General features: G+C 43.8%; 15 protein-coding genes across 22 annotated transcripts; 7 read left to right on the forward strand and 8 right to left on the reverse strand.

The window, feature by feature from the left end:
• The first annotated feature begins 429 nt into the window (after window positions 1–429).
• Window positions 430–19,501, forward strand: rexo1 (REX1, RNA exonuclease 1 homolog). Its single transcript, XM_007898945.2, has 16 exons — window positions 430–655; window positions 5,317–7,256; window positions 8,302–8,397; window positions 8,701–8,905; window positions 10,036–10,193; window positions 10,523–10,660; window positions 12,383–12,506; window positions 13,591–13,731; window positions 14,312–14,452; window positions 15,243–15,356; window positions 16,162–16,235; window positions 16,728–16,838; window positions 17,520–17,635; window positions 18,203–18,341; window positions 18,989–19,109; window positions 19,230–19,501. Exons 1-16 carry the CDS (start codon window positions 430–432, stop codon window positions 19,316–19,318), a joined length of 3,933 nt encoding a protein of 1,310 aa, XP_007897136.2. The 3' UTR covers window positions 19,319–19,501.
• A 9,210-nt stretch (window positions 19,502–28,711) lies between these two features.
• On the forward strand, window positions 28,712–30,772 carry LOC103182086 (diencephalon/mesencephalon homeobox protein 1-like). Its single transcript, XM_007898946.2, has 4 exons — window positions 28,712–28,880; window positions 29,186–29,364; window positions 29,698–29,971; window positions 30,450–30,772. Exons 1-4 carry the CDS (start codon window positions 28,712–28,714, stop codon window positions 30,770–30,772), a joined length of 945 nt encoding a protein of 314 aa, XP_007897137.2.
• A 1,378-nt stretch (window positions 30,773–32,150) lies between these two features.
• On the reverse strand, window positions 32,151–36,060 carry LOC103181916. The gene is made up of 5 exons (XM_007898704.2): window positions 35,780–36,060; window positions 34,571–34,927; window positions 33,905–34,225; window positions 32,894–32,990; window positions 32,151–32,302 (listed from the first exon to the last, which is right to left on the reverse strand). Exons 1-5 carry the CDS (start codon window positions 35,862–35,864, stop codon window positions 32,296–32,298), a joined length of 867 nt encoding a protein of 288 aa, XP_007896895.2. The 5' UTR covers window positions 35,865–36,060; the 3' UTR covers window positions 32,151–32,295.
• Window positions 36,061–39,369: 3,309 nt separating this feature from the next.
• ap3d1 (adaptor related protein complex 3 subunit delta 1) lies at window positions 39,370–76,143 on the reverse strand. Of its 3 annotated transcripts, none has more exons than XM_042342639.1 (34): window positions 75,789–76,143; window positions 65,986–66,081; window positions 65,322–65,402; window positions 63,754–63,834; window positions 63,517–63,624; window positions 63,264–63,393; window positions 62,851–62,990; window positions 61,064–61,137; window positions 60,174–60,223; window positions 58,665–58,714; window positions 57,811–57,859; window positions 56,866–57,011; window positions 56,260–56,408; window positions 55,845–56,075; window positions 54,644–54,875; window positions 54,304–54,449; window positions 53,556–53,700; window positions 52,942–53,013; window positions 52,120–52,195; window positions 50,955–51,130; window positions 50,172–50,245; window positions 47,504–47,527; window positions 46,446–46,605; window positions 45,861–45,983; window positions 45,463–45,516; window positions 45,256–45,336; window positions 43,799–43,939; window positions 43,194–43,241; window positions 42,876–43,065; window positions 42,467–42,555; window positions 42,154–42,239; window positions 41,698–41,819; window positions 40,795–40,874; window positions 39,370–40,169 (listed from the first exon to the last, which is right to left on the reverse strand). In XM_042342639.1, exons 1-34 carry the CDS (start codon window positions 75,882–75,884, stop codon window positions 40,071–40,073), a joined length of 3,699 nt encoding a protein of 1,232 aa, XP_042198573.1. In that variant the 5' UTR covers window positions 75,885–76,143; the 3' UTR covers window positions 39,370–40,070. The 3 variants fall into 3 exon arrangements, with proteins under 3 accessions (XP_042198573.1, XP_042198572.1, XP_042198574.1); XM_042342638.1 differs by having other exon boundaries at window positions 50,955–51,145; XM_042342640.1 differs by lacking the exon at window positions 47,504–47,527 and having other exon boundaries at window positions 50,955–51,145.
• Window positions 76,144–97,468: 21,325 nt separating this feature from the next.
• On the forward strand, window positions 97,469–134,942 carry dot1l (DOT1-like histone H3K79 methyltransferase). Of its 3 annotated transcripts, none has more exons than XM_042342803.1 (29): window positions 97,469–97,650; window positions 103,285–103,328; window positions 103,748–103,822; window positions 104,106–104,169; window positions 104,459–104,687; window positions 104,860–104,954; window positions 105,046–105,108; window positions 105,641–105,696; window positions 106,184–106,263; window positions 106,541–106,609; window positions 107,545–107,651; window positions 108,527–108,568; window positions 108,656–108,733; window positions 110,628–110,862; window positions 111,842–111,955; window positions 112,873–112,964; window positions 113,382–113,483; window positions 113,965–114,102; window positions 114,434–114,559; window positions 115,440–115,927; window positions 116,915–117,053; window positions 118,104–118,256; window positions 118,891–119,008; window positions 119,480–120,120; window positions 124,902–125,104; window positions 125,381–125,469; window positions 126,899–127,126; window positions 131,704–132,319; window positions 133,278–134,942. In XM_042342803.1, exons 1-28 carry the CDS (start codon window positions 97,570–97,572, stop codon window positions 132,288–132,290), a joined length of 4,536 nt encoding a protein of 1,511 aa, XP_042198737.1. In that variant the 5' UTR covers window positions 97,469–97,569; the 3' UTR covers window positions 132,291–132,319; window positions 133,278–134,942. The 3 variants fall into 3 exon arrangements, with proteins under 3 accessions (XP_042198737.1, XP_042198738.1, XP_042198739.1); XM_042342804.1 differs by having other exon boundaries at window positions 110,631–110,862; XM_042342805.1 differs by lacking the exon at window positions 131,704–132,319.
• Window positions 134,943–138,928: 3,986 nt separating this feature from the next.
• plekhj1 (pleckstrin homology domain containing, family J member 1) lies at window positions 138,929–146,356 on the reverse strand. Its single transcript, XM_007898707.2, has 6 exons — window positions 146,186–146,356; window positions 145,285–145,352; window positions 144,798–144,864; window positions 141,624–141,714; window positions 140,756–140,819; window positions 138,929–140,276 (listed from the first exon to the last, which is right to left on the reverse strand). Exons 1-6 carry the CDS (start codon window positions 146,277–146,279, stop codon window positions 140,226–140,228), a joined length of 435 nt encoding a protein of 144 aa, XP_007896898.1. The 5' UTR covers window positions 146,280–146,356; the 3' UTR covers window positions 138,929–140,225.
• A 726-nt stretch (window positions 146,357–147,082) lies between these two features.
• sf3a2 (splicing factor 3a, subunit 2) lies at window positions 147,083–153,588 on the forward strand. The gene is made up of 10 exons (XM_042342862.1): window positions 147,083–147,210; window positions 148,140–148,294; window positions 148,459–148,530; window positions 148,882–148,928; window positions 149,846–149,955; window positions 150,419–150,468; window positions 151,035–151,175; window positions 151,318–151,386; window positions 152,063–152,929; window positions 153,472–153,588. The coding sequence occupies exons 2-10, from the start codon at window positions 148,169–148,171 to the stop codon at window positions 153,586–153,588; spliced, it is 1,599 nt and encodes a 532-aa protein (XP_042198796.1). The 5' UTR covers window positions 147,083–147,210; window positions 148,140–148,168.
• On the forward strand, window positions 153,336–160,534 carry amh (anti-Mullerian hormone). Its single transcript, XM_007898709.2, has 5 exons — window positions 153,336–154,266; window positions 155,106–155,287; window positions 156,398–156,518; window positions 158,535–158,703; window positions 159,471–160,534. Exons 1-5 carry the CDS (start codon window positions 153,678–153,680, stop codon window positions 160,429–160,431), a joined length of 2,022 nt encoding a protein of 673 aa, XP_007896900.2. The 5' UTR covers window positions 153,336–153,677; the 3' UTR covers window positions 160,432–160,534.
• Window positions 160,535–163,059: 2,525 nt separating this feature from the next.
• Window positions 163,060–175,073, reverse strand: LOC103181922 (junctional sarcoplasmic reticulum protein 1-like). 2 transcript variants are annotated; one of them, XM_007898711.2, is made up of 7 exons: window positions 174,924–175,073; window positions 167,720–167,821; window positions 167,037–167,083; window positions 166,570–166,717; window positions 166,011–166,154; window positions 165,232–165,314; window positions 163,060–163,876 (listed from the first exon to the last, which is right to left on the reverse strand). In XM_007898711.2, exons 2-7 carry the CDS (start codon window positions 167,808–167,810, stop codon window positions 163,163–163,165), a joined length of 1,227 nt encoding a protein of 408 aa, XP_007896902.2. In that variant the 5' UTR covers window positions 167,811–167,821; window positions 174,924–175,073; the 3' UTR covers window positions 163,060–163,162. The 2 variants fall into 2 exon arrangements, with proteins under 2 accessions (XP_007896902.2, XP_042198628.1); XM_042342694.1 differs by lacking the exon at window positions 174,924–175,073 and adding an exon at window positions 174,716–174,734.
• A 7,384-nt stretch (window positions 175,074–182,457) lies between these two features.
• On the forward strand, window positions 182,458–189,094 carry oaz1a (ornithine decarboxylase antizyme 1a). The gene is given in 8 exon segments (XM_042342695.1): window positions 182,458–182,565; window positions 182,567–182,622; window positions 185,344–185,401; window positions 185,403–185,489; window positions 186,015–186,187; window positions 186,654–186,739; window positions 188,713–188,818; window positions 188,820–189,094. Coding segments are annotated over 8 exon segments (645 nt in total). The 5' UTR covers window positions 182,458–182,508; the 3' UTR covers window positions 188,842–189,094.
• An 80-nt stretch (window positions 189,095–189,174) lies between these two features.
• Window positions 189,175–241,071, forward strand: LOC103181924 (PDZ domain-containing protein GIPC1). Of its 3 annotated transcripts, none has more exons than XM_007898714.2 (7): window positions 213,852–214,235; window positions 215,153–215,338; window positions 215,756–215,936; window positions 219,971–220,083; window positions 221,199–221,280; window positions 222,690–222,846; window positions 240,653–241,071. In XM_007898714.2, the coding sequence occupies exons 1-6, from the start codon at window positions 213,912–213,914 to the stop codon at window positions 222,839–222,841; spliced, it is 1,038 nt and encodes a 345-aa protein (XP_007896905.2). In that variant the 5' UTR covers window positions 213,852–213,911; the 3' UTR covers window positions 222,842–222,846; window positions 240,653–241,071. The 3 variants fall into 3 exon arrangements, with proteins under 3 accessions (XP_007896907.1, XP_007896905.2, XP_007896904.2); XM_007898713.2 differs by lacking the exon at window positions 240,653–241,071 and adding an exon at window positions 223,825–224,201; XM_007898716.2 differs by lacking the exons at window positions 213,852–214,235; window positions 240,653–241,071 and adding an exon at window positions 189,175–190,590 and having other exon boundaries at window positions 222,690–223,093.
• peak3 (PEAK family member 3) lies at window positions 193,009–211,622 on the reverse strand. The gene is made up of 4 exons (XM_007898720.2): window positions 211,072–211,622; window positions 201,460–201,605; window positions 196,147–196,865; window positions 193,009–194,201 (listed from the first exon to the last, which is right to left on the reverse strand). The coding sequence occupies exons 1-4, from the start codon at window positions 211,620–211,622 to the stop codon at window positions 193,083–193,085; spliced, it is 2,535 nt and encodes an 844-aa protein (XP_007896911.2). The 3' UTR covers window positions 193,009–193,082.
• On the reverse strand, window positions 228,215–236,441 carry LOC103181923 (thromboxane A2 receptor). The gene is given in 4 exon segments (XM_007898712.2): window positions 228,215–228,549; window positions 228,969–229,177; window positions 229,180–229,825; window positions 236,362–236,441. Coding segments are annotated over 3 exon segments (1,047 nt in total). The 5' UTR covers window positions 229,760–229,825; window positions 236,362–236,441; the 3' UTR covers window positions 228,215–228,291.
• A 16,257-nt stretch (window positions 241,072–257,328) lies between the features above and the next one.
• On the reverse strand, window positions 257,329–267,760 carry cactin. The gene is made up of 10 exons (XM_007898721.2): window positions 267,298–267,760; window positions 266,731–266,826; window positions 266,261–266,406; window positions 265,673–265,835; window positions 264,699–264,813; window positions 263,801–263,993; window positions 261,614–261,733; window positions 260,778–260,825; window positions 258,973–259,244; window positions 257,329–258,371 (listed from the first exon to the last, which is right to left on the reverse strand). The coding sequence occupies exons 1-10, from the start codon at window positions 267,685–267,687 to the stop codon at window positions 257,881–257,883; spliced, it is 2,034 nt and encodes a 677-aa protein (XP_007896912.1). The 5' UTR covers window positions 267,688–267,760; the 3' UTR covers window positions 257,329–257,880.
• A 2,323-nt stretch (window positions 267,761–270,083) lies between these two features.
• Window positions 270,084–277,864, reverse strand: LOC121850550. The gene is made up of 4 exons (XM_042342863.1): window positions 277,641–277,864; window positions 272,230–272,431; window positions 271,694–271,760; window positions 270,084–270,806 (listed from the first exon to the last, which is right to left on the reverse strand). The coding sequence occupies exons 1-4, from the start codon at window positions 277,862–277,864 to the stop codon at window positions 270,436–270,438; spliced, it is 864 nt and encodes a 287-aa protein (XP_042198797.1). The 3' UTR covers window positions 270,084–270,435.
• Between the last annotated feature and the right edge of the window lie 8,096 nt (window positions 277,865–285,960).

A 285,960-nucleotide genomic window follows, 5' to 3' on the forward strand; every position in this document is an offset into this window, starting at 1 on the left:
AAGGAATGGGGGGGGAGAGGGGGAGTGGGAGGAGTGGGGGGAGGGGAGTGGGAGGGGGGGGGAGGAGGGGGAGTGAGAAAGGAGAGGGGGGGGAGAGGGGGAGAGTTGGAGTGGGGGGAGAGGATTGGGGAGTGGGGGGGAGGGGGGGAACAAAGCATTGCGTGCGCAGGCGCAGTGTCAGTTCGCCCCCCCCCCCCCAGACAGGCGCGCTGACGGGCAGCCCGGGTGACGTCACGAAGGACCCCGCCCGCCCTCCTGGTTGGAAGGAAGACACAAAGATGGCGGCGGCGGCGAGAGGTGAAGAGAAGCGACGGTGAGACAGACAGACAGAGACAGACAGACAGACAGAGAAACTCACAGCGACGCCGCGGGTTATTTTTTTTATTGGAATCGTCCATTCCCGGGGATTATGTATTTTCGGAGCGCGCCATGCTGCGTTCCACCGAGTTTTTCCGCAGCCTCGAGTGCCCGTTTTACGGCAGCGGCGGGACGTGCAACCGGCCTTACTGTCACTTCAGGCACCGGGGCGCCGGCGGCGGCGGCACTGGCGGCAGCGGCGGCTCTGGCGGCGGCACTACTACTGGCAGCACCGGCACCGGCGGTGACGCCAGAGAGAAACCACCGAGCGGTGGGCAACCACTAGCCACCGGCCAAGGTGAGAGTGAGAGACACGGTGGGGGTGGGGGTGGGGGAGGGGGAGGGGCGGGAGGTGGGGGGAGTGGTGGTGGTGGGGTACTGGGCGGGGGGAGAGAGAGAAGGGGGAGAGGGGGTGTAGGGAGTGCGGGGGCGGTGACAGTTGGCAGGGCCCAGGGTCAACAACAACTTGCATTTATATAGCCCCCCCACCCATCCACCCCCGACCCCCGCACAGGGTTATGATGTCCTGGGGCTCTTGGCGGCGATGGGACGTGGAGGGGTTAGTTGGAGGTCCCTGTGGTCGGGGAGTGGTTGCCAGTTGTTGCCCGGGGTCAACAACAACAATAATAATAATAATAATAATAATCCTTGCATGTCATATAGTGCCTTATCACGTCTCCGAGACACCTCAGAGCGCTTCACAGGACACACTGTCAAATGAATTGACTGTGTGTGTTTCTTGTGAGCGGATTGCGTTAGCCGATCGCCCGTTAGCAGCGTCCCACAAAATAGTGGTAGATTGAAGCGACCAATTTCTTCTTCACATTATAATATGGATGATGGAGCATGAAGGGGAGGGATGATTGGAGGTTCCTGGAGGGGGGGGCGGGATCAGGGAGTGGTTGGGCTGTGCCCAGGGTCAACAATAACAACAACTTGTATTTATATAGCGCTGCTCGCGCAGTGTAATGTTCCAGAGCGCTTGACAGGTTCCCAGGGTCGGTTAGTGGTTGGCAGTGACTGGGGTTTGTTGTCGGTTCCTGCTGTTGGTGATGGTTGGCGGGGACAGGGATGGTTGGGGTTCTCAAGGTCAGGGATGGTTGGTGGTGCCTGGGGTCGACGGTGGATGGCGGTGCCCAGGGTTGGAGCTGTTTGGTGGGTTAGCACATAGGCCACAGGTGGCCGTGTATCGAATGAGTGGCTTCGTGTCACCCTGGGTCACCACAGGTTTCTTTCATCAGCGGTCAGTCTGTTAAGGAAGCAGGTTTTATATTGCAAGTCAAAGATTGCAAGGATCATTAATAATAAATATCAATATTAATAATCCTTGCACAATGCAATATACTGCAGATGCTGGAAACCTGAAACAAAAGCAGAAGTTGCTGGGAACAATCAGCAGGTCAGGTCATCTAAGGAGAAAGGGAAGCGAAAGACCCGAAACGTTGTTCTGACAAAGGTGTTTTAGTGTTAACAGCCGTAGTATCCTTTTGCAGTCAAAATAGGCTTTAATTCTTACTTTTGGTGGAGGACAACTAAGCTTCACATGTTTGCACAGGTGAAGATGCTTTTGTTCCCTTTGCTTTGTGTTTTTGTATCCAGTCTTTTTTTGGTGGTGGAAGGAAAGCAGTGCAGGGGTGACTTTTGGATTTTAAGCATTGATTGAAAAGCAAACTCAGAATTTTAAGCCCTTCTTTCTAACTTTAACAAAATCCTTTCCGAAATGGACATATTCAGTATTCTTCCTGCACCCTGAACTTGGGTTTACTTGGCTCAGGGTCCTCTCTTCCCCCACTTTGCAGCATCCACCTCTCCCCTTCACATCCCCCAGAAATGTAGCTTGTGATGGCATGACACATTTTTCTCCCATGCGTTTTAGGGGAACTCGAAAGCACATGATTAGTTTCAATATGTTTATTGAGTTGTTAGAAATCAAGCCTACTTCGTAAACATCTCGAGATTAATTGAATTGATGTCACTTGGATCAATGGGTCAAAACTAATCCAAATTGAAGTTCTTAGTAAAGCATTGGAGAGTTGTGTACAGTTAAATGCCTAACATACATTTGTGTTCCTCCAATCAACTTTCTAAACATATATAGTGTTAATCTTAAATGTCTTAAGGCATGCCATAAAGCGTATGAATTGTCTAAATGCAGCTTTTCTTTAAAAAGTTGCTTGCAGAAACACACACGTACAAAATGATAGTTTCATTTGCACTGTCATTTGCACATTGAGAGTAGTTATTTTAGAAAGCACCTTTTATGTAGGAAAAAAGGTGCTTTCCTGAAATGAAACTAGACACCAAAGAGTGGGTCTTATTCAGAATGTGGAAAGGTTTAAACAAAGATCTTAACCTTGATGCTTTGAGGTACTGGGACACAATCTAACTGGGTAAGAAGGAATGTAATATAAGCACAGACATTTTGGATTAATTGGCTTCCTGTGCTGTAAACATTTATGTTTCTTTATATTTTTATATGTTTAACATTCTGAATGCTGTCAAGATGTTTGCTTTGAGGCAGATTTGTGGATTGGAATGCTATCTGTAGGAGACTTTTAAACTTCTGTTGATTTGTTTCATAAGTTTGAGGCTATTGTGCACCCATACTGGGAAGCTTCATAAGAGGAGGAGCTCTGATAAAAACCATACCAACCTGCATGGAAACAAGTGCACTTTCTGTTGACTAAACAGAGAAGGGCATTAATATTGAATGGTAGCCCAGTCTGTCTTTCATCTACTAATGTCTTTCTATCATAGACAAATGACCAAAGGAAATGTGCTGTTTGGCTATGAGAGAAAGATATTAGCAGATGAGAGTTCAGTTTATTGAAAACCGTTAAGTGATTGATCAATCTCCATAGTACATCTCAAAATGTTGTGAATGTACTCCACAGTACGTTTCAAATACAAAGAGACTATTTCCTCTGGTTGAAGGATAATCTTAAAAAATTAGAGCAAGCGGTATAGTCTTAAAATTAGAGTTAGAGCATTTAGGAGTGAAATTCGGAGGCAGAGGGTAGTGGAAATCTCGAACTCTTCTCCAAAAGGCTGTGGATGCTGGATCCATTTATATTTTCAAGACTGAGGTGGATAGATATTTGTTAGGCGATTGCAGTATTATGGCCATGTTTTATCATTGATTTACAAGTGTCAAATCTACGTACGGTTGACGGATTTTAAAGCTTTGCAGTTCTGTCAATATTGTAAGTACGCAGTAAGTGGGTTCTAAGAGCTCAGACGTCAATGCAAGTTGTTGTTCCGAGGTGATATGTCTGAGAGCTAAATTCAGCTCGGATTGAGGAATTCAAACACAGAAGCAATTGGGTTTGAGTTAAGAATATATTAACGCCCTGGCTTACTTGAATTTGAAATTGCGTGTTTCACCCACAGGCAACAGCGTAGCTATTAATAGGTGATCGTGGCTTGGTAACAATTGTAAAAATAAAGCTTATTTTGAAATTGAAGTGGTCACTGAGTCGCATGTGCTTTTCTCGGGCTGACATTTTTAAGGGATCGGTCGACTGAGATTATATCAGCTGTGTGACCCTGGGGTTTTCAATGCCACAGGCATATCTTCAGAGACCAAGTGGTACCTTGTTCAGAAAGCGGTGTGTGCTGCTACAGCAATGTGGTGTACTGTGGAGTGAAATTCTAGAAAGAAATGGAAAAAAAAAACATTTTATCCCCGCAGAATTGTGGTAATTAAAATAGTCAATTCTTGCAGGTGTTACCAGGCTCCACTGGCTCCCTATCGCAGAATGGATTGACTTCAAGATCCTCACACTCATCTACAAAGCCCTTCATGCCCCGCCTGTTTACTCATCACTCCACCATCACCCGCTACCTCCGCCCGCTGGTCTGGCCTCCTGCTTGTCCCTTTTTGTATTAAACTGAATACAGTTTTTTTCCTTCACTCGTCTTCCCCTGGTGCGCCCCAATGTCCCTTTGAAGATGCTGTCTGGCTTCTGCTGTCAGTTCTGTGTATCTCACTCAAATGGCTATTTTTCAGGTGTGCTTGAAAATTGAGTGTGGTCTGACTTTGACTGTGGAGGGAATTGAGTGTTTTCCCTGCTGTCGAGTCAGCTTTGCTCCAGTCGAGTTTCTAATGAATGTTTAACTAATCATTGATGGCCAGATATGTTGTAGACCAAGTGTCTGCAGTGTATGTGCGGAGCCAGTTTCTCTTTTGGTGCCTGTCTTTTCATTTTTGAAGACTGGAACTGAAGACAGTCTGGCTGATAAGCAGATGACGTTATCATTCATGTTTCTCCCTTCCCTGATGGGCCTCCACGTACGGTTGGTTACTGGTTGATTTTGATATTGCAGCAGGAGTTTGAGGGAACCTTATCACTGTGAAGAATAGACAGGCTTCAGACCACGAATCCTGCGACTGTCCTACTGCTCATTTAGCTATTGTGTTGCAGTGGGAACACATCCGTTTGCTTTCTAAGCAGCTGTTGGTTATGCAAAGCGCATTGGGCATTGAATGGAAACCAAAGAGATGGCGTGGGGACACAGACATAGAGGAAAATAATCAGGCTTCCATTAGCGAGGGATCTATCCTGCAGTCTCCAGATGGGGCTGTCAAGTGCTCCAGGACGCTTCCCCACCCCCGTGAAGGGCACTATATAAATGCAAGTTGTTGTTGTTATAGGAGGCAGACCAGTTTGAACCTAGTATTTAATCGATTGAAGTCAAATACAGTTCCAAGAGGTGAAAAAGACTGTAAACTCTGTTGTTTCTTGCTGTTTCACGTTTAACTATTCTGCTGTAGCAATGTTTAGAATCCTATTTAAAGGTCTTATACTATGTTGATTTCGGAAAGAATTGCCTTCTTGAAATTGGTAATTGAGTCTGAAACATTCTGAACAGTGTGCGGGGAGATGAAATCAATAATATTGTACATCCTTTGAGTTCCATTTGCCTTATTTATAGTGTCTTTGTGTTGTATTTTTTTAGAACGTGGTTATGATCCACATAACCTCGACCTTACTAAGGGTTCACCCAGAAATGGAGATGAGATTTCAGATGACCTTACCGAGTCGAGCTCCAATACATTGGAACTGGAGTTGGTCAACCAAGCCATTGAGGCTGTCAGGAGTGAGGTTGAACAAGAACAGCAAAAACTGTCAAGATATGGGGTCCTGACAGAGGATGCAGAGGAGCAATATGTTCCTTCAGCACCACGTAAACAGAAGACCATTAGCAAAGCCAAGGGTTGCACAGAGGTTTTACCTCACCTGGATAAATTGACGTTAAACCCCTTGGAATATAATCCTGATAGTTATCATCTAACAAACAAAGTGGAGTACACCCCTACTCCACTTTCCAGTACCGCTTGCTCGAGCAAGTATACTCTGGATACAGACGATGAAATCGATTCCAAGAATAATTCGTTGAAGTATGTCCCCACTCTTGTGACTAAGCCGGCGAAATATACTACCTCTGCACCCAGTCATAAGTATGTGATCGACAACACCAAGCCATGCACTGATCTCGAGTATGATCCTTTGTTGAACTATTCAGCGCGGCTGATGAGCAAAAATAAATCGAAAGAGGAACGTGGGATCAAGAGGGCGAGAGAGAACAGTACAGAGGAGAGCTATATCCCGACAGCAAAAAAACGCAGACATCGGTTGAATTCAACTAGCTGCCACGTGGATGTGGACTCCTCAGCCTCTGGAGACGACCTTAGTGATAATGACTCTCTGCAAAGATCTCGTTGCTCTTCAAAGCGTCGAAATGCATCTACCGAGGAGTATGAATCGGATGAAGGATCACCTCGAAAGGCAAAAGACTTGAAGAAAAGGCCTTCGAAAGGGACTGTCGGGCGGTGTGATAAGGAAGATGTCCGCGGCCATGAGAACAAGGGACAGGACAATCGAGACAAACACAAATGTACAGAGAAGTCAAAGTCCGCCAGTCATTCGGCCAAGGTTGCAAAATGTAGCAAGGAAGAACTTGGAGCGAAAGATCATAGAACTAAAAAGAACAAAGGCAGGAATTCAGAAACTGTGAAGGACAGAGTGCAACCGAGCAAAGCAGACAGCAGCAAGGGCAAGGCTTCTGACCACCGAGAGAAAGTCGGTATAAAGGAGAAAAAGAAATGTGAAAAGGAAAGAGTGGACATCAAGCAAGAACAAGACGGGAAGAAATTGAAAGATAAAGCAAAGATTGACGCTAACTCACAAGTTGAAAAGAAGCGGAAAAGGGAAGGAACAAACGAGGTAAAAGAGGAAAAGAAAAAGGTCCGAGTGGACGGAGATTCTGGAAACGTCAAAACCGGCAAATTGAACGGGACAAAAAGCGAAAGCAGTAAATCCAGGTCCAGATCGGGCGCTTTATCAGAGAGTTCAGGCAAGGCTAAAGCTCCCGAACGCAAGAAATCTGACAAAAATATAAATGACAGTTTCAAATCCAAAGGACCGGACCGTAAAAACGGAGCTCAGATAGGAAGCAAAGGTAAGGAGAAGTTGAAGAGGAAAGCGGGTGAGTCTATGTCTGCGAAAGATAAAGGGCAACAGAAGAGTTCCTTGTCCAAACATCAGGGGACAGAGAAAAAAAGATCCAGTTTAGCAAAACGAGCGTTAAGCCACACGGATTTGTTTGGCGATGACAGCAGTGGCAGTGAGGATGATGGACAGGCCGGACCTTCAGACGCTTACGACACAGACTCCGACCCTGACGTGGACCAGTGTAGCGACAGCAGTTCGAACGCTGACGAAACTGAAAATAACGCGGCACAAAAAGCCTCTTCTTCCTCTTCGGAGGACGAGGTCGATTTCGCCAGCCTGGAAAAAGATTTCGACTTCGAGTCCGATCCTATGGAGGAATGCTTGAGGATTTTCAACGAGTCGAAGGAAGTGAAGAATGAAGATAAGGGCAGGGTTGCCAAGCAGGTACGATTTGGGAATATTTTGTTGAAACTGAATTTGGAATATTTATTTTAGCGCGTGCGGTCGCTATGAATTTCCTTCAGCCTCTCTGCCCTCAAGCTTTGGAACTCCATCCCACTTGCTCCCTCCCTTGCCTTCTGCAAGGCACGTCTCGATCGCACCTTCGGTCACCCTCCTACCCTTACCCTCACTGCCCTCCATCCCTTCTGATCCCAACCCCCAGCTCGGGTCCAAGTCCCTGACTGTCCAGCGCCTTGGGGCGTCTTCCCGACGTGAAAGGCGCTGTACAAATGTCATTTATTGTTGTTGTTAGTCTTCATTCATGTTGTCAGAGCTGGTATTCAGACTTTTATTGGATCTCAGTCGATCTTGCTCTGAGCTCGTTCATCCATTCTGCTAAAACGTCTTCTCGTTTTCAGAGAGCGCCAGACTGGTTACAGACTACGTGAATGATCAAGAGCTGGGTACACTTTTTCAAAGTGTCTCTGCTGTTGATAAATCATTAGTTAAAGTAGATTGCATTAAAACACTTTAAAAAAACTAGTATCTCAACCCTGACGATTCTTGTTTTCATTAAATTCTGGTTTCAGTGCATAGCCTAGCAAGTGCACTGAACAGTCTTAAGTTACTTCCTGTGGGTGAAACCACCCTTTTTGTACTGTTTTATGAAGCAGAGGAACAATAGCTGTTGGGACCAACCAAAACCTTGGTTTCAGTAACAGCAAAGGAACTAAAAAGATATCGACTGTAATGCAGCAAAATCATAGCTGTTTCTTATAGCTCAAAGTGATAACCTTCCTCTTTAAAATGAAATGTGTTCAGTTATTGCAGTTAGTGTTCAGTTTGTGCAATTCTTGATCATGTCCCTCAAAACCTTGAAGACATTGGCTTGGTGTCTTGTGGTGTCCAGTGTTAATTACATTGGCTCTTGTTCTACATTCTGAAATTCCACTTGTCTCTAGTTCCGTTGCATTGCGTGGCTGTGATGTCTGATTCTAACGGTTCACTTCACTTGGTGCTAAATCAGCCTTTGTGCTTCATGATCTAGGTGTCTGTGGAAAGTAATGAAGAAAAAGATTCCAGTTTAACAACCCTGTTCCCGGGACAAAGGAGGAGGATTTCACACGTGGTAAAGCAAGACCGTGTAAGGCTAACAAGCTGGCAGAAGGCATTCCATCATATTCATGCATTTTCACATGGCTTCATCTGATTGTAACTGTGATTCAATAGCAGATCCTCTTTCACCTGGCATCAGAAATTAAGAGTACATGAAAAGAATTTGAGAACGATTGGCAAACTATCACATATAAGCTAAAGATTCTTAGCGAGCGCCAAAGTTAACTTTGAGTGGTTTAAGCCAAATTTCTTTTCATACTTATATCAAAGGTAGTTTGTCTGCAGCGGTGACCAATGAGTGTGCCTGACAACCAAAGGTCTTTTTGTCCAGGTGGAACCAACCAGGCCAGTCATCCGTCCTTTGCGTAGACTTACTCCTCAAGAGGTTTGTTATCAACGGAGCCGGATGGCACAACAACAAATGGTACAATTGGCAGCAGCAGAAAAACCAGTAAGCACATCTTTCACCAATCCGGGGGAAAAGAGGAGAATGGCACACATGCCAAATGCAGGGATAATCACATCACCAAAACAGTGTAAGCTGCCCTTTGTTTTAGCATTGCATCAACGTGTCAATGGTAGCTCACGTAAACTCACACAAAAGTAAATGTAAATGAATGTACCAGGCTGCACCTTTCAGACTATGATAGAAGCCCGAGTTGCCACACGTCCAATGTTTTGGGCAAATATTGTCACCAGATATGTCTGTCAGACATGCACCCAGCCACACACGCATACTTGTACAATATACTGAGGTGTTGAGACTGATTGTACAGCTGCTGCTCAACCCAAGATCAGCAAACTCCAACTGGGACTTTTGTGGTCTGTGTGGACTTGATACATGGAATTATTAACAGGTGGTAGCACTGAAATAGGCCGTTCGGCCCAACTAACCTGTGCTGGTATTTATACTCTATGTGAGTCTCCAGTTCTCCCCCCACCTAATTCTTCCCCCCACTCCTTGCCTATTCCAATCCATACTTCTTGATTCCCTTCTCCCTCTTGACCAACTACTCATTTCCTACTGAACTTTGAGCTTAGACGAGAGCAGTGTGATACTTGGTAGGTCTTGGTAGGTTCCTGAAATGGAAAATTGCTTCTAGCATGAGAGTTATATACAGTGGAAACTCATTAATAAGACCAAATGGACAGAGGAATTTTGACCAAACTAGCAGGTTGGTACTTGGAGACATCGTTCATCAATATATTCCTACGATGTTGAAATGGAAAAGATGAGCATAAGAGAAACTGACCACATCACTGCGGTGACCCCAAGGTGATTTTCCACTGTAGTCTTATAATCGATCATCTCTCTGTTCATCAATAATGCACTGACCCACATTTGTGATGACGTAATTATGATTATTTGAAGTAATTTTTAGATTTACTATCTCATAAACCTCGGTATCTAATTGGAACGTTGCAGAGCTTTCAATGCTTAGGTTCTGATTTAGAAACAGCTGTTGAATTTTGTCCATTTTACATGCACTTATTCCACTGATTCCAACACAAGGTAGAATTGATCATATCAAAATGCATAGTTCATGCACCTGTATTGTGTTCGTCAGTTGTACAGTGCAACAATGAACAGATGCAAGTTGTTGCTTGTCTTTGATTTCTGTGGAAATATCAGACTAAAAAAAGTAGTGCGTTTTGTGTGCTTTAGCCTCAGTTCATCAGAAGATGGGAACTTCTGCAAAAACTGGAGCGCCGTCTGATAAGTCAAGACATCAGGTCTTCAAAACTGAAACGGTTGTTGGAATGGCATCTAAAACTGTATCAACTATTGTACAGAAGAGGATCGCACATGCTCCTATTTCAAAGGTAAACTGGAAGTGAAGTCAGCCATTGTTTCACACCTTGTTCTAACATAGCCTCTTGAGGTACTGGACCCAGATTTTACAGCAGTTGGGCTTCACCCAACTTAACAGTTACTTAAAAATTCCGTAAGTATTTCTCCATACTGCCAAAAATTAATTAAATTGTCGCTTCAAACTGTAAAACTCCTCAATGTGCTGGATTCCTTGGCATGATATTTCCAATGTCCTACAGCCCTTAAGTTATTATGTTTCACGTGACATTGTATCATCTCTGTTTATCCTTCTAACCTGAGACCCTAACCTGTGTACATTATTTTTTTTCTCTCTGTAAAGAGCACAGGCTTGAAGCGGCCGACAATTCCCACTGAATACGGTGCCAAAGTGCCAACAAACGTGAGACAGCGCTACCTGAATGTCTTCATTGATGAGTGCCTGAAGTTCTGTAGATCAGAACAAGAGGCCTTTGACAAGGTAAGGCTCTTGTGCATTTACAACCGCAGCAACAACTTGCATTTATACAGCGCCCTTATATTAGATCAAATACAGCAAACTCCTGATAACTCGTCACTCAAGAGAGAAGGGCTCAGTGATGAGTTACCCAGAGTAGTGAGTTAGGTATATGTATGTATAAGTAAATAAGTAAATGCGGCCAGGATATTGACAGCATGATGACTTAAGTGGTCGTGACTAGTTAAGCCGGGGCCATGTTAACAGGAGTTTACTCTCACTGGCAGGTGCAAGATCCCTTAAAAAAATAATAAATAATAGTAATAATTTGGTCACTTCAATCCACGGCTGTTTGTGGGACGCTGCTGTGCGCAATTAGCTGCCACGTTTCACCCACAAAATACAGTCAATTCACTTTACAGTATATTCTGTGAAGCGCTTTGAGACATCTCCAAGACGTGCTGAGGCACTATATAGTTTCAAGGACATTGAAGCACAGAGACTGATGGTTGCAGATTAAAACCATTTGCTTTAATCCATCAACCACTTGAAATGATGCAGCTGTCGATATTTAGCCGAGCCGCTAGGTGGTGCCCTAGATTGAGTAGAAGCCTTGGTTTGGTTTCCATTAAACCCATTTGATTTTGGCAGTGGAAACTTTTCCCATTTTTATATCCCAGCTGAAATGTAAATGTCATCCTAGAGCTTGAAACTGAACTAACTAGATTGGAATATAGTGCTTGGGGAAAATGTAAATTAAGAGATGAGGTAAACATTTGATTTTCTAAATTCAATTTGCGCACATCTGCTTTCATTAATCCTAGAATCTGCAACTTTGATTAATAATAATTAAAATGTAAAAGTGACAGCTCTAATTTGCTTCGAATAGTTCAATGAAAAGTAATAGGTAAAATGCGTACAGCGACCATAATGGTTTGTAAAGGGTCAGGAGTTTTAAGTAGGCCTGAAGTGTTGAATAAGTCATTTAAAACATTTTTAAAATAATAATAATCATTACCTTTGGTATCGCACCTTTCATGTCAGGAGGACATCGTAAAGTGCTTCCAGGCTATAACTGTAAAGTGCAATGACTGAGTGTGTATTGTGGGTGATTTAATAACAATAATAGTACTAATAGTAATCCTTGCATTTGATAAATGTCCACTACTGATGTGTTTTTCACAGGTAGACACTGTAAGATGGCTATATTTGTTTATCCATATGTAGAAATATAAGTGTCATACTAGAACTTGAAACTATACTAACTAGATTGGAATATAGATTGAGATGTCCTCCCAATGTGAAAGGCACTATACAAATGTAATTTTGTTGTTGTAGAATATTTAAACTGAACACAAACGTGACTAATGGGAGCTACCAGACTTAGAGCAACTAAAGCAGGAATATTGCATTGAAGCTGAATTATTAAACCATTTTTAAAATCTCGATTATTCGTATTACAATGGGAAATTGGTACAGCTCTCGAACAGTTCCATTTTATCACCATGCATATTGCTTCGCACATATGTACCCCTAATTTTTTTTAAAAATGTGGTCTCTCAATCCACGACTGTTTGTGGGGCACTGATGTGCGCAATTCACTTCACAGTATATTCTGTGAAGCGCTTTGAGACGTCGAAGACTTGATAAGGCACTATATCAAATGCAAGGATTATTATCACGGTTGCACCAAAGTGTATAAAGGGTAAGATCAGCTCTGAGGTAACTGCATCCTGCTTGTTTCAGGGTTTGAGTGAAGAGAAGATTGTCTATGATCGCTGTACCAGTAGAACCGTGTATCTGAATGTGGCTGTGAACACCTTAAAGAAGTTAAGAAGTCAAAAGAATACTCCTACGTCTCCTACAGAGAGTACGTGCCTCCTTCTATATAATAATAATAATGGCTTTTATATTCTTGTTACTATTGCTAAGTTTGCTCTCCCATCAGATTAGCTGTGCTACTTTTTTCCTCCTTTGTATAAAAATATTTAACCTCAGAGTATTGTGTTGGCATTATTACCATAAAGTCTGAATCACCCATTTTTGTTTATTTGGGGGTAGTTGTTGGCCAGGACACCAGGAGAAACTCCACTCTCTTTTCGAATAGTTCAGTGCAGTCTTCAATGTCCACCAAACAGGCGCTCGGTTTGATAACTGAAGGATGGCGCCTGGAACATGAGCTCAAAGTATTGGCCTGAGGCTTGAATCCACAACTGTCTGACACTGATGCGAGAGTGACTAAAAATAAATGACACCTCCTCTGTGTGTGTGGAGGGGGGAGGTGTGTGTGTGTGTGTGTTAAGACATCTGATCCTCATTGTCTTAGAAACCTCGCAACTCTGTCATAAACATTATACTGTGTTAATCTCAAAACTGCATTCTCTGAAACTTGAGATAACTTGTATTGTTCTGACCTATTCATCAATTGTCATCGGTCAAAGTTCATATTACAGGTGATTTCTCCTCTTAAATGAGACCTTAGGCAGAGTTGTTTGCAAGTTTAGTTTGCAAATGAGTTTAATCATATTTAGTTCTGAGCTGTAATAATCTGCTTCTATTTAAAACAAAAGGCTTTTATATAAGGAAAATTAGATCACATTTGAGGGGGAAAAAGTGGAATTCCAATTTGTTTGCTTGATGATCAGGGCTGAACAATTCATATGCAAAGCTGCTGTTTGCCTATTATTGACAGTCTTGCGATATTAGAACACATTTGAGGTTTGTTTCTTATGTTTTTTTATTAGCTTCAGTCAGGATCTACTGTCATTGTTGTATGAGTTCCAGCGCCTCAGCCAGTGGGAATTTTGGCCCACAAAATGCAGTCAATCCACTTTACTTTACATCTTGTGAAGCGCTTTGAGACATCTCAACAACATGATAAGGCACTATGTCAAATGCAAGGATTATTATTATTATTAATATCATAACATTGAAACCATTTATTCTGTTTTCAGAGACCCCTAAAGTATGTAAACCTAATATAAACGCCAACAAAAAAACGCTGTCACATGAAGCAATGCTGGGAGGAAGGATGGCTATGAAGACCAGTTTTACTCTGAATCGATCTGGCAAACATCAGGACGTTGAGCTGAAGGGTAAGCAGTTGTCTGACCATTAATCTTAACTTTGCTTGTGTGTTTTCCGGGTCAAACCTGTGAAGGAATCCTTTGCAGAGCCGGGTGCTTAAATCGGTTCTGATTTTAATTTTGCCAAACCTTTTGAGGATTTTCTCTTTTTTCAAAAAAAAAGTCAAATTTTCTTCTATTAACCCACACTAAAAAGAGCAAATTAGACATGGAACAAATTTAATAGAATTTTTAAAGTGTTTTACTTTTAAATAACATTTTTTTTAAAAATATTTCTTTATTTGACCACGACTGTTTGTGGGACACTGCTGTATCTTCTATGAAGCGTTTTGAGACGTCTCGAAGACTTGATAAAGCGCTCTATATCAACTGCAAAATTATTATATTATTACTTGTAACGGTGGTTCTGCTGAATTGTAGGGAATCAATGCTGTGCATTCACTTCCACTAGACAGTGAGTTCAACCTGTCCCTTCATCTAACTGCTTAAAGTCAACGGGTAGAATCTTAACAGCAACCCAAAGCTAGATTCAACTGCTGATCATTGTCGAACAGTGTCTCGATTTAACCCGGGCTTGTTTTGTTAATAGGTGCGTCGTTCTACAACAAGCTGAAGGAGTACATTCTAACTGAAGAGCAATTGCGAGAAAACAGCTACCCGAGGCCACACCCGGAGAAGCCTGGCGTTGCCATGCTGTTCAATCAAGATCCGAAAAAGAACAACACTGACTGTAAGCATAGGAACACAAGGAGGCCATTCAGCCCCTCAAACCTGTTCTGCCATTTTGTTAGATCGGAGCTGATCTGTACCTCAACTCCAATTACCCACCTTTGCTCCGTATCCCTTGAGACTCTGACCTAACAAACATCTATCCACCTCAATCTGGGCAATTTGAATGGATCCAGCCATAATTCACAGCCTTTTTTAGTTGATGCGAGTGAGGCGAGAGGTGTAGGTCAGGTGTGGAAACCCCGTCATCTTCAAATGGATGTAAAGCTCAGTGACGCTTCAGTCACCGTTCATTTTCCAAACGTGAAGTCCTGTAGCGTTGTCCGACCACCATCCCGGTGCAACAACCATTTTATGCGCAGTAATAATCTGCTTCTGTTAAAAAAAAAAGGAAACGTGTATAAAGAAAATTAGATCACATCTGTGGGGGAAAAAACTGGAATGCTCATTTGTTTGTTTTGCCGATCACCCTGAATATTTGATACGTAAAGTTGTTACCTTTTCTTGACGGTCTTTTCCTCTTGGGGAGGGGTGGGGGGAAGATTTAGAGCTGAAGTGGCAACGGAAATGTTTGGCAACAGAATGTCGGATGCGAGCCAGCCCTCTTGTAGTGGTCTCGGTAGTCCAGTTCCTGAGCCAGGAGGGTCTGCAATATTCCAGGGCACTGCTGATGACAGCATTGGCTCCACAGGCAGGACCCGGCTGACCAGAGAAAACATTGACAGTCTAAAAGCATTAAACTACTTTTAAGGTTTGTTTCTTATAGGGTTTTTCTTTATTCTTATTACTAGCTTCATTCAAGATCTGCTGCCGTTGTGGTACCGGTTACGGTGTCTCCCTCAGTGGGAATTGTATCCGCAAAGAGGAATGTACCTACCACTGGGGAAAACTGCGCCGACAGAAAGGTAAGTCAGATCGGAACAATTCATCCGAGAGCACTTTGGAGTACAATGCAGTGCAAAATTACATTCGTACAGAGCCTTTAACGTCGGGAGAATATCCCAAGGCGCTGGACAGTCAGGGATTTAGACCTGAGCTGGGGGCTGGGATCATGGAGGGTGGGAGGATGGCTGAAGGCTCGGTCGAAGAGAGTTTTGAGACGCGCCTTGAAGAAGGTAAGGGAGGGGGCCAGGCAAAAGGAATGTAGGATGTAGTTCCATAGGGTGGGGGCAGAAAGGCTGAAGGCCCGATCGCTGATGGTGGGTGGGATCGGATGGGGGACCTTGAACGGGCTCAGTTTCTTAGTTACTGGAGCGCAGCACAGTTGTACAATAGTTTATTATTTGAGCAGCAAAGATTTATTGCAGTTTCCTAATGTCTTGATATAAGACCATTTGAGTTATATTCCAACCTTGTGCTCCCCTCCCACACATCTCTTCTCTGCTACTAACGCAATCGGGGTATTCATTTCTCCAATGGAAATTGTAACTTTTAATTTCTATATTGTACTACCACAATCTCTGTTACTAAAAGAAAACGTGTGATTAAAGCCATTCCATCCAGCGCTATGGTATACGTCCTCCCTACGTGAAAGATGCTATACAAATGTAATTTGTTGCTGTACAAAATGTGTTGAGTATTAGGTAGAAGATGGCATTATTAACACAAGCTCAGAAGGTCAAACCTTCCACTTTTGCGTACGACACCAAAACCATTTCTCTTCTGTAATTTGGGTGAGATTATTGGCCAGTCTTGTTCACTCTTCTGCAGTGCCTGGTGGATGGGAAACCCTGTACAATTGCTGTTCGGGAGCAGTGGGATCCTTAGGATGTCAGACAACAAAGGTAAGGAACATCGCAAAGCTCACCCGACTGGCTTAGCGGATAAATCCACTGCCCAGTCTAGTACTGAGCTGCACATTTTAATCGCTCCCGTCTTTGCTGAGGTTAGTAACCCAGGGGAGAGAGTGCGGCTGATACCTGCAACTGGCCCGTTTAAGAGGAAGGTCGGGTGGAGTTTTGACTGCTGGTTGCTCTGCGCTGCTGGAAAGTGTTTGCAGGTGCTTGCAGAGATTAGACTGCGTTGCTTCTCTCAAGGCTTACAGATGAATTGTCTTTGGGCTACTTGTACCAATGACTTGGGAGAGCAGATATATTTTTGGAGGGGAGGGGCGGTTGGAGAAACAAATTTTGCAGTTGCGAACTGTAGTCACTGTGGCCATTTTTTTCGTCTCTTGTAAAAACATTTGCTGCTTATGGTGGCAGCTCAGTGGGTTATTTTTTTCGTTAAAAGCTTCCTGTATTCTGTATATTGATTGAAGCGCACTCCCCCTGCAGCAACACGTTCAAGATGGTCGCAAAGAAAACCTGGAGGGATTTATGAAGACCTTCGAAAAGCCAGACCCGGCAGATGAAAACCCAGGGGCCTTTGCTCTGGATTGTGAAATGGTAAGTAATTCACAGGGGAGACATTAAAACCATCTGCTGAAGACCTTTCTTTTCACCCGCGCCTTTGGTCACCTTCCTCCCCGTCCCCCTGGCTCGGTCCCGGGATCCGTTACTGTGAAGCGCTCTGAGACGCCGTCCGTCATGGAGGGCGCTATATAAATCCAAGTTGTCGTCGTCGTATCAATATACGGATAAACTTCTAATGCATGACGAAACAGAGTCTCGAAATACTTATCCGGTTAAATCAGTAAATGGTGTTTTAGATATCATATTTTCCCCTGAGATTTTTATTTAGGTGGTGGTGGGGGGCTCGTAAAGATGGATTATTCAATGTTTGTTGATTTTTAAATAAGCGCTCTGAGGCGCTACACTGCATGGAGGGCACTATATCGGGGCAAGTTGTTGTAAATGTGTTTCGCGCGCAAATTACAAAAAAATCAGGATGATTTTTCTGCATTGTTGCAGATTGCAACAATCTCATCAGCACTTTTCACGCCAGGAGGACGTCCCAAGGCGCTGACATGAAAAAACGCTCCCATAATCATCGTGTGACGTTGAGCAAGAATTGTAATTTTATCATTTTAATTGCTTTCGAAACTGTAGAGCTTGGGGTTGCATGTAACTTCGCATGATTTTTTTTTCATCCTAATTGTTCTTCTCCTTCTGTCTCTCTCCCTTCAGTGCTACACAAAGCAAGGCTTGGAGCTGACCAGGTTAACGGTGGTAAACACCGATTTGAAGGTGGTGTACGATACGTTTGTCAAACCAGACAGCAAAGTGGTCGATTATAACACCAGGTATGCTTGCTTTCCGACTAGCAGCAAACGGGAGGACGAGGCAACTTGTGGTAGCAAAAACTCATTGAAGCTTTAGTTCCGACACTACAGACTATAAGAACCACTCATCCTTGAGATGAACGGATGAAATTAATCTGTTAATTGGCTCTAATTGTGCAAAACCGATCAAAAGAGAGCTTAGGATCGATTTGATCTCATCTTACTGGAACCCCAGTTCTGACATCTTCCCGTTACACAGTGGGCAAGCAATGAGCTGAAATGGGAAACTCGGAAGAAGTGTGCTCGAAACCGAGTCACTAGGGCTCGCAAATCGTTTCCTAAATGAGCCTAGTGACTTGGCTTCAACCACGTTTCTGCTGTTGCTTATTCTCTGTGTAAAGAACTGCCTCCAGATCTTTGCCCCAAAGCTGTACTTTACAGCCTTGGGGTGCCGCCCTATGTGAAGGGTGCTATCTATATAAATGCAAGTGGCTGTTAGTGAGGGCGAGGACTTTGTAATCAATCCGCAGGGAGACAACTGGCGAGGACTGGCTGGAGAGTGGAGTTTAATTTTTCTCCTCTTTGCAGGTTTTCAGGTGTGACCAAAGAGGATTTGGAGAGTACAACTAACACTATCCGTGATGTGCAGGCAGTATTACTCAGCATGTTCAGTGCTGACACCATCTTAATTGGACACAGCTTGGAAAGTGATTTATTTGCACTAAAGGTACATATTTTTCCATTCTCTAAAATAGAATTGATTTGAAAAAAATTGAGCAGGAGTGTTAAACTTTTAACTGTTTGAAGTTAAAAGTTCAATTAATAATAATTCTTGCATTCGATGTAGTGCTTTTCACGTCTTCTCGACGTCTCAAAGCGCTTCACAGAATAGACTGTAAAGCGAATTGACTGTATATTTGTGGGCGAAATGTGGCAGCCAATTGCGCACAGCAGCGTCCCACAAACAGCCGTGGATTGAAGTGACCAATTTTTTTTTTGAAGGATTATTATGTGTGGAGTAAGGAAACTTGCCCAAGGTTTCACCCTGCCGGGAATCGAACCTGGGTGTCTCGCTTGCTTATTCTCTGCTTGGAAAGCGAGCGCTCTAACCACTGAGCTACAGGATTCCACAGTTCAATTAACTGTGACGGTTGCAGCAATCGATAATCGCAACCAAAAAAATCTGGAAAACTTAGAATAGACTTCTAAAACAACTTGTACTCTTAGAGGCCTTTTGTGGATTATGAGTGGAAGTGCAATCAGGTAAATAATATTGGGCAAAACTCTATTGAGAAGTTGTGGAATCAATTCAGCAACAGCCGTCTGTGCGGGAGGAATGTGGTAGCAATGATATTTTTGCCTCTTCCGCCGCAGCTTATACACAGCACAGTGATTGATACAGCCATCGTGTTTCCACACCGACTGGGGTTACCCTATAAACGCGCACTGAAAACTTTAATGGCAGACTACCTCAAACGCATCATCCAAGATAATGGTAAGCGATCGATAGAAAGTGCGTTCATTACACATCGTGTCAATACGGTAGAATTACAATTCATCCCTGGGGTTGAATTTATGGTCTCGTCTGATTTGAACTCTTTTGCGTCAATTGCAGTCGAAGGCCATGATTCCAGCGAAGATGCAGCGTCCTGCATGGAGCTAATGATATGGAGGATAAAGGAAGACGCAAAACTGAGAAGATGACCCTTCTTCCTCCCCTCCCCGTTGTCTTGCGCTGTGCGTAAAGGGACTCGCCATTTCCCGGCAGGATCCGCCAAGCTGTGCCCCAATCCAGACACTGGGATGTGTAACAGTTCCGCGGGACCGATTGCAACTTTTCTGCTTTTGGAGGAGAGAAGAGAGAGAGAGAAAAAAAAAGCAGATGACACAAAACTACCTTTTCCTTTTTGTTTACAGTATTTATTTGTGTTTTTATACCCTTTAGAGACCCTTTTTGTAAAAAAAATAATAATAAATTCCTAGGTCCACAACCCAATGTAATATTCAAAGAACACCCATTGATATTAGTCCTGTATTGCCATATTAATAATCTGGGAGTAGCAATCGCCCAAGACCAAGAACAGGTTTAAAAGCTTCATTCCAACAAATGTGGTTTCACGTGCTGAGCAGTTGATCTGACTGATGTAAGTACGGCAGCCTTTAATGTGGATTTTATTGATGGGATTCCTTTTTTTGGGGGGGGGGGGACAAAAAGTTTTTCTTACTTGTTCTTCCATTTTCACTCGTTGAACTTTGTGCCGGCTCCGTGAACGAAACAGAGTGGATCCGATGCAGTTCTTTTTAAGGTCTCGGAAAGATGCTGCCGGAGAGAAGGGATTAAAACGTCCGATCGTTTTGTTCAGTGTTCATCCAGTGCGCGTTAGAATAACCTGCTCAACTTCACTCGCCCAGCTGTTCGAAAGCGATTGGCTTTGTTAACATGAGCTTCGAAATTTGTTAGAATGCTCCAATATATCCAGTGCTGTCGGATCTCAACAATAGCTTTTTTTTTGTTGGGTAGCAAATTTAACGAGTTGTTGTTACTTAGATGTCACTCACACCCCCATCATTGCTGCCCGCGCACCCCCCATTAAAGGGGATGCACTACACCTGTATTGCCTTTGCTTCGCAAAAACGACAGGAATCTGCTGAACGTCTTTCTCTGTTGTTGCTTCTGTCTAACTTCCGCTTGCCTTTCTGTTGTGCTGTTTCCTACGGGCCAAAAGTCTCAGTTGCAAGTCCACGCAGGGATCGTCGTTTCCACCTCCCCAGCAAAACCAGCCCCTCAGCTTCATGGCGTGTCTGTCGCTCACACGGTTCACACCATCACTGAGTTCAGTGCTTTGTTCCATCTCAGTGCCGCACTGATCTCAAGAGTTCTGGAAGAGCTGGCCATGGGCTCAGCCGCTACATTAATTCTGATGGCCTCGCGTTGCACTTAATGAGCACAAGAGAAACGTCACTGAACAGAGTCAAGCGGTGTGAGTAAAATGCACGTTTTTAGCTGCAGCCTGCACAACAGACGTCCTCTATCCTCCCTTGCATTTTTTGTTTGAGACCCAGGGATTTTTGGACTGTTTGTAAAATGCCAATATATTTTTAGGAAGGTGGTTGGATTGGACTGTTTAAAAAAAAAAAGAGAAGAAAATGAGTATAAATGTAAAAAGACAATTTAACAATGAATGTTTGGCAATTTTAGGTAGTAGGTTTTTTTTATATAAAAAAAAAGTTTCTCAATACGTCTTTGAAACTGAGCACTACTTTTATACACGGAATAATAGATGCGTCCGAGCTGGTTTCAAAAAGCTTCCATGTTGCCACTCTACTCGCTGTTTGTCCTCCGTAATCGCATGCACCAAGCATCTGGCCTGCAGAATAATTATATTACCAGTTTGCGGTAGATTTGTTTTCAATACACTGTGCGAATATTACCTTTTCTATGTTTATATTGTGTACATATGTAAATTGACAGACTTGAAATGTGCCGAGGTTACAAAGTCAGAGATTTGGATGTGGAGCCCGAAAGGTTTAGAACCCCATTTCCTCTGGAACCCTAAAGATGTCCGTGGCTGCGGCTGATTCCACATCTTTACCTGTTGCGTTCGTTTTCTGGTTTAGAATACTCGCTTGCCCTGACTGACTCCGCCTTAAAAGACGTGTGGCACCTGATTGATGTAGGATCTTTGCGTCTTTGACTCTGTGGTTCTGCGAAGACACACTGCCCTGTAATAATAAATGCCCACCATCTGAAGTTGAGGAAATCTTAATGGTAATCCTTGCGTATTGTCCAGCACCTTTTATCTCAGACCTGCACAACCCATCTCCCTCTGCCTCTCTCCCTCTCTCTCACTCTGTCTCCCCAGTCTTGTTTAACCAATGTTGGATCAATCCTCATTCAGAAAATGCAACACTTAAAAATTGTTTGACGAGCTGTATTCACGCTGTAAAGTATTAGACATTTTTGTGAATGCTTTTTTGATTTTGTTTTTAAAATGTGATTTGACTAATCGACCTGCATCAAACTTGTATTCGGATCACTTACAATGTGTTGAATTCCCCCCCCCCCCACCCCCCAACAGATGGGCCTTTTTCTGTGTGCTGTAAACGTTTAACAGAATGTGTGGTCATTGTATTGATCAGCAGCTCAAAGGTTTTCCCCCCTCCACCCCCCTTTTTTTTTTAACTGTGACAGACCACCTTTTAATTGCGTGTTCAAATCGAGCCAAAGGAAAAGATCTGGAGAACGCAGTCTTCACGAGTGAATGCTGAGGATTGAAAGCGAACGAGGCGTCTCTCAGACTGGTCTGCTCTAAACCAGGTATCCACGTCACTGAACAGCGTGGCTTGTCGGTGACACGGATGATGGACAGTGCTTTTAAGTCTTGTGAGAACTGAGCTTGAGGCAGCACCTTTGTAAAGGAGAGAGAGAAAGAGAGCAGCAAAAGGGTGGGAGAACGAGACCTGTCCTCGTCAACTAGCCTTCAGCAGTCGAGTAGCCCCTCGTAGAACCCTCCCCCCCCCCCCTCCACCTCTCCCCCAAACTGAAGGTGTATTTTCCTAATACAGGATGGATGTTAGAACCAGATGAGGAAAGAGTATGTGTTTGTAGATCTACATTAACTGATGTAAGCTTGTGTGACAGTGTTCAGAGATTCCCATGGCGAGGAGGAGGGGGTGGGGGGGGGGTGGGGGGGAGAAAGTTTTATTTAAGATTGTTGAATTTGATCGTCCACTGGGCTAAGAGCGATTTGTAAAGTAAATACTTAAATTCTGCATGGTGTGTTTGCAATGCACCGCAGGAAAAGTTAAGATGCTGCAGTTGCAAAGCGTTATTCCGAGTTTAAAAACATCCTCTAAAACGCTGCAGAAAATACTGCCCCCCTTCAGTCTCCTTTTAATGTGGTTATTTGAGGTAAATATTAAAGTTTATTTTGACACGTTGCCATTTTTAATTTAACTTTGGAGGTAAAGTACTGAGGTTCTACTCAAGACTGACTAATCCCGCAAGATTTTGTTCGGTTTTTGCTTCTGTCCGCCAGTTTAATGCTTAGCGCTCATGATCGGCAAAGGGAGATGCAGTGAGTTTGGAAGGACTTTCAGTAATTGGAATGATTTGTTGCTAAGCCTCGCTAAGACTGGTCTCTGAAAACAATTTTGCTAAGTTTGGACAGACAATTGGCAAGTTAAATCCGTAGCTTGTACAGTACATTGACAAAAAAAAACGTAAACTTCTGTAGGGTATAATAAACATTAAGAGCAGAAATTATAACTATATATTTCTGTTGTCATTTACATTCCCAGTTTTGTAATAAACTTTTTTTAAAAGAAAACACAAAATGCTGTTTTTTTTACCCTGAGATGTTATTACTTTCATGGCCTGTCTCAGTCAATATAACTCCTTACGTTTGATACAGCGCCTTATTCGCATTGTGTTGAAGCACTTCATGGTAATTACTGTTAAGTGTAGTTACTGTATGTTTTGTAAGCGAATCCAGCAGCCAATTTCCACACAAGTATCTCAACGAACACACATGAGAATGATCAACTCGACTGTTGGCCGGGACACCAGGAGAAACTCACTTCTCTTTTCGAATAGTGTATTGGGTTCCTAAACATCCACTTGAAAAGACAGATGTGACCTCGGTTTAACGTCTCAACCAAAAGTGGTCCCCTCAAGATTACACTGGAGTATCAGCCTTAAACAGGGAACTTGAACCTTCTGACTGAGACGAGAGTGCTACCAACTGAGCCAGGCTGAAAATATTCTGATTTATTAATCCATGGGTAACGCAGCAAGCAGCTCCTGCCCGTGATAACACCGTACCAAAATAAAAATATTGGCATTCATTCAATCGGGATTCTAAACCAGTAAAAGCTGTCGAATTCTTTTATTTAGGTATTGATTTGTCAGGCGGTAAATTGTGGTGAATGGTGAATGTTTTGGATTTATCTTGAAGTCAGCGTCCGACTGCAAGGATTTCAAAATAGTTTCAAGTGTTCATCTTCGCCAGATCCAACTGGAAACCTTACTCCAAAGTCAAGAAAACCGAATAAAGCTGCACTTTTTTTGAGGGAGTGGGGGGGGGGGGGGGGGATAAAAAGTTAACGCTATCATCGAAATTGAAAATGAATGCATTTATAGATTTGCCCACAAATAGTCAATCCACTTCAGTGTATTCCGTGAAGCGCTTTTGAGACGTCTCAACGACATGATAAGGCGCTATATCAAAAGCAAGGATTATTACTTAGTGAAGCAGCCGGCTGCTGTCCCGAGACTTTTATTGACCGTTTCACTATGACCGCAACCTGAGTTCATCAATCGACCTTTTACGGTAAATTTGTATTTCAAATCCTGTTAGGTAGTTAAAGCCCAGTTTATTTAGCGAGCCTCTGATCCGTGCAGATTGTCACGGTTTCTGGAGGACAGCCTCATCTGCTGACCTCCAATACAATGTCCTGTGACCTTTAGGGTTATAAGGTGCCGAAGAGATTGATTTGACGATCCAAGAAGTCCCTTAACTTTTTTGTTGTATTCTTTTTCGGCGAAACACATGGTGTATGGTCATCTCGTCCTGAGAGTTGAAAAGCCACATTGTCTCGTTATTGATCACCGATGGAGTTCTGCAAAGCCAGCGCTTAAAATGCTTAACTGATTGGCAATGCCGTGGCAGTGTTAATTTCTGTATTGATTGGCGGTTGTCAAATTGACCCTGGACAGATTGCTCGATCGAGCATCTGTTGGGAGAAGGACAAGGCTCACACAAGCCTCAGAGCTTTCAGATTTTCACCTACGTACTGTACGTAGACTCCCACTTTAACTTACAAAGTTAATTGTTCTCATAAACTATTGCTGAGAGCAATCGCTTTAACAAAGCGCGCTGCTTAAGCGCCTTTGAGCCTGCCGCCTGGCGCGAGAGGTGCTGTATCGATGCAAAGTGCATCGCATCAGCTCTGGGATTCACTGATGTGGAATGCCTGTCTTCGCCAAGAGTCTAATTTGGAGGAGGAAAAAAAAATAACTTTTTCAATTTTTGGAACGAAGGCAATTTCACTCAGCTATTTTCTTCCCAAACTGTGGGCCGATGTTTTATTTACACACAAAGAAACCCACACCGAGTCCCACATACGCACATATGCCAACGACACATGGAAATTTACCTGTCGGGCCGGGCTGGCTGGTCAGTCATCAAGAGCGGCTTGGAGTCGGGTGGACTTGCCTGACTCAGGAACCGGACCACAGAGGATCAACTTGTTTCAGCCATTTTTGTTTCCACCCAATCTTGCATTGAAATCTCCAACCGACGCATACACAAAGAGTTAAGCACGTTGACCAAGTTAGCCGAAGCAAGTTGCTTTTCAGAATGGGTTACATTTTCTGTAATCGTCGCCTCTTTACACCCAAAAAAATATACAATCAATTCACTTTACAGTACGTTCTGTGAAGCACTTTACGACGTATCAGAGGCGTGATATGGCGCTACATCAAATGCAAAGGATTTTTATTATTATATCCCAGAGCCTTTGCCTTGTAGAGTAATAACAAAGCTTATACTCAACCCCACTTCCCCTTATTTCACCCTCTTTTTGCTCACAGATAGCTTTCCGTCGCCAACAAACACGACTTGATACTTGAAAACCAGAAACCATGATTTCAAGTGGTTCGCTGAAAAACTTAAATATCTTTTGCATCTTAAATGTGCACCATAGAATAAACTGGGCTCTTTTTTTTCCAAAAAAAAACCTTTCCCCGTAGACGTGGTCAATAACTGTGTTTAGTTACACTGACTGCCAGACCTGTCACAGTGCATTAGCCTCCAACAAAGTAAGTCGTTTAGATCATCCCTTTACCCAAATCTCCCAGCCATTTACATTTAGCAGATTAGAGCATCGGGCTTTGTTTGGTCACACAGAGGGATTAGGAAAGATTTGCTCTTGGAAAATTTGAGGTTTAATCACACTTTTATCCCTCAATGCTGCTCTAAAACTGTGTTGGCCGAGGCTTAGATCTATACAAAGCCGAGAGCGGGAGAAATTGATGAGACAAAACCTTGCAGTTTGCTTTTCCAGTCAGCCACAAATCCAGTCCATGAGTGTTATAATTTGCTCCCAATCACTCTTAAACAGAGTATGTAACAGTAAATTCTACAATTTCCTTCTGTATCCTGAACATCATCAGACCAAGGAAGCTTGACACACCGTTAAACCTACTTCGCTTTCTTTCTTTCTTTCTCTCTCTAAGAGACACTCTGCGTTTGAAGTCTCTCCGGGGCAGTTTCCAGCGATGGTGGATATGAGAATAAGTAGCATCCAGAAAAAGGCAGTGTACTTTTGACAGTCCAGGAGTTCCCACGAACATTAAAGAGGCATTTAGCGAGAGAGAGAGAGAGAGAGACAGAGAGACAGAGAAATAGTCTGCAGCTAAATTCATTTGCCACCCATAGTTCCATTTGTTAGATAATTGAGCTGAATAAAATGTTTTGTGATTCGATGCCAAACTCGGTGTTGGTGTGTAAAAAAAATACAGTATATGTCAAATCAAATAAATATCAAATAAAATATATTCTGTGAAACGCTTTGAGAGATGTCTCGACGATGTGATAAGGCGATATATCAAATGCAAGGATTATTATTATTACTGTATTATTTTTATTATAAACAACAACTCTGTATTCTACATAGTGCACTGATTAGGCAGAAAATGTGTGGATTAATTAATATTGAATTGTTCAACGTTATACATTAAAACATTAGTTTCTTACAACATGAACTTAAAAAATACTTAGAATTTCCGACAAACAAATGTATACAGTAGTGATTTCCTGCGATTTCTCCACCTGTTCACACACTTTCCATTTTCTCACTTGTTAAACTTTAGGGCTGGATACATTTGTTTGAGAAACCTTGCTGCTCAGAAAATATATAATATATAATATTATATTCGATATTGCATTCGATATAGCACCTTATCACGTCTTGGAGACGTCTCAAAGCGCTTCACAGCATACACTGTCAAGTGAACTGATTTTATTTTGTGCCAGCAGCCAATTATGCACAGCAGTGTCCCACAAACCGTCACGGATTGTGAAAAAGGAATTTAAATACTGCATTATTGAAGCATTTCAAACTTTGGTAGACCACACCTGTTTTTAACGAGTTGAGTTTAAGCGATCAAAACACTCGCTTCTAAAAAAAAAAGTTATACGTTTTTCTGGTTTAATACACTTTCGGACTAACTTTTGAACCAATGAGATAAAACCGTTAAAAAAAAGTGTGGGAGAGACAGACATCGCACCACAAACCCTGGGTTTCTTTCCCTTTTGTGGGTTTTATTTGGTTCCTGATGCCCAGAAGCGGCAAACACTCTGGCGGGGTGGGGTGGGGGGGGTGGGGGGGTGGGGTGGGCGTGGGGTGGAGCAAGGAACCTCGACATTAATCCCAGATTAGATGTTGAGTAGAAATCAATGGGTTGGATTTAGCTGGCAAAGCTTCAGTCAGTTCCACAAAGTGATAGGTTCACAAAATGGTCAACGCTTTGTGTTAACTTCTTAGATCCGGACTCAAATCCTTCTTTCTATTGGATGGCGATGGTCAGAAAGGAAGCTTTGTCGTGAGCGTGAATGTGACCGAGAGGGTAAAGGTATAAAAGTGCTTCCAGAGAACGAATTTGTTGTCCGAGGTCTCGCCGGAGGAGAGGCGTTCGTTCTCTGCTCTTGGTTTCTGCTGAAAACGAAATAAAACGACTTGGTGTAAGGCAGGTAGGTGAGCAAATCTCGTTGTATTGCATTGCAAATCTGTTGAGAATCCGTCTTGCACAGTCCTATAATCGTCGATGCAACTGCAGCTGTTCATAAGACTATTCAAAAGTGGCTTGAGCTGGAGAATGAGATATCAGCCTCCTGCAAAAAGTACCTATTTAGGAAGTTCACATATACATTAAGAGGAATAACATCCATTCATATGTAAAGTTTTAGGTCTAGCTGACCCGTCACCGAAAACCAAGAAGAAATTACTTACACAAAATGATTTAAACTGCAATAACAATATAATAATAATATTAATCCTCGCATTTGAATCTCAAAGAGCTTCACAGGATTTCACTGCGAAGTGTACGACTGTATTTCGAAGGCCAACACACCGGCCAATTTTGTGCATCGACCAACCTCCCAACAAAAAGCCAGAGTCGGAGGAAAAGTAGCCCAGCGCTTCTCAGGACAGGAGGGAAATCCGTTCAGCGATGAAACGTAGCCCGGTTCGCAACCGTTGTGGCGAGTCTCATCTTGACCCTGAACGTTAAGAGGATTTGCAGTAAAGATGAAGTGTCTCAAGTCGTGCCTTTTGTTAGGCGCGAGATTTTTTTTTCTTTTTTTACGCAATCCCCTTCGTAACCTCGGAGATACAAAGAGCTCTGTGCTGTGGCAGAGCTGGAGTTTTTGTCTGGAGGAAACTGATGCGAGAATGAGGATCAGGCTCAGCTCCTTTGTTCACCAGGATTCTTGTGCGGAAACATTAACTCGGAGGACGCTGCTTTAATCGCCAAAGGGTTTCTTTTTCAGTCGGTCCCATCCATTCAATCTACTGTCACTGTGTGGAATTGACTGAAGCTTCGCCAGCTAAATCTAACTGTCGAGCAACACAGTTCGACCATCTCCTGAACTAACAATATCCTCCGAAGCGCTTCGAGACGTCTCGAAGACGTGGATAAGGTGCTATATCCAATGCAAGGATTACTATTCTTATCCCGCAGAATAATAACTTCATCGGAATAATTAATAATCAATAAGGACCCTTCCATGCGCTACTTCGCTGTTCACGCTGGACGGATGTCTCAAAGCGCCTCCCGGGATTCGCTGTGTAGTGTAGTGACTGTCGTATTTGTAGGGGAACGAAGCGAGCAATGTGTGTGCCCACAGCGACATCCCACAAAAAACAGGAGCGACGAATTATCAGGAGTTTACTGCGCTCAGTTTTGATGGGATTTACGAGGGTTTTTAACCCAAATGCTTAACAAGCGGTTTTAGTTGTTTTTTTTTACCTTTCCTTCCAGGTTTGTTGACCGGGGCAGGACACGGGACTAACCTCTCGTTCCAGCGAAGGAAGATGGACACCGTAGGTTATTACACAGGCAACAGCTACTGTCTGCACAACACGGGTTCAATGGCTGCAGGGTTGAACTTCCACCAGCCGGCGTCCGACCAGATGCAGCAAACGCGGACAGCGAAACAGCCGCTGTCACCACACACGCTCACCGTCGCAGAACGATTAGCCGGTAAGCCTCGCCCTCGCCGTAGACACCGAATATCACTCAAAGGATTGTTATCCGATACATCAGATAATAATCCCTCATGAAAAAAAACACCCAATAACAATTTGGTCACTTCAATCCACGGCTGTTTGTGGGAACGCTGCTGTGCGCAATCGGCTGCCGCGTTTCACCCACAAAATGCGCACTTTACAGTATATCCTGTGAAGCGCTTTGAGACGTCTCAACGACGAGATAAGGCGCTATATCAAATGCAAGGGTTATTGTTGTTGTTACTGTGAACTAACCCAGAGCGTTTGCCTCTTTGGAAGAGATCCTGCTGGAGGTGAGGTACGGGAGCCAGCACCAACGACAGAGACGGACCCGGACAGCGTTCACGTCCCCACAGCTTCGGGCTCTGGAGAAAGCGTTCCAGAAAACACACTACCCCGACGGGGAGACCAGAGAGCGACTGGCAGCCACCATCAGCCTGCCCGAGGCAAGAATTCAGGTACCTTTTGGAGAGACAACAGCTCGAGGTTAACACAGTGAAGAATAGAGGGTTTTTTTTTGGGGGGGGGAGGGGGGAGGTGGTGGGGGGTGTTGGTTCAGTTGGGTGTCTGACACACGTGGAAACCCATCACCATCGCATGAGTGTCTCCAAACCCAACGGAGAATTCCTTGCTTCCCACCCGCCCACCTACACGCGGAAATTCCAGGGATAGATTGTCGGAATGAAGGCACAGGGGGAGGTGGAGGAGGGTCTTGAGATGAGCCTGGAAGCTCCGGGATGGATGGAGTAATTATTTTAGGCAAACTGGTTTGATTCATTCGTTTGCTCCAGGTGTGGTTCAAGAACAGACGGGCCAAGCATCGCAAGGGGCAGCAAAGCGCGGGGAAAGACAGAGTCGGGGCTGAAGAGGACGAAAGCCGCGAGAGAGAGGGGGAGCGCGGAGAGGGAAACAGGGGGAAGCCCTGGGAAGGCGAACTCTCCGTCCGCGGGAGGGAGCCCCGCTCGACGGGATCCGTTGGCTCCGCAGAAATCCCCCCGCGACCTGCGTTAAGAGCTGCGCGTAACAGAGCGAAGCCAGCAGCGTGTGCGCTATCTGCTAGTCCAGGTGAGGTGCTGCTGAGCTTAAAAAACAAGAACAACAGATTGTATTTGTTCAGCGTCTTTCACGTTGGGAGGATGTCCCAAGGCCCTGGACGGTCGAGGGTTTCGACCCAAGATCCCACGGTTGACTACTTGAAAACAGAAGGGAGTTTCTCACGTTGCATTGGCCCAAAAATCCCTCGGATAAAAGTGGTCGCTCTCTTCCTGCTGCTGCGCATTTCATTTCCTTAATGAAACAGGAGCTCATCCCACGACCGTCTGCGGGGGACGCTGCTGTGGGCGATTGGCTGCCACGTTTCGCCTGTAAAACACAGTCAATTCACTTTACCGAATATTCTGCGCAGCGCTTTGAGAAGTGTCAACGATGTGATAAGGCGCTGGGTCAAATACAAGGATTATTATTATTATTATTATTGTTATTAAAGCCAGTTTCGGCTGTGAAACCAATTCCCTTTCAACAAAGCGAGTTCTTTGTGTTGCAGATTTGGTCCCAGAGAGCAGGTTAATCAGCCCTGGGCTGGGGGAGCGTGACACTGTGCAACAGGATGTGGGTGTGAAGAAGCACGTTCGATATCCCATCGCTTCAGCAAGTACTTTTCTCCGGGATCCCCGCTATCGGATCCAGCCCGGGATGCCCACTTCCTTTCTGGACGTTAGCGCAGATCTCCTCCTCGCAGCTTTGTACCCCTCGTATTGCCAGGGTGTCTTACACGCTCGCCAGGCTTGTCCTAATCTCTGCGCCCATCATACCCAAACCCTGCCACCTCTCATCCAACCTCAATCCGCCAGCTTTGAGAGCCTGTGACTTGATTCCCAAGGAACATGCCAATCGCTTGAGCCTCGACCGCCAATAACTGCAGAGGTTTCTGTTTGAGGCGGATCGATGAGAGATGCCATTTATAGTGGACGACGTTGAGGTCCGACACCAAAATAAAAAATAAATAACAATCTACAGCGGCTCTTATTTCTTCAGCTTCGCTTTGGTGTCAGCCTGGCTCACTCGGTGTCACTCTTGTCTCTCAGTGAGTCAGAAGGTGGTGGGTTCAAGCTCCCATGTGGTTGTCCAGGTTGACATTCCAGTGCAGTGCTGGGGATGGGGTGGGATGGGTTGGGGGGGGGTGGGGTGCGGAGTGTGGGGGCGATAGGCATTGGGGGAGCATGGTCGGAGGTCCTGTCTGCTGTTCAGTTAGAGATCCAGTGAAGTGTTTTGAGGTGCCTCAGTGATGTGATAACCCACTGTATCTCATGGAAGGATTTATTAATATGTTGTGTGATACATTAGTGACCACAATGCTCTTTGTGTGGGCGGTGTTGTTTACTGGTCATTGCTTTGTGACCGGATATTGAGGTTTGGTGAGATATAAAACGCCCACCTGGTATCACACGCTCAACGCTCTTATATTTCTTTCGCATCGTTGGAATAGTTCCTAAGTGGGTGACCTATTTACCAGTTTCCATTGTTTGCCCGTCCTTAATCAGCCATGAAAGGTATTATCTCTCCACGCCATCGCGCTTCTTTTCCTGTAAGCTTCAAAAGCCGATGTAAGGGCCAGTAAAGAGCTTCCTAAATGTAACCCACCGATTATGGCATCTTGTCTTATTCAACAACTTGCACTTAGGTAGCGCCCCCCACCCCCACCACCTCCCAGGCAGGGTAGCGACTCAGTGCGCTTAGATTCAACCCATCGTCCTGTTTCACCTCACCTGCCCTTACCCGCCCCACCGCCAACGGGGCAAAGCTTTCAGCTTTTCTGCCCCTGCACGCCTTAACTCCGACTCGGAGTCTCTTCGACTCCCTCCCTTCCCCTCGTTCAAGTTCCGACTCAAGACCTACCTCTTTTAACCACGTTTAAGATCAGTTCACTTTACAGTATATTCCGTGGAGCGCTTTGAGACGTCTCACATGACGTGTTAAGGAGCTATACCAAATGTGAGGGTGATTATTACTATCATCTTTAACTTTCTCCCTCTCGCTTCCAGAGATCATTGACTTTCATGGCTGTTTGTGGGACGTTGCTGTGCGCCAATGAGCTGCCACATTCGCCCACAAAAATGCACAGTTATTGCTCCTTACAGTACAGCTGCGAAAGCGCTTTGAGACGTTCTCCCTACAGGAAATGCGCTGTACTGAATGTTAGGATTCTTGTTGTTCAGATTTTTCTGAGAGTCGTTGCAAATCCAGGTCCTATTTCAAATGTATTTATTTTCAAGTAGCACAACACAGCCCCGTAAACATGTGGAACGTCATTATAATTATTGTAAAAGAGGTGCAACAGATGCGTTGATGTATTTGCTTCCTCCTTCCTTCGCTGCATCTTGGGATTTTTGTCATTGTCTAAACCCAACAAATAAAAAAAGAAAAAGAAATTAATCAACAAACAAACAAAAACCCATCAATCAATCGATCAAACAATCAATCAAATCAATATTTCACTGGACGCTTTTTGAAGCACGTTGCGTATACAAATGGCAAATTTACATAACGTTCCAATGGTGAAGAAAATGTGGGTTAAAAAAAAATCAAACTGCAACCATTTTGAACTTTATTTTAGAATATTCTCCATTAAATGTGTACGAAATCCAACTACAGCCTGACATTGGACTTGTTTGTAATGATGACAACCATAATAATCCTTGCATTTGTAATTTTCAGCCTCCTCCACCCCCCCACCATTTTATTTCACCCTCAATATAATAATAATAATAATCCTTGCATTACAATAATGCCAATTTGTTAGCCGTACGCTAACAACACAACTTGTATTTATGTAGCGCAGGGTAGAGTCTTAGTGCAGTTAAAAATGAACAGCTTTAAACAGCTGTAATAGATAGAAATAATAATAATTGGGTCACTCAATCCACGACTGCTTGTGGGACACTGCTGTGCGCAATTGGCTGCCGCGTTTCGCCCATTTGAAGACCTTACCTTTTCTGTTTGCAAACCCAAATGTAAGAGGCAGTCGTCAAAATGAGGAAGAGAGCCGCTTTGACAATGAGGAGTAAATAAAGGATGAGCGGGTTCCCTGCGGGGGGGTGGGGGGGGCCAAGGAGAGAAAGGAAATAATAGTAATAATCACAAAATAAGGCAAGGGTGGAAAGATTGCCGTGAATCTTTCAAAATCTATCGTTACACTATTCGCAGTCAGAACATTTAAGACATCGATTAACAAAGACTTTTGTGTGTATTATACCCGCACACAAATACATATTAATATATATATATATATCAATTATAGTAGAATACTATATCACCTTAATATTCTGTGAGGCGTTTGAGACTTCTTGAAGATGTGATAAGGAGCTACAACAAATGCAAGGATTACTATTATTATTAATATATATCTGGACATTCTGAAACGCAAAGTAAATAGAGCAAATCTAGACCCAGACGGGATTTCTCCCCAGCTGCTGTGACCGCATAGTTTGTAAGTAAAAGCAGAAGCCGATTTGCACACAGCAGTTCCCTTCCAACACTGAGCCATTATTTGTGGGGGGGGGGGGTTCAGTTGGGGGGGGAGATTGCTGGCCAGGACACTGGGGAGAAACCCCCTTTAATTTTTTTTAATAGTGAACTTTTTAACATCCAAACTAAACAGACAGACGGGGGGGGGGGGGGTCTTGGTTTAATGTCTCCTGCAAAGGATTGCAGGTCTAATCCAAAGTGCATTGACACAAGGTGGATTGAGTCAATAGAGCCAACAGACACTGTATAATAATAATAATATTCCTTGTGTTTGATTTGATGTAGCGCCTTATCACGTCTTCGAGACGTCCCAGAGCGCTTCACAGAATACACTGTGAAGTGAATCTACTGTATATTTTGTGGGCGAAATAAATTCAAGAAAACTATATTGTGTATGTAAAATAAGAGGGAAATACCTGTCTACATAATTAATTAATTAAGTATACCCGGAAAAATGAACGCAGTGGCACTCACCGTCAACCCTCACGTTGATAAATCCTGTCGCTGTTATTTGTGGCGATAGATGTGAAAACACACAGCAATAGTAAACTCCCGAATCTTCGTCTCGGAGGTTGAAAAGAGTCAGAACGAATTTTGATCCGGTGGCTGACAGCGTCTGGTTGCTGATCTCCCCTCTGCTTCTCGTTGCCGAGGGGTTGCAGGTCTCATTCCCCTTGGTCCAAAACACCCTGAGCGTGTTGTTCAAACGCACGTCAATCCTCACTGTGCAGTGGAGCTCCAGGGAACTGCCCTTTAAGCCGCTCACAGTGGAGCCAGGAACCGTCACCTCGAGCTCTTAGGGTTGAAAGGTAGAGGCTTATGTTTTTTTGATTGATCTCCGCACGGACGATAAGTTATTCATGGGGTAAAGCAGGAGGAGACCCTCCAGGGGGAGAGGGAGAGAGAGGGAGCGGATTCTATTCCAGCAATCTATCTCTGGGATTTCCAGGTGTGGGTGGGAGGCCTGGAATTCTTGGTTTGGTTCGGAGACTCTTTAAGCCACGGCGATGGGTTTCCGCGCGTGTCAGACGCCCGGCCGACCACACGATGGCCAGCGATTGCCACCGTGTGGCGATAGCGTGGTCCGAAACGTATCGCGAGGTGGGGTCCCGTTAACCTAGAACGGCTTCGGCACCTTACCGGTCACTAACGCGCTGATCCTGTGGCCCATCGATGTGGCTCGGCTGTAGCTGGGCAGCCGCGCCTGGCACTGGTAAATCCCGCTGTGCTCGGGGCCAGCCGGAGAAATGCGGAGGAGAGAAGTCACGGCGCTGGGCTCCGAGTGAGAGGAGTCCGTGGTATGATTGACAAATTCGTCCAACTGGCTCAGTGCGGTGCAAGCCTTCGAGGTCCACTTACACCAGGTTATCTCCAGGTCAGTGAAATTCGCGGTGCAGAACTTAGCCTTGCACAGGAGAGAGAGTTCCTTCCCCGCCATGGCATAGACCCTGGGTGTTAGATGCAAGACCTTTATTGCACATCGTTTCGCATTCGCACCTGCAACACAATTAAAAAGAAAGCCATACTGTACTTTACTGCGGGTTAGAGGTATTGTGAAATCTTAATCGATGGCGTGAAAGCAAGTTGCGATGTATTTTCATTACTAGCAGGCTGTTGCAGGCTCTCCTCTTTAATGTCTACATGCTCCCGCTTGGTGGCATCATCCGCAGACATGTGGTCAACTTCCACATGTATGCGGATGACACCCAACTCTATCTTTCTGCCCCCACCCTGAACTCCAGGACCACTGCTGTCCTGACAGACTGTCTGTCGGACATCAAGTCCTGGACGAGGGCAAATTTCCTACAGTTGAATGTGAACAAGACTGAGGACCTCCACACTTCAACTCACCAGCCAGTCAGGAACCTGGGTGTCTTGTTCGACCCTCAACTGTCTTTTCTCCCCCACATTCAAGCCATGACTCTCCTCTTCGACCATGCCATCGGCCACCCCCCTTCCCCTCCCTTCTCCCCCCTGACCCCAGCTCGGGTCTGAAATGCTGTACTCTGTCCAGGCCCATGGGACGTCCTCCCGACGTGAAAGGCGCTGTACAAATGTTGTTGTATAAATGATATGGGTGCGTAGCTAAATACAGTAAATGCTGTTTATCGTGTGATCGCTCAGAGGAAAACTTGATCGCGATAAATAATCCGTAAAAAAAAAAAAATTGGGCTCACTCAATCCACCACGGCTTGTGGGGACACTGCTGTGTGCAATTGGCTGCCGCGTTTCGCCCCCAAAATACACGGTCAATCCGCTTTACGATATACTCTGCCGAGTATCTAGGAAACAAAGGCCGCTAAGTTCATCAAACGCGAAATAAAAAGAGAAAAAAAATTCAGTTTTCACCTTGTATTGTGCACATCCACCAAGCGGTTAATAAAAATACCATCACAAAAGGCATCTTCATCGATCCACCACATTGTCCCCTCATCCTAAATTATGGTCAGGGTGTTGGGCTGCCTCCTAAAGCAGAGCTTCCAACGCGCTTTCAAAACAATCCAGAAGCTTCAAAGGAAATGTTCGCACCGTCTCCTTTAGATCGAAGACTCAGTCAGGGTCCCGTAGTTTGCTTTAGATTGTGCGTATGTACGTGTGGCTGTGTCTGTGAAACCACATCTCACGCTGGTGGCACCAGTAGTTGAGGATGAAAAAAACAATATGCAAATATCAATGACGATGATTCTGAGCCAATAACCGAAAGGGTTTTGTCCTCTTTAACTCACCGATTCCTTTTGTTTTATACTTAAAAAAAACAGGAAATTGCAATCGTCAAATCCAGTTACCGTCCAGTTTCGATATGAGGGCTTCAAGCCCCCTGGCTTCAGTCCAACGTCTTGTGGAAACTGATGAACTCAAAACCGGTGGTTTTTTTCCCCTGAAGCTTAGGATGTCACATAAACTCATACATATGTGGCACGTCTTAGTCTGGTTTGGATACACTGATGATGGGCTTAGATCATCCGACCGACTCCAACAAATAGAGATCTTGGGTGAGTATTTGAATATTTAATTCAATACAAAATTATCATTTTTTTGTTCGGGAGCCACCTTTATTTGTGGTGTTATAATAATAATAATAATCTTTGCATTGTGGTGTAGCACCTTTCACATTGGGAGGACAGACACCTGTTAAAATATTTTCCTGGTTTGACACCTTCCCAATAAAGGCAGCCTACATCTGCAGTACACCACAAGATCAATCCCGCCTGTATTTATAATAATAATAATATTTCACCCAAGTTGACTTTAACCAGGAAAGAACTTAGTCCAAGGGGTGTAAGCCCTCACTGAACCACTCAAACCTAGTGCTGGGAGTTATTTGTGTATCTCCGCAATGAAAGCTCTGATGCTTACCGTTTTCTGTTGGCAACGATCAAATACAGAGTTAACTCAATAGCTGTGGCTTTCCGTCTGCTGATGAATTCAAGTCCTATAAATGTATCTGCCCGCTTTCACTTCTCCTGTGGCAGAATTTAAGACTGTTCCCTTTTCATTCCTGTTTTTATTCTGTAAAATGACAGTTTTAATATTTTGGCTGCCGAGGGCCAGATGTCCTATTTGAGTCATGTCTGCGGGCCGCGTAATCAATAGTTTTGTTTCTCTTTCGGAAACATAACCGGTAAGAATCATATAGAAATCCTACGTTAGATATTGTGTCACTGCGTTACTTAATTTCACCATTTTTTAGTTAAAATGCAAACTTTGAACAGGCAACGTAAAAGTTCATACAAATTCTAAAACGAAAGTACACTTTTATCAGTAAAGTAATATTAATAATATTTGCATTTGATATTCAGCCCCTCTACAAGATCATGGCTGATCTGTACCTCAACTCCAATTACTCGCCTTTGCCCCATATCTCTTAATACCCTGACCTAACAAATATTTATCCACCTCAGTCTTGAAGATGTGAATGGATCCAGCATCCACAGCCTTTTGTGGCAGAGAGTCCCAGATTTCAACGACTCTTTGGGTGAAAAATACTGAAAAACCTGGATTTTACAATATTTAAACATTGTGGGTGACAGTTCAGGGCAACAACCGAACACACGTAAATCCCAGGACACAGAACACACAGAAGCACTTGTGAGGTAAACACGGTTAGAATGAAGATTATTTTAGGAATCTGTGGGATTCAAAAGGATAGCGTAATACAGTGTAACTGGACTTCATATTCTTATAGTATTACTTGGCAGCTTTTAACCAGATGGGTTTTGCTGTTTATTAGGAACACTGTACCATCTGTCTGAAAGGAAAATTCAAAAGCATTTTAAGAATATCCAGTAATTGATCCACTTTTCATATCAAAGCTTTCACATGCGAGGCTTGTCGGGTGCAAGATATGAGCAATGTAACATTTGAGTGACTGATGACCAGCCAAGACATCGATGCAATTGGAAATGCAGCTCTCAGTGAAGGTCAGATGTCATGAAGGTCTCTGGCAGGAAATCAAGATGCATTGGTAAACTGCCTCTGGTGATGTTATCTGCTGCCTGTTCCATTAAGTCGGGTGGTAGCGGTTAATTTTGTTTGAGAAACTGAAGGTTATCGTGGGGTTTGAGGCAAGATTAGAAGATTCGCCTACAAAATACGTCACTACACTTTACAGTAATTCCTGTGAAATGCTTTGAGACGTCTTCTCGATGTGAAGGGATTGGTCACTAAAAATTAAAGTGCTGTGGTCCTTAAGGAGTATTGTGCATTTGCATTTAAAATAAAAAGATCACAGGAGGTTGCAGCTTCTAGTTGAGTTTGCCTGTTCTTAATTTACAGCATAGATTTGCTATACACACTCTCACGCTGGACCCAGAGGTTTCAATATATTTCACCTACAAAATAGTTGATTCACTTTGCAATATATTCCGTGAAGCGCTTTGAGACGTTTTGAAGTCGTGATAGGGCGCTATATAAAATGCAAGGATTATTATTATAATAATGTGATCTAAAGTCACAGTAGGACAAGTGCAACTCAGTTCTCATTTATTCACAGCACTTGAATGCTAGAAATCTCCCCATCAATTATTTCTTACCTGTGTATCCAAAACATTACTGAGTGTTACAGTGGTTTAGAAACTCGCTGGTAGATGTGGTGTGACACTGTTCAACCTGCGCAACTGACGAGACTAGAGGACCTCGTAGTTTAATTGCAGCTTCTAGGTTAGTTTGCCTGCTCTTAATTTACAGGCAGGCGTTCAAGATTTTAACAAAGGCTGGAGAAAAGTACAGGCTGCCCTGAATGAGGAAAATGATAATCTCCTACTTGTGTCCATAATCCTCCTGCAGCTGCACTGTAAGCCTTTGTGGGTGGGTTTAGGTTGAGGGAAGGGGGAGAGAAAAAGAGAGTGAGTGAGGGGTGCAACAGAACAGTCATCGCAGACAACTCTTGTTCACCTCTCAGTGGCCAGTTAAATGAATAACACAGGCTGAGCGAGATCTGCACAACATCGGTCCTTTCCAGCATAATAAACCTCGACTTGGGGGCAGAGGGATTTGCCCACCGCACGCACAGTCACTGCACTTTACAATATATTCTGTGAAGCGCTTTGGGATGTCTTACCGACGTGAAAGGCACTCAACTAAATGCAAGGATCATTACAGAAGAACGAATGCATAAAATGAGAATGTGTGCGCGGGCGGCTGTGTTTAAACACATTCACATTCCATAAAAATCAATATCAGAAGCTTTCCCTCTTCACCCCAACAGCAACTAATTACACTTGTATAGCGCCTTTCACATCAGGACGTCCCAAGGTGCTGAACTCCAATAAGCAGGCAAGTGTGGCAACACTTTTAAGTTATAACCAACGCAGCCAGCGGGGTAAACACATGAGCTGTGTGTGTATATATTGTGTGTGTTGTTTGAGAAGGGGGTGGGTGGGGGGGAAGAGAAGAGAAGAGAACGCTGGTGAGAAAGCCAACAAGGCAGCACACTCGAATTGGGAGTCATTTCAAGTTTTACAATTTTATTGATTTATCTCGACACAAAAGATACAGCAGCTTGTCATGTTTTTTTTTGTGAGAGAGAGAGAGAGAGAGGGAATGTTGATAGTAAATTATTTTATAACACATTGTCCAAAAATCTAGAATCAACACACAGGATTCCACAAGAGAATTCTACATGCTAATCTGACCCTTCGGCCCGTTGAAAAAACAAAACAAAACAAAAACCCAAACACCACGATTCGGAGGGAATAAACATTAATTAAGACGTGTTCAAAGTAAATGATCAGTCTCGGACACGAACGGGTGGACTACTTTTGGATTCACGGCTGCTTGCACAGCATCACTACAGTTCAACTCTTCAGGAATGCAGGACCATTTGAAACACACAAAACCAGTTCAGCACACCCTAGGAGTCTGGATAGTTAAATGCTCTCGCTCACAGGGCTCTTTGTTACCAGCGTAATACAGACAGCTGCATTAATGACAGAATCGGTGAAAAGTAATGCAGAGTAGAGGCCAAGATCAGAGGAGAGAGAGAGAAAAAAAAACCTAACACGCAATCAGGGTTTCTAACTGCAAACGACTGTGAAGATAAATAATGCACATGCCTTTGTGTGTACGCAGTTCATGCTTTCAGGGGAAAACATAACACAGAGCTCTAGTGCCATTTACAACTGCGGGTTCTGAGACGGCCTCAGCACTTTTCAGTCAACGTCTGCTTCAGTTCATCAAGTAGATTTCCCAGAAGGGTAGCATCACTGCATTTGCCATCCACAGACACTGAGCAGTCACCCTGGCGAAAGCAAAACAAAAGTCATTACTTCAGAGAACAAATGGGGACATAGGAGCAGGACATTCAGCCTCCTCGAGCCTGTTCCACCATTCTATTAGATCCGCCTTTGTCCCATTATCCCTTGATACTCTGACCTAATAAAAAAAAATCTCTCCACCTTAGTCTTGAAAATTTTAATATCCAGAAAGTGCAAGGAAAGTTTTCTTTCATATTCACTATTTCGTCTCAAAATGGATTTAAATATAATTCACTGCATTTTTTAAAAAAGTAAATAAAAAAGGCAACTATTTTTGGGCTGGTCCTCAAACAGCTTTTACTCTGAAATGTTGAAAATCAACATCCTTGAATCCCTGGGACCCACTCTTTGGTAGAGCAGGTGCTTAAGTCAGTTTGGTTCAATTGGTAAACAACAACAACTTACATTTATATAGCGCTCTTCATGCCAGACGGCGTCTCGGAGCGCTTAAGTCTCGACTCTGGATCAGCCAGGACGCTCAGCTGGGTAGTTACACACACACTCCACACCAAAGCTTGGTGCAAACTCAAGACCTTTAGCTACTTTCTACTGTAAAGTTTTCTGAGTTTTCAGGATTTCTGAAATGGACATTGAGGTAGAAGAACTCACCATTTTCACCAGAAGACACATATGATGACCTTGGATAGAACGGCTATACATTGATGCACAGGAGTCGATTCGCTCCACAACTGGGGAGGGGGGAGAGAGAGAGAGAAGTCACAAGATGGAGATAATTAAATCTCCTTTAGGTTTCGAGTTCAAAGCTTCTTATAACAACAACAACAACATGCATTTATATCATGTCCGAGAGTGCTTCTTACAATCTTATTTCACTTTTCTGTGGCACCTCAAATTCCCAGTTCTCAAAAGAATATTCCCATCTCCAGAAGTTGAAACTGAAAACATGTGTAACACAAACCACTCCAGATGGAAGTGAACATCCCACATGAATTGTAATATCACATCTAACCTTTAAGAGTCATACGTCACTGTAAAATAATCTGAAGTCTAGCTGGCTCTCATGGAGGAAATCAGTACCCAAAGTACCCAAAGCCTTGAATGATAGGCCATTGTTTCACTAACAAAACAATAAGAGCCTTAAGGGTAAATCTTTTTAACATCAAGCTCCAATGAAATATACTGCCACTTAATCACATGTGCTTTACCCACTAAGCTAACAGTTATATTCCTGGATAATTGCTGTTCAATTTCCTGCTCCATTTGCACTGCAGTCAATATACTATTTGAGATGATGAGTTCAATAAAAGTGGACTGGTGTCTCAGGGCTGGTTTTCAGTGAGTTAGCATGAGTGGGACAGATTTCCACCAGTGTGTTGGCTGCAATCTTACAAGAGGAACCTCTGTTAACTCTACATCTGCACTGTTGCACTGTTACATGTGCTGAGCAGCAGGAAGTACAAAGTTAGCCACACACACACTCACTCACACACACTCACCACAGCCCCCACACCAAGCACGAACTAAGCAGCAGAGTGGAAGAGCGCAGATTACCTGAGAAATGGTGATGAAAGCAAATCTTTGCCAGAAGGAGCTGGAAGGAAACGGTTAAGCCGTCCACTTTTATTGAACTCATCTTCAGCTCACCGGATTCTAGCAGTTTAGCAAACGCGTCACTTTAAGAGAGAGAAAAAAAACAATTGGAATGATTTACAACAAGTCGTGTCTAATCCAGCGCACAAAATAAAGACATTACAAGAAATAGCCCATTCAAAACACCAAAACTACTTCAGTTCCAAAACCACAGGAGAAGCTTAATGACAATAAAGCGATTATCAAAAATGAAGTGGGAAAAAACGGCCGCTTTAGGTTTGCGCGACTAGGAAAAATACATGAAGCCACTGTCCTGTGTGAAACTGAAGCACTCACTTTGCTGAATTAGCTGAGTTCAGCCAGACTGCACTTCAAAACAGCTACACACGTTTACAGGTAGAAGAGTTTGACACAAACCTGTAACAAGGTGTGGTGATCATGTATGAAGTGCAAGTGAAGTGCAGCTTGAAGTCAAGCTTTTCGTGAGAAGATCCATCTTCTGTCTGGAAAGAATCGGAATAAATGAACTCATTGGAATTGAACAGAAAAATGTCATACAAGAGGGAAACTGAGTGGAGAGTACAAGAGGGAATTAGGAGAGGTCGAGGCTCGTATGGAGTATAAACACTGGCATGGATTAATTGGTCCAAATGCCCCATTTCATGATGTAATTTCCATGTTATTCTAGGCAAGTTTCAAACAAACTTTCCCCCACCCCCTCTGAACTTACTTTTACTATAAACGTCAGTGTTCCTTTCAGTTTCTGAGGCATGATGATGCTCTCGACAGCAAAGACAAACCGAGCTTCATTTGAAACCTCTGCAAAAAGAAAGGGAAATTCAACAGGTTAGGTCTACAAAAATTGTTAGCGAGAATTCAACAGCTAATGTAAAACTATAAAAATGTTGCATAAATATTGCTCAACAAGTGGATGATTATGTGTAACTCAATCACTCATAAAATATCTGATTACATTGATGCATGAGGTGAAGCTTCAATTTTATTTCAAAGGAAACTTTTGTGTGTGTGTGTGTATATATATATATATAAAGAAAACTGTTCTACTTAAGTTTTACCGCAAATCCTTGAAGGAACGATTCTACACATCCAATATTTTCTCAAGAAGTCAAGACTCTTACCTGGTGGGAGCTGAAAGGGAACCAGTACACCATCGTGTGCAGAGGAACCTTCTGGTCGGACCAGTTTAGTGTTGAGCGAGTCCAAAACATTAAACTCCATTGATTTGAGATAGCCACTGCTTTGGTTTTCAAAAATAATTGATACGATCACTTGACTTCCATCCTGAAGGTTTCCTTGGACATCATACGTCTAATAAATAGGGAATGTTTTATTTTAAAAAATTGAAGTACATTACGGTTAAGTACCTATCAATCTCAAAATATTCACATAACTCAGAAATGTTGCATGATTGACAATTAATTATTATTGCTGCTCACCATTTTAATGAAAGAATTTTCTGCAAGAAGATAGTAGTTGGACATTGGCTGCAAAATGAACAAAAAAGAAGCGGTCAAATATGGAACACAGAATTGGTGTAGGAATTTTTAATTGATGATTTGTCTCACTTTAAACATCGGTAGAAATGAAGTGCAAATAAATCAACGAGCGAGTGTCAAATGCTTCATTGGTGCTTACTGTATTTGTAAATTGTATTGCATTTGCCTACAAATACATAGTCACAGTGAAAGAGTGACCATGTATTTGTAGGCATTTCACTTCAGTGAAAGAGCTATCCAACTAGTCCCACTCCCCCGCTCTTACCCTATAGCCATACAATTTTTTCCTTTTTAAGTACCTATGCAATTCCCTTTTTGAAACCTACTATCGAATCTGCTTCCACCACCCTTTCAGGCTGTGGGTTGCAGACCGTAACAACTCTCTGGGTTAAAAAAAAAATGCTTCTCCCCTCTGGTTCTTTTGCCAATTGCCTTAAATTGGTGTCCCCTGATTACCGACCCATCCGCCAGAGGAAACAGTTTCACCCAATCTACTTCTGCTGCTACACCTGCGAGAGCTGCTAAAGTATAAATTAGCACTGTACCGGCAGGGGCTCATCATCCAGGTTACCGTTCGGTACAGATTCCTCGGTCTCTCCGCCACTGTGGTGTTTCTTTTTCTTCGATTTCTTTTCTTCTTTTGACTTATCCTTCTTGTGCTTTTTCTTCTTATGCTTTGAGGATTTCTAAAGCAGCAGTGGGTACAGGAAAGGAGGCTTATTATTTGGCGCCTGCTTTTCTCCCACAAAACGCAGTCAATTCACTTTACAGTATATTCTGTGAAGCGCTTTGAGACGTCTCGAAGATGTGTTAAGGCGCTGTATCAAACCAAAGATCATTATTACTGCAAATAGGAAAATCTGACGTAACTACTGAAGGGGGCATTCAATGTCAATGTGCATCGTATATTTGGGGGGAATCATGTTCGTATGATTCGATTCTAAGAGACGGATTGCTGAATTAAACGCAATCTAAAATGAGTTGCATTATTAAAATGGGTTCATACCTCAAGAGATAGAGGCTTTTAAGTTTCAGATATAAAAATGTAGTGCCCTAAAGCTTCTTAACATTAATTAAAGAGATCGTCAAGAATATGAACTGGCCTTTAGCAGAGATTAGCTCCGCACACGCAAAGGCCTTTCCAACACCTAAGAGTGATTTCACAGGTGGAAAAATAAACCCTGTTTTGCTCCTTGAAAATACACCATTGGTGTAAGTGACGCACAAAGGGCTCAACAATTTGAATTAATAGCAATAACAAATTCTCATTGCCAAGTTACTCTCAGCTCTATTACATTCGGAGGTAGAGTGACCTAGTTAGAATGCACCCCAGCTGAGTGCAGGTTTGCTTATAATATAGGTCCAGAGTAGACCTGTACTATACTGGAAGCTCGGTACTCCCAGATCCTGACATTAAAAAACATCCAATGCCAGTTGATCACTACCATTGCTTCCTGCCTGCTCGTGTGCACAGGACGTGCCGCTGAGGTAGAGTCGCAAAGAAACTGATATCAGCGCACTTCTAGCACGTAGCGCAGGAAATGATTTCAGTATATCCTGCACAGCATTGATACATGTGACAGTTTGGGTAATAATAATCCCTCCAAAATAAAACAATAATAAATTGGTCATTTTCAATCTACGACTGTTTGTGGGACATTGCTGTGCGCAATTGGCTGCCGCGTTCGCCCACAAATATACAGTCAATTCACTTTACAGTCTATTCTGTGAAGCGCTTTGGGACGTCCTCTCGACGTGAAAAGCGCTATATCAAATGCAAGGATTATTATTATTATTATTATTATTATATACACAGGACGTGACATCAACGGCAATCCTGAATAAAGGACCCGGAGCCTTTTAATTTAAGACTTGCTATAATGTATTTTGGGATCAGAGATATCACATTCTAACAACACAGCCCTACTTTTAATTTTTCACATGGAACTGCTTCAGACACCAAGTGGTGAAGCCGCCAAAGCCTCTGCAAATTGGTACTTACCGCATCTTCTTCCTTATCTTCTTGTTCTTTTGCTTTTCTCTCTTCTGGTTCAGAAACCGTTTCATTTACAACTGGCTCTGTCTGCACAAAAATGTGAAACATTTTAGTCACGAATTCGCGCAAAAGCATCCCTTTAATCGTCTACTAGCCGGCAAACGTGATGTGGGGCAGGTGGAAATCGTGTGATCAGGCTGCCAGTGTACTCACCTGCGATTGGCTTTGTGTAGGAGCTTTAGAAAGCCAGAAGTCCAGATCAGACGCCTTGATGGGAAAGAAACGATTATAGCTTTGAAGAGGATATAGTTCACAAAGCAGAAATAAAAATGCAAACCTTTAAATCGCACAATCGTGTACCCCCTTTACAAATTACCCAACATTTGCCCCTGAATAGACTGTTTGGAGGACTATTTGTTTCCAATATCATTAAAAAAGGTCACTCAATCCACGACCGTTTGTGCGCATTTGGCTGCCGGTTTCGCCCACAAAATATACAGTCAATTTGCTTTACAATATATTCTGTGAAGCGCTTTGAGACATCTCGAAGACGTGATCAGGCGCGATATCAAATGCAAGGATTATTATCATCATCATGACACTTTACTGACCTCTGTTGAAGCCTTTTCATTCTCTTCCTCTTTGGATACAGGCATAACATGGTCTTCTTTGGGGGCATCACCTGCATTCTCGTAAGACGTCTTATGTTTTTTACTAACTTTCTCTTTACTTTTCTGTGCCAGGGGAAAAAAAACACACACATGTGCAGCACTGATTGCGATCGTAAACCAAATTATTTCATTCTCCTCAGTCACCATTAAAATCCTTCAAGATTTATGAAGACTGGTAGCTCAGTGGTTACAGCACTCGCCTCGCGAGCGAGAGACCCGGGTTCGATTCCCAGCAGGGCAAAATGTTGGGCACATTTCCTTACTTCACACGCCTCTGTTTACCTAGCAGTAAGTAGGAACCCGGTTGTTTTAAATGTTAAAAAAAACGTTTTAAATAATAATTTGGTCACTCAATCCATGACTGTTTGTAAGATACCGCTGTGTGCAATTGGCTGCTGCGTTTCGTCCACAAAATATACACTCAATTCCCTATACAGTTCTATTCTGTGAAACGCTTTGAGATGTCTCGAAGACGTGATAAGGGGCAATATCAAATGGAAGTATTATTATGAAGATACCACGTACCTTTTTTCCTTTATCCTTTTTGTCTCTTTCTTTCTCTTTCTTTGACTTCTTGGAAGGCTTTTTGCTTTTCTCTTCTGCCGGGGGAGTTTCTAATTCGGGGCTCGTCTTCTCGGCTACTCTGTGTGTCCTGACGGGCAGTTTTTCATTATCTGCCAACGGCCTTTAAAAACCGCACAAGCACATTTAACTCCACTCGAGTTCAACTGGATTCGCACAAAGAACATAAAACGTAGAATGGAAACAGAGAACAACTGCTTCTAGTCAAATGCCCTCAAGATGCCACCTAGCACTTTGGTCAGTTTGGTTGATAACAAGGTCACGTTGACTAGAAACATTCAGTGAACAATCAACAATCACATTCAATTAGTTTTTCTTTTTCCTCTCCACCCGTACTAATGAACACGTCATTTGTATACGTTTACTAACAGAAGCGTTACTTTGACATTTGCCCACGTTAAAAATGCATTACGGTGTACAAAAGGTTTCGGATTTCGGTCATTCACTTCATCTATAATTTCATTTTCGGACAAAAGAACTCCAGCCGCGCTGAAAAGTAACAGCACACCACCATGCAAGCATTGAAGTGGGCAAATCTTAAGTTTGCGTCAACAGAAAATGGTTGAACGCATTTTCGCAACACACACCTTCTTGTAAGGAAACCTAAATCTTCCAAATGCAAGTCACTCGTCAAGTTTTAGTGTTTTTGGTGCAAGAAAAACATTGTCAAAATCCAGATAGCTCAGATATTGTTGCTACCCGACATCAACATCTGATTATGGCCACATCCGGGGTTAACCCTGTGAGATCTGAAGAGATTTCAAAGCCACAAAAATGCACATTTCTTGAATTCAATGTTAGAAAGATCAGCTTTGTCATTTCAAGTTTTCCTGAACAGAATCAAATAAGCGTTACCAGAACTCTGCAGATTTCAACGGGTTAAAAATGCACAACAACCCATCTTCACAAAGTCATGTGATTAGAAGATGATGGGGGGTCAAGCATTTAAGATTATTTCAAGCTTCTTACGGATAAACACAAGACATCACGTGTTTACATACCTTCCTTGTTTCATGGGATTTAGACTTTTGTTGGGGCAAAAAGATGGAAGTTTGTGCGAGCGGCAGGGGGGAGAATGATAGAGGAAAAGAATATGAAAGGAAGGAGTGACATATCAAGTGTGAAGAAAGAGAAGAAAGAAAGACAGAACTCATTCAGCAGCCATAAACCAGAAATACACATTATAAGCAAGAATTAGAGAACTTAAAAACTAAGCATTGATGTCGAACTGTTGTGTATTACGTGGATCCAGTCACATCTTCAAGACTGAGGTGGAGGATATTTGTTCGGTCAGGGTCTTAAGGGATACAGGGCAAGGACAAAGAATTGGACTTGAGATACAGATCAGCCATGGTCTTATAGAATGCAGAACAGGCTCGAGGGGCTGAATGGCCTACTCCTGTTTCTGTGTTCCTATGTAATCTTAGCAAATGTACCTGAAGTTATATTTGGAATGGCACTTGTCTTCACTAAAAAATAGATGTTTCTGCTGCGTTAGGCACATCACTGCAATTGCGTAAATTATTTATTGTGCTGAGATAGAAAACATTTTAGAGAGTAGACTTACAATGTCAACTACTCATACTCCTTTTAGAAAACTATTATTGCAAGTTACTTTAAAAAAAAACAAGTATGCTGTTTACTATTTCAAATTCAGTTGCCCATTTGGTTACGCTTAAGTATAGTCTAATTTTTACATGCTTAAAACATATTTTGCACATTTTTATTCCACTAGTACTGACTTTATTTACTATTATAACAACAACAAATTATATTTCTAGTGCTATTCATATTGGAAGGACGTCCCAAGGCGCTGAAATATTTCATTAAGACTACAGAACTATATATACAATACTATATACATAAGCTCTGCTAATGTATTGGCATCAAAGATGTACCCTTTGCGCCTGCTACATAGCCAGCTTTTAATAAGAAGTGGGCTGACTAGGGAGATGTAGAGTGAAGCTCAGAACAATTTCAGAGAAGGTGGGATTGAAAAAAAAGGGAAGAGAAAGATAAAGAAGAGTAAAGTTGAGGCAGACCATTCTTACACATCAAGGGGCTAATCACAAGTACAGGGCTCGGAATCGTTTGCCTGACACTCTCTCATGCAGAACACAAGGCACATTGAGAGGCGTGGGGAAGATAGGGGAGAAGGAGAACAAAAGGAACAGACAGCACTGAACACACAAAAGAGGCAGAATTTAAAATTCAATTCATAGATTTCTCTTCTCGATCGTGCCGAGGGCAAGGAATTGAATTTTCACAAGACAGTGAGATTTACTGAAAATAAATCAAACTTGAAAACATAAAATAAAAGAGAATCACACTCCGGGGCTGTTCACAGGTTTTAGCGATGATCATTCGACCAAGCGACACACAGCACAAAGGTCCTAAGTGCACTGAGCTTGCTGATCTCGGCCGGAGTAGAAATTAGGATCATTACAATTGACCAGAAAGAAGCAGCTGGGGGTTTAAATACAGAAAACGCCTGCTTCTGATCACAGTCCGATCACCCCAGTTTGAAGGCGTGTAGGTGTCAGGTGAAGACAGTTGAGACTGCCAACACTCGAGTGTTTAAGGAGAAAGTTCGGTGCCCAGAGGCCAACAGCAGTCCGGGTGCTATAATGTGGCTCCGCACACATTGGTGAGGGAGGGGAAACAAGGTCATCTTACACCGTCCTGATCATTGATCAGCATTTCCCAAACCACCATCTCCCATTGGAAGATATGCATGGGTGGATATCGTGCGAGGACTGACTAGATGGGGGCCTGGAAGCATTTCCCCCAAGGTCGAGCCTGCAAAGTCGAGGCTCGTACACAAGTAAAGCCCCAACTGAGCTAGGTATCAGGTGTCCCATGCCTAGAGAGTCACACTCCAGAAGGAGGAGAAAGTGGAGTCGAATCTGGAGAAAACGTATGAATGAGGGTGCTGTAAAACTACCTACAAAAAGGAGTCAATTTATAATTTAATGCACCTAAAACCATGCATCGCATTTACGATTCGATATTCTTACCGCTCACATCAAACTAAAACTGTATTTTCGTTAGATTATAATTGCATCCACAACAACAACGATTACATTTGTATAGCACATGACATAACAGGGGGGAAAGGCAATTCTAAATATAATGAGCCGTGCGGACTAGCAGATTTCAGGCTCTGTTCTGTGTTAATTCATCTCAGTTACCGATCACAGTCTAACAAATCCTTGCTGCAAAGTGCACACCTAGACAGGGTCAGGCTCGACGATATCTACCCTGGTCAGACAGCCTGTGAAAAACTCACTGGCCAGGCTAACACACGAAGAACAGTGACCAGAGCAAGGTACCCAGCGGGCTGTAGCCTTCTGTTTTGCGTCGCTCTCTTCACAAGAGGAGAGGAAACCGACAAAGAAATGATTTATGCAGGCAAATTCTGCCACAGGGAACCTTAAGTGCTCAAGAATAATCAGACTGCTGATCACACTGCTGCAATTCTGGTAGGTTAATTGTTATATAAAAATTACCTCGATATTTACTGCAATCAATAATTACCCAAAGGAAGTTTTATACTATCATTTGCAAACAAAGCATGTACTGATGCGGCAAAGGATATTGCATTCCCTCCCTCCAGCTTCACAAAAATAATTGCATATTCCCCAACATACTGAGCAAAGATATACTTACTTATCCAAATCAATGTCGAGGGCCTTGTAGGGATCATTTGGATCTTTATCATCATCATCGCTGGGCAAGGCATTCTGATTAAAATAAAATAGCACCCCAATATCATGTACTATAGCCAAAGCCTAATATTGAAGATTTAAATGTTAGAATTGCTCATCGGTCTCCAAACACAAAGAGAAGCCTTGAAGGAGGTGAGGGAGGCGAAGGGATTGTGGGATGGAGTTCCAAAGGGTGGGGGAAGAGAAGCTGAAGGCCTGACCACCGATGGTGGAGCAGGACGAAGCCCTCTGAGCGGAGGGAGTGAACAGGTTGATATGGCAACAACTTGTATTTATATAGCCCCCTTCACGCGGAGCAGTGTCTCGGAGCACCTCAAGTACGCTTTCCCACACAAATCCGTAGCCTTTAGGGATCGTCAATTTAAAGCCCGTTAATGACAAATAAAGAGTGTGGCGAGCTCTTGCAGAGTTGAAGTTGCCCAAATGTCAACCCACAAAACTCCACATCATGCTAACAGTTCACTCTGCACATTGTGAACTGAAGGTAAATCTAAATGAATTTAAGGGGGTGGGGGGGGGGTTGTTTGAATGGTGGAAATGAATTCTCATTCAAGTGATCATTTTACAATGGATTATTTGAGTAACTTAAATCTCCAATACACTTGGACAGATTTCATTATCCTTCCCAGGACAGAAACATTCTTCAAACCATCTGTCAGACTGGACAAAATCCATTATTACCCATGGTTAGAAGGTGACTAACAAAAGCCTTTTCACTACCAACCTCGGGCATTTCTTCTGTGATAATGTCCACGTGATGGACAGGAGCAATGTCCTCATCGCTTTCTGTGTGATGCGAATCATGGCGGCGTTTGCCCTTCTTGTCCTTCTTCTGTTTCTTCTTCCTCTTCTCTCGGTCGATCTTCTGCTGGCGTTCTTCTTCCAGTTTAAGATACTGATCTGACAAAGGCATTCCTGTGCGCATCAATATAACAATTACTGCATCTAGACAGCCTACAAATAAACTAAATGCCCAAGGAAAACGAAGTCAGTCAAGGTGCGGGAAGCTAGGGAAAATCTTGGGTGTTAGTCACATCTCTAATCTGTACTCCAGTTAATAGAACTGAGACAAGCCCATTCCCAGGTTCTCAAGTCATCAAGGCATGCATTAAGGTGCCATCCGCACGCCATGTTTTAAGCAAAAAAGAATTGCACTAACTAGGATTTAAGTTAATGGGAGTTTGACAACAAGCAGCCTGTAATATTCTACGTTGTGACATTTCTGCTGGCTTCAATTTCACCGATGTCCGCAGTGAATTCTAATTTTCTCTGAAACCCAGCGCTCAAACACCACAACAGATGGTCGGGTGAAGAACGTTGGCTTGAAGCAGATGAGAGCTGACTTGAAGCCAGCATATAAACAAGCACAAATTCCAACAAGGGATCTGGACATGTATGTAAATCTTAACTTTCATGTATTGCACATGGTTCATTCAGGTTTTCTTTTGGCCAATTATTTATTTAATTTGGGATTCACCAGCTGAAGCCATGAAAAACCAGGGGGGTATACCAGAGGCATACAGCCCAAACTGGGGGTTTGCAAAAGAACAGGAAAATTAGTGCATTTTTCTACACGTTAAACGTAGACCACACTATTAACTGCGCTGCTACTCTTTAATGCATTTCAGAAAACGTGTGCCCCAAGAATCAACAACTTTCAAAACTCGTCATATGATGGGTTGAATGATCATCTGTTGCTGAGTGTGAAAACTTGCAAACAGAGTTGGAATGAAAGCAAGCAGCTTCACTCACGTTCTTCAGGCAATGTGACATTCTGCGTGGCTGGCACACTATGCTAGCTATAAAACATCACTAAATAACCCCAAAGCAAATGACTCTCTCCATACAATAAATGGTATCTAGTGAACCAGAATAGTTGAGTCAATTACCTGGTACACGCAATGGTACAGAGAGGTCGATTTGTACCACAGGTATGTGCTCCACACCACTAGCATCTTGATAACTCTGAAAAGACAAACAAAATATTGGCTCAGCTTATCAGATCACTTATTAATACTCTACATCATTAACAAATTCAGAGAATCTCTTCTTTTGGAACAATGGAGCCTATTGAGATACTTCAGATAAGGCCCCTTCTCTCTGCTCTTCGAACACTGACCTATTAATGTCCCACTACCCAATCAGCCAATTATCAGAGGGTGAGCTTTCAGCCATTCTGCGCCACCCCACCCCCAGCTCTTTAGAAGTCCATCCTGCGATTTGCCCCCTCACTCACCACTTTTAAAACCTGTTTTAAGACCCTCTTTGACTGTGGTTTCGGTCATCGCCTCCTCGCCCCCTCACTAAAATCTAACCTCCATTCTGGTACAAATTTAACCCGAGACAATATTCACCTACAGATAGTGGTTTTTTTTAAAAATATGACAAGCAGTTACTATATTGTGCCTTCTTTCCGGTGGGGGCAGGGAAGTCAAATGGTTGAGCAAATCGCCAAACAACAAATGGGAAGTTTCAATTCTTAAAAACGTGCTAGTTTCATTTAGGTTCATGGTGGCTTAAGAGGAAGGAAACTCAAGAGAATGCAGGATCAGATAGATAGGAGCTCTCTGCAGACTGAAGCCCCGCTGTTTTTTTATTAAGCTGGATTGACAGATGTTATGCAGCCCAAAACCCCGCCCTTGCCAAGGGAGGAGAGCTTGGGATGTCTGGAAACCATGACACCAATGAGGGAGAAAAAGAGAAATGCGTACCTTTTGAGGTGATGGAGAACTCTTTATATAGAACGGGTTATTTGCCTGCTCCTGTTTCCTTACTTCCCGACGCTAAGAAGAGGGTGGGAGAGGAGAGAGGAAAAAAAAAGAACAAATTACATTTCGTTGGAAACTGCAAACCATCTTAAGGCAACTAAATGTGGGTAAGCAATTGGAGAGAAGTGAAACCATGAAGCTGAAAAATCTCACCACCAGAAACTGTGGCTTAAGTTAACATGTTGGTTACAGTTTCAACACCAGCCATTGTTCAAATTAAACAAATGAAAGGATCAAAATATATCAATTTAACGTTTCTAATGGCCAGGAGTGAGATATCAGAAGACTTCCGAAGGCCATACAATTGTAATTCAGCATAATCAGTACAAAAGGGCGGGGGAATTAATTGGTGAGGGGCAAACAGAAGGGAAGAAGCATGGAGGGGTCAACAACAATAAACACACACATGACACCAACCCACAAAAATTCCCTTGAAGCACATCACTTCATTGGATTTGAAAATACTAATTTGAGAGAAAACAAAATACACAGAATATATATTCGAAGCACAGCTGCTTTTCACTTGGTTATCAATTTCCCCTGAACATAGCAGTTACCCGAGCAAGCTCATCTTCATCCATCTCTGGCTGTCTGGGTTTCACGTGTCTGTGTTCCTCATCGTGAAATATTGTTTTCTTAGGCTTTTCATCATCAGAAGAGATTTCTGCAGGTGGTCTGTTGATCCAGACGTCGAGATCCAACCTGATGAGGAGAGAAGCGCTGAAAGTCACATTTCTATTTCAAGTCTGAAAATACATAGTGTCCAGGTTTACCATCATCTTTTGTTATATACCTGTGCTGCTGATGTGAGATAGTCAATGAGGTTGCCTTAGGTTATTAGCTGAGCATTCTGATGTTGAACAAACCTGTTGCATGCCTTATTCATAGAGTAGTTAAGGAAGTTCTCCACGACTTTTAAGAAGACTAGCACTGTGTACTTCTAAATATACAGTCTGTTCACGGGCATCTAGTTTCCTCTCAAATCCCTTTCCGCTGCAGTTGATGGCTCATCTTCTGACTCTTTCTTCATCACTCAAGTCACTCCTCCAGACTTGGTTCTATATTCCCCCTTTCTGCCTTCTCCACATCAATGGCCTCCCCTACTCTTCACCCCGACCCAATCAACTCTTTTGCTGATAACTCCATATTCATCAACCTTCTTCACATCAAGTGATCTTTTGTACACAGACCTCCACTCCTCTCGCGACCCAAGGGCAATCCACTAAATTGTGATCTCCCCCGCAGCCTTAGATTAACTCATGCACGTTATTTGGTAGACTCGCGTCAAAAATCAGAGGTCATTACCCATCTGGCAGTGGGACTTTCTTCTGTGCTTTGGGTGCTACTGGGTTAAGTTCTCCAGAAAACAGAGCAGTAACTTCCTCTGCCACAGGGATACCTTTCGCTTGAAGTTTCTGAACATATTTTATCAGCTGCAGAATACAGGATGCCTGGAAAAAAGGGAAAATAGCATTCGGATTCATTGAAAGATATTCGAAAGAGATAAAATTCAACTGCGTGCTAGTAGATTAGCAGTTTATTCAGGTTCAGTAGTCTGTTGACGTCCAGGGTCAAACAGAAAAAATAGCAACCCGAGCTACGGGTTTATTATTATTTATTATATGATATTGTTTATTTTACATACCCGTTCCTGAACTTCAAGGTCTGCATTCTGAACAAATTGTGGGAGCTTGTCGATCATCATCTGGGTTATTTCCTGAGCACCTTCCTGGTCCTCTGCTTGCTCCTTCTGTTGCAATACTGATGCATATAGCTTGGCAGCATTCTGTACATAGACCGCCTGGATGTGCCCTGGTAACGTGGTGACTTTAGGCATCATCATAGCTTCCAACGTTTGATTGGGCTCTTGAAGATGTCTGGAAAAGGTACACAAGTTAAAACTACACGTACGTACATCAACCTTTCGCACTCTTGCTGTTTGAAGCCTATTTTTGACAAAGAAGGATTGAGAGAGAAAAATTCCGAATTACATTTTTTTTGTGGTAAGTGTCCTGCTTTTCCACAGCCTAATTTGCATGAACAACAGCAACAACATGCATTTATATAGCGCCCATCCCGCAGAGTAGCATCCCGGAGTGCATGGAATAAAGTTGCAAACCAAAACATTTGCATTCCTGCTTTTGGCTGATATTACCAGAAAGTCCATGAACTATTAATGCTTTTTGATTTCTTTGCGATTGGCAGAATCTGAGTTGCTGACACACACATGGCAGTTTGTCAAACCCTTTTCTGTGTGTTTTCGCTGACGTGGCTTCTGCGCTCCACAAAAAACAATCTTAACATATTCGGGTTTTAAATCGAACACACAAATGCGATTGCCTGAAAGGGAGTCATAAAATAATGGACTTGAAAATGCTCCAACTCCTGCCGCACCTTCATAGGAATTGGCAATGTCAGAAATTTGATGAGATTTAAAACAAAGTTAACTTTAAAAGCCAAGATTTGACAGAACCTAAGAGGAAGCCCAGTTTTCCACCTTCCTGGGTGGAAATTTCCCTCTAACAAAATCGTACAGAACTAGAGCAGCATTCATTGTTGTTGGAGAAAACAAGAAAGTGAGGATTTCACCTCCAGCTAATATTGAAGTGTAGCTGCCAACTACTTTCCTCCATTTTGCCTTCTCCGACTCAAATTTTGAAAGCGACGACTATTTTTGTTGCTCACTCCCTTCGGTTTTTAAACATCGCAACAAGGGTTTCCCTGCTTCTTGGTTGCACGTGTTAATTGCTGTGCCAAAGCTAAGATTGTGAGGCGAGGTTTTAACTGAGGCAGCTTGTGGGTACTTTGCGAATATACAAAATGGTACGTGTGCGAGGGATACATACTCTGAGAATTCACCGCAGATCCAAGCTGCACCGTAGAGAACTTCACAGATCCCGTTCCTCTGCATGTTGCCAGCAAGCAGGTGAGCGTTGTCCAACAGCATAGCCATCTGGGAGACGGCGAACATTCGGATAGCTTTGACTCTGATGGCTACGTCTAACATTTGTGCTGCGATGAGGTGACCGTGTCGTGTTCCTTCCAGACGAGTCAGTTCCACCAGGATGCTTATATACCTGTGTTTTTTCAAAGGGTATAAATCAAATCACCAACAACAAATTACATTCGCAATAGCACCCTTTTCACGTCAGGATGCCTTAATGAAATCAAATCAGCAAAAAGAAGAAACGTTTCCACGTTATTCAGGGTTCATGTTGAAAGCGAAGTTATGTTACGCGCTGATTTATAGCCAGAACTCACCATTCAAAATTGGTGATGTACTGATAGTTGGACTGGCTGCAAATATCAATGATTTTTGTCAGCAGCTCGTCTCTGTATGTTGTACCTTCGGCTTTATCTACGTGAATCATCAGTTTCTTTACGATTTCCATCAGGTTCTTCTTTGAAACCTGTTAACATGACACACAAGTGTTATTTGAGCATCAGTGTGTGTGTGTGTATATATATAAAAAAATGCTGCAAAGTACTTGGAAATGGCTTCCTAATGTGAAACGGGTTCTATATCAAATGTAAGGATTATTATTATTACTGAGCCTTATCCATGATACTTTGCATTCTAACAGACAAGTTGGGTTTCAATCCACAGTACGTCTGCCTGTAAACATGCATGCAAGTGTGTGAATGTCACCGCAATCAATCAACCTGAGAAAGGACTTGCCATTTGGCAAGTTGCTAATGCGAAAACTATACCCCACCAGAAAATAAGGAGAGGTCATGTGGTGGTGGTGGGGCCGGAAATTAACCTACTTCTTGAGGAAGAAGTATTTCCTTTCCCTTGTTAAGGTTAGAAAACGTTTGTGGAAAGGAAAGCAGGTTTTGTGTCACAAAAAAGCAACGCAGATTTACCATCCCGTAGAGAAGGTCTAATGCTCGTAGTCGGATTGATTCATCCTTGTCGTCCAAGCACTGTAAAATAAGATCCTTGTGGGACTGCACAGACTTGGGGTGTGTTTTCAAAATCTTCGACATTGCCAGCAGACCCAGGTACTTCACTGAAAGACAGTTCAGAATCATTGAATCCTGGTCACGGTATAAATAAATGCTTTGAGGAACATCATTTTAACAATGTTTGCAACGGCCGCAATAAGGTTTATTTAGCAGTTTGACTTGCCTTATGTTGTGTCCTCAGCCATCGTGTGCTGAGCTTCCATTAAGAAGGCTCTTACTGTTCAAAATCCAATACTGAGCAAAATTCAAACAACTTGCATTTATATAACGCCCTTCACACCGGGTAGGGTCCCGGTCCGCTTAACATTGGCAGATTCTGACCTGAACTATCCCGAGAAATGAACTGATCGATCAACGTTATAAGCAACACAACTCTTTAACATGTAGCCACAGAGTGGCATCAGTGAGGCCAATTGGACTCCACAATCCAGACACCTCAACTGGGCAAAGAAAAGTGACACAGAGATTTAACCAAAGAAAACATCACAATGGCGCAAATGGTAAAAGCGGTGCCAAGTGCACATTCAATCATGTTCATGACCCTAAATTGTGATCCCAGCTGGCATAGTAGTAGGGATGATACAGTTATTAGTGCCCCAGCCTGGGAGACAGAAGAAAAAGTCAGCAGGGCTCAGTATCTGATTTCTACTCAGTAACTCCTTGCTGAAAAATGTCAGGCGAGGACATGATTGCTTTTCTGTGACTTCCCCTCACAGTCCAACGCTCCTTGCCCTCGGCTTGTACATGAAAAGTGGCTTAGATGAGTTACTCCGGATTGCAGAAAAATCTAGCCAATATAAAATAAAATATTCATTTCCCCAGCACGTGAAGGCAATTACTTACAGTTTTGGTCAGAATCTTCAATCAGAATTCGCAATTTCTGCACACAAAGCTAGAAGTAAGAAAGGAAGGTCAAGCTAGAGGTATGAGATCCACAACATGATACATCTGCAAATGTAGGGTAGATTTAGTAAAATTACATGATTTCGACAATAATTACCTTTATAAGGCACACCTTCCGATATTTAAGTAACTACAGCCTCTGAATATAAATCACCGATTCGCAGTAACCTTGCAGTAAGTAGCTTTCACCACAATTAAAACTTCAACGATTTTTATGGAATTAGGCAAATGGCCCAAGATAATAATGTGATGAAACGATATGGCAAAGTAATCATAAGATGAACGCTTTAAAGAATTCGAGAAGTTCTCAATTCAGGCCATATCCAAGACGCAGACGGTGGAACCCACAGAGCAGGCTTCATTATAATGCGAGTTTACTGATAGGGTGGACCCCGAAACTTCAGCAAGAAATCCAAAGTAACAGCAGAAAGCCCGCTGGCTCATTTCAAAATGCTCGACAACTTTTTGCACTCGAAAAAAAGATCGATTTCCAGGTTTTCGGGTTCTTCCCCACACCCCCCACACACAAACCAACCACACACCCATACCGCCATTGGCAGCGGCCCGATGATCCAGAAGTCAGCCAATTCGCTGTGTGCAAAAGTCAGCTAATATTTTGAAGCAAGCCAACTTTCTGAAGCGTGCAAAGGGAATGCTAACCAGTGATCATGTCCCATTGTAGCACTAATTGATGTTTTATGGAAAAAAAACACCAACTACTGTGTTATAAAGGAGGGCTCTACTGTATTTTGATCTAGGATGGTGTTGCAGTATGGCTGTTAAACACTTGGTACCTGAATGCTGGCACTGTGGTTCGGCATTCCCGAGGATAAGGAGATGAGAACTAGAGGAAAAGAAGATTAGTTTCATTATGTACATGTATAGTTTTTAAGCAGCTGCTGAAACAGTTGCTTTGAGCTTGTTACAAAACGCTCAAGCATTTTGCCAGTAAAGGTTACGTTAACATGATCTTTATATCCCCAATTCACTCCCATCACTAACTGAATGGCAGAAATAACTCCCACACCAATGCCCAACACTATATTCTCCAAGTGGTAATGACTTCAAGGTTGACATCGGCATATCCAAATGGGACTCCGACAGATGTTTTACACTTAATGGTGACCCCCTCACCCCCATCTCCCCCAACATAGTTTGTCTTCAATGAATAAGCCAGACAAGAAAAAGGAAAATGGTCTTGTCAGGGTTGAAAGAATTCCCCTCAATTTAAGAACTTGAAACACTTATGCTCGCTTAATACACTGACATTCTCCATTAAACTTGCTTAATCTTAGAAAACAAATTTCCTAGACCAACGCAATGCGGCATTCGATTTAAGTGCTTCAAAATTTCATGCACATAGCTCTTACTCTGGATTAAATGGGCTCACGCTAGTTGTACTTCTAAGATATTGGGAAATCTACGCTAACATACCTGGCTTCCAGACACATCAAATATATTGATTTTAATACCATTAAAACCCTTGCTTTCTCTTTTAAGCAAGCAACCACTTTCATTACCAACTGCATTGTCCCGACTTATGTTAAAGAGCCTCACTGCTTGGCCTTCTACTTTGCATAAATGAAACTCGAGTAAATATATAAACGTCTCCAGGGTACATTAGCAAATGATGCATCATCTTCCAGCAAAAGATATCATTAGATAGTTTCTCAAAGTAAACCAAATCCACAGCCTTCAACTACGGGCAGATATTTTCCAGCTCAATACTATATTTTAAGTTGTTACCAAAGAAGTCAATGTTTTTCATTTCACCGTAACACATTATCTTGTATTTGCAAAAAATCCCATGAACACAGAGGTATTATAACTGCGCCCCCCAACACCCCCCACGCAGGCTACACGCTCTACTGACTTTCACAAACGAATCTGCAAATGGAATACAGTGGAGATTTTGAAAATGATTGAATACTGTTTGTAATGCAAACTAATTTCTTAAATGCTATTCATCTTTACAATTAAATCCACACGTGTCTCTATTTTTCCAAACTTTTATTCCGAGTTCTTTTCTAATCCACATTCACTCACTGATTCTGCCGAGTTTGCCTCTTCTTGCTCTAGTATTCCCTCAGTGTTCAACTGTTCCTCTAAGTTACCCAATGCTCCTCACTACAAGACATATTACTGACCTTTCTCAAGTTGGACATTTTAAAAGAACCACACTAGGCTTAGAGTTGAATACACAATTGTGTGTTAAATGTTTAGCACGCAAACTCTGAGACTGGTTACAGACTGAATAGCACACTTTTTTTTAAGACCCCATAGGGATCACCTTAGGACATTACCTGCTATAACTGTGTTCACACATTCATACAAAAGGGACATCGCCGAGGTGCTGTTAAAAAAAGGAAAACATTTTCATTTATTAACAAACATATTTTGACATCACATGAACTTTCAAAGAGTTGATAGCAGATATTTATAAAACAATAAGATCACAAGAACAGTCTGCATGAAGAAGGCCCCTTGGCCCATAGCTGGTGTGAGGACTAGACTTATACATACGATATAGCAGAATAATTTAGGGATGAGATGTTTCCAAAATAAAACAACTCCTTATTAATTTAGATTTACAAATGACCACATTTTACATTGCATTTTCATCCTTCTTTTGTAAGCCACCATGCTCAAAACAAGGGGAAGCTAGTGTTACAATAAAACTATAGCCAAATTGCAGTTCCACTGTGTTTAAGAACAGTAACTGACTTCATTTGAGAAGGCTCAGTCTCACACCATAGCCTACAACGTGGTACATACATTGTGGGCTGAAGAGTTAAAAAAAAATCAGGCGATAACATCATTAACAAATCTAATCTTGAAAAGGCAGGAATGGTATTTGAAAAATTCAAATCCAGATTTTGTGCCACATTTTCCTTTGTTACATGCAGTTATTTTAGGACTGAGTAACACACAATTGAATACTTTTGATGCTCAGAAAATGAAGATAGATTTCCCGCTTTGTCAATTTGCAATGAGACTTAAGATAATTAAACTTTCAGCCTTCCAATAATCACTGCTGAAGATACTTGGACAGAAGAATGACGCAGTGACATATTTTAGTCTCCTGCACCTCAAGAGACTAGAGAAGCATTCAAATCGTCTCCACACACATACACACTTGCACTGAAGAAATACACTGTACCATAAATGGCAAGAATCACATGCAATTACTAACCTATGTATTAAATTTGTCAGTGGTTCAATGAGTTTCTTTCCCAATCGTGGTTCAAGTGGAGTAAGGGCTCCAAACTAAAATGGAATATCGCATTAGTAAATTGCAAGCTTGTGGTTAATGTTTATTAAAATTGTATAATAAATTCTAACAGTCATTAAAACCCCATTTAGCTGTAATAAAAGCAAGTCGAGCACTTGCTATTAGAGCTCTTTCTACAAGAGCTTTCCACAACTTTTTTTTTTAATTGTTGTCCTTTAGGAAATGGGATAGTTGGACAGAGAATTTTATCAAAGTAGGAAGTGCCTACAGGTTGAATTGTTACCAAATAATCTTACAAAAATCAATTGTATCAAAAAAAATTTAGAAACCAAAATTATATTGGGGGATGTAGAAGACTTAAGCAAATTGACAGATTACAGCATCTCCACGACAACCAGTGATTGTTCAGAGGTTTCTGGGCAGATTTTACAGTGGAAACAAGATTACCATCCCCCAAATTATTCATTTTACAATTAATAATACTCCATTAATCTATGCAATATAATAGGAAAGACAGACAGACAATCCTCCCCACCTCTCCAATTCCTAGTAGGAAGATAGTCAGAGAGACTAGCAAGAGCCACTTCGACGTGCTTAAAAGAAATCTGTACAATGTTATGCAATTGAGGGCACAGAGTACATTTTAAAGATGCGCAGGAAATTCAGTTTCGAGGGTGACAGAGATCAGATACCAAGAAAAGGAGTTGCATAACAAGCTGTTCTCTGATCCCCTGCAGATGCTCAGTGGGATTCAAAGAGTGCAATACAGAGAAATCTGATCCCAATCTCATCAGTCTTCAACCTCAATTGTTGGGCAAGTAAATCTCCTCTAATTGTTAGGTGGAAAAGCATCAAGGAAATGCACCTTATAGAACTTGTTCAGTTTTGTGGAAGAATCAAGCATATAATCAGCGTTAAATGGTTACACCAAACGCTTTTAGCCACCCTCACCACGTGAAAGGCACTGTATAAACGTGAATTGTATTGTATCATTTAGGAATTAGGGGAATGAAATTTTCCAGTAAGAAGCTTCCTATTAGCAGAACAGAGTTTGGGCAATTCAGTTCAGATTAAACTATCGTTGGAACGCAATGCAAAAAAGTATTTCCATTTATTATTACTATCCATTACCTACTATCTATTATTGTATTAACTAGCGTAAGCATATTTTTAGCAGGCGGCCTTGTTGGCAGCACTGAAGAAAGAACAGAGTGTGCAGTGGTGCTCTTTAAAACAAGGACACTCCCGCCATGCAAATAATAATAATCCTTGCATTTGATATAGCGTTTATCACATCTTCAAGGTGTCTCAAACTGCTTCACAGTATGTACTGTAAAGTGAATTGACTGTATGTTTTGTGGGTGAAACGCGGCAGCCAATTACGCACAGCAGCGTCCCAGTCGTGGATCAAGTGACCAAATAATTATATGTTTTTTTTTATTTTTGAATGAAAGCAATGGAACCTTGGTTATTCAGTGGGAGATGGATGGGCCCTTTCATAATCTATTCCACTGTACAATTAAGTTCCTCATTCATTTACAATTGAAAGCATTTGTTGAGGGACCTGTGGCAAAATACTGTTTCTGCAATAGGAAACCTGGTGCAAGTAACTTGTAGTTTCCTTCACTAATAGGAACCACACATTTCAGTACTCTTAACTGATCACTTCTCTTTCTTCCCCTCCACCAACACACCCCCAACCAAATATTTTCAAAAAGATATGTTTATATGGTTCAAGGAAAACTTACTAGTTTGATTATCTTAATGAGGACCCAGTTATTGGTCGATGAAGTCATCAGCTTGAAAAACAAGGGAGCGAGGGAAAGGTAATTCTTCGGATTGCGTCGAGCGAGCTCACAGATAACGTTCACAGCAGCAGACTGAACACCTGGAAGAAAACAAAGGTTTCCACAAATTAGCTTAGAAAGCATCTTTATGTTGGTCAGGAACTTGTAAAAACTTGTATTCTTTTGCGCCCTTTACGCAGGGTAGAGGCCCGGAGCGCTTGACAGTGCCAGAGTCTGACCCCGAGCCAGGGGGAGAGGGAGTGGGGAGGTGACCGTAAGCACAATCAAAAAGGAAGATCTTTAGGCAGGATTTTAAAGTGGGGAAGGAGTGGGTGAGGCGGAAGTCATCTAACACAAGATAATAAAACTCTAACCAGCATCTGGGTCCTCCAGCTTTTCTTTAAGGCGTGGGAATGCAGGCCGTAGGGATTCTGGATATTTGAGGAACACCTTGTACATAATAAGCACAGCTTTCTTCCTGATATAAGGCTTGGTGTGCGACATCTGTGGACCAAAACGATCACCAACTTTATTAACGTGTGAATGGAAGTGGAATAAATACAAAGGCGACATTCAAAAAAAGGTCACGCTCGGGTAGAGCACACTATGACAATAGATTCAACTCACCAGGGTCATGATGTCATTTGCCAAATCCCTGGCAAGATCTGGGGTAACAAAACAGGACAAGCCGGTCAAAGCGACTCCAGTATCGTACTGATTGGGGCTGCTGAGGTCCTGCGTGTATAGTAAAAACTTTCAATTAAATTTAAAACACCGCACGTTCAATGCTATGTTGCATTTCAATCACTCGCTGCTCAATAACATTTTATTAAACAAAAATGTATATTCGTCGTCTCAGCTTACCTTTCTAATCTGGTTGGTTGTCAACATGATAACATCGGTTCCTTCATAAAAACATTGAGACGCAGCCAGGTATCCAATTCTCTGCGACGAAGAGAGGGCAGAATTTAATCCAAACTCACGGTGGTTCCCAGCAGCATGACGAGACAATTCCAACAACAAAACACCTGCTTAGGTTACTCCATAATAACATACATAAGAATTGCTAGATGAAAGAAGTCCAAGGGCCATCCAGTTTGCCTTCCACCATCCTGGCAGTCGCATGTACATGTCACGCCCCAAACTATATACTATATAGTCCCCTGGGCCTTGGGACATCCTCCTGACGTTAAAAGCACTATACAAATATAATTTTGTATTGCATATCCCAAGATATTATTTCTAAAATAAATCTTTCTCATTTGCTTTTGAAGGAATTGAAACTTTCTGCTTCCACCATCTGTCTCCCTAAGGAGCTGTTCCATAAATTTACTACCTGCTCACTGAAATAGTGATCATGCCATAATCAAACAATCGATTCCCAATTTTTTTTTCTCCTCTTCAAGAGGAACAGCAGAATCCAGACGCAGAATAATTACTTTGAAGGGGTTGAGTTAGAAATAACTGGAAGTTGAAAGGTGGAAAACAATTTTTTTAAAAAATTAAGGCCAAGGGTATGATTCCTTAAACATAAAGGGATGCATAAGTGACTCAAGTTCTTGTAGAATATATAATGCAAAATAAAACTTTTGAAAAGAAACTTCACAGTTGGATGCTGAAGCAGTGATTAACATAACAATAATTCTGACTGTGGCCCCAAAAGTTAATAATACTGGTTATATAAACTTACATAAATCCTAATAGATACTGACATGTGTTAGGTTAAAAAGGGATCCACATTAGGACAGAGTTCTTTTTATAAATGATGAAAACAAGGTGAAGGATTAGCGCCTGAAAGTTTAGTGAAAGTTTGTTTAAAAAAAAGCAAGCTAGATCAAGGCAAAGTGGTGCTTGAGTTTTTAAACAGCTTTGAAAGTGCAGGGAATTTCACTCCAACCCAAAGAGGGAGGTGTAATACACTACATTTGTTGAATAGAAATTTGTTTAATAGAAATATCTATCATTTAAGTGGTGTGTTGAAAATTAGCCTTGAGGGTTCAGACCCTTAAAACCGAGCCCATGGTGCAAGAGGGCAGGCAACTCTAGTAAGTCCGGGATTGATAACGATTTGATACTTCAGAGGCAGCAATTCAGCATGCAGTCAAAACAGATGAAATATGGGTATAACACTCAATGTGACATCAGTCACGTGTTCTCAGATACCAGAAGGTAGTGTGTCCCATCATTCTGGATGTGAAACTAGGAAGTGATCAACTTGCTCTATCTAGACTTCACGTGGAAGAACAAAGCAGCATGAACTGCAATGGGTGCTGCAGAGATTGCCAGCAAACAACATGCACAGACTCTGGTAAAGGTACCAATGACCAATCTGAATATTGCCAAGGCCGCAACCACTTACAGCTCACATAAACCTAGCAGGTTACATTTGCTGCACCTGTGGCAACCAAACCACTAGATGAAAGGAACTTTACCTTGAATGTAAACTTTGAAGAACTCATCACTTCAATGATGTTGAAAGCAGCCCAGCTGATATCGTATCCCAGCATTTGCAGCTATTCAGAAAGAAAAAAATCTCATCATCAGCACATTAATGCAATAGGATTTCAAGTCGTTTACGCATCTGAGATCTTAAAATAGGTAAATGCTTTCAAGTGAATAGGAACTCAATCATTTTGATGTTAAAACAAGAATTTCAATTAGAAAATCATTTAATCAACTAAAACGAGCCTTCAAACAAAACTTCTGTACAATGAAGCAGAATAAAACAAGATGCTCTGTTGAGCATGGATAACATCCAGTCCCACATCAGTTTTACTATTAGTATTTATCTTTTTTTGGGGGGTGCGGGGGGAAAGCGAGAGATAGGGAATGCAAGGATAATTTTAAGCAATCAATATACGGTAATTAACCCCTCACAAAGCTAAAATAATATGGGAAGGAATCAACGAGGGAAGCTTCCAAATAAGCGAGCTTCTAATACCTTCTTGAAAATGTCTTGACATTTTATAGTTGGCATACTCTGATAATTACTTAATGCTCAGAAAAACCAGCATGGCCTAAATCTCTGCACAATTGATTTAAATGGCAGTGTGTAAAGTCTAAGAAGTTTGATGTATAAATTCATGCTGTACTTACGTATGCAAGTTTAATGACAGCATTTGCCTTGACTGCAATATTATCCTGTTTGAGTTCTTGTTTGATTTCATCAATGCCCTGGGAAATGTATTTGGCCTGAAATCAAGAAAACACAAAAGCAATGTTAACGATCATACTCAGAGGTGGAAGAAAGTTCTTTTGAAAAGGCAGTTGAAAAGCTACCAATCGTCATTGTGTGCAAAATATTAGGTTTTAAAAAAATTTGATATGTAGCAACAATGTGTTCTCATAGCACAAAGATTCAGGAAGAAAAACTTAATTGGTGAAAGAGTATGGACAATAATTTATGGGGGGGGGAAAGGGTGTTGCAGTAACAAACTATGATATGTTTGTTGTTAACATTTCAAATTGAGGGTCGCAGGTTAATGTATTAAATGATAACTGCACTTCGAAATGTTTTCTTTTCCAAAATAAAATCAAGGAAAAAAGTTATTCAGCAACACAAGGGATAATATTTTCTGTGATTGCATTGAATTAATCGGACATAAATTCTGGTGAGGTAGTAAAGAAAAGGTTTATCCCACACTTGTATATGTGCCTTTACTACTTGTCTCTCTTACCCCAGCGTAACCCATGGCAACCCCATAATCATGACTAAATTCTGCTGTGATTTATGAGATTATGATTCCATTGCTGCTGGACATAACTTCTAAATCATTTCTTTCTTTCTCGCTCGAGCAGATGACTCATGGAGCTTAAAAAAAAATCCCATCTTTTCTTAACAGGCCAAAGGGGCTAATTTTGATGAATCATTGCTATAACAGGTCCTTCCACGAGTTGTATTAAATTCAGTAGGCTGAAACACCAGGCTGTTCTGATCATCTGGGGACTCAATACTTTTGAGTCTGGTATCTGGAATCCTAACTGGGTATATTTTCGAGACTAATAAATCTTGGGCTTTTCCCTTTGACATATGCTGCAACAAGTCAGCCATCTGCTAATGGCAAGAATGTATTTGATGTTTTGTTCGCATGAAAATGCATAAACACAGATAACTTCAAGGTCTTTTAAGATCACCATTACCCAGTACTGTATACACTGAGCTCGAGACGTCAGATTTCACATGCTGGCCGCCAGAGTGAATGCTTAGCAGGAGTGCTCTGTGCCAAATACTGTACCTCTTACGTAACACCAACAACAAAACATTATGTGCCCAAGTCTGTGTGTGCTCAGAGCGAGTTGGACTTGTTCAAACATCACTATTTCAGGCCATTCTGAACTACTCATTTCCTGAATGAAGGAGAAGTCTTATTAATGTTGACTCACTCTGTATGAAAATTGAGATTCCATGCCAAAGATACATCAGGTAAGCTTGCTCACTTGGAACGCGTTACACTGTTCAACTTGTCTCTTTGCTTGATATTACTCTTCGTATAGAGTTTTCAGTTAATTCCAAAGGTAACAGTGTCATTTAAGAAATTGAAAAGTATGCTAACTTTTGGATTTAAAGGAGACGGAGAAGGGTTTTTTTTTAAAAAAAAGAAAAGAACACATTAGGATCCTTCCATTTTTCACTAGTTTTGACATGGGTCTTGATGATGGTTACAGATTGAAAACACTGATCAACATAGAAGGTACGTAAGTGATTACATCAAACCCCGCTGTGCCATTTAGTTAATACATAATGAACACCCTTGCTACGTCCCTTCAAAGCTCCAAGCGTTTAACCAACAAGGAATTTAATGCCAGACAACTTGAATGTTAAGGAAGGGATATTGAATGATGATTTGAACCAGTGGCAGCTTTATCTTTAAGCTTCTTAAGTTGTTTTTCTGCTGCGAGAACTGGAAGGGAGAGTTCAAGGCTTCTGCATCTTTCGTAGCTTTGATCAGGAAGCCATTTGGGATTTTGAAATCAACTTCATTATAAATATTGGAAGGAATTCACTGTGCTAGATTAGGGTCGATTGCAAGGCACCAAAATAACCATTTATAATATTGCGTAAAAGTACGTCCTGTGGTAGATATGTTTTTCGAAGCGATACAAAAGGTAGAGAGTAAATTAATTGAACAAAAACCTGAATCTCACAGGATGGCGATATGACGTTTAAAAAAATGGGCATCACTGACTAACAGAAACAACATACACGTGATAAACACAGAGATGCAGGAACACTTACGATAGACCATTATGAATCATGCGATAAAGGACAAACGATTCTTGCGATTTTTCCCATGTGATTGCTGACACAGGCTATTCAGAACAATGAAGAAACATGGATTTCACTTACACTTCTTCTTTCAACTGATTAAGTTCAAGCTAAAGCTGAAGTGGCTAACGAGTTAATTTGAATACACGGATATTCAATACGTTTTTTCCAATCTTTAGGAGCTCCAAAGAATTTTTTTTTTAAAAAAAAGTCCCCAAGTAAACTCAAAACTTAAGGCACAGGGTAGCACTCCGGGACGCTACCCAGTGTGAAGGGCGCTATATAAATGCAAGTTGCTGTATTTCAGTTATGTTAATACACCATTTTCTAAATCTATTCTAAAACTAAAAATTCTGTTTGCATTACTTGGGCAAAATGAGTTTTTAAAAACAGAGACGCTGAAATCGGGGCTTTGCATACATTGCAGCCATTTCAATTGGAGAATCCAGTACAATCCAGTACAGGAGTCCTGTAGCTCAGTGGTTAGAGCACTCGCTTTGCAAGTGAGAGTTCAATTCCAGGCAGAGGGCGAAACCTTGGGCAAGTTTCCTTACTCCACACAGAGCCTAATAATAATCCCTCCAAAACAAAACAATAATAAATTGGTCATTTTCAAACTACGACTGTTTGTGGGACATTGCTGTGCGCAATTGGCTGCCGCGTTCGCCCACAAATATACAGTCAATTCACTTTACAGTGTGTTCTGTGAAGCGCTTTGGGACGTCCTCCCGACGTGAAAAGCGCTATATCAAATGCAAGGATTATTATTATTATTAACACGTGGTACATTGTCAAAACCTCACATTTGACAGTTTAGATAGCATTTTTGTCATTACATTCTAAAGCAGCATTAGTATTTTTGGCGCATTTATACTAACCAAACAACTGAATTCTTGTTTGTATTCAAACATGCAACCAGGTCAGTGCCTGCTTGAAAAACTCAAAACAGCACTTCAAATAGACGTCACACCAAAACTAATGAGATACAATGCATAAATCAGCTGAACGGATAATGCATGAGCAAATAGTGCCAGAAGTAGAATATAAAATCACACCTATGGGTATTCATTAATATCACATTTATTAAGAACCAATTTGGAAAACGTGTTAAAATAATGCAGGATTGGTAGCGTTATTTGGTTCCATTACAAATAAAGAAGACAAGTTCTTAGTGCAACAGCATTGTAAGACGTTTCTTCCATTTTTAAGGTAGTTCTCCTTCCATTCTACAGTCAATGGTGGGCACAAGAGATCCTACAGATGCAACTTCAAGCAAATTCCAAGATGGATAAATCCAAGATGGATTCAATCTTGCAATCCATTGGTAGGCTTGCAAGATTGAATCCATTCCTCCGTCCAAGATATACCACTATCGGCGGTGTTAAAAGCTATGCGGTTATTGAGAGATTACATTTTTAAGGTGCATGCTATATACTTCTCCAAACCTGAATGCCTTTGGATGTCCATTATATCTAACAAAATAATGAAACATTATCAAAAGGATTCTTGGTTTTAAAGATCAATTGCCAATTGCTGCTGGAATCATCACAAGCCAGTTAAATATCACTGAGCTTCAGTGTTACTTTTTTTCCCCAACTTTCCACTGCACTAGCTCATCGATTGATAAAGAAAAAGCCGCTGGGAGTACTTTCTGCTCAAAGTATTTCCTAGACAAAATATTGTCATATCAGTAATATACCTTCTTTCTAAGGTAATGTACATGTACCAGCTCCTTCTATCCAACCATGCTCTACAAACATGCATTAAAAGGAAGTTTCAGACCATTCCCATGAGGAGCTGCCTAACTTCATGAAGTACAGAACTACCAGCAATCAGCCATCCAGAGTCCCCTTGAATAAAGAATAATAATAATCCTTGCATTTGATATAGCGCTTTTTCAAATCTTCTAGACGTCTCAAGAGTGCTTCACAGAATAGACCATAAAGTGAATTGCCTGTATATTTGTGGGCGAAACGTGGCAGCCAATGCTTCCAGTGTTTCCATTTTCAGGAAGTCATTGGTCAATCAATGAAACTCATTATGACAAAATTAATCTTCAGAATAGTCAATGTTATTAAGGTACATCTAAATAGAATGTGCACGTGAGTCTGGGGTGAAACAAGTGGATCATTAAAATCATAGTGTGAATATCTAACCTGCCAGTACCTATGAAATGCTATGAACACAACAGAAGCCAAAGTCACAGGTCTGTAAAAACAATTCATTTTTATTGTTGCGACTACAATACTGTTGCTTAATACTGTAACAGGCTTCGATTTAAAAATACCGAAGCTTTGCAATACCCAAGCTACGCTATGCAACATATCCTCCACATAAAGAACAGTTATAAAGGTCGTTGCGTTCTCATGATATCAGCGCCAATTCCTGATTTCGAAAATAAAAACCATCATCTGGGTTGAAAGCCAAAACCTGCTCACATAAGCTGCTTTCTTCCATCCCATTTTCTGTTCAAACTAAGTTATTCAAATTTGCATCTTTTGTTAAAAATTGTAAATGTTTTTTTTTAAACCAAGATGACGTACACATACACATATGCAGGAGAGAGAGAGAGGTGTATGAAATCTTGTTGTTGTATTGAGCTGTACAAAGTAGTCAGTGGTGAGAAGCTTAGAAGTTACTATAGTACATCTTGAGGATTTCTACAGTCTTGCATAAAATGCATTTTACTCTTACATTAAAGCTGTGACTACCTGGTTAAAAAGCTGTCACATGTAACAAAGTTATCCGTATCATCTTCCACTATGTTATCTCAGTGGCCAACACAACAGAACCCATAGACTCCATTTGCTCACAAGCACAGGCCTTCACAAAGAACAACAACAAATTGCATTTACGTAGCTGCCTTTCACGTCAGGAGGACATCCCGAGGAGCTGGATAGTGAAGGGTTTGCAGTGAATAAACCACTGAAGTAAAATCTGAGCTAGCAGTAAAATGAAAAGTAATGCACAGTTATTTTAAAAGGCACAGCTGAGCTATTTGTTGTTGGCATTAGTAAGTATTTTTAACCTAATTTTTCAAAAAAAATCCAAACTAAATCAATAAGGCAACAAATGTATTGAGCTGCTTGGATTGTACTTATAACATTCTTAGTCGCCACTGGCGCCCGTGCAGCAATGCAAATATAGCTCAAATGCTATCAATTGCTGCATTTCGTCCACAAAACATAATCAATTCACTTTACAGTATATTCTGTGAAACGCTTTGAGACATCTGAATGTCGTGATAAGGCACTATATATATATATATATATATCAAGTGCAAGGATTATTGTGTTATTATTATCAGGCTTCGTACAGCATTATTTTCAAGTTTCTGACCAAACCATCATCATTCTAACCATCATTCTAACCCACGTTTGTACCAGAACCAGGAATAACTTTGAAGCAGTTGCAATTAGGTTCAAAGCTAACCTTCTTAAGAGGTATGTCAAGAAATTACCTGCAGGAAATTGTTCACCCAGTAAATAAATACAGATTATGTATTGCACTTGCATTTTTAATCAAGAAGCTAATTAACATCAAAGAGCAAAATAAAATTGAAAAATCCCTTTAATACAAATTTCAACTCCTAGCTTGAACCTCAGTCCAGCAGATTGGTTCGTTCCATTGAATAGTGCTATCAGCATGAGAAAATTCCACCCTTTTATAACATATGCCAATGGCCAAAAGTTATTTTACACAATGAGGACTGAATAGTGTAAAACTGAGAGCCTATTTTTTGCCTCTCACTCTGACCCCACTTCATTGCATTTATTTGTTTTTCTATACAGGGATCCTTGTAAATATAGCCATGCGTCAATATTTTTTAAAGTGAATCATTTCCCCTTAAACTGCAGCAGTTAAATAGTAAACAAGCAAACCTGGCAAATCTGATTGTATACACATTATTTAAAAAACAAACAATTTTTTTGGCGGTTTATAAGCTCAATGTAGTTAAGACCAAGTTTGGTGGAAAAGAACATTGCTTAGTTTAAAAGCTAACTCATAATAATGGATAATATCTACTATTCCACAAATGAAAAACATAGGGCCAAATGACACTGTGTTAATCCTCCCAATGGAAACTGACCTCCAACCTTCCACTGAAGCTGGAATGTGTTTTCTGTGATAAAACTTGCTCATTCAGTCCACCAGTAGTTTAATAAGAGACTTACTTCACGAGGTATTCAATCTGTGTACTGCACTAGAGCAATATAAAATACACAGTAGACAGAATTTTTTAAATACTGATTCAGGAACAATATGAAGGGCTGACACCCTTAGCACAGTACACAACTGTGCCTGAAAAGTATTGTGGAGAAACAAGATAAGTCGACAACTTGTTAGGTGATACCAGGCACAGGCTGCAACTGACTTTGACAGAAGGAAAAACAGAGCAGAGCGCCACAATTTGGAGGTCTTGCAAAAAAATGAATTATGGATGAGACGATGTGGTAAGTCTGAATGTCAATGTGCTTATTTCCATCAAATAGATACTAGACTGGGTACAGCAGTTAAGCTAAGTTTATATGATGGTTCTTATAGAACCAGAAGTGATGATATTGGAAAATAATAGCAAATATAAAATTAAACAGAATATTTTGTTAGGATTTCTGCAAATGGAATGATAAGAGACAGAAATAAGTGTTTAGTAAGCCAATCAGGCAATCCTGCTAGCTAATGTTTAAATTTGGAGAAAGATAGATCTGAAAGTAGGGCAAATTACCATCTGATTTTGTTATTGTACAATATATTGGCAAACAAATTCAAATTTTTGACACGAAAGGATTCAATCATATTGTTTATTTTTTATGCAAAAACATCATGAATCTGAAAGCTAATTGTGGCCAAAGAAATATGCAGCATTTCTAAGGCTTCACCTTTTTCAAATCATGATGTTTTGCACCTACCAAAACAGAGAAGATAATATGCTGACTCTATGCACCTGACTGGGTTATTCAGTTACTTGTTCCCACAGCACTGGCTAAGGAAAATTGAGTAAATGGAGAATCATGTTGTGCTTTTAACTTGGAGCCTAGAACAGGAACTCAGGTTTGCATAAACACTGGACCCAACCTACAAAAATCTTAATAAGGATGTTGGCCACAGAAGGAATACAATTTATACAATTGAACAGTATGTCCATTCCTACTTGTGATTATACTTTTTTTAAAAAAAGTCTGAAAAATCTGAAGCTTTAGTTCACTTAGCAACAATAACCGTGTCTTTGATAATCTTCCCACCTCCTGCCCTGTTCCCCTCCACCCAACCCGCAGCTTGGATGCAAACCCCTCATTATGCAACTCCTTGGGACATCCTCCCGACGTGAAATGCAATTTGTTGTTGTAAATGCAACAACAATTTGCATTTACATAATGCCCTTCATGCAAGTAACTTCTCATATTGCCTGAACTTGCTGAATTAAGATGCTAACATGCAGCCTCTTTTAAACATGCGTAATGCTAAGTAGATTCTCTCGATCTGGTTCTCAGCAATGCGCACGTCCGTTTTCAAATTATTATCTGAAAAGATTCTTTCTTCCCCCACCCACCCAAACCCCAGAGCAAAATAAAACCAGCACAAACACAGTACTGTTGTTATCCATGAAAATTGTGCTGTGACTTCAGTAAAAGAAAATCCAATAAAATTTGGCCTATTCCTACGACACTAATAGAATTTGCAGACTCCCAAAGAGTAGATACAATTCAGCCTTCAGCCATACGGCATCCACATTTTTCCATCCACCCTGTTCGACTTGATATTTGATATGTGTTCGCGGTTCAATCCTGTTGCAATATAATATTCGCAATTTTAATGTGTATGCTTCTGTCAAGACAACACACAATGTTTTAAAATTATACATTCAATATTTTAAATGAACAGAATATTTGATGCTAAAACTGAACAAATGTACATAGCGTGCCATGGTGTACTAAATAAACTCATCACCCAGATCGAGCATAGATGTGCTGGGCTCACAGAGGCTGGTTTTATTAAAATTCGTATATAGGCTGCAATTACTTCTTGGTAATAATTTTCATGAGGCTTTGGTAAAGTGGCAAATTAATTCTGTCATGGTTTCAATCTGTTGGTACAGTATTCAATAAGCAGGACAGTAATGTTATTGGTGAAAAACAAGTTTATCCAAGTTCCTGAAAACTCACTCATCGGGTGCTAATCTGTCAGAGGATATAATCAGGACATAAACAAAGGTTTGACAACCCTATGTCACATCAAGTATACCACGTCAGAACAGCAGTTCAACACTAGTTTCAATCACATACACTAGTTATTCTTAACACACAAGAAATTACTCAACCTGACATAGTGCACTTAAGTTTCACACCTGAAAATCAACATTTCCAGCTTCACCTGAGCTTAATGCTCTGTTTTACATACATTTCAAGATATGCAACGAGAAATTGGTACACTGTATAAATATGTTTGAAGCAAAATGCCCAAACCCAAACCAGGAGAAATGAAGAAAAGGTGGTGGGCTTTTGTTTTTGTTGCATTTACCAGCTGGTGGGTCAATGTAAACCAGTCCTTGAGGTAATAACAAGAACAAAAAAATTACATTTGTATAGCGCCTTTCAAGTAGGGAGGATTTCCGAAGGCGCTGGACAATCGGTGTTTCGGACCCGAGCTGGGAGACCGGGGAGGGTGAAAGCTGGAGGGTGGAGGGAGGGGGAAGGAGGGTGATCAAAGGCACAGTCGAAGAGGAGGATCTTGAGATGGTTAAACCCACTGAGTAGCTGATGGTACCCAAAAAAACGGGGAGGAGGAGGAGGGAGGGTGGGAGAGGGGAAGAAAGAGGAGGGGGAGGGGAAGGAGAGGGGGGGAGAGAGGGGGAGGGGAAGGAGAGGGGGGGAGAGAGAGGGAGGGGAAGGAGAGGGGGGGAGAGAGAGGGAGGGGAAGGAGAGGGGGGGAGAGAGAGGGAGGGGAAGGAGAGGGGGGGAGAGAGAGGGAGGGGAAGGAGAGGGGGGAGAGAGAGGGAGGGGAAGGAGAGGGGGGGAGAGAGGGGAGGAGGGGAAGGAGAGGGGGGGAGAGAGAGGAGGGGAAGGAGAGGGAGGGAGAGAGAGGGAGGGGAAGGAGAGGGAGGGAGAGAGAGGGAGGGAAGGAGAGGGAGGGAGAGAGAGGGAGGGGAAGGAGAGGGGGGGAGAGAGAGGGGGGGGAGAGAGAGGGAGGGGAAGGAGAGGGGGGTGCGGAAGGAGAGGGGGGGGGAAGGAGAGGTGCGGAAGGCGAGCGAGGGTGTGTGTGTGTGGGGGGGGGGCGGATGGAAAAGGAAGAAAAAAGTGGGTCATCGTCGCACCTGAAGTTTCATGTGTGTGTGTGTGTGTGTGTATATAGATATCTCTCTCCAGGCCGCGGACCCGAAAAGGTTTGACTCGCTTCCCTGTCCGCAGAGATGCTGCCTGACCTGCTGCTGAGTGTTTCCCAGCCGTTTCTCTTCTTGTTTCGGATTCCCAGCAGCTGCAGGGTTTGGTGGGGTGGGGGGGGGGGGTTATGGATACATACATACATACATACATACAGGCCTCGGGCCGGGCTGTCAATTTACATTCTTCCCCCCCCCCCCCTCTCCTCTCCCTCCCTCCCTCTCTCCCTCCACACCTTCTCCTCAGGTCCTTACCTCATCCTCCTTGTGGTTCCTGATGCCGCGGACCAGGTCCTGCAGGTTCTTGTCGAACATTCGGTCGATGCTGCCTTTGACGATCTTCAGCGCCATGTTTGTGAGGGAAAGATGAGGAGGGAGAGAGTGTGTGTGTGTGTTGGGGGGGAGAGAAGGGGAGGGTTTGTCCCAATATTTAACGAGTCTAAACCGTTACCGCCGCCTCCCGGTACCGTCAGACATCACTCGATACCGTGTGTGTGGGGGAGGGGGGCTATAGTGAGAGAGAGAGAGAGAGAGAGACGCCACCGGGGAGGTGTTGCCTGGGCCGTTACCCTCCTCTGTCCTGTCCCCCTCCTCCTCCCCCCCCCACCGCCGCGCCGCCGCCGCCGCCACAGACGCGGAAAATGGCGACGCCGAAGCTGAAGCCGGGGCTGGAGTCACGTGACGTTCGTTCTGCGCGCGCCCCCCCCCACACACACACACACACCCGCGTCACGTGATCTCTTCCCTCGCGCGTGCGCGCGCGCTCTCTCGCTTCTTCCCCCGTCACGTGATCGCTACTCGGGTTCTCTCTTTTCCCCCCCCCGTCACGTGATCGCTACACTCCCTCCCCCCCCCCCCTCCCCCCCCCCCGGGCTCCTTCGCCACGTGATCACATTGCTGCTCCCATTCACATGGCATAGTCCAGACCCCTTGTAATAAGTGCCATTTGCCTTATTATAATGACCATTCATTATTATTATTCATAATACTAACAGCAATCCTTGCATTTGATACAGCGCCTTATCGCGTCTTCGAGAGACGCCTCAAAGCGCTTCGCAGAATACTCTGCAAGGTGCAGTGACTGCGTATTTTGTGGGAGAAACGCGCCGGGCAATATGTTTTTTATGTCTATTTCGGGACATGCCGTGCATCTGCCAGGATGGTGGATGGACCGTGGTCTTCTCTCGCCGAGCAGATTCTTGTGTAGTGACTGTGTATTTTGTGGGCGGAAATGGGCCATTTTAATATTATTAAGAGAGCTGGTTGCCTGGCTGGTATTTAATAGGATTATAAAGTAATCCTTTGGGTGGTCCATTATAAGGGATCAATTCTGATCAGAATTTACACCCACTGTAGTTAGTATAACTCAATGTGCCATTAAACTCCCTACAAAGTGTAGGCAGGAGGGAGCAGAGTCAACTTCCAGTTCACACAACTCAACCCCAATTTATACTCTGCATTTTGCCATGAATCAGAGTGGAGATCACAGTATAAAGAAGCCCATTAAAGACCAAAATATAAGTGGCTCTACAGACCTGTGTCGGAAACTAAGAAACCCTGAGTTGTTGAATTACAGTCATTAGGCTCTTCATGAAGGAATAAGAGTTTTTTTTATTGTCCTAATAAATACAGAGGACGTGTTCAAAATGGAGAAGAGAAGATGGAGGAGTCAATTTTCTTCACATGTACAGTCCCACAGTGTAAAACAGATCCACACACACTCTGGCATCCTCAACAACTTAAATAGTAGGGTGCTGGGATGCTAGCTGGATCCCTTCCCGAGATCGAAAGTGCTGGGACTAAGTAAAGCTGCCCTTAGTTAAAGTAATTTGACACGGGTCTGATTAAACTAGTTACAATAGCCACACGGTCAAAGAGGTTTTCAGGTGGGGCTTGGAAGAGGAGTGAGGGGACAAGGCGGAGAGATTGAGGAGAGTGTTCCAGAGTTCCGGGCATAGTGGCTGAAAGCACGAGCTCCAATGGTGGGCGGAGGGTGCGAGGGACGACCAGGAGGCCGGTGCCAGTCGAGCGGAGGCACCAGGTGATGGATTGGGGAGTGAGGAGGTCGGAGAGATAGGAAGGTGCCAGAGAGTGAAGGGATTTGAACATGAGTGTGAGACAAGTGTAAACAGTGCTTGGGAGCTGAGCCATTGCTCTGATAATAGCCATGGCACTTGGAACAGTCTTTGGGCCTGACTCTAGCCATTGTATACTAAATTGTGTGGAATTGACGATGGCTCTGCCAATCTGGAAATTGGCTGAGGGAAACGCTTCTCTCTTGCACTTCCCTATCCCAGAGAAAATACACGCGTGGACTTGACTGCGAACGTTTGAAAATAACCCCGATTTGTGACTCGAATGCATCCCGTGGATAACGGTTTGCAGACGTGATAATTAAGCACTAAAAATATATTGCAGCTGCTACATTTCACTCTTGCGGCATTTGGGAAGCGTTTTCCAACACTGCAATAATTGTTCGTTCCGCGCAGCGGAGGCTACAGGGGATGGTGTTCAGATTGTTGTGTGTTTTCTTTTGCCATTTTACAAAAAGGAAAAATTTGCTGAGCTACTGGCTGAGAGCAGGGGAGTGGGACTCGTCGGACAGCTCTTTCAAAGAACCGGCACAGGCACGATGGGCCGAACGGCCTCCTTCTGCGCTGTGAGATTCTATATTTCTCAAATTTATCCATATGTTCATCATATGGATAAATAACGTCCATCAACGTTATTTCCAGCGCAGTTTTTTTCTGTAACTCGCCAAATCGATTAAGGAACACGACAATTCCTCCCTCCCAACCACCAACCCACCACAGTGTTTCTTTTTGTCGGGTATCTGACACGGGCGGAAAAACATCACTGTGATTGAGAGATCCCGACCACAAACTGAGTTCCACTTGTGCCACCTGCGCATTGGAAATTCCCACTGCAACACAAGTGTTAAGAATGCCATCTGGCGGACAAAGCCTAATGGTACAGCACTACAGTCCTGTACTTGGTTTATGGTACAGTTCGGGTGCTATTTATCTCTGTTATCCCTGTGTGTGACTATCCAGCACTCAGTGAAAACTCTGCAAAGGATGGTACTGCTACAATAACTTGTATTCATATAGCATAGCATCCTTCGCGCAGGATATTGTCACAGAGCACTTCGTGAAGAAGGGATTGGACGCCGAGTAAGGGAGAATAATGAATAATCCTTGCATTTGATACAGCGCTTTTCACGTCTTCTAGACGTCCCAGAGAAGGGGGATTGCGGAGGTGATCTTAGGTGTTTTGGAACTGAAACAGATAGTGATGTGCCTTACTTGCTTTCATGGCTCCTGTCATCGCCCTGGTTCATGTTGGTGGCTGGGATGGTCTTCCTGGTAAAGACATGACCTTGTGGTGTCTTTGTCATCCTGATGACAACCCAATGTTCCATGTGTCTTCTTCCCATAAGGTTTTTCTTATGCAAGGTGTCCCCCAGTTACTGTTACCAGTTACTAAATAACATCATTTGGACAGGTCAACTGGTTCATTTTCCTCGGTAATAAAATGTGTAACAGACATACAGGAGTTGAGAAATTCCATCTGGGTCTAGATTTTACTCACTCTCAAAACACACAGTCAATCCACTTTACAGTATATTCCGTGAAGTGCTTTGAGACGTCCCAACAATGTGATGAGGCGCTATATCGATTGCGAGGATTATTATTATATTACTCTATTTATGTACCATTGCAGAGCATCCAGAACTTTGAAAATTGTCCAGTTCAGTCTTAACTGCAAAGCCCATTTCCTCTAGTAAGAAACGTATAGAAAATCAGCTTCAAAGTTAAGACTGCATGTAAGGATTTACCAAATTCTGGACACTGTGAAGTGCTCAGAAAGTAGAGTAAATCGAGTCCCAGAGGAAATGTCTTGCCCGGTAAATAATGAGTTTCTGCCACCAGAATGACAAAATCCTTGCAAGCCAAAACCATAAGGTGTTATAAATCCAGTGTGAGCTGAATGTAATTAATGCAGCAAAACTGTCCAAAGTGGCCTTAGGTCTAACAAGCTGAAAATACAGATTAAATTATGAAAGTGGAGCTGAAATGTTACATGAAGATAAAACATGTGAAAATTGCTAATCAGCTCATTGCTTGGGGCAGGGATTTTCCAACAATTGGGGATGTTGGAGGGGGTTGGTGGGGGGGGCTATGTGTTGTCTGGGCTGGGGATGTTGGAGGGGGTTGGTGGGGGGGGCTATGTGTTGTCTGGGCTGGGGATGTTGGAGGGGGTTGGTGGGGGGGCTCTGTGTTGTTTGGGCTGGGGATGATGGAGGGGGTTGGTGGGGGGGGCTATGTGTTGTCTGGGCTGGGGATGTTGGAGGGGTTGGTGGGGGTGGACGGTGGGGGCTATGTGTTTGGGCTGGGGATGTTGGAGGGGGTTGGTGGGGCGGGCGGTGGGGGCTGTGTGTTGTCTGGGCTGGGGATGTTGGAGGGGGTTGGTGGGGGGGGCTATGTGTTGTCTGGGCTGGGGATGTTGGAGGGGTTGGTGGGGGGGGTATGTGTTGTCTGGGCTAAGGATGTTGGAGGGGGTTGGTGGAGGGGGGAGCGGTGGGGGCTATGTGTTGTCTGGGCTGGGGATGTTGGAGGGGGTTGGTGGAGGGGGCTATGTGTTGTCTGGGCTGGGGATGTTGGAGGGGGTTGGTGGGGGGGGGCTATGTGTTGTCTGGGCTGGGGATGTTGGAGGGGGTTGCTGGGGGGGGGCTATGTGTTGTCTGGGCTGGGGATGTTGGAGGGGGTTGGTGGGGGGGCTATGTGTTGTCTGGGCTGGGGATGTTGGAGGGGGTTGGTGGGGTGGGGGCTATGTGTTGTCTGGGCTGGGGATGTTGGAGGGGGTTGCTGGGGGGGGCTATGTGTTGTCTGGGCTAGGGATGTTGGAGGGGGTTGGTGGGGGGGGGCTATGTGTTGTCTGGGCTGGGGATGTTGGAGGGGGCTGGTGGTGGGGGGGGGCTATGTGTTGTCTGGGCTGGGGATGTTGGAGGGGGTTGGTGGGGGGGGCTATGTGTTGTCACTATCCTATACTCGTGTTTCTACGTGAAGTCTCGGTCACAGATAGGAACCACCTATTTGAGCTGTGACACTGTGTTGTATTGGTGTCACTTGTGGTATTGCAATCAGTGCTGTAGCTCAGTGTTAGAGCACTCGCTTTGCAAGTGAGAGACCTGAGTTCAATCCCCGGGGGTCAGTCAGGGCCAAACCTCGGGCAAGTTTCCTTACTCCACACAGAGCCTAATAATAATCCTCCAAAACCAAAACAATAATAAATTGGTCATTTTCAATCTACGACTGTTTGTGGGACATTGCTGTGCGCAATTGGCTGCCGCGTTCGCCCACAAATATACAGTCAATTCACTTTACAGTGTGTTCTGTGAAGCGCTTTGGGACGTCCTCCCGACGTGAAAAGCGCTATATCAAATGCAAGGATTATTATTATTATTATTATTATTATTATTTGATTGCTCACCAGACTCAGGACATGTAATCGCAGATCAGAAACTTAAGGTTGGAGCAAGGAATTATAATAATAATAATAATTCTTGCATTTGATATAGCGCCTTATCACATCTACGAGATGTCTCAAAAGCACTTTACAGAATATACCGGGAAATGAATTTGACTGTATATTTTGTGGGTGAAACGTGGCAGCCAATTGCACACAGCAGTGTCCCACAAACAGCCGTGGCTTGAGTGACCAACTTATTTATTTATTATTATTTATTTATCTTTTGAAGGAGTTATTATTCCCAGAAAAGCGATCCGCCAATCGACTAACAACCCAGTTCCGACTTACTGCTGGGTAAGCAGAGGTGCGTGGAGCAAGGAAACTTGCCTCATGTTTCACCCTGAATTAGAGTGAGTCAGTTTGCTGGAGGCCAGGAAACATTACCGTGTCTCTGTTAAACTGGTTGGAACACATTGTTTTACTCTTTCGTTCAGTTTCATTCGCCTTCAATGCCGAGCTTACCTTTGGAACCAGCAATCAAATGTTGGCCAGGAAAGTCTTATCCCATCTGCCATTTAAACTGCGATCACATTGCCTGTTCAGGAGGACATTAAAAGTCCCGTGACACCAACCAAAAAGAGAAGGGAGTTTCTCCCTGTGTCCTGGCCAACAATCCTCCAGATAAAAATAGGTCATTGCAAGTGCACAAATTGGCTGCCGTATTTGCCTACGAGTACACACAGTCAATGCACTTAGCAATAAATACAGTACAACCCCAGAAATTTACAGGAAAGCAGAAGGCCATTTAGAGTGTTGTATCTATGCTGGCTCTTTGAAAGAGCAATCCATTCAGTGTTATTTACCACCATGAAGTGATTCAAGATGTTTCGATGTGATGAAGGTGCTGGATCAAAAGGCAAAGATGATTAATATCACGACTGGTATCTTGAATTTGTACCGTACGGCATTCTAACCGAGTTCAAAGGTTTGACACTTCACACGGCTTTGAGGATTGCTCTGAATGTAACATTTCAGTGACACAGCAGGAAAAAAAAGCTCAGAATATTTGCTTTGGCAGCGTTGGGACTTTACCATCGCTCTGAGTAATAACCACAGGAATGTTCAAAGAGTCAAACCAATTGAAGAGCCGGAATGTGGACCAAGATACAGGATAAAGCCTCAAATTGTTCTATTATACCACATAATGACCCAGAACAAACTGAGCAATGTCACTGGGAAGTTTTTGTCCACCCACAGAGCATTTGCGGTGTCCTGAAGCTCAGTGGTTAGAGCAAGCGAGAGGAGCCCTGGGCGAAACATTGGGCAGACCCCTGTTTACCTAGCAGTAAGTAGGAACCCGGTTGTTATTCGATTGTCAGATTGTTTTTCCGGGGGTAGTAATCCCTGCAATAATAATAATCATTTGGTCACTCAATCCATCCACGACTATTTGTGGGACGCTGCTGTCTGTGTGCAATTGGCTGCCGTGTTTCGCCCACAAAATATACAGTCGATCCGCTTTACGATATATTCTGTGAAGCGCTTTGAGATGTCTCGAAGATGTGATAAGGCGCTGTATCAAATGCAAGGATTATTATTATTATTATTTTGGTGCCATCATTTTTCTAGAAGAGCGAACACTTTTTGCCCTGGAATCCCTCTACGGTTCCGTGCATTTGTTTTTCTCAATTCTAAACGTGCCCGGACAAAATAGCCTCCACAACTGTTTCACGCTAATAGTGTGCAAAGTAAGAGGCTCGTATTAAAAGTGGAACCGTTCAAAAGAAGCATTGCCGTAAAGTTGAAGCAGACTTTGGTGACTGACTCGGTCACTGTTTCCAAATAAAATCAACTTGTTGTTGTTGTTATTGTTGTTGTTGATCAATAAAGTCACTTAAACAGTATTCAATCCTTGTGGCTTTATCACTTGATTTAACGACAAAGTTTCTACGCTCGCCAAGCATCGTTTGGAGCTCAATAACTAACAAAGGGTGGACAGAACACATATTTCAGAAATCTAGTTGGTAAATATTTAAACTTCTTAAATCGTAAGGTGCTGCATTGTCGGAGCTGCGGTCCTTGCGATGAGACATTAAACCGCACTCTAATAACAACAGTAAGAATCCTGGCAACTGATGTAGCATCTTGTCACATCATCAAGACATCTTAAAGCACTTCAGACGCTTTTCGGTAGACTGTAGTGACTGTATAATTTGACGGTGATCGTGCCAGCCAATTTGTGCACAGCAACGTCCTACAAACAGCCACGAAGCGAGGGGCCGAGTTTTGTATGGGGGGGGGGGTCGAACGGGGGGGGATAGTTGACCAGGATACTGCGAGACAGAAACTTCCTTCTCTTCTTAAACAGTGGCACGAGATCCCTTAACATCCACCTGGATGGGCAGACACAGGAATATCCTGTGAAGCATTTCAAGATGTCGTGACAAGGCGCTATAACAACTGCAAGGATTTTTATTACTAGCATCATCGCTAGCTTCCACCTCCCACTGCTCTGAACAGGTGGACGTGGGAGTAGACCAGGATTGCTCTCGCTAGTTTACTCCCCCTCCCACCGCCCCCCTCCACTCCCATGGAGGAGAAGCCGACTATCACTGAGACCTTCTGCACAGTGACAGCTGCTCTGCGACAGAATTCTGAGACCCTGCGGATTGTCCTGGCCGACGCGATTCACCGATCGGCTCTTTAATAATTTTTTTTCTTAAAAAAAAACATCCATTCCTAGTTTCTCGCTTGATTGATTTGAGCGCTTTGAGGGGACGGTCAGGGGGAGAGGCAAATACACTCTCCGCTCGGCCCAGCAAATTACTTGCGGGCAACTGTGCATTGCCAGGTCTCGTTGCAACAATGTCCAATATCGAAATACACGTCCAATTCACCTTACAGTGTATCCTGTGACGGGCCTTTAGGACGTGAAAACGTGATAAGGCGCTTTATCAAATGTCAGGATTATTACTGTCATCACCTTGCCAACAGAGATTAGCGAGCTGAGCGCAGACCAGGACTTTCCCAGTCTGTGTGGTTCAGGGTGTTTGCTCATTTAAGCATCAGCACAGAGCCTAACTCATGGGATTTACTCGCTTTCTATGACCCGTCCCTCCAGACAAGTTGGAGAGAAACTCCTAAAGTCCTTGCCAAAGGCAAGAAACAGATGACTAACTTAAATCAGATTAATACAGTATAATAAATGTGGCGGCGCTCAAAGGGTCATAGGCCTAGTGACCGCACGTCAAAGCGAAACCTTCTGCTGGTTCGGCTCCTGATCTTATCACAAAAGACTCACCCACAAAACACACAGTCGGTGCACTCTGCAGTAAATCCTGTGAAGAGCTTTGAGATGTTTCGATGACGGGATAAGGATAATAATAAGTAATAATCCCTTGCAGTATGTAGGAACCCACTTGTCACTTGATTGGCAGATCGCTTTCTGGGGGTAATAATACCTCCTCCTCTCCCACCCAAAAAATATAGATTTGGTTACTCAATCCACAACTGTTTGTGGCGACACTGCTGTGCATAATTGGCTGCCACATTTCATCCACAAAATATACAGTCAATCCACTTTACAGCGTATTCGTGAAGCACTTTCAGAATTCTCAATGGCGTGATAAGGCTCTTTACCAAATGCAACGATTACTAATATCATTATACAGTGTTTGTTGGCTCTATTGACTTAACCCACTTAGTTTATCTGTTGAAGTAAATCTCTGAGGCTCGTAAAGTTGGCAAAGCACAAAGAAAAAAAACCAGGAGGGACCAAATATTGAGAGTGCTGCAGGTCAGGAGACAGGACGTGGGTTAGTTTTATGTCTTCAACCTTTTGACGCCGTGAAGTTGTTTCCATTTCTGGAGCGGGGCATTGAGTAAACTCGCAAACTGACTCAAAGTTACCGCATCAACCACACCGCCCACTGACTGCTGGAAAGCACTCTGTTGTTTGCTAAATTAAAGGTTTACGTTTCCTGTTCACTCATGCTACTTCCTGTTCGTGAAATATATTTCGAGCTGAATTACTCACGGCATCATGTATGACGTGCTGAAGAACATTGTTGGCGGAGGAACCCTGGCAGCGTAAAAGCCACGACTGTCCGTGGGACTCCGCTGTGCGCAATTGGCTGCCATGTTTCGCCCAGAAAACACGGCGAGAAAGAGACACCGTCAGCGAACTGTTAGGTGGACTTTACACTTGGTCGGGAGAGGGGAACAGAGAACAAATGCACTGTTGTCCCCCCCCACCACCGGGAACATCACTCGTTTTGGGTTCCATTGCAGGCTTTGAAAGCAACCAAGCAAACTGACAACAAGAGGTTTCACTTTCTGTCTCCAATGTCAAAATGGGGCTTCCAGGGACATTAGCTGCAGCTAAAGAAAGCGGGTTGAAAATATTATTTCTCGCTGTCAGAGGTTATTTTTAAACCATGGCCCTTTGTGACTGTAACGGGCTATGTGTCCCTGGAACGTTACATTGCATTTCTAATGCTCCGAAATATCCTCCCATTTATTTGCTCGCCGTACCTGCTTTCTTCTTCTGCAGTTACAATAAGTCATCCTCGCAATTTGATACGCAGCGCCTTATCACCCGATCGAAACGTCTCAAAATGCTTCACTGTGAAGTGGTGTAAGCGGTGCATTTTGTGGGCGAATGTGATAGCCAATTTGCGGGCAGCCGTGTTCCCACACACCCGTGTATTGGAAAATATGCAACAAGAGCCCTCTCTGTGATCATTGCTGGCCCCCCGGTTCACGCTGCAAGGAAAAGACCTAGCTGCAGAAAAAATAAATGACAGGTGAACAAACTGAGAGCTATAAACACACTCACACACACACAAACACACACGTGGTATAATGTACACGCTCAGACCTTTGCATAATTTCCAATACATCATGTATTCATTTTACACAGTCAATGTGCTATCATCACAGATGCATGGGGTGAAATTCCACCTATGGTCTAGATTTATTCTATTAACGTTGGATTGCGCAGAATTTTGGACATTGTGAAATTGTTGACTTCCACAATTAAATTTGAAGCCCGTTTTCAGCAGTTTGTAAAATTAAAGACTGTATCTAAGAATTTGACAAATTCTAGTTCCTCTGAAATGCTATGTTGATGCAGTAAATATGTCAAGACAGGTGACAGGACCTTAGCTTAGTGTTCAAACCAAAAGATGGCACGTCTAACATGAATAATATAGTAATTTGGTTACTCACTCCATGACTGTTTGTGGGACATTTCAGTGTGCAAATCGCTGTCATGTTTCACCCACGAAATATACAGTGAATCCACTTTACAATATATTCTGTGAAGCTCTTTGAGCCGTCTCAGAGAAATGATAAGGCGCTGTATCAAATGCACGGATTATTATTTTGTATAACAATCCTTACTTTAGATATCGAACCTTTCACCTGGGAGGACGTTTCAAGATGCTTCATATGATTTGCTGTGAAGTGGAGTGACTGTATTTTGTAGGCGAATGCGGCAGCCAATTTGCGCACAGCAAGAGACTGTTGTTTATGGGAGAGATCGGCAGAGGTTGGTGGAATTTAGCACCGCAAACATAGAACATTGAAGGGCCACAAAAACCCGAGGCTTTACCGTTTTAAGAGGAGGATTTGATCTCATCCCATTGGGAGTTTAACCATCTGCTCTGTTCCTGCTGCGAGCTGACAGATCACGTAACGGAGAGACAGTGGAGAGGGTTTTGCATTGAAAACAAATGAGCTGCTCAGCGAAAATGCTCAGTATCCTGGCCAACAATCCCCCAAATAAAACTGGTTACTCGCTTCACGGCTGTTTCTGGGGGCATTGCTGTGCGAAAATTGGCTGCCACGTTCGCTCACAAAACACACCCAGCCGTACGGTTTGCAGTAAATCCTCTGCAGTGCTTTGAGTCGTCTCAACGATCTGATAAGGCGCTGTAAGGAGTTTTACGATATATATTAAAATATCAAGTTTCCTTTTAAAATACATTGCCGGATGTTTCCTTTTACGATCAATGGATAAATAGATGCGTTCATCGCTAACAACACTGAAAGAGGGAAACACTATTTTCCAACAGCAGTTTTGCAGACAGAAAAATAGTCGAGGCAGGGAGTCATTAGTCATGATACGAGAGAGACCAAAGCACATCCAGTCCTCCTTAAATCTCTCCCCTCTCCTCTTTGAAAAGGATTATTATTGCCACAGCACTAACATTAAATTAAAACGAGAGGCGGAGATTCTTGAGTCACCTCAGCAGAAACGATGATGCCATTCTGCATTTATTATCCTTATCCCCACCCGCTCTTCTCTTCATTTTGGCTCAGTCCGCACAAGACCATGTCAATTTCACTTGAATCAGAGACTAATCTCTTAACATGAATTCAGAGAATGTGTAATTCATCAGATATGATCCTATTAGATTTGTATAGTAAAAGCAACAAAACTACTTAAGGATTTATGTGTCTACGAAAATCTCTTTTAAGTCAATAGCCCCCCCATCCCCTTCGCTCCCCTGCTCCACCTCCTCCTGAACCGTGCAGCTATAAATATCCCTATTTATATTTGCTTGCCTTGATCAGAATGTCCCCTGTGATCTCTTCTCAAAGTGGAGGCGGTGAGGGGGAGGGACATGGAGAGAAACAAAGCAGTTTGCAGTCGAAGAGTGAATCATGCTTTCAAGTGTCTACGAGTCACTTTGACGCCCTTAAATAACCTTTAACAAGCTGGGCAGCATCCCAAAAAAACTGTGGTCACGCCCTGAGTGACAGCGGCTGCATCCATCTGTCACTTGCATTGCTGCCGGCTCCCCCACTGGCGATCAATATTTGGGGAATATAAAGCTAAAAACAACAACAACAACTTGGCTTTATATAGCACCCCTCGCACAGGGTAGAAGCGTGTGGAACAAGGAGTTAGAGAAGAAGACTTTTTCTTCCTCCTACGCCTCCCCCAACCGTTTTGTGGGACACCGGTGTGTGCAATTGACACACAATTTCGCCCACAAAATACACAGTTGATCCACGTATCCCGAGGATGCACTTTACAGAGTATTCCGTGAAGCTCTTTCACGCTTCTCGACGACATATCAAATGTGAGGGTTATCATTTTTATTATTATTACTTGCAAATAATTTCCCAAACAAGCAGCAGCATTTGCATTTCTGCGTGCCTACAAAACCAAATAAACCGACACGCCAACAATTCCATGAAGGACGAACAGAAGTAAGGCAGATATATCAGCCTGTGGTGATGATACTATCTCAGCGATCTGAAAGCCAAGATCAAAGTGAAAGATCAAAATCTCCCAGCTACGTGCAGGAGTCCACTCTATTCTCTATCTCAGATTAAAGCGTCTTTCAGTAATAAATCTCGTTCCAAATTGGCCCAGTTTCGCTCTGCGCTGAGTGTGTGTTTTCTGGCCTCATTATAACAGAGCATCCAATGATAAGATACCTGGAAGAATGAATGTTTTACACTAAAGTATTTCTACAAAATCACCCAAAGCTTTAGCAAGGGCACCTTACTAGTGATCCAGCGATTAACGAGTCCTATTGAGATTTCTATCAAGTATATTGGCTTTTTTTTGTAGATAAATGGATTAGTCATTAGCACACGGAAAGGTCCCACAAACAATCCTGAGATGAATGATCAGTTGCTCTCTCTGGAGGCTTGTTAGTCAGGACATCTGGAGAAACTCCCTTCTCTTTTCAAATTGCGCCGTGCGATGTGTAACAACAATAACAATAAAACACATTTGTATAGCGCCTTTCACGTCGGGAGGACACGAGGCTGAAGAGCAGGCATTGAGGAACTCAGTTTAATCACAAATCTGAAGGATAGAAGATCACACCCGAAGACCTCCCTGGCTCATTGTCAGGCTCCTCCACTGTTAAGATCTCCCAGATGCTACCCTCCGCAAAGGGCGCTACGTGAATGCAATAGTTGTTGCAAGAGGAGTCCTGTAGCTCAGTGGTTAGAGCACTCGCTTTGCAAGCGAGAGACCCGGGTTCAATTCCAGGCAGAGGGCGAAACCTTGGGCAAGTTTCCTTACTCCACACAGAGCCTAATAATAATCCCTCCAAAACCAAAATCAATAATAAATCGGTTATTTTCAATCTACGACAATTTGTGGGACATTGCTGTGCGCAATTGGCTGCCGCGTTCGCCCACAAATATACAGTCAATTCACTTTACAGTGTGTTCTGTGAAGCGCTTTGGGACGTCCTCCCGACGTGAAAAGCGCTATATCAAACGCAAGGATTATTATTATTATTGTAAGACGTATATGAATGAATATTTCTACATGCTTCCCGATGTGCAAAAAGTTGTCCTAGAAAATAAAAGGTGAAACAAAAGATTACATATCCTATTACAGTGGTTAGGTCCACCACCACAGATAATCCTTTGTTAAATCACACGTGCGCACTTGAGGGAAACTGGTTTAGTTCAGGGAGACTTATCAGATTGAGGTTAATCTGGCAGCCTTAACTGAGCGCTCTGTTGTGTCGGTTCATGTAATCAGCATAGATTTCTCTATAAGGTTATTTTAAGGAGAGCAAACAAGTGTTATTTCATTAAAGTGAATTGTGCAAGAAATACAATGGGGTCAGAAATTCCACTGGAGTCTAGGTTTACTTCATTAACATTCGGCGTGTGCAGAATTTGGCAACCTGTTGAATTGTAGTAAGTTTGAAGCCCTTTTTAGAAAAAAAAAGAAACTTTTTAAGAAGCATTTAAAGACTCGGACTTGGGAGACTCTATGTTTTACGTAAAATACTATGAGACTGCACAAATGAGCCATTAAATAGGACTATTCCTTCTTGACCTTCACAGAAGAGTGCATTTTACCAGAGCTTTGAAGGGTTTGGGTTTGTTGGTTCTGTTGCTATTCTTTGCTAATAACATTTGTTTTTTTACTGATACACCTGTTTGTCTTTGGCCTCTTCTATCAGTGTTGGCTACCTTCTGATAGAGGAAAAGCAAAGGAGATTGGTAAATGCAAGGAGGAAGAAGAGATAGATACTCTTTTTAAGAACTGTAGATAAATATTTTCCAAATTGAGATTGAATTTAAGAACTTTCCACAAATCTGCACAGTTGTTTTCAAGACAAAATTTCGAGGCAAAATGTAGGTTAAGACTGGGTGAAAGTTTGGGCTTCCGATTCTTAATGCAGATACAACTGGTCATTCCATTCCCTTTGTGCTTGTTTGTGGGACGTCGCATTGAGGCATTATCGGCCACCGAGTTTACCTCCAAATACACAGTGACTACACTTTACGGCAAAATTCTGTGAAGTGCTTTGAGATGCATTGACGAAGAGATAAGGCGCTCTATCAAATGCAAAGATTATTACTATACCATTGATGCAAAACTTTACCAGTTTATGGATTGGGTCATTAATTCAGCAAGACTAGCTCGCACTGTAGGAAACTTTTATTACCATGGTTACAAGCAGTGTGTGAGAGTCAATCAAATGTTCCCTCGATACAGATAAACCAGAAGTGCTCAAAGTACTTCAAGAGAGCATTGGTATTTGTAAGTGAATGGAAAAAGGTAGATAATCCTAAACGTATAATAATAATAATAATAATAATAATAATAATCCTTGCATTTGATATAGCGCTTTTCACATCGGGAGGACGTCCCAAAGCGCTTCACAGAACACACTGTAAAGTGAATTGACTGTATATATGTGGGCGAGCGCGGCAGCCAATTGTGCACAGCATAATGTATAACATAAAGTTATAAATATCTGAGAGCTGTATTCATGGGGGGGCAATTGGATGGTTCAACCACATGAGCCGTTGACCATTTCCTGCTTGAAATTTACTGCTTCCAAGCAGTGACCTAGTTCAAAATCCTCCGTCACCATAGTCAAAAAACTATAAAAGAAATAATAACCGTGTCTAGCGCCTTATCATGTCGAAACATCTCAAAGCGCCTCACAGTATTGTTAAATCCCGTGCTCCAGAGTGTGGTGACTGTGCAGGCAAACCCAGCAGCCAATATGTACTCAGCAATGTCCTACAAACAGTCATGAAGTGAATGATGTTTTTAAATGAGGATGGGGGGGGTGGAAAGGGGGAGGGAGGAAATTGTTGGTCAGATCACCACAGAAATTCCCTTTCCTTTTCCGATAGGGTCAGGGGATCTTTACTGTTCAGGGGGACAACAGCAAACCACAACAACAGCTTGCATTTATACCGTGTCCTTCAAGTAGGATAGCGTGTTACAGAGTTTTCATGCCGAGCTAGTGAAAGGCTAAAAGTGCCTAAGACAATCGGACAAGACCTCCAGACGCAACTTCAATGATGCACACCGTCAGGGCTTAAACAACTCAAGATGACCCAAGCCTTTATTTCTCAATTCCAATGATCTATTTTTAAACGAGTGATTCATTGGAGCCCATTGGAACGCTACCCTGTAGCTCAGTGGTTAGAGCACTCGCTTTGCAAGCGAGAGACCTGAGTTCAATTCCAGGCAGAGGGCGAAACCTTGGGCAAGTTTCCTTACTCCACACAGAGCCTAATAATAATCCCTCCAAAACCAAAAAACCCAATAATAAATTGGTCATTTTCAATCTACGACTGTTTGTGGGACATTGCTGTGCGCAATTGGCTGCCGCGTTCGCCCACAAATATACAGTCAATTCGCTTTACAGTGTGTTCTGTGAAGCGCTTTGGGACGTCCTCCCGACGTGAAAAGCGCTATATCAAATGCAAGGATTATTATTATTGTTATTATTATTACGCCACAGGAAAACAGAAGGAATCAGTCATCAATATATTTAAGTGGAAATCTGGTACATACATGAGGGAGAAGGGAACAGAGGGGTAGAAGAGAGGGGAAATAGGATAGCTGGGGGCCAGTGTGGAGTCTAAACATCGACACGGAGTAGTTGAGTCGTATGTCCTGTTTCCGTGCCATAACACTCTGTGTAACTTTCCAGAATTAGGTCAGCTGGATATGTCCCTCCGGGGAGAGAGTGCACATTTTATTCCAATACACAGGACTTTCCATGGGCAGATGGAATGCTTGGAATCCTCAGTTTGGTTTGGATTCTCTCGAGCACAGCGATGGGTTTCCGCATGTGTCAGACGTCTGGCTGACCCAAAAAAATAAAGTGCGAGGTGGGGAGGGAGAGAAGTGTCCATGAAACCGTTGACTGAATGGAAGGGCATTTTTGTGCAGTGTGTAAAGCAGTGCTGACGCGATTGCCTGTCCTTGAGTGTGGGAGGTTGGCAAAAACTGTGAGTCAAGTTGAGGCAAAGTGCTCATGCTTTTGGCATTAAACTTAATACCAAAACTCCCACAGTGGTGAATCATGGTAACTACTAAGAAAGATAACCTCTGACTAAGGGAGATTAGTCATGAGTAATCGTGCTGGCTTCAATTTATTTAAAAACAAACTTTTCTGCTGTGTATTCTGGACGTTGCCCACAAAATACACAGTCAATCCACTTCACAGTATATTCTGTGAAGGGATTTGAGACAACTCATTAACGTGATAAGGCACTATATCAAATGCAAGGTTTATTATTATTAAGTCAAACTGCCATATACAAAGAAAGAACTTGCAATTTTAAAGCACTTACAATGTTCAAATGTCCCAAAGCCCTAATATTGCCGAGTTTAGTGACTTTTTCTGGAGGCAGGTACAACAAGAAGTTATCTCACAAAAGAAAAAAAGCGGATATAACTTTGAAAATAATTTTGATTTACCCTAAATAACTGCTAATAAATAACATCACAGCAACTTGTGGTAAAGCTTTCAGAGTTATGGAGTGCTAAGCAGCACTGCAAGCACGTATGTGAGTTATGAAGTTTTTTTCTGTTGAATAGAATACAATGCAATTTAATAATAAATAATAATCATTGCATCTGATATAGCGCCTTATCACGTTATTGAGACGTCTTAAAACACTTCATAGAATATACTGTAAAGTATAGCGACTGTATATTTTGTGGGCAAAAGTACAGTCAAAGTGATACGTTTTGAGACGTACCTTGAAAGAGAGGAGGTAAGGGACAATCATTGATGAAACTGGTTTGAATACTAGGATCCCATTCCTCTCAGTGTTAGCTCACGCGTACGTTTGAAGACTTGCTCCTGCCAAGCACTGTGCTTAGCGTCATTCCACATCCTCTACCTCGCCTTTGGACTTCTACGCAAGCAAAAGGTTTTGTTCTAGCAACGGTTAAATTACAACATCATAGCCAGATAATAAGTGGTTTCTCTTCTTCTTGTCTTCTGGGAAGAACGCTTGAAGCAGCTGATAAGGATGTGGTGTTCTGCACGTGACGTTTTTAGGTTAGACCACACGTAATACTACAATAGGTACGGCATGCTACAAGTTCCGTTGGAATTCTTTCTGCTAACGTTGTTTGTGACGTTAACGCAAAATAATTATTCTGTTTCAGGTCAGCATCATGTGTGGTAGTTCCACGTAATTGTTGGTGTGCCCCAGCAACAACAAATTACATTTGTATAGCGCCTTTCACATCGAGAGGACATCCCAAGGCGCTTGAACAGTGACAGGAACTAATCCCTCCAGTCCAATAGGGAAATCAACAACAGCTTGACTTTATATAGCACTCTTCACACGGGGTAGCATCTCAGAGCGCTTAACAGTGGCGGAGCCTGACACCGAGTCAAGGGGAGGGGGAGGTGATCGTAGGCACTAAAGAGGAAGTCTTTGCATATGATCTCAAGCCGGGTAAAGAGGAGGCAAAGCTGAGGATTGAGGAAGAGAGTTCTATAGTTTCAGGGCGGAGAGGCTGAATCGGAATAATCCGAAACTGGGATTATTGCCAGGACATGGAAATTTCCACCTTGACACAGTACTCAGCTCATTTGATTTGAATTCCAAACCCCGCCGTCTTCCCATTATAGTTGTTTTTTTTAATGCGTCCAGTGTCTTTACCTCTCAACCTTTCTGGTAACCATTTTAACCTCCTGATTGCCCTCCGCGTAAAGAAATACTTTCTGATATATCTTATCCTTCACAACACTGAATCTGAGGCTTCTTGTCCTGCTTGTCTTTCATAGAATCATAGAATTATACAGCACAGAAGGAGGCCATTCGGCCCATTATGTCCTGTGTCTTTGCAGGACGTCATTCTTTGTGCGTTATGGGGACAATCCACTACCATTCTAAAGGCTAGACAATTATGAGAATGGTTCTTTTTTTAATCCGAGAAATTATTTTTAGCTGGTAATTGGGTGGTTGGCAGCAAATTCTCCATGGGCTGCTGCTTTCTGGATGCTCCAGCACAAAATCTGCAGTGCAGGTTTCTGATGAACTTAATTCTATGCCTCAATGCTTTAATTTTCAGCATCCTCTTGTGATTTATTCTCTGTAATGAAAGATTTCACTATTGCTGATTTGCCAGCATTCGTTAATAATAATAATAATCCTTGCATTTGATATAGCGTCTTATCACGTTATTGAGACGTCTCGAAACCCTTCACAGGCTATACTCTAAAGTGTAGTGACTGTGTGTTTTGTTTTTCGTTATGAAGTAATGGCAACTAATCATTTTATTATCTGGTTTATCACTGTCATAACCCGTAAATATTAACTTTTGTTTCTAGAAGGGAAACACAAAAATATTGCTTGTATTGCGATCTGAGCGCAAGATACTGCAAGAACATTTGCAGATGGCAACAAGTTGGGGAGAAAGGGAGAGGAGAACTGTGGAATCAGAGCTGCTTTAATGATGCTCTAATCATCCGCCACACATTTAACTACTGAGATATAATTTGCTTTTTCTCTGCATCCACTGTGTGCAGAACTCAATTCAAACTCAGAGAATGCATTTGATGGATCAAACATGTTCTTATCTCTGCAATTTTGAATGTTTGGGGTCTTTTTATGGGTCTTGTTAAAAAAAATGCTACTTTTTCCAAAATCCCCTTTACAACATTCCCGCAACTCAGCAGGTCCTGCCATTTCTTATACAAAAGACTGGTTGGGTGATATAGTGCTATGAACTGCAGTAGAGATAAACACAAGTTATTTGTGCTAAAACCCAAATGCACAGTGCAACAATAAACCAGAGCTCAAATGCAGTGCATCAGAGAGATAGAATGTTTTTTTGCTTCCTTCCACAGTCCCCTTAATGGAAAGCTGCTGATCACAGCTGCATAATAGTTGGGTGCGCTCTGCAGAGCACAAATGTCTCACCACAGGGTATTGTATAGATCCCTGTTATTCTCGTGCTCTTTCAAGTAGTGGCATCACGATGCCTAGTCACTCTGGTCACCCACAGTTTGTTTCAAAACAGTGTTGTTTAGGTGTCAAGCCTGACTTTTATTGGTGTTCTGAGTCAGAATATAACAATAAATAATAATCCTTGCATTTGATATAGCGCTTTTGGGAGGACGTCCCAAAGCGCTTTACAGAACACACTGTAAAGTGAATTGACTGTATATTTGTGGGTGAACGCGGCAGCCAATTGCGCACAGCAATGTCCCACAAACAGTCGTGGATTGAAAATGACCGATTTATTATCGTTTTTTGTTTTGGAGGGATTATTATTAAGCTCTGTGTGGAGTAAGGAAACTTGCCCGAGGTTTCGCCCTCTGCCTGGAATTGAACTCAGGTCTCTCACTTGCAAAGCGAGTGCTCTAATAATAATAATAATAATAATAATAGCACTGAGCTGCAGGACTCCACTCCAATATAGTGCCTCACCACGACTTTGAGACGTCTCGAAAGCGCTTCACAGGACATTGCGGTAAAGTGTAGTGACTGTGCATTCTCTCGGGGGGGGGGGGGGGGGGCGGACGATGGGTGGGTGGGGAGAGGAGCGGTCGGTCTGGACATCTCGGGGGCGACGGGATCAGGCGCCGTACCAAATGGAAGGATTATTATTATTATTATTATTATTCAGAGGGGGAGCAATGGGACACACACACTCACACACACATATATATCCTAATGCTGTGCTCAGCTGTGCTCGAGTCACGTGCCCACACCGCTCTGGCCCCGCCCCCTCTCCCTCCCGCCCCGCCCCCTCTCCCTCTCCCGGATGACGCGCTCCGCTCGCGCGCGCGCGCAGACGGGTCGAGGACGGAGTGACTTTGGCGGTGGTGGTGGGGGGGGGGGGGGGTGGCGACCCTTGCAACGGTTCACCCGGGAGCGGTACCCCGGTCCCTGACCCGGTGGCGGTGTGTAGCAGCGATTTGACCTGCAGGAGGCGTCAGAGAGCGACGGGGAGGTCAATTTCGCGGGGAGCGGAGGGGTAGAAAGACAGTGGGATCCCCCCCCCGGTGTTTGGCACAGTCCAAAGGGAGGGAGGGAGGGAGCACAATCGGCTCTTCCCTCCTCCTTCCCGCCCTCCCGCCCCGCGCTCGGCTGTTCCAATCCCCCGCTTCCAACCGCTTGGCTGTCCTCTCCCTCCCTCCCTCCGCTTAACTCGACTCAACCCGACCACCTCGCTCTGGGGTTCGGCGCCGGCCAAGATGGCGGCCGCGGCTCGGGCTCTGCGGTGGTGGCGGCGGCGGAGAGGAGGGCGAGCCGCCGAGGGGATGTGACGAGGGGAGGGCCCGACAGACAGAGAGAGAGAGACAGACAGACGGACAGACAGACAGAGAGAGAGAGAGAGACAGACACACGGACAGAGAGAGGGAGAGAGAGAGAGAGAGGAAAAACCCACCAGAATAAGAAGGAAGTTTTACAGTCGTATTTTTTTTCCCCCCTTCTTCTTCTCTTCATCTTCCTCCCTCTCCCGTTCGAATTCGTCGTGTGCGCGCGTGTGAGAAGGAAAGGAAAGAAAAAAAATTTTTTTTGAGGGGGGGGGGGGGGGGGGAAAGAGGAGAGAAGAGAGCGACCGAGAGAGAGAGAGGGAGAGAAGGGGAGGGAGTGAGGGAAGGAGAGAAGGGGAGGGGGTAAAAAAAAATAGAGAGAGGAAGCCAAGTTCAACCCTCCCGCTCCCCGCCTTTTTTTTTCTTTCCCTCTCTTTTTGTGTGTGTGTGTGTGTTAGTCAGTCAGTCAGTTCGCTCACACATTTCCCTCTCCCCCCTCCCCCCTCCCCCCTCCCTCAGCAACCACCACCTCTCCCTCTTTCCCTCTCTCTCTCTTATTTTAAAAAAAAGTCTTCGGACTTCCAATTCCTCCTCCTCCTCCTTCTACTTCTTCTTCATTATTCCTTCCTCCTCTTCTTCATTCCCTCCTCTTCTTCATCCCCCACCCCCTCTCTCTCCTCTCTCTCTCTCTCTCTCAACCCCCCCTTCCCACCAACCCATCCTTTCCTCTCTCTCTCACACACTCACTCACTCGCTCATACGCTCATCTCTCCCTTCCCTCCTCCTCTTTTTGTGTAGGGGGAGGGAGGGAGAGAGAGAGAGCGTGTGTGTGTGTGTGTGTGTTTTTTTTTAAGATTGATCTCATCTCTCTCTCTCTATATATATATCTATATTATTGGAGAGAGGGAGGGAGGGAGGAGGTGGTGGGGTGGGTGAGTGGGTGTAGGGAGGGGGTAGAGAGAGAGAGAGGAGGAAATTTTTTTTTCCGATCGTCACAAAATAAAAGACAATAGCATGATAGTACCAGGAGGAACATGGGTGAGAAGCACGAATTGCGTCTTAAAAGCCCAGCGGGCGCCGAACCCGCCGTTTATCCTTGGCCGTTACCAGTCTATGTAAGTCTCTGTGTCTGTCTCTCTGTGTCTCTGTGTGTGTGTGTGTGTGTTCGTTCGTTTATTGGGGGGATTGGTGTGTGTGTTCGTGTGTGTGTGTGTGAGAGAGAGAGTGAGAGAGAGAGAGGGGTTGAGAAAGGGAGGGAAAGAAAGACATTAGAAAAGAGACGCCGTTTTAAGCGCGGGGCCGACCGGCGGCAACATGGAGGGAGGGGGGGAAAGGGTTGAGAGAGAGAGAGAGAGGGGGGAAAGGGTTGAGAGAGAGAGAGGGGGTAAAGGGTTGAGATAGAGATAGAGAGAGAGAGAGGGGGGGAAAGGGTTGAGAGAGAGAGAGAGAGGGGGGAAAGGGGGAACGTAAAAGGCCGCCCTGGGCCCAGCCAACAACACCGTTCTCCCCACTAAACTCTCTCCCTTTCTCTCTCTCTCTCTATCCTCCTCTCCTTCTCTCCTTTCTCCCTCTCTCTCCTCCCCTCCTCTCCTTTCTCTCTCTCTTTCTCTCTCTCTTCCCCCCCCCCACTCCCTCCCTTTTACCTTCACTCGACCCACGGGATCGAGTCCCCCTTGTTCGTATTTTAAGTTGCTATCTTGTTTTTTTTATGGCTCGTGAACAACATTTACAGTGAGATTGGGGCTTTATATGGATGTGTGTGTGTGTGTGTGGTGGTGGCGGTGTGTGTGTTGTAGAGAGGAGAGAGAGAGAGAGAGAGCGAGAAAGAACGAGGGGGGAATTCTTTTGTGTTTAAAAATAAACCATAGACGACGCTTGGTCGGTCTGTCTGTCTGTCTGCCTTTCTGTCGGTTGGTGTGTTTGCTTGTCTGTGTACCCCCCCCCCCCCCCCCCCACACACACACACACCCCACACCCATCCCCAGGCTTGGCTTTGGCTTGTGGGGGGGGAGTCATGCTCCTTTGCATTTGGTACGGCGCCTTATCACGTCTTCAAGACGTCTCAAAGTTGCTCCACGGAATATACTGTAAAGGGAATTGACCGTATTTTTGCGGGTGAAACGTGTTGGCGGCTGCGAGCTGGTGTCAGCCCGCCCTGCGTGCCGTGCCGTGCGTGCGTGCGGCCTGCCGGCGACAAGCCGTCGTTTATTTTCTCTTGGTCTCCTGGAGCTTGAGCTGAGCCCCAATTAATTTCTCTCTCCGGCTGTCCTCTGTTCAAAGGGTGACTTGGGGAGGGAGGGAGGGAGAGAGACAGGCAGGCAGGCAGACAGGAACTGGGATAGTCTGCTTGAGCTGGCTGATGCTGAGTTTGATTCAAGTAATAATGAGTCTTTGGGATCTTAAATAAATCCACCCTCGATTGACGAGTTTTATTTCATAGGTTGGGTGGGGAGGGAATGCGTTTAATCTTTCAGTACAATAGCAAAGGAAGGGTGTGTGTGTGTGTCTGTGTTTGGCACAGCGACTTTTTTTTATGATTCATTTGGACTTTCCCCTCCCAGGGTTGGTTAACGGCCGTGAGGATTCGGGTTCAATGTAGATTGTTGGTTGAGACCTGGGGGGGGGGTTTAAGACCAAATGGGATCTTGTGTATGTGCGTTTTCATGCCGGACGGTTCCATGTACAGTGCTTGTAATTGTGTGTCTTCGGGGGTTGAGTAGTGAGGGTTATACAGTAGTTTCGATTCTACAGTGGCTGCAGCACGTGCTAAATTTCCTCCCTTTTGCTCTGTGTTTGCTTTCTTTCTCTCTCTTCCACCCTCCTTCCCGCATCTCCCCTTGCTCTCCGGAGGCTGTAATTGCCGCAACGAGTCGTTAAGTGTCAAGTCTTTCTAGAACTGCCTTGTTATGACTCCGGAATGACTGGAATTCCTGAGGACTGCTGCTTTCACTGAAGTGTGGCATTTATAATGATTTGTGACGGTGTCTTATCTCAAGGGACCCCGGCGGCGGGCAAATGCCATTTCTTTTTCTTGAAATCGTTTGTAAAAATTATGCGGGTTTAAAAACATGTTTTTGTTTTGAAAGTTGGGGTAAATATTAGGTTAGGCGTGAGCATTGCCTGTCTTTCACTGTTCCGAGGATCATGCCTTGTTATTATTTGATAGTGAGTGCTTTGCTCAGTGCTGACGTCCTTCTGGGCTGTGGGAAGGGAGACTCACTTTGGCACATCAGCACGAAACAGCTGTTGGCTCAAAACGATACCCCAGTAGATTAGCCCTGGGAAAGAACCGTTTTTTTTTTGAAAGGTTGTGGTATCTTCCTACCTTTCCTTTTATTAGAAATGCCACGTAATATCGCAAGCTAGTAATTTGACTAATACTGTATATTTAATTACCGTAAGCTGTTTACTTGGTGAAAAGTTGGAAGACTGCTGTCAACCACCCTCACCAATCTGTTGTGCGTGTCTTGCAATTTAACCGTTTTTGTTGTAGACAAGGCATTGGAACATTCAAACATACTTTATTGTACAGCAGAAAAACATAACTAGGAATGTTTCCAAATGCAATTAAAACCTGCCCAAGAATATTGCATTTGTTTTGGTAGATTTGGGGGGTCTGTTGACACTCAGATCATGTGATGTCATGTACCTCTGACCCTAACCCTATTTATAAAAAAGTACATCAACGTTTACCTCTAGTGCTCATACATGCAAGGTTACTAGGGCCTATTCATGCTCCGTGATGTGTGCATGCATACATCTGGAGTTTTGCTTGATGTTTCAGAACCCTGTAGACGTGAATATTTGGTGTGTAGATATCTGTTGTTTTACTTCATGGAGTTGAGGATCACAAATAAAATAGAACTGTCAGCAAGGAAATGCAAGACCAAACTTAGCAATTCGTGAATAAAATTAAGTATATGTATTTAAGATGTTCTGATTGAAAATTCATTTCCATTGGAAAGTCTTGTGTTTTCGGTTAACTTTATGGGGCTCCTAATACAACATATCTTGAGTTTGTGAATTCCACATACTTGACTTGTTGGGTCAGTTCCATTTGCAGTTGAGTGCAGCGAGATATATCGAGTTAGCTCTCTCAACCTTCTGTACAATATCCTCTGGTTGTTGCTGGTTTTGGATTCATTATTTTTTGTGCAGAGAGTAAAAGTATCTAGTCTCCAGTGACTGATAATTATACTGTGTCGCTCAAAATGCTATGTGGTATTTTACTTTTGCTTAATATGCTACATTTTAAAAAACAAAATTGGGGGAAAATGCATGTCCAAACGTTTTCTGCAGAAATAAGCACAGCTCCGATAAAACCATTAGTAATGTTGTAATTAGTTGGATGTCCCAAATGAATTTTCTAAGTACTAGTATAGGTTTTTTTACATATCATATGTGATCTGGGCATTAGCTGGCAGTGAAAAATCGAATTTAATGCAGAAATATGGCGAGTAATGCATTTTGGAATGAACAAAGTAGATGGAGACCCCAAATACTAACCTTGATGTTATGCAGGAGAACAATTTATAGGAGTACAGATCCACAGGACTTTAAAATGGGTTTGCAAGTTTTCAAGTTGTATAGGACACCTTGTTATAGAAAACATCAAATGAGTACAGTGAAGATTATCAGAGGCTTATAGTTATGTGGAGGAGCTTGAAAAGTTGCCTGTTTTTGTTGGAGCAATTAAGGAATGGATTGTGCAATGTATTCGTCCAACCTGGCATCTGACTTCAAAATCATATTGAATTCGGTGGATCCTTTCTAATCACCAACAATAATGATGACTGTCTTAATTTTGCTGATGTTGCACAATTTTTGTTGCTGTAAAGCTTATACAAGTTTCAACGCAAGAACATTTGGTGATTCATCTTTTGGGTGGCCATCCATTTGGCCCATATGTGCAAATATGATTCACTGTAGAGGAACATTGATTTCCAGATCATGAGTTGAGCTTAGGTTCACCTAAGCATCACTCTGAGGAGTGTTCTTAAAATGAATTAAAAATATAATGGATCTATGTTTGCATTGATTTACAAAGCTGGTAAAAGCGATCAGGCGCCCAGTGGGACTTGCTGAAAGCAATTTGTCATCTCTGCAGCTGGACTGTAACTATCAGACATTGAAAGTTTCAATCGTTGGGTTGAATTGAGATGCAGTGAGATTCTAAGGATATTTTGCAGTCAATAATGGTCGAGGATAAAAGACTGAATTCAATCTAAAATAACTGGTCGGATAATCTCTAAATTTCTCATCCTCACCAAGTGTGTGTGTTTTCTTTTACCATACATTTATAAAAGCACTGTGAGAAGATTTATACATAGCAAATATCACATTTAATGGGTTATAGAAAAAGTAAGATTGGAACTGATCTTTGAAGCTGCTTTTCTGGGTTCAGCGTTTCTCCTGAGGAGAATGTTCCCCACCCATATCTGTCTTGTTGTCTTTCTCTCCTGCAGGCTGGACCTTGATGCCCATAGATATGATCATTGCAAGTGAAACTTTGAAACCAGAAAAAAAGCTAGAGCTTTGGAAAATAAATAAGTTTCAAACAAATTCTTTGAAGTTTTCTTTGTGTGGGTTCAGTATTTTTCTTGAAGAGGGTGTTTCCTTCTATCCTGCTGCCCTACTCTCCTATTGAACTTAATCCCCATAGTTACAATGAATTACAGATGCAGCCTTTGTATAAAGTGCTAGAACTTAGACCTACACCCCTTCCCCAAACAAAGTCACAAACCATGTGTGGGAGAAATTGAAAATATACAGGTCGGGTCGAATTATATTTCTTAACCATATTGAAAAAACATAAAGTCAGACAGCAGAATCGGTTGGTGTTTTTCATCGGACATTACTTGAAATAATTAGTTACTCTTAGTATTTTTTAGATGAAACTTGGAAATATCTGTGGTTACAGTGGCAAAATTTGGGTTTGCCCCTGGATTAAGTCGCGAACACCACAATGTAGTCACTCACTCAATATCCTAGCTATTCGAGTATTTTATACTTTATAGTTACTGTACTTTGGACAACTAGTCAACACTGATAAGTAGTCATTCGAGCTGTTTTCCTTGGGGCGATGAGTTTTTAAACCAATCATGAAAGGATTGCTCTTAAGGGAGGCAGCATAGACACGGTGGGCTGAATGGCTTTCCCTCTTTTGTTCTGTAAATTTCTATGGTTCTAAATACAAATTTTAAATGGGTAAATAACAATAGATTTTAGCTGGAGTAATGATAAAAATGTTAATGCTCAAACAGATAATTTTCTCAATATAAATCAGATAAGATGCACCTGGTGTATCTGATTTGAATATTAAAATACCCAACACTGGTTCTTTCTAAAAGTATGCAAGTGCTGAATTTTTCATAGGCTAGATATGTTCCTGTAAATAGGAATGTGTTTCTTCAAAAATTGTTAGGTTAGCAATCATTAAACGGATATTTAATATTTCCAACATTCGTAGTTTTAACTTTTAAAACTAAAAAGTCACACTGGTTTGTGTTCTAATGATTAAAACAATTAGAACAGAGGGAGTTACTATACATATAAGCTTGTACTATACTATACTTATAAGCTACACTGAATATTTGTTGAAACTGGATACCAAAAGCACAGGTTTGCATAAATGGCATCTGCATATTGAGCACAGTCGCAAATTTTACTTTTTTTAAAAAAAAACTTGGAATCTTAATTCTTTTCAAATAAGTTTAGCAATTTACAGATTGTTGTGTCTTTTGTTTCAGGACAAACACCACGATGCTGCTCATGAAATTATTGAAACCATTCGGTAAGGACTGAACTTCAATTTCATTTGTTTTTCGATGGGCTTTGTTCGGAAACAGAATGTCACAATTGAGACAACCCTCTGTGGCGTTCTCGGTAGTCCAGTTCTTCAGAGTGCATATTCCATTCCATTGAACATCTCTGGAATTTCCATATATAGGTGGGATGCATGGAAATGTTTGGTTCGAATACTCTTAAGCGCAGTGATGGTTTTCTGCATGTGTCAGACACCCGGCTGACCCACAAAAAAAATATTCCTTTGTTTGCATAGCTGTTGACTGACTCGGAGTTTATAAGCTTTTTTCCCCTAGTTATGTATGGCACAGTGCCACAGGGTAGTTTACTGATATGATGTGAAATGGTAAAGAGAAAAAAGTAACTTGTGGATTGAGGTAAGCTAAAGGCTGTTGTTTTATTTCACAGGTGGGTTTGTGAGGAGGTCCCGGATCTTAAACTTGCAATGGAAAATTATGTGTTAGTGGACTATGATACCAAATGGTAAGATTTAATACTGAATTGCATCAATGCTTCACATGTCTTTTATAAATAATACAGAATGGTCATTGTTCAAGTCTAACAATGTTTACTGGGATACTGTGCCAACTACTGTACGAACATTGTCACAAACTTGTATTGATAACAAGTGTTTCTATGTCACACTATTTTATGTTGTCACTGGTAAAGCCAGTGAGTATCATCCATTGCGTTGGATTGTACTCAATAACTGTTTTCGAAATGTTTAACGTTGTTTTTCTGAAATTATATATGCAATTTCTTCTAGCTTTGAAAGTATGCAGAAGTTATGTGAAAAGTACAACAGAGCAATGGATAGCATTCAGCAATTGGTATGTACTTATGTATTGGAACAGTGTTTAATTCTGTATGTTAAATTAATTCACAGGAGGGAGGGTGGAACAAGGAGAAACAATAAAATATGATTTCCCAACTTGTACCTTATTTGGCCATTGCAAAGCACTTTCAAACTGAATTTAGTGCTTTCTATGAATTTGATCAAATAATGGGGTGATTGTTGGTAATTGTGTACATTTTAGGAGTGTGTGGGGTGGATGCATGTCTCTGAAATAAGCTTGCCTTGAGCTTGAGCATGTCCACTTCTGTCGTTATTTAAAACAGTGGAAAGGGACTACACAACCAATGAAACTGAACACTCGGCCTTGCAATGGCCTGCTTCGACATATTCTGCAACAGGTCTACAACCACTCGGTGACTGATCCAGAGAAACTTAACAATTATGAACCCTTTTCCCCTGAGGTTTATGGAGAAACATCCTTTGATTTAGTTGCTCAGATGATTGATGAAATCAAAATGATGGAAGATGATACATTTGTTGATTTAGGAAGTGGTAAGTTCCGTTTGTTTAGCTGTGTAATTTACTGAACGATATCAAAAATGTTGTCTGGATGACATTTGATTGACAGTACTTTTTGCATGTCTTCCTCGTTCTATTTGCACAGTTTTTATCGGCTAAATTGGGGCATATTCATTATCGATTTCTTTTACTTTCTTTACTCCAGGAGTAGGTCAAGTAGTGTTGCAGGTTGCTGCAGCTACGCATTGCAGGCACTATTATGGTGTAGAAAAGGCAGAGATCCCAGCAAAATACGCAGAGGTAAATCACACATTTTGCAAAGTATATTTTGAAGAACTGCCCATGATATTAAGCAAAGTATAACCTGAAATTTGTATGCATCTGTAAACAGTCAATGGATAACGAATTCAGAAAATGGATGCGGTGGTATGGGAAGAAGTATGGCGAGTACACAGTGAGTATTGTCACTCAAAGATTTCTAAATCTTAACTGCTCCCATCATAATGAAATTATAAACCGTGACCTACCTTGGTCTCCCAAGTACACATTCCGTGGATCTACATGTGCTTCTTGATTTCCTCTCACTTGTTGCCAACCCATTGTCATTCATTAAGTTGAACCTTTGATTACAATTTGTTTTAAAAGTTTAAGAATTGATCGTTGTGGTATCAAGAACTCTGAAATTCCAAGAAATAAAAATGTTTAATACTACTGTAACACTGAAATCTAGTGTTTCAATGGGCTGATATATTGGCAGAGAATAGTTATTATAATGTAGGGCAGTTTGAATTTAGAATTTTGGACTTGCTCGATAAGTTGGACTATACTCGATAAGTTGGACTAAAGAGATTTTTGTACCAGTACCTACGATTACATAGATTGTTATTGATGTGCTTGCTTACGTCTTAGTTATCGATTTGAAAACCTAACTGAAGGATGCATACACAAATATAACTTATTGTATAATTTGTTCTTCCTCCTTTCAGCTGGAAAGAGGGGACTTTTTGTCAGAAGAATGGAGAGATAAAATTGCTAATACAAGGTGACCAGTCCCACAGTATTGCCTAATAAACCTAGAAGAATGTTTTGTTAACTTTATTGAGGATATGTCTCATTGTTTCTCACTCAGGTTAATGACGCGCAAATGTGACATTCGTAACTGGGTTGTGGTCAACTTTGTGCATGGTGATCTGCATGTTTTTGTGCCACATCTATTTTTATATTGTTTATTTGTAAGAGAAATGCCTCTATCTTTCTGTCCTGTAAGTTTCTGTGGTTAAAGCTGATTTGTGAATGCAGCTTATCCCTTGTAGCATTGAGTAGGAATTGATTCAGTGGTGGGGCTTGTTGCAATTTAAGAACAAATTGTTTAAGTGTTTAAAATTTGAGTATTAAAAGTTAATTTGTAGAACTATTTTTTTGCTCCATGTTTAATTCTAACCTAATATGAAAAGTTGTCCTGATTTTCTTCTGTTTTTGTGATGCAACTGTATATGACTTGAGGTTATATTTTCAGTATTTTTTTCCAGTGTTGTGTTTGTGAATAATTTTGCCTTTGGTCCTGAGGTGGATCACCAGCTGAAAGAACGATTTGCAAACATGAAGGAAGGTAAGCATACAGTAGCTATGTATCTTTTATTTACATCAGAATTGACGTGCTTTTGTCCTTTTGCAAGCTTGTTTGGTTAATGTTTTTAAAATGTGGATGAGTACCTATTCACCTGAATACAAAACTAAGATGTGCATTCCTTTGTATGTGGCTGAAGATTTGATATTTATGATTTAGAAATTAGTCTTGTCAATGTTCTGTTTAGAAAAATAGCTCAGTAACCAAATATATTGGGTGTAAGAAGATTATTTAACTCGTAATTCATCATCTTTTGCAGGTGGCAAAATTGTCTCTTCCAAACCCTTTGCTCCATTGAACTTCAGAATAAACAGTCGAAATTTGAGTGGTACGTATGAAAATATTTAGCCATCGCTTCAAAGAGGTGTTTTATGTCCCGAGTTATGCAGTGCTTTTTGTGGCAATTCATCACCTAGCTCTCATTCTTTTTGCCGAGTTATAAAGAGCGGAGTGTTCCCTCAGCACTTTCTCAGTTATTAAAATGCGTGCTGGCAGAAAGTGCAACATTAATTGCGTGTTTTTGAAAGTGAAGCTCTGCAAGCCCCTTTTAACATGAGCAGCGATATTACTGGATGCTCCCTCCTAGTGTACCATGCATCAATTTTGGATAACCTTCGTCAAACTTACGTCACTGCTTAAAATAGGTTCAAGAGAAGTTAATGCAATGTTGAATGTAATTGGGCTTCAGGTAAGGAAAAGTTCAGGGGTGGTTTGACATTCTACAATGAAGAAAATTAGCTATTAAATGTTAATATTATTAATATGCAAACAGTTCCATAGAGGATGCACTGAAATAGAAAGATGCTTATTAAAAGTGAGATGCATTTTGGCAGAAAACCTATTTGAGCTACTATACATTTTTCTTAGGTTATTTTAAGATCTTTGATCATTTACAGATGTCTTTCAAGTTTATGTTCGTAAGCTTTATTGTAGATGCTAATTTTGACCTGCCCAATAGGTTTTGTGGTTTGGAAGAAACTACACTGAGGGTAAATAAGTGACCATCATCTGCTAGTAAAGCTTGAATCTGACTGTTGGATGCAGTCCCAATAAACAGCCTTCACTGAAGTGAGCATTTTTAAATGCATTAGGAAAGCTTTTGAATGGTGGAAATAGTTTGTTGCTATTTCAGACTTGTTTAATGACTAACTTTCATTACCCGTAACTCAGCACTAGTAATTAACTATAAAGTAACATTAATTATTAAATATTCATCCTAGCTATCTAATACTTCTTGTTTTCTTGTGTGTTGCTTTTTCTAAGACATTGGCACTATCATGAAAGTTGTGGAGTTATCACCACTGCGTGGCTCAGTTTCATGGACTGGTAAACCAGTCTCCTACTATCTGCATACAATTGATCGAACCATAGTAAGTAACATGTTAAATTACTGTTATACAATACAAAATTACATTTGTATAGCGCCTTTCAAGTCAGGAGGATATCCCAAGGAATTATATCCAGTGAATGTGTCCAGGAAGTCCTTCATTTAACAAAAGGCTTCTGAAAGATCTGTGGTTCTCATAAGATTTGTTATCAGAAATCTTATTCTGAACAAATGTTTCCAGAATAATTTTTTTTAACACACATTAGGCCAGTAAACAAATGTAATGTTGTAAACAGATGGTTGGACTCACACCCAGTTCATTTGAGTTTTAATGATATGGGTTGAATATTTTATTGCTGGGGCAATCTTTTTACAGCTGCTTTATGAATCCTTTTGAACCAGATATTAGTTTTATGGAAAGAATTCACCGTCGCTGAACAATCGTGCAATTGAATTTGCAATGAAATCTTGTTCAATCAAAAAAAAGTAATGTTTGATATTCACTGTGTCAATACATTACTGAAAAAAGCAACGTAACAATACATTTATTTTAGGTTTTAAGATATTGAAGGCAGTATTTTGAACATTCTGCTCAGTAAGGGGAACTTGAAGTTTCACAAGCTGCTGAGGTAGTGAGTTTCTTGGAAGAAATTACAATGAAGTCTAGGTTAACAAAGGACAAGTGCAAATATCCACAATAGAACTGTTCAGGTCCTCCCAAGAAAATAAATTTAGCCTGTGTTAGAGCTCTGTTAAATGTGCTTTCACAAAGAATTGCAGAAGGTGTAAATGTTGGTAGATAAGTGGTGACAGGAGCCCCAGTACTACACCTTGTTGATGACTGAATGTAGCAACACACATTTTATACAGGTTAGCAAGAACTTAAAACTCTTATTCATGACTGTTTTCTTATTTCAGCTTGAAAACTACTTTTCTAGTCTCAAAAATCCAAAACTCAGGGTAAGTTTTTGCTTAAAATAAGAGTTAATGGCCAGTGTTTGCAATTCTCTCTTCCTGTTGATGAGAAGTTTTGAAACTTATTTACAGGAAGAACAAGAGGCAGCTAGGCGCCGACAACAAAAGGAAAACAAAGAAAATAAGAGTAGTACAACAACACCAACCAAGGTACTGCTTGCTGTTCTATAGACAAATACATTTGGGTATGCTACATTGCTTATTTTTATCCTCTGTGAATCAGTTTTAACTAGTTAATTGTGTGTGTAATGGGGTGCTTGTGTGTTCTCTGATGTTAGAGATAGAGGTTGTGCTTCATTTATGGTGCTGTGTGTGTCTAGTGTTGCTGCTCAAGTGCACTGAGTGATAGTCCTTGATCTCAATCTTCTGCATAAATATACATTTTCAGAATTTTGTTAACTTTAATTCTCTGGCGCATTAATCTGAAATTTCTTCAAACATCTCAAGTTTTAGTCATGATGGCTGGTGCGTTAGCCCTTTTATCGGTGTTTCCCATCGCCTCTGCACTAAGGTTATCCTCTCTGTCTAGACAGTATCTCTGCTGAGGTGAATGCTAAAAGATCCATGACCTGATTTTTTTTAAAAAAGAGGATTGAGTCTTTCCTGGTGGCTGGCCAATAATCTTCCAGATAAAATTGGCCATTCACCTCAAGGTTATTTCTGGGACAGCACTGCGTGCAAATTGGCTGCCACGTTCACTTACAAATGCAGAGTAATTACACTTGACAGTTTACTTTTGAAGTACTTTGAGATGTCAGCGTCGAAGGCGCTTTATCAAATACAAGGATTACTATTGTCCCATGCATTGGTGGTTAACATGCATTGGTGGTTAACATGTTGTTGCCAGTTCAGCCCACAAATATGATTCATAAATTTGGATTTTAACTTTAATTAGGTCCTCTTAGAGTCATAATCTCTAGGTTCACTACCCCAAAAGACCCTTTTATTTTTAAATAGCATTTTCTTCCCAGTGAGGCTATCCGGTGCAAGTGGGCAAGTAACAAACCTGTTCCCAAGTTTTTTGTGATGTTGCTCTAGTATAACAAAGATGAGTGACACAAATCCACGAGTCTCTGTTGCATTTAATTTGGAATGTTTTACCTGGTTGGAGGAGGGAGGGGGAAGGAAATATTTGACCTGAATATGACTCATCACTGCACGATGTAGTGTGTTCGTGCACTATTTGAGCCTTCAGGAAGATTAGCCTGAATCCAAACTGACAAGGCTCTTAAAAATCCTGTCACGAGAAGCTCGAGAAAATAAATATATATAAAATATATAAGTTCAAGTTAGTTTGGACTCCATATCAAGGATTTCCATATTACTGCAACAACAACTTGCATTTATATAGTGCCCTTTACGTGGAATAGTGTCCCGGAGCGCTTATTATTCTGCACATACACCATTAATGCTCCACGAATTCAACATTGGTATTCTTAGTGTTCTGCTGCATTGCTTTATAAAATGGAATATAAAATGACTTTCAGGTTCACATTCGCTTAGTCTAGGGATTGGTTATTGCCAGGAAAAAGCGCATACGTAAAATATTTGTGAGCCTTCTCTGGCGCTTGAGACGATGATTTTAATTGAATACTCTTATGTTATTGGAAAAAGGTAGAAAAAGCATGTTGGAGGGAACTAATTTTGTATTTTGAAGGGTTTTTATTGACTTCCATTGCGAAGAAGTGCACTGTTTTGTTTGGTCAACTACAATAATAATCCTTGCATTTTGATATGGCTCTTTTCACATTTTCTAGACGTCTCAAAGCGCTTCATAGAATGTACTGTAAAGTGAATTGACTGTATATTTCATGGGTGAAAGGCGGCAGCCAATTGAGCACAGCAGCGTTCCACAAACAGTCGTGGGTTGAGTGACCAAATTATTGGGGCTTTTTTTTTTCTTGAGGGATTATTATCAGGCGTGTGGAATAAGGAAACTTGCCCACGGTTTCGCCCTGCTGGGAATCGAACCCAGGTCACTCGCTTTGCGAGGAGAGTGCTCTAACCACTGAGCTACAGCAACTAATCATAGCAATTCTATTAGCAGGATTCTGGTGCTGAAGAGGAGAAAAATGTGGGGCCAGGAATGAAGAAATCGTCCTCGCCTGCTAAGCCACGCAAGAGCAAGATAATAAATAAAGGAAAAAGAATCGCAGTTCGCAAACGAGGGCGCCCCAAGAAAATGAACACTGCTATTTCCAAAAGGAATGCAAAGAAAAGTCAATCTGCACTGGATCTTCTGCATGCTCAGACTGTGTCTCACGCGTCCTCCCCTCAGGGTAAGTTAAACAAGCTGCTGATTTGAGGTTCTTTTCAGCTGACGTGAACAAGCATATAATCTTTCTTGAAAATCGGTTTGCAGTCAAAGGCCCTCTAATTGTGTCATCTTTGACACACATTTCAAACGCACCCAGGAAGCTTAGAATTTCTGAGCCTGGAATGTAATTACTGAAAAGTGGTTTAGTTTAAGCTAACTTCAACGTTTATTAATAGCCAATAAATAATTGATGACAGATAACTCTGTTCTGGTGTTCGCTACACTTTTTGAAGATTTAACTTCCAGAGGCACTGACGATGCTTTTGCTTTTAAAATTGAACAGATCTGAGAGATGCTCTTGTGCATTTTGCCAAAAAATGTCCGTGCATAAATTATAACCTTGTACTGCTGATTATTTCTTAGTGGGCGTGAAATCCTTTGCTTTAGTCATCTAAACCTGTTTTTCCCCAGATTTAATCAACATAGTCACCTGTTTGCATCCACGCACTCATTACATGTTGATTTTCACATTAATAATGTGTTCCTGAGGTAGCTGCAGAAAGTTTCTGTGTAACCACTTTTATTCAACCATTCTCCAGCACCTCTAAATTACTTGTAATGAGAAATGTGTAACTAACATGTTTTAAATTCTTCTGAAATGCTCAAACTACGTGTAATCTGAGAACGTAAGATTAACACAGTTGAATTCTCTTAAAAATTGACCCTTCTGTATCAATTTTAATGCTAAAATCTAATTTCTGCTCATAATAAAAGATTGGTTTTGCAATCAGCTTGAGTATCTAATCTTACTACTGTTAGATATTAGCCTGGTTTCAGGATGTAGTCATTTAGACTCTAATCTGCAACGGATGGAATACGGTACCAAATCAGATTATAAGTTCTTTCCCTCGACTGAATTAATCTTTCGCTGTAATTTCTGAATTTTCTGCGAGTTGATTGCAATCGCTTTGAGTTGATGAACTGAACATTTATTGTTTTAGATGTGTACAAGTCACCTCATAGTCCATTTTACCAACTACCTCCCAAAGTGCAACGCTATTCACCCAATCAGTTCTTACTGGGTTCTACACCACCTGCACTACAGAAGCTGCTAGGTAAGTTCTATTTATCTTTATACAGCTCGCTTCTCGATAAATGTTTGCTGTTCCTCGCTATTTTACATATTGTTTCACAAATTAAGAATGAGGTTAGAAGGTCTCAACTCGTATGTTGAAAGTTTAAGGGATGAGACACCCGATCAACCCGGATACATACACATCTCTAGAATTTTCTGTTGCTGGGTTTAATACAGCTGAATTACTCCACCGCTCTCGTGTGATGTTTCACGTCCACTGATCAAGTCAATTTTATATCGCCCACATCTGTGGGTGAACTAACTGTATAGACTATACATCCGCTTCCTCATTTGTGAACCTTTTCACTATAACTGGAAAGCTATGTTGGATTTGTAGACATTTTTTGCACTAAAAAGTCCATTCAGTTGGGTCATTGTCTGTGCCATAGTATTCGCTACAGGCAAACCTGATCTTGATCATTAGTGTCTGTTCTTACACAAAGAAAGCAGTGCTCACTGCCTTGACAGATCTTGACTAAGCTAAAGAAGGGAGTATTCAAGGTCTGCCCCCTTGTGGGTGTATACATCAAACACCTACAGTTGCTCTTGATGTTGCTCTCCACTATCACATTCGGCTGAATGAACAGTGACATTTTCCTGTCCGTTCAACTTTATTTTAGAGTAAAATTCTGTGGCTCTATATGTGATCTTTTAAATCTGCAGCTTTGCTGCTGGTTCTAGGCAGATGGCCGGTTCCTAGATCTGAGTGCTGCTCTGATCTCCAGAATGCAGCACAAACTTCACTGTCACTTTTGATTTTAGGAATATATAAAAATGTAAAGTTAAATATTTGTAAGTTAGCTATTCTCGTGTTTGTTTCAAATGTGTGTTCTAACCCCATTTGCTTTTAACCCATTGTTTAAATTACTCTACAAATTAATCTTTGTTCAAATGCAGAGTCTTTCAGGTTACAGTATCTGCAGTTCATGGGATATATGAAGACACCTCAGTACAAGACAAACTTGCAGCAGTTATTGGACCAGGAAAAGGTATAATTAAATGTCAGACTACTTTTCTCTGTTTGTGCACTGGGCCAGGCATTGAGATGATAACGATACTTGATGGGTGAACTATGGGATTCCTTAATGTGTAGATAGTGTCAGAGCAGAATTGCCCTGGATCTGTGTGACACATTTTTGGTTTCCTTATTGACAAATCCTAATAGAAATCACCATATATTCAATTCCAATGTGTGTTGTGCTCGTACCAATGTTAAAAATAATGTTGTTTTATATCTTGCAATGTCCAAACCCATAAGTAGAAATTCTTACCATGTGGGTGTATATACTTTATATTAAAAAAAGCAATAACTGATTACTAGGGAATTGTAAAGCTATGGCTATAAAATAAACTGATGGATTGCAGCATTCTCATTTCTTCAGAAACTAATTATATTTTGTTTGCAGTTAAAGAACATGCAATTAACAGGGACAGCACAACAGCTGTTTAGAAATTGTCAGGCACAGAAGGAAGAAGTCCGTCATCTTTTTCAGCAAAAACTTGAAGAGGTAAAAACCACGTCAACTCTTCCAATAAAGAAACTAGCTTTAAATATAAAGTGAAATAGTCATGTTTGTTTCAAGCCTCAGTATCTATTGCTTCTTACAATTATACATAAATACATCTTTTAACATTTTAAATGTGCAAGAAATGTTGCCTGGTTCTGTTCTACAGAACTGTTTTACAGCTTCTTAGTTGAATTACTCAGACAAGATGGGGAATTTTTCTTTTAATAAAAATTCTCTACATTGTCCTGATCTGAGCGAGACGTTGGATCCAGGATTCTGTAATTTCTCTGCTAACTTGATCAGCGATGCTGTTTACCACAGACTTTAAAAATGGCTTATAATGAAGAATAATTCAGGATAACGATTCAAAAGCCATGTTTGGTATTCATTTAGCACATATATTTATTAAGGACTTGAGACATCTTTCAAGGGGTCAGTTTGTCAATTGAATGAACTTCTTGTTTTCTTTTCTCTCCTTTAGTTGGGTATAAAGGCAATGACATTCAATGATTTAGTCCAAGCACAGAAAGAGATTGTTGCTCATAACAGGCAGCTAAAAGAACAGACAAAGCAGCTGGAGAAGGATAATGGTGACCTCAGGAAACAAAGTTTACAGCTGGTAATTATTCTATGATTCAGGAGTGGGATGGAAGTTACAAATAGCATTATTAAACCTTTTTTAAGAATTAGCTTTTTCATAAGTTCATCTTTTGCCAGAAATTGTTTGAAAAGCTGCATGTCACATTCAGTCAGTTTCTGCCCAATGTCAGTAAAACAGCCCTCAGAAATTAGTCACAGAATGACTAAGAAAAGAAAATGAGGCTGTGGTTTTTTGTGCAGAATACGAGAGTTTTAAAATGTAGGAGTATGACTGTTTTCCATTAATATGGAAGAGAAGAGGATGTTGAGGTTTTTCCTTCTTGTGTTCACTTTTGTCACGAATGTTGCAGCTGAAAGCACGATGTGAAGAGCTAAACCTGGATTGGTCTTCCCTATCTCTGGAAAACCTGCTGAAGGAGAAACAAGCCTTGAAGAGTCAGATCTCAGAAAAAGAAAGACACTTTTTAGAACTTCAGGTATGATGATAACAAAAACAGATGGTGACTACATTCTTTAACATAGCATTTTTTTATATAACAAATAGGGTTCAAAACTCTCAATTGGTCAAAGTGTGTGATGCAGCTGGAATGTTGATGTCGAGAGCTCTTCCCAACAGGAATTGGCTCAAGAATGAGCAGCCAATTATTATAATAATAGTTGCATTTGATATAGCGCCTTATCACGTCTTCGAGACATCTCAAAGCTATTCACTGTTGGTTGAGTAAACTTTGATTCCATCAGTCTGCTCTGGATTTAAACCCAGACATGAAAGGCCAATGTCACAATTCAATGCACCACCCAGTATCCCATGTTGTTAGTTATTACATTATAAATTGCTAACGTTCTTGTCTTTATTTGAGTTGCAGTACTTTCGGAATATTGAGTGTGGAAAGTCACCACCATGTTATGGCACTGTTCATAATAAAAATAATCCTTGCATTTGATATCGCGTGTTGTTACGTCTTCTAGACGTCTCAAAGCGCTTCACAGAATATACTGTAAAGTGAATTGACTATTTGTGGGAGAAACGCAGCAGCCAATTGCACACGGCAATATCTCACAAACTGTCATTGAGTAACCAAATTACTATTGTTTCTTTTTGTGGGATTATTATCCCCAGAAAATCCATCTGCCAATCGACTAATAACCAGGTTCCTAATTACAGCTAGGTAAACAGAGGTGTGTGGAGTAAGAAAACTTACTAACGTTTACTGCCATATAATCAAGAGGGGAAAAAAAATCGTTGCATCTAAATTACCTTTAGACAAGAGATTATACATTGTAAATGAACTTATCTTTGGAAATGAAATGAAGGATGTTGACATCAGAAATTGAGTGCCTCTATTTCCTTCTCAGATAAGTATTGTGGAGTTGGAGAAGAGTCAGCGTCAGCAAGAGTTGATGCAGCTCAAGTCATATATACCATCGGATGAGCTACCTGTTCAGCTGCGCAACAAAAACAAGATGAACTATGACATGGAGGCAGAAAGAAACCGATTCCATCTTGAAATTGAATGCCCTAAAATCCCAATGGCAAGTATGAATGGTCTGAGCCCTGAACTCTCTATTAACGGAAGTGCAACACCTTTTGAACTTCAAAGTTCTTTAAACCGGCCTCCTTCGAAATCACAGAATGTGTACAGCGCTGTGTTACCAGACCAGGACAGTGGGCTGTGCATTCCAAACGTAATGAATAAACTCACAGCAGACAGACTCCAGAATCACTCTCTTCCTGACTATACCCGATTCTCTCCAGCTAAAATAGCACTTCGTCGACACTTGAATCAGGATCATACTGGAGGGGGCAAACTGGCACACGAAGTCCAATTGGCCTATGCCCAGAGGTCAGTAACTCGTGTTTTGCTTTTGTCTGTGAGAAGTAATGAAGAAAAGTTAGCGTAAACCGCAGTTAATTTATGCTTCCAATCAGCAAGAAGGAAGTACTGTATTCTTGAATTAGTTAAGTTGTCTGTTTGTTATCTTTGCAGTATAATTAAACAGGCTAATGTAACCCATCGAGTGTTCCTGGTGAAATTTAACTTGATCTGTAATTCCCTTTTGCAGATGGATGTTAAAATGTTTCTTCTTTCTTTCCCCCCTTCCCCCACGAATTGTAGTTTTATTTATTGTATCTTTATTTAGTGGTGATTTCTAGGATTCACCCCCCGCCCCCCCCACCCAAATTGTTTGTACGCTTGACATTCCAGTTTGAGGGGAAAGCTTCTAATATTTTTGATCTGACTCCTTAATGTGCTAACTTTCTGCTGGCATTTTCTTTTGAGCATGAGATATTGAGGACATGGAACATTTTCCCCATTTTTCTCACTCTTGGGTCAGCTGTGATATTTGTGTTCTCCATGTTGTTTTGTATCAAGAATGCGCTTTTAACTCCAGCCTCTCAATCGCAATTTTCGTTTCCATATTAGCTATTCTCAGTGCTTCTATGAGTGAGTTTATTAGCACTTAATGGGTTATTTACTTAAACGTAAAATGTGGCATTCTATAATTTTAACAAAGGGTGGTTAGTGAGCCATTTGAGTTGGTTCATTTTCATTGATTTCTAGTTGAATGGAGCTATTTTATAGTCTATTTTCTTGTTGGCTGTTACGTTTTAATGATATTAGGAACTCATTGAGTAACTGAAATGGAGAAAATCTTTTTTTTTAAGCCTAGAATATGAATTGGGATCCCGATTGTTTTCTTTTTCCCCCCCACTTTGAAGACTGCTAAAGTTAATGCATTATGTAGGATGGTTTACCAGAGACGCAGATTACTACCTCATGACCAGTTTCAGTTACATGAAAATGATTGATTTGTGGATTGAATTTCAGGGTTGAAAATCTAAAAGAAAATGGCCTTCCAGTACTAAGTCCAGGAATTCCAAATGGTATTAAGCATTGTTCAGTTGAGCAACAGCAACCATCTTCTCCAACAACCCAGCAGATGGCCTGTGAGAAAAGTGTAGAGAAGGTATTAATAAAACATTCTCTAACCTTTTCCTATTGGTTTGTTCTCGATCTATGTACACTGCTGTGTACTTGTCAGCATTTTCCTACCTTTCACACGATTGGCCCAACTGGACGCTACCTTCTGCTCTTGTATTCTTATCAATCTTTCATATCAACATTGTGAAATATTCAGTTTTCTTATTTATGCAACTGCCACATAACAATAGTTATCTACGTGCTAGAAAATTGCCCATTCCCTTATAATTTTGCTTCCTCTGCTTGTAGGAGGACACACACACGCAAACGCACACATGTATAACTTGTAGACTGTGCCGTTATTTCCTTTTCTTCCACTAATTGCAGCACATCTTTTATCTCCCACACTGGAATAAGAAGTTTGATTTATTCATTTGCTTCAATGGTTGAATAGGGTTCATCAGTCAAGTTGCTCTAAAGTTCAAATTTTAGGCTATGTGAGTCAAGTGTACCTTTTTATTGGGTTAATTCCAACTGTGGACACTTGTCCATGTCAGCTATTGATTTCAATTTGCATGAAGTGTCAAAGATTCGATTCCATTGACTGACTCTCTATGCATGGTATCTATTTCCACTGACTTTACATCTCTCTCTCTCATATGACTTTTGAATCTGAAATCCATTCTTGGCATGATTGTGTAATCCAGGGGAAGATGAACCTGGTTACAGATATACAGAAGCTCTGTCCCAGCACACAGCAGGATCTGCTCAAGTAAAGTTATTCTTGTCTGGTCACATTCCGGTCCCCCCTCACAGCAGAGGAAGCAAAAAAATTGCATGGGAAGAGGTAATTTCCCAGTGCCTCGATGAATGACTATGCCTCTGTATGTGGAAGTTTGACTAATACATGAGTAATAATAACATATTAATAGTACTGAAAATTGAAGCTGAATCAACAGCCCATTTTGTGCAGAAAGATTCCATGTGTCTTTTCAAAATCCATAATGTTCTTTTGTCGAGTATAAATATTGTCCCAAGAGTTTTGTATAAGCTGTAGTTGCCTGTCTGTAAAAAGTGACCTTTTTTTTTCTGGCAGCTTTCTAAAGACTCCAGCAAAAGTCCAGTTAATAATTCTGAAACCATAACCAGCCTACCAATCAGTATTCCACTTAGCACAGTTCAACCAAACAAATTGCCTGTCAGCATTCCTCTGGCCAGTGTAGTTTTGCCGAACCGTGCTGAAAAAGTGGTAAGTAATGTTTGACTCAATGTGCTATATTAAGTATGGTGTAACGAAAGATGTTTCAGTTTTGCTGACCTTGTCACAGGAAGCTGCTGTGCAGTTCCCTTTCCTCATCTTCCTTTCATAGCCACGTACTGAGTGGGACCAACAAAATCAGTTAAAAGAACATTACACAGCGTTGTGAAAACATTAACTCAACAACGAGGCAACTTTGAATCGGCCAGTTTTGTAGTGAACACAGGAACACCCATGGAGTGACTCTTTATGAATTAAATGTATTCTGGGCTAAACAGTGACATTCAGACTTAACTGTTGAAAATGGCTTAGATTATTTTGGGAATACATAACAAAAATTATATTTGTATAGTGCCTTTCACGTCAGGAGGACGTCCCAAAGTGCTGGATGGGTAAAAAATGTGGACAAAATTATACATTTATGAATTTGCTCATTTTACTGAGAGGCGAATTAAATTCTATGATGTTCTTTATGAGGGAGCATATCTAATTGATGGATTTGTGGTTCTTGTCATGGATTGAGATCGTGCCAAAAGCCAATGAGCAGTTTTCTTGCATTAATCTCAGTTCAGATTATTACTGCATTTGAGCAAATGGTTCTTGACAATTTTCATCTTTTTTGCAGAGAAGCACACCTAGTCCTGTCCAAGTTTCAAATCGCGATTTATTGATGTTTGACAAACAATATGGTGCTAATTATGGTAATGCTGCTGGAAACAAGCCACAGGCTTTGGCTACCTCAGGTACAATTTAGTGTTGTGTTTTTTGGGGGGAAGGAACGGCCGGGGGCGGGGTGGCATTCTTTTCTAAAGGTGCTCCTGATGGTATATGGTTGCACAAGCACTGGCTAACAATAACAACAGATCACATAGCGCCTTTTGCGTCAGGAGGACGTCCCAAGGCAATGGACAGTCAGGGATCCACACCCGAGCTTAGTGTATTATAGCAAAACCTACTGCCTGTTTCTTCTTCAAGTGTTGAGTATGGAGAAGTCACAGGCAATAATTCAGTAGGCACAGACTGTTTATTGGTCTAAGAAAAGAAGCAGAATACAACAACCATTTACTAAAGATGAACCAATGCAGTTTGACTAACTGACAGTATGCTGCACATTTACAGGATACTGTGTCTGATACCATGTACAAGTGGCCATTCTTCCGACGTGTTTTCCAATAATGTGATTTGTTTTCTCTCCTCCCCGCGCCCCTCTCCAGGTTTTTATTTAGCTGGCTCTGTGGCAGTCAATGGGGTCCATTCCGGTTCTCCCACCCAGTCAGCTTTCAATAGTCATGATAAGATGTTGGAAAGTTCTGAGTCGCCCAATGCAAGTATCTTTGTCAACACTTGTGCGTCCCATGGCACGAACCCACAGCATCAAATGGTGCACCTGATGCAATCTCGGAGTTCTGAACAAAACTCCCCAGCCACACAGCATTCAGGCAGCCCGAGAATGTCTAGCTCCTACAATCCAGCATCCAACACACAGAGCACTGGTGGGGTTTTACAGTATGCAGACATGCAAAAGACCTTCTCGGAAGCGATGAGAAAAGATTTGCCATTGGACCACGGACTCGCCGATCAGGAGAATGATTTGAAACGAAGGATAATATTTTCAACTGCAAGTAGCGGAAGTATGAAGCAGCTTCCTTCAAATAAACCGAGTTCTGTGCCGACAGCCGTCAAGTTGGAATCTGGTCAGGCAATGTCTCAAGAAGGAAAGAAGAGAGGCAGAAGAAAACGTTCTTCCATGTCATCCAATATATCCAGTTTAAATGCAGGTAGCTCTCCTAAACGCAAATCCCTGCTTGCTGCATTGGGGCTTTCATCGGGATCCCCTCTAAATATAAACTCCATGGTAAGAAGTGGTTTCTAATCATTCACTGTATTGGTTATTTCCTTTTGCACAGAGATGCTTGAGACTTGTGTGAATATTCCAAACTCTTGTACTATACAATATGTTGCATCATTATTCTCAGATGAAGTTGCTTCCACAGAAAATCTAGTGTGCCAGTAAAATTAAAACACATTATCAACCAATTAATTGTTCTTTTAATATATATTTCACTTGTTCAAGCTTCACATACAGTTGAGAGTTGCTGTCATCTTGCGGGGTAGATAGTAAGGGACATTTAAGCTTTGAAAATATTTTTGCCTTTGGATGGTCAAGTGTCTTGTATCAACGTTGATGTGGAGTCCAGTTCTTTTTCTCTTATGGTGGACATTCGTCAGACCCATTTGTTTTCCCCACACTGCCTACAACACTGAAGGTATCCCAAGGGCACCTGGGCAACTGGCTCACACAATATAGAATGTTTGCACCCATTTGAGGTCTGTAGCCTCTTTTTGCCAAAAGGCTGACGTTGTCCTTTTCTCTAAGGACAAGCAATTGCGCTGCACGAAGGTCATGGCTTCAAGGCAGATTGCCTTTTCGTATGAATCAAAAAGTAAGCAACATTATTCACAGAAAAACATTGGTTTCACATTGCACTTGATATTTTTTCAGTCCACCCAGGTCAATCTATCTGGGACTTGATGAAGTGACTTTATCTGGTCAGGCAGTGAATTTGCAATGAACAGCAATTCATTATGAGTGTTACTGAATATGGACACCGACTTATTGTGTATATTCCCTGACTTTCATCATTGTCCATGTATCCTCTTTTGCACGCCATGGTTTGGGAACAATTAAAACAACACCGGCAAAGGTTTTTTGCAAGAGGTACCAACAAAGTCTTGGGATGCAGTAAGGTGACGGTTGCCCATTAACAAAAATGTATTTAATCTTTGCCCACAGAAAGGACTCTTCAATAAATGCAAGTTGTTGTTCTTGATCAGGTCAGCAGAACTCAGTGGGAACTTGCCTCATTCCCCTTAATTACTCTGTGACTCTCAACAATGAGTGAACTACCATAGCAACATAACATCAACCACTTGATTTATTCAGGTGCTTATTTATAGGCAACCATCTGTGACTAGGAGTTCTCCTGTACATATGCCCAAGCCTTGGCAACTGTCTGGCAGCAACACTGCTGAATGCCATCCAGTACGACGGTGGCAGGTCAGGGTTTTGAGTGGGCTGGCCCGCACGCCAAAGGAAGCATGCTATAACACAAGTATACCAAGGTGAGTTAAGGGAGGACAGGGACCTTTTGTGGAGCAGACGGTCAAAATCTCTTCTTGATCTTGATTCTTCACTGAGTGCAGATTGTGAATGTGGAGCTTCATGGGACCTCTGGCTTTTTAGGTTTGAAGCAGGAGCTGTCAAAAGTTATCACAGGATTAACCAGTTTATTGGTGGCCAAGTGTTTATAGGAAGTCCTTTTCTGATCCTGAGATATCAGTTCCTATCATTGTGAAGGAGAATTCAATAAGTATAGGATTGTTCACCAACTAAAAGGTAGTGTGAGTCGGGTTAGCTTTTCGTTACCGCAGCTTCTGCGATGTAAATGTCAGTAAATCCCTGTTTCTAGTTATACTCTACAAGACAATCTCTTCCATCAGCGCGTGCTTTCAAGCCAAAGGAAGGATCATTTCTGATGATATATAAGACTGGTTCACCTCAAGTTAGCTAGCATCTGGTTGTAACATTTTCTGCACAACTGTCCTTGCCTGCTGGCACTTACCATCTTTATTCATTAGACAACTGGAGCTGAACCTTCTCACACATTGGTCGTCTTGGCAATTTGGAAGTTCTCAAGAGGGCAATCTAAATCAAAGCACGTTTAACTTCTCCGTATAAGTTTGGACTGCATTCGTAGCCTTTCTCTGCTGTCACTAACCTTTGTGAACTGATGCGGAGCCCATTTGGCACAGGGCGCAGTCAGAGAAGACCTTTGAACTGTGATGAAGCGATACATTTGGCACCATGATCCTTGGAGGTTTCGTTTGATGTGTCGCTCTTAATAGGACTGGCCTAACCCTGATGCTTGCTGAAAGGGAATTGCAATTCAGTAGTAGCAACACTTCAGAAAAATGTCTATGCTGAAGACAAGTTCAGGCTCACCTTGATCATTTTAACCAGCAGGTTTGTGGTTTGCCAGTAATTCCTTTGTGCCAGGAAATGCTTTTGGATGAACAACTACAATCTACTTCAGCTCTTCTGTTTGCTATGCTGTGAGGGAATACCAGATAGTTTAGAAAGGCTTGCCTGGGAGGAACGCTCTTTGTTCCTGAAATAGTCTTGAACATAATCAGAATTTGGTTCTGAGCAAGTTGATGTCCGAACCATTTGGACCCACAGGTTCCTGTGAGTGTTTTCGTATATGATATTTCCTCTGTTTGAGGAATATTGAAGTGTTTTGTGAAATGTTGTATATTTCTGCTAGATCACCTTATCTAGTTTGCCATGTACTTGTAGCATTTCATAAGCCTCTCTAACCAGAGGCCGTTTCTGAATTGGGAAATCCGAGTGATGCAGTTTTATTTAGCATATCTTTCTTTCCATTGAATGAAAGTATCTCTTGGTTGACGTGCACAGTGAACTGACACACCATGCACATTAGAATGAAGGATTTTTGCCAATAAAGTTTGTTTCCTTGGGAAACAGGACTTCAGGATAGTTATTCTGTTAATCAGGTGTATCTGTTGTTCTCTAACAGGATTCACTGGAGGAAGTTGGTGCTAATTCCACTTTTGCAGTAACCACTTCTTGGATCAATACGCGGAGGATTCCTCTTGGCCACCTGCAAGGTAGCAGTAACAGTCTATGTGCTTTCACCAAGCATGATTGACTTGACAGGTCAATATGATGACAATTTTGGCTCATGTGCCTCAGTTGGCTTGTACGTCATCAGAACGCCACCATTTTTCTCTGCTACTTTGATATAATTCTAGTTTGTATGTGGAGGTTAAGCCAATGAAGACAGGAGTTGCCATCCTCATTCTTTGAGGGTTTAGCCTCCATGTATGATGTTGCTTCCTGGGCTATCCCTTATTATCTTTCCAATCTGGTCTGACCTGGAGCTGTGTGTGTGGTGTGTGTGTGAGAGAGAGAGAGATAAATCAATGCATTTGCTGTGAAGCTTAAATGCTGGTTCCTTGTATCTCAGATCTCTTGTCTCCAGACAAAGAAGTGAAGGCACGAGTCTGACATAGACTTAAGTGGAGTCAATATCCTCAACAATCACAACTTGCATTTCTATAGTGCCCCTCACACAGTAGCGTCCCAGAGCACTTGATGCTACCACTTAGGGACATTGTTCTATGGGATGTTTCTTCTTTCTTCCAGCTACCTTCTGTTTTTCCTTTGTGGGATGATGGCAATTTCCATTTGTATGTGGAAGTTGAAATTCTCTCAGATTTCAAATGAATACTGTATTTTTTTTTTGGAGTCATGGATAATTGTGGCTAAAGCTAATCTAGTTGGAATGTGTTCAGAGCTATGGCAATGCATTTGTGTGTCAACCCCTGAGCAGAATCTGTTTACCAGAATCAATACAACACTATGAATAAATCGTCTTCCAAGTGTAAATGCCGGTAACCTATAAATCACTGGCAGCTTCTTTTTATTCAGTTTGGTTGAAATACTAAATTGAGACTGGCTGTGTTGCAATTCCACACCTGATGAGCATCTGATTTTTTTATATATATATATATATATATATACACACACACACACAAACACATTTGCCGGTTACTGAATGAAGGCCAGGTAATTCATAGGAAGAGAGAATGCAAACTATATCAATGACTCATTTTAAAACTAGGACCTCTCTGGATAACAGAAAGAGGGGGAATTATACCATTTCCCGGGTCTGGTAACATTTACTCCTGGGCAAATAACGGATGGAAGCAAATAAATTTGAAAGAGCAGCAGGATTTCCAGGGAGGGTTAGAGGTGACGTCAGAGTTATTACCATCAGTGAGTCGACCCTTGGCACATTGCCAACCAATGTACTTGTTCATCATCAACTCATTGGTGTTTAGACAAGTATTATTCATCCGATTGACCTGCCCATGTCTGTATTGCAAATGTTCATCCTTCTCGAGTTTTTTTTTTACAATTAGCTGAATAGAAATTCCTTAGACATTTTAACTTTAAATCCTTTTTTTAATTTTTTTTAAAAAAGTTGGACCCATTCCCCAAATAGGCAGGAAGACCGAAGGTAAGTGATGGGTTTAAACATTTTTTTTAATGAATGATGTACAGAAAAGATGAGTGCTTGGGTGGGCAGAAGTCATTTCACTAAACCTGCTTACAATCTAAAGATAAATGAGGCTAAAATGGAAACAATTGTACTTCTATTAAAGTATGAATTTAAATAAAGATTAATAAAAAATCTAATTTTGGCCTAGGTATACAATAATTATCGTGGATGCAGGTGCTTAAACACATTGAATAAAAGGAGATCTGTGTATATATAGTAGGATAGGTATTCAAAAATCTGGAAGATTAAATATGAATTACATTTATGCATATCTGACTAAGTGGTGATATCACCAATTCTAGTGGAGCAAAACATTTTGGATTATTGACTGGTTTGCTTAAATAATTACACACCACTTCTTCCTGGCACAGCAGTTGGGTGCAGGAACTGTTACCAAATTCTAATAATCTTGGGAATCTTTCTAAACCCAGGGACAGTTTTATGTTCCAACAGTAGTAAGTCTCACTAATTTTTTACATTTATTCTTTAGGTTAATAACATTAATCAACCCTTGGAAATAACGGCGATTTCGTCGCCCGAGACGTCGGTGAAGAGTTCTCCTGTCCCTTACCAGGAAAATGAAGGACCCCCAAATCTGAAAAAGGAAAAGTTGTCTGCACCCAATGGCGTTCACTATTCACCACTTACATCAGACGATGAACGAGAGGAAGAAACTGAACGGATTAATGGAAGGTGGGGCTATTGTGTGGAACCTGCTTCTGTATGCGCTCTGGGACACTACCCTGTGCGAGGGGCTCTATATAAATGCAAGTTGTTGTATTTCTGCATAGTTTATCTGCTGTAAATTGCATTTGAGCCCAGGTTGACTGCTCTTTCACCTGAGTTGACTGGACTGCCTAAACTGCGACTTGTAGGTGCGAATTGCTACTCTGCGGAACAGTGCATCACTCGCCAACACATTGCCTCTCAGTCACCCAATAAATGTTTTTTTCTCTTTTCTTTTTTAAGGATTGAAAGACACCCAACAACTCAAAATCAGTGCACTGTTTCAATAGAAAGTAAAGAAATTCTAACTGGCTGTGGGGAAGGTGACCAGGGTAAGTACATATAATGATGCAAACAAAATCTTTAATCCAAACCTGATTTTTAATATTTCAGAAAAGTTCAGCCCTTTGAGTTGAAAATCTTAGTATGGTTTGTGCTACGTGGATGTCAGTAACTATAAAAAGTGTATATAGGTCTTTCAGAGCAAGTGATTTCTTATAAATAACAAGACCATTTATGGCATGACAAACTGGCTTCCAGGGCTTTTATTTTGCTGCACTGCTGCCTTCCCTTTTCTTGGTTGGTCCTCTGGCTAGAGAAATGGACTCCTGTAATATGGACGTCATCTTCAAGGACTAAGTTCATCCATTCTTTGATGTGTGTCACCTAAATTACAGACACTTCTTACTTTGCTTGTCCTTGCTGCTTCCCCGTTTGCAAAAAAAACTAGTGGTCGATTGATTGCTCCATAGTTACTGCACACCTCCCTCTTCAATTTGTGTTGCAAGTTTGCTTCTGCTTTTAAGTCTGTTGAAAGTCTAGCGATTTCACGATTTGGTTGCATTGGATTGACCAAAGCAAAACATTGCAAAATTCCCCCTTCGGATATCTCTTAAAGAATTATTGGTTTTAAATGTAAAGTTATCCCCCCACTTCATGTACTGACACTTTGTTGGTGTGTTTAAATCCTTGTAGGTGGGAGTTTGCCCATGCGGAAGCAAGGACAGGGTTCCAGTAGTGTAGGCAACAGCAGTAAATGGAAGTCCACTTTCTCCCCAATTTCGGATCTCAATTTGACCAAGAGCTCTGACAACACATCCCAGTCAGGAACCGCTTTACGTCAAGCTTCTCCTCTTGGCACCAGGTCTATTACAGATGACCTTACAGTCAGTGATGCTAAAGCGGGGTCACATCAGAAGAAACCTATCACCGTGCCAGTGTCAGTGGAGGAAAATGGTTGTCATGCATCCTCACCGATCACATTTAATTGTAATTCTGGACACTCTGTAGATGTCAGTTTACATAACTATAATGAAGGTGCTTGCGTAACTCATAAGACTTCAGAGATGGTGGGGCTGAATGCCAGTGCACTATACCAACTGTCCAGGAACAAAACTGATTCCAACATTCCTGACCCAAATCTCTTTGCAAACAAGCGGCAACCAGATGGGTTGACTAGTACAAAGGGAGACGAGTTGAGCAGGTCAGGGGTCAAAGGTAAAGAGAACGCAGATGGAGTAAGTCGCTTGGGAGCCCATGTGGAGAAAAGTGCGACACTGCATAATGTAAAGATGAACAAATCACGTGAAAGAGAGCGGGAAATGAAAACTAGCCACAATCTCTTTATTCCAGTGGCAACTGTTCCGTCCGGAGGAAAACCTGGTGTCAAAAACATACCAGTTGCTGTTTCAGACAGCAGTCATCCGACAGCTAACAATGCACTGTGTTCAATTCAGTCACAATCGCACCATTCTGTTGTAGGGTCTCTTCCTGGTCAGCTGACCACAGGATTGCAGTACCCCATGGGACCCACATCATTGCAGGGCAATTCAAGTTCGACGATGGGGCCATCAGTATTGCAGTCTTTCTTCGGATCAACGCAAGTCACTGCAAACATGGTTCATGTCACAGCTGCTGGAGCTGGCTTGACTAATTCTTGCACTGTTGGTAGTTTCTCCACTGCTGGTATTGCTGGTGGGACTGCGGGAGGTAGGTACATAAACGTGTAACCCAATTCAACAAATGGTTCCTGTCTTCTCTTCGTAATGTAACTGCTTGTTCGTGGAAAGTTGAGAAATGTACCATTGGTGTACATTCTGAACATTGGTATTTCACCTCAAGGATGGCACTCTGGGTTGCGGGGGAGGAGGGGAGTTTAAGGGAAGAGTGATATGCCTTCTGATGTTGGATGATCCTGATAATCCGGTGCAATTAAAGTTCATATTTTCTGCACCTTTTTAAAATGCCTTATTTTCTATTTTTACGTGAGAACTGAACCAAGCACCTCTTTGTTAATTGGTTTCATGATCAGCAGACCCCAGGCACTACTCCGTTTCCTTATTTGTTTCTTTCTCATTAATATTCACAAGCAGTACACTTCCTGAGAGCTTTAAGCTCTAACCCTGGCAGATTTGAATGTTCTTCTGCGTGATGGAGTGTTAATGCAATCAAAAGTTACTTCACTCAAGTTGTATCAACACTTGACTATGCAGCATACAATCTTAGACAAGGATTGGGATCAATTTCTGGTCTTTTCTCATGAAGGAAATGTATTCATCTGTTTCCAACCTCGACTCATTCCGTTATTTTCCTACTAGATCATATTAAGTTTTATTGAGAAACTGGAGTCTTGTCTTTTTTATTACAAAACTTAATACCCTTGTAACTGGAACAGAAATATCACCACTACTTCCACCCTCACCTTAGCCTGCCTAAATCTAATTGTCTAATAATAAATGAAGAGAAGTTTCTCACAAGCAACTCAGTTTTTTTTAACCAGAAGTGGAAACTATTTCCTTTTGGACCAAGAATAATGCTTTATGGGGTGGGGGGTGGAGTCTATCACTATTATCTTAAGGCGTTCTCGGATAAAAGACAGCGTATTATTTGCCTCCTAAAAATAAGCTCTTAGTTCAACTTTTTAATATCCTAAATTTATTGAATATTACTTGATATATTCAATAAATATAGTTGGCATCGTTGCAATCTTCAGTACCATCAACTTCTTGCAATGCCCTAACAATTCCTGTAAGTGGATCCTCCCACCCACACCCCACCCCAAGTCTAGGAAATGTTCATGTTTAACAGTCCTTTATATATGTGGCCGGTTTAAATTGCAAAGGAAAATGTAATCTTCCCTACTCAAAAAGTTTTAAGTTTCAAATACAAGGTCGTGTAGAGTTTCACATCTCTCTGGAATTCTTCACTCAACTAGAGCGAGGATCATGAGCAACTACTTTTTTTAAAAAAAACATTATCAACACTCTTTCTGAACGGGGCTACTATTTTTAAAGTGTTTGAGTGGGGAGTCTCAACCCAATTCCTGATGGTGTGAATTCACAGTGCTAAAGTGTAAGATAACAAGCCACTGAAAAGGCAGCCGCTGGTTATCAGGGTGATTGGAAACCTCGCTTGATGGGAAACGAGGCTCTTATTAAATATTCACAAGAGCCAACTTGAGCAGAATGTCTACGGGGACTTGGAGTACCAACAGCATTATAGAGTCTGACTGCTGCAATACTGTTGCCCGGGATGATCCGAAGCTTTGTTTGGCTGATGGTACTGGGTGGTCTAATCCTGCCTCATTAACACTGGAACCTGTATCACACAGAACTACATTGAAAGATCTCAGTCTTGAGAAGACAGAGCTTACTAAAAAGGCATCTCACAGAGGTGTATAAAATGTTTAAATGAGATTGAAAATGTAAACGTAATTAGGATTTAACAAGACAGAACAAGACGACATAGGTTTAGAGTTTAAAGGGCAATTTCAGGACAGACACCAGGAAGTGTTTGTTTACACAAGATAATCATCGAATGGAATAGGTTACTAGGGTGGTAGAGGCCAGGGACTCATTTGCTTGGTGCTGGGGAGGGTAGGAAGAATTTTAGGGCGGGTGTTCTGGAAGGATTCGGTCAGATGAGCTGAAGGGCTTTCTTTATCCAAATCGATTTTGTGACCTTGTAAATTGTAACCATAATTCTTTGAAAGAAGGCATTATTCACATATAGTATTGATGCCTCCTCTTCTCCCTATCTGTTGAGTTATGATTTCCAGGTAGCTATATTTGTGTGTGGTGGTCCTTGCTTTCTAAAAATGCATAATTCTGATATGCATATATCATTCTTCCAACTCATGGGCTATTTGCTGATCTTGTGTTCGTTCCTGTGCAAATGAAAGTCTTGTACTCCATTCTGGACTTTTTAACTGGTAGGAATAAGGCTTTCTGTGGCATTTTGGGCAGATAGTTCTGATACTCTGTAATCCTAAACACTTGTGCCGGATGGGCTTTTGACGATTGAGCAATAATTTTTAAAATCTCCTTTTTAGTGTTTTCTATAAACTTTTGAGATTGTTTGTTTGTTGTGAAATGCTAACAATTATTAATGCCTTCAACCACATGTCGGTAAACATTCTGTACACATCTCTCTGTGTTGTTTCTCCTGGTGGTAATTTGGTAGCTGTCTTAATTGATTTGGACTTGATGGCCACCAGGGTTGAATTTGTTAAGTATCTTCAAGTGAGACTGACCAGATCACTCGCAATAAAATTCGGTTGTTACAAGGGTCTGCCTTATGATGGAAAATATTTGTCTTGTCAACAATCCTGTGAATTGTATCTTTCAAACAGAACCTATTTTACTAAGATTTGTTTTGTACATTTATTTTAAATTAAGATGGTCGAAACGTCTCTGTGATGCTGGTCTGGTGTTGGGCTGATGGAACGTTTTGATTTCCATTGGTATCCACACAAATATTAGATTTTTTTATAGTCATTGTTTGTGGTACAGTTCATTCAAAGCCCTGTAATTGTGTTATTTAACATGCACAATTTCTTAAATGAGGCACAGATTAATCATGGAGATTAATTCTCCTAATCACAGACGAGTGTAAATATTCAAATTGGAGGAAATTGTTCATTTTGTATATGGTGAATGTTTGACTTGAAGCAACTTAACACTGAGCTAACATATTTGTATTGATTTGTGTGAGTGTTTATGAATACTCAGTAATTAAAGGAATTGTAATATCTGGCCTGGCAGTGCAATTTGCTGATATAAAATTCTAGAATTTGCCTCTTCTCACACTACTCTCTGCTTGGTGAATTGCAGACCTCTTAATACTTGCCACGTATACAGAATCTTTGTGATTTTTCAAATCTCATAAAGGACGCTATTTTTGGTATATCGATGTTCTTTGCTTAGTCCAAGTTTGCCCATCTTCGTTCTTCTATCTCACACCTGAAGGTTTTGCTGGTTCAAAGCCCTAAGCTTTAGGAATCAGATCGCGGATCTATAGTTCTTGTTTTTTTTAAAACGCGTAAGCAATAAAGTTGTCTGGCCCTCGTGAATTTTGTTCAAATCCACACGTAACCTGTGAAAGTTGAAAATGTCTTCCGAAAATTGTTGAACTGTAACTAGAAAATCAGATTCAATTGTAGAAATGCTGTAGCCGAGAACACCACCATCACCTGAATTTTTTTTAGCAGTATATTCAGGCCAACTTTTTAAACTGCATAGTTGATTCTGATGGATAATTAAGGGGCAGATAATTGAGGTTTCGCTATAGTTTAGAGCAAAACTGGATAAACTCATACGCAAACGTGGGAAAAAAAACCCAGACCCTCTTCTTTTAGGGCAGAGAGAAGCAATGGGAATCAAAAGCTGATCAGATGCGAAGTGTGAGCAACGTTAAATCCTAAATGTTTTCTGTAAATTTCTCTTTCGCCCTGAACCACCTTGTGCTTTCCAATAAATACAGTTGTGTATACCATATCTCTTTGATCTGCTCTAAACCACAGAGTGGAAACAAATTGCATACACGAGCCAACCAAGTTCACTATATGCTGCTGTCAAAGTGAAGCATTTACTCGTTTTGAACGTTCTCACAAGTTTAGTAAAGGCCGCAGTTTGTTGTATGCATTCCCCCACTTTTTTTTATTTTGCTTGAGTGAGAAAAAGAATGGAGCTTGGTTATTCATTTTGACGTACTAAAACCTTTTCGCAGCCGCCTACTTGCTTTTCTGTTTGCTTCTTGACATGCACGAGGGGGTCGTTATCTCACGGGAGCAGTTAGTGGTTACTCCGGGCCAATAAGGAAATAATTTTGCAGAATGACCGGCGGAAGAGTTCTGAACTGTGACTTGCAAAAAACATTTTTTTTATCTCTGCTCATGGTACACAAACACTAACTCTCGAGTTTGTATAACAAACTTAGGGTGTGGTTGGCCCAAGTATTACAGTGACCTTCGCCCCATTTTTGTGGCTTTAAGTATTTACTTTCAAACGTTTTATGCTCTCGTTTTTCTGTAATGTCAATCGACGTTTCTTCCCATCAGCTGAAAAGGAGAGTTGCTATGCTTTGGATAACCCTGAATGTTTTTTTTGCTTTTTAAAAATCTTTTTTTCTTTTCCTTTTTTTTGTTGCTCTACTAAGCTTTGCTGGAGAGAGAGAGAGAGAGAGAGAGAGAGAAATGCTTACAAGTTTGGGCTGTGCTGCTGTATTGATGCTTTGCTTCTTGCTAGTTATAATGTCATCTTTGAGCTTTGTTTTCTCTCCTGTTTCAGGTATTTTTAACCATGCGGTGCCTTCAGCCTCTTCTCATCAGTTTGGAGCCAATTTCAGCAGTGTTCCAGTATCTAGTAGCACAATGTTAAGCTTTAACCCACTACAGACTGTTCCTGCCACTTCCCATTCTTTTCTTTCTGTCTCTACCAGTTCATTATCTTCCACCGAGAGCAGGGCAGCCCCCTATCTCACCCGAGCTCCTACTCAGTCTATTCTAAATGCAACGCCTCCCAATATTTCCCTGCCACCGCCTCCTCCGCTGCTTAATTCAAACAGTCCTGATCCTTCTCTCTTCCGGAATATGCCCTCTGTTAGTGAAGGTTATCTCCCTCCATCTATCTCTTGCTCCTCTTCCACTGCTTCGCTTCAATCTGCTAACACTGCATTAGCCATAAAGCTTTCATCTTTGCAGCCCAAAACCTCTCGCCCTTCTTTCACAGTGCATCACCCACCTTTGCCACGTACAGCGCTTGCTCAGTCGGCACCTCTCGTCCCTCAGCCCAATACAAGTACATCTGCAATGTGGGTCACACTAGGCATACAGCCTCCTTATGCTACACATTTCTCTGGTGTTAAGCCTCGATAAGAACTTGCGTACTTTGTCAGTTTTATAAGGTAAGGTTAGAGGAATGTGCAAGGTCACAGACCACTTGGCAAATGTGTACAGCAATGTTTTGTGGCATCTTGATAAAAATGCAAGCTGCAGTATTGTTAAAAACTAAAATGCTGTTAGCTGTGGTCTGCAGTTTAGGAGTGTCTGTTGCTTCTGATATATTGTGTGTGTGTGTGTTGTATATATTTGTGTAAATTTCCAGTATGAAACCAGAAACTCATACTGTTTCATCAATTAAAAAAAAAATCAATTTCAAGATAAGCAAAATTCCAGCAATGATCTACTGGTCATGTGACTTATAACTTCCAGTTTTTTTTTAAAACAAACTAATTTAAGGCCCACAGAAGATCCTATTTTCTTGCCTTGTTCAGTGATCCTCTGTGTCAGACGTAGTCAGACAGTCTGAAAAGATTGATCTGTTTGCTTTTTTTTAAGCAACTCACTGGTAAATATTTTAATCGACCCAAGACTAGCAGTAGAATGTGGAAACGGAATCTGAGGTAGAAATGTTGAGATTTTTGCCGGTGGCTAGAAAACTGGTTAGCAAAACCTCAAATCCATGAACATTTTACAATTCAAGGGGCGATGGGTTACGTTTTAAGCCTAAAAGTATGAGAATATTCACCACGTAAAACTATTGGAAGTTGTGTGGGAGAGCAGCCGTTACACGAGATGGACATTAAACCAAAATGCAGAATTGGAATGAATTGTTGAAAGTAGCAGTTTATTGATTACCTGTCTTTAGTTATATATATATAATATATAATAAAAAAACTGTTGCCTATAGATTTGCTACCAAGCCGTTTGATTTCAACAAGTCAATGGGCTACCCCCAGTGGGAGGAATTCTTTTCCTTCCACAATATCCCACTTTCCTTTTGAAATCTTGATTTTTTGTTTGTTATTCCTGGAAGGTGTAAATAGTAAGTGTGCGTTTCGTTTTTATCTCCCTCATCTCTAGGTAATTAGAAATTCTACCTCAAAACGATGCGACCTTCTATGCAAGGACAATGTGGACCAACTACATCCACTTCCATCAAACAAAAAGGTGCTTGAGCGGCCTGCAAACATTTTTTTTGTTGCTTCTTTCCTATTGGAAAATAAAAAGCAAATACATTCTACTGTGAATTGGTTTTAATATCGTTGCAAAATAATTGGCTCCTGTTTTATATAAAAAAAAAACAATTTTTAGAAACTATTTATCTTTTTTTTTTCTCTCTCTCTCTCTCTTTCCCCCGACTGATTTGGGGCTGATTTTAATCTTTGTTCCAATAAGCCAGTAGAGGCTTTAAAAGTGTGAAGTACAGCTGACACCAGCATTGATTTGTTAGCCTGCTGTTGGTGCTATTATACCCATCACAAAGTGTGCCTCTGTGGGTTCTGATCCCTGGTGCTTATTATTCTGGGAGGCTGAGAACTAAATTGTCAAGCTGAGAGACGTGAGATTCTCAGCAACAGGTTTTATCGCCTTGTAATATTTTGCATCGCTCGGTAATATTTTGGTACTTGATGCAAATGTTTCAGCCTTCGAGTTTATTCTTTACAAGTATGATCCTGCATTCTATTCCATCTTAAATGTGTCTGGTGTTTTTTGTACGTTCTGTGGTCAGTCATCAATAACAGAAGATATGCTGTCATCCCTGTCATTTTTGTTCCTCAATAATTTAAAGGTGTTTATAAGCAAATGTAATTTTGCAGTTTTGAACCATATAATCTAATACCATTAGGTGAAAGTTCAATATGCGTTTGAATTATTGTCGTGTAATTTTAATGTTAAGCAATAGTACGTTTGTTTTGGGATTTTTTTTAAAAAACAGTAGTTATTAGGATAGTAGTGTAAATGTTACTATTTTCTACACGTTTTGTTCAGAAATATGTATTAGTTAACCCAAGCAAAGTGTGTAAAGGAAGGCTTGCACTGAAATTTTAAAGATGCAGTTGGGATTTGAAAAACTGCAGGTCATTTTAAAAGAAAGATGAATTTTAAATATTTCATTTTCCACAAAGCTTTGTACATTCAAGGTGGGACATTTTACAAACTAATTCAGTTTTTATTAAACTTAATAAAAAAAAGTACCTCACATTTTTAATATCCTTGCAGCAGCTAAAAAGTTTGATTGAAGAATAATTCAACAACAGAGACGTGCTTGAAACTAAATGTTCTATCAAGTTATTTAAGAAAACAAAACTAGTTTTTTCTGATGTTTTTGAAGTAAAAGAAAAAAATAAATGCAGTAAATGTTTTTAATGTATTTGTTCAGTAACCGAACTGCAGTGAAGACCAATGCCAAGCATTTTTGTAAGCAAAATGAAATGGTCACAATATACAACTAAGAGTTGACTTGTAGTTTAGCAAAGAGTTCTGATGGCAGGCTGATATATACTGAATGTGTCTGTAATTGCAAGGCAGCATGCAAGAATCTTATGTATTTTAACACAAAAAATATCCAGCGTGTTGTCAGTTAGGTTCTACATTCAATTGGGAGAGAGAGCTTCTAAACCCTGGGTTCTGCTTGCTGACTGAGTATTTTGAAATCACAGTGCTCGCCCTCTCCCGTACCTGAGGGAAATGCTAAAAGAAAAAAAGAGAGAAAATATAAGTGTGTACTTTTGGGAATGTCAAAAATAAAAAGTGTTAAGAGGTAGTGACACGAGGAATTTTTGTCTTGACTAAGTAACATCCTGTTGAGAATGTACGCTTGTAAACCGTGTGAGCAAATATAGCAGCAATTCCAAGTACTACACAGCGCATTCGAGACGTTAATTGATGCTCCAGTGTGCATGCACCTTCATGCATGTGTGTGACTGGGAAGTTAGTGACTTGTGGATATTCAGTGCTGTATTGTGGATGAGTAGTTGGAAGAATCAAGTTTTCGGATAGAAATGCTGTGAATGCACACCTTCCACTGGATAACAGCTACGATGTTTCATATATTAAAATAGTTTGACTTCTTAACTTGAGATTGCTCTAACTACAGGTAATTGTGCTCCGCTTTGAAGCACAACATAGCACTGTGCAGAAAGTTTGTTCCCTTCCTCCATTCTGGCGTGCATGCTTGTTGGCTTCATTTGTGCTCCAGGTCTTTCATAGGAAGCGTGAAGATTTGTTTTCTTCGCTTGAAGTAGCTAAAAGAGGGTCGTTGAACTTGAAAAGGTAGATGAACAGTATAAGCTTTCAACTGATAGTGCTACAGATGGTAAAGATGGTAACTAAGTGTAAACTATGACCAGAGGTGTGCAAAGGTTAAATCGAGATCAAACCCAGAGTATTGTTCTCTTTGAAATAAACACTAAAGCAGGAACAATTCTGAATCCAAAGCGATGGTATTATCGATCCCGCACAGCTTGCATTGTAGAGTCGAGTGATTATCAGACTGTTGACTGCAAATTATTTATTTGGAAAATAAATTCTACCCCATGAGTCCATGAAAGCATAACATAGGAAGGTGACTTGTGTTGTTTATACTGTAAAATTTACTTCTCATCTGTGTAACAAAATTCACACACTGTAGTCAGTGGTAGATAGGCCAGGAATTACACATCAAATATGATGTTCTCATAAGTAGCCTTAAATTTGTAGGTAAATTGAGGTGTAATTACATGCTGTGAAAACTGAGCCATATAACTTAATAGAAAAACAAGGTGCATTTGTCATTTTATGCTACATTTATGAAATAAGCTGCCTTCTGAAGCAGTCAGTTTGTACAATCTACAAGGGGTGCCTTTGTTATACAGAAACTCTGTAAATGCGAGAATGCCCCTCAAAAATAAAAAACGGCTATTACTGTATTCTGTACACTATTTATCAATTTCAGTTTACCGTAAGGAAGAACTTTCTGTACAAAGTGAATAACTATTATTTTAATATATATATGATATATATAACCAAAATGCCTGCGAAACGTTAGGAACAACAGCATCTAAGTTCTTATTTTCTGTAGTACTTCCCAATACAGCAGGCGTCAATTGTTCTTACCAATGTTTGTTACAGAATCTTGCATTTACTAACTTGAAAAAAAAAGGAAATCAACCCTTTCCAAGTGTTTCTGTGAACCATCACAAGGCACAAATGACATTTTACAGCACTGAAAGGTAATGTCTGTCATATGCTGGACTTCACATACTAACTACTATATTGTTTTTTTTCTCTCCACCCCCCCCCCCCCCCCCCCGCAATACAAGAATCACTTTGAACACACGTTTACAATTTCAAAAGCTGTTTGTTTTTTTAATTTCCAAGCTTCCAGAAACACGAGTGTGTTTTAATTCCCATTTGCTGAATTAAACGCGTGCAAACTTGCTAAAAATTCGCAATTAAGGCGTTGCAACGTCACGTGAGCGGGCCTGCTTTGTGCGTTAGCTGATCTTACTCAGACCAGCAGGAGTGCAAGAGTGTTGGCCTTAGTGGGTTAAAGAAAAGGGAAAATCCAACTGGAGTTATGCTTCTGCACAAAGTGAACACTTCCCCCATCCCCCCCCCCCCACCCCCCAACAACACCACCACCACCGCTAGAAAGTATGTGGATGTCAGGAGATATTAGGCTTAATTGCTGGGCCATTAACAAGTCAAATATCTTGCAGTCCGGAAGGTGACTGGGGATTCGTATCCCAGCAAACGTCACCCAAGCCTTCAAGAAAGGAAGGGAGACATTTCGCGGGAGTGGTGGCGGGGGGGGAGTAAGCAGCGTATTTTAATTGAAACCAAATGTCGACGTTTAGACAAATTTAGGAAGTTAACCGCACAGGAAAATACACATGAAAACGTAGGGAAGTGCTGTGGCAGTGGCATATAATAGTAAAGGCATTACAGTATCATGTTGAGATTATTGAGGGATTTCAGGCACATATTGACTCCCCTTTTATATAGAAGCTGGAGTTTGGATAATTTGGAGTTAAATCGCTTGCATTTTAATAAAAGTTAAAACAGAATCTTAATTTTGGGTTGTGACAATGTGAACTCGGCAAAATGTTTACTCCAACACTCTCATCTCAAACACCATATCAGCCTAGCTATACCACGTCTCTGATCTGAAGTTTTAGTAGTTATCAGATCAAAGTGCTGGATATATCCTGTGTAAGATGGACATTACCTTTAGATACACCAGAGGATGGATCAGATATTCGTTTGTGTGCTTGTGACATACTCAATCTGTCTCCTTTTTTTGTGTGGCTACAGCTTTTATTGTATAATGCTGCTTTGGTGTGGAAGAAAAACTGTCCTAAATAAACACAATATTAATAAAGTCTGTGGTTCTTTTAAACTCAGTGAATATTATACAAGTAATTTTAGTATGTAGTGGTGGGAAGCTCTTTTTTGCTCAGGAATTGGCTTGTGAATTATTTTGACAATATGGCTGTAAAATATAACGTATAACTAGCTATTCATGTTGACAACCAGTCTTTTGTTTTTGTTCCCCCAACTTTTCATAATGTGGATTTGGTGCATATACTGTGTGGTAGGGAAAGGGATGTTTTCTTTGTGATTAGTTGCTTAAGTGTTTTATCACTAAATTTTGTGAAAATTGTGATGGTTAAGTGGCAGGCATTACCCTAGAATGATCTTGTGTGCTTTATTTGTAATTAATGTCAAACATCATCACTTTGGTTTGCCATTACATCACTTACTGGGATTGTAGAATACAGTACTGTATCAATCGGGTTCAGCTGTAACTACTGCTAAAATGTCTTTGGAAGAATGCATTTTCTTTGACCTGATAGGTTTGATATTCTACCTATCCCCACATTACTCTTGAATTTGTCTCTGGTGTTGTTTGGTTTGCCAAGAAATTATGATTTTGAGTTTTTTTTTTTGCCTTTTAAATAAAAGTTGCATATTTCTAAATATAAATTCAGTGTTGTGAATTTTCATTGGGAGATCGGGCACTAACTATCATCAGCCATAGCACTTCTTCAATACAAAACTCTACCCCGCCTTACGTTCTTCCTGTTTACGTTCTGGGTTCAGCGTTCAGCGTTCTGTTACAAGTGGTGGCTCAAAACATCTGCGCTGACGATGTGGTCAACTCGCACCTCCACTTCCCAGCACAGGAAAACTCATCCCACAGCTTCCAACGGTTCACACTTTTCCGCTAAGGCTCAGCTGACATCACAGGTAAACACCACGGCTGTGCAGCCCCTGATACGGACGGACTTAACCTCGTTCTGCCCCTTGTTTGGGAGACTAGTTACACCCATATTGTACTCGGGTTTGTTCTCGGCCATGACAGGTAAGAAACCAGGATTTTTAAAAGCTCGTTGGGAAGAGTAAGGTTTCTTGCTGTATGTAACTATACTTTCTCCCAGCAATAATGGTAAAGAGTCCAAAAACTATTTTGCATCTCAAAGCAAACATTCACAACTGCACACTAAAGTTGTTTGGATTACCTACCTTAGTTATGTCTGCAAAGTTGAGCTCCAGTGGAAATTTAAAGATGACGGCAGAGCAACGTAAATGACCTTGACATTAGCTATATTTGCAGCATTACATTAATTGAATACCATAAGCTTTACCCTCGAGGGTTGATTGATTCGACACTTCCTATGCAAAACCCACTCATGACATGCACCACTTGAAAGATTCGTCACAGGAAAATGTTGACGAAACCCACTTTGTTTTACTTTCCAAAAGTAGACTTTAATTTCAATTCAGCATAATATCGTGCAAAAATGTACAACTGAGGTTTATTGTTTAAAATCACAGAGCTTTACAGTTTTAACTAAAAACAATGACAGTAATAGTCCCATCTCCCTGAAGCAGCCACTGTGCATGTGAACTTGTATATAAATCTCCCGCATCACAAACCGTCTTAAAGAACAAATGCTTTGCTATGTAATTAAATGTCCATTTGAAATTAAGTCTTAAAACGTGTTTGCTCTCCACCTAAACTCACTGAATTAATCTTGACAAAGGATTCTGTGAGAAACATTAACCTTTCCTTTCAGATTCTGCAAGTTTCCAGCACGTTCAGCGGTACATTTGTTTTAACCTCCAGCAATATTTGATAAACATTGAAACACATTCAAAAATCCAGTAATGAAAACATGACGTTTCACAGAAAAAAAATTAATTGGCTCTTTGTGGGACATTGCTGCCATCTTTGCTTGCAAATGCAGTCACTCCATTTCACAGTAAGTCCTGTGAAGCGCTTTGGGGTCATCCAGGCCCTCTACCAAATACGAGTATTATCAAAATAACTAAATTACAATTTTAAAAATTCACATTAAGTTCATTCACAATGGTAATTTTTCATCTCATTCAATTACCCAAGTACACCAAGGAATTTTTTGAATGGCAAACTGCAACAAACTTCCGGATGAAACCGGTGAACGTACAGTACATCTTAATCAGCTTTAACATAACTTAAATCGGTATAGAAGTGTCTTATGTGTACCGTCTTACTGATTCAACTTGATTTGTTGTGAAAGGTTTGAAGCTGTCGTGATAGATCCTGTGAAGAACTTTGAGAAGTCCCGAAGACATGATAAGGCGCTATATCAAATGCAAGAATTATTATTCAAACCCTAAAATACCTGAAAGTAAATGCTTTTAAAAACCTAGAAACTCACTAAGGAGATAAGCAAATGCAATGAGAGGTTTCGACCACATTGCAAGGCGTGATCTTAAGGTGAGTTTCCACTGGGTCTGCTTATTTTACGTGCAAGTGGAGTAGATGGCTCACTGAAACCGTTAGCGCAATGTACAGTAACAGTAAAGAAATACCGGAATTTAGAGAACACAGCTAAATGGATAGGACGGGATGTACCACAATTTTTCTTTTAACAGTACGGTAAATACTAGGTATTTTAGTGTAATTCCTGCAGACCAACATTCCAAGAAAGGTGATTAAAATGGCCCGTCAACCCTTCCTTTAGAAAATTCTCTGTGCATATTTATCTACAACGTCTGTGATCAGATCTGAAATCTAGTTTCTTCTGAAATTCCATATTGCTCCAGTGGATCCTACAGACACAGTAAAGGGAAAACATTAGTCCAACACCATAATGATGTCGAATAGTTACATTCGCGCCCCCCCCCCCCCCCCCCCACCACCACCATTACCACTGTAGATTAAGGCACTATACAAATGTAATTTGTTGTAGATAACACTTTTTTTGGGTATTTATCTGGTTCCCTTTGTATGGATCCTGCTTCAATTGCTGCTCCCAGCAGGGCATTCCACATTATAACAACTCTGTCGTATTTAATCTAGTCATTAACCTTCCCCTTTTTTACAAAAGGTAATAACCAAAGTGTACGTACAAAACGACTTGCAATCAGTTGATCGCTGAAAGAACAGTTTGACCAACAGTTATCCAGGGCAAAACATTTTCTCCCAGCCCGTTAACTCCATTTGTAAAAGTCCATTTTAACAAAGGTCTGAAGAAACTGATGAATTAAGTTTTTAAGAACGCAGAAACACTGCGAATATAATAACTCACTTTTCCGGTTATTTCCTTTATCTTGTGCCGGTAAGAGATTAAGCTCTTCCGCATGTTCTCATAACTGCAAAACAAAATGTACAAATTAAATCTCAAAGTCAGAAGTTTGCGGTTTCAGCCAACCATTAACTACTCAACAACAACAAGATTCCATTTATAAAGCGCCTTTCACGTCAGGAGGACGTCCCAACTCACTGACTCCCAACAGCATTTTTGTTTTAAACTGTACAAAGTGTGAGGCATATATATGGGAAGGAAAGATCGGAAGAGGCCGCTCCCAGGGTAATTGTCTCAATCCAACTAATACTAATTACACTTGTACTGTTGTTGGCTCCTCTTCCCCCTCCCAGAGGATGTGAATAGGAGAGGTGAATGATTGATTGCTTTCAGATTATTGCAAGGAAAGCCTAAACTCTACTGTACTGTATTGTTCTATATTTATTTTTTAACCAAACGTTAATATGAACAACATGATTTTGCTGTCGAAAACAAACCCAAACTTCTTTTACAGGAAGACGTTCTCTCCTCAAGACCTTTTCTCCACTTTGCCCTAGTCCATTCTTCCTCACATACATGTACATATTTAAATACACTCTGCCGTCATTCAAATATATAATGTTTAAACAGTTAAGACCAATAGTGTGATCCATCTGTAGATTCCTGCCCGTCTCTGCAAGATAATTGGAACAGATGTTACCATCCCTACAATCCTTCAGCCATTTGATTATCGGTTGCAAGTTTTTTTGTGAGCTACTTTCACTAAAGTTACAATAAATACGTAAAGTGTACAAGCTCTATTCTCTGAGCCTATAACCCAAGTACATGAACAAGTGAAGGTGCCTAAAGAGACGCCTGTACACATACATACCTGGCTTTTGTTAACGCTTCAATCCACTCTTCACATTGCTCTTTACTTTCACACCAAAATAAGAATTTTCTTTCTGGTTCATCCACAAATACTGAAAGCAAGTTTTAAAAACAGGTCGGCTAAAAGGTTCCGTTTGTTGGATACAACTGCAAAGCATAGTTGGGATTCTGTACAGTTCAGCGTTCAGTAATAGTTCAGTTTAACAATGGCCAATACAGGAAGTGAGACTCCAAAAGCTGCCAAAGTAGCTGCTTAGACTGGGTTTATTGTCGGTCAGGCTAAGCCAAATCTCGGAACTTCTATCTTTCTGCCTTTTCATTTACAGTAACTTTGAAATGCACGTTTCCTTATTTTCTGCACTTTGAATCGTACATCATTAATTCCCCTCACCACCTCCTACTTTTTTCCAATTCTTGTCACTTCCAGGTCTCCACTTTTCTCCAGAGCACCTATGAGCTGAGGTCCAGATGTGCCACTTGAACCCACAACCTTCTGAAGTGAGTGCTGTCCAACTGAGAATGATCCTAAACTCTACAAACAACATCAAACTGCCCTCAGCACTGCTGTGAGAGTAGATAGTTGTGAAACAGGTCACAGACTAGACAACCTTGAACATAAATTTGTTTATTCATTACTCAAAAATTCAAAATAATATTAACACATTTAGTATGTACAGAATGGGAGATGCCTCCTCAAAAGAAAGGCAGCAATTGCAACCTGTGTGGGAATTTAAACAGGTTTAAAAAAAAAAGGCCATATAAAACTGGAGTAAAACAAATATTTGCCATTTATCATTCAGAAACAGAAAAGAGACTGCTGCACAAAGGGCATTACTCCCTGAAGACTATGTTAGAACTTTGTGTTTCTATTTGAAGGACGGATTTGAATAAAGCTGGAGAAAGACTTGGATAAGAGGGAAACTCTGAACTCGTTCCAATGTCATAACCCTAACAACTGCCAATTGTCCTTACAATCTGCAGGAACCTCATTTTAGTCTGACACAAGATGCCACCCACACACTGGGAGGTACACACAGCGTTCAACTAAATCAAAGGCTGCATCAATGAGGCGCTCAGGCAGCCAAATGAAATGGAGGGATAAATAAAAAATTACATATCTTACGATGAATTTAATGTGATAAACTAATTAGGGAGGCAAAAAGAACAGTTGGGCATCAACAGCAAACGTAAGGAAGCAAACTCCACGATTAATCCAAAACTACTCCCTAAACATTACAGAGAAGTCATATTTAGACCGGGTGTGGGGGGGAGGGGGGGGGATTGGAATTTCCTTGTATTGAGAATCACTAATTCAAAGTGAACCTAAGACTGATTTGAAAGTTTCAAACCCAGAGCCGTTCCAGGATTCAGAAATTAGATCAAGCAAATTCCAAGATTAATCTTAAACACAGTTCAAGAGAATCTAGTTGTTCTGCTTGAGCGCAGTATAAACGTGTCCGGGTCTCAAAAGGAAAAGCTCGAGTGCCTTGGCTGCAAAAGGTTAGTCCGAGAAGCAAATGGGTAAAACAGATTGTTGGGGACAAGTCACTCAGAGAGAGGACCAGTTGGCAGACTTCGAGGGGAAACTTTTAAGACTAAAAGGAACCATCGTATATTTTAATAGCAGCACAGAAAACGAGGAAGGTTGAGTGTTAGAGCCAAACCTGTAGTGTTGTAGCAACAAACCTAAATCATGTCACCAGAGACGAAATGTAGCCTTGAACCAACGTTCGAAGTTGTGTACGTTGCACTTTTCAAGGGCTAGGGGGTTTTTTTTTGGGAAGAAACCAGCTGAAACGATAAGCTATCAATACAAGGGCACCTCCTACTTCAAAGAAAGTACTTATTTTTGGAGTGACTGAAGTTTTGGTCCAAAAGAGATAACATTCTTGTTTATGCTGTAATATGTTTGAAAGATGTTTAGGTTGCTGGGTGGCAGAGTGCGCTTGGTTTATTGCCCTTTCACCACTGGGACCTTGGTTCAAATCCAGCCCAAAGGAAGAAGATCCTTTCTTTTGCTGTGAAGATGCTATGGTGGTCTGAATGCAACAAAAACAACTTGCATTTATTGAGCACAGGCTAGGGTCCCGGAATACAATTCCTCAAAGTCATCAGTTCACAGCACAAAACGACCTAAACACTGTCGATCTCGCTCGGAAACGCAGGATGGCTGGAGCAGTAAAGGGAGAAAATGGAGGCTTTTCCTTTTGAGACACGGACACATTTGTTCTGCGCTCGAGCAGAATAACTAGATCCTCTTAAACTGGGTTTAAGACTAATCTTGGAATTTGCTGGATCTAAACTAACTTCTGAATCTGGGAGCAGCTCTGGGTTCGAAACTTCCAAATCAGTCTTGGGTTCACTTTAAATTAGTGATTCTCAATATAAGGAAATTCCGATTCTCTTTTCCCGTCCCCCGCCCCGGTCTAAATATGACTTCTCTTTTATAATGATTATTTGGCAATAATAATCCTTACATTTGATATAGCTCCTTATCACACTGGCGAGATATCTCAAAGTGCTCCACAGGATTCCACTGTGAAATGTAGTGACTGTGTATTTGCAGGCAAACGCAGCAGCCAATTTGTCCACAGCAACGTCCCACAAACAGCTATGAAGAATGAACAATTTTAACTGGGGGATTATTGGCCAGGACACCAGGAGAAATTTCCTTTTCTTTTTGAATAGTACCATGAGATTTTTAACATCCACCTGAACAGGCACAGGCAGGACCTCGGTTTAACGTCTCATCTGAAGGATGAAGAGACAAATGATTGAGGTTGTGGTTAAGGCACGTTAGGGGATTGTAAAATGTTTACTTAGCATTCAGCTGTACTGACTGATATGTGAACTCAAGGGAATTTCATATCACCTCACTGAGAAACTGGTGTTGCCCTCATAAGCGTCGACATCCTTGACTTATGAACAACAAATACGATCATTTGCAAGTAGATCTAAATTATTGTCACAATCCGATTGCTTTGTTTCCTCAGTGGCATATGTTTATTATTTAATTGTGAGACAATAAGCAAGATAATGACCATGTGTTTGCTGTACTTAATGGGTCGTTTACCTAAATAGACAACTAAATAATCAAACCCAGGAGAGAATGTTGCAAATTCATTACGATTAATACTAAATAAGAGGTAGGTAAAAAAAACAACAATGAAATTACCTAATGAAAAAGAAGCTTCTTCCTCCCTCTGGATTTTGCACTGTTCAAGTAATAAGGCGCCGGCAGGCTATTGAAAGATAAAGGAATATTCTTCATTGAAACGTGATATTCATAATTAAACTCCTTGCAGTCACACACTGCAATTCGTGCAGAAATCCTTGCGACGTGCTTAACCATTGTGGAGTCTGCTGTACCATTGTGACGTTCCATGCCTTTCCCGTGCAACGAACGATAGAATTTACATCTATGTCCTTAACGCCTTGCAGGTGAGGAGGACATCTCAAAGAACTTGCGTATTACAGCATCGTCATGCACAAACTAGCCCGAATTACGCAGAGGGCCTTCCCTTCTGCGTTACCTCTAACTACACATTTTAAGCAACAAAAAAAAGAGCCTCGAGAAACCCAGCAGCGACTGCACTTGATTTTTTTTTTGTTGCTGCTGCGAGTGCATAATAAGACTTAAAGAATCCTCAAAGGAGTCTTACCTCCTCTTCATCGATTCTGAAATAAAAAAGAAAGTTGACCACAAGCTTCACTAAACGATGTTTCACTGCTGAAAGGAACAAAACATGAAATTCATCAGAAGAGTACTGCATTCTCCAAGTCATCGTTTCCCACCTTAATATAAATAAATTCCTGTACGACGTTAAATGACGGACATCTTAAGACTCCTCCGGATAAAGTAATCCATTACGGATCATGCAAAAATACTCTCGTCCATAATCAAAGGATTGTTATTATTTTTACTTGTCAACTCCGTAGCGTAAACATTGACCTTACGCACAGCAAACAGTTACATTTGTGTATTTACGGTACATGAGTTGAGTTACTTTACTTAGTTTCTTGTACGTTAAGACACACAGTCGCAGTAAAAAAAATACACAAAATCCATAATAAACAATAGCAAAACCCCCTTTGTGGTCACTCAATCCGCGGCTGTTTGCGCGACGCGGCCGTGGACACTGCGGTCGCTGCCGCGTCTCGCCCGCAGAATGCACAGTCACTACACTCGACGGTATATCCTGCGAAGCGCCTTTTGCAGCGTCTTTGACACCAGGCGACGAGGCGCCCGGCGTCAAATAATAATAATACTAATAATCCTTGCATCTGACACGGCGTCGGGTCTCCCGGACGCCTCACAAGCCCTCCGCGGGAGACGCGGTCAAGTGTAGTGACTGTGTACTTTGCGGTGCGGAGAGAGGGAGCGGCGGCCGATGGCGCACAAGCGGTGGGTTGGAAAGGGGCACCGATCACTGCATGTGCCGTTGAGGGGATTATTACCCCCCAACCCCCCACAAGTAAGCGCAAGGATTATGATGACGACGATTGTATTATTATGAATTATTATTCATTATTATTATTATTATACAATGGTTCCTGTCTTACCGTCTCCGCGCTTGGGGCCTCTCATGTGCAGTTGAGCCGCTTTCTCGGCCGGCAGTTTGGACAGGAACGCCAACTCCTTCTCGTTGTACCTCATGGCGGCCCGCGAGACCCCAACCCGGCCCGCGAGACCCCCAACCCGGCCCGCGAGACCCCTACCCGGCCCGCGAGACCCCAACCCGGCCCGCGAGACCCCAATCCGGCCCGCGAGACCCCAATCCGGCCCGCGAGACCCCGACCCGGCCCGCGAGGCGAGGGGAAGGGGCGCGCACACACACACACACACACACACCTCCCGAGAGGCCTTAGGCTCCCGGGGACGCCCTCATTCCCGCGTCTGTCTCTCTGTGCGGCGGCGGCGGCGGCGTCTCCTCCTCCTCCTCCTCCCCGAGGGCCCGCGCCCCGCGTCGCCCACCGCGCGTTCAAACGAGGTTTGTAGCCCAAAGTGGCCCCGCCTCCCGCCCAACGATAGCCCACAAAAAAAGTGGCCCGACGTTACCCTCCTCTCCTCCGCACCGACTCCCCTCCCCTCACTCCCGTCCCTCCCGTCCCTCTCAGGTCACAGCCAAGTGTGTCACTCGCTCGAGGGAGGGAGGGAGGGAGTGAGGGTTTGTGTTTGACGCCATTAATTAAAAAAAATAAGGCGGTGGTGGCGGTGGGGTAGGAGGAAGGGAGAGAGGGAGAGGAGGAGGGAAACAACATGTTTTTTTTTAATAATAATATGTCAATACATTAATAAATAAAGAATGATATCATATGTGTGTGTGTGGTTTTTTTTAAAAAAGTGAGTCGGTTTTTTTTCCATCAGGCGTCTTCGTGGACAGCCACCACCCCCCACACACGCACGCACACAAACCCCACCCAATTGAGGCGACGGACGGAAGGACGGACCCGTCGATGACGTTGAAGTCGACGCGACACATCCGGCGCGCGCCGCCTCTCTTCCGGTGCAGGAGCCCTGAGCGCCAACCTGTGCGGGAGTGACTCGGAAGAGGGTGTTTGGAGAGGAGGGGGAAGGAGAACCGAGGGTAAGGGGAGCGAGAGGAGGGGAGAGTGGCGGAGGAGGGAGGGAGAGGGAGGGAGGTGAGGAGTGAGAAACAGACGGGGAGAGGGTGAGTGTGACAGAGAGAGGTAGAAAGAGTGATAAGTAGAGAGAGAGAAAGAGAGAGTGAAGGTGAGTGTGTGTGTGTGAGAGAGAGAGAGAGAGGTCGAAAGCGAGAGAGAGAGAGAAGTAGAGAGAGAGAGAGAGAATGTGAATGAGTGTGTGTGTGTGTGTCAGAGACAGAGAGAGGTAGAAAGAGGGAGAGAGAGAGAGGTAGAAAGAGGGAGAGAGAGAGAGAGAGGTAGAAAGAGGGAGAGAGAGAGAGAGAGGTAGAAAGAGAGAGAGGGAGAGACAGAGGAGAGGCTGAGCGAGGCAGGCATTAGATAATGCTAATCCTTGCATTTGGAGCAGCGCCTCATCATGTTGGAAGGAAGGTCTCGGAACGCTTCACAGGGTCTTTCCGTGAAATGGAACGACTTGTGCATTTTGTGGGCGAGCGCGGGCAGCAGGATTGCGCACAGGAGCGTCCCACAAGCAGCCACAAAGCGGATGATAGGGAGGAGGAGAGAGAGAGAGAGAGATAGAGAGGAGGCTTTGAAGGAAGTGTGGGGGTGGGTGGGTGAAGGGGTCTGGGGGTGGGTGGGAGTTTTGGGGTGATTGAGGGCTTGAGCTTTCGTGACGCGCAAGTGTGTTGTGCAGGTTTTCCGACAATATATTGGCAAATTGATTAAAAACTCTACAGTTACAATTGTACAATTTACATTTAAACTGTGACCACCGAGTGGATGGTTCGAGAAATATGTTTTAAAAAAAACTGAAAAGAGTTCCTATCATTTTTTTTTGGTGGGTGGGGGGGAAGCAATTTTAAAGCTTTCTGGTTCTAACGTGGCTTTCTGTTATTAAATTCTTCCTCAGGGATTTTGTTTTGAGCCCCAGCGGTAGCCATGGATTTCCAGCATCGACCTGGAGGGAAAACAGGGAGCGGAGGGGTCGCTTCTTCCTCCGAAAGCAATCGAGATCGGAGGGAGCGACTCCGGCAGTTAGCCTTGGAAACCATCGATATAAACAAGGTGGGACTTTTGATAGTTGTTTGATTTGCGTTTCCCCAGAGAGAAAAAAAACGACAGCCCAGAATGTAACGTAATGCCATTCGGTCCATCATGTCGACCCGTTTCCAGTTACATTGTCAGATATTTCATTTTGATTCTGATTCTCGTTCTCCTGCCTTTTGTAGGATCCTTATTTCATGAAAAATCACTTGGGTTCTTACGAATGTAAACTTTGCTTGACACTGCACAATAATGAGGTAAGTAAGAGCGAGTCGATTCCTTGGCAACTGAAGACCTGCTTTTATAATGTTAGCATAAAAGATAAAGCTGTGAAATAGTATTCATTGTTGTTCGCTGTCTGAATCTTTTAAGAACTTTAACATTTATATTACTGGCGCGGGGGGAGGGGAAGGGGATGGATTCCATCAACAACGACAAGATTACATTTGTATAGCGCCTTTTACATTGGGAGGACGTCCCAAGGCGCTAGACAGTGTACAGCATTTCACACTCGAGCTGGGGTCAGGACACCTAGCTGCATAAAAATGAACTACTGAAGATTTTTCCATTTGTCTTGATTCATATCCTGTTTTTAATTGTTTTTGCAGGGTAGTTACCTGGCACACACGCAAGGGAAAAAACATCAGACCAACCTGTAAGCATAAAACCCTTTATTTGCTATGAGGGTTGTCAATGTGCCTCTGAGAAGGAGCTCCCCTTCATGTATTATGGAATTCTTTCCCTCTGGGAAATAATGGTCAATCCGGTAGACGAGACTGATGAGGTTGCCTATAATGATTATAAAGTCTGCTTATTGGGAATACTGTCCGTCAGTAATGTTCTGAAAGTTCATGCAGTTGGCATTAATAGCAGGGAAGAGGTAGAAAATCCTAGTCTGGTGATCAAAGGAGCCTCTTGTTTACTTCTACTGGGCAAATATAGCCTTCAAATCTGCATTTGGAGAAGCGGAGCTCTGTCTTTGAGCTTGCATTGAATGATACAGCAAGGAAACAGGCCATTCGGCCCGACCAATCCATGCTGGTGTTTGTCCTCCACATGAACCCCCTCCCCACTCTTATTCTCCTCCCCTATACCCCTCTATTCAATTCTCCCTCATGTATGTATCAAGTGTTCTCATAAATATATTAATAGTTTTTGCTTGGGAGGGCATGAGAGGAATTCCGATTTGAGTTGCTGTTGCGATCTGTTACGGGAGATTCTAGTTTGCCTTTCAAGTGAGGAACTCGACATCTGCAGCTTGTCTTGAAGACTTGAGACATTTAATTGATATATTTATTTATGAAGAATATTTGTTTGCCGAAACTCCCTAATCCGGGGGTGGGTGGGGGTGAGGAAGGGAGGGCCTGTGGTGTACACATTAGTGTATTGATGTGCCACAACTGGAATGGAACGACGGGGATTGCTTCTGTGGTTTTGACAAAGTGGGCAACATCCAGCACCATTCAGAATGAAGCAGTGGGCAAAAAGCAGCGTGCACAGGACTTCAACCGATTAATTGTGATTAATCAGGTTTCAACCAATTAATTATGTCGGTTGTGCTTTTTACTTCAGTGCTCGACGAGCTGCCAAAGAGGCTAAAGAAGCACCAGCACAGCCCGCTCCAGAGAAAGTTAAAGTGGAAGTGAAAAAGTTTGTGAAAATCGGTCGGCCAGGCTACAAAGGTATGTATACATAAACCATCTGAGACGCTTTATGCCCCGTGCTGAAGGGCACTACATAAATACAAGTTGTCGTTATTTAAAATCATCAGTCTTTGATGTGATGTGTCAATATTTGGAGGGATGAGATCAATGGGTTAACCAGCAAAGGTTAACCAGGGTCTCGTCTGCCTGTTCCGATTTCATGGCACAGCTCAAGAAGAGAAGGGAGTTTCTATCGCCCAGTATCCTGGCCAACAGTCCCCCAAGTACAGTTGGTCACTCACTTCATGGCTGTTTGTGGGTCATTGCTGTGTGTAAATTGGCTGCCATGTTCGCCTACAAATACACAGTCACTACATGTTACTGCAGCAGCAGTTAATATGTAACGCAATGATGTAAAATATGTGCTGTATCATTGCAAGTATTATTATCTTGTACATTTTTGAGATTGGTCAGAGTAAACATGATTGTAATTTTTTTCCAGTCACCAAACAGAGGGATGCAGAAGTAGGACAACAAAGTCTTCTTTTTCAGGTAATGTGCACTGTGCTCCCCTTACACCAACTAATCAGGAAGCCTTGCTCGCAAATCTCTCTCTTTGGGGTGGGGTCAGGATTAGCCTTTGAAGTCCATGTGAGAGTGCAGCTATTTCATCTGGGTGTCGGCATGCTATGTACAGGTATAAATAAATGATGGCGTAATTCAATATATTGCTGATCATAAGTCGCAGATTTCTGTGGGGTTTTGCAATTAAGAATATCTGTTACACAATAAACCTCACATAAGTTGGGACCAGACATTTAATATGACTTATGCAAAGTATGAGTTATGTCAAACTTGCATAGAATGTAACTCTTGAACTGGACTTGGGCAGGTGTACTGCTTAGGCGATTATACTATTTATACAGAGCAGACTTGCGTGGGTTTTACTGTATCATACAATCTCTTTTGAAGATTTTACCCACACTTCTGTTTGTTTTTTTTCCCCTCCTCAAAAAGCTGTTTCCAGTTTTGGAAACCTGGAAGTTTTGGAAAGGCAGCCACAGAGGTGTCCCGCCGATCCTAATTCTGTGCGTTTTGTTTTTATTCGAAACCCACAGATCGATTACCCTGAAATTGCTGAGACCGTGGCGCCCCGACATCGCTTCATGTCAGCCTACGAGCAGAGAATCGAGCCCCCGGACAGGCGCTGGCAGTACCTGCTGTTTGCTGCCGAGCCGTATGAGACCATTTCGTTTAAGGTATCGTTAAAACCAAGTCACTGAAACCCAACAGTACAACAACTTGCACTTGTATAGCGCCCTCCACTCAGGGTAGTGTCTCAGAGGCCCTTATTTTTACTCCACGTTGACAAACCCATCATTCATTTTATTTTTTCCACAGGTACCGAGTCGAGAAATTGATAAGGTTGAAGGTAAATTTTGGACCCACTGGAACAGAGAAACCAAACAGGTATTTTTTTTTTTACGCACACACTTGATTTAATAAACAACCTGAAACAACCTGCACTTGTTAGTGCACTTGAGTAAGGTCAGCACAAACTGAGCACATCTCTTGTGTAATTAACACATCTTACAATTGTACCTTATCCAGTGCATAAGTGCGTTTAAGATCTATGTGAACATGAATTATCTAAGACAAGATTGCACGCCAACAGCTTCCGTCTACATAGCCTCCTCAATTCCCTCCCCACCAACCTTCATCTTCCTAATTGCCCACCCTCAGTTGTGTGAAGCATTTTGAGACACGAAAGACACTGTGTTAAATTGTCGTTGCCTCTCCTTTCTCTCTCCTATTTCTCTTCTCCCCCTCCCCTCCCCAACCCCCCAACAAAACCTCAAACCATTTGAGTTTCTCCAATAATTCATATTTTCGACTCTTGCCAAAATATTGAAATATCAATTGGAATCTTTGAAAATCGGTTTGTTGCTGAAGTGAATGCTTTGCGTGAGTGTGTGTGTGTGTGTGTATAATAGTGGGTGTGCGTATAGTTAAATATATATCAATAGATTGTTTACATGTATGCAGTTTCCTTGATGAAGTTCACAAACAGGAGCTTCTTGTGCTGTAACGTAAGGTGTCCGGAGAGTTGTGTCTTGATCTCATCGGTTCTGTGCTTTCCCTCCAGTTTTTCCTTCAGTTCCATTTCAAGATGGAGAAACCGTTACCGCCACAGAGTCTGCCCATGGGGCCCCCGGGGATGAAACCCAGACCCCCGCCTCCGCCCCTGATGAACGGCATGCCCCCCAGAGGACCCCCGCCGTCAGAGCCAATGCCACCCCCTCCTCGCCCCGGCGGCATGCCAATGCCTCCCATGCCACCCTTGCCCCCTAGCGGTCACATGTCACACGGGGGTCACGGTGGGCCCATGTCACATGGGGGTCCAATGCCACCCAATGCACCAGTACCACCCAATGCCCCCATGCCCCCTAGCGGCCCCATGCCCCCTAGCGGCCCCATGCCCCCTAGCGGCCCCATGCCCCCTAGCGGCCCCATGCCCCCTAGCGGCCCCATGCCCCCTAGCGGCCCCATGCCCCCTAGCGGCCCCATGCCGCCAAGCGGCCCCATGCCGCCAAGCGGCCCCATGCCGCCAAGCGGCCCCATGCCCCCAAGCGGCCCCATGCCCCCAATGCCACCCAGCGGCCCTCTACCACCTGGCGCTCCCATGCCACCCAATGCTCCTGTACCCCCGCCAATGCCTCCTGGTGGCCCTGCACCCCCAGGGCCACCACCACAGATGCCCCCCACTCCTCAAATTCCCCCACCCGCTCCACTTCCCCCCATGGTGCGGCCGCCACTGCCCACCGAAGCTGCCCCGGCTCCCTCCATCCCGCCCGCACCTCTTCCCCCACCCGGCATTCCCCCACCTGGCGTTCCCCCGCCCGGCGTTCCCCCGCCCGGCGTTCCCCCCCTGGCGTTCCCCCACCTGGAGTTCCCCCGCCTCCCCCACCTCCCACTAACTGACACATTTTGGAATATTGCATCTCAGCGTTGTGTAAACTTTTGTAGTTCAGTCTTAAATTTGTTTTGTGGGCGGTCATGTTTGCATAAACATGACAGTGGTTCTTCAAGACTTCCAACTTTAATTAAAGCCTTTTTCATCCCCAACAGTTCTCTGTGTCTGTCTGTGTGTGTGTGTGTCTTACCTACTGAATTGAACAGAAGTGCTTCAATCCAATAAGCACTACGGCAAATGCAAGGGTTGTTATTTGTAAATGGCATTTAACTTTGTGACCTATTGTTGACTAGCTTTATCGGGGTGGGCAAAGAGAGAGAGAGAGATAAATAAGTAAGTGTAGTTTTCAGGGGTGGAATTAATTCCACGGTGACACACCTGGGAAAGGGAGAGTGAAGTAATAGAGACGACTTTGGTGAGGTTGGAGATTCAGTCAGTGCCTGAGCCAGGCAGGTCTGCGGTAGTCCAGGGCACATTTATTGATTGAAGCGCCTGCCTTATTTCATCAATGGGACGAGGAGGAGTAGACATGACACTGTGAGTTTAGACCCTTCCCACTCTGCTCCTGATAACCCCGCAAGCCAAAGAATGCGGAGCCAAAGCTTAGTTGGCAACTTGTGCAATCCACGAAAGCAAAACACAAGGTCACCTTTTGTTCCAATATCAACTTGTACGCTCCTTTGCCAACTTTAATGTAACACAGTCAGAAAGGCTCAATCTCCGCCAGGCGCAAGCTGGACTCCTGCGCTGAATTCCTCTGGTCAATTCAACAAACTCCAGATCAAAGATGAAAACTCTTTTGGTTCTTTTAGTTTCTCAGTTGTCTCTCTCGCTAACGGCTCCGCTTCCCATAGAACTGAGCACCAGGGTAGAGAGCGCCGATGATCCGAGCGTCAGTCAGAGTCATGCAGAGGAGAGTTCCCATTTCAATCCAGCTGGGACTGAAGCAAACTACGAGTTCGATAGAAAGTCACGTTCCCCGACACACGAAATCTCGCCACCTTCAAACGAAGACCAGGGACCTTCGACCGTTGCAAATAGGAGTCGGGATTACCGTTCGGATACATTCTCCGAACAGTACGACTATCATTCACGCCGCCGGGTCCTGGGTGGCTTTGAGGAGCCGGTTTGTAGGTTACACATGGCCGGAGGGAGCGACCGGAGGCCGAACCCTGTGGAGATAGTCGGCCTTGTTACTGGGTACGAACGGGGGTTCATCGAAGACGTGCGTCAGTACAGCGACGGCCACATGGCTAGGTTTGGCATCTGCTCAGATTCGTCGAATCAAAGCGCTTTGCCCTCTCTCACTAATCTCGCTCTTCACCTGGAAGCCGGGGCGCAAGTGGTGAGACTGACGGTGCTGCACCTTTCCGAAAGTAAGCAGCCGAGATCGTTTGTAGATGTCGTTTGTAGCTCACGGGTTTTTAACATGTGGCCTTTGTGATCTACGCTAAAAGATACGGGACTATTTCTGAGTAGATTTCGGTCCACGTCCACCGCAGCGGTGGAAATTAACCCCCGTCGTCGTAACCGCTTTTTAAAAAGTGGACAGGTAGACCTGATTTACCTGCAGCTCGTGTGTTCCAACCACAATTTATTTCCTGCAAAATCAACACTTTAACCGCTGCAAAAAGAGCAGTGTGATTAATATTATTATATCACAAAACGAGTGTCAGTGTTATTCAGCTCCCAAGCTGTGAGCCTCAGAAACCACTTGATCCTTGTGTGGCAGTTAACTCAGAGGATTGTTTTCTGTAGTTGGCATGGATAAGGTCAGGCTAGGCAGGTGCTGCGGTTCAACAAACGGGGCAGAATTGGTGTCCGTTCCTTATAAGAACTAAGATTGTAACATGATAAACATTCGGGATAAACTAGGACAGGTATTTGGTTGCAGTTTGATATTTCTGATCCTTTTATAATGTTGCTTTTTCTTGAAAATAAATACTGCACCCTGACTATTTCCAAGCCGCCTGTTTCATCGGTGACTCTATCATCCCTGCGTTTACAATGGCAGCTCAGGTAAACCCAGAGTTATCATTCTCGCTATTTACATAACACAAATTGTCACTGATTCCTGCCCGAACCTTAATTAATTTCCTGAACGTGTAAAAACCCAGCCAGCAGTGACGAGCGCTTTGAGATGTCCTCCCGACATGAAAGTGTAAATTGTATTGTGTTGTTAGTTACTTGAGTCTCCGCTTCTGCTTCCAAACAGTGAACTGGAAAGAGCACAACCTCCAGCTCCAGTTTAAGACGGCGTATCAATGGGATTTGGACCAGCCGATGGATGACTCAGAAATGTCTCTTCTTGTCTTTTATCTTGGGCAAAGGCAGGATTATTTCTTCGAAAACAGAGAAGGATTCAGATTCGCTGAGCTTCAGCTGGACGAGCACCAGGTGAGCTTTTTATTTATCCCATTGAAACAATCAGAAACTTTAATTTTAAAAGAGAAACGCACTCTCGCCCCACGATTCATCACACTGTCACCTTTCTACTTAGCATACATTTGTATTTGTATCAGTGCTGTCTCCTGTTATCTGGGTAAACCCTTAATAGTGTTCATTACTCTGTGGAGCTTGTACAAGCGAGAATGACCGCATTGGCTATCAATTGCTAACCCCTTTAAGTCAGGATCTTTCCAGTCTCTGATTACATGCACTAAGTAGGAACCCAGTTGTCAGTCGATTGGAGGGTGAATAATCCCTCCAAAACAGCAAAGCCTGAACACAATTGTGTGCAATTGGCTGCCGTGTTTCGCCCACAAAATACACAGCCAATCCACATTACAATATATTCTGCGAAGTGCTTTCGGCCGACTCAACAACATGATAAGGCCCGATGTCGAATGCAACAGTTATTATCCTTTGGGCCATTTAAATTAATTGCACTTAGTCTCTGCTCCACTTTAACATCGTGAAAGAGTTGGCTGCGTGTTATTTTTAGCTTCTATCTAGGCTGCCAGATTAGCTTGCTTTCACAGTGCAGTTCTCCCCCTTGGATTTTACTTTTTAATTTCATTCTGTCCGTTTACATTTGATCCAAATTTCAATGCCCTTTTGTTCAAGGTGCAGTGAATCTTTCTGCATTTCCTGCAAGTGTGATGAGAAATGAGGAGTGACTCAAAATATCACTTGAGTTTCACTGTCATACTGAACCACCCAAGACCTGGATTTACTCCACGGGTAAATTCAATGTATTTACAAAAAAACTGGCTTCAAAACGAGGGCTGTTTATAAGGAAGCCGGGGGTTACATGAGCAAATATTTAAACTTTTACAATTTAAATTTTCTATTTAAAACTTATATTTAAAATTTAAACTTGAGGAATTCCATGACTGCTTTCTGCAAATCCTAACTGGCAGAAAATAATTGCTGTGCGTAATTGGCTGCCGCGTTTCGCCCACAAAATACCCTGACGTCTTAGAGGCGTCTCGACGACGTGATAAGGCGCTATATCAAATGCAAGGATTATTATTATTATAACTAACGCTGAGATCTTCTGTCCAGACCGTGTGCTTTTATGAGCAGACGAAATACGTCATCCTTAACGTTCAAGGAATTCCTGGAAAACACTCCGATGGGCAACTCTGCTTTGAGGTGTCTTTAAAAATCAGCTCTCTCTCCAACGGTGAGTAATTTGCTCACACAAAACACACAGTCACTTCCCTTTGCAGTAAATCCTGCAAAGCGCTTTGGGATGCCCTGCTAACTCTTAGTATAACAGTGGAGTCCTGTAGCTCAGTGGTTAGTGTGTTTGCCTCGCAACGAGAGGACCTGGGTTCAATTCCCGGCAGAGCGAAACCTTGGGCAAGTTTCCTTACTCCACACGCCTGTGTTTACCTTGCAGAAAGTGGGAACCCGGTTGTTAGTCGATCGGCGGATCGCTTTTCCGGGGGTAATAATCCCTCCAAAAATAATAATAATAATAATAATAATTTGGTCACTCGTTCCACACCCTCAATTATTGGCTGCCGCATTTCGCCCACAAAATATACAGTCAATTCACTTTACAGTATATTCTGTGAAGCGCTTTGAGACGTCTCGAAGATGTGATGAGGCGCTGTATCAAATGCAAGGATTATTATAACAGAAAATAATCTTATCTAATACTTTTTGGGGGCGGGGGGGGAGCGGGGAATGGGGGTGGGGGCATGTTTTGAAAGCAAGACACCTGGTGAGTGGTTATCAGCATTCTGAAATGCAATCATTTACTTTTGTTCGCTTAGGAGTGAACTTGACCCTAACTGTACTTTTGAAAATATTCTCCAGACAAAACAGCAGATGTCCCAGAATCTGAGGTCTGTTCAGACGGACGTTAAAGATCCTGTAGCGCTATTCGAAAAGAGAGAAAGGAGTTTCTCCTGGTGTCCTGGCCAACAATCCCTCAGATAAACATCGGTCTGTTTTGTGATCTGCGAGTGAACTCGTGTGTATTATGGGGCTGTACTTAAGCTAATTGTGAACGCACGTGAGCAGATGGCTTGTGCTGAGGTCTCATAGTGAGTGTCTTGGGGAGAGGGATCAGATTTGATGCTAAAATGGAGTGGATCCATGTTGTTTTGGTTGTTATTATTATTATTATTATCCATATGCCTCCTCTTCCATCTGAGACCAGCCAACTCAACACAGACCGTGTCTAGAGCCTGCGATCTTCCTGGTCTGTTCAGCTTAAACCACAACTCATTGTTTGTTCCGCACCCCTCCGCCCCCCCCACCACTCCCCTTCCACACCTCTCCCCCTCCCTTTCCTACACCCTCTGCCATCATTGGGATTCGCCAAGAGACAGTAGAACAAGAGGACTCGGGTTTCGAGTCGCAAAATGACTATTTCAGGACAGACGCCAGGAAGTATTTCTTTTCCCAGATGGTAATTGATGGCTGGAACAGTTTGCCGGTGGTGGGGGGTTTGGGTGAGGGCCAGGACAGGGGGAACTCGTTTAAAAAAGTACAACTCGATGCTGTGATGTGACCTGGGTAGGGAGGGTGTGCTGGAGGGGGTGAGATCAGATGGGCCTAAGGGGCTTTTTTTATCCCCCCGTCCAAACCAACCCCTGTGACGTTCATTCTCTTTTTGACCACCGAAGCAAGTCAGGGCTCGTCCCACTAGATGGCAGTCGCCTCCAATGCATTAACAGCTCGAAGTGTGAAGAAATCACTGCCTTCGCTTCCGTTCGCCCCTTTCCGATTACGACTGTCGGACTCGGATTGTCACCAACATTTAATTGTGTTGTGTTTGAAACGGGCTGTTAACTCATAAAACCGCGAGTCCGCGTGTGGTTCGGAACCCCTAGAAAATCACGCTCACGCAGACGGGTAAAAATTAGCTATCAAAACTTTTGTATAGCGTGTGGAGTATCGACTAGTTGAGCCGAATGGGCTGTTTCCGGTCTGTATCACTCTACGTAACTCTAGGTACCTTTGGGATGATGGACAGCACTCAGTCCGCGTCAGGTCAGGCAGACAGTTTGTAATCGCTGTGTGTGTGTGTCTTTGGTTTGGGTTCAAATTGGTTCATGCGGTGGGGTGGGGGGGGGGGGGGCATCGCTCCTCTGTAATCGCTGTGAGTAATGACTGTTCGTGGTGGGCATCTGGGGTTTAGTGTAAGTGAAACGTCCCCTGTTCGCTGGCTGTGATTGTTCGTCAGGTACCCGGCCCGTGAAGGAGAGGCTCCAGCAACTGCTTTTCGGCCTGGATGAGAAGCGCTTCACCAGGATGACTCCGGCTCTGTATCTGCTCACCCGGAAAAGGAAACCCACCCTGCAGCCCTCCTGCAATACTCTACAAGACGCGACCACTCAACTGTCCCTGGACAAGTAAGTCTCCATAGCATCGCCAGAGAGGCTCAGGGTGAAGAAGACACTTTGGCTCATTTGATCTCGTCCTGTGAAGCGCTTTGAGACGTCTCAATGATGTTATAAGGCGCTGTATCAAATGCAAGGATTATTATTTTATACCCACACGTCACAAGCTGTTTCTTAAAGGAGTCCCAGTGTCCTGGGTTGAATCACTCGCTTAAGCCCTTTAGGACATCCTCCAGACGTGAAAGGCACTCTAGAAATGTTATTTGTACTGGAGTATATTCTATTGTATCGAACCACCTCCTTCCTGGTGTCCCATTCCAATACCCTCCAGGTAGAGTTGGAGTCTATTATGAATTCCCTTTGACGTTCCTGAACCTGTGTCTTGTCTTGGCACATCTGAAAGCGCGGTACTGGGTTTACTCTCTCAGTCCCAGTTCGAATCCTATTCACCTCTATAAGGTCCCGTCTGAGTCTTACCTCATTGTCGCTCATCGCTCCAAACACTGGGGTCCATCCTGACTTACGTGTGACTTGCTGTGAAAGCAGCTCAAGTCACAAGAGCAATTTGCTACCGAAATCCATTTGAAATCGGCTACTATTTATTATAATAATAATAATATTATCTAGTGCTAATGAAAGAATTACTGAGTCATGGTTAGAATTCAGTGATACTTTCTATATCGAGTAACACAGGCGAGATCCTCTTCGCCAATCTCATGGATTTGAATGTGCATAAATCCACCGCCAGCTCCAATCCGGTCTCTTTATTTTATTTTCAGACGAGCCTCCAGAACGGAGAGCGATTGGGACGTGTCAGACCTGCTCCATCACCCAGGGCCCTCGGGCCGTGTATCCCCGCGTGACTTCCTGCGGCATCTCAACAGCTTCCTGAACATGGTGCTGGATTACTCCACTGACTGGCGCTCCAAGTCTATATTCCACCTGGACAAGGAAACCATCGAGAGTCTTCCTCACCAGTCCCTGAACATCTCCAACATTTATGCGCTGGAGCTGCTGGTGGAGTTAGAGGAGCCTCTAGTGTTCCTGTTGCCGGAGAACGCCGAGGTGTTTCTCGAGGACACATCGGGGGAGAACAGTGGCGAGAGCAGGAAGCAGGAGGAGAAGATCCAGCGGCTCTTCCTCACCAAGATGCAGGGCGTGATCGCACAAGTCCTGGCGATTCCCGTGTTTCAGAAGGAGAAGGTCTTGAAGAAGCTGAGATACCTTTTGAATCAGTGCAACTACCCGTTCCCTCTCCCCCAGGTCCCCCAGGTCCCGACCCGGGTCGGCGACGCTCCCAAGCCCGGCCAAAGGGAGAGGAACCGCAAGCAGAAGACCTACCACACCTTCCTGCTGCTGAAGACGCTGCAGACGGTGAAGACCTTCTGGGACAAGAAGCAGAAGCTTTTCCGCCAGAACAGGAGTGCCGGGAACCGGTCGGTGTGCAAACTGGAGGAGCTGAGCATCGACTTCGAGCGCTTGTCTTACGACTGGATTCTGATCCCCAAGTTGTACAACATCCACAACTGCGTGGGGCCCTGCAGGGTTCCCTTGATCGGGAACGTCTCCAACCACGTGGTCCTCCTCATCAAGATGCAAGAGCAAGGACTGCCCACCAAGCGGGAGCCCTGCTGCGTCCCTGTGGAATATTCTGAGCTGCTGCTGGCTGTCGTGAGCGACCACAGCAGTGAGATCACGATATACAAGAACATGGTGGCCGAGGACTGCAAGTGCAGATGACGCAGATATTTCTTCGCCCTCGATAGCTCTCTCTGCCGGGCGTCCAAAAAAAACGGCCATTCCTTTGGTCAACGCGTCTCAAATCTCTCGTGCGCGCGTGTGTGTGTGGTTTTTTTTTTTCTCCCCCCCCCCCCCACCACCCTTGCCAACACCTCCACACCCCCCAACTCCACCCCCTCCCCCCCTCACTCCGAGCTTGAGGCACTTAATAATAATAATAATAATATCCTTGCATTTGATATTGCGCTTTTCACGTCTTCTCGACGTCTCAAAGCGCTTCACAGAATATACTGTAAAGTGAATTGACTGTATATTTGTGGGCGAACGCGGCGGCCAATTGCGCACAGCGATGTCCCACAAACAGTCGTAGATTGAAAATGACCAATTTATTATAGTTTTGTTTTTGGAGGGATTATTATTAGGCTCTGTGTGGAGTAAGGAAACTTGCCCAAGGTTTCACCCTCTGCCGGGAATTGAACCCAGGTCTCTCACTTGCAAAGCGAGTGCTCTAACCACTGAGCTACAGGACTCCACTTAAACAAGGAGAGGGAAGAATTAATTGTTTAAAGTAGGCGACACTGTAAATGTCTTTTTTTTTAACGTAATTATTATTCTTTGTAAGTAAGCGCAATGATACAAATTGACTTTTATTGCATCTACGATTTGTACTTTACATTATTTTCCAGTGGTAGAGTGTCAATAAAACTTCACTTAACATTGTCAGTGTTTCTTTGGATTCATTCGAACTGAGTTAGAGAATGCAGTTTATGTAACTAAGTACTTAACAGGCAAAAAAGGAACATTTTTTGTTAATGTCGCCATAAATCCCGCGCACAAAAGCTTCGAAACCCAATAATTGCTGATGAAAATGCCATGAGTTTAATATACACAAACACCTGTAATTTGTTTCCGAATTAAACTGCAGGTATTTAACCTTATTTTCTGCACATCGCGCGGACATACAGACCTGCGCCGGTGTAAGAAAATGGTTAGGGCTCTCTGATAAAATGCGGTCAATTTGGATTGACGCTACTTCAGGGCTTCAAGTCAAGTGATGTAAATAGGAATCTGGCTTGCAAGGCAAAGCCCTCACGGGGAGGGGTGGTCCTCGCCGGACAAGCAACGGAAAGATGGCCAGACAGTGCCCTCAAAGCCAAACCGTGCAGTCTTAGCTGGTGAGACTCCAGCAGTTAAACCCGACACACCCTCTGGGTTCCGCAACTTGCCTCATCGTTCCTGGTGCCTCCATTTGACAGTGTGAAAAGCGATAGGTTCACCACAGACGTGAGAGGCGTGTTAGAGTCGAAAGGTATTTTATATCAACGCACGGACAGAACCCGGCTGATTGCAGTGCACGACCTAAAAATAAACCTTGAGAAACTTTTGACGCACCTCCTTGCACCGGGAGTGGTTAGATAGCCAGTTAGTTGATTAGTTAGGATTGCGCTCCAGATCTTGACCCGACTCCAATTCCATCCGAGTGGAGTTAATCCTCATCTGTTTCGGGTTCAGGATTCGCACCATTCAGGCCCGCTCGGATTCTGATGATGCTGCGGTTTCAATGTGACAGACGTCCGAAAATACAAGGCATCGTACGCCCGCGCTTGCGCACAAAAGCGAGCTATTTTCTCCAGACTGCAATACTACACGCACGATGTGCGATATAAAGAGAAAACATTGAGAAAAAGCCGTCAAAGCACCAACCCCTCTTCCCTCTCGCTCTCACACGCACTCACGCACACTCATTCACACATACACTCACACACACACGCACGCACGCACCCATACATTCGCGGGCGCACTCACACATGCACTCACACTCAAGCGCACTCACCCACACACACACACTCACACCACACGCGCGCTGAAAAGAACTGGTGTCAGCTCGGCTCAGTAGGTAGCACTCTCTCCTCCATGTCAGAAGATTGTGGGTTCGACCCCCACGTGCGGACTTGGACTCACAGGACACAAGGGCTTGACCCTACAGTGCAACGCCCACATGAAAGGCGCTATACAGCAACAACTTGCACTTATACAGCGCCCTCCATCTCATCTCAGAGCTCTATATCAAATGTAACTATAATTCATCGTTCGTCTTGTAGGTGCAGATAATCTGCCACGTTTGCCAACGTAGCAGCGTTGACTTGATTTCAACGCCTTCACGTTTTAACGTGCCTTTCCCACCCTCTCGCCCTATTCCTAGTGGAGAAATTGCTGAGCCGTGTCCTGCAGTCTTGTTACTCAAAATAGCTACCGGCCCCAGCATTTGGACGCAGTTGGGATCGGAGGCAACGGTGCTCTGGGGCTCTGCCGTGCGCGAGGAGAGGCGCGCGCTAAATGCAAGTTGTTGTTGTTGTTGTTGGGTTCTTTATAGAAAACCGGTTGATTTCCAGACTCGTGATTGGATCTCCTATTGGAAGGAGGGCTTATCGTTTTAATTCGGTGCAACGGCAGACGGACTTTTTTTTATTTAAAAACATTACAATTCACCGATATAAAGCAACATTTTTTTCCTCCCCCTCTTTGCGTTTTTTTCACCCGCAGCGGGGGGGGGAGGAGGGGGGGAAGGGGTTGGGGGGGGGGAGGGAAGGAGAGAGGGAAGGGCGGAGGGTGGGGGGAAAGAGAAATGAAAACACTGTTTTGTTTTGTTTTTTTGTTTGTCTTTCGCCGACCGCGACTCGCGACCCGCGACCCGCGACGTGACTGCGTGCGCGTGAGTGGGACTCGGAACCTAGTCGTGTCTTTTGCTCTCCGTGAACCTATTTTTGCCCCCGGGCTTCGGCGCGCCGGGTTTCTTGTGGCCGCTCTCGACACCGTCGCGCTCGTCAGCCCTGACCGGCCCGAGCTGCTGCTTGCTATGGCCGTCGTATTCTTTGTGCCCTTTGTAATCGTGCTTTCGGCTGACGTCGTCGCCCCGTGGCTTGTTCCTCCCGTACGGCTTGTGCTTTTCAAAGTCTCTGGCTTGGCCTTGGTGTTTTCTGTACGTATCTTGTTTGGCATTTTTGTCATACTTCCTGGGAGAGCTGTGATTAAATTTACCCCCCTTATCACGGGCCTCTTCTTTGCCCTTGTAAAATTTCTTGTCCTCCCCTTCTTTGAAGTGCGGCTCCTTCAGCCCTCTGTGCTTTTCCGACTTGTGTTCTTTTTTGAAGTGTTTATCGTCTCTCTTCTCGGGTTTGGGTTTGGGTTTGTGTTTGTGTTCTTTCCCCGGTCCGGTCTTTGAGGCTGAGTTGCTGCCGTCTTTTGGCTTGAAACCGCCCCTCGGAACCTTTATGTCCTTAGCTTGCGGAGAGGGCTTCCTCTGGGCTGCCTCGTCCTTCGGTCTCTCGTGGCGTTTTCTGGCGTCCGTTCGGGCCGGGGCAGCGAAGGGAACCTTTTTCTCGTGCTCCGCAACTTTCTCGGGTCCTGAAATGTGTCCCCGATCCTCGAACGCAGTCCTTACGTCCTAGGGCAAGGAAACAAGGTCATCCGTCTTTGCCATCGCAGGAGCTGAAATATTATTTTTTTTCGCGTTCAGCCTTTCTGGCCCCAGCTTTCCCGCAGACCCTCCTCTTTGACCGCGCCTTCGTTCACCTTCCTACCCCCACCCACCCTCCCTGCCCTCCACCCCCATCCTGATCCTAACCCCCAGATTCCTTGATTGTCCAGCGCTTTGGGATGTCCTCCTGATCTGAAAGGCGCTGCACAAATGTAATTAACGTGCAGTGTTAGATGTTCTCTCTAACCCCCCATCCCTGGCCATTGTGCGCGCGCATGTGTGTGCACATGTGTGTGTATGTGCGTGTGCGTGTGTGTGCCGCACTGAATCGTAAGTCTCAATATTCAATCATATCTGCTACAATATTATAGGAATAATATTGGATGAGAAAGTAACGAGGCACCAAATTTCTCATGGTTTTAGCTTTAAGACCATATACGTGTCTTCAGAGTGTGATTATATATATATATACATATACTTTTTAAAAATTCTCAAAATCCCCCTGAAATTAGAAGACTTTTTTTTACAACAATACCCCATAAGGGACAGGTTTCCCAATTAAGGTTGAATTTTGTTGTCGTGGTTCCCTGCCCAAACCCCCAGCCTCCCCCACCACCACTCCTCCTGTGGGTGAAGCAGTTTGAGACGTCCTCCCGATGTGAAAGGTGCTACTTATAAGCACCACCTGTGCTGTGATCTTTCCTCCAGCTTCGTTAGTTGTCCCTTCATCCTCAATGGCGTTCTCAACAGACTCCCCCCGGGCACTCTCCCTTCTAGTCTCCTGGACACCAACTGATGAAACTAGACGCCTGTGCTTGGCGTGCTGTCATGCGTGTCAGCCTGGCTCAGTGCTAGGGCTCCCTTTCTCGCCTCCGAGTCAGAAGGTTGTGGGTTCAAACCCCTACGTCGGGACTTGGAATCGCACCGTCTAAGCTGACGCCCCAACGCAGCGTTGGGGGTGTGTTGCATTGTCGGAGGTGCCGTCCTTCGGGTGAGTCGTAAAAACAGGTAGAGGTCCCGCCTGCCTGTTCGGGTGGATGTTAACGATCCCACGGCACTGTCTCTCTCCCGGTGTCCTGGCCGACAATCCCCCCACCCCCCCACAAAAAAAATTGGTCACTCACTCCATAGCTGTTTACGGGACACTGCTGTGCACAAATTGGCTGCTACGTTTGTCTGAGCAAAAACACGCACAGCTTCACAGAAAACTCTGTGAGGTGCCTCAGGATGATTCGATGTGATAAGACTCTATATCAAACACTCGGTAAAAGACCTGACTGGTATGTTCTACGTTCTTGTTTTAAAGGTTCCCCGTTTCTTACCAGGGTCAAATCGTCATCATCTGGAAGCCCGTTGTCAGAGTAGGACAACATGGAATCAGCCTCGTCGTCTAGTTCAAAAACACCTGCAAGAATAGTCTTTGTGAGAAATCATGGCACTGTTCTCACCAGTCACCATCGGTTCTTAACTGAGTGTCGTTGTCTCTGAAAAAGGGATAATACTACTAACAATAATGATTCTTGCATTTGATATAGCTTTGAGACATCTCAAAGGCGCTATATCAAAAGCAAGGACTCTTCTTTTTATTATTATTTCGTTATATGCACTGTAAAATCTGTCTCTCGTCACTCGATTGCACGTGTTTTTATTTGTAAAGAACAACAATCAATGAAGGGGACTATAAGAGACCTGTTTAAGGTGATTCTGTATCTCATCCTGTAGCCATTTGTGCTTCAATCTTTTGCAAATTTTACAAAAGGAATCGAGAGTGAGGAGAGATCCCACTTTAAGAGACAACGACGCAGTATAAAAGGACACTGGGAAAGGACACACAGGGCAGATATGTGCTTATTGGAGGAGGTTTGGATTGTAATCAAGACTCAGATAAACTTACTAGCGGAAAAGTACTTGGTGAGTGCTTGCTACACCGAGGGTTGGGTGTAATGAAACCCGAGCAACAGTTGCATTTCAGAATATTAACCTCTCAATGGGATTGTCCTGTGAGAGCAGATGTCCCTTGTTCAACTGAAAGCGGGTGAGACGTCTGTTTCAATGAGGACCGTAAAACCTATCAAAGGTACAGTCCGGTGGGAGCTCTTACCTGCGATCACCTGCACTCCCATGGTCAGAAGCACAATCACTGTGGCCACTATAAGACACCTGTTTAAGGTGATCCCCGCCAAGGGATCTTCTTCTCCGGCAACTTTCGCTTCGATCTTTTCGACGCCCAATCTTGGCAGCTTCACTGGGGAAACAGAGAGGGAAAACGTCAGCTTGCCGTGACTCTCGTTGCCTTCCCGTTCCGTCCTGTATTCTCGGATCGATTCGATGACGATTAAAAATACAACATTCGATTCGATTTTAAAACATGACGTGCTGGGACTCAGCGCAACTCTTGTCAAGTAGAAAAATAAGAAGAAGAATTTTGGTCTCTCAAACCATGACTGTTTGTGGGACGTCGTTGGGCGCATTTGCCTGTCGCGTTTCGCCCACATAATACACAATCAATTCGCTTTACCGTATACCCCGTGATGTGCTTCGATACGTGATAAGGCGCTATCCCAAATGCAAGGATTATTACTAAGTACCAGTAGTTTTGTATGAGAATTTTTAGTCTTTAGCTTAACACGGTAGCAGGTTACAGTCCTTATACACAACACCTTCTCCTGTCTTTTTACTGCTCTGTTTCGTATCCTTTGCTGTTTCGGTGATTGTTTTCTGCGGTGCCTTCTGTCTGTCGCTTCTGCGTCTTGAGTTTTCTGTCCTTATTTCTTCTATTTGCAACTCGTCCTTTTCCTTCTCTGTGTCCTGCAAAACAGGCGACAACAACAAGAACAACGACAACAAATTCCATTTGTACAGCGCCTTTCACGTCGGGAGGACGTCCCAAGGCGCTGGACAGTCAGGGATTTGGACCTGAGCAGAGGGTTGGGATCAGGGGGTGGGTGGTTGAATGCATGGCATATGGATAAGTACATAAATATTGACAGCATGATGACTTAAGTGATAGTGACTAGTTAAGCCAGGGTTGAGTTATGAGTTTACTGTATTGATGCTGCCGTTGGTGCAAACCAATCTACGCTTTAAACCGAGTTTGTTCTTGAACACAACAGTCGTGGTCACTTACGTCTGATTTCTCGCTGATCTTTTTACTCTTCTTCAAAATCTGAACATCTGCAGTGAAAGGACGACCCGTTAGATAATCCTCGCGGTTTCCCCATAACTCATTCCCGTGCGCCTCTGTAAACCCCGTCGTGAAAACTCGGCCTCTACTTGTACGGTCACAGGTGATTGTGGACAAGGCGATCAACTTAATCAAGCGAGACCATTCCTCTAACACTGGGATTTCCTCATTAAATCAACCAACCGTCTCGCAACCACCCTAGATTGAAAGTGCCGTCTTGTAATGATGTATAAATATTCCCCGAAAAATCCAGTCCCTTCTAACCTTTATTTTTTGGGGGGGGGGGGGTCAGCCGAGTGTCTTGACACACGCGCGGAAACCCCTCACCGTGCTTAAGGGGGCTCCAAACCAAACTGACAATTCCATGCGTCTCAACCCACCTACACGTGGAAATTCCCAAGGTGGCTATCGGAAGGGAATGCGCACTCTCTTTCCCTGGAGTACGTTGGGCGAACCGCTTGGAATCTAACCTGCTAAAACCACATAGCTTGCCCTTGAACGAAACCCTCACGCGAGGAGCTGGATGAAACAGTTGGTGCCGAGTCAACCTTTCCAATCTCGATCAAAGTGTTTTTTTTTCATTCATTCCAACACATTATTTCTGCAATTTGCTGACCCAAGCTCACCTTGACGTCGCGATGGCTCTGCTTGCGGAGGTAATTCTTGTATTGCTTCGGCGAGATCTTCCTCGACTGATTTGAAGATATCTTCCTCCATGTCGGAACCCTCTGAAGGACGGAAAGAGCACCTTAACCCTCCGTGGCACACACTCGACCACGATCTATCCCCGACCGCGTTTCTTTTGTGTCACATTACTTTGCCTCGCGTCCGCAGCGCGCATTTACTGTTTTATTCACAGTCGGGATTCACGTTGCAAAACAAAAACAGAAGTGGCTGGGGAGCACTCAGCGGGTCAGGCAGCATCTATGGAGAAAGGAAAGCGAGTCAACGTTGTGGGTCCTTCGTCAGAACTGTGGGAAAACTGGATGAGAAAAGGATCAGGTATTTGGTGGAATCCTGCAGTCGTTGCACTTGTCATTGAGTGAACACAAATTCTCACCTCACAATTTCTTAAGGCGGCTCAAGGCAGAGCGAACGCACAAAAACTACAATAATGATCATGATAATTAATAATAGCTTCCTTTTTGGTTCTGTTTTCCTATGTTCCTAATGTGTCGATGCTGAGTATTTCATGGTGTCTGTTGTACAGAGTTAGTGCTGTCACTTTGGGTTAATAATAATAATAATAATAATAATCCTTGCAGTTAATATTGTGCCTCATCACGTCGTCGAGACACCTCAAAGCGCTTCGCAGGACGTACTGTAAAGTGCAGTGACTGTGTATTTCGTGGGCGAAACGCGGCAGCCAATTGCGCACAGTTAATGACTTTAAGATTAAGAATTAAGATGGTTGTCAAAAGAACCAGAAGGGGAGAGGAGGAGAATTTTTTTCGCACAGCGAGTTGCGCCGACTGGAAGGGTGGTGGAAGCCGATTCGATAACAACACCCAAGACAGAAGTGGATGGGCATTTGGGGAGGACAAATTTGCAAGGCTACGTACGGGAAGAGAGCCGGGGAGCGGGATTAATCTGGATAGCTCTTTCAAAGAGTAGGCACAGGCAAGATGGACCAAAAATGGCCTCCCTCTGAGCTGTATAATTCTTCTTATGTTGTTATTATTATAATTCTATGATTCTATAAAGTACATCTTGGGTACTCAAGCTGCACTACGAGGATCGCCCAGGCCACGGCGCTCACACAGAGCATTTTCAATTGAAAATCCTCAGTGTTATTGGGGTTTAATTCCCTGCACGTGCAGAGCTCGGCATTTTTCCCGATTGACTTCCACTTAAATAACTACAGTGGAGGGCAGGAGCTGTACCGGAATATCATGGCTCCCAAACATTTTTTTCCCCCTGTTGGGAAGTCGGGGGGTGGAATATGATAATAATAAGTCTTGCGTTTGATACAGCGCCTCATCACGTCTTCGAGACGTCTCAAAGAGCTTCACAGGGTATCCTGCAAAGTGTCGTGACTGTGTGTTTTATGGGCGAAAGGCGACAGCCAATTGCGCACAGCAATGTCCCATAAGCAGTCATGGATTGAGTGATCACATTATTATTATTATGATTATTATTATCATCATAATAATTATTATTAACTTGCCCAAGGTTTGGCCCTGCCCGGGAATGAAAACCAATGGGTGGGGGGGGGGGAGGTTTATGAAATATATACTTCTCTGTGACATTTAATCATGAGGCAAAACAGCACTGACTGCGCCTTAGAGCCAAACAATGTCTTTCCTCCCCAAAATAAACAGAAACCTTAGCCAGACGGCGGAAGCAGAAGGTGTCGTTTGTTTCAAGAACAAATTTCTGTTAGGAAATAATATCGCGGGACACAACAGCATATAGGTTTGGGACACGACATGTCAAGCGGCTGCCAGGATGGCGGATGGCGAACTCGATGGACCTTGGTCTTCTCTCGCCTAGAAAATTGGTACGTTCTTAGAAAACAGATGCACTGAAAACGTGAGAGAGGTTACGTGTGCTCTGTTGCAGCGGGAACGGTGATCGTGATATGACAGTGCTGGGGAATAGGGAACAGAAAATCTTTTAAAACCTCGAATCCCAGAGCACTCGTGTTCCAAATCTCAAATAATAGATTCTCCAAATTTGGATTCCGAGGGTATTTAGGATAAAACCACAGAGGACGAGGCTCATATTAGAGTTGCCAAGGTAACTCGGCAGACCGGGAGAATGTTCTAAGTGTTCTGAGGTCTGGTGGGGAATGTAAGTTTAAGCTCCTGCTAGAAATCTGGCCGATCGATAATAGTTATCATCAATCCACCCCAACACGCGCGCGCGCGCACACACACACACACACACACACACACACACACACTTACTCACACGCGCGCACTCACTCACACACACACTTACACGCTCACACACACACGCTTGCACACACGCGCTCACGCAAGCACACGCTCGCACAAGCACACGCTCACACAAACACGCGCTCACACAAACACGCGCTCACACAAACACACGCTCACACACACACACTCATACAAACACACACACACATGCTCACACACACACACACACAGAACGACCTGGCGATCTGTTCAGCCATCGCCACAAATTTTTTTTTACAGCCAGAAGTTTCAAATGATATAAAATTGGACTAAGGTGCTGTCGTACTAATAATCGTGATGATAATCATCCTTGCAATTGGTACAGCGCCTTTCACGTCAGGAAGGGAGGGCTCGAAGCGCTTCACAGGATATAATGTAAAGCGAAGTGACTGTGTTGCTTTGTGGGCAAATTGGCAGCAATGTCCCGCAAACAACTACGCAGTGAGTCACCAATTTTATCTGGCGGGTGGGGTGGGGTGGGGTGGATTGTTGGGCAGGACACCAAGAGATACGCTCCTCTCCTTATGAATAGTGTCACGGGACCTTTAACCTCCACCTGATTTAATGTGGAGTAACGTGCAGTCACCTACAAAAAAAAAGCCGTCGCGGACTTGTCCTGCGGAAGCATTTTGAGAAATCCCCACCTCGGCGAAGGGAGTCTGTATCAAACGTACGGATTAGGATTGATATCTCAAGCTCCGCAGCGTGTTGATTTGCCTCCTGCAGCCCCGCAAACGGTCAACACTGTGCACATCCAGAGGCTGACTGTAAGTCGGGCAAAAGTTACGCGTGTTTTCTTGAAGCTAGAGTCGCCTATTGTAAATACAGGCTGCTTCCTCTTTGAGCGGAGTGGCTGAGAGTTGACTGTAACAACAACAACAAGATTCCATTTATAAAGCGCCTTTCAAGTCAGGAGGACGTCCCAAGGCGCTGCACAGTTGGGTCATGACCCGAGCAGGGGGGAAATGGTCAGGGTGAAGGGAGGGAAGGGAGGGAGCGAGGAGGGGGGAAATGGTCAGGGTGAGGGGAGGGAAGGGAGGGAGCGAGGAAGGGGGAAATGGTCAGGGTGAGGGGAGGGAAGGGAGGGAGCGAGGAGGGGGAAATGGTCAGGGTGAGGGGAGGGAAGGGAGGGAGCGAGGAGGGGGAAATGGTCAGGGTGAGGGGAGGGAAGGGAGGGAGCGAGGAGCGGAGAAATGGTCAGGGTGAGGGGAGGAAAGGGAGGGAGCGAGGAGGGGGAAGAGAGTCGAGAGGGGAGCTGAAAGGCTGTAAGGCAGAATAAGTCATATAAGTCGTGACTGAAGACCCTTCCTCGTCGACCGTGCCTACGGTCACCTCCCACCCTCTCCCCCCACCCCCCGCGACGCCCTGCCACCCGGCTCAGCACTGCACTCCGCCACTCTGGGACGCTCCCGGTGTGAGGGGCGCTGTGTAAACGCAAGTTATTTTTCCTGGCAGTATTGGAATCGCCTCTTTCCAAGCTGTGCCGTATCCACTTGCCCATTATTTACTGTGGGAGCCTTTGACAGTGAATGAATGGCACGGGACTTTTCATACACAGGAGGCAATGTAGCCAAACCCGAAAATATCTTCCCCGACATCTATCCCACCCGCAGGTTAGCAATCGCAAACGCAAACCCTGGGCTGAGTTTCTGCTCTCTTCAGTCGCTGACGCCGATTATAACTCTTTATTGCTGCCTCGGAAGAGATTATGTTACTCCACTCGAGACCGAGGGCAGAACCTGGGGCCTTCCTGATGTATGTAACACATCAGCTCCTCCCTGGACAACTTGCCGAGCAATCAGAGAGGCCCACGTGCATTTATAATAATAATAATAATAATGATAATCATAATAATCCTAGAGTGTGACATAGCGCCTTATCGCGTCTTCGAGACATGTGGAATTCCTGCTTTAAAGGAATTATTATCCCCGGAAAAGCCATCCGCCAATCGTCTAACAACCGGGTTCCTACTTACAGCTGGGTAAATAGAGGCGTGTGGCGTAAGGAATCTTGCCCAACGTTTCGCCCTGCCAGGAATAGAAGCCCAGGTCCTCCCGCTCGCGAGGCGAGTGCTCTCACTGCTAAGCTACAGGACTCCATTTATAGGTCGTGATGAGCTACCCTATAAATTGTTGACCAAATACACAGAGTTGAAGTTGTCAGGTTCGCAAAAAGTCTGTGACATCTCTTTCCCCCACTTGTGGACATCACTTTGTGCTCTCATAGCCAAATAAAGAATCTGAGGCGCACGACCATTGGCCCAACGCATCAGTGCTGTGTGAGTGAATCGTAATTACACGCCCAAGCATCAATTGGCATTGAGTTTTAACCTGCGTTCACAGCTGAGTTGTTGTTGTTGTACGTCCTCCTGACGTGAAAGGCGCTACGCAAATGTAACTTGTTGTTGTTGTTTTAGCCACTCACAAATCATGGTTGCCACAAACCTGTCACTGGGTTCTGCTTTCACATCTGTTTGTTGTGGTTAAAAACAAATCTCCAGACATTTTGATGCACTTGACTCACAGGCAGTCTGTAACAAGAGCCTCCTGTATTAAGTCTCGCCCAGCAATTATTGCGTTACATGTTTGGAAACCCTCGAATGCCTTAGTATGAACAGATTCATTAGGCGGGTCAAACTGGAAGCGTGTTCCGCAGCTTAATACTGTACCGCAGCTTAATACTGTACCTCCCTCCCTACAGTAAACTTCTGATAACCCCACCCTTAACTTGTCTCAAGTTGTCACTCCGACTCCTCAGTCATCACTCTGTCAACATCCCGGCCACATGTATTTATAATAATAATAATAATAATCCTTGCATTTGATATAGCGCTTTTCACGTCGGGAGGACGTCCCAAAGCGCTTCACAGAACACACTGTAAAGTGAATTGACTGTATATTTGTGGGCGAACGCGGCAGCCAATTGCGCACAGCAATGTCCCACAAACAGTCGTAGATTGAAAATGACCAATTTATTATTGTTTTGTTTTTTTGGAGGGATTATTATTATGCTCTGTGTGGAGTAAGGAAACTTGCCCAAGGTTTCGCCTTACGTATGCCTAACTCGCCACTCCTGGTAACTCATCACCGAGTCATTGCAGTGAATTGTTACCAGGAAGTTACTGGTCATTAATGGTTACTGGAATGGTTTCGGTGCCAAACGACGCTGTTGGCTCTTTATTGGTCATTGTCGTGTTCGCTAACACTTGCCATTCCGCTTGTCGTATTTCTTCCATTTCTTTTCCCCTTTTCGCTTGTTATTACCGTGGATTCTTTCCCCGTGTGATCTGCTGTCATTATTGCATTTGCCCCGACACACACGCACACACACGCGCACACGCGCGCACACACACACACACACACAAGGCAGAGCTAGCGATATTATATCAGTTACAACGCAACCCATGTTAACAGCTGAATCCTCGGGAGCGTACGTCAGTGAATACGCGTCAGGAACAACTGCGGCAGAACAAAATCAAAGAATGCATTTCAAATATTTTCTAAGAAATCGCTAATAATTTACTGACGCATAACAATAATTTGAAATCTGATTGTGTTTAACGTTAAAGGGATTCTTTCTTTCTCTCTCTCTCTCTTTCTCTCTTTCTCTCTGTCTGTCCTCTCTCCCTGGAAAATGCTCAATGAGTTTTACTCCTGCTGACAGCCGTACCACAATCAGGCACTTATTTTTGGTGGGACAGTATTAATAACAATAATCGTTGCATTTGACACAGCGCCTTATCGCGTCTTCGAGACGTCTCAAAGAGGTTCACAGGATACACTGTAAAGTGAATTGACTGTACACTTTGTGGGCGAAACGTAGACAGAAGTTCTCATCCAACTATACTGCGGCTCTGGGACACCAGACCTGTCCTTAATTTCCCCGCTCCCCATTCACACATATTTTAGTACGTCTTTCAGTGGAGTAATTTTCGTCATCCCAAAAACCCATCAGCTTCTTTAACCTTTTCATTATAACTCAGTGCACAGCAATATATAATGACAATAACAATTCATAAGCCCAAATTTTAAATGTTTAACTCATTTATTTTATTAATATATCAATATTCCAGCGCCTTGGGGTGTCCTCCTGATGTGAAAGACGCTATACATATGTAATTTGTTGTTGTTATTGTTATATATATGTTCAAAGCACTGCTTTTCCTCTTACCTTATCACCTCTAGTGAATGACCTTGGACCTTCCACAGGACAAGTATACAATACAATACAAATTACATTTGTATAGCGCCTTTCACGTCGGGAAGACATCCCAAAGCCCTGGACAGTCAGGGATTTGGACCCGAGCTGGGGGTCGAGATCAGGGAGGGTGGTGGGCAGGGAGGGCAGAAGGTTGGCCGAAGACTCACATTTACCTTGAAACCAATCTATTTGGGAATCTGGTTGGATGACACTATCTATTGATGAGACTCTCTAGCATTCACGAACAACATTTAAAGTGTTCCCTCATCCGTAGAGACTTTTTCTAAGAAAAAAAGACAGCATTGACACTTTACAGTTTTAAAAACTGATAAGAAAACTCAAAAAAAAAAGACAATTCCTGGCCCCGCTGACTTGAGACGCCTTGTCCTAGCAAATGAATAAGTGCGCTAAGGTTCCTTCCCACCTCCCATCCCGTTCACTCACACAATTCCAAATAATTACTCTGCACATTAAAACAGGACCAAACACGTGGAAACGCACGATTCTGTTTTCTTTCACCACGGTCGCCCCTCGGTTGTCTCGGGGCAGGATTGCTTAGCTGGATCTGCACACTCTCTAGTTTCAGATTGCAACGCTTTCCAGAAATAGCTACACACTCCAGAGGCAACGAAAATGGGTATCGAGAGCAATGACTCGCGAGTCAAAAGCTCCCCAAAGCAAAAGAAACACATCCTCAAAAGGGACTCACGTCTTGCCTGCGGGCTGAGGTAAACTCGTCGCGTGTTTAAAAAAGCTCCTTGTTTTATGCAGCGCAGAGGACTCTTGACTGTCCCTCTCCTTGGCTCCGTCTCAGACTGGGATTGATGCGAAGCAACAGGTGCCAGTTCCGGTAAGAATCAAAATATCAGCCAATCATGTCAGATACCATCAAACCCTCACAGCAACTAATGACAGCAACTCAGGGACTAACTGACTGACTGACTGACTGACTGACTAGCTGACTGACTCGGCTGTTGGAATAGGCTGAGGTTTAAGTGGGCACAGCTCTCAGTAACTCGCCCGTCGCTTTCAAGTCTTGGAGCAACTTGCAACGAGACCTTATTATAAATCGCTGTGCTTTATGAGATTTCTTAGCCACCACGTTCCCCCAGGCGCGAGGCAGAGAAGATGAGGTTCATCCATTGCGAACCTAAACCAGTCCGTCCTCTCGTTCGGCCCGCCTAGTAAATCTGCTCCTAAAGAGATTCACCAAACTTCGCTCTTTCTTCCTTAATTTTCCTCTACACTTAAACCTTCTCTGGAGGCCTTCACTGGTCTTTCCTCTCAGTGGCTCCCCTCGCAACTGGGCAGCTATTTGAAGCTCGCTGTACAAAATGTCATGAGACAGAATGACAATATAACATCTGGGCAAAACGTGATTTTCCCCTCTGCCAAGTCACTGGTATTGTCACTCACAGCACAGTTTACACTGAAGATTAGCAATGACTGATTGTACTTGTTTTATATAATAGAAATACTTTCTCATTCTGTACCAATTTCCCCATCTGCCTGGGTCATTATCATTACACGGACAGAAATGATCATTTCCAAGGCCCCGTCTGCCTGTTCAGGAGGATAGTAAAGGTCCCGTGGCACTATCGGAAAAGAAAAGGAATATTGTTAAAGTGGTGATGGGATTCCGCGTGTGTCAGACACCAAAAAAATATATAAAGAGAGTTTGTTCTGGTGCCCTGGCCAACAATTCCCCCTCCCCCCAGATATAAATCAGTCATTCACTTCATTGCTGTGCACAAATTAGCTGCTGCGTTCACCTCCAAATACAGTCACTGCACTTTGCAGTGATATCTTTGTCACTGCGTATCTTTGAGGTGTTTCAACGGAGCGATAACAGGCTCCAGCAAATGCGAGGACCATTACTATTATTACCATCGCCGCAAAGAGCTAAGAGTGGCAATTCTACTCCCTGGGACTTCAATACCATTTCAAATAGGGTGAATCGGTGACAATCTGGGACACTAAATTACAACTAATTATAATTCAGCAATTAGCATGCATACGGTGACTGCGCTGGGAAATAAAAAGGTAGGCCAGCTGAATGGGAGCTGAGATTGAAACGTGCAATCCTTGTGCAAACACTGTTTTGCTCCTTGACCGTAAGCTGTGAGCGGGCAAGAACACAAGTGAGCAGAGAGGAGAGAGTGGGCAGAGAGCAGGAGGCTACAGAGGTATAGATGAAGCAACGAGGTGAGCTTTGAGCATTATAAAAAATCGCTGAATAACCTACTCAAACCCTCCGATAATTGTAAATCAGGCAATAGGGCCCCATCTGCTGGTCAAAGACGTTGACCCAATTTTCTTGATGACTCCAGACATTGATTGACATACGTACGAGATCATAGACAGAACCCGACAGCAACCAAATCTCAAACGTCGGGTCGATTTAACCCATCGCCGCTTTGTGGCTGAAGAACAGTCATAAAAATTACTCTCGAGATAGCTACACGTCCCCTGCCGTTTGCGTGCATCTGTGCGCAATTGGCTGCCGCGTTTCGCCCACAAAATATTCAGTCAATTCACTTCACAGTATATTCTGTGAAGCGCTTTGAGACGTCTCAACGACGCGATAAGGCGCTGTATCGAAATGAAAGGATTATTATTATCTCCAGCCTCTGCTTACTGTTGTTTTTCTATTGAGCGAGCAGGAAAACAAGTTTGAAAGGTGCCGGGGGAACGAAAAAACAGAAACCTCTTTGCTTTCTGAAATTAAAAGCGGCACTGCTCGAGTGTCAGGTTCTCTGCTTTTCAGTCCTGGTGGTCCTGTAATGTAAAAGCAGCAAAAAGAGAGTTTTTCTCTTTGTCTAAAGATACCATGAGATGGGTACCACCATCTTCTGCAAGTCCTCACATACACACACGTGGCTGTGGTGCACATGTCAGGCGATCACCAGGATGTGTGTCTACAGCAGAGTATCGCAGTGAGAAATGAGAGCCATTATGTCCTCCACTGTTACAGCTCACATCATGGGTTACAGGTCAAAAGGAACCTTCTCCTCTAGTTTATTGCCAGCAGAATATTCTGTGGCTATTATATTATATTATATTATATTATATTATATTATATTATATTATATTATATTATATTATATTATATTATATTATGTTGACAACAGATTGTTGTGGGTCAATACAGTGGTTACAGCACTCGCCTCGCAAGCGAGAGACCTGGGTCCAATTCCCAGCAGGGCGAAACCTTGGCCAAGTTTCCTTACTCCACACGCCTGATAATAATCCCTCAAGGAAAAAAAAACCCCAAAATAATTTGGTCACTCAATCCACGGCTGTTTGTGGGACGCTGCTGTGCTCGATTGGCTGCCGCGTTTCGCCCACCAAATAAGTTATATGTATAAATACACGAAGATGACTTAAGTGGTAGTGACCAGTTAAGCCAGGGTTGAGTTATCAGGAGTTTACTGTACATAGTGCATTGGTAATTCAGGCTATATGATGGTCTCAATATAGCCTGTTCTATTAACTTTGTGTGTGAGTTTATGTGAGCTTCCCTTGAGCCCTCAATCTCGCCTCCGCTCAATCTGCCTTCAAACCCCGCTACAAAACCTACATCCTCAGCTGTGCCCTATTGTCACCTCCTCTTTCAACAACAACAACAACATTACATTTTTGTAAAGCGCTTTTCACGTCGGGAAGACGTCCCAAGCCCTGGACAGACAGAATTTCGGACGCGAGCTGGGGGTCGGGACCCGGGAGGGTGGAGGGCAGGGGGGGTGAACAGGGAGATCAAAAGCACGATCGAAGAGGAGGGTCTTGAGATGGGTCTTGTAGGTGGCGAGGGGAGGAGGTGAGGCGGAGGGACTGCGGGACGAACTTCCAGAGGGTGGGGGCAGAGTGGCAGAAGGCCCGCCCGCCAATGGTGGGGTGAGCGAGGTGGGGGACGTGAAGCAGCCTGGAGCCCGCTGAGCGGAGGGAGCGAGCAGGATGGTAGGTGGTTAGAAGGTCGCAGATGTCGGGGGGAGCGAGACCATGGAGGGCTTTGAAGGTGAAGACCAGGATCTTGAACCGTATCCTCTGTGTGATGGGAAGCCAGTGGAGTCGGGCGAGGATGGGGGGGTGATAGGGTCACGGAGACTGGTGCGGGAGAGGACATGAGTTCTGGACGATCTGCAGCCTACGGAGGGAGGAGTCGGGGAGGCTGACAAGCAGGGAGTTTGCATAGTCGAGCCTCGATGTCATGAAAGCACGTATGAAGGTTTCGGCAGCCTGCGGTGAGACAGTGGCGGAGCCGGGCGATGTTGTGGAGGTGGGAATGGTATCCCTCCTGCTTGGCACCCATCCCAGGCACTGCAAAGCTCTTTGAGACATTATGTTAATGTACGTGGAAGGGTGCTCTATAAAGATGTTGTTGTAGTAAAAGGGGCAGGTTACACTGTTTTATTGATATCATCACTCCCTCTTTCCCCCCCAGATTGGTTATGTGCTCGCTTCACTGATTTTTCTGCTCCTTCCAGTTGTGCCACATGTTGTCGTCTCTCCCGATGTGACAGACGCCATACAAATTATGCATTGTAAATCGAATTTCACTGCAACGTGTGTTGCGCTGGGTCGATGCATGCCAACATTATTTTGGAAGCTCATAACGGAAACATGGGAGACGTGGGTGAAAGCAGTTTATTTATTTTTATTTATCGCAAATAACACTAACTCACATCCGGGTATTACTTCAAAGAACATCGTCTCCCGGCAACTTGATACTTTGAAGATTGATTTCGCGACGCGATCGAAAGCCGTTTTCAAAATATCATTTTTTTTCATTTCAATTAATTTATCTGTTAACCGTACGATCCTGCGAATCCGTCCACTTCAGTCTCATTTCTGGGTAAACTATCATTTGACACGCATGGCAGGTCCTCTTTATCTAGATTCTTCCTGTAATGTGCTTCTTGGATCCAGCCTTATAGATGTGTGTGTGTGTGTTTGTAAGGTTCAGCACTGGGGATTGCTTCCTTATAAAATGCAAATTGTTTATTTTACACCTGAGCATTACAAACGTTGCTTGGGTGAAAGGACTATATCAATGTAATTATTTTTAAATTCAACAGCGGTAGAAACTCATCTGCGCCGGCAGCGTCAAAATGGAAGTGACCTTGATTGCTCCTAAACAGTTGGGGGTGGGGGCATCGATAATCCGTCTTCCCACTGAGCACAGCAACTGATAATGAACGCTCAACGTGGAATTTTCCCATTATCAGTCTACGTTGTCAGTCAGTACAGTTGGTGGCGAGCTTAAAGACTCGCCATTTGTGCTCCGTGGAGTTACGACAATAATAATCCTTGCGCTTAATTATGTCGTCTTCTCTCTCTCTTTGTCTCGCTTTCCCTTCCTCTGCTGTTCGCCTGACTCTGTCGTTCGCTTTCCTTTCTCTGAGGGAAAAGGGGAGAGTAAGAGAGATTGTGTATTGCTGGGTAAACATGATTATGGATTTTATTCGCGTGTGTAGATGGGGTCTGCTGTGCTCCTTACGGGTCTTCCAGATCATCCAAATTAGTCCGCGAGACACAGTTTTTTGGAAACGTCAGAGAAAGAGAGCATTTCTCTTCCCCCTTCCAAAAATAGGTTTCAGCTAATGAACAACCATCACTGTCAATTTAGGTTAAAATTAGATAACCTTTCCCTTGTCTGAGTGGCGGTGGGAAGTTGAAACCTGTTATCGAACTGCCAGCCTACATCCTAATAATAATAATAATAATCCTTGCATTTGATACAGCGCTTTTCACGTCGGGAGGACGTCCCAAAGCGCTTCACAGAACACACTGTAAAGTGAATTGACTGTATATTTGTGGGCGGACGCGGCAGCCAATTGCGCACAGCAATGTCCCACAGACAGTCGTAGATTTGAAAGTGACCGATTTATTATTGTTTTTGGTTTTGGAGGGATCTTACGCTCGCGCCAAGTGCTGCTCATCAACCTCTCCCGTCGTCCTGAAAACGTCCATCCCTGAGAGATGGCCGTTCTCAGTCACATCAGGTCGGGCACCGAACGAAAATCCTTCAAGCGCCCGAAGTTGTTAACACCCACTGTGGACTGAGTACCGGATGTTACATGACACTATCTCCATTCACGCTATGACTGTAACTCTTTCCCCCCCCCACCGCTTACCGCGAATTATTTCGCAATCGCTTTGACAGAGCAAGATTGCGAAGGAAGGTTTGGGAAATAAACCGTCACCGAAGAAAATCCTGGCGTGCTGTGCCGCCGTCTTGCGGGTGGAGAAAATTACAAGGTCCCTTGAATGATGAAATGAATAACCGATCCTTTTTATTGCGCTCACGCATCAGTACTTAACGCATAACTCTGGAACACTCTCCCTCAATCCCTCCGTTGTAGCCGGTAGCCATTTGAGTAACAAGGACTAGGGCGAGAGTGGGGGTGGGGAAAGCACATTAAAACGTGAATGCGTTGAAATTAACTCAACGCTGCGATGTGGGCAAACGTGGCAGCTTCTCTGGAGTCCTGTAGCTCAGTGGTTAGAGCACTCGCTTTGCAAGCGAGGGACCCGAGTTCAATCCCCGGCAGAGGGCGAAACCTCGGGCAAGTTTCCTTACTCCACACACAGAGCCCTAATAATAAACCCTCCAAAAACCCAAAACAATAATAAATCGGTCATTTTCAATCCACGACTGACTGTCTGTGGGACGTTGCTGTGCGCCATCGGCCGCCGCGTTCGCCCACAAATACACAGTCAATTCACTTTACAGTGTGTTCTGTGAAGCGCTTTGGGACGTCCTCCCGACGGGAAAAGCGCTATATCAAACGCGAGGATTATTATTATTATTATTATTATTGTTATCTGCACCTGCAAGATGAGCGATAATCATAACGATTACAGTCGATACAGCGTTCCGAGACGCTACCCCGCTCGGAGGGCGCTACGTAACGATCCAAGGATGACGGCTGACGGTCATCTCCCTTTTCTCCCCGAGCCCTGGACGCTGTTAAACACTCCCCGAGTCGAACCGCGTGAATTGCCGCTTGACAACGGCAGGTTATTATTGCTGGTTATATCCCATCGCGTCGGGACAGACGCCCGAGCGCTTAAAAGGCCGTCCCACCGGCCGGGGGTCGCCATTCGGCAATCGAGTCCTCGGACGGCATCGAGGAACCCGGCGTTTTGATGCCCTTCAGAGGTCCACCGTGAGGTGTAGTGACTGTGCGCCCAGAGGCTAATTAAGGGCAGAGCGATATCCCTGCCGGCGTTTCTGTTCTCCCATAGCGGTTACTACCTCACCCCGACCCCCCCCCCCCCACGCCACCCCAAAAAAAATTATAACAACAAATAAGACAGGTCACTCGATCCACCCGCGACCGTTTGTGACTTTCAACCACAAGACCTACTACAGTCACTACACTTGACAGCATATTTCCGTGAAGCGCTTTCGAGACGGCTCGACGCGGCGACGCGGCCGCAATCGAAACCAAACGCGAGGATTATTATTATTATCATTATAATAACAGACACCGTACATATACGTACACACCCCAAATATAACGTGACCCCCCACCCCTCCCCCCCTCCCCCCCCCCGCCCCGACGAGCGCTCTGAGGCGTCGTATCAAATGACACTATTACTAATTATTAAAGAGCTCCTCCAAGGAAAACAACCACCAAGAACACGTCTGTGGGTGGTTTTAAAACGAAATAAAATGACCCCCTCCCCCCCCCAAAAAAAATTTTTAGGCGCCACCCGTTTACAGAGAAAAAAACACGCCCCATTGGGCGTGAAAACCGCCCAATTCTGGTCACGTGCGGGGGGCAGTTGGTGGTGGTGGAGCGGGCGGGCGGGCGGGACGAGGGCGGTTCCGCCCGATTGGGCGTGAGAACAACCCTTCGAAATCTAGTCACGTGGGGGTAGTGGTGGGGGGGGCGGGGCCGGGAAGTGTGGGGGTGGGGTGTCGCGAGCGAAGTGACGGTTGGGCCGCCCCGTTTGAATAACCGCCACGCGCCCCGTCCCGCCCCCCTCGCGCGACGTCACAGAGCGCGCGCGAACGGCCGCGCCTCCTCCCCGTCGTCGTCCTCCTCCCCCCTCACCTCACACACCCACACACACACACACACGCGCGCGCGCGCGAGCAGCTGACTTGACGCGGCGGCGAGAGCAGAGACAACAACCCCTCCTCCCCCTTTTTTTTTCTCTCTCTCCCCTCCCTCCCTCTCCTCCTCCTCCTCCTCTTCTTCTTCTTCTTCCCTCCCTCCCTCCCTCGCTCTCTCACTCGCTCGCTCGCTTCACCTGGTTGTCCCGTCGTGGAGCCCTAAGGCCGGATGGTCGAAACCTCCCTCCTCCAGCGCATTTTGAATAGTCACTGTTTCGCCCGAGAGAAAGGAAGGAGATACGATGCCAGCCGTCACGTTTAGTCGCAGTGCTAGAGCCGAAAGGTAAGCGGGGAGGGAAGGGAAGGGAGGGAGGCAATGGAGGAGAGGAGGACGTCTTTTTTTTTGCGCGCAAGCTCGCACCGTGTGTGTGTGTGTGTGTGTGTACACATAGGCCGCAGGTTGTCTTCATAACGGGGGGGGGGGGGGTGAAGGGAATGGCGATGAGGAGGAGGAGGAAGAAGGGATAAAATAAATCCCCGTCCCCCTCGTAATCCAAGATCGCTGCCTTTTCCGAAGAGAAGGAGGGAATCCCGTGATAAAGGAGTGTAGGAGAAGAGCAGTGGGGGGGGGTGAGGGAAGGAAGGATGTCTCTCTCTCCCCTCTTCCCCCCCCCCCCCTCCGCCTCCGCCCTCCCCGTTTAAAATGGCCCCCCTCCCGCCTTCCAAACGGAGGGAGCGGAGGGAGAGGGGAAAAAAAAATATCTCCCCCAAGGGCGCCTTCCAAAGGAGAGAGTGTGTGTGTGTGTGTGTGGCAGGGAAGGGGGGGGGGGAGGGAGTGAGGGAATTTTATTTTAAAATAAAAGGGCTGAGTGGGGGAGAAGAGGAGGAGGAGGGGGGAAGGAGGAGGAAAAGCCCTCCCTCCCTCCCCTGTTTTTAAAAGGCCCCAAATGGCCGCCGTCCAAGTTTTTTTTTATTTGATTGATTTTTTTTCAATAAAGTTTTTCTTTCTTCACCCATTTCTCCCCCCCACCCCCCCCCCCCCCCCCACGCACCCACACACACACACACAGCTACAGATAGCATTTTTTTAAAAAAACAAACATCCGTGTTTGCACCGTGTTTTTTTTCTCTTTTTTTCTCCTCCACACACACACAAAAAAATACAAAAAAGACTGGGATTAAATCTTCGGGGATGAGGAGCACTGGGGATTTTATTTTGTTTTTTAAAAAAAAACGTGTGAAATAGTTCTCTTCGTTTCTTCCCCCCCACAACCCGCTATCTAACATTTAGCTTTTAGTTGAAACATGTTTTATATAAAGCACGTTGGAGGATTTGCACCGTTTTTTTTAAAAAAAACTCCCAAAAGAAATAAAAATGAGAAAACCACCGTGGATGAGTCGCAGTGGGAATTTGTTTTATATTTTTTTAAAAAAAAAGAAAAGCGGTGGGAAGGGGACGTTAATGCACCGGTGTGTAAATGAGACTTTGTTTTTACTTGGACTGCTCGGGGAAGTGGATCAACAAACAGCGAACTGGTGAGAATGGATGTTGGTGGTTATGTGGGGGGGTGTGGGGGGCGTGTTGTGTGTGTGTGTAGGGGGGGTGTGGTGTAGTGTGGGGGGGGTGTTGTGTGTATGTGGGGGGTGTAGTGTGTGTGTGTATGTGTAGGGGGGTGTGGTGTAGTGTGAGGGGGTGTTGTGTGTATGTGTGGGGGGGGTGTGGTGTAGTGTGGGGGGGTGTTGTGTGTATGAGTGGGGGGGGGGGTAGAGAGGAGAAGAAAAGGTGGTTGGTGTTAGTTGATGCCCGCGATTGTTATGAAACCCCCTGGAGGCTGTGATCTGCCGAGGTGACGTGGTGGGGCCGTGTGACGTGCTGCCTGGGCTGTGCGGTTCAGCAGTCAGGGTGGGGCTTGTTTGCAACCAGGAACAGCCAACCCTTCCGCGATCCACTGTGAACAATAGCGATGCCGAGCATCTGAGCTCCCATCAGACCCATGGCTTTGCTAATTCGGAGGTTTGTTTTGATCTCGGTTTTTGCGGGTGGCCTTAACGTTCAGCGTTCGTTTTTGCAAACTTGCACCTTAGGAAATGCTCTTCAAATCATTCAGAACGAGCCCTTCCCATTCTGCCGTGTTGCCCAACTTTTAAAAGGATGGCTTCAGTGGGCCCTTCAATCTGGCCTTCTGTTAGGGCTTGGAGGATGAGTATCACGATTCTTCGGTGTCAGTGGAAATGGACAACTAGCATGACAGCAAATGTACAAAGCTGGTTAACCTTTGGCAGTTTTTGCTTGCCTTTGTTTAAGCACGGATGGTTGGTTATTTAACAGGTTTTAGGGGAAAACATTGCTTTGAAAGAGTTCCAGCTTTAGGGCTGAATTCTGAAATGAATATGTTTTTATAGTCATTGTATGAAGATAGCATCTTGTAAAATTGCAGTGTTTGTGTAGAAAATTGTTTGTACTTAAACAGTTAACCATAGTTATTCAATCTGTAGTATAATAATGACTGCTTTTCCATCTAGATGTGAGTGTTATGTCTCTTTTCCCCTCCCCCCATATCATGTATTAGATGGACTTGTGTTGTATTTGGGCTGCAGCAAGTGACCTCCCAATGGGAATACAAGTCTTTACTGCCAACTCGGTTGATAATATAGAAGTTTCAGCTCAAACTGAATCAAAAAAATCAAGCCACACGCTGGCACCATAACATGGAGGAAATTTTCAGACAAATGTTGATCATATTGAACAGATACAACCAAGCTACACATGGAACTTGTTTGCCAATTAGTTCACTTCTCATAGTATCAGTGGAGAACCAATGCATTGTGGAAAACAGCCAAATTTAGGCATTTTGTCTTTGCATTCTGTATAGATATTTGCATATCAAATTTCCATAATATTGAAGCATTTCTCACTACAATGTTGATTGAAAGGTTGTTGCAGAATCCTGTGTCACTTAATTGTGAGAGGGTAATTTCTAGGTTATGTATCCAGCTCCAACAGTCAATGTTTTTATTCCCCTGCACCCAATGTAAACAAGTTAATTTTTTTTAACCCTTTCAGTCCCAGGCTGTCCTCCAATTGCAGTAGTAACCCTGGTCCAGGGCCTCAGTGGTGCTCCTGATGTCCCTCACCCACCCTTGAAGATCCCAGGTGGGCGAGGGAATGGTCAAAGGGATCACAATCTTGCAGCCAGCTTATTGTATTCGGTGAGTATTCAGCATTTTGTATCAATTGTGTGTCTTTAGTCATGGCCTTGTTGGAGCAGAATTGTTCGAAAGGCCTGCAGATGTCCTTAATGTGGATATGGATTCCTGTTTTATTAACAAACTGGTTTATGACTAAACAACTTGGCCTTGATGCAGATTAATAGACTGGAATTTGCCCGGTAAACTATCAGCTAAGCTTGATTGGTAAAACACTTGCCTCTGAGTTCAAGCTCCATGTCAGAACTTAGAGCTAGCAATCAGGCTGCAATGCTGGAGGTGTTGATCTTTGGGTGAGATACTAATCTATAGTCCTGCCTGAAAGATCCCTTGATAATATTTTGAAAGAGGAATTTCTCCAGGTGTCTAGCCAACATTTCTCTCAATAAATTGGCAGTGTTAGAAACTTGCTTGTCAAAATTAGTTGCCATGTTTGCCTACAATGCACAATATTGTCAGTAAGTGCCTGTGAAGAGCCTCAAGACATTATAGGTGTTGTATCAATTTGCATTATTCCTCGTCCTACAGGATATTCGACTGAGTGTAACAGAAGATTTGAGTGCAAACAGCAGAACTAAAATCCTTCACATCCAGTCCAAGCTTACTGATGCAAGAATTGTTCACTGGAGAGCAGTACTGAACAGCAACAATCTTTATATTGAGCTCCCAGTTGGGGCCTTGCCTGAAGGAAGCAAAGAAAGGTATGTGTGTGGAGTATCCTGAATGCTAAAAGCGGAAATTGTGGGTGGAATAAAAAGGAACCCTTTAGTTGGACAGATGTGACTTGAACTTTACCAGGAACCCTGCTTCTGTTTGTTTAAGAAGCTGTGTTAATTTATGCTTGCGGCTCAATTGTAACTGCTTTCACTAGCCAATTTATAATGTGGACCTCAATGATGACTTTGTTTCCACAGAAATTTGATTTTAGATAGAACTAAAATAGCTAGAAATACTCATATTTGCTAGGATTATGAATGACTAATGTAGCCAATACATACTTGCTTCAAAATATTCTGTTTCTAGTGAATTAGGCAAGTGGGTTGAGGTTTGATATTGATATATGAATCACTAAATTGGATGTCGTCATTAAATTGAACTGCATGGCCAAGGGGAAGGATGGTGACTTAGCTTTCTTTCTCACTCCTGTTTTGACATACATCTTTCCAGTTTCACCATCCTGCTGGAGTTTGCAGAAGAACATCTTCAGGCTGAACATGTCTTCATTTGCTTCCACAAGAACAGGGATGATCGAGGTGAGTGATGGAAAACTGTATTTCAAACAATCTGAAACTGGTAATATCTGACATATTTAAAGAATTCTGAGTGGAACTTGCACATTGTTGTGACTTGAGTGAAATTCAAATCTTGCTTTAACAATTCTTTCGCTGAATGTTTAATTTGGGGTTGCTGTACAGGTTTATGTTGAGCAAAACCAAAACGTTCCATTGAATACTGTCAGTATAACAACTAATTGGACTAAAGTATAGGTAGTGTGTGGGATTGTGTGCTAACTGCTTTGACTGTAGTTCAGGGGTCAATCAACTCAGTGATGCTTAAAGAAACTACTTCTTTAATACTGCCAATTATAGCATTCTATAAATGAACTAATAACTAATCTTAATGGTGTAGAGTATTTATAATGCAGAGCTGCTTTGCTTAATCAGAAGCAGCTCTCCAGTATCCTTGACTTGTGGGCAGATGCCACAGTACCGATAGTTACAGAAGAAAGTATGTACACTTTATAAATGTTCTGCTGTTACCTGAAGTTTGGGGAAGTTCCTTAAGAACTATTTGACTGCAAAGCAATGAGCTTGGAACTGGTCAGCCCCACCAGTGAGAAACCTTGACTTGAATGGTTTTGGCAGCAATGCTCATTTCAATGGTAGTACGGCAAGGTTAAATGCACTATTAACATTAAAACTGCTGGTTCAAGCTCTACAAACAAAACTATCCCCACTAGCCTTATTCTACATTTGGCATCTCATTGAAGGCTCTTAAGTTCCTACAAGCAGCCCACTGTACATATTCCTAAACAAGCCAACCAATCAAGGTTTTTTTAAAAAAAATCTCCACAGTTGAACATGTTTTGGAGCACACCATTTTGTGTACTTTGCACTGAAGCAAAATCTACTTTGGTAGGCTGGGCTGCATGTATGCAGTTTTCTAGTGGACAGCTGGAAAAGCCTGGGACCAGCCTGCCTCATCCCTGCCCTTTTCCTCGGTGTAGAGAAGAGTATCACACAGTTAGGAGAGGACACTGATCTTTCGAATAATTTGTGCCTCAGGCTAATAAACCAGCACGCAACAAATCTTGGACATTGTTTTGACAGTATAAATATTCTACATTGACTTTATGATTACTGCTGTAAATTGCATTGGTGGTTAAAGGTTTATTGACAGCTGCCTAGAACGTCAGCTATTTAAATCCTAATGCATTGTTTAGTCTGATTTTTTTTCTGCTCCTGCTGAGTCCTATTCAACAACAACAAGATTACATTTGAATAGTGCCTTTCATGTCGAGCGGACGTCCCAAGGCGCTGGACAGAGTACAGCATTTCAGACCTGAGCTGGGGTTGGGAGGGGGGGTGGCTGATGGCATGGTCGAAGAGGAGGGTCTTGAGGCAGGACTTGAAGGAGGCTAAGGAGGGGGTGTGGCGGAGTGACTGGAGAATGGAATTCCAGAGGTTGGGGCTGAGGTGGCCAATGGTGGGCGGGTGGGTCCATACTGTTCATGTAGTTTGCTAAAATCCAACTCAACAGTGCAATCTGTATGATCGCCTGGAGTCGGTTCCAGATAGCTGTCATGCAATTATGCGGAGTATGCAATTACCTGAAGTTCTATTGACTATTTATAGTTCATAACCATTTCACAAATGAACAGTATATATTACTTCAGGACATAAACCATAACTCAGTATATATTACTTCAAGACCATTAAAGGAGTGAGCTAAAGTAAGAATGGTATATCTCTTCTTAGTCTCCATAATTCCAAGGCAATAAGGCAAATTATGCAATTATCAGATCTGCAACCAAATGGAGTGCAATACCATACAAACAAGTAGCGAATTTTCGGTTTCTGGAAATTGCTATGCAATGAAGCAGAGTATGCAATCATCTGACATGCAATTAAGTGTAGTGCGCTGTACATGTCTCCGAGGGCCGTGAAGAGGTTAAATGAAGTAACTTGATGTCTTTTTTCCCCTTTTTTTTTTTTTTTTTTTGCAGCTTCACTGCTTCGCACCTTTAGCTTTCTTGGCTTTGAGATTGTGAGACCTGGACATCCCCTCGTCCCAAAGAGACCAGATGCTTTCTTCATGGCGTACACAATTGAAAGAGGCATCTGATGAAGAATAAACGTGTACTTTCATCTAGTGCTTTGGTGTTCGGCTACTTTTTGTTTTTTTGTCTCTGTCATCTGTGAAGGTGGATTGGTGGATGTTTGTCAGCCTCTGTGGGTTTTAAGGTGTGGTGATAATGTGCCCCAGTTTGGAGTAGCATGAGAGCTTTCAGGCTATCTGGTGATGGTCTGTTTGAATTTTCACTTGTACTGTGTATCTTGAAATATCTGCATGTTATGATTATAGCAAATAAATTGCTCACCAAGAAATTAACTGCATATCACTCCTAATTTTTTAGTTTCAAGTTCCCTTTGTTACATTAATTTTAAATAAAATTTATTTTTACCGTTGGAGTAGTTCTCTTGAACTAAATTAAATGTCTTGACTTTTCCCAGAACATGCAACGATAAACTCTTGGCATTTAATTCCACGACTTGGTGATTGTAAACATCTAATGACTTTTTTCCCCACAGTGCTTTTTTTTTTCTTTAATGCTTTCTGTTTTTTAAGATACAGGGAAGATTTAGGCTTGCTCTCATGTCCTGCTGGGAAATCAGTTGAGACTTTCAATTTTGGGCTGTTTCAATAGCTGTTGTAGCTTAGGAGACTGGAATACCATAATTTGCGTGGAGTAAAAACATCACAGGATAGTTGGGCCTATTTCTGTCGTACCATTCATTCTGTGATTTTGAATGCTTTACCTACTTATAACCACCTGATCCTTTACAAAATCTCTTCATTGTACATCAGTGGTTTAAACAATAACCTTTTGAAAGATACTGAGCTTTAAACCCCCAATTCTTCCAAAATTACTTCAAATGTTTCTTAAAAGTGCTACCGCTTGCCTTTTGTTATCCCCCCCCAATCTATCAATATTGTTGGAGTGCATCTCTAAATCAGATAAAATTCTCAGTTGTAAAGCCCATTCAAGACCATACTGCTCCAATATTGGAGGCACGCTCCTAAAGTATGTGACTAGATGCACAAAAATGCTTCGTTGAATCACTGCTCTTGCTGTTCCAGCCTTCCTTGTGTTTGTCTCAGCAATGTGTTGATAGCTTTTCTGCACTTTCTCTTCTACTGAGTGGCACATTATTTCACTGTAACTGGCATTGACTGAATGTTCTTGGTTGAACTCGGGATCCTAATCAGTTAATAGAGTATATCTTTAACTCTCCATAATTGAAGACCGTGAAGATGCATAGCTGATCAGATAACTGAACAGTGTTTAGGCACAAGGTCAGAATATTTCCATGGTGCAATAACATTCTGTGCTGGATACTAAACATGTTGAAATGCGGGGGAGGGGATAGGAAAATCATCTAATTATACCACTTTAGAGAAGATTTTGAAGGCAGTGAAGCGAAGAGTAGTTTCTTTGTGACTGGCTAAACCTTTGGAGGAAGTTAACTTGGAAGACATCTGGAACTAGCAACTGAAATCATCGTCACAAACTTTTCTCTTGGATCCTTTCGGGTCCATTGCCTCCCGATTGAACAGATGGCTGCTTTATGTAATTAGTCCTTCTGTAGATAGTTATTTCATGAAATAACAAAAAATCTATTGAGGTTTAATTTCATTCTGCCCTACAACTACATAAAGGATTGCTAACCTTTTCAGGTTAGAGCGACTAATCCTAAGATTTTAATAGGTTACAGATTTTGAAGCGTCAAAGATTAAACCCTGCATTACCCCCACCGCCATAATTTCCTTTGGGTTGGCATTGATTATATCTTAAGCTAACCTGACCTGTTCCCAGATGGTGGTGAGTTTTGCAGTCTCTCAGGTTATTCTGCTCTGCACGCTTTGCATCTAGTTTATTTTACGTAGTAAGTGCTATTTTCTTCTGTTTGGATATTTTTGTGGATTTGTGCTAAAAAATCTTAATGCAGTTGTTAGAAAATGAAAATTGTATTTAATTTAGTGCCAAGCTGTGGATGTAGTGCCTTGTGAAGTGCTCCTGACATGAAAGGAGCTTTACAAATATAAACCTGCAATCGTTTTGAGACTTAAGCCTGAACGGTACTGTGAGCGAATGCATCACATGAAGTGCATAGAGCAGTGAAACCATCTGTGCTTTTTGTTCCAATGAAATCTTCTCTCATTGTGCATTTTCAAAATGTTCTACACCACGGACTACGTATCAGTAATCTTGTGAAGAGGGCTGAAACTTTTTTCAGAAACTGCCACTTGACCTTGTTTATTATTCACATCAATATTCACCAGATTGTTGTTGTTTAAGTCGTTCTGCTCGAATCAACAAAGTTACCGCTTAAACAAACTGGCTCTAAACTAAACAACACCCCCCCCCCTGGTTTCTTTTAAGAAATTCGTAGCATCTAAAATTTGGCAAATTCTTAAATTCAACCTTTAATTCTGAAGCTGGTTATCTGTAAGTTATTTTAGAGAACTACCGGCTTCAAAGCTAAGAGTGAATTCAACAATTTGATACTCAATCACTCCCTAAATAGAGTAAGTCTAGACCCCAGGTAGAATTTCTGTACTGAATGCCTATACCAGGGAGTAACAACACATTATTTCATTTTAAGACTCTTTAAACGTGTGCTCTCCAGGCAAATGTAATTTGATATCTTAGTTCTGTCTCCCTCGTTCCTACGGAAATCGACTCTTATTACTGGGTCCCAAGAGAGACCGAAGGTCTCTGCGATTGGGGGAGGTGGAGTTTTTAAAAAAAAAAGCTGGATTTAATTAAGTCGGGATCTTGCACGGATCTTACGACTGCTCACTATACACGATGATGACTGAGGCATGTTTTGTAAACCGCTCAAGCTGTTTGTGCAGAATGGCCAGGGGGATGGAAATTAGCTGACGGACAGAGACATGCGGAACATTCAGTCATCAGTGTACGATCATGTGAAATTGACATGAGAAATCGAGAGGGAAATATCCAACAGAAGTTGAGAAGAGGAGCGGTGAGCGAGACATTAAAGGGTACGAGATACCACTTGGTATTTAAGTGGTATGAAAGTCATTTGCATGTCCGCTGCAGCAACCATTGGTGCGTGGCTAGTGGTTTTGCATAGCAAAAGTATCAAAAAAAAGTCTTGCATGTGGTTGTTTGCTTAATTTGGACAGGAAGGATGTGACTTGAGACTATTTAGATCATCTCTATTAACATTTAAATAAAACACTTAATGCAGTGCTACTCTTGCACTTGATGCAATACCTCTTTATCGAAATATTTATTATCGACGATCCTCACATTTTCACCCACAAAAGAGACGGGCCATTCGCTTTACAGTATCTTCTCTGAATCGCTTTCGAGATGTCTCAACAGCTTGATAAGGCACTATATTAAATGCGAGGATTATCATTGTTTGGAATCGCATAATAAATCCACCTTCAGGCACTTTTATTTTTCATTTCAATTTATTATATCTCGATTCTGAGAAAACTGCCCTTTCCGATTCTTTTCCCCACCCCTCTCTCTTACACTCCGATTCATTTCTCGGTCAGATGGGAGTGCTGAGACACGTGGAAACCCATTGCCATGCTCAGCAGTGTCCAAAACAACTCCCCAAGTTGCCCATGTACATGCCATGTATAAGCAAGGAGGTATCACCCCTCCCCCCCCCCCCCCCCACCCCCAGAGAATTGCACCTTATTTACCTAATTACAGAAAGGTGCAGTTTGGCAAGATTGGGGTAAAGTATGCATTCGACCATGACTACGGTGACTTCCCCTTTCTCACCCCAGCTCGGGGTCAAACTCCTCCAATGTTCAGCACTCCGAGACATTACCCCACGTGAAAGTCGCTATATAATTATAACAGTCTTTGTTGTTTTATAATGTCGTACTGTGATAATAGTTCAGGCCGGAACAGAAGCTGATGTTGTGCAGTGAAGCTGCAGTAGATCAGAGTCATGTCCCTCTCTGATCCAAAAACAACTAAATTACATTTGTACAGCGCCTTTCACGTCAGGAGGACGTCCCAAGGCGTTGGACAGTCTGAGTTTTGGATCCAAGCTGGGGATCGGGATTGGGGAGGGTAGAGGTTGGGGATGTGGGGCGGTGGGGGGCAGCAGTGAGATCGAAAGCACGGTCGAAGAGGAGGGATTTGAGATGGGTCTTGGTAGGGGGTACAAGACCAGGATCTTGAAGTGTAACCTCTGTGACGGGAAGCCAGTGGAGTCGGGCAAGGATGGGTCGGGTGATAGCGCCACGGAGCCTGGTGAGGGGAGAGGACACGGGCTGCAGAGTTCTGGATGATTGCAGCCTATGGATAGCTGGTATTCCTCATTCAGTGTGTTTCCTGCTGAAAATCAATAACCCTTCCATTGCTTGAAACACTGAATCGGGAGTAGCAAATGCAAAGTACTGAGAGCAAAGCCAGTCTTCAAGCTCAATAGACCCATCGTCCTCCAGGAACCTTTCCCCTAACTTCAGCATCAGCAGAAATCGCTTCGCATCCAACCAGTTCCCCAGCAACTCACTGATGTCCTTGGCCCCAGTGTTCAGACTGAAGACCTCTTTCCTTGGACCCCAAATCAGGGCCTGTAGGATGCTCTTTGCTTGACGAATGTGTATTCTCTGAGTGGGGTCGGCACGTAGCAGCAAGTGGGCAAGATGCTGGAGACCCTCTGAGTAAGGGGACAAGCACGGGATCTGAGGCAGGTTTTTGGAATCGTACTCCTGGTCCTCGTTTTCCCTGGAAATGTTCTCGAAGGGATTCGGCAGGTGCAGGGCTTCGTAGATCAGGATGCCCACTTGGAACTCGTCGACCTTCTTATACTGGGAGGTGGATGCGATCTCGGGCGCTAGGCGGGCACGGTCCGGGTGAGGCTTGCGGTTTACGGTGGTGCTCCTTTGCTTGGCACTGGAGAAATTGCTGAGGGTCAGCCTGGGCACCCGAAGCTTCTCCGCCAGCCCTTCCCCTCTCGGCCCTGCCTTGCGGCAGCCCGCGGTCGGCTCGACCAAGAGCAGGTTTTCCGGGCGAAGATCGCAATGGGTCGTGTGGTGAACTTTGAGGTGTTCCAGCCCTGCGCACAGCTGCAGAAGAAGTAGACTCACTTCACGCTCGTACACATCTGGCTGGGACTGATGAAGATCGATGGACTTGATCACGAAATCCGCCATGGTCTGAAAGGGAATCTCCCCCATGATGGTAACCATTTGGTTGACTTCCTTTGAGTTGCCTTCAGGGCTTCCCGACTCATCGGTTTCTCCACCGTGGCTGTTTCTGTCTTCTTGGTCGCCGGGAATCGAGGGCGCCCCTTTGGGAGGCAATAGGCTTAGCGGGGTGGATGCCACAAAGTGACCGCAGACCTGTTGGATGTTGAAGTGGACCGGGATGCTTCTCTGTACAGAGAGGGTGGATTCCATCTGTCCGTGTTCCAGGCTCTGGGCTTTGCAGATCTGGATTCGATCATGGAAAAGAAATGCAATACCGACTTGAATCAAGAATTCACGCTGCAAGTTTGAACTGATTTAGAACAACGCTGTGTGTTTCGCCCACACTATACGGTCAATCCACTTGACGGTGTATTCTGTGAAGCGCTTTGAGACATCTCGAAGACGTGATAAGGTGCTATATCAAATGCAAGTATTATTATAGAAATTTACGGTACAGAAACAGGCCATTCAGCCCTTTGTGTCTGTGCTGGTTCTTTTAAAGAGCAAACTCTTGAATCCCATTTAAAAATAATAAACCTCGTTTTTTGAATTTAATCGCTAACGAGAATTTTCCCCGGCATTTGTGCAGCGCGCTTCATGCGAGGTAGCGTCTCGGGAATGCTTAACGGCGGTGGATGAATCTCTACTGATCGATGCGTGACTTCGAAACATGGGTTTAAGATGAGTTGTGTTCAGATATACCCAGAATTAAGCAATGAATGTGAGCCCAAGTGTGGAGTCCTGTCGCTCAGTGGTTAGAGCACTCGCTTTGCAAGCGAGAGACCCGAGTTCAATTCCAGGCAGAGGGCGAAACCTTGGGCAAGTTTCCTTACTCCACACAGAGCCTAATAATAATCCCTCCAAAACAAAAAACAATAATAAATTGGTCATTTTCAATCTACGACTGTTTGTGGGACATTGCTGTGCGCAATCGGCTGCCGCGTTCGCCCACAAATATACAGTCAATTCACTTTACAGTGTGTTCTGTGAAGCGCTTTGGGACGTCCTCCTGACGTGAGAAGCCCTATATCAAATGCAAGGATGATTATTATTAACACTGTCCTTCATTGGGCAAGATGGGCACTGCCTTTAAGTTTACGAAGTTCTGCAACTTTCAGACCATTGGGTTGCACTTTTTTTTTTTTTTTTTGCTGCCCACATTGAAGCTTCCTGTTCCATTCCAGGAAATCAGTTCGTATCTTCTGCGCTTCACAAAATAAAGGGCTACTCGTTTCATTTGTTTTTCTTCCTTTGCCACATTTGTTAGTGTAGATAGACACTGTTTGCAATGAGGACAGAGGATTGAACATGATTATGGAGAGTAGTTATGGACAGTTTAATTTATTGGAAATTTACAACCGCCACATTCAAGTTACCCCCCCCCCCTTTCCCTCCCCAAGTAATGCTGCATTAGATAATAGATAAGTGACCCCCATGGCTTTCTATGGCACTGCTATTTGCAGACCAACCGGTCTCGCTCATTGGCAGTCAAATCAGTAAAATCCTGTGAAGTGCTTTAAGACATCTGTCCTCCTGATGTAGAAGGCACTTCACCAAATGCAAGTATTGTCTTAATTATTAAATAATAAACTCTTATTTCCAATCAGAATGGATTAAGAAATATTCAGAAATGGATGAAGAAACCGGTTAGTTGCCTCACAATATCCTTCAGGGAAATATTTCTCAATCTTCTGGTATTACAAAGTTTTTTTGGGGGGCTGTTTTTAAAGATCAAATGCCATCTTTATTGCTAAGCTACACAAGCAGGCCTCAGTACTGTACTTGCATAACACCTTTCACGTAGGAAAAGGTCTCAAAGCTCTTCTTTGACGTCACCGTGAAACAGTCAAAGGCTTCTCGGAAATCTGGCTACTCAACGTGATATGGGGTGTCACCTCCTCAAGGAAGTCTTTGAGGTTGTGCAAGCAAGATCTATCACTTCTGAAGCTGCATAAGCTGCCAAATTTTTTGCTACGTGCAACTATATGCCCCAGAACTCTCTACCTCTAACCCTCTGCCTTGCCACCTCCATCCCTGTCCTCTTCGACCGTGCCTGCGGTCACTTCCCCACCGGCTCGGCATTGTGCTCTGGGGCGCTACCCTACATTAGGGGTTGCTGTATAAATCCTAGTTGTTGTTCTTGTTTCCATACAAGTGTTAAGATGTTGTGTAGAGAGGCACTGCTTACCTTCATAGCGTATAGATTCCGTGGCTCCACAGTGTGCTGGACAATGTAGTAAGCAGCGTCGCTAGAGGAACAGCTGGCCTTGGTGGACTGAAGGCTGAAGTCAGGCCAGTCCTTCTCTTCGAAGGTCACCTCTGTCTGGTCTTTCAGGAAGAACTTCTGATACTTGGCGCAAATGTAGTCCAGCGACACAGCACAGCGCAGGGCGAGCGTTCTGAACACCTCGCTCCTCGTGGCGAAGTTGGGGAAGAAGAGGCTCAGCTCCAGCGCGGTTATGTCAAAGTTTAACGTCTCAATAGAGACTTGAGGCTCGCTGAAATGATAGTAACTCGTGACTTCATCCAGGCTTTGGGATTTTACCATCCTTTTCCCTTCTTTATTAGGGCCCGGAAGGTTGAACAACTCGTTAGTGCTCATGGGACTGGTGGGAACACTTGCGCTGCTGTTACCATAGTACACAGGCTTCCCTTTGTAGATGCCATAGAGCGGGTTACTAATCTGAATGCCGGGAGAGGTGGGAAGACTCTTCGACAGCTTTGAGTTCAGCAACCCTCCCCCGGGGGCTGAGTTTGTGCGGATGATTTTCTTCTTGGGGAGAGGGGGTGGTTTGGAATTGTCAGGGACCCCTCCCTTGATGGTCTCTCTGTCTGCCTGGACCCTCGCTGGCCATTGATTTTCACCGTGTGGGCATCTGGTGTGCACCGTACTTGGACGCACTTCTCCTGAAAAGCACAAGAAACTCCATCATAGCTCCCAAATCCCTCCATCCCATCCCAGTCCCTCCGACTTGCCCCCTCCCTCACTTGGGTCATCTTTCCTATCTATACCCTCGCACCCCCCCCCCCCCAGCTCCAATGTCAAGCCAAAGACCGCCAAGCACCTTGAGGGGTCAAGGCGTCCTCCTGACTTGACCCGAGATAAATGTACAATTGTTTTGGATTGTATTGAAACCACCTGTTGCTTTTTGTGAATGAATTGTCCCCTAAATGGCGACCTTTCATCAACCCAACCACCACGCTCCACCATTTTATTACTCTGTGACGGTTCTTTATCTTTCTCATCCATTTTCCCCAATGTTTCTCCACAATCGCTCAATATTAAATTCTAAGAATCGTTGGTGTGTGATGCCTCATTGGGGCAAAACCTCTCAAAACCTAGCCCAGCGGGTGGTTAGTGGCTGTGCATTTGGAGGCCACTGCAACAGCCGAATGTCCCAACAAGTAGCCAGGAGGTGAATAGTCAATAGCATTACTGCCCAAGCTTCTAACTGGAGGAGCCTACAGCCCATTCTTCCCAGATTTCTGTTCAAATCACATTTGCTGTTGTTCAATTTACCTTTCAGTTTAGGCCTAAGGTTGCCTATTGGCTTGATGAGGAATAATTCTGAGTCCCTTCCTTATAAGAGCGGGCAAGCCATTTGAGACTATGTGAGACTGTTCAACATTCCTAATTTCAGTCTAAATAATGGAAGCTGTGTTTTTTTTCTGCTGTTCTTAGCTTTGAAGACCCAACGCTCTTACAGGCAAAAGCTCGAAGGGATAAGGGATTCTGAGCCAGACATTTCACTTGCTTTTAGATCCAGTGGAAAGGAGAAGGGAGTTCTAGCACACGGCTTTTGGGTTTATGCAACGGTTGCTGTGTTTGCTGTTTGATCACATGGTGAGATTGTGCAGTTTTTTCCTGAAACAGGTTCTTACTTCATGCCAACCACATCAGCTCTTTTCAACATCAATCCGCAGCCCATTGACCTCTCTGTGTAGGGTTCACAGCACTTCCCAAAGCCCTGCTGCACCTTTTTTCTCTCTCTCTCTCTCTCTCTCTCTCTGATCTAGACGTGTCTTAACCAGCGGCATTAGGAATAGAAGAAGAAACTGGTTGAAGAAGAAAGCATCAGCCTATTTAAGAAGTGACGTGATGCATACATGAGGGAGAAGGGAACAGAGGGGCATAAGGGCTCCAAGATGCTGCCCCACGTGAAGGGCGCTGTATAAATGCATGTTGTTGTTGGAAAGAAGAGGGGAAGAGGAGGGATAGAGATTCAAATGAAGTGTAAACACCACCAACACTAGTTAACAGAGAGCTTGTGACTTTGAGAATGTCGCAAAGTTTCTGCATTGTGGAGTGACTGTGTTTTGTAGGCCAACACGGCAGCCAATTTGCAAACAAAAGACATCCCACGAACAGCCGTGAAGTCAATGAACAATTTTTTTTTTTAATCTGGGGAGTTGTTGACCAGGATACTGGGAAGAAACTACCTTCTCTTTTTAAATAGCGCCGTGGGATTTTTAATGGTCTCCCAAACAGGCACAGACAGGGAGCTGGGTTTAATGTCTCATTCAAAGAGGAGGGCCGAGATAATGTTTATACTTTCAGTTATCTTAGTTATCTTGCTTAATCAGATAATACAGATTATTATTTTCCATCTTCCGCTCTGGCAGTGCGTGGAGATGTTATCTGATTTAAGAGATCGATGAGTGTTTTCAAAGCTTGTAACTTTTGCTGCCAACAGAAAAGTTTTCTTAAAAAAAAAATGTTTTTCAAATTAATGCACGACATGTTTTCTGCCGAACATTTAGTGGCTGACGCAGAAGTCCCAATTTCGATCGGTTCCACTTTCAATTGCGTCCAGATTGGGAGTAACTTTCTTGAGGTTCCTTTGCTCACTCCTGATGTTGGCCCCAGTTGTGTTATGTTTATTCTGGATCAGGCTGCGATTGAACCCTCAAACTGAATGCCGATGTGCTCTTGCTTGTTTATTGTAAAATACTGAGCCTTGCTGCAAAAAGCCTGCTGCTTGTGTTTATCTGATGAAACCAACAGAGCCACAGAAGGTTAAACCTTCACGGAAACTTTACAATTCCAATGTGCCTTGTTCTAAGTGAGGAGCCACCTCACAATATCTCACAGCATCTTAGGTACGTAGGAACAGGAGTAGGCCATTCAGCCCCCCCGAGCCTGTTCTGCCATTCTATTAAACCTTGGCTGATCTGTACCTCAACTCCAATTACCACCTTTGCCCGATATCCCTCGATGTCCTGACCTAATAGAAATCTATCCACCTCAGTCTTGAAAATGTGAATGTATACAGTATCCACAGCCTTTTGGGGGCGAGAATTCCAGCTTTCCCCTAACCTTCCTGGATGGTCTGCGACTGGGAGACTAAAGGACAAGATGCCCTTATCACAACAAAGTTCTTTCATTCATTCTCAACTAATTAAAAAAAAAAATCATTGCGTTCGGCACAGCAAGTCAGGAGGACGTCTCAAAATGTGATTTCATTCATTTAACCTGTTTTAGTCCATGTAATTCCATGGAAGATCCCTCAGACCATTTGATTTCATTCTTCAGGAATTGTTCTGGGTCAACCTTCTCAACCTCATCCACTCTACCTCTCCATTCTTTATCTCGTTCATGTCCACCCTGAGTATAAAGGCTGAAAAGCCCTCACTTAGCTGGGTTTTGTTACTAAATCAGTTAAGTTTCAATCCCCAGATGTTATACCCAAGCTGTATAGTGCTGGGCTCAAAACGGCCATCTCAATAAAAGCCCAGCACTTTAAGCGCCTGTTAATAATCGTAATATTAATCCTTGCATTTGATAGAGCGTCTTATCACATGGGGGAGATGTCCCAAAGTGTTTCACAGGATATACTGGAAAGTGCAGTGACTGCGAGTCAACCACTATTGCAGGTCAGTAAGAGCCAAAGCTAGACTTCTCCAATCTCCAGTATCAGGGAAGCAGGGCAAGTTCCTCTAGGGAAGGAGTGCGCACTCCAGACCCAGGGAGGGTTTCCATGTGTAAATGGTGCGCCAATTGTGAATAAATGTTCAACGCCGTGACTTTTTTCTGAATTTGATGGAAAGCCATTTTAAGTCTTCCTGTTCAATGAAGACCAAGGCAATGTGAAACTCTCAGTCTGGTTTGGATACTCTTAAGAGACCAAAACAAAAAAGTTCTTCCTGAACCGTTTAAGCTTTCTATATATATATATAGTATATGTATATATAGATTTATTCTAAACACCCAATTCTGAATGGTTGCAGAATCGCTGACATTTTATACTTGAGTTCAGGCGTGTTTCTCCCACAAAATATACAGTCAATTCACTTTACAGTATATTCTGTGAAGCGCTTTGAGACGTCTCAATGACATGACAAGGCACTATGTCGAATGTAAGTATTATTATAACACAAGGAACACAGATTGCTTTTATATTGCATTTTCCCGTTGAGCAAAAGATCTCAAAGTGCTTTGCAGATTATACTTGGAAATGAAGTGAACCTTGCCTAGGCAAATACGGCAGCTAATCTGCGCTGGCAATCTTTCAGAAATAATGAAGATATTATTATAGTAATAATAATCCTTGCGTTTGATTTAACAGCTTATAATGTTGTCAAGGCACCTCAAAGTGCTTCACGGTATCTAAATTATCACCGTAATCAAAGAGGGCGATTTGGAAATAAATAATAAATGTAGATGCGCATTTAACTCAGAATATTACATTAATTAAAGTTACATTAATTTGAAACCAGCAACGCAAAAGGTTTCGCCCACAAAATACGTAGTCACTCCACTTTACAGTAAATCGTGTGAAGCGCTTTGAGACGTCTCAACGGCGTGATAGGTTGCTATATCAAATCCAAGGATTATTATTATTAAAGTGGCATTGCATTTAAAGGCACAAACCATTTCAACCAGTTTCCTGCTATTTTTAAGATTTTATATGCACGTATCTACATTCTGATGAAACGCTGTGTAATGTATCACAAAAGAAAGCAGGGCGTTTTCATGGGAAATGTATATTTACAGCAATCAGGTTCCTGCAGGGAGGTGAGCGAGAGTTGATTCTCTATCACTAACGCTACCCTCATATTCAAGCGGCCATCAATGCTGCCAACCCACATATCTTGGGGGCAGCAAACCATCTCATTGACGCAGGCTCAGCATCACCCTGCAGGATTTTATAACAGAGAGAGAGAGGTGGGAGTGAGAGGGGAGAGGGGAGAGATACGGGGGTGAGAGGAGATGATAGAGGGCGGGAGAGAAGAGGGAGTGGGAGGAGGAATAGAGCGGGGGAGAGAGGGAGTGGAGATGGGGGGAGTGGGGGGGAAGAGAGAGAGAGTGTGCAAATTCCATTCAAACCAAATGCGCATTTTCACAAAATGGTGGAACTCACAATAGTTTGCCTTGCGTCCTCTTAAACACAGGGAATGGTTTGATGAGAGAGAGAGAGAGAGAGAGAGAAAAGTTCTGTATCAGAGAGCAACGACGGGACCTTAGGGGTTGGAACCAACCTAACAGGGTGACTTGACTTACTCAGGTTAACATAAGTCGGGTTCTCCAAACCTGTGTTATCAGTAGATCCCTCCGAGTTGAACGGGTCCGACTTGCATTCAGTCGAGTAGCCGCTGCACCACTCAGGATTGGAGTTGGTCTCGTTCATCTTGGCTGCAAACCTTTCCCTGAGTGAGAAAAAAAGGCAGTAGTGGTTTTGTCGTTGAGGCTGACCCGACTCTCATGTGTCAGGAAGTCCTGATGCAAGCAGCAGAGAGCCACACACCACTCCTCTGCCTATTACCCCATCCATAGTAACGGTCATCTATCCTTGTACACTTGTCTTACAGAACAGTCATAGAAACACGGTCTCCGAACTCTCTCTCTCTCTCTCTCTCTCCAATGAGGATGCACCTAAGGTGCATATAAATAGCACGTCTGTGAGTCTACATAGACGTGTAAACATAGGATGCCAAAGCCTCTTTGCAACGGATGTTTGATTTTGTCTGTGCAACCACAAGAAGAACGACCCGCTCAGCACTCAAACGAATCGCGTTAGAGAGCAATGTTCAGAAGCGATAAGGCTTTGCTCCTTTCTAAACTCGCTTCCCACTTGCCCTTCGAAAGGTAACCTGCTCGACCCAGCCTGCAGATGTGTTCCCTTGAAGGAGGCAGACTACCATTTTTTTTGTGTGGGACTTTAAAAGGGCTGGAGTTTCCGTGCTCGTCCAATGGATTAAAAACATTGCTTTTAAACAAGGTGGCCTTTGGCATCTTGTGCTCACAGTGGGGTGATGGGCAGAGATTCTGGGCCTGTAACCAGCTTGTGTTTTATTCTAAGGTCGTGCCGGGTTGGAAGGCGGCTGGTTTGTGGTCTTGCTTTGCATTGCAGGTGTCAGCTTGCCTCAGTCGATACCACCCCTGTCTCTGAGTTAGAAAGTTGTGGGTTCAAGTCCCACGTCCAGGGTTGTTCTTTGAACGCACATAATCTAGGCTGAAACTCCCTATTTTCTCTGGAGATATTCAGTATATGGAGAAGAGAGACTGGGAAATGGGTGGAGAGGGTAAAAATAATCCTTGCATTTAATATAGCATCCTCATCAAAACAACTCAAAGCGTAATACAGGATTATACTGTAAAGTACAGCCACTGTGTGTTTTGTAGATGAACGTGGCAGCCAGTTTTGAACCCGGTAACATAACATCCCACAAACAGCCGGGAAGTGAATGAAGAGTTTCATCCGGAGGATTGTTGGTCAGGACACCTATTCTCTCTATTCGAGTAGTGTCACGGATAAGGTGCAGGACAGGAATACAGACAGAATGAATGATGCACGGACAAAGTAATCAACAGCAACAAATTAAATTTGTACAGCACCTTTCAGGTCGGGAGGACGTCTCAAAGCCCTGGACAGTCAAGGATTTGTTATTAATATTATTACCACTATGTAAATCTCCAGGTCAGATAAGATAACACAATGCATGTATCCCGCTAAAGGTTGTGGATTCAAGTCCCACGTCAGGATTCTTTCAACAAATTGCTAATGTTCTCCAGGCCTTGCTCCAAAGTACGGATTTTTGAGGTTCGCTAATTATTATCTGATTGTCAAGCACACAGGTGACAGGACAGCGACATCAGCCTTAGTTTCCTGCTTGAGGTTTGGAGACCGTTCTCTGGAAACTGCTGTGGCTTCCTCTTTCTGCTCGGAGGCTCTGAGACGTAGTTCACACACAAATCGATAGCAAGCAAATGCAATCAAGCGTGCAGCCTGGGTAAATGGGGTTTAATAATCATAATAATAATCCTTGCATTTGATATAGCTCCTTATCACGTCTTCGACACGTCTCAAAGCGCTTCACAGGATATATTGTAAAGTGGATTGACTGTGTATTTTGTGGGCGAAACGCAGCAGCCAATTGCGCACAGCAGCGTCCTCACAAACAGTCGTGGTTTGAGTGAGTGACCAAATTTGTTGGACTGATCTGCTCCGTGTTCCCCCCGCCTGCCCACCCCACCTTTCAGCTTTTCTGCCCCCACCCTCTGGAACTCCATCCTCGTTGCTGTGGTTGTAAATCCTACAGTAGATCCTACGAAGTGCTTTGAGTCATTCTCCTGACGTGAAAGGTGCAATATCAAATGCAAGGCTTATCAAACTCCCTTACTCAATCCCTCCGCATTGAACCCATAACCATCTGACTCTCAGCCAGGCTGACTCAGGCGTTTAATGAGCTGAGCTCGAATGCGAGTGTCAGCCGAGTAGACTGTGAATTCAAAGGCCTTAAACGGGGAGGTTGAACCCACAAACCTTCTCATTCAAAGGCGAAAGTGCTGCCAATTGGGCTGGGACAGGTTTGACACCTGCGCCACTTGTCACACAGGAACCATTTGCGGTTCTTAAAAGCTGCTTGAGAAAAAAAAGACTTTAAGATTAAGACCGAATTTACGAATTGGCCAGAATTTGTGCTCTCCGAGATGCTCAGAGTGTTGGCATGCATCCCCTGAGGAGTAAATTTCCTACAGCTTGTTCTGCGTTCCGTGTAAAATACTTTGCGCCCACACGCAAACACACGCACCCACAAAGAAACATGCCCCCGAGGTTAGAGAGTCCAACTGTCTTTCATTTGGAATTTTACATTTCACTTAACATGAACAGTAAAAACAAACTGTCGACAGACTGTGAAGTCTGAAGTTCAGGAAGGAAATGAAGCAACAGCGAAATCATAAAAGCTGATGAATTGTGAGGAAAATAATAAGAAAGTTGAAGCCAAACCAATGACATTTAGCGTAGGAAGCTCCCGAGCATTTTATCCTCTCCCCAATGCGCTCTTTATCTACCGTATATATTTTAAAACTAACATTTGAATTAGTTTTATCTGGAAGTCAAAATTATTCTGTTGGGGGCATAATTTATCATATTGCCTTCAAATATTTCACAATTTCCAACCACAGTATTTCGCCCACAAAAGATGCAGTCAATTCGCTTTATAGTATATTCTATATACTATATATATATATTCTATATATATATTCTATATACGACGTGAAAAGCGCTATATCAAATGCAAGGATTATTATTATTATTATTATTCTGTGAAGTGCTTTGAGACGTCTCAAAGGCGTGTTAAAGCACTCTATGAAATGCAATTATTATTATTATTACAATAATTATTTCTACCAACAACAATAATAATAATCCTTGCCTTCGATATAGCCCTGGGATGGCATCTCACAGGATTTGTTGTAAAGTGTACTGTACTATAAAGCTGCTATAAAGTAATTGGTATTTTTTTTAATGAGTGTATTTTGTAGGCAATGAAGCAATTTGCTGTGTGGGTTTTGTTGGCTAATACTTTCACACGTTTTCAAACATTAAACCGCTGATACTTCCTCTTGCGATATACGGGATCCTAACTAAAATTAACATGGCACAATAGTTCTACCCTCTCCTTTCGTGCCAAGAGGATGTCTCTAAAAGCGCCTGACTAGATTTAGTAGATAGTGGAGTGACTGTGTTTTGTTGGCGAACACAATGGGCAGCTTTCCCACAGTAAGGTCCGGCCAATAGCTTTGAGTGACCCATTTTTATCGCTTGGAAGACTGGGAGAAACTCCCTTCTCTCTTTGAAAAGTGTCACGGGATCTTTAACTTGTACCCGAACAAAGCAAATGGGACCTCAGTTAAAATGTCTCAAAATCCAGTAAAACACAATATATTCTGCAAAGCGCTTTGAGACGTCTCGAAGACGTGATAAGGCACTATATCAAGTGCAAGGATTATTATGTATTATATCCGATTTGAGATAATTGCTTCCTGAACGGGAGAAAGGAAAGATTGTATATTCTTATCCTGCCTGTGGAAAACCGATTTTAAAAGATGTATCGCTGCACTAACTATACTTTGTTCAGTCTGGGACATAGCACATCAGGTGCTGTCCACACAAGAGCCATCTTTCTTGTGACGATATAAAGTGGCGAAGCAAATGTGGTGTCTCCGGGGTTAAAGTCCGTCAGACTCAGACTGTTCCATCAACTTTCGTTAACTCCAGCAATTTCAGGAGGAAGGAAAACTGCAGAAATTTCAGAACGTCTGAAATCGATTGAAAGGTAATGGGAGGAGAAGAAAAACAACTTATAACAACCGCAAAGTAAAGTGCACCGCTCGGCTGTCCACCAATAAAGATTCAACTTTGAGGTTGTGATCAATTACCCAAGCAAGAAATTTCTGGTCTGAAGCAAGAGATGTTTCGACTGATGGGAGACTGAAGGGCGAGACTTTTATCAACTGACTCCATCGAAGAATATAATTTAATCACACAAATCTTTGCTTCTTTGATGGAGTCAGTTGATAAGCAATTATTGATTTGTTTACTTGGATACGGACATTTGTCTGCGCTGTTGACCTGTCCTGTTGTGTTCATGATAATTGAACTGACAAACTTTGCATTTCTTATCAAGCAAAGAATTTTCGAAGCCCGAGTTGCTGAGTGCCTTTGCTTCCTCTGTTCTCGGGTCGTTAATTAAAGGAAGGAATAAGCCGCTCATGGCCCAGAACCCAACAGATTGACAAGGTGGCGTTCCCCCCACCCTCCCCCAGGTGCAGCGTCAGCCTGGATGCTGAGCTCAAAGTCCCAACATAGGGCTTGAACCCACAAGCTTCTGATTCAGAGTATCACCGATTGCATCAGGCTGACACACGTGGTAAGAATTATAATAATAATAATAATAATCCTTGCATTTGATATAGCGCTTTTCACGTCGGGAGGACGTCCCAAAGCGCTTCACAGAACACACTGTAAAGTGAATTGACTGTATATTTGTGGGCGAACGCGGCAGCCAATTGCGCACAGCAATGTCCCACAGACAGTCATGGATTGAAAATGACCAATTTATTATTGTTTTTGGTTTTGAAGGGATTATTATTAGGCTCTGTGTGGAGTAAGGAAACTTGCCCGAGGTTTCGCCCTCTGCTTGGAATTGAACTCAGGTCTCTCGCTTGCAAAGCGATTGCTCTAACCACTGAGCGACAGGACTCCACAATTGCCTCCTTTCCTTCCCTTTTGGACCTTGAGATCCCGCATTTGGGCACAGAAAGTGGTAGTCAGCCTCGTGAGAACTTGTGATGCATTTGTGGAATTAACGTGTGACACCTGGAGCTCATTGACTAAAACAACACAACACAAAATTTACCATTTACCCTTTCACATCGGGAGGTCATCTCAAAGCTCTTCACACTACCGTCTGGGAACCTGAGCTGGGGGTGGGGGTGGGAGCTGAGCAGGGTGGGAGGGAGTGGCGTTGTGGGAGGAAAGATGACCAAAAAGCAGTTTCAAAGAGGTAGGTCTTGAGATGGACCTTATAATAATAATCCTTGAATTTGATATAGCACCTTATCATGTCTCAAAGACCTTGAACAACTATGACAATGGTTTCTGTGCCCAAATGCGGGATCTCGAGGTCCAAAAGGGAAGGAAAGGAGGCAATTCTTACCACGTGTGCCAGCCTGATGCAATCGGTGATACTCTGAATCAGAAGCTTGTGGGTTCGCGCCCTATCACTGCCGCTTTGAATATGATAATGGCACGTGAATTTACGCTGCCGTTTTGTTGACTCTGTGCAGGGAAAGTACTTGGTTCCTTAATAGACCAACCATTCTGCACTATCATCAATGAACCATTTTTTGGGGGCTCCCCACTCAATGGCCACTCTTATGGCTCCCCTTATAGGGCAGTCGGCAGATTGCACCCTGTATCACAAGCATCGCTCTGTGGATGAGAATTCAGAGTAAGTTATGCTCTTTCACCCCAAATGGCGCACTCGGTATTTGCTTAGGTAAATTAAGATGGTGCCTATAGTTTGGGTAGTCATTGGATACTTACGAGCATCAGGAATCTTGGATAGCCCCTCAATTTACGTGAGGAGTTCCGGGGAAACCAATATAATAATAATATGCATTTTGATGCAGTGCCTTATCATGTCAGGAGGACTCACCAAAGCGCTTCACAGGGTACACTGTAAAGTGTAGTGACTAGGTAATTTGTAGGAGAACTGGACAGGCAATTTGCACACAGCAACGTCCCACAAACGGCCATAGAGTGAGCGACCAATTTTGTTTGAGGGAATTGTCGGCTGGACACCGGTAGAGAGAGAGAGAGAGAGAGCAACACCTCGCTCTTTGTTAAACACTACCACGGAATCTTTAACGTCCACCGGGACAGGCAAAGATGGGACCTTGGTATCGTCAGAAATTGTGTCATTTTGCAAACTTCAGTAAGATTGGATATGCGCATATTTACTGGTGAACTCAAAAGAAAGAGAAACACACTCGTGCGTGAAATAGCAACACGAAGACACCCCCCAACCCTCCCCTCCCACCCCACCCCACCACCCCTCCACTCCCTCATTGCCCCACCACCCCGCCCCATCCCCACCAACCCCCCCCCCCACCACCCAGGAAAAGGCTATGGACAACATTTAGGTGTCAAAAAAACATTATATTGAACATTTTATCAAAGAGAGAATGACAGTACTGTTTTTTTTTGTCACGTTCCTCACAAAGCATCCACCATCTTTACACTACAACGCAGGGACGACGTCTCAAAGCGCTTCACAGAATATATCGTAAAGTGAATTGACTGGGTGTTTTGAGGGCGAAATGCAGCAGCCAATTGCGCACTCAGCAGCGTCCCACAAAAACGCTCGTTTCGTTTCTTTTATTGATTCGGTGACCCGATCTGAGCCGAGCCTGGAGCGCGCCTGTGGAACCGTAGAAACCGTAGAAATTTACGGCGCAGAAGAAGGCCGTCCAGCTCACCGTGTCTGTCCCGAACAAACAAGAAACCTGGAGCTAAACGCCTGCCCGTTGAGGTGAGTCTGCCGTCACACAAATTGCTCAACAATCCCTGCCTTACAGTAACCCACTCGATTTCTATTTCATTCTTTAATCCGCGCAAACCGTAGCTCAAGATATGATCTGCTTCCTGTGTATATGGCGCACAGCTGCAACATACGACAACCACATGCGTAAGAGCGTGTTTAAAACACGAATTGTGCAATATAACCATCCCACAGCTGGTGACTGAAACTGAGAAGTATTATTCTTTTTTTGTGTCTTGTAAAATCCCCAAATGTTCTTTTTTTGATGAACGGCGCAGCAACATAACAGCGTAGACATTTATTTCGCACTGAAAGAGGCCAATCGGCCCTTCTATTCCAGACCACCTTTTTCCTTTTATTGACCCTCTTCCCATCTCTCTCTTTCTTTCTCCCCTCGTTCGAGTGAGCCATTAAACAGAGGTGGAGGAGGTTTAAGGGAGAGGGCTCCATTGAGCGGGAGCTGTCTAGAAACTCAAAGCGGATGGAAGCTCTCACTCGCTGGGAAGGAAAGGCAATGGAGACGTGGATCTGGGAATGTGGAGCAGGCCAGGGTCAGCAGAGCGCGGGGGGAAATAGGGCAGCAGGAGATCACAGAGGTCGGGTGGAGCAAAAGCGCGGAGTCATTTTGAAGGTCAGCTCGAGAATCTTTAAAATAGTGGTTTCTAAATCAAGCGTCTAGTGTGGAAACGTGACCACAGCTACTCGATGAGGGGTAACTGAGGGCCGGAAGGCGATCAGAGCCTGTGGTCACTTTGATTTCTTTTGACCCGTGTGAAAATCTGAATGTCAAGAGGACCACAGTCGCTGTTTTGTTTTGTTCTTTTGGTGAGCGGTCAACACCGAGTGAGTGACTAGATCTAATAACTAGAGATGAGATCTCGGAGGTGCCGTCCTTCAGATCAGACATTAAATCGCGGTTCCCCCCCCCCACCCCGCTCACCCCCTGTGCCTGTGCGGGCTGATGTTAAAGTTCTTATTCGAATAGAGAAGGGCGTTCAGTTTCACTCGCCCGGTGTGTCTGTCCAACAATCCCCCCCAGACGAAATTGTTCATTCCCTTCGTGGAGGTCGCTGTGCACAAATTGGCTGCCGCTTCCGCTTACAAAACACACAGTCTCTACACTTTACAGCAAATCCCCTGAAGCGCTTTTACTTGTCTCGAAAGCGCTCTGAGACGCCCTCCGGCGTGGAGGGTTCTATATCAATTCCATGTTGCTGTTGTTGTTGTTGTTGCATCAAATGTAAGGGTTATTAATAACTATTAAAGCACTCTGGGACACTACCCTGTGTGAAGGGCGCTATATAAATGCAAGGCGTTAATAATAGCAATAATTATTGTTAATGTTCCCTCGCATTCACGCTCAGAGGCCTATTTTGAACGGTTCCCATTCGGTCCCCTTGTTTTTACCAATGGAGAAAAGTCCTAAAGGGTCCAAACTACTTTCGATAACACAATCTCTTCCCCTAGAAATATGTTGTCGTTTGAAAATTAAAAAAAACTCTTCTTGTTACCAGAAAAATGATCACGTGATTAATTTTCCACTCCAACCCCTGGTCTGGCGTTATCACTGTAGTATTATGTTGTAAACGCACCTCTTCCTGTTCTGCGTTGGGTAAAAACGTTGAGTAAGAAGAAGGGCCAAACCACTGGTGATAAGAAATAAAAATAAGCTGCGATGCTGATGGAAATATTCGGGCCCCAAAATTAAAACGTAGTTTCACCGAGTTCACGAGATGGTCCTTTAGCTTCTCTGATCTCGTCCTCCCAGATCCCTGACCTGCCCTGTCCTCCTCCCATGACACCGTCCATGTGAGGCAGAGCGAGTCATTCTTAAATAGTTAACCGCACTCAGGCTCTTTAAGCAGTCAAGCTTTCACCATCCATTTGTTTCCTTTTTTTTTCACCCAATGGGTAGTGGAAATCTGGGACTCTCTCCCCCAAAAGGCTGTGGATGTTGGATCCATCCACATTTACAAGACGGAAGGTCGATAGATATTTGTTAGGGTCAGGGATATGGGGTGAGGGAGGGTAACTGGACTTGAGGTACAAATCAGCCATGATCTGATACAACGGCGGAACAGGCTCGAGGGGGCTGAATGGCCTCCACCTGCTGTGCTTCTACTCTGATGGCACGTTCCAAACCCAGATGGACATTGAAGATCCCACTCAAAGAGAGAAGGAAGTTTCTCTCTTCCGAAAGGTTCCTGACCAACAATGCCCCCAGGTTAAAAATGCGGTCATGTGCCACGTGCAGCCACGAAGCGCTCTGGGACGCCGCCCTGTGCGCGAGGAGCGCTACATAAGTGCACGTTGTTGGCGTTGTTGAAGTGAGATGCACCGCCGCTGCATGTTACGGTAAATCCTGTGAAGCCCTTTCGGGACGTTCTGCTGACGCGATGATGCAGCCGTTCCCGAAAGCTGGGATTGTGTTAGTACATCGTACAAAATACGCTACGCTGTAGGCAGTGCGAAAAAGTAATAATAATACTAATGCGGTCACTCAATCCATGGCTGTTTGTGGGGACGCTGTCGTGCGCAATTGGCTGCCGCGTTTGGCCCACAAAACACACAGTCGCTACACTTTACAGTATGTTCTGTGAAGCGCTTTGAGACGTCTCGAAGACGGTGGTCGGGCGCTGTATCAAATGCAAGGATTATTATTACTGTAAAGCTTCTGGCGGGCGACACAGGCTAATGTTCCGTGAGCTCCAGTGACAATAATAATAGTAATAATAATAATAATAATAATAATAGAAGTAGTAATAATCAGAGTGAGGTTTACCTCTTAAACTTTGCAGGCAGGGAGGGCGGGGGAATCCACACTTGGCTCCTGCTCAGTGTCGTCCTTCTCTCCTCGCTGATGAAGAGCTCAGACGGTGACGTGTAGGTGATGGTCTCCTCGTCTCGCCCTCGCCCTCGCCCCAGCCATCGCTGGCTCAACCACAGCCGGGCCGTCTCCACGTTCTCGTACACGTGATCCTCATACCAAAGCTGCTCGGAAGCGCGGTGGGTCTGCGGGCTAAAGAGCTGGGCGTCGAGAGCAGGGCCCCGGCGGTGGTTGCTGCTCAGCCCAGGACAGGCCTTGCCGTGACAGCCAAGGTTCTCCGCAGTCACCGCACCGACTGGGTCATTCCTGGCGAATCTCTGCCTTTTCTTGTTGGCGCAGGTTTTCGAAGCGGGCTTCGCAGGCCGCGGTTTCTCCTTGGCGAAGCGCTCGACGGGTTCCTTACGTCCTCGGCTGGTTGGCAGACCCCCTACCGTGGCCCCCGGCCATTCCCCCCTCGACGTCCGCCCTTCGCACTCGAATCGGAAGTTGCTGTACTGACCTTCCATTACCCCACCACCGCCCCCGCCTCCCGCCTCTCGGCAGAGCCGCCCTCGCGCAACGACAGATAAAAAAAAACCTCCGAAAAAGAATGGGACCCAAGCAAACGGTTCGGTTCCTCGGTGGCCGCTTTAACCCCTCACGATTCTGAAGGTGGAACAGGTCGCTCTGATCAAGGCGAGCAGCTCTGAGAAGCAAAGTTTGACTTCCTTCTTCGCCGCCTCTCTGGTTTCCGAGAGCATTTGTGAAGCGCTCACGGTTCAAAGACCGGGGCGATGGGGATGGGAGGGAGGGACGTGTGTACAAACCGGGGCGAGTTAACTCCAATGGACCTTTGCTTCCTTCCTGCGGCTCTCACAGTGACAAACGTTCTCGGGGGTGTGTGGGGGGTGTGTGGGGGGGGTGTTGGGGGACTGTTTTTATCTGTTGACTGACGGCACTGTGGTTGCCAGTGTGTGTCTCTCTGATTCGCCACGCTGGTTCCTTCATCTCTTGCAGCTCGCTTGCGAAAAACACCAAAGTTTCTGTGAAATGTTTTTGGGGCTTTCTGCAGGTCGAACCCTGTTTTTTTTTTTTTTTTTTTGTTCGTGGAAGCCGTCGTGAACGAGAGGAAGGGGTGCAGGTGGGAGGGTGACAAAGCATCCCTCGGTTTTGTGGCTCTCGTGGTCGGTATCCAACGAATCGCCTCGCGAGGCGCGAGAAAGAGCGGCACTCGTTTTTCCGTGGGACCGGTGGCAAGTGAATTTATCTCACGCAAGATCAATTAGCGGCGTTTCCTGCACAAAAGTCTCGGGTTAAATCACCAGCACTCTCGCCCGTGAGCCAGAAGGTTGACGAGTTCAAGCCCAGCCCCCTTCCCCCTCTCCCCCACCGCCTCCGGACTTTGAGATCAAGCGCTCCTGTGCAGTGTTGGAGGGGTGGTGGTGGTGCGGGGGGGGGGGGGGGGGTTGGGTTTGGGGGGGCACTGCGTTGTCAAGAGGTACCGTCCTTACGCATGAGACGCGAAACCGAAGTCCCCTCCGTGCCCGTTTCAGGTGGAAGTTAAAATATTCCGTGTCTCCGCTTGAACGGAGAGGGGAGTTTATCTCTCACTGTCCTAGCCCGCAATCCTCCAGATAAAACTGACCGTCCGCCTCACCGCTGCTTGCGGGACATTGCAGCGCGCAAATAGGGCTGCCCCGTCCGACTGCGAAACACACAGTCACCGCACTTTACGGCGAACGAACAAACGCCGGTGACGCATTGTGAGACGTCCTCTGCACTTTCGAGACGATGTGCTCGGTGTCCGAGTGACCGAGTTATTCACTTGCTGATTGTCAGAAAATAATCTAACGTAATCTTCCCTCTTTTCCACATTGTGTGCCCGGAGGGTATTTCGGTTTAATTGCTAATTCGGGTAAATTAGTTCGAAGTGAGAACAATGTTCGCCAGAATTATTTGAAGTCACTCGAGGCCACTGCTTCCAAATTAGAGACAGTGTTTCATGTGTGTAATGTGACCCCGAGGCTGGTATTGTACTGGAGACAGATCACGGCTATCGTTTTACTGCAATAAGATACGATAACCTAACACGAATAACGTCATAAACGCTTCTGTCGGGAGGACATCTTAAAGAGCTTCACAGGATTTATTGCCGAGTGTGGTGACTGTGTATTTTGTAGGCGAACACTACAATCTTGCACTTAGTGATGTGCCACCAAGTGAATAACCAATTTTTACTGTGGGGGGGGGGGGAGGGAATTGTTGTCCAGGTCACCGGGAGAAACTCCCTTCTCTTTTCGAATAGCGCCGTGGGATCTTTAGTATCCGCCTGAACAGACAGATGGGACCTCAGTTTGACATCTCTTCCGAAGCTCGGCACGCCCGACAAAGCAGGGACGGTTCAAGACACCAACGCCTGCTGTACAGTGACAACGTCATGTTGTTCCGAGGGCTGACTTTCCCCTCGTATTGCGATAACAAGGCTGAGTCTCCGCGCTAAACCGTTCTGATTAACACCTTCAATATGGAGGTGCTAGACCGCTGGATCGATGTGTCAGTCAGTTCTGCAATGAGGCGCAGTCTCAAAGGTTGGGATGTTCTGGGTTTATCTCTTGGCGACCTGTGTTGGTGCTGACATACTAATCAAAGGATCCGGTGGTATATCCTCTTACACTAACTGGATGACTTGGCGAAGGACGTATAAAGTTTATTGCTCGCAGGACCAGCCCAGGCTCGGGTTACCCTGTACGTCCCCACCAAAGTGTGGCGAAGCCATCATTAATTCAACGTCTGGTAACCCGACAGCACAGAGCGAGATGCTGCGTGGATCCGGGAGACGATGTACAAAGGCGACAAGAGCGGACGAGAGCGGGCTGATGGAGAACGGGGTTGCTGAGGAGAAGGCAATGAGTCCGTCTGTGAAAGGACAAGGACCAGGACCAGGACAGGGGCAAGGCCAGAGCACCGGGGAGTCTGGGGCTCATCACCCTCCCGCTCTCCCCACTCCCCGCATCAGGCCCAGGCTGATATTCCACACGCAGCTGGCTCACGGCAGCCCCACAGGCAGAATCGAGGGCTTCACGAACGTCAAAGAACTTTACACCAAGATCGCGGAGGTTTTCGAGATCTCGCCGGTAGAGGTGGGTGAGGAACGTGACTTCAGGCGGCGGCTGCTTTTTTGGTTCAGTAAAACCGCAGATAAGTCGTACCGTACATTTAAGTATGGCTTATGTCAAACTTGTATAGCATACAAACTCTTGAGCAGCCGTATTTTATCCAGACAGACTGAAAAGTTTCAGACCCAAAAGGTTTATTCTCTCAGTTTGCTTTAGCTGTTATCTCAAAATACTGTTCAGCAGCGTCGGTCTGTTTATAAATGCTTAATAATAACAATAATAATCCTTACATTTGATAGATCGCATAATCAAGTCATTGAGACGTCTCAAAGCACTTCGCAGAATATACTGCAAAGTGGGGTGACTGCATATTTTTGTGGGCGAAATCCTTCACGAAGCCTCCGATATTTTCTTATCCGCACAAAGATGTGTTGAATATTTTACGATATGTTGACGTGCGTAGTGCCAAAGTAGGAAACATCCAGGCAGGGCCTATCATTTGTGCTGATTGTCATTGCAATCCGCGCTCTTTCATATCAGGCAAAGTATCATCGGAAGGTCTCAAAGTGCTTCACAGGTAATTGCTGTCAAGTGCAGTGACTGTGTACTTCTAGGCAGCCAGATTTGAGGGTCGCTCTCTGATTTATGACAGTGATCCTGTGCTTGACACAGCGCCTTAGACATCTCAAAGCGCTTCGTGGGATTTTATTCTAATGAGTAGTGACTAGGTAAACGTAGGTAGATTAAAGAATGATTCTAATAATCCTTGCAATTGATCTCGTGCCTTATCACGTTGTTGAGATGTCTCAAAGCGCTTCCCAGAATATAACCGTAAACTGAATTGACTGTGTATTTTGTGGGCAAAAGAGCAGACGGAAACCTTGAAGTCGCTTTGGTCACCTCAGTGTGTGTCTTTAATATGGTTCTCGTTGTGTCGCCAGATCCTCTTCTGTACGTTAAACACCCACAAAGTGGACATGCAGAAATTGCTGGGAGGCCAGATCGGACTGGAAGACTTTATCTTTGCGCACGTAAGGGGACAATTGAAAGAAGTGGAGGTGACGAAATCAGAAGATGCTCTCGGACTGACCATCACCGACAATGGCACGGGTTACGCTTTCATCAAGGTACAGTATCAATAACATTATGGGATAGAGGACATAGGTAGCTCTGGGTGCCCTAGATGGACCTTGGTCCTTTTCTCGTCCAGCTCTTGTCCATGTTCTTAAGTGTCAGTGGGACGGATAGCGGGTGCTGTCGTTCGCATGAGCAACTCAGGCGGAAACAAAATGAGAAGGGACATTTTGTTACTGACACTAACACTCCAACGCAGCAGTGCTGTGCTTGCGCTGCTTTGTTGAACGCTCTAGCCCGGAAACTTCACCCAAACTCAGTTGAAATGTCTCCATTTCTCAGCATGAAGTGCCCGATCTCCGACCCACACCAGTTATTTCTGCAATGGCCCGTTGGTGTTGGGACGGCGAGTTGAGTGTTGGAAACGTTTTATTTTATTTTCCTAAACAAGGATGTTTCATTTCCCCCAGAGGATAAAGGAAGGCAGCACCATTGACAGGATCAAGATGGTTTGCGTCGGCGATCACATAGAAGCAATAAACAATCGGAGTATGGTGGGATGTCGTCACTACGAAGTTGCCAAGATGTTGAAAGATTTGCCCAAAGGTCAGCCCTTTGCACTCGGATTAGTGGAACCGAGGAAAGCATTCGGTGAGTCATTGAACACTTGGCGGGTCAATCGGCCTTTGGCCACTCTCCCACCCTTACCCTCCACCCTTCTTGATTCCAACTCCCAGCTCGGGCGCAAACCCTTTACTGTCCAGTGCCTTCGGACGTCCTTCCGACGTGAAAGGCGCTATATAAATGCGACGTTATTGTTGCTGTTCTTTTTCTAGGAACGCTGCTTTCACCTGAAACAGTTTTTCTTTAATCATTCAGAAAGCTTACAGCTTTACAGCTTACAGCAAGGGTTTGCTGAAGACATCGTCTCACAGCCTTTCAGCAATTGTACAACGTCCCCAATAGCGAAGGCGTTTTTCAGATGTATTTAAAGATACTCCGATGCCTTTGCCATTCTAACCCGATACCTTGGAAAACAAATGCTTACCTTACTACATTTTTAATCCCGTTGATAAAAATAGCAGAAGGGAAGATTCGGCGAGGGGTTCGATTAATTGCAATGACTTGTTGATTAATTGCAATGACTTGAAACAACAAAATTGTTGTTTCAGGGTTCTGCAGGGAACCTCACAGTTGCGTCGGACATGGTGCAGAACTCGTTACAGTTTGTGCATCGGGACAGAAACAAAGTCTGGTCTGAAGGACAGCTTCAGTGCGAAACTCAGGCAATTTCCATTATTCATTGGCTCGGCTTTTTACTTATTGATGAAGCGTTACGGCTCGACAGAGAAGCTGCTCTGAGAAGAACAGGCCTTTTAAACTAAAACGCGAAATACCGCAGGAGGCTGGAAATCCGTAAAACAAAAACGCAGATCCCTGGGAACGCTCAGCGGGTCAGGCAACGTCTCTGGAGAAAGCAAAGCGGGTCAAGGAGGCAGGGGAGAGGGGTGAGGTTACCAGATGCAGTTACAATCTGCGTCGATCGTGAACAACAACAAGATTACATTTGTATAGCATCCCTTTTTTACGTGAAGTCACTGAGTTTAGAAAGTCCGTTTCGCACTAGGTGGCAGTACAGGGGAGGTAGTCCATCTGGGTCCAGATTTTACTCTGTTCACATAGCGTTTTAAGAGCATCCAGAATTTGGCAACTCACCGAATCCAGTCTTAATTTGGAAACTTAGAAGCCAGTTTTTCTTGACAGATCAAAATCAAGGCTGCGTTTAAGAGAATTGGGGCCAAATTCAGGACTCTGTGAAAAACGCTCCATGAACCAGAGTCAAACTGGAGCCAGCTGCAACTTCTCTCCTGACAGTCTTTTCAGGAGCGAAACCTGAGACCTCTATATAATGCATTCGATATGGTAATTGTCACATCAAGCGGGTATTGAACATTGCTAATTTGTTGCTGGCGAAATGAGATAGGTGGAAAGAGTTTCTGAAGTCACTCCAGTCCACTGTGACCACTAACCCAGGCATTTGACCCAGGCAGAGTCGGGCTGTTAGACACAGAAATGTGTTGGCTATTCTTCTCTGCTTTTGCGTGACGCGGGCACCAGTGTCTGTCTCTTTCCGATGCTTTGTTGAATCGGGTCTGTCGACTGCCCGGCTCGTGAGACACTGCCTTTAAATAGAAACCGTGTTGGCTCGACTCAAAAAAAAAAATGAATCACTTCATTTCTTCGTTTAATTTACGTGTCGCTATATTTAGGCTCCACAGCGTTCTGACCTTTTTTCTGGCAAAGTTTGCGATCCTATTTTGGTTGGCTGTGTCTCAGGTGATAGAACGATGAGCCTTGAGTTCAAACCCCAGGGCCTTGAGTTAAAAGATCACTAGTTCCTCAATGGCTCAAAGCTTATCCTAATGTCCCACAAACAGCCATGTAGCGAGTGACCAATGTTATCTGGAGGGTTGTCGGCCAGGCCACCGGGAGACACTGACTTCTCTTCCCGAATAGTGCCGTGGGATCTTTAACATCGGCCTGAACAGGCAGACGGAATCTTGGTTCAACAGCTCATCCCAAGGACGGCACCTCCGTCAATGCAGCATTCCCCCGACCCCCCCCCCCAGCACTGCATTGGAGCGTCAGCCTTGACTATATGAGTTTCAAGTCCCAGGACGGGGTTTGAACCCACAAGCTTCGGACTCAGAGGCGAGCAGACTACCGACTGCGCCAGGCTGACACGAGATTCCCTTAGACTATCTGACAATACAATTTACGGCATCTACGTAATTGTTTAATTCACCGCGGCCAGTGAAGTTGCTTCCCTGCTTTGGTTTGTCTCGGTCGGGGCATCTGTGAGCAGCTTCGCTGAACGCCTGGTCGACGTTTCGTCGAAACAAAAAAACCTTTCAAAATCGGACCCAACTCTTCCGTCAAAATCTCCATCAAATTGGCGTTCTCGTTCCATCGTGCAAACATACGCAAAGGCTGCACCGAGACCGTATTATACAGTTCCTAATGCCGTCGTTTGAACCGGTTCGGGTAGATTTCACAAGTCCTGTTTGGAACACAGATACATTGAAGTCATCAGGGCAGAGGAGGAGTCCATTCAGCCCACCAAGTCTGCAGTGGCACACGCCGCAGCAAGGATATCGCTTCAATCACACGATTAAAATTTTGTTTAAAATCTACCACGGGTACAACAATTAGCTCCGGCTCTGCCTGAGTCCCTCCAGTCCCTGCTTAACAATAGGTATGATAAACCGTGTAGGTATGATTAGTTCCATCACTCGGCTGCTGCGATAGGTACCAGAGTCGAACGCTTTCGCAAATGCTGCAAAATTTCACCCTTGAAAGTCAGAAATTCCACCAGCCGCAACGAGCCTGGCTCATTCTGGCAACACTCTTGCGTCTGAGTCAGGACGGATGTGGGTTCAAACCCACCCATGGGACTCGGAGCTCCACACAGTCTCGGCTGACATTCCAAAGCAGTGCGCTGGCAGAGTGTTTGACTGGATGGACCTTGGTCTTTTTTTTGTCCAGCAATTCTTATGTTCTTTATGTGTTTCGTCCACAAAATAGACAGTCAGATCACTTTACAGTATATCCTCTGAAGGGCTTGGAGACGTCTCGAAGACGTGATAAGGCAGTGCATTAAATACAAGGATTATTATTGTTATTATCATTATTACTTCATGGCTGTTTGTGGGATATTGCTTTGCACAAATTAGCAGCCAGGTTTGCCTTATAAACACACCCCCTTATTACTCCATACTTAACATTGCTCTGATCACTCCCACCTGTCATACAATTCTGGTCTCCGCTCTCTTGACGTGTTTATATAGTTCCCAGCAGGGCCCCAAAGATTCTGCGGATTAAGGTTTTTCTCTTGGCTGCATCCTAACCTCACAAGATTAATGACACCAATAACTGACGGGAACCAGTGTGTATAAACAGTGTTTGGGGTTACGCTGTCAGAGACCTTAGCTAATCTGTGCAGGCTGCATTCTTGTCCTGCCCATATCTGTCTCTTTCCTTCTGAAATACAATCTTATCGGGTTTTTTTTTTGCTCAGCTGTGTGTCTGACACATGCCGAAATCCCTCACCGTTGCTGAAGAGTCTCCAAACCAAACTGAGAATTCCAGGCGTCCCACCTCCATGTGGAAATTCCAGATTGTTGGAATGGATTGCGCACTCTCTGTCTCTCTCTCTCTCTCTCGCTCTCTCTCTCTCTCTCCCTGGAGGGACACATCCTGCTGATAATTCCGCAAGGAATTAGGTGCAGGTTAGCAAGAGCCAAGGCCATCTTTAACGTCCACCTGAACAGGCAGACGCGACCATTTAAAGTCTCATCCGAAGGCCGGTACCTCTGCATTGGAGCGTCAGCCTGGACTGTCTGGGGCTTGAACCCACTACCTTCACAACTCGGAAGAAGTCTCCTTCTCCCTTCGACTTCCTTCGAACACCTTGGGACACCCTTTCAGGCTGCCTGGCTTTGCTGCGCGCATCTCCTGATAAACCATTTCAATCCCCGGCAGCATTCATTTTGCCGGCCCTGACCTCCCCGAGATACGTTTGGATCCAATCAGTTTTATTTCAGGCACTGACGTGAGGTCCAGAGTAAAGTAACCTCACCGTTCGTAGAAATGGTGGGACTTTAAACGTTGTAAATGTTTTACAGATATGATCGCTCGACGGACCAAGTCTGGCAAGTCCACAGGCGAAGCGAAAGTCGGAAGTGGAAGAGAAACACTGCGTTTAAGGGCAAAAGGGCCTGCGACCGTGGAGGAGGCTGTAAGTAATACTGCGTGAGTTTATTTTGATATACACGGAAGCCATGGTCTTCATTCACAAAGCAAATGCAGGTGTCTCGTGTTTCTTGTGCACATCAACCAAAACGACGACATCAACTTGCATTTACGTAGCGCCCTTCACGCGGGTTAGTGCGGTGTAAGCCTTAATAATTCCTTAAGAAAAAAAAACGGTCGCTTCGATCCACGGCTGTTTGCGGGACGCTGCTGTGTGCAATTGGCTGCCGCGCGTTGCCCTAAAAAGAAGCGCTTTGAGACGTCTCGAAGACGTAATAAGACGCTATATCAAATGCAAGGATTGTTAGTATTATTATTACTATTATTATTATTGTCGCCCAGTTAACAACCATCAGAGATATTTGCCTCCAGATTGGCTGGAGGTGGAGTAGGGTTGACTGCCACCCTCGTGACCAGGTGACACCAAACGATGCGAGCTTTGTTTCGAAACCAATCGCGCGTAAGAAACGAACCCAACAGTGCAAGAGAACATCAATCCGCATTTACAGTTGCGGCCTTTGTGCGCTTAACAGTGGCGCGGTTCGACCCCAAACCCGGGAGAAAAGGGGAGGTGACCTTTGGCCCGGTCGAAGAGGGAAATTTTCGGGTGCGATCTGAAGACGAGAGAGTTGCGAAAAGTCGCAAACTTTAACCCCGAGGCTCTGTGCTCCGAGACGCTTCCCTCAAGTGCTCCAGGACGTTACCCTACGTGTGGTGGGGTTGGGGGGGTGGGGAGGGGGGAAGTGGGAGCGCTATAGAAATGCAAGTTGTTGTTGTTCGTGGTGCTGTCATGTCAGAATGGCCGAGTGGTCCAAGGTGTTGCAATTATATACTTCAAAAGGGAACCAGGTAGATCCAGCAGGGGCTAAACTACAGGGGTCTGGGGGAAAAGGCAGGTAAAATGGAAGGATTGCTCCTTAAAAGAGCCGGCACCGACACGATGGCCTTCTTTTTCCGTGCTGCAAATTTCTGTGGTTCCGGCAAGGAAAGGACACGTCACGCCGACGGCACTCTCGGTCTGATTCCCTCGCGGGTTGTGGTTTCAATGGAGAGATAGATCTGCCTTTGTAAAGTAAAGGCTTTACTTTGCCCTTCCTACAGCCAACAGAGTTCGAGGAACGAGCAACGAAGAAAATAGATGATCTGTTGGAAAACTACATGGGCATCAGGGACGCTGAGTTAGGTGAGTCATGTATACGCAGAAGGATGATAATAATAATAATAATGATAATAATAATAATAACCCTTGCATTTGATATAGCGCCTTATCACATCTTCGAGATGTCTCAAAGCGCTTCACAGAATATACTGTAAGGTGAATTGACTGTATATTTTGTGGGCAAAACTCAGCAGCAGTCTCCCACAAACAGTCACGGATTGAGTGACCGCATTTTTTTTTGAAGGGACCATTATCATTGAATAACCAACACGGGATATACGGTAAAGTGTAGTGACTGTGGATTTTGCAGGCAAACCCGGTCCATAAACAGCCGTGAATTGAACGATCAATTTTATTTGGGGGATTGTTTACCAGGACACCAGGAGAAACCACATTGTCTGCTCAGAAAGATCCCAGACATTTACTTACAAAACGTACTGATGCCTACAATTCGCAATGAAGATGGGTCGATGATGTGATAAGACTCTGTATCAAAGTGCGAGGATTATCAAAATTGCCAAAATTGTCACTGGCAAATAACTTTGCTCACGTCCCTTGGCTTAAATAGGGCCTCCCCACAAACAAATGGTTATTCAGTGATAATAGTCCCTTCAAAAAAAATGTGGGCACTCAATCCGTGTCCTCGAGACTTTCAAAGTGCTTCACGTTCTCTCCATTGTGAGTTGGGGGGGGGGGGGGAAGGGGGGGACAAGATTCCCCTCTCAACCTCCAAATGTCTAGTCCAGATAGATGCAATAGAGGGGAGGGAGATGGTGGGAGAAGGAGACGGGATATGATCAGCTTTCCCGACTCAGTCGGTAGGACTCTTGGCTCTTGAGACAGGGGGTTATGGGTTCAAGGCCCATGTCAAGACTTGGAACTCACACTGATCCCATGGAACTAATCAAAAACAAGGGAATTTCTCTCTCCCAGTGTCCCAGCCAACAATCCCCCAAATAGAATTGGTCTCTCACGTCCGTTTGGCTGTTTGTGTTCTTATGTTGTAAGCATTTGCTCCCTCACCTCTTTCAAGGTTCATTTCAAGACGTAACTCTTTGACCCCACTTTGGGTCATCTCCCACCCTCCCCCCCCCCCCCCCCCCCCCACCCCCTCAGCTCCCACCCCCAGCTCGCATGCCCAGGACAGCAAACTTTGAGATGTTCTCCTGACTTGAAAGGCTCTGTGTAAATGTGAATGGTTTTGCTAGGTCAGGGAATCGAGGGATATGGAGCAAAGGCGGGTAAAATGGAGTTGAGGTACAGATCAGCCATGAGCTAATAGAATGGGGGAACACAGGCTCGAGGGGCTGAATGGCCTCCTCCTGTTCCTAGGTTCCTGTGGGTCCTAAATGCGAAAGGAGTTCATTACATCTCTTGCGTACCACAAATGTTGAGGATGTTTAATTGTTTTGGGGGTCCTTTTTCCCGTCTAGCCGCGACAATGGTGGAAACCGGGAAAGACAAGAAAAACCCGGATGAATTTGCCGAAGCGTTGGACTCAGTCCTCGGGGATTTCGCATTTCCAGATGAATTTGTCTTTGACGTTTGGGGAGCAATAGGAGATGCCAAAAACGGTCGGTTCTAACCTAAGTGAGTCTCCCTGTGCGAATGATATTCAACCAGCTTTGACCGACTTCCTATGGATGTAGTTTAAGTTGTACTTATTCATTTAACTAGTTACTTCTCTGGAAACTATGTACATTGAAGCAAAATCAAGAGCTTATATTTCAAACAAGCAGGTGTCTTGTTACCATCACTGTACGATTTAGCAGCAATTGAAAAAGGAATAACGGTAAAGAATGATACAGTAAAACTCACATAAGTGGTAATCAGTCGGGACAATAACATTTAACCTGACTGACGCGAAGCCTGAGTTGCAGGCAAACTCTCTCATTCGTAGAAAATACGATTTAATCAATAATCTACACTGCGCAGGATAGGGGAGCAGTGTTACAACAACAACAGCAGCAAATTACATTTACACAGGGCCTTTCACGTCGGGAGGACGCCCCAAGGCACTGGACAGTCAAGGATTTGGACCCGAGCAGGCGGTTGGGATCAGGAGGGGTGGAGGGCAGGAAGGGGAGGGGTAGGAGGATGTCGGAAGACATGGTCGAAGAGGAGAAGGTGGTGATTAATATGACTGGTGCAAAGAAATCTAAGGGGTTTTGATAGGAAACTGAACGTACAGCCTAAGCCGTTATACTATTTATAATAATAAGACTCATGCGAGTTTTACTGTGATTATCCTTGCCTTACAAACTTCGCCTTTCACTTCAGGAGGAAGTCTCGAAGCGCTCCTCAGAATTTGCTGTAAATAGTAGTGACTGTGTGTTTTGTGGGCGAACGCATACATTGTCACGGGGTGATCTATTACCATTAGATGATCTAGATAGAACGAGATCCACGTACACTTACACTCTCACACACACACACACAAAATCACCTCAAGGACATGACGGTCTTGAAAGCACTCATCGGGGAGAATATTTCGGTTCCAGATGTTTGTCCTTTTAGGGGCGAGTTTAGAAACCGTATCTCTTCACTGGCGACTTTTTCCAATTTCAGAGAAATGAAGCTGTCTGTCTTGTACTGGACAATAAGTTCAGAGCAAACCTGCGGGAACAGTAAACATACGGAACGGGCTGCCTAGGGGAGAAGCAGACAGTGTTTTAACCTGAGCTGGGTGCTTTTGGAGGTATTTTCCCTGTAAAAAAAAAAATGATGTGTTTTCACAAGTAGACCTGATTTAGAAGCGAGGTGCATCCACTGGTGGGAAGGAAGGGACTTGTAGTCTGTGACACAGGGTCATTCCGGGCGGGCAGGGTATTTTTTTTTCACCCACGCAGGGTTTTAATCTGACACAAAGTCTGACCTCTCTGCACGGCTGATGTTGCATAGCGTGTGAAATTGTTTTTACTCATTAAACGTCCTTCTAACACCCACTGCGTGGTTGCATTTGGCTTGCGGTTGACCTGTAACGAGCAACGCGCTCGCAAGTAATCTAGCGTTTGCTTTTGGGATGTAAAATAAAAGCGGGCTGTGCAAGGTATTTATTTTAACGCTTCCTAACCTAGTGTGGACCCAGGTGGGCAATCCACTGCATCGACACAATAGTATTCGACACACCAAGGGAGGTCGATCCTTACGTAATTCTTGGATGCAGTACAGCGACTTAAACGTCAGTGAGCTGGCCAACATTCCCCCCGTATAAACGCAGTCATTTTGCTTCACTAATGTCCCGTTAATAATAATAATAATAATCCTTGCATTTGATTTAGCGCCTCATCACGCCGTTAAGACGTCTCAAAGCGCTTCACAGAATACGAAGTAACTTGGCGTGACCGTGTGCTTCGTGGGCGAAATGATTTTTGTGAAGACGTCCTGCTGACGTGAAAGGCGCTGTGTCAAGCACAAGGGATCGTTCCCAATTATTCTTCAAATGACATTGGATGTTACAGCATCGAAACAGGCCACTCACTCAGACTAGTCTGTGTTATTATTGTCTCAATGCCAGGCAAGGAATTGACTGACGTTTCTGGGTGCGCAATCCTGTACGCGAAGCAGCAAACATCTGAGGGTTGCGAAATGCAACTGGTCTTTTCATTACCCGCAGCTTTAGGGGTTTGCTGTGGCTCAGCCTTGGGCCAGTTTGTGGCTCAGCGCCTTGGGACGTCCTTCCCACGTGAAAGGCGCTCTGTAAATGTCACTTTGTTGTTGTTGTTGTTGTTGTGTATAATAACTGGACTGAGGCCTGGCAGCTTCACACGCTTTATTTAACGGCTGAAGTGAAGGTAATTACACTCAGGCACCCCTCCCCCCCCACCGCCCACTCCCCCCCGACCTTCCTCTAACCAGTCCAGGGGAGAAATACAAGCTCGAATATTTACTGCATGACGCTCGCAAACGACACTGAATCCTCTTTATTTGACACAAAAGTCTTTTTGATGAATCGCCTCTTATTACGGAGACGCACAAACATCTGGAAAACAATTACTCTTCCCGGATTCCTCTAAGAAACCCTTTCCAAAATGGCTCTATGGTGTAAACTGCCCATTAAATCGTGTGATCTCATTGACTCAGTTCCAACGCCACAGTCACCAGTTAGTCAGTCACTGGGAAGCAGAATCCTCCCACAGGATCCTCCCACTCAACTCCTGGTAACTCTGCGAAGCCAAAGCACTAACGGGTAGGGTGGTTCTAGCTGGACTAGCGAGAGGGAAAGCTTGCCGGACACTGATACCTGGCGAGCGACAGCGAAAAATCCATCCCTCTCACAGGGAAATACAATGACTGGTCATTCGTATGGAATAACAACAACCACAACAATAACATCAAATTACATTTGTATAGTGCACAGACAGACACACAGATAAATAAATAATCCTTACATATGGTACACAGTTTCCTTACTCCAGCACCACCCCCCCCCGCCCCCCCATTTACCCAGCAGTAAATAGCAACCGGCTGTTAGTCGATTGGCAGATCGCTCTTCCGCTCGTCGTAAACCCTTCAAAAAATATTAATAAATAAAAATAATAATAAATCGGTCACTTCCATCCGCGACTGTTTGTGGGGACGCTGCTGTGCGCAATTGGCTGCCGGGATTCGCCCACAAAATATGCAATCAATCCACTTGACAGTCTAGTCTGTGAAGCGCTTTGCGACGCCTCAACGACGTGATAAGGCGCTACATCAAATGCAAGGGTGTTTATTAAAGGGTTAAGTGTTGATCTGGCAACCGGATGGAGACAGAAACCCAATTTGCTCATGAGCTGTACTGTTTTCGGATTATTGTGTGTGTGTTTTTATTGATCTACTCCTTCTTTGTCAGCCATCAACCACACCCGCCCATCCCTTACATCACCCTGCTATATCCAGAGCAGAGTCGGAGATTCAGTGACCAATTTAAGATGGTTAGCAATAAGGATATTTGGCACATAGGGAAGTTAGGAGGCCTTTTTTTTTTACACGCGCACAGAGAGTGGTTAGATACTGAATGTCCTGCCAGATCTGATGGTTGAGGCATTTCACGACTGTTTTCAAGAGTCCCCCTGCTGTGGGCAATTGGCTGCCGTGTTTCGCTACAAAATACGCGGTCAATCCACTTGGCAGTATGTTCTGTGAAGCGTTTTGAGACATCTCAACGACTCAATAAGGTCCGCTATCAAATGCAAGGATAAATATAGATTGTTGCTCCATCTGAATGGCAGTGACTGGGAAACTAGAGGATATTATTATTACCGCGAGTTGTCTAAGCTGAAATGGTTGACTCAGCGATGCCCGTTTAACGAGGGGACACGAAGAAATAGGGCTGTTTGTTCATTTTACAACATTGACTCTGTTTCTGAGCCAATAAGTGTCATCAACTGACATGTCAGCCTGGACCAGTGGTAGCTCTCTCTAGCCTCAAAGAGTCAGAAGGTTGGCACAATTCGAAAAGAGAAAGAAGTTTCTCTCCATGTGTCCTGGCCAAATAAAATTGGTGACTCATTCTGCGGCTGTTTGTGGGACACTGCTGTGAGCAACTGGCTGCCACGTTTCGCCCACAAAATACGCATTCAATCCACTTTACAGTTTATCCTCCGAAGCTCAACGACATGATCATGAGCTGTATCAAATGCAAGGATCACTATTATTATTATTATTCAATCTGGAGTTTCAGTCTAACTCCACTCGGACAACCTTGGTCATTTACAGCGATCGCAGAAGCAAGAGGTATTCCTTACAGCCTCTCCTATCGCTTCCTAGCTACAGCCAGTTCTTTCACAGTATTAGATATCCTAAGAGATCTGTTCGGACGAAGAAAGCTCTTCGGTCCATCAGATCCTCATCCTTCCAGACAGCAGAACCCTGATTCCCGTCCTCCCATCACAGCGCCAATGCAGCGCCACACACCTACACCCACTCGGGGCGAGAACACTCATTTCCATTTGTTGGCATGGCATGTGCAGTGGCCTCTTTTCACTCCATTGAGGTGTCTCAAAGCTCTTTCACAGGATTTTGCTGTGAAACACGGAATGCATTCCACCCTGTATCTTGCTCGAGCTGTAGGAAAACAAACAAAGGCCAATGTAATCAAGCGGAAAGCTATTATCTGCTATGGGAGTCTGACATAATGAAAGGAAAGGCCAAAGCTAAAGGCTTGGGTTGGGGGAAAGAGAAGCAAAATGCGGTCAAAGTAAATAGCTACATTCAGTGACTCAAAATGAACTTCTCCGGCCATTAAGTCAGTCTCAGCTTTTTCCACAGTTTGTCGAAAGTTTTAATACTGTATTACAATAAAACAGATCTATTTACAATACATACAACACATTCAGAAACTCAACAGCAAATGAGACTGATCTTATGGTAGTTCGATGGCTGAAGTAAAGCGCTAAAATGGGGAGCAATTCCATTTGGGTCTAGATTTACTTTATTTATGTAGCATTTCAGAGTGTCCAGAATTTGACAAATTATAACAATAATAATAATAATCCTTGCGTTCGATATAGCGTCTTATCATGTCGCTGAGACGTCTCAAAGCACTTCACAGAATATACTGTAAAGTGAATTGTCTGTATATTTTGTGGGTGGAACGTGACTACCAATTGCGCACAGGAGTGTCCCAGAAACAGTCGTGGATATAGTGACCGAATTCCTCTCATTATTATTTTTAATATAAATTGTAACATTCAGTCATACCTTTGAAGTTTTTGGGAGTTCCCAAAAGAAAGTACAGTGCAAATAAAAAAGGCTTTGATGTATTTAAGAACTTCTGGACACGCTGAAATGCTATATAATAATAATAATCACAATAATAATAACCCTTGCATTTGATATAGGGCCTTATCACATCTTTGAGACGTCTAGAAGACGTGATAAGGCGCTATATCAAATGCAAGGATTATTATTATCTTCGAGACGGCTCCAAGCGCTTCACTAAATATACTGGAAAATGAATTGACCGTGTATTTTTGAGCAAAACACGGCAGCCGATTGCACACAGCAGTTTTAATGTAAATATAAATAGCACTTCAGACCCAAACAGAATTTCTACTCCAACGTGGGTGTGACCGATGCCTGTGTGAATCGCCTTCTGTATGAAGCGTTGATGGCGGGGTACAAGGATGAAATCGAGGGCCTGTATTTGAGACTCGGATAGAACCTCTTCAAGACTGATCTTCGGAATAAAATATAGACCCAGGGATCGAGGATCTGGTTCCACGTGGCAATTCGGATACACATGATCAGAGTGGTCGCCTTGTCGATGTCTTTAGGTTTGTCTGTCAAAGCAACCTTGATGATGAGAAACTGTGGGAATTGACAAGCAACAAAAAAAGGGCCATCATTTCCTTTCGAAATTGCCGTTGTCTTTCCATTACTTCGTTGCGTTCTGCTGCTGCACGAGTTACAGTGCATCTATTACTACTTTGGTACTTGAGTAAATGTTCGTTTCGCATTTAGTTATTAAAGTTATTCCCCCCCAAAACCCGCCCCGTAACAAATGCTGATGCTAAATCAGCAACGACCACTTGCGCGTGTATCTATGTATGGATAGTCAGGGATTCAAACCCGACCTGGGTGGGGTGGGGGGGGAGTTTATCCATTAAGGGAGGAACATAATATTAATAATAATAATAATAATCCTTGCATTTGATATAGCGCCTCATCACGTCTGCTAGACGTCTCAAAGCGTGGTTAAGTGTGGGAGATAGGCGAGTGACACTTACCAGCAGTGGAGCCCAGCACACGGTGGCAATAATCATTATCCCCAGGAGTTGCACCATCATTTCCACTTCATGGTCTCGCCTCCTTTGCAGGGACTCGCGGCTGAAGCAGACCCTGAACAGCGTGACCACGCTGATGGTGTTGAGGACCACGGACATGGCCAGGGAGAGAAGGCCAACCCCGGAGAACAAGAGAGAGAAGGCCATGTCACCCCCTCGGATGTCATGTTAAAGAAACACCAGGACTTGGGCCATTGATGTGTGTACTGCCCCAACCCCCAGATGGGCAAGAGTCCGACGATCATTGAGAACAGCCAGATCATGAAGACCGCAAGCCAGGCGCGCTGCTTCGACGAACTGGTGGTCCGCAGGAAGGGCCTGTTGATGCCTAGGAATCGCTCCACCGCCATGGTGGCTCCCAGCAGCAGGGGGCTGAGTCCAAAGAAAACCATGGCGTAGCCCAGAAACTCGCACAGGTGACAGTGAGGGTCGACCACCTCCCAACTGAACCGGGTGTGGTGGTAAGTGAGCACAATGGACGCCGTCACTGCCAGCCCAGTGAAGTCCGTCATCACCAGTCCGCACAGCAAGACCAGGAAGCAGGACCTGGACCTGCTCTGCGCTTTCCTGTAAGCATTGATCAGGACCACGAAGGCGATGAGGTTGGAGATGATCCCCACTGCTGCGAAGACGGTGGAGAACCAGGGCGAGGTGTGGGAGCTGCTTGTTGTGTTCAGGTTCTCTGGCGTCAACGTGCAGTTGCTCACTGTCGGGATCGCTGTGGTTCCGTTCATAGTGCTCGAACCGCCCGGCTCTAACTCTTCCCGAACATGCGATACGGACAGTCGCTCTTCGACCTCCTGGGGTAATAAGAGAGACAGCAATAAACACTGGGTACAGATCGAAACTTTTCTCACAAGATTCGGTCTGTAGCTTTAAATTCATCGGAGCGAAGTCTGTGGAAGGTTTCTTGGAAGGAATGCCAAAGATATTTCAGCATTTGACACTGGTCACTGTTACGTACACACTGTGCGATGCCAGCAAACTAGACTAGGCTAAACATACTCAATATCGTCACTTTGCTATTTCATACCAAAGATGGGATTTGATAACTACGGCAATTAATTTGATGGTTTGTATAAACTCACTACGCTTTTTTCTTCCCCTCTCTTTGCAGAGGATCGCGAATGATTGCTCCAACCACTCCCTTTCTCTTCGCTCTCTTTTTTTCTCCTTGAATGCATTTGTTTCTCTATCTTCTACTGTTACCACCAACCCATTGGGTCCCCCAAGCCTTGGCTCTTGCCAACCCTGCCCCTGATTCTTTACCAGAATCAGGGAAGGAGAAAGTGCTTCTCGCAGCTGGCTGGACCCCCAAGACATGAGGGCTAGAGAACCTGGGTTCGATTCCCGGGCAGGGAAAACCATTAGACAATTTTCCTTACTCCACACCCCACCCCCCACCCCAGGTTACCTAGCAGTAAGTAGGAACCCGGTTGTTAGTCGATTGGTGGATCGCTTTTCCAGGGGTAATAATCCCATCAAAACATTTTTTTAAAAAAAAATAATAATAATTTGGTTACTCAGTCCACGTCTGTTTGTGGGAAGCTGCTGTGTGCAATTTGGCTGCTGTCTTTCGCCCACAAAATATGCAGTCAATTTACTGCGCAGTATGTTCCGTGAAGCCCTTTGTGAAGTCTCGAAAACGTGATAAGGCGCGATATCAAATGCAAGGATTATTATTGTTATTATTATTATCTTTGCTCGGCGTTCTCTCGCCATTTGTGGCTTTTCACCCAAACTTAACTTGTAAATATTTATCTCTTTTCCTGCACTGGCCAACATTCGCGAGACAGTGCCTCACAATCAGCCTGCGACAGGGAGATCGACACACTCAACGCAGGATCAAGGCTTTTCTGTTCCGTGCAGAGAGGGTTGGTGGAACACTGAACGACTGGTTACAAATAATTTTTGAAGGCGAGTCCATAACAGCAACGGAATTGGATAAATAGTTGAGGAGAAGATCCTGCAAGTTCCTGGAGAATTAATAACGCTGCTGTGAAAGAACAGGGGGAACGGGGATGGAGGAAATAAATCCAGGGGTGCGGGGAAAAGGGCAGGTAAATGGGACCGAAAGGATTTCACTTTAAAACAACCAGCACAGACACGATGGGCCGAATGGCCTCCTTCTGTGCTGTAAATTTCTATCGTTTTCTATGGTGCTAAGTTCAGCGAGGGAACTAGCATCAGAAAAGGAGATAATAGAAGATGTCTAGAGGATGTGGTGATAATAATAATCCTTGCATTTGATTCAGCGCCATACCGCATCTTCGAGACGTCTCAAAGTGCTTCACAGAATACACTGTAAAGTGAATTAACTGTATATTTTGTGGGCGAAATGCAGCAGCCAATTGCTCACAGCTGTGCCCACAAAAAAGTCGTGGATTGAGGGACCAAAATTCTTTTTTTAAGGAATTATTACCCCCCCGGAAAAGCGATCCACAAATCGACTAGCAACCAGAGTGCTCTAACCACTGAGCTACAGGATTCCTCTGTGATTAGGTGCTATAGCAAGGATTATTATTATTATTATTATTATTATTGTTATACATTTAACGTATTGTGTAAGGTTCACAGGGTAGAAGGAGAATAGGAATTGAATGAGAATTTAAAGAATTTACCCTTTCTTTGGCCTCTAGTCTGTAAGTTCCAATCCAATCACCATCTGTACCCACTTGGATCTCAGTGAACCATTTGGCAGAGATTTCTAGGACAATGTTAGTCATAATGGGTCATGGAAGCCAAAGCTTTCCCTGGGATTTAGCACAAAATAACACAAATCGCACAGTGCTGATATTTTGGCCTTAAGCTCCCTCGTGAAACATCCTCAACACCTTTTACGTCACACAGTATGACATGAATCACCACATTGCCAGAGCAACAAGATTGATAATAATAATAATAACAATAATAATAATAATGATAAGTCAGCATGGATCCAGAACTGGCTGGAAGACAGAAAGCAGAGAGTTGTGGTAAACAGCTGCTTTTCTGACTGGAGGGAAGTGTACAGTGGTGTCCCCCAGGGATCGGTATTAGGAGCACTGCTCTTCTTAATGTACATAAATGATCTGGACTTGGGTATAGCAAGTACCGTTTCCAAGTTTGCGGACGACACAAAGTTAGGTAGGGTGGGAAACAGTGAGAAGGACAGTAGCCAACTGCAGGAAGACATAGACAGAATGGTAAAATGGGCGACACGTGGCAGATGAGGTTCAATGTGGAGAAATGCATTTTGGTAGAAAGAATGAGGGGCAATACAGACTGGTAATACAATCTTAAGGGGGCAAAAGAACAGAGAGACCTGGGGGTGCAGGTAAATGAATCCTTGAAGGTGGCAGGACAGCGAGATAAAGCTGTAAAAAGGGCCAATGGGATTCTAGGCTTTATAAATAGGGCCATAGAGTACAGGAGTCAGGAGGTTATGATTAACCGATATAAAACACTGGTTAGGCCTCAGTTAGAATACTGCGCCCAGTTCTGGGCACCGCACTATAGGAAGGATGTTAAGGCATTGGAAAAGGTACAGAGGAGATTTACAAGGATGGTATCAGGAATGAGGGACCTTGATTATGGGGAAAGGTTGGAGAGGCCGGGATTATTAATAATAATAATAATCCTTGCACTTTTCACGTCGGGAGGACTTCCCAAAGCGCTTCACAGAACACACTGTAAAGTGAATTGACTGTATATTTGTGGGCGAACGCGGCAGCCAATTGCGCACAGCAATGTCCCATAAACAGTCGTAGATTGAAAATGACCAATTTATTATTGTTTTTTTTTTGGAGGGATTATTATTAGGCTCCGTGTGGAGTAAGGAAACTTGCCCAAGGTTTCGCCCTCTACCTGGAAATGAACCCAGGTCTCTCGCTCGCAAAGCGAGTGCTCTAACCACTGAGCTACAGGACTCCACAATTCTCATTGGAGCAGAGAAGGTTACGAGGACCTGATAGAGATCTTCAAAATCATGAGGGGATTTGATAGGTTAGAAAGGGAAAAACTGTTCCCACTGGTGGGTGTGTCGGTGACTCGAGGTCACAGATTCAAAATAGTATCTAAAAGAAGCCGAGGGGAGGTGAGAAGACATTTTTTCACGCAGCGAGTTGTTCAAATTTGGAACGCATTGCCTGAAAGGGCGGTGGAGGCCAATTCGATAACTACTTTTAAAAACGCGGTGGACAGGTATTTGAGGAGGACGGGTTTGCAGGTTATGGGGAAGGGGCTGAGGAGCGGGATTGACATTAATTGCTCTATTCAAAGAGCCGACACAGACTCGATGGGCCGAATGGCCTCTTTTTGTGCTGTACAATTCTATGATTCTATGATTCTATATATATATCACATCTTTCACATTGGGAGGTAGTCGCAAAGTACTTCACGGTGTAGTGACTGGATGCCTTTGTGTCCCACAATGTCCCACAAACATCCATGAAGTGAACAACCAATTTTATCTGCGAGGGATAAGGGGATTGTTGGCCAGGACACTGTGAGAAATAGCGCCGTGGGATCTTTAACTTCCACCCGTACAGGCCGATCAAGCCTTGGTTTAATGTCTCATCTGAAGATCAGCAACTCCAACAACACAGCACAGTCTCAACAACGCACTGGAATGTCAGCCTAGGCAAAGTGGGTTCAAAGCCCCAATGTGGGGCTTGAACCCAGAGGCGAGATGACTGAAGAGCAACTCAGAGGCAAGAGTGTTGAGTGTGTTGCTAAGTATGATCTTGAGAGTTAGAGGGTTAAGCTCTGAGGAACAACGAGCCTCCAAAATTAATGTCTGCGAGTTGACCTTAAGGAGAGTTGTAAGATGCTCAATGCGATTGACCGAGAGGATATTGTTGCACATCTGGGCTTGTTTAACGAGTGCATTTTACTTTTCCACTGATGTTTCCTGGCCTTGAAGGATTCATGACTAGCAAGGCAACATTGGAGTGGTTCTCAACCAGATGACAATTGATTATCCCAGTCACTAGGGTAACTTGCGCGGAATGCTGAGAATGCTGTTGGTTTCCATGAAATGTTTGATCTAAAATACCAACCATATTCCCAAGTTAGCTGAGCACTGTGGATCGATATGGGTTTTCAGAATAAGACTTCAGTAAACGTCCACAAGGAGTTCAAAGTCCCAAAGTGCGGCTTGAACCCACAACCCTGTGACTAAGAGGAGCAGGACAGGAGCCAAGTGGAAAGAATCCATGCCATAAGTGGCCGGTCTGTCTCTCCGCGTCCTACCAATGAGCCAGGCTGGCTGGTCTGTCATTAGCAGCTCCTTTAGAGTACTGTGGACCCGCCTGGCTTAGGAACTAAACTACCGAGACCTCCACAGAGGGCTGACTCGATTCCAATGTTCCATTGTCAGTCAGTGTCGGTGTTAATTTAACAACAACCACAAATTACATCTACACAGCGCCTTTCACCTCACAATAACGGTCCCAAGGCGCTGGACAGTCAGGGATCCACACTCGAGCTGGTGGTTGGGATCAGGAGGGGTGGAGGAGTGAACTCATCATTGATGATGAATCTTATTCCTTCTTGTATGTATCCATGGGGTGATCCACTAAAGGAGTGAACATTTTCAAAAGTGAGCCCTTTGGAACGAATAGAGCAACAGCACACTGTGGGAAACTCAAGTTCTTGTCGGGTCAAGTTGTTCACCTCTCTCTCCAACGCACATGATCAAGGTCCCTTGCCAATTTCTCAAGCCTTGCACCATTATCTCCGGAGCTGTCAACTGGAATGAACTACAGAAAACTCTATCTTGTTAGGCATTCAGGAAACCGGAAACTTGAACATTACCACTGCATTTTGATGATCCTGCTAGTTTGAAGCAAATTGATGTGCGCGAGAACTAATATAAGGACACTAGCCTTAGAGTTCTCATCAATCAACTCCCATTAACCTGGCAAACCAAAACCTTAACAGGTAGGGTGGTCGTAGCTGGATAAGCTTACCAGACAGAGCTTTCAATGACAAGCTATGCAGTTTTTGCTGGTTAACTTCCAACACACACTCTACGGTCCCCGAGTCTTGGACCTTGCCAACCTGCGCCTAATAAGGTATGTTTCGACAAGGAGAGGCAACACACTGCATTGCTGACACGGAAGTTCCCATGCATAGGTGACTTGTGTATGTGAAACCCACGGTGATGAGTTTCTATGTGTCAGACAACTGGCTGACAAAATGGGGGCTCAAATAGCACCTCGTCACGTCGTTGAATTGTTGTCACGTCGTAAAATTATCCTCCTGCTTAGACTGAAAATACAGCGCAATAAAGTCAACTTATTTAATTAGGGGCAGACGGGATAGGAAAATAAAACAGCCCAAAAATGCGGAAAAATACCTAAAAAAATACTGCACATGTTCTCCTCACCACCACACGCGGAAACACACAACCTTTAAAGGTTTCTCATTAGCTACTTGTTTCCTCGCTCGCGATTTCCCATTGAAAACAAAACGTTTTAAACCACTTATATCTGTCAACCTGATTCTGTCTGCTTCTAACCTGATCCCTCATCCCCTCCACTCCCCCATCAGCGGCCATGCTTTCAGCCACTACACCCCCAAACCTTGGAACTCTCTCCCTCAATCCCTCTTCCTTCCCTATCTTCTGATCTGACCTGAAGACCTTCCTCTTCGACGGTGCCTACAGTCACCTCCCCCCTCATTCTTTGGCTCAGTGTCGGGTTCCACCACTGTTAAGCCCTCCAGGACGCTGCCCCACACTGAAGGGCGCTATACAAATGCTGTTGTTGATATTGTTGCTGTGGAGTGTATCCCTCGAATTGGTCTCAAATCATTCCAACCACAACTGTGGTGCAGAATTATAATTAATAATAATAACAATAATGCTTGCATTTGATCTAGCACCTTGAGGCATCTCAAAGAGCTTCACAGAATGTACTGTAAAGTGAATTGTGGTGTATTCACTTCACGGTGGGAGAAATTAAATGTACATTTTTTTTAAATGGAAAGCTGCTTTGAAATACAATACCCGATGATTACATCTGATCAAAATTTCCTCTTGCCTAGTCTCTCTGTTTCAAAAGCAGCCCATACATACTATACTATACTATACTTACAAAGAAATCAACTTTCACACACACAGCCCAAAATGAAATGGATCATTGCATTCAACAATGAAAGTACTTTGATTCAGCAAATAATGTGCATTGCTCTCTTTCTATCTCACACACACAAACACACACACACACACACACACAACACATACAGTCCAGTGGTTTAAACCACAAAGGTATAAACTCAATGATGCTTAACTCAAACCCGCTTAACACTGCTCTCCCTTACACAATGCGATCCAGGCAAAGAAAGGGATTACCTTTAACGTTACTGCTCTTAAGAATGTGCTGTTCGAAACGTTACTCCTGTCATATCCGTATGACTCTGCAGTTGCAACTGACTGACTGACAAAAGGCTCTTTTTAAATCACCCCCTCCCTCCCCACCCCCTCCCTCCCACTCCTGTTCCTGACTGGTACATTTCCAGGATTTTTTTCTCCAGAGGATCATAAAACATTCACAAAATGCTTAGGAATTTTTTTTCCATTTAAAAAAAATACCAAAACACACACGGACACAAACACCACATACAAAAGAAATGAAGCAGTGAGTCAACTGAAATCCTGACCAGTTTTTAACAAAAGCCAGACCTGAAGATGTACACAGATACACACAACACGCACACCCCACCCTAAAGGCAATTGATTGATTCCAGAGCTTGACATGAAAGCCACCGCTATATTCTGTGGAATGTGCGCACCAATGTTTCGTCTGCAAAACATAAAGTCAATTGAACAACAACAATAACAACTTACATTTATACAGTGCGTTTCATGCCGGACAGTGCCTACTTTAACTCACTTTACGGTATATTCTGTGAAGCGCTTTGAGGTGTCTCAGCGACGCGATAAGGCGCTGTATCAAATGCAAGGATTATTACTATGAATGTGATTTCCCTCTGGGCTCCGTTAACGGGCAAGCAGTTGGCATGGCAGACCACACAATCTGCACAGACCCCCGTAGCGGGGAAGGGTCCTCTTGCTTGCCTTGAAACTTATTTCATTTCAAACGAAAATGGAATTCTAGTACATTGGACTTCTTGTTGTTTGTGGGTCTATGTTACTGGTAGGTAATAATAATAATAATCATAACAATCCTTACATTTAATATATCGCCTTATCACGTCGGCAGGATGTCTCGGGATTTTCTGTGAAGTGAAGTGACTGTGTATTTGAAGGCCAACACGGCAGCACAATTGCGCACAGCAACGTCCTACGGACAGCCATGAAACGAAATGACCAATTTTATTTGGGGGGATTGTTGGCCGGGACTCCGGGAGAGAGAGAGAAACTCCCTTCTCTTTTCGAATAGAGTCTTGGGATGTTTAACATCCACCTGAACAGGAAGACGGGACCTCAGTTAAAATCTCTTCGGAAGGACAGCACCTCCGACAATGCAACCCCCCCCTCTCCCCCCCAACACTGCATTGGAGTGTCAGCTTAGACTACGTGAGATCAAGTGCCGATGTGGGATTCGAACCTACAAGCTTCTGGCTCAGAGACGAGCCAAGCTGACAATAATGCCAACATTAAGCAATGTTCCACTAACCAGTAATTTGTATGTCTGTAGAGCATTAAATCTAATAAACAAACCCACTGGGACGGTTTGTAACCCAAAATCACAGCGATTCGAAAGAAAGCTACGTTGCAAGTTTGCTCACAAAAGAATGCTCTCTATTAAATGCTGTCTGGCTCAGTTGGTAGCATTCTGGCAACTGAGTCAAGCTGTGCGTTCCAGCCCTATGTCGGGGGCTTTGAAGTCAGAATCTAGGCCAACACTGTGATGCAGTGTTTGAGGTCGACCTGTCAGAGCTAACGCCCTTCAGACCAATGGTTAAACCGAGGTCCTGTCTGTCCATTCGGGTGAATTCCACAACGACGACAACTTGCACTTATACCGAGCCCATCTCAGAGCGCTTGACAGCAGTGGAGCCTGACCCCGAGCCCGGGGGGGGGGGGTGGAGGGGAGAGTGGGAGAAGAGGTGACCGTAATCGCGAGAGGAAGGTCTTCAACTGTGCTTATGGTCTAGAGATCCTGTGGCACTATCCAAAAAAATGTAAAGGGTCACTTCCCCCCAGTGTACTGGTTACTGATGTCACTACGTCAAATGCAAAGGGTTTATTTTTATTAGATTGTTACTAAATTGGGTCGAGCCTTCTTTGTAAAGGACTCACCACATCCTTTTCAAAGAAGTTGTAGTGATAAGGGATCGAAACTGTACTAAAGTTGCTCTTTTGCAAACCATCTCCTGACATGGAATGGGTTCACTGATCCCAGGAGACCGCTCAGATAAAGGTCATTTCAAGTGTAGAAGCAAGTTTTATTGTAGTTCATAGACATAGACTTTCTAGTCATGACCAGATAGCTGTTAATAGTTTTAAAAGGCTGTTTCGTTTGGTACAAGAAATGTACTTAATAGTCACTGCATTTGATTTATAATAATAATAATAATAATAATAATAATAATAACTTGCATTTGATACAGTGCTTTTCGCGTCTTCTAGACATCTCAAAGTGTCAGAGGGAATGCTTACGAGCTGTAATGACTGTATGTTCGTAGGTGAATGCGGCAGCCAGTTTTTGCACATGGCAAATTCTCACAAAAAGAGTGACATCAGTGACCAATTTTATCTGGAAGGATTGTTGGCTTAGACAACATGAGAAACTTGCCTTCCCTTTTCAAGTAGCACCATGAGCTCTTGACACTATATCTGAACAGGCAGTTGCGACGTCTTTATCGAACATCTCATCCGAAGGATGGCACCTCCAACTTATACAGCACCCTTCACGCCGGGTAGTGGACTATAAGCTACAAGTCCCAAGTTGAACCCGCATGTTTCTGACCCAGAGGTGGGAGTCCTATCAACTGAGCCAGACTGACACGCTCGTTAGCAAAAGTAAAAGCTGCTTTTTTCATTCGGTTACGTTTGGAACCACTTGAGATCGCAAGATACTTTGAAACATAATTATTTGCAGGAGACATTTCCTGGATTCGGCATTGCTCCAAAGGCAGAGCCAATAGTGGAATTTTATAAGGTCAGGCACAGAAGTTTGCCGGGAACATGAAGAACTTGCGACTCTTCCTTCATAAAACTGTCTAAGATTCTGGACTCCTTTCATTGAAGACAGTCACGACGGTTAATTCTTTGCACCAGGTTGCGCTCGTATCATGTTTAGGCTGATTTTCGATAACCGAAAGTTTTTGGCAGTTACAGTCTATTAGCAAAATAGACAGGACAATTTTTAGGCAGCTGCGAAGGTGGAGCGGATAGAGCTGAATTTTATGAATCCGGTTCATCTGAGGCTCTATGGGAAAGTTATGGGCAGGGAAAGGAAATCCAGCCAGGGTTCCTGCTCCTAGTCCCTCTACAGCGCCCACCCAATCCACGACTGTTTGTGGGACGCTGCCGTGCGCAATTGGCTGCCGGGTCCTGTCCATAAAATATACAGTCAGTTCACGTTACAATATATTCTGTGGAGCCCTTTGAGACGTCTCGACGACGTGATAAGGCGCTGTGTCAAATGCAAGGATTATTATCATTACTAGTCATGGGCAAGTGTGGCAGCCGGGTGGGGAGAGCTGAGGCTGGGCTGTGATGGGCTGTACAGTCAAGTGACCTCCTAACGCTCATTGCCAAGGCTCACACGTGAACAGTGGGGGTGGGGAGTGGGGCGGAGGGGTTAACCGAGGACATCCAGAGAGCATGAAACTGCACCCCAGTGAGCGGAGCAACAAATTCCTTTGGGGGAGAAAATCAAAGGGAGGAGAAAAATGGATGCACTAAATTGTAAAGTAAGATATTTTTCAATGTGACAGCAAAGTTTGCGATGTGTGTTGAACGGGACCACAGTCGCCAGATGACAGCGCTTCAAAACATGGCTTTGAATAAATGCAAGAGGTCGTGTGAAAGTGTTGCAGATAGAGCTTTCAGCCAATAATTCTAAGAAGTCTGTAAATAGAGCCTGATTACATTGCCGTTCGGGTGGGTGAACAGCCTATGTGTTTGCGTGCACTTCACTAACATGATTAAAAGACTCGTAGCAAAATCTTATCTTGGCTCATTTCCTCTGATAGATCACAACAAAGGGGAGTATTTCTCCGCCTGCGATGGTGTATACTGCCCCCTGGGGTTTGGGGAAGAGGGTGGGGCAAAGGGGTAACAATACCTTTGGGACCGTGTTGGAAGGTGTAAGTGACTGCTGCTGGCGCTATATAAGTAAGCGCAAGTCGTTGAACAGTTAACCCAAGATTGGTAGGAAGGTCTATTTAGCTGTTTGCTGGTTTCGGTGACAGAACCAACACACACCACCCAACAACGAAAGGAACCATGGGTTTGTGGTGTCTCAGACAGCAGTATTGGAGGATTTCTGTAATTATTGTGTTAAATAATATCTCAACATATATTTGCGAGGTTTATATATATTTTTGGAACATATGATCCATCTCATATGAGGGGAGTTGGCTGTAACTAGCTTCAAAGAAGATTCTTGCTCAAAGAGGAGATACAAAAGACTGTTTATAAACCACAAACTGTTTTCATTCCTTATCAGTCTCACGGTCTGCAGCTGGAGAGAGCTGTGTTTCGTCTGTTTTTTCACAAAGGAACCACCTTGCAAAAGACAACAGGTAAAAAGGTGACCTAATCAACGGTATAGACGGGGATCGATTCGAAAGAGAAAGGGAGAAGGAAGAAATTGGAACTCGGAGTCGCAAACCATATTCCAGCTTCCAAAGAAGGAAGATCAAGGCTACGATTTAAACAACACTAAACGTACAATAATACCTGGATAAGCTTGGGTGATATCGAACTGGAAACCACACAACAATACTTGGATCCCTTTTGAGGACTTATATTTGGATTCAAATGGGACATTAAATTGGACATTGCTCCTCTATCTCTCCCGCAACAATTGGTTTGGTCGACTTAAATCGTTGTGAACTACAGTTGACGTGGATGCATGAGCATAATTGGATGTATTCCTTGAATTACTTTCGAACCATTATTAATCTGAATTAATAAACCTTGACTAATTGTACAACATTTGCGCCAGTCCTTACTTTACCGCAGGGTCATGAAAATAAATTAACCCTTACAGTATAATTCAGATCTCTTAATGGGCCGTTAGGGATTTATGTTCATTTCGGGGGTGGATAAAATGCTGGTTTAATTTCAACTCTTATTTGTTTCTCGTTTAGTTTCGCCAATACTTGTTGTACATTTTACCTAAAAAGGAATTCTTATTCAGACAGGTGGCGTTCACCTTGACGAGAGGTCACCCCACAGATTGAAGTTGTTCACAGAATGCTTTAAAAACCTCAAAGTCAACACACCATCGGAAAAGAATGTGGTTCAACTGTGATCTCTCAGCTGATTACATTTCATTAAACTGTAATTCAGGCAGTATTCTCATTAGCAAGGTAATTTGAGGGGTAGATAAAATGCTGGTTTTATTTCAACTCTATCTGTTTCTCATTTCGTTTTGCCAACACTTGTTGTATATTTTACCTAAAAAGGAGTTTTTAATCTAACTGATTAGACTCCAGCTGTTACCCCAACGCGCACACTGGGATCCCCAAGCCTTGGCTCTTGCCAACCAGCTTTCCGGAATTATGTAAGCAGCATGCGTCCCTCTGGGGAGAGAGCGCGGATTCCATTCCAACGATCTCCTTCTGAGTTTTACATGTGTGGGTGGGTAGGTGAGCGGGGTCTCCTTGGTTCTGAACTTGGGTCGGTATTCTGGGTCCATATTATTCCAAGGCATTTATGGATGAACCTTGATTTACACTCCAGAAAAAGGTTGCTGCCTTGATGCAATGTACATGCCGTGCAGGCAATAGAGTGGCAATTTGAACAAAATATAAAGCCATAGTTAAAGACTGGGCCTGAATACAATACATTCAAGTGTGCAATATACCAACAAGTTGAACGCAATGTTGATCAATACTATATCTGCAACACTCGTGTAAACGGAAATTAAGTCATTGCTGTGATAAAGTGGAAACGGAGCCAGAAACGACAACAGGAAAAATGAAGTGATGGAGTGCAGATTATAATCAAGGATTCCTTGTGAGTAATCATAATCAATAGAATAATTTTGAGCTGATGAGTAAATAGAAAAACAGATTTATTTTGCTTTTGTCGGTAAAACAGGAAACAGGCCAAAGCTCTTGTTAGCAGGAGCAGGAACTGATGATATCGCAATAAACTGGTGGCCTCACCGGCTCCCGACGTTAGACTACGGTAAATCTGATTTCCTTTCTCAAGCTGTTTGTCTGACTTATGACTGTGTCATGTCCTTTACACAAGATCACGAGTTGGCTTTGTATGTGCGCAATTGGCTGCCGCATTTCGCCCACAAAATACACAGTCAATCCACCGTACAATATATTCTGAGAAGTGCTTCGAGATGTCTCAACGACGCAATAAGGTGCAATATCAGATGCAAGGATTATTATTATTATAATTACTAGCATAGGAATATTGAAGCTATGAATGCAAACCCTTTGTGCCACCTGTTAGTGTGGCCAGCTTTTTTCTGTGTCTTCTTATGTTTACGTAAGATTTATGTAAACATAAATATTATGTAGACATAAATATTCTCGACATTCTCCGCAATCTTGAATTGAACATTAAGGTCAATGATCCTTAAGGCTGAGACCATAATGAGATGATGCTTTCTCAGCGATCATCCAAGGGGAATGAGCCCAAATGAGATAAGGCACTAATGAGGAACATTGAGGAAGCCCCCACCTTACAAAATTGAAGCTTCATTCATCAGACCTTTCAGCAGAAACTGAAGCGAATAGAAACTAAACCACGGGCTCAGTGTGGCTCCATCTCTGTCATTCGTATCTCACTAACCCAATCTCAAATGATCTCTGGAGGCCAGAAATATGTTTGCTGTTTTTTCTCTCCAGTTTTTTGGTGGGTCGTTTAGAAAGCCAGGCCACATCTAGCCCAGATTTTAAGATATTCTCGAAATCCTCCGCAATCTTGAATTGAACGTTAAGGCCAATGATCCTTAAGGCAGAGACCTTAATGAGAGATATCATATTGGATCTCTCTGCAGCAGGATTTTCAGCAAATGTTTAGCACGAAAATGCTTCAAGATTCGTTATTGTGGTAAGAGCGGAGGGAGTGGGACTAGTTGGATAGCTCTGTCAAAGAGTTGGGACAGGCACGTTGGGCCGATTGGCACTGTAAGGGTCTGTGTCTCGGATGAATCTTTGATCATATTTGTGTAAACAACAGCCTTCCAGCTGATTTCTGCATGTTCTGTGAATGAGACAGATAGCTACAGATGAGAGCAAGAGAGAGAGGGGGAGGGAGAGGCAGGATTCATTCATAATTACGAATCTCATGGGCATGAAATGCACTGAAACCACTGCCACATCAACCAATGTTACACTGGCTCCCGACCAACAATCCTCCAGAAAACATTGGTCATGGCCGTGTGAGTACATTGCTGCATGCAAAACAACTGCAGCTTATTACGATCCACAGTAAATCCACAAATTACGATCCACAGTAAATCCCATAAGGCACTTTGAGAGATTTCAACAACATGCAACATTTAACAGCTACAAATAGCATTTGTTTAGCGCCATTCACAGTGGGCGGATATCCCAAGGCGCGGAAGGATACCGCAAGGATTATTATTGTGATCAATATACACAGATATATTTTGCAACTGAAGTAAACGCCCATTCGATGTCAACCAGAAACGGTAATGAACCTTTACTCCCCTACAGTAAACAGTCGATGCTCACAGCCCATTTGCAAACCTAACTCACACTCTATTTGGAATGCGTTCTAATGGAGAAGGGAGAGAGGGGGAAATGGAAACTCAGTGTGTCAAGTAGAATGAGACAGCAAGATAAGAAGAATCCTTGAATTGATATAGGGCCTTATCACATCATTGATACGTCTCAAAGCGCTTCACAGAATATACTGTTAAGCAGATTGACTGGACATTTTGTGGGCAAAATGCGGCAACCAATTACACATAACAGTATCCCACAAACCGTCGTGGATTGAGTGACCAATTTTTTTTAAAAAGAATTATTACCCCCAGAGAGTGATCCGCCAATTGACTGATAACCGGGTTCCTACCAGATATATACAGCTGTATGTGGAGTAAAGAAACTTGCCTAGGGTTTCGCCCCACCTGGGAATCAAACCTTGGTCCTTTCTCTTGCGAGGCGAGGGTGGTTAACCACTGCGCTGAGGGAATCCACTATCTTCCGATTATCTTAAGTTTGGCGATAGTATACTGAGAATTATAATAATGCTCTTATCTGAGTCCCACTGTATTGCAAGATTCCGTTCCGATGAAGAAATGACATCTCGTCCTTCCACTACACCCACCCTCTCATCTCCCATCACAGCGTCAAACTGTGTTCATTAAATGAGCCTCGGGTTCCTGGTCTCAACCGTCCACCCTGGCCATGTGCTCCAGCTGTAAAATGACACTCTGGGTGAAGAAAAACCGGGGTTTAATTACAGCGCCCAGCTTGGCTCAGACTTAAAAACAGCACTTATTTTGGTGTTGCTAACTGGGACCATATGCGTCAGTGTATGATTGCCGGCGCATATTTCTGCTCGCTGGCCTCTGCTCTGCTCAGCTTTATAGGGAAGAAGCTTTGGAGAGTAAAAGCACTGGATTGTGTTTAGTCTGAGTTTAAAACAGGATAGCTGAACAGCTAAGGCTCTCCACCCTTCATAGTTTTGTGACTGTCTGAATGACAAATGCAATTCCCAGGCTGACATCCAGAAGCAGGCAAAAGAAAAACACTGTGACATGATGAAACTACGTCATAAGGTTACAAAGTGCAACAAGAAGGACTGACCGAGGTCCCTGTAACAATGGCCTCGCTCACTGAAATAGGCTGCAAAATAGTCATCAAGCTTCTTGATTAATGTGTCCACAGCTTTATCATTCTATCAAGATGTATTGTATCTGTTTTGTGGACAGTGGACTTTCCCATCTATCACCTATCATCAGGCGGCTCTGGCCAACGCGCCTTCTCTCTTGGATCAACCTAGAGATCAAACCAAATAGCTTCCGCCCTTGTATCATAAAGGTGTTGTTGGACCAAATTATCAAGCCGTTAGCAGGACCCTATCTCGGAAGTCTGCTGACGCCAAAAGGTGGTAAGTTCCCATTCACGGTCTCGATTTGTTTATTACATCCTCTAAGCAATTTATTTTTCCACCCAACCCAATGCTCTCGAGACATTCTGCAGAAGTTGACCCTTTAGCTTCTAACAGATAGAATAGTAACTGTATGGAGCTGTCTGGCTCCCTGACCCCTCCACACTGTCACCCCCGTCAACGCCCCCCACCCCACCCCACCCACCTCTCCCTCCATTCCCCCCAGCTGGAGGTGTTGTCCTTTGACTGCGGTGCGAAACCAGCGTCCCATCTGCACGTTCAAGTGCATGTTAAAGATCCCATCACACGATTCAAAGAGATGACCGATAGCTCCCGAAGTCCTGGCCAACAGTTCCCCAGATAAATTGGTCATTCACTTAATGACCCTGTGACAATTAATCTGCAACCATAGCCTACAGGAAACACTTTGCAGAAATTCCCTATGAAGCACTCTGAGAGGAGTTGACCTACATCATAGACCTACATCATAGATGGTATATTAAATGAAAGAATTATAAAAGATAGTAATAATAATCCTTGCATTTGATATAGCGCCTTATCACATCGTTGAGGCCTCACAAAGCAAGTCACAGAATATATTGTAATGGAAGTGAATTGCTTATTTTGTGGGAGAAAATACATATCAAAATAATTAGGCTGTTCTCACACTGCAGAAAGAAATCTACGAAGCATTCTTGGTTTAACAGTTCTCTAAGGTTAAGTCAAGTGAAGCAAAAAGGAAATGACCTGAAAGCTGGACATATTTCAGCTATTTCTTGTGCTTACTACATTCTGAATAATCACTGCTGCTATCACAATTACATTTGTAGTCATTAGAGACTGAAATGATAATGTATTATCTCTGGACAGAAAGCAGATGTTTGTATCAAACTTGGCTTAGAAAGTCAGAATATACAGAATATCTCAGAATTCCCCCGACCTTCCCATTTGCTAACGATCTTAAATTGATGCTCTTTTATGTTTCTGATCACGTTTTCAGAACGAGACTGGGAATGTAAGGCGAAATAATGCCACGGACTTAAAAATACGCTCTCTGTATTTTGGTTGCTCACAGCTGCAGTCACTGTAGCTGTGTTTGCTCAGGTCCAGCTGATTTATTTTAGCTTTCACAAGGCTCCAGGGGTTCAGGAGAAATGTGGCTTCCTGTTTGCCGATGCGAGACTGACCTTGTGGCGATTGATTAATAGTGAAATATGTCTGAACTGGAACTTGTTTACTGTGGGGCTTTCACCAGGTTCCATTTACTACAGTATTTACGACATCGGTCAGGAAATGGGAATTGGAAACAGTCTCGTTAGAGATACTTAAAGAAAATTGATCAGTAAATATGCAATAGGTGCAATTAGACTAAATATCGCGTACTTTATTGTAGTGTCAGCCTGACTTAGTTGGCAGCACTCTCGCCTCAGAGTCAGAATGTACTGTATTGCAAAGTGAATTAACTGTTTATTTTGTAGGCAAAATGCAGCAGCTAATTGTGCACAGCAGAGTCCCACGTGGATTTGAGTGACCAAATAATGCTTTAAGGGATTATTACCCCCGGAAAGCAATCCGCCAACCTATTGTATTGGGTTGTTTGTGGAGACTAAAGGAGGTGCGTAATACACTAGTGTTGGGGGTTGAGAAATGTTACGCACGTCACATTAACAGGAAATATAGCAAATATCCAGTAATCCTTCGTGAGTGATACGCTCAGGGTATGAAACAAGATCAATTAGGCCCAGGAAGGTTTATTTTCGCAACTACAAAGTTTCTATTCAGGGAAACTTGCTCGGAAATCAGATCCGCTTCCAGATCTCAAAAAATGAAACTATTAGGCTGCGAGATAAGATTAGGGATATTAGAGGAAGCAACAAGCTGAGCTAAGGGTTCCAGAGGGATGGAGACAAGCACAGTCATGGCTGCTGCAACCTCAGAGGAGTGACAACAAGCTAGAATACACAGGATGCCGTGTATTCATCCCATTCTTTTTCCAACACTAGATCGTCATTGCTCTTTCCCCCATCTCCTCTCCTAATCTTCGACATCATCGCATTTGATATCATGTGGAGTCCTGTAGCTCAGTGGTTAGAGCACTCGCCTTGCAAGCGAGACACCCGGGGTCAATTCCAGGTAGGTCGGGGCGAAACCTTGGGCAAGTTTCCTTACTCCGCACACAGCCCTAATAATAATCCCTCCAAAACAAAACAATCATAAATTGGTCATTTTCAATCCACGGCTGTTTGTGGGACACTTCTGTGCGCAATTGGCTGCCGCGTTTCGCCCACAAATATACGGTCAATTCACTTTACAGTCTATTCTGTGAAGCGCTTTGAGACGTCGAGAAGACGTGAAAAGCGCTATATCAAATGCAAGGATTATTATTATTATTATTATTATTATTATTATTATGTCGTTGAGACGTCTCAAAATGCTTCACTGAGTAGATTGTAAAGTGGAACGTGCATTTTGTGGGCAAAACGCTGCAGCCAATTGCGCACAGGGGTCTCCCACAAGTATTGAGTGACCGAACATTGCTGATTCCCACACAGTGCGTTCTGAGAACATGCAAACTTGCTGCCAATTGATGCTGAGTCCAAGAAAGGTTCATGAATTTGACTCCACTGGGAATTAAACAGAGGATATCAAAATGCATCCCCCAGATGATCATTGTCGTATATAGTCAGTCAATGCCTCACAGTCTTATTCTTGATTGTTTGAGTCATCCCAGACGCAGAATAACAACAACTTGTATTTTTCTATCCTTTACATTTTCATTTTGATTTCACCAAATATGGGGTCAATTCACTTTACAGTATTGTGTAAAGGTGCCTCGAAGACGTGATAAGCCACTACATCAAAGGCAAGGATTATTGTTATTATTATTATTTTTTATTATTAGCGACTTTCACATTGGGAGGACGGCCCTAAGCCCTTCAGTGGGCAGCCTGTACAGTGTGGTGACTGTGTATTTGTAGGCAAACCCAGCAGCCAGTTTGCACCCTTCAACGTAGTGTCTCGGCGCGCAGCACAAAGAGGTCAAGCAACAGAGAATTGTAGGTTTTGGAGGCAAGACAAAGGGGTGAAATGTGTGACCTTTTTATGCCGTTTCCTTTATGATCCTATCAAAATACTTTGAATTTCACCGCCGTAGTTCCAACTCGAGACGCAGCTGAGTATCGGCTGTCACAATTATTCCTTGAGTGTCGGAATCTGCAGTATGCGAATACTTTCTCTCAGCTAAAACGCTTAACTTTTCACAACAGAGGCACTTTTCTGACCATCTGGGAGGTTTTCAAAATTTTCATTTACACGTTGCCTTCATCCTGGGGGTAGGGGAATAGTTTTCCAACAAACATGAGACACAACAGTGATGTTGGAAAGCTCAATTAATAGGATTCAGATGTGCTGCTGCATGGGAGAAGAATGATAAGACTTAGTTGCCAAACCTTTTCTCTTCCTCACCAGCAAAAACAAAATCCATTCTATTTTCAATCAAAAAAAAACATTCCCATAAGATTTCTGACACAAACCACATTGCTTTGTGAAAGTCAATTCACTTTACAGTGTGTTCTGTGAAGCGCTTTGGGACGTCCTCCCGACGTGAAAAGCGCTATATCAAATGCAAGGATTATTATTATTATTATTATTGGAAGCAAACGCCAAGTTCATTAATTAAGAACATAAGAACATAAGAATTAGGAGCAGGAGTAGGCCATTCGGCCCTTCGTGCCTGTGCTCCGCCATTCAATAAGATCATGGCTGATCTTCTCACCTAACTCTGATTTCCTTCCCTATCTCCATATCTCCTAATCCCTCTATTTTTCAAGAATCTATCAGTCTCAGCCTTGAAAATGTTCAAGGACTGACATCTACAGCCTTCTGGGGTAGTGAATTCCATAAGTTCACTACCCTCTGAGTGAAGAAATGTTTCCTCAACTCTGTTCTAAGAGGCTGACCCTTAATTTTAAGACTGTGACCCCAGTCACAGCGCAGTTTTGTTCTCATTCAGACATTTCCCAAATGAACTGATTTTTTTTTTTTTCCAAAGTGATTCTTTCTTCCCTCATCTCTGATTATACATCAGTTCTGGAGTTGGAAATCTCCACCTTATGTAGAGAGCAGTGGATTCCTATCTTCCTATGGGCATCAGAGGTATTAATGGGTTTGACAGGGCATTGGGAATAAATGATCCATCAAAGACTAATAAACAGGTGGAACAGACTGGATGTTCTGAAAGGCCTCTTACTGTTTTCCTCCTAGTCATGAGTAAAATTGGGTTGAAAAAAAATTGGGCTGTTCTCAACTAGAAAGTATCAATGTCTCCTTACAGAATGAAATGCTTTGGAATGAAATCCAAGGCTGCAAATTTTCAATGCGTCTCAAGACCTTGATCTTCGACCGCACCTTTGGTCACCCTCCTACATCTACCCTTCCTGCTCTCCACCTCTCCCGACACTAATATTGTAATTCCTCAGAGTAAGAGAGGACTTATTTTTGCTTACTCACTCTGTCTTCACCCACCTTTCCCTTTGGCATCCGAATCTGCTTTGCGCTCTCTCTCTCTCTCTCCCATAGTTTTTTTTCTCTCTCCAGTACAACGTTCCTAATTTTTCAGTACTGGCGACAGATCAAAGTCTCAGCACTCTTGTGTGAGAGGTTGGGGGTGGGAAGGGAAGTTGGCTTTCATCTCCATTGAAGTTAAATATGTTGCTGGCAAAGATAAGACATAGAACAGAGCGAACATCCTGTTTGATTCTAAATCATCTGACCTCGATACTTTAGAGGCCGATAACTGGACCAATTGGAGGCTTTGCAAACCCCAAGTCTTTCAGTTAACTGACCCTTTTCCTCATTCCCTCTGTAAACTTTTTTCTCTTAATTAGAATTCTTTTAATTTTAATTCTTTCAATTTAATTGCCACTTTGCAATTTTTTGTTTGATTCCCACTCCCCCCCCGGAAATGTCTCTCTCTTTAAAATAGCAGAGTCATGAAAATTTATTTTGAAATGATTGCCTCCCTCACTGACCCGCACGCCTTAGAGCTCTCACTTTGAGTGACACTCAGCAATTTCCTGAAACCCTGCTTGGGAATTAGATCACACACAAGCTTCCCTTTTTGCTGGTACACAATACATTACAGTTTAAATTGCCAATAACATTTATAACATAAGAAAAACAATCATTGCATTTGATACAGCACCTTATCACGTCTTCGAGAATTGACTGTATATTTTGTGGGCGAAACGCGGCCGCCAATTTCTCACAGCAGTGTCCCACATACAGTCGTGCATGGAGTGACCAAATTATTATTATTTTTTAAGAGATTATTACCCCCGGAAAAGCGATCCACCAGTCGACTAACAACTGGGTTCCTACTTACTGCCAGGCAAACAGAGGCGTGTGGAGCGAGGAGACTTGCCTAACGTTTCGCCCTACGGGGAATCAAACCCAGGTTCCCTCGTTTGCGAGGCGAGTGCTCTAACCACAGTGCTGCAGGGCCCCACAATTATTGTTGCTGTTGTCGTTACATTTCCCATCGCTCCTTTCACGTCTCAATGAAAGGACACCACAGGGCTGTTACAATTATTCACAGGATTTAATCTGAACTGCAGCGACTGTGTACTTTGCAGGCAAGCGCAGCTACCAATTTGCGCGCAGCGATGTCCCGCAAACAGCCGTGAAGTGAGTGACCTTTTTTTTTTAATCTGGGGGACTGTTGGCTCTGACACCCACCGGGAGAAAGTCCCTTCTCGTTTCGAATAGGACCAGGGCCTCGAAAAGTAATTGTTTTGTAAGTTACCCGACGACAGCTTGCATTTATGTAGCGCCCCTCAAGCAGGGTAGTATCTCAGAGCGCTTGAATGACTCCGCTGATGAATTCCACATGTAAAACATTGCAGGATTCCCGCAACACCCCAGGAGCGCAGTTAGAAGGTCAGTATAGAAGTTGTGCAAACCTGCTTAGGCACAGAACCCAGGCAGTTACCGTCAAGATTAAAAAGTGCTGTAGATTGGATCAATTAACCCCACATTTTACATGAAAATTGACGCACTCGTCACATTGTCTCTGTGAGCACGTACTTGATCAATAGAATGATTATTAGTTAGAGCAGAAAATTTGCCAATCAGGCTCGACATCAACGGGGTACAAGAATGGAGTCCTTCCAGTGTGGTTAGAACACTCGCCTCGCAAGTGAGAGGACCTGGGTTTGATTCCCGGGCAGGGCGAAACGTTGGGCAAGTTTCCTTACTCTGCACGCCTCTGTTCACCGAGCAGTAAGTAGGAACTCGGTTGTTAGTCGATTGGCGTATCGTTTTTCCGGTGATAATAATCCCTCCAAAAAATAAATTGGGTCACTCAATCCACGAGCGTTGGTGGGACACTGTCGTGCGCAATTGGCTGCCGCGTTTCGCCCACAAAATGTACAGTCAATTCTACATATATACACAGTATATTCTGTGAAACAGACTGCTCGAAAATGTGATAAAGCGCTATATCAAATGCAAGGATTCTTATTATTGTAAGAATAACTCTCTCTCTCTCTCACACACACACGCGCTGCAGGAAGGTGATTAACAGCAGGGTCACACTCTGATGTTCATGGACTTTGACGTTTGGGAAGGAAATAAATAACAGCAGCGCTGAGATAAGTGATGCTCTGTTCTAAGAACCAAAAGTTGACAGTTTCAGTGTTGCACAAAGTTACTTGGAATGTATTTTGCCTCTGAATAATAAACACACACGACCACGCAGATTTAGTTACGTAACAAAATGCTTAAGCTTTAAAAAAATGTGCTCCAGTGCTTTACTCTTTGAAGATGGACTCAATTATTTATTTCCCCACTTGTAGTTACTGTATTCCCTAAGATTTGGGTTAAGAGTGAAGACTGGAAAACAGCACCAAAGACGGGGATAAACAGACCACAGCCGTTCAGTCCCTGGCCGTAGAACTCTTGCACCAGGATTCAGAACAGTATCTTGCACCCGCTCCTCTGCTCGCTTCCTCAGACTCACTCACCGACTCACTCAGCTAACGTAGACCTGCTACGTGTCCCCTAATCCCTCGGCACCACCAGCAGCAGCAGTGCCTTCAACCACTACACCCCTACCTCTTCAACCGTGCCTATGGTCGCCTCCCCCCTCCCCCTTTCTCCCTTGCTCCGTGTCCAACCCCATCGCTCTGCAGCCGCCCCATGACTCTATCCTGCATGAGGGGAGCTGTATAAGCGCACATTGCTTGCTCTTGCCGGCCTTGGAAATTGGGACTCAAAGCAACATGACAGAGGATGGCAAATAAATGGTGCATTCTGTGCTCCTTCAATAAAATCGGGTGTGGTGCAAACATTCATGAGAACTTATTTAGTATTTGAACACTGCCAGAGAACAGCAGCAAGCTAAAGAGTTAATGAAAGCACGAGCAACAGATTTATTCGCTGTACTATTTGGCCTTAACGGACAAAGGCTGACTAGTTGGATATATTGGGAAAGTGTTTCAGAAGAAGGTCACACTGGAGTTAGCCCATGACCATTTCACGGTCATAAGTATACGCTCTTTTTTTTGGAACGTGTTATTCAGTAATTGCAGAACAATGTCCAAATCAGATGAGTAAAGATAAACGTTTCTCTGGATTAGTATTCCGAAGATCGGGTGATAACCTCAAAAGGTATCGTGCGCTGGGGAAAGTTTGCTTTGCTTTGCAAAGAAGAATTGTTTTCTTGGCTTCGTCCACTCCTGACTGGATCCTGTAGGAGAAAGTTGGGAACTGCCATATATTTTGCGGCATAAATAAACCCATTTATGGATCTCACACTTTATCTCAATATCAACCAAAGTTAGTCAGCTGGAGCCTGATCGTGCTTTAGCGTGAACTCAAGCAAACCCATTCAGTCACTGAAAGCGCTGATTTCTGAAGCGAACGTACAGTGGACTAGACATTAAGAATCACAGTAATCCTTGCATTTGATAGAGCGCCTTTCGCCTTGTCTCAAAGCCCCTCAACAACAACAGCAGCGACAATAACAACGTATTAAATTTACACAGCGCCTTTCGCATCGGGAGGACATCCCAAGTCGCTGGACAGTCAAGGATTCGGACCCGAGCTGGAGGTTGGGATCAGGAGGGGTGGAGGGCAGGGAGGGTAGGGGGTAGGAGGGTGACCACAGGGTGTATCACGTCTTCAAGACAGCTCAAAGCAATTCACAGAACACACTGTAAAGTGAATTTGATGTATATTTTGTGGGTGAAATGTGAGAACCAATTGAGCACAGCAGTCGTGGATTGAGTAACCAAGTTATTTTTATTTATTTTTAACGGATTATTACCAGGGGACAAGCGATCAGCCAATCGGCTAACGGTTGGGTTCCTGCTCACTGCTAAGGTTTCGTCCCACCTGGGAATACTACATATATTAACAATGCCCATTAAAAAGCCGAGCTCCCACAGATGTTTTACTCATTGAATGATAGGGTTTACAGAGCAGGTGAAAATTCTGGAGGATTTACTGTAAAGGACTCGGTAAGGAATTATTGAGTAACATTGGTGCTGAATCACATTCTTTCATATTTTAACAAGAATACTTTTCTTTAATCAAGCACTGTTCCATGATTTAATAGGGAAAATATAAGTATAAGCTGTTGGGATTTCCGATCCCGAGGTTCAAATAATGACCCAACAATTCAATTAAAGTGTAATGGAGATTTATTAATCAAAGTAACACATACAAAACTAGTAAAATAATACTGCCACTACAAGTAACAGAACTTATACTACCAGTTTTGGAGCAGTCGGTCAGTTGCGATGGTTTCAGCACACCTTTTCTCCATGGTTCGGCTGCCCTCTTTGTCTGGCTGGATCTGCTGCCTTACTTGCCTAAAGTCAGGGTAGTTATACTTTTTCCACCTAGGGATCTTTCCCCCCTCGACCCTCGCACATCCTTGTCCCCATATCTTCCGGATAAACAGACCCTTTTGAGACATCGCAGCTTGCTCATTATTCTTCAACACCGGACATCTTGCTTCTCCCTTCCAAGGCTGGAGCCTGTCTCTGTCTCGTAGAAACGTTTAACGTGATTGGCACAGAATACTGAGCAGCTTTACTTAGGTGCCCTCATGGAATGCAGATGTCTTGGGCCCTTCTTGAAGCCTTCTCTCACCATCACAACTGACTGACCGTTGGCCTTTCAGAACCAGGATGGCTTATTCTGCCAATTCCTAAAATGTTCGTAAAACACTTTCTTTCTCCCCTGTTTCCTACTGCCATGCATATATGGGTATTGATATACACATATTATTCACTATTAATTCTTCTATTGCTCTTCTTATAAACTATATTAAAATCAACCTTTTCTAACAAAGCCTTTGACTCAAGTTAACAAACATTTTCACGTAATGTAGTTAAATCTCATTGTGATATCAGCCTGACTCATTTGGTAGCACTTTCATCTCGTCGACAGAGGGCTGTGAGCTCAAGTCCAACATTGGGTCAATGTCACACGCCCTCTCAAAATAAAATAAAAATTCACTTTGTGGCTGTTTCTGAGATATCGCTGTACACAAATTGACAGTCAGGGATTTGGACCCGAACTGGGGGTTGGAATCAGGAGGAGTGGAGGGCAGGGAGGGCGGGGGTAGGAAGGTGACCGAGAGCGATAGTAAATCCTTAGGTTTCTCGGTGTTGTTTCGGCATCCAGCCTGGCTCCTGCGCAGCGCTCCGAGACGTTATCCTGCGCGAAGGGCGTTATATGAATGCAAGTTGATCTCGCTGTAGTACGGTTGGTGCACGTGTACGGTGAGTTACGCGCATCAAGTGAGGCCGTGCCGATTGCGATGTAGCGGGCAGCAGAGTGTCCCTAATACCATTGCCTGGGCTGATGGGCATCAGGTGAGGATGCAGGTGGCAGAGTTTTGAAATGAGCCAAACAAGGATGGGGGTTTGGAGGAGGGGGGGGGGGGGTGGGTGGTGGTGACAGGCTCAGGGGAGCCTGGTGCAGGAGAGGAGCTATGTGCTACACAGATGGAATACCTTACCACAAATGGTTATCGAAGCACAGCCCAAGACAGCTTTCAAAGGAAACTGGGATAGAGCCTGCTTTCTGTACTAAGCAGGCGAGAATAGAATATCCATGTGATTTGGACATTAGTGGGAATTCTTCAGATTCCTAAACATAATTGGGTAGTGAAAGCCATGTAAGTCAATTCACTTGACAGTGAATCCTGTGAATTGCTTCGAGAAGTCTCGAAGACGTGATAAATTATGGGATGATGATGATGATTATTATTATCTTCAATGTTTTTTTTAATTGGCTTCCAGCTCAGATTTGTTTTTGAGGTTCTCCTGTGTGTCTGAAACCCAGCGCCGCGCTTAAAGAGTATCCAAGCTCTCCACCCACACAAGGAAACCAGCCCAGATACAAGCAGGGTGGACATTCGCGGTGAAACTGGTTTGCAAACGCCAAGGTGGGTGGAACTGAGTCAATAATGTAACGCAAGATGCTGAAGAGGCTGGAAATCTGAAACGAAAGCAGGAGTCGCTGGGAACACTCAGGTCAGGCAGCACCTATGGAGAAAGCGAGTCGATGTTTCGGGCCCCTTTCGTCGGAACTGATGATAATCCTTGCACTTGATGCAGCGCCTTATCGCGTCTTCGTGACCTCTCAAAGCGCTTGGCAGGATATCCCGTGAATAGACTGCGTATCCTGTGGGCGAAACGCAGCAGCCCGATTGCCCACAGCGGGTCAGGAACGTGGGTACAACTTCGCCCAACGCAATCTCTTCCAACTGTTGTCTCCTCGCCGCTCGAGGAGGTGGATTTTTATTTAAAACCACTAAAGATTTCCTCGCAGTGTTCTCCAATGCGGCGACGCTGGTTTTGAGTCGCTGTTATCAGGCTGTGGTTCGTTTGGGTCAATGGTTTTGCTGAGGCGCACCCTACTGGTTGACCGACGCAATAACATTACATCAGTTCCAGTCTGGCCCTTGCCTCTCATCCATAACAACAACAACAACAACAACAAGATTGCATTCATAGAGCGCCTTTCACGTCGGGAGGACGTCCCAAGGCGCTGGACGGTTGGGTCGGCACCCGAGCATTGGGGGGGGAAATGGTGAGGGGAAGGAAGGGAGGGAGGGAGCGAGGAGGGGGTAGAGAGTCGAGAGGGGAGGTGAAGGCACGGTTGAAGAGATAAGTCATCATATCAGACCCCTTTGCTAAAACTCGCCTCATGTTCACTTGCGGACAGTCGTTCCACCCACCCACCGCTTCCGCTGAGGAATAATGAGGTGCGAGGATCCGGGATGGATCCTTCTAGGAACTCCAGCAACACGATACCGGCAATCCCCAGAGTCCCCATCTGGATTTGGAACTCTACCCTTAGCACTTTATACAGTGCCTTTCAGGTCACGAGGATGTCTCAAAGAACTTGACACTGCACGCTTGGCCCCTAACTCTAGCTTGCAATGGGGTGGGAGGGGAGAAATAGTGGGGGGGGGGGGGGGGGTTATTGTCTGACATTTTAAAAGTCTTATTCCCAGTGAGTAACTTTTAAACAGGTTTTCTTTGTGTATACACACGCGCACACAAACAAATACAATGCATGGAAATGCTTAATGCAGAGTTATCAGTTCATGTGCAACTCTTACGGTTCTTTGAGAAGACTGATACACACTGATGCAAACATAAACTAGCGGATTAATAACTTCTGCTCCACATTTTACTTTACTGCGCGGTTAAGCACTCCAGGATGCTGCCCCACGTGAAGGGCGCATTATAAATACAAGTTGATGTTGGTGGTGGTCACTTTTATTTACTGTAATTACTGTGCAGCAAACGCCTAATTTGTAGGCGGACACAGGTCAATTTGCACATGGCAATGTCTCGCACACAGCCATAATATAATCCTTCTCTTTGATATAGCACTTATCACGTCATTGAGCCGTCTCAAAGCGCTTCACAGGATACAATGTAAAGTGGATTGCTTGTTTATCTTGTAGGCGAAATTGGCAGAGAACAGAATGCCCTGTTACCGATCTGCACTGGAATGAAGCCACAGAAATGGAGAGAGAGAGAGAGGAGAGAGAGAGAGAGAGAGAGAGAGAGAACATCAGATAAATAATATCTGAATTGCAAACACCGTGATATTGAGAGATCGGCCCCTAAATGTTTGTGTGTCAGGTTCACTCAGACTTCAGGTCCAAACGTCAAACCTGAGTCAGTCTCACTGAGAGCAACCGACAGCCACCACACAGATGCCCAAACCTGTCACAGACTTCGAACGCTCGAGAAAAATCACTCGTCAAGTCTCACTTTCAAAAGATGATGATAATAATCTTTATATTTCATACAGCGCCTCATCGCGTCTTCCAGACGCCTCAAAGCGCTTCACAGGATATACCATAAAGTGAATTGACCGTGCATTTTGTGGGTGAAACGCGGCAGCTAACTGCGCACAGCGGCGTCCCCACAAACAGTCACGGATTGAAGTGACCAGTTTATTATTAAAAAATTAGACGTAAAAGATCCCCTTTGACTAGTCTCTCGCCCGTCACAATGAAGAACCCTGCAAAGGACCCTTGATAAATACAAAGCAAGGTTGGTCAGTCGGTGATAATCCTCCGCCTGATTTCTACCGCCTGTATCGGTAGCGCTTGAAGTGGAACCACAGCTGGAATATCCCGTTGGCGAACTGGCACCTGAAGCCGTGCCGGTGGGAGTACTCCCACTCGCGGTTCACGATCTTAAAGGCAATGTCTTCGTACGGAGGGCCAGCGTGGAAGCGCAGGATGGCAAAGTCTTTGTTGTCCGTGCAGGGCTCCAGGAAGTACTGGGGGGTCGACCTCTTGTCAATCAGGTCGGGGTAGAATATGTTGAACTTGTAGCCCTGGACGATCTTGGGCGGAGGGTTGTCGAAGTCGTAGTGGGTTTGGTTGTACTTGTTCCACTCGAAGCCCGTGTGCACCCGGTTGAAGAAACGGGGTTTACGGGGACGGTACTTGTCGGCCCACAGGTAGACCTTGCCCGTCAAGGGCATCTCGACACTGAACTGAGCCTCGTCGTTCCCCATCCCCTCTTTGGCTTTACGCACGAACATGTCTTCAGCACTCTCGCTCGCGTCTCCTGCACGATAAAAAGAAACCCACCCGGGTGATCAACGCGATGGCCGACCGTTTTCTCTTTCGACCCAGAATGAAACTGGTGCAACTTACACAGGTTTCTAGCCTGAAAGACACGGACCTCTTAAACGAGCAGGCGTCTCTTTAACAATCTGCCTTTGTGTTGGTTATGATACAAAGCGCGTTGGAAAAATACTGCCATAAAATCCTAATTAATTCTACATCCTTCAATGGTAATGGTGCAGACAGGCCTCTGCGTAATCCTACCTCCATTTAAATACATTCTCTTTTTTTCCCCTCGACTTACCATTGAGAAGCTAGAAGAGTCTGATAGGGAGTTAAGATAAATGCCAGCCAGCTGCAGTAAGTGGACGTAAACAGCTTAGGGAATAAACCGAAAGTTGAATTGATGGGTGAGAGATTAAGGATCAATTTGAATTTTACAGAGCTGCAGCAACTTGAAAAGAGTAGGGAATAAGCAGGTGGAGCCACGCTGAATATTTGTAGGGACGGGGAGAACGTTTACCGTTGTGAGTTAGAATCGGCTAGAAATAACGGTCGAAATTCGCAGCTCACTTTGCTTAACACATGAGGCCTCGTCTTACCTGTGACCTGTAGCTGCTGTCTGGCCATCAGCAGCTTTTGCAGGTCTTCGTCAGGATCGACGACGTGGGAATCGATGGGCAGCTCGTGAGGACCGAGCAACTTGGGGCTGTATTTCCCGGCGTCGAAGTCATCCAGGCTCTGTTGGATCAGGTCCTCCTCGGTGAGCACCGCCTCCCCTTCAGCCTCGGTCTCTGGCTTCTCTTCAGTTGTTGGGTTGGGCTCGGGAGCTTCTGCAGAGGAGGTGCCTGGCATTTCCTGGTCTCCTTTTGACCTGCACGAGGCGAATAAATCCATGTGGAGCAGGAGGTGATAGCAATATAGACAAGCATGTCGCGAGACAATGTGTTAAAGGACTTTAAACACAGTTTAAAGTTTTTGTGTCCCAGGGAGAAGTCATTAAAAGAAGAAAACTGAATCTGCACCAACGTCAATTTTGTTCCCCAAATAATTAAACATTTCCTGAATTAGGGGGATGGTTGTGGGTGGAGAATGACCCACTCCTTTTCCCAGAAACTGCACAAAAGCTCAAAGTGAATCTGAGGCAACAGGCAAACGTATACTCAACTCTGACTTACGTGCCTTACCACAAAGTGGCCCCCAAAGATGCTGTGGAATCACATTCCGCACACTTCTCAGCTTGAATCATTCACAAATTTAATCCCTAGCATTTGAACGGCGCCCCCCAAAAAATTAAAAAATAAAAATCACTGCCTGAAATTGTGCAAGAGATAAATTGGCAGCACTGACCCAGGAGTGGAGATGTGACCACGGAGCACATGGAGAAGGAGAATTTAACAATATAGACACCATGTAAAGCGTGTCGCAAGACAATATGGTGAGGAATTAAGTAATCTGATATGAAATGGGTGGGTGGGAAGTGTCCGTTCAACTCTTTAATGCTGAAAAGAGAGGTCGTTTAACAGTCTAGTGATGGAACCACTTCAAAACGTAAGCGGGTACATACTTGTCCGTGGGAGTCTGTGGCTCTCTCTTTACAATGGGAAACAAGGGCTCATTCTCCACTCCCTGTTTACGTTTATAGAGACTCTCACGCAACTCAGCCTGCCCTGTTTCACTGGGTCTGAGGGAACAATACATCGAGAAGTAGCAACTTATCCAAAGATAAAACTACTGGATGAAGGACAAAGACAAGCCGACTTCCGTGAATTGTTGTGGTGAACTTAAACCTTTTCAGGTAAGACACGATGAACCAAATTGGATCGTTCAACCTCGGCACAATATTCTTGTGCGATGAGATTGCCAAACTCATTTACTTCTGAACTTTTGGCTGGTAACTCGCTCATTAAAAAGGAAGACTCTTGTACTTTGTCCCGTGATCTCTACTCTCAAAATGCACTCCAATTAAGTAGAAGTGATATAATGCACTTGTTTCAGTAGTTTTTTTAAAAAAAAACTGGATCATATCCCTTCCCCACAAATCCTCCTGAAAACAAGTTCAGTTCTGTGAACCTTTCAAATACAATACTTTCATGTCAGGAAGTCATCCCAAGGCGCTGGACAGTCAGGGATTTAAACCTGACCTGGGGGGATTGGGATCAGGAAGGGTGGAGGGCAGAGAGTAGCCAAATGCTATTTATGTTTAAACTACTCACTTTCACAGATAGCTTGATAACATCAGCAAGTTTGAGATTACACAGTAATTACTCTCATCCAAGTTTACGTATGAATAAAATGGGCAGCAAGCAACCCGTTATAACCATTGTGGAACTGTTATCGGATCCCCTATACACAGTACTGCTTGTTACTCCTCGAAACTCTGTCCCAATCATATAAACATCCTTACCTGAGAGGCGAGGTGTCCGGGTCAGAATGGTCGGGCGAGGAAGCATTGCTGAAATATTACACAAAAGGGAGAGAATCAAACACAGATTTAATAACCAGTATTACCTCATTGACATGGATTGAGAAGGCAATTTACTGTGAGTAGCTGTGAGATGGGTTTGTACATAAAGGCTGCTCTTCAGGAATACCCGAAATAATAATAATTCTTGCATTTGATATAGCGCCTTATCATATCTTCCAGACTGTAAAATAAATTGACTGTTGCAAGAATGAAACAAAAGGAGCTGACTTACACAAAGCTTTCTAAACCTCCTATCCCCCGAGTTCTGTGCACAACAAGTTATTTAGACAAATTATCAGGACACAAATGTTGTTGAAATAAACAACACATCAAAGGGTTGCAACCATGTCACAAACCAAGACAGCAGAGCACAACTAATTCATCAATATCAATATTACCCTTGTATTTTCCCACCATCCAGAACACCCACCCACCATGTTATGCTCAATAACAGGAGCTCCCAAACTGGTAAACTACAATTATTAGAAGTCTCAGGGCCAAATTTGACTTGGAATGATATTGTATGGCATAACTTGAACTGCACGCTGATATTAACTTACATTTGATTGCATATTAAACATACACCATATAAATATATATCTATTGGACAGTTGAGTGCCAATGTTCTGTATCACAGAGATTAAAATACATACACTTTTTGAACTATGCAATATGAAATTAGATCAACCCACCCGTTAGTATGACAGGAAAACAGCGCTAAACATTCAGAGTAGCCATATGCAAGAATCCACTTAAAAATGCACGAAGATACGTACTGATTAGACGATTTTGATTCCTTGTTAATAATGGGAAACAAAGGTTCACTTTCCACTCCCTGCTCCTGCTTCAGTTTGTAAAGCTTCTGCCGCAAAACGTCCTGGTGTCTTTCACGGAGCCTGTTGAAAATGCCACAAAGAGACTGGGTATCCAACAACAACAACAAGATTACACGTGTACAGCGCCTTTCACGTCGGGAGGACGTCCCACGGCGCTGGACAGAGTACAGCATTTCAGACCTGAGCTGGGGTCAGGGAGGGAGAAGGGAGGGGAAGGGGGGTGACCGATGGCATGTCCAAACATCCAAACAAAATCTGAGTGTGCTTCATGTGGGGAGCTGCACAGGTCAAGAAAGGTCCCAGAGTCGATCCCAGTTGATTGTTCTCAGACAGGAGAGAAGGTACCAGGGGTGGGTGGGAGGGGGGGTGGAATTACAAAATCGGGCTTTACCATTACCAGGGCGGGAGAGAAATGAAAATGAGAGGGATCTAGCTAGCTTTCGTCACCATAACTGACCTGACTTTCCAAAAATCCCTGCAACACATAATTAATCATCCTTGCCTTACAGCACCTAGAACATGAATGTGTCTCAAAGCACTTCACAGGTAACGGCTGTCAAGTGTAGTGACTGTATTTGTAGCTAAACATGGCCTTTACCAATGTCTGTACAGCAATCAACGGAATGCGATCTTCAGATCAGATCACATCCGAAGACCTTCCTCTTCGACTGTGCCTACGGTCAGCTCCCCCCTCTCCCCGGCTCCGCCAATGTTAAGCGCTCCGAGACACTACACCGTGTGAAACGTGCCATATAGTGCAAGATAATAATAATAATCTTTGCATTTGATTATAGGGTCTTATCATGTCATTGAGATGTCTCAAAGTGCTTTATAGAATACACTGTCAAGTGAATTGACTATATATTTTGTGGGCAAAACGTGGCAGCCAATTGCGCACAGCAGTATCCCACAAAAGGTCATTGATTGAGTGACCAATGTTTTTTTTTTGGACATGGTTGTTGTGCATCTGATGGTTTTGTGTAAATATAAAATGAGTGGGAGATGGCTTGTTGGACTCTTATTCTCTCAGGCATGAAACTAAAAAGCACGCCAATGCTCTAGCAACTGAAGAATCATCACAAAAAATTAACAAAATAAACAAGTTTTTTTTCTCTGCCTGCCTCCCTCCCTCTCTCTCCCCCTCCCTCCCAAAGAAAATAAACAGGTCCAATATTAAATATGTTTTCCAGTACTAATGAAACACATCTGTACATTTGTGTAAATACCAAGTATAGCCGATGACACAACTGTCATCAAGTTCTGTTTAAACATAGCCTCTCTCATTTGGCAGATTTAAAATTAAATAAATGAACGAGAGAGAGTGAGTTTTTTTTGGAATCCGCTGTTCAGATAATTCCCCAGTGTATCTGAAATACATTTCCAGATCGCTGTCAATTGGAAGGTTATGTGCAGATCAGCACTGGGACTAACTACAGGCTTGAAAATTTCAGGCTTTCAGAAACACATCATTTCCCCCCCCCCCCCCAAGAGAACTCAATAGATTAAGGACATTCCATGCATTTCACAAAACATCCACTTTCCTGACGAAATGAAACAGTGCATATTTACATGTATATACAGTAGCTTTCATGTCGAGAGGACAAAAATATTCTCTAGCCCAATGTCACTAAAACAAAATCCACTCCACCATTCCTCAATGGTGAAAGGCATTCCTTCTGAGCCCTACGGGTATCCTTACAATCCTTAAAAATGTTTTACAGTATTGATCCCCTCTTGAAACGACTAAATGCCATTGACAACAATCATTACTTTTTAATACAGCATCGAAACACTGCAAAGCGCTTCACAGGGAATTACTGACAAGGACCCTGTAATAACTGTATATTCACAGGCAAAAATGAGTGTTGTTTTGTGCACAGCCAGCCATGAATAAATGACCAATTTATCTCGAGTTCTGACGAAAGGGCATAGTCCTGAAATGCTAACTAATTTTCCTCTCTCCATAGATGCTGCCCGGCCTGCTGCGTTTTTCCAGTGACTTCTGTATTTATTATCTGGAGGACATACACAACAGCCAGTTGCAGTCAGAGTCGGGACTACTTTGCCAATCGTTTGACATACTGGTTTTGTTTGCATTCCTCCAACCCCCTGACCAGTCAGTCGTACCTGGCTCGAGCCATATAGGCTTTCAGCTGTTGCAATAAGGATTCCCAGTAGCCAATGTCCAGATTTGAGCCGCCAGTTTTGATCTTGGCCTCAATGTTCTGGAACAGCACCTGCAGCTGATTGTAGGTTTTCCCTTTAAATACCAACTGCACATCAGTGCTCACTGAGGTGTTGATGCCCTCTCGTCGCTCTCCTGAGCAATAAAAAAAACACAAAAAGCATTACGCTTTGAAGAAGAAATGCTCATCTTTGCTTTTAATACAATTTTTCACAATTAATGTCGAAGTAATGAACCATGCATTGCTGCTCACAAGAGAATTTCAAATGAAGAAAATAATTCAGCCCGTTTGATCTCATCTTTCCACTAAACTTTTGTCTTCCATCGAGCTGTTTCTTCAGTGACTTGGCCTCAGACCACAAACTGTTGCTAACACTCGGGAAAAAAAACTCTCAAAGAAGAGTTAGCATTAAAAGACTGCTGGCCTCAATGGCTTTGTGTTGTATTTGATCCATTTATCATGAGACAGAGAAAAGGGCACAGAATGAGGTAATACCATTAGTGTGATACACCAAACCACAGGCATGAATGTCACTCTAATCCACCACTAGATCGCGCCACAGATCTGATTCCAATCACACATAATTGTGATATTTAATAGGAATGAGCTCTGTGGTTGATACGGACAACCTTCACGTTCCATCCTGAACGTGAAGGATTCCACTATCATAACCGGAATACTGTTATTGCCCAAAACAGTTTAATTTAAACTTATTATGTCGTCACTCTGATAAAACGAAACCCTTTTGAGCTGGATGTCGCACTATTACGGGAAGTCTTATTAGACAAAACAATGTTCTTAGTTCTGAGGTATTCCTCACATGGGAGGGTCCCCATTACCTGGTCCTTTTCCTGAAGCCTCCAACTTTTTCAGGTTACTTATTTCGTCCTCAGTAATGGTGGTCATATCTCTCCAGAAGTCAGCGTTCTTCCCTTGCTCCAGTTCCATGTAAACCTGAAGGAAAGGTGTGTGACATTCACATTTCATGGCTCCATTTATTATCCCATTTCCACATAGTGTACTACTTTGCCCGCAAAATATACAGTCAATTCACTTTACAGTATATTCTGTGAAGCGCTTTGAGACGTCTCGAAGACATGATAAGGCGCTGTATCAAATGCAGGAATTATTATTATTATGAGTCCAAATGTGCCGAAAAGCCGTTGGAATGGACCGTTACTTTATAAAGGAGCGAGAATTAAATCACACGCGCTGCAAAGATCTCTTTACTGGATTCCGAAGCCACTTTTTTTTAAGAAAAATGAACACGAAGGATGTCAATGCAAAGAACATCTCCACCCAGTGTCAGTATCACGTATTGCTAGAGCAACAGAAAAATTCCTGTAAGGCATCACACACGGGCTGAAATTCTGGTCAGTGTTAAATGTGCGGCACCTTTGCCAAAGTCAACTGATAATGGGGAATCTCCCCCTCCCCTTCCCCCATTTAAAATTCACGCAATGTCTCCCACTAGACATCACCAAAGGTGCTGCTTACAACACTGACCAGAATTCCCGTCCATTAATTTGCACTTTAATTCAGTGAAATGACCCCTTGATGCCTTCCTTTACCAACTATGACATTTGCAATTCGCATTGTTAACATCCTCGTGGCCTCTCCCACTGAGATTTAAGAACAAGTCATTAGTTTTGCGATGTTGACCTAAACAGTGGGAACAAAACAGATGCCAAAAATCGGGTCCCCTTTTTGGGCTTCTGAGACTATAGTACAACCTGATTTGAAGCCATTAAATTCTGACTGCGGTTCCAATGAAAGGGATGCAGTCCTGCATTTATTAAGTGGTGCTACTCACTCGAATATCTTCGAGAAGATCCTCCAAGTCTGATGCAGTCAGCCCATTCAGGAAGGTGTAGGGTTCGTGCATCTCCACAGCCAGGTCATCGTCTTCCGCACTGATGTACTTCGCAAGGAGGTCGATTGGCTTTGCTCGGCCTCCCAGGATACGGATCTTTGATCTGAAGCAAACAAATCAGAGACGGGGATGATAATATGGCCATCTTGAAAACAGCGCTAGAGAAACAGAAACATACAACAACAAATTATTTTTGTATAGCGCCTTTCACATCGGGAGGCCTTCCCAAGGCGCCGGATAGTCAAGGGGTGGAGGGCAAGGGAGGATGCAAGCTTGAATAAATGGAGGAAAATAATAATAATAATCCGTGCATTTGATATAGCGCCTTATTAACTCTTTGAGAAGTCTCAAATAATTTATTCTAAAATTAATTGACTGTGTATTTTGTGGGCAGTCAATTGCTCACAGCAGTGTCCTACAAACAGTCTTGGATTGAGTGATTTAATTATTATTATTAAAAAAGACAGAGAATGAGACCTACACAGAGAGAGATAGAGGAGTTCATTTCTAAGTGATTGATCTACACACCTCAGTTTAGCTTGCTGCAGGTGGAAATAATCCTCTTGTTCCGCCCAAGTCTTGAAGTGTTCGGCTTCCTTCTCCCTCTGCAACATCTCCAGCTCCTGTTCACGGAGGCCCTTTTCGCGTTCCCGCTCCAAGCGCAGCTGCTTCACCTACAAACAGAGTGGAAAGCAATCACTTAAACGTTTAGCCGGCAAAATATAATGAATTCACTTTACAGTATATCCTGTGAAGCGCTTTGAGACGTCTCGAAGACATGAAAAGGCGCTGTATCAAATGCAAAGATTACTATTATTATTGTTGTTATTATTATCAAACAAAGCAAACAGTTTCTACCCAGCTCTGATAACAGGGTGACCTTTTCACAAGCTACCGAGCGAATAGAAGGAAATAAAAGCATTCTGCTCACAGGTACTATAGAGTACTTCATATTGGAAGGAAAGCAGTTGTGAAAAACAAAAGAGACTAATCCATACTTTCTGCAGTTCCATACGGTTTTCCTCTTGTATCCTCTTGTTTCTATCTTTCAGATCCTTTTCATCCAGATGGCCAATTCCTTTTTTTTCCAATGCCTGCGAGACAAGAACAAAAGAGTAAACCCCTCGCAAAAAAGCACTGTCCACGTCAGCACATCCTGCGCTCAGTATAAATTTGTGCATGATGTAGACCTGCCTGACGAAATGTAAACAGTATGTGCTGTGAAACAGTTTGAGACATCTCATTGACATGATAAGACGCTGTGTCAAAGCAAAGGATCCTTATTATTATTGTTTATTATTACTATTATGCGAGCACTGAACTACTTCACTATTAAAAGAGGTGCATCGAGGAGCAACACAGATCCTTGTCGGTGGGTGTACCATTAATAATATGTTGCTGTGCGCAATCGGCTGCTGCGTTTCGCCCACAAAACAACCAGTCAATTCTCTTCACTGTATATTCAGTGATGCGCTTTGAGACGTCTCGAAGATGTAATGAGGTGCTATCTCTTACTATTATTATTAGCTCAAACGCGAGGGTTAGTATTAATAACGTAACCCAACCTTTTGCCAGATAAAGGTGCCAAGAAGATTGTTGTCTCCAAACGGATTGTCTGCGTTGGTGTAGCCCATGTACTCCTCGCTCCAGCCCATCTTCTCCCTCTTCTTCCGCTCCTTGGCTTCTTTCCGAGCCAGGCGGCGAGCTCGCTTCTCCTCGGGGGTCTCCATGGCTTTGGCCATCTCCCTGCGCTTCTGCTTGTCCTCCTTCTGCTTCAGCTTCTCCTGGAGGGTCAGCAGACGGCTGACGCTGCTCGGGCTCTTGGAGCGGGAGGAAGAGGAGGACGAGGAGGAGCAGGAGGACAGGGAGGGAGAGGAGCCCCTGGAGCCCGGGGCCGGGGAGCGCGAGTGGGGTCTGGGGCGAGCCCGAGGAGGAGGGGGTGAGTGGACTCGCATCTTCCTGGTGCTTGGAGGAGGGGCAGGACTCCTCTCCCTGCTGCTCCTCGACTGGGACCTGGACCTGGACCTGCGATGGTGGCGCCTATTCCTGGGCCTCTCGCGCCTCTTGTGCCGCCGCCGTTGCTGCCCATCCCGTTCCCGGGACCCCGAGCACCGCCTCTCCCGCTCCCGGGACCCCGAGCCCCGCCTCTCCCGCTCCCGGGACCCCGAGCCCCGCCTCTCCCGCTCCCGGGACCCCGAGCACCGCCTCTCCCGCTCCCGGGACCCCGAGCTCCGCCTCTCCCGGGACCCCGAGCCCCGCCTCTCCCGCTCCCGGGACCTCGAGCCCCGCCTCTCCCGCTCCCCCGAGCCCCTCCTCTCCCGCTCCCGGGACCCCGAGCCCCGCCTCTCCCGGTCCCGGGACCGTTTCCTCGGCTTCCCGCTCATCCTCGTCCACCAGCAGCTCCCTGAGTGGGGCCTATTTCGCTCGCGTCGCGTCTCCGATGACGTTGCCGCGTGCCTCCGTCAGCGCCTCAGTCTTTAAACCCAAAGTAAAGTAACGTCACAGCCGCAAGTTGCAAAGTCATTTTTATTTAAATTCTTTTACAAGGTTTTGAATACCAATCAACACACAAAGCAAAGGTTTTGGCAATTGACAGGCGACCGAGGCACTGCTCAGGCAGTTTGCAACAAGACCTGTCCGGGAGGGGCGGGGGGGGGGGGTCTTGGTTTGTTTTGGTCGCTTTAAAGAGGCCAAGTAGTGGGCGAAGAGAGAGGAAGGAAAGAGGGGGATAGAGAAAAGAGGGGAAGAGGGGGATTGAGAAAAGAGGGGAAGAGGAGGGAAGAGAAAGGAGGGAAGAGGAGGATAGAGAAAGGAGGGGAAGAGGAGGGAAGAGAAAAGAGGGGAAGAGGAGGATAGAGAAAGGAGGGGAAGAGGAGGATAGAGAAAGGAGGGGAAGAGGAGGATAGAGAAAGGAGGGGAAGAGGAGGATAGAGAAAGGAGGGGAAGAGGAGGGAAGAGAAAAGAGGGGAAGAGGAGGATAGAGAAAGGAGGGGAAGAGGAGGGAAGAGAAAAGAGGGGAAGAGGAGGGAAGAGAAAAGAGGGGAAGAGGAGGATAGAGAAAGGAGGGGAAGAGGAGGGAAGAGAAAAGAGGGGAAGAGGGGGATAGAGAAAAGAGGGGAAGAGAAAAGGGGAAGAGGAGGATAGAGAAAGGAGGGGAAGAGGGGGATAGAGAAAAAAGGAAGAGGGGATAGAGAAAAGAGGAGGATAGAGAAAGGAGGGGAAGAGGAGGGAAGAGAAAAGAGGGAAAGAGGAGGATAGAGAAAAGAGTGGAGGTGGGGAAGAATAGAGGGAAGAGGGAAAGGAAGGAGAGAGGGAAGGAGGAAGGAAAGAGGAGAGAGAGAGAGAGAGGATCTCCAAAACGCATGTCTCTTTATTAAGGGAATAAATGTAAGACCGAATTGGATAGATATCGGTTGGGTCAGGGTATTAAGGGATACGGGGCAAGGGCGGGTAATTGGACTCGAGTTACAGATCAGCCACGATCTTATAGAATGGCGGAACGGGTTCGGGGTGGGTGGGGGCTGAATGGCCTCCTCCTGTTCCTAGGTTTCCAATGTGAATTGTATGAGGGCGTTTGGAATAATCCATGGGGTTCTGCTTCAGCAAAGGAACGCCACTTTCCAGGCCTCCCTCCGTGCCAACTGTGTTAAGTATTTTTAAAATGTTTTGGGGTTGTTTGTTTTTTTTGCCTTTAGTTTTTGAGAGTAAAAAGGGGTCAATTCTCTTATTTTGGAACGGCTGAGGCATTTTTCTCACTTAAGATTCCGGGGACACGATCATACTTTTATATGACCAGTTAACCACACAAAGTTGTGTATAAGTGCTCAAAGCAAAGGTCGTAATCGAAAGGCAAACTTCCAAGTCAAACATTTATTCGAGTGAAGCTTTTAACAATTTGTCCAATTTTGACACGAAAAGCCACAGCTGTACTTGATTTTTTTTTTAACGTATAAGAATCCGTTAAACGGCATTAGAATATTTCATAGCAATGAGAGAAAATCAAATTACATTTCATTCAGGGAGGTCGTTAAGAATTTGGCATGAAATCACATGAGAAGTTTTTTTCCTGAATTGTAATCAATAGAAATCGTTCACATACAGTAGTACATTTAACACTGACAACGTGTAACCGTTTGGATTGTGCCACAGATTCAATTCCAAATCACCGAACACAAGATCAGTTTCTAACTCAGTGATCAGAGTTTTAGGGCTTCACAGCTGTCTAGTTACTTAAAACAACTGTCCTGTGATTGTACAACCAGATCTACTTTAGCAGGCTTTGGCACAGTTTGATGAACAGGCTTGCAGTTTTAGAGGCAATTCATAATGTACATTGATAAAGAATACTGCAGGAGAAAAAAAAGTAACTTTAGCTTTTGCATGAGGTATTACTGCGTACAATCATTGCGCTTTTCAAAGCTTATTTGCGGAAGCAGGTCAATGGTTTGACAACTAACTTAGTAAATATAATCACATGGAATTGTGGACCATGCTGCGAAACATCCTTAAAACAAAAGCCTCCTTGTATTTATTCTTTTTTTGGAATGACACTTGGTGTTGGCTGTTTTCTGCCCCTCCCAAGTTATTCAAGACAAGATGCTAATCACAATTATTTCTTTCATTTCACTCTCATTCAGCGACATGGCACAGACTCTTCTGGAGATTTATTCAGCTTTTATTAGCACTTTTAATAACAGTGTCCATTATAAACTCCACACTTTCTTTATATACGCCTCTTTGAAGCTGTAGTCACTCACGTAGTATCCAACATCCGGATGGCTCTTCAGGCTGCAGGCTAAAGTAGTTGTTTTAAAGTATTCGAGAAACTGGTGGGTGATGTTGCGAATGTTGATGATTGTATCTTCCAAGGCGGGCAGCACTTTGGTAACGTACTGCATCCAATCGGCCAGATTTATTTTCCACCACTCCTGGTCAGGGTCGGGCATGATTTCCCCACTTGTTTCCAGAACATCGACAGAGTTCCTGTACAGTTCCTCCGCCAATTCCACCACATCTTTGCAGAACATTTCCAAACAGACCAGCGACTCTGGGAACACGCAGAATAAGGACTGTTCTAAAGAGAAATATGAATGAGGAAAGAAATATGTATTTTGTGGATCTGCTTTGAACTATTCTTAATTAATAATAATAATAATCCTTGCATTTGATATAGCGCTTTTCACGTCGGGAGGACGTCCCAAAGCGCTTCGAATTAGTTTGAGTACTGTAAAATTATTTTTTAAACTTACACACAAACACATATTAGTTTATTGAATACATATTTTTAGTTAAAACCGTTAGCCGTGAAGAAAGATCCTGTTTAAAGGAACAGTGGGTAAATATTTGGACAGATTGAGACCTTGGGAGAACTGCTTCAAACTCCAGTTTATCTCCTACAATGTCAAGACTGCATTCTACACCAAAGCCAAAATAGTGTAAAAATAGACCCAAACACACATTCCCTCCTGTGGACAAATTGGCGGTGTTTTGCGAAATGCACGAACTCTGGAATAATGTACCATTAATAAAGTAGTTAGAATTCTGGAATTAGCGAGTTTTCCTGTTCATTACTAAATAAGTGGAATCGAATTTGAAGATGCAAAAATAGTTATTCCAGAGAATTAAACTTCCGAATCCATGGATCGGGAGGGTTCTTGTTTAACGAAGTGAAATTGCTGCATCGTGAGATCTCAGTCAAAATCAGTCGCTGGTCACACTCATTGAGAGGAACAGCAATCCATGATTTAGAAAAAAAAAACAACCACTAAAGTCTTTTCAATCCTTCGCCCAGCAAATTCTTACGTTCTTATTACATAGTTTGGATCACGACATGTGTGTTCGACTGCCAGAACGGTGGAAGGCGAACTGGATGGACCTTGTCTTTCGCCCTTCTATGTTCCCATGATTTTTGTTCTCTTGTCTCCCATCGCTACAAGGAGAAAAATAAGTGGAAGAACGCACCAGTGTCGGATTCTGAAATACAGCTTCCCACAGTTCGGCTCTCCTTGTTATGCATGTGTATCAGTTCCTGTAAATAAAGAACATTATTTCTTAAATCCTTGTTTAGGTAGCTTCTGGCTATTTATTGCTTTGCAGAAAATAAATACATAAAAGTGCCATATAGGTTTTTGACAGAAATGTGTGCTTCTTGTCCCGCCTCCATTCTTAACAAAATAGATGTGGTCATTCAATCCACGACCACATGTTTGTGGGACGCTGCTGAACGCAATTGGGTGCCCCGTTTCGCACACATAATATGCAGTCAATTCACTTTATATTCTGCGAAGCAATTCGAGACGTCTCAATGACGTGATATGGCGCTATATCAAATATAAGGATTATCATTCTAATTAACATGCATAACAGCCCGGCAAGATCTCTCTTACAGCGCACAGGGAAGATAAGAGGCCAGCATTTAAACTCTCGTATCTTTTCTTCCGAAGGAAAGTTTAAAAATATAAAACGGAAGTACAATTTTGCCAGCGGCCACGACTTACCTCTGTGGTGACTGCTGCGTGTCGTAAATTTCTCTTTTGCAGATATATAAACTCTGAGATAAACCTCACGTGTTGCTGATCAAGAGAATTTAGCTCAATCAGGGTAACCCCTTTTCTGTGTAAGGCATGTACCTTCGCGCTCCAGCTCCTCTGAAGATCGTTGATGCTGTTGGTTGCCTCGGCTGACTCACTGCCATTCCATCTGCAGTACGAGCAGAGGAACCTCGCGTTCAATTTTCAGGGGGGGAAAACATAATGTACAATAATAACCCTTGCATTTAATACGGCGCCTCATCACGTCTTCGGGGCATCTCAAAGCGCTTCACAGGGTATACTGTAAAGTGAATTGACTGTCGATTTTGTGGGCGAAACACCCACAGTTGAAACAGTAGCAGTTGCTTTCCTTCATCCATCAGCACGTTCAGGAACTTTTGCAGTTGAACAGGTGCAAGTGCTGGCTACGGGATTTGTTCACAGTAAAAATACATTCCGAAGCGTGCAATTAAGAACAGTACCAAGGAGAAAGTAATTCAACCCCCTCAACCAACACCCCTCTCACCCCACCCCCCACTCCCCTTGAGAAGGGCCTTGGATGAGGGGGTGGTTCAAGAAACCAAAGGAATGCAGAACAAAATCCTAAATGTAAGCAGGACAATTGTTCCCGCATGTAGGCTAAAAACGAGCTGCAGCATTGCCTGATCTGAACCAGACGAGGACAAACCGATACACCTTAAATAAAGAGCATTGCGGGTGTCTGAGAGGCACAAAAACCTGAAGAGTCCGTTGAAAGTACTTCTTTCGATCCCAAATATTTCTGAGCTGATAAAAGAACAATTTCATTCCGTTCGACCGTCCTGAGGCAAATGTAAACCAGAGGGGAAAAAAAATATATTAACCTTTTATTATTTTGTAGGCAATACAAAATTATATAACAAAGAATTATAACAATTAGAACAAATCTATAATTTGTGGGGTTATAACAAGTAAAACTGTGCGAAGGGAAGGGAACTAGGTGAAGGGAAGGGAAGGAGAACAACATCTGTATTGTATGTAGGCCATTGCCTGGAAGCATTAACTCACAGCCTAAATAGATGAGGACAGTAACCATCTGTCATAAATACTTTAGTCACATAAAATAATGGGAAACTGGAATGCTCGTGTCAGGAGCAATTTACGTCAAGAAACAAGCCACAAATTGCTGCCTTATATGGTTCGACTCACTCACCCTTTCGAATAAATGCAATACGGTCAATGGTTTGATGGTGAGTACAAGTGTAAAAAAAAATGCATCAACGGCTTGTGACAGATCGGACCGGAATGGAGGCGAAATCTAAAAGAATTGCCGCGAACCCAATTTGTGTTGGGAGTCGCGCCCGATCTTTCTATACAGAACTGAAGAAGGCTGTTTTCCAATGTAAGTTGGTAATACTGATGGGGGCAAAAAAAAAATAGAAACGCAAACAATGAGTCAGGCAACACTGGGAGTAACGTTTAACCGTCAAAGTGCTGGTTCCCTACAATTGGCCTCATTCGATAGCTTATTGTCTGTCGCATATACATTTATGAAATTGCTTACGGTGCAATGGTGCTGACTTCAAATCCCTTTTAATTTGCGGTGTGTGGGGGGTTATTGATTAAAATATTTATGAAAAGGGGGATCCAACAATTCCTCGGGTCAGTGAACTTCTGCATTCGGTTTCACAGAAAGACCTGTATTGAATGTATTGGCTAAGCGTTAGTAATGATAGTATCACACAAGGTTTACAAGAGCTACTGTCCATCCAATATTCAGATGGAACTCAGTGTGAGGGGAGCTGAATGGTAACAAGCATATTATAGATAAGTTTTTAAGTTAAAAAACAGGAGATGGGAGCGAAAGCCATCAATGGGAATTAGTGTTTAGAACGCTTAGAATTGATATTGGACATGCCCTTTGACTCATTGTATTTTTAAAGCAGTGCATCAATATGAATGCGATATATTTTAACAAGATGGCCCTTTTTTTTACATAAAAAAAATCCTCTTTGCTCAAGGAATAAACCTTTGGCGTTATCTCCCAAGGTACTCCAGTTACTGGAGGCAAATAGACCATTGAGTTGTGGAAAATGCAGGTGGTGGGAGAGTTGAAGGATGTGCTTCGGTGGATCGAAGGTCTTTTTTCAACCCTGTTCTTTTCCATATTCCAGATGTGATTCGAGATATACGCACAAGCTTCAACAAGGAGCGAATGAATGAAATAAGGGGTCCTGCAGAGCAGTGGTTAACACGTTTGCCTGGTAAGCGAGAGGACCCGGGTTCGATTCCCGGGTTTGGTGTGCGGTGTTTCGCCCACAAATACACAGTCGATTCACTTTACAATATATTATATGAAGCGATTTGAGACGTCTGAGCAACGTGACAAGGCACCATATCAAATGCGAGGATTATAAACAGAAAAACATTAGAGCCAGTATAGCTGCCAAATACTGTAGCATTACTGGGGCAGCCAGTGACCTAGATAGTCCTGTTTCTAAATAGCAGAGAGAAAACCCTCCTCTGAATTTCAATACAGGAGCTTTGGGGATTGAAGACTGGAACAGATAAGAGCAGCAATTTCCTCAGAAGTTCAGCGAGTGATAGACAGACAGCAGACACGTGAGTCAATTCTTGTACGTGGCAGCCAAACGCTTTTACAACGAGAGATCTTCAAGCACGCTGTTGGGAAACCTCGACATTTTCTTTAGTCAAGGCATGATGACAATTTAATAGCCGGACATGAAGTCATAGGCTGCAGCCAAGTAAAGCTGAGAGACTATAGTAGAAGGCACTGATGAGCCTGAAGTCCGAGCAGAAGAGAGAGAGAGAGGATTAAGAAATGATATCTGCTTCGGCATATTTCAGTGCCTTTAGTAGGGATCAAATCATGACAATAGTGGAGCAGGTTTTTGAACATTTAGCTGAGATAATCTTTTAGTTCAGTCAGGGTTTCATGTCAGCCTTTGTCAGGCACTGACTAAGCCTCTGTGGAGAATGTTTAGGATCCCCAAAACAACTGGATTTCATTTCCACCATTGATGATCTTGTCTTATTTCCCGTTACCCACAGCTGTTTCGCCTTTAGCGTATTTCACAATGGAAAAAGCACAGCATAGCCCGTTTCGCCCACAATATATACTGTCAATTCACTTTGCAGTACATTCTCTGCGAAGCACTTTGAGATGTCTCGAAGACGTGATAAGTCGCTATATCAAATACAAGGATTATTAGAAATAATCCTGATACACTTACAGTGAATGCTGCAAAGTTCAGGCAGTTCCTTTGACTAAGCCGTTGTTCCATATAAATGTCTGGGCAATATTTGTGTTAAAACACCAGAGAGACTGATGTTAGACGCCCTGCAGACAGACATATTGATTGACCCTCTGAATACAGAGCCTAAATTCAACTTTGTGGAATTTATTTGATCAAACAAGTGGTCTCCAGGATCTGTTCAGACAGTGTGTGTGTAAAAAAAAAACTTTCTCGTGCTGCATTTTGGGTTTCTACTCATTTCCCCCTTACCCTACACCCCACCCCCATCACCCCCGTGTGTTAATATTACCTGTGATGCATTTACCCGGTAACCCCAGCCTGGTTTGTTTGGGAAAAAATGAAATAAATTGCATTTTGCAGAAATCCATTTATAATCATTTAGAATGCAGTTTGCCTACAAAATGCACTGTCACTGCACTTATTATCATTTATTATTATTATCGACAGTGAATCCCGTGAAGCTCTTTGAGAAGTCCTCTCGAAATGAAAGGGACTAATAACAGATGCAAGGATTATTATTATTATTATTATTATTCTCATACTAGAACAAGTAGAGACAGATTCAAGCGCACAAATGCTACACTGGGGAGGAGAGGGGACATTGCATCAAACATTGTAGATTGGTTGTCAATGGGTTATTCAAGATCCTCATCCTCACCTACAAGGCCATTCCCGGCCTTGCTCCCTCCTACCTCTCCGACCTACTATCCCCTTACTTACCTGCCCGTACCCTCCGTTCCTCTGGCTCCGGTCTGCTCCACACCCCCCGCCCCAACCGCCCTACCATCGGTGGCTGGGCCTTCAGCCTCTCAGCCCCGAGGCTCTGGAACTCCATCCCCCAGTGCCTTCGCTGCCTCCTCCCTTTCCTCGGTCTCAAGACCTTTCTCTTTGACCGAGCCTTCACCTCCCCTCTCGACTCTCTACCCCCTCCTCGCTCCCTCCCTTCCCTCCCCCTCACCCTGACCACTTCCCCCCCAATGCTCGGGTCCTGACCCAACTGTCCAGCGCCTTGGGATGTCCTCCCGACGTGAAAGGCGCTCTATAAATGGATTCTTGTTCTTGTTGTTGTTATTAACCATTTTGCAAATGTACCAATGTCCAGTATCTGCTAAATGCGATTTCTTTTTTTGTTTTTTCCCCCCACCCACCCCCAAAAAAACCAAAGCAGGATGGCTGGGTGGGGGTGGGTGGGTTCCAGGGTGAATGCATACAGGTAGATAAACATGTGTGGAGGGGGATGAATAGTAATCCAAAATGCAGAAAGAGAAAGTTATTATTTTTACACACATACAAACGCATTGCATTAACGAAAAGCTGTCCACCCCACACTCGGCACTTTCCACCCCACACCACCCCCCCCCCCCAAAAAAAAATTCCACCCATCGCTTCACTTCGTGAGCATAAGACGTGCAAAGTGATAGACGCCCATCGCCATTTCACCCATCGCAGCTCTGCGTTATCATCATTTCTCCCTTCTTTTTGACGCTTAATCTGCAATGGATTCATTTTTTTCGTTCGCACTCCGTCACTCTCACACGATTCCCACAATGTGTGTAGAAATGACTGGTTCACACACACATACACACATAGATACACACACATAGATACATACATACACACACACATATATACACTCACACACATACACACACATACACATACGCACACACACACATACACACACACATACACACATATACATACACTCACACCCAGATAGATACATACACACACACACATAGATACATAAACACACACACACATATACATACACTCACACATACACACACACACATACACACACACACACGTACACACACACATACACACATAGATACATACACACACACACACACACATACACACACACAGATACATACACACACACACATAAACATACACTCACACACATACACACATACACACACACACATAGATACATACACACGCACACACACATATACATACAATCACACACATACACACACACACACTCACACACATACACATACGCACACACACAGATACATACACACACACACACACATACACATAGACACATACACACACACACACATACACACACACACAGACACATACAGATACACACACACAGTGCACCTGCGGTACAGATGGACAATATCGTTGAGCGCATCCGCCCATTTCCAGCGGTAGTACAGGAGGAGGATGTTGGACGGGCGGCGGATCCACTGTTTGGAGGCGATGCCGATGGACCGGAGGAGGATTCCCGCGTCTCTCCGCGCGGCGTTCAGCAAAGCGTCGTGACTCCGGACCAAGTCCACCGACCACAGGGGCCGGAGAGGGCTGCGGGGGGACAGCAGCATCGTGTGGGGGGGGGGGGGGGGGGAGAGGGGAGTGGGGAGAGGGGAGTGGGGGGGAGGGGGGAGATGGGGGGGGAGTGGGGGAGAGGGGGGGAGTGGGGGTGAGGGGTGTAGAGGGGAGTGGGGGAGAGGGGGAGATGGGGGAGAGGGGGGAGTGGGGGTGAGGGGGTAGAGGGGGAGTGGGGGAGATGGGGGAGAGGGGGGAGTGGGGGTGAGGGGGTAGAGGGGGAGTGGGGGAGAGGGGGGAGTGGGGGAGGGGGGGAGAGAGGGAGGGGGGGAGATGGGGTGGGGAGTGGGGGTAGAGGGGGGAGGGGGGAGAGGGGTAGAGGGAGAGGGGGGATTGGGGGGAGAGGGGTAGAGGGGGGAGTGGGGGGGAGAGGAGTAGAGGGGGAGTGGGGGGAGAGGGGTAGAGGGGGGAGTGTGGGGGAGAGGGGTAGAGGGGGGAGTCGGGGAGAGGGGGGAGAGGGGTAGAGGGGGGAGTGGGGGGAGTGGGGGGAGAGGGGTAGAGGGGGAGTGGGGGGGGAGAGGGTAGAGGGGGGAGTGGGGGGGAGTGGGTAGAGGGGGAGAGAGGGGAGAGGGGTCAGTGGAGGAGCCGCGCAGTGCCGGTGCTGTCCATGGTACCCGAGAGCTCTATCTGTGTCTCTCCATCATCTCTGTCTCTGTGTCTCTCTCTCACCACCTCTTTGACTGAGTTTTCTTGACGTCATGGACTTCCCAACCAAACAAAATGGGAGAGAAATAATGATTTGAAAGTCAGCCCTCACCCCCTCCCCCCCACAACCCCCCCATACACTCCCCCAACCCCCCCCACACACAATCCCCCCACAACCCCCCCCCCACACACAACCCCCCCCAACCCCCCATACACCCCCCCCCCCCAACCCCCCCACCCCATACACCCCCCAACCCCCAACACCCCCAACCCCCACACCAACCCCCCCAACCCCCCACAACCCCCCCCCACACAACCCCCCAACCCCCATACACCCCCCCAACCCATACACCCCCCAACCCCCCCACACAACCCCCCCTCCTCTAATCCCCCCAACCCCCACACACAACCCCCCCCTCCTCCAACCCCCCCAACCCCCCACACACAACCCCCTCTCCTCCAACACCCCACACAACCCCCCCCAAACCCCCACACAACCCCCCCAACCCCCCACACAACACCCCCCAACCAACCCCCCATACACCCCCCCAACCCCCTCCTCCAACCCCCACACAACCCCCCCCAACCCCCCACACAACCCCACCCCAACCCCCTCCAACCCCCAAACCCACTCAACCCCCCCACTCAACCCCCCTCCTCCAACCCCCCACTCAATCCCCCACTCAACCCCCCCTCCTACCCCCAACCCCCTTCCCCCGCCAACACCCCCCTCCAACACCCCCCCAACCCAAACACCCTCCCAACCCGCAACCCCCCCAAACCCCTCCTCCAACCCTTTCTCCAACCCCCCCTCCAACACCCCCCCAAACCCAACCCTCCAACCACCTCCCTCCAACCCTCCTCCCTGCCCCCCCACCACCACCGCCCCCCCTCCCTCCCTTCCCTCCCCTCCCACCCCCCACCCCAGAGCCAAGGTACAGATATAGACACCGTAACATAGCAACGGCAATTCGCGGCGGACGGGGAGATGGAAATGCTGTTCTTGTCACTGAGCGAGTGGTGAGCAACTCAGAGGCTGTGTTTCGCCCCCACAGGATAGACACTCAATCCACTTTGCACACACAATAGGCAAGTTTCCTCCCTTCTCTCACCCCCCCACACCCCCCCCCACACACACACCCCCACACACACCCACACACACACCGCCACCCCAACACACGCACACACCCACTACCGAGCGGTAAATTGTTAGTCGATCGGTGGATCGCATCATCGGGGGAGGGTTGGGTGGGGGGGGGGGAATAATCCCTTCCCCAACACCAAAAATAATAATAATAATAATAACAATTCGGCGATTTCAGACTGTGAACTGGTTGGGGGTCACCCACTGCCCACAGGACGCACAAACTTTCCGATACATTCCGCGAAGCGCTCTCGAGACGTCGCGACGTCCAAACACGGACGCAGACCAGTTGGACCAAACGTCCCCGTTCCCATCCCGCGGCGTTCTATCTAACCCTCCGCGGACCCAAACCTGCGTAAGCTTCCCCCGCGCGCGCGCGCGGCCTTTTAAGTGTGTTCCTGATCGACCGACTCGAAGCCGTTCGTCCTGGACTCCAGGAGCTTTGAGTTGACACCTTTGCAGATGATGACAGATGCTCGAGACGACGGGGAAACAAGTACTTCCATGAACTGGTCTACGTCAATACTCTGTCCAACACTTTGCTGAACTGCTATATATATAAAAAAAAAATTTTTAGGTGAGATTAGTCAGTGAGGATGTGTTCGAATCTGACACATTTGCAATCTTGAATTCCAATTGCCAAATGCATTTGCAGCATTTCAATATGAAATACAAAATAAAATGAAAGAGCCCACAAAACACACAACAACAACAAGAACAAGAACAAGATTCCATTTATAGAGCGTCTTTCACGTCGGGAGGACGTCCCAAAGCGCTTCGCAGAACACACTGTAAAGTGAATTGACTGTATATTTGTGGGCGAACGCGGCAGCCAATTGCACACAGCAATGTCCCACAAACAGTCGTAGATTGAAAACGACCGATTTATTATTGATTTTGGTTTTTGGAGGGTTTATTATTAGGCTCTGTGTGGAGTAAGGAAACTTGCCCAAGGTTTGGCCCGACCTGGAATTGTCACACAGTCACTCCACTTCGCAATATAATCTGTGAAGCGCTTTGAGGCACCTGAACGGCACGATAAGGCGCTGCTGTATCAAATGCAAGGATTATTATTATTATTATTATTATTTTCTCCTGATAAGCAGACACGGGACTGTTTTCAGTTGTTAACGTAATCGTTTGGAGGTCGACACTCAAGGCTTTGTCACCGCCAAATCCTATGCTTTGTGCTGTCAGGTATTGGGAGGGAAGAGAGGACGTCAGAAGGTGTCAAGAGATAGATTTCAAAGGGAAATCACCGGGAGGTGAAGGGATCGGTCAGTGTGCACGATCAAGTCATTGTTCGCACCATCGATTACGAAGGCGATTAACGGTTATAAGACCTTTCTCTTAGACCGTGCTTATGGTCACCTACCTCTTCCTCCCCCCACCCCGCCGCCCCCCCGCCCCCGGCTCAGTATCGTGCTCTGCCACTGTCAAGCGCTCTGGGACGCTATCCTGCGTGAAAGGTGCCGTATAAATGCAAGTAGCTGTTGCCGGTAAACGGGCATTGCACTTATTCGAATGAGATTAAGGAGACGCCTTCCCCGTTGATGTCTGGAGTTTCAGAGCTGAGCGTAAGTAGGACACTCTGCCGATTAATGGCATTGCCTTCAGGATTCTATTTGCAGGTACACCAGGTATCACTACCTGAAGGAGACGTTAATATCCGAGGAGAGAGACAGAGAGAGAGAGAGACAGAGAGAGACAGAGACCTGGCGACTGTGAGGACGAAGGTGTGCGCGCGGGTAAGTGAAGTAAATGGCGGTTTCACAAAAGGATTTACTTGAAATTGCTCAATTCGCTTCGAATTTGTAAGTGGTGATTAATTGCTTTTAGCAAATCTCCTTCCATCTCCCCTGGTGACCCTCCGAAGAGCTTACGGAGCGTATTAACCCCTTGTGTGCCGAGCAGGACCGCGCCTCGTTTCTCTCCCGCCGGACGGTCTGCGGAAAGCATCTGTGGGGTTTAAGCGCTGGAATGTTTTGCAGTATAATGAGAGAAATGGGGCCACTAAGAGAGCGTTTATTCGAACCGTTTTCTGAACCGTGAAAGGCTTCTGTAATTTAATTGTTTTTCCTTCGCAATTGTGCTTTTCTGTCCTGAAAGGGCAGAAATTAGAGGCATCCTTGAGGCATTGCAACCAACATTTTCCAACTGCTGTTAAGCTTCCTTTGTGCAAAACCTGCGCTGTATTCTAAAGAACTGTTTTATGCATTCTTTTCAATTTTCCTCCAAAAATAGTCTACATTTTAACGACTAATTTCATACGTTCTATAGCATCTTTTCTTTCTTTCTTTCTTTCTTTCTTTCTTTCTTTCTTTCTTTCTTTCTTTCTTTCTTTCTTTCTTTCTTTCTTTCTTTCTTTCTTTCTTTCTTTCTTTCTTTCTTTCTCTCTTTTTCTCTCTCTTTCTTTCCTTCTTTCTTTTTCTCTCTCTCTTTCTTTCTTTCTTTCATTCTCTCTTTTTCTCTCTCTCTCTTTCTTTCTTTCTTTCTTTCTTTCAGTTTTGTCTTATTCGAATGAGACCAAGTTAATTTCTTTAGTCGTTCCCCAAACCTCGAAGGTCGGCCCAGATTTGAGGCAATTACTGCAAATGTAATTGAAACGAGAGAGATAATATAGAGAGAGAGAGTGAGAGATAGGGTGGAGTCGACCACACCAAAGCAGGCGCACCGCCACTAGCGGTCGTCAGTGTCGAAAGCAGGCAATGCAATGCCTTAAAACATCTCAAATGTTATAATCCTCCTGGCATTTGACACAGTCCCTTATCGCTTCAAAAAAACAACATTTCACCCACAGTTTTCTGCAAAGTATTTGCAGGTGAACTCAGCAGCCAATTTGCGTACAGCAATGTCCCGGAAGTAGCCTTGAAGTGACTGGAGTGTTGGTCAGAGAAACTCTCTTGTCTTTTCAAATAGTGCTGTGTTTCTTTTTTAAAGGTGCATCTGAACAGGCAGATTTAACATGTCAGCTGAAGGATAATAATAGTAATCCTTGCATTTGATACAGCGCCTTATCATGTCGCTGAGACGTCTCAAAGCGCTTCACAGAATATACTGTAAAGTGAATTGACTGTGTATTTTTGTGGGCGAAACGCCGCGGCCAATTGCACACAGCGGCGTCCCACAAACAGTGGTGAATGGCACCTACAGCCCTCCCCCGGCACTGCTTGGAGTGTCAACCAAGAATATGAACTCACAAACTGGGTTTTGAACCCACAACCTTCTGACTCAGAGACGAAAGAGCTAGTAATTGAGTCAGGCTTCTATTACACGATGGGTAAAATAATCTAGGACTAAGGTTCAGTGGGATTCTTTTACTATTTAACTTCCAGCACAATTGCCTGATGAAATATGCGGGAACTCATTTATATCCTTGAGGACGCCCCTGACCTGATAATCCATGAGCTATGCAAGTGAATTCTGGTTAGCTTCCGAGTGAAAATAAATCTCATCGGCGCTTGCTCATCACATATTCTGTGTCTACCACTCATTGGGGTTGTACATTCCCTGATGGCTCAGTTAATAAATTCACAGTTAATAAATTTCGCTCTGTGAAAGTGAAGCTCGGGAAGCCGGAAAAATCGGGTTTTTTTCTCAAAAAATGTATTCACCTTTGTCTGTGGGACGCTGCTGTGCACAAATTGACTGCCGCATCTGCCGGCAAATACAGCGCCAAAATGGTTAATAGCAATCGCAGTAAAGTGCTTTGAGACATTTTAGCACTATATCAAAATGCCAGGATTATTGTTGCTGTTATTTTCACTTTGGGATCAGAAATGGTGCCACCTGCTGCTTCTGAAGCGATGAGCAAACCCTTGGGCTCAGCGCAAACAACAACACCTACTTACAATTTATGGAGTGTCTTTCACTTCGAGAGGACATCTCAAATTGCTTCGCACGACTGAGTAGGAGCCCGAACTGTGGGGGTGGGTGGTGGGGGGGGGGAGAGGAAATGAGAAAGGCGGAGTGATGGTCTTGTTAGTGACTGGTGCGGGAAAGGACACGGGCTGCAGAGTTTTGGATGATTTTCGGTTTGTGTAAGAAGGAGCCGGGGGGAGGGTTGGGAGTGGTATCCAGCAAGGAATTGGAATAGTCAAAAGGGCGGTGATGAAGGTGCGGGTGATGAGCGTCTTGGCAGAGCCAGCGGGTCAGGGAAGGCAGAGCAAAGTGAGTGGGAACCCGGATGTCGGGTTTGAAGGATAGTTGGGGGTCAAAACAAGACAGTGAAGATCCACTCTGGCACCACAGTGGGTCGGACGCTCATTTTAAACCCTGCCAATTTCTAGTCAGGGAATTTCTGGTGAGACATTAATAATCACACGCTCTCTCCTCATGTCTGAGAGCACAGCAATTGGCCCATCTCTGATTGCAGCCTCCCATGTTTGTGTGGAGAAGATGAAGACAGAGGAGGTCCTGGCTTTGTGATTGGATCTGTAGCCTGTGACAAAACGCCAGGGGAGGGAGGGAAGGAGGGAGCGAGGAGGTTGGAACAGGTCTATAATTGTAGTCTGAAGATTTTGAAGCTCTCAGCTCATGCTGTGTGCTGCAGTGACTGTGTTCTCCCACTTCCAAAGGCCGATGGATTCCCAGTAAAGCCTTGTGAAGCTGACTTTCTGATCAGTGAGTAACTGTACTGTATACCTGAACTCTCTCCCACCCCACACACACACCTCACCCCCATTCCCCCCACTCCCCCCCGCACCCCTGACCATAGAAGACGTGAAAAGCGCTATATCAAATGCAAGGATTATTATTATTATTAAGTCGGTGCATGTACTGAACGTGTGTTAAGCCCAGTCGATGATTTCAAACCATCTGCAGTCGCTGTGTGAGTGTTGTGCAGTTAATTAATCACATCCATTCAGTCAGATCTGTGCTGCACACAAAAGCAGTGGAGGTTAGAATGAGTGTTGGCTTTGCAGGCATCTAAGCAAAGTTACTTTGTTGGAGAGAGCTTTGACCTGTTTAGTGTGTGGTGTGGAGTTAAGGGACTGATTGCAGATCCCCCCCCCACCCCCAACTGAATCTCAATGTAATGCGAAAAAAAACTCCCAGTGAATGAAAGACAGACACAAGTTACTTGCAGCTGTCGCTACAGTCTTCTCATATTCATTGTGGAGGGGGGAAAGGATTCGATGTTTTACAAATGATGTTGAGGTTTCCTTGCAGTTTTGTTGCTACAGTAAATATATACTGTGTGTTTATATATGTATATCTATATGCACACTATATATATATATACATTACAAAAAAAAACTTTCTTGCTGACTGCGTTGAACGTCCCCAGTTTCATTCAGGGCTAAGTACACCAGTTCAGATTGTTTCCGGTGCTAGTTGTTTTAACTAGTCGCTTTTTAGTTGGTTTCATTAGTTAGTTTGATCTTCCCCTGTCGGCGTTGCCTTCTTTGAATGGTAACCGGAGCAGCAGTGATCAATAGCAACGAGAGTAACTGCTCTCTCTGAAATAATTTGATCTTAATTTAATCTTATTTCTAAAAGCAAAGCCCTGAAATGAACCCAGAAAGTGGTTGCACTGTGGCAAAGTAACTGTTCTCTCTGCTGTGCTGTGTTATTCAGCAGCAGGTTTCAAGTTATTATGGTTGGAGCAGGAGTAAATTGCAAATGGTTTGCCCCACTGGAATTTATTCATGGTGTGTTTGGATCAGATTTTAGTTTTGCTGTTGACTGAATCATTGACCTTGTTCTACGGCACAAGATGAACTAGCTCACTGAACTGCTCGCAAGAAATGTATTTCTGCTCCTCAGTCGCTTTCTTTTTAGTATAATAATAATAATACTCATAATAATCCTAGCATTTGATTTTGATACAGCGCTTTATCATGTCATTGAGACATCTCAAAAGTGCTTCACGGAATATATCGTGAAGTGAATTGACTGTATATTTTTGTGGGCCAAACGCGGGGGCAATTGCGCAGAGCAGCGTCCCACAAACAGTCATGGATTGAGTGACCAAATGTTTTCTTTTAAGGATTTATTACCCCCCTGGAAAGCGATCCACCATTCGACTAACAACCGGGTTTCTACTTACTGCTAGCTAAACAGGCGTGTGGAGTAAGGAAACTTGCCTAAGGTTTCGCCCGACCTGGGAATTTTATAAAGCATGAGGTGGTTGTGTGAAAGCGCAAAGTCCACCGACTACAATAGCCATCTTCAGCACCAAACTGGAGGATTGTTCAACATTGATTCATTTTAAACAAAACTGGGGTCTCGTTGTGTCTCAATACAGACTAAGAAGGCTGACAATCCACTGGGGGGGAAAAGTGCTATAGTGTGGGAGTT

This window comes from Callorhinchus milii, unplaced genomic scaffold, assembly GCF_018977255.1.
Source record: "Callorhinchus milii isolate IMCB2004 unplaced genomic scaffold, IMCB_Cmil_1.0 Scaffold21, whole genome shotgun sequence".
Classification (NCBI taxonomy): Eukaryota; Metazoa; Chordata; class Chondrichthyes; order Chimaeriformes; family Callorhinchidae; genus Callorhinchus; species Callorhinchus milii.

Coding starts and splice junctions, on each gene's coding strand:
- LOC103182086 (XM_007898946.2), top strand. CDS start 28,712: ATGGACACCGTAGGTTATTACACAGGCAACAGCTACTGTCTGCACAAC. Junction 29,365..29,697: donor TGCCCGAGGCAAGAATTCAG/GTACCTTTTGGA, acceptor CGTTTGCTCCAG/GTGTGGTTCAAGAACAGACG. Junction 29,972..30,449: donor TGCGCTATCTGCTAGTCCAG/GTGAGGTGCTGC, acceptor TTTGTGTTGCAG/ATTTGGTCCCAGAGAGCAGG.
- rexo1 (XM_007898945.2), top strand. CDS start 430: ATGCTGCGTTCCACCGAGTTTTTCCGCAGCCTCGAGTGCCCGTTTTAC. Junction 13,732..14,311: donor TCAGGACGTTGAGCTGAAGG/GTAAGCAGTTGT, acceptor TTTTGTTAATAG/GTGCGTCGTTCTACAACAAG. Junction 19,110..19,229: donor ACGCATCATCCAAGATAATG/GTAAGCGATCGA, acceptor CGTCAATTGCAG/TCGAAGGCCATGATTCCAGC.
- cactin (XM_007898721.2), bottom strand. CDS start 267,687: ATGCGAGTCCACTCACCCCCTCCTCCTCGGGCTCGCCCCAGACCCCAC. Junction 264,814..265,672: donor ATCTTCTCGAAGATATTCGA/GTGAGTAGCACC, acceptor CCTTTCCTTCAG/GTTTACATGGAACTGGAGCA. Junction 259,245..260,777: donor CCGGACACCTCGCCTCTCAG/GTAAGGATGTTT, acceptor CGCCTCGTGCAG/GTCAAAAGGAGACCAGGAAA.
- dot1l (XM_042342803.1), top strand. CDS start 97,570: ATGGGTGAGAAGCACGAATTGCGTCTTAAAAGCCCAGCGGGCGCCGAA. Junction 107,652..108,526: donor ATACAATTGATCGAACCATA/GTAAGTAACATG, acceptor TTCTTATTTCAG/CTTGAAAACTACTTTTCTAG. Junction 110,863..111,841: donor TCACGCGTCCTCCCCTCAGG/GTAAGTTAAACA, acceptor TTATTGTTTTAG/ATGTGTACAAGTCACCTCAT.
- peak3 (XM_007898720.2), bottom strand. CDS start 211,622: ATGGAAGGTCAGTACAGCAACTTCCGATTCGAGTGCGAAGGGCGGACG. Junction 201,606..211,071: donor CTGCCTGCAAAGTTTAAGAG/GTAAACCTCACT, acceptor TTTCTCACTCAG/GGAAAGGTTTGCAGCCAAGA. Junction 194,202..196,146: donor GGAATCTATACGCTATGAAG/GTAAGCAGTGCC, acceptor GATCGAATCCAG/ATCTGCAAAGCCCAGAGCCT.
- amh (XM_007898709.2), top strand. CDS start 153,678: ATGAAAACTCTTTTGGTTCTTTTAGTTTCTCAGTTGTCTCTCTCGCTA. Junction 155,288..156,397: donor TTCAGCTGGACGAGCACCAG/GTGAGCTTTTTA, acceptor TCTTCTGTCCAG/ACCGTGTGCTTTTATGAGCA. Junction 158,704..159,470: donor ACTCAACTGTCCCTGGACAA/GTAAGTCTCCAT, acceptor TTTTATTTTCAG/ACGAGCCTCCAGAACGGAGA.
- LOC103181916 (XM_007898704.2), bottom strand. CDS start 35,864: ATGAGGGGACAATGTGGTGGATCGATGAAGATGCCTTTTGTGATGGTA. Junction 34,226..34,570: donor GATCAGCGCGTTAGTGACCG/GTAAGGTGCCGA, acceptor TTCAACCCTAAG/AGCTCGAGGTGACGGTTCCT. Junction 32,991..33,904: donor TATCAACGTGAGGGTTGACG/GTGAGTGCCACT, acceptor ACCCCCCCGCAG/GGAACCCGCTCATCCTTTAT.
- plekhj1 (XM_007898707.2), bottom strand. CDS start 146,279: ATGAGGTACAACGAGAAGGAGTTGGCGTTCCTGTCCAAACTGCCGGCC. Junction 141,715..144,797: donor AGAAGCTTCTTTTTCATTAG/GTAATTTCATTG, acceptor ACTTGCTTTCAG/TATTTGTGGATGAACCAGAA. Junction 140,820..141,623: donor GAAGCGTTAACAAAAGCCAG/GTATGTATGTGT, acceptor TTTGTTTTGCAG/TTATGAGAACATGCGGAAGA.
- sf3a2 (XM_042342862.1), top strand. CDS start 148,169: ATGGATTTCCAGCATCGACCTGGAGGGAAAACAGGGAGCGGAGGGGTC. Junction 149,956..150,418: donor CGGTCGGCCAGGCTACAAAG/GTATGTATACAT, acceptor ATTTTTTTCCAG/TCACCAAACAGAGGGATGCA. Junction 150,469..151,034: donor AACAAAGTCTTCTTTTTCAG/GTAATGTGCACT, acceptor CGAAACCCACAG/ATCGATTACCCTGAAATTGC.
- LOC103181922 (XM_007898711.2), bottom strand. CDS start 167,810: ATGGAGGAAGATATCTTCAAATCAGTCGAGGAAGATCTCGCCGAAGCA. Junction 166,155..166,569: donor CAGTAAAAAGACAGGAGAAG/GTGTTGTGTATA, acceptor CTGTTTCCCCAG/TGAAGCTGCCAAGATTGGGC. Junction 163,877..165,231: donor ATGATGACGATTTGACCCTG/GTAAGAAACGGG, acceptor TCCTTGCCCTAG/GACGTAAGGACTGCGTTCGA.
- LOC103181924 (XM_007898714.2), top strand. CDS start 213,912: ATGCTGCGTGGATCCGGGAGACGATGTACAAAGGCGACAAGAGCGGAC. Junction 215,339..215,755: donor CGGGTTACGCTTTCATCAAG/GTACAGTATCAA, acceptor CATTTCCCCCAG/AGGATAAAGGAAGGCAGCAC. Junction 215,937..219,970: donor GGAACCGAGGAAAGCATTCG/GTGAGTCATTGA, acceptor AATGTTTTACAG/ATATGATCGCTCGACGGACC.
- LOC121850550 (XM_042342863.1), bottom strand. CDS start 277,864: ATGCTGCTGTCCCCCCGCAGCCCTCTCCGGCCCCTGTGGTCGGTGGAC. Junction 271,761..272,229: donor ACGCAGCAGTCACCACAGAG/GTAAGTCGTGGC, acceptor CTTTATTTACAG/GAACTGATACACATGCATAA. Junction 270,807..271,693: donor TATTTCAGAATCCGACACTG/GTGCGTTCTTCC, acceptor ATTTCTCTTTAG/AACAGTCCTTATTCTGCGTG.
- ap3d1 (XM_042342638.1), bottom strand. CDS start 75,884: ATGGCGCTGAAGATCGTCAAAGGCAGCATCGACCGAATGTTCGACAAG. Junction 43,940..45,255: donor AAGATAAGGAAGAAGATGCG/GTAAGTACCAAT, acceptor CTGCTGCTTTAG/AAATCCTCAAAGCATAAGAA. Junction 42,240..42,466: donor CACTGACGTTTATAGTAAAA/GTAAGTTCAGAG, acceptor GATTCTTTCCAG/ACAGAAGATGGATCTTCTCA.